The sequence below is a fragment of the Cnephaeus nilssonii genome, assembly GCF_951640355.1.
Source record: "Cnephaeus nilssonii genome assembly, chromosome: 10".
NCBI classification, from domain to species: Eukaryota; Metazoa; Chordata; class Mammalia; order Chiroptera; family Vespertilionidae; genus Cnephaeus; species Cnephaeus nilssonii.
Window position 1 is genome coordinate 3,476,418 of NC_137081.1, and position 284,263 is coordinate 3,760,680.

The following is a 284,263-nucleotide window of genomic DNA, read 5'->3' on the forward strand; positions in this document are numbered from 1 at the left end:
CTTCCTCTCCGAAATCAATAAAAATATATATATATATATATTTAAAAAGCTATATATACTTCCTTTTACAACCTAGAATCAAAAGTCATGTAGCATCCCTTCGGCTCCCTTGTATTTGTTAGAATCAAGTCACCAAGTCCCGCCCATATTCAAGGGAAGGCATTAGCCTCCACTCCTTCATGGGAGGAGTGGTAACAGCTGGGTGGACAGATCTTGGAGCCGCCAGAGCCACGGATTAGCTGGAGGCCCTGTCTGTCCTTGGCTTTCCTGGTCTGTAAGCAATGAGAGGAACCTAGCGCCCAGGGTTTTGTGAAGATGAAAGCCGAAAAAGAAACCAGAGCCTGGCACTCCGTATGTCTTGCTGAGACCACCCTCCTGCCTTCTGCAGACCTGGATGGGTACCTGCTGGTGTCCTCGATGACGGGCGTTCCAAGCAGATGCCGTCCGGAGGGACTGCCACCTCCCCGAACTCCATGGGTGGCATTTGACAAACCGCAGTGCCTGTGGCCTGCTGCCGGTGGGGACGGAGCTGCTATATATGGTCTGATCCTTGGTTCAGCTCATTTTAGTGACAGTTTCCAGATATAGGTCAGTCCCTTCAAACCTGGCCCCGTTTATGGCACCTCGTTTCATTACAGGACAAAGTAGCCAGAGCCACGAGTGACGATTGCTGAGCCCACGTGGCGTTTAACACCTGAGTCAAGTAATCCTCAACGCACCCGCTGAGTCAGTTCGGACAGGCACCCTCCCTCCTGGGGATGAGGAAACCGGGACCTGGGTCGGGCGGCTTGTTCTGAATTCCACAAAAGAGGTGATGATACTATTCATCTCTCCTCGAATAGTCTATCTCTGTTCTGGCATGTTGAATCATACAAAAGGAATAACAAAAAAATAAAGGTAGTTCGATAACGTATAGGAATCGGAACAAGTTTAATTAAAAATAAGTCAAATAACAATTTGGTTCGTCTGCAGGAAGTGGCAAACGGGAGGACATCGATTTCAGTGACGTAACTTGAATTCAATATTTCAGCACACCGGTTTTCAAAAGGCGGGGAGGGTGGCTGGGCGGGAAGAGACGGCCGAAGACCGAAGACCGTGTATGCATAGATGCATAACCCCCGGACCCAGACCACGGGGTGGGGGTAAGGCCTGGGGCGGGGGACTGGCTAGAAGGGGTCAATGGGTGGGGGAGGGAAGGGGAAGAGGACATAGGTAATACTTGCAACAATAAGGATTTAATAAATAATTAAATAATAGAAATAAATAAATTCTGCAAAGAGGCCAGAGGCCGCTGGAGTGAGGGCTCCGACTTGTGTAAGTAACCTGCACATCACTGCCCCGCCACGGACACACTAGTTCAGACACAAATGGGTATTTGAACTTTTCAACCATCTTTTATTTTCTGTAACAGCACTGGCCAGTGCGAGATGAAGTGGGTTAATCGATGTTAAAAACCTTACCCGTGAAAGCACACTTTGCCATCAATACTTTCCCCCCTTTCTTGGTTAAGTGAATTATTTTGTGATATTCTTGGGTATTCAAACGTTTTAATCTGGAAGAGGAGGAAGGAGGGGGAACACTCTGGGCAGGCATTGGCCCATGGCCTCTAGCTGCCAGCCCTCCCGCGCCCTCCCCGCGCCCCTGGTTCCACTAGAGTCAGTCCGCGCGTGAGAGGGGTACGAGGACCGCGCCTTTGGGGTGCGGGGTGGCGGGGGGGGGGGGGGGGGAGGGAACGGACGCCTCCCCGCTTCCTCTCCCATTCCAGTCGCATCTGGGCTCGCCCCGGGGTGCGGCGCTGCCCCTGGCGCTCGCCGGGGGGCGCTGTGCGGCCGGCGCCGGGAGGCCGGAGGTGAGCGGCCGGGAGGCGGCGGCTCGGGTCCCGCGGGCGCGCGGAGGGGCGAATCCGGCAGCGAGGTCGCCGCCCCCGCCCCTGGGCCGGCCCCGCCGGGAGGGAGTGGCCGAGCTCCCGCCGCAGCCCGCGCTCCGCGGCGCCCGCACTCCGCTCGCCGCCCAGCGCGCACCGCAGCCCCGGCACCGCGCGCGGACGGAGCCCGAGCGCGCAGGGGGCGCAGCTGCGGGACAGCGCCCGCCCGGCAGCCGCCCGGTGGCCCGCGTCCCGGCGCCGCGGAGAGAGGACGACGAGGAGGCGAGAGGCGCCCGGCGAGGTACGGAGAGCTCGCTCCCTCTCCCCGTCTCCCCTGCCCTTCCCGCCGGGTCCGCGCGGCCCTCGGGGGGCGGGGAAGCGTGCGCCCCGCGCCTTTGTGCCCGGGGTCCCCGCGGGGCGCGGGTCGGCGGGGTCTGCGGCGGGGCGAGGCGGCGCTGCGGCGAGACCCCGGCCCCGTGGAGGGCGCGCAGGGTGGGTGACCCCGCCGTGGCTTCGGGGTCTGGAGCGAGGCGCGGGGGCTCGGAAGCGAAGTTGCTCTCACTTCGCCCCGTTCCCCGCGTACCCGTGGGCGCAGGGACTCGGGTCTTCCTCGCGCTCCCCCGCACCCCGGCCCTCTCTCCGGCCCACGGCTGCTCCCTGGCCCCCCGGTTCCAAGAAGGGACGCGGGCGGCCTCCTCCGGGCAGGAAGGCGGAGGGAGAACAATGGGGAGGGAGCGGGGTTCAGGTGCGGCGCGCCCGGCGGCGGGGCCGGGGCCGCGGGCTGCGCGCGGCAGCTGCGCTCGCTCCTTTGTTCGGCCGGCGCGGGGCTGCCCCGGCGCCGCTTCCTGCCCGGGACGGGCTGGGCTCCCGGGTCCCGGGAGGGCTGGGCGGGGGCGGGGCCGGGATGGAAACCAGATTGGGAGCGGGCGTCCCGGAGGGCGCTGGGCCGGGAGCGGCCGGGGAGGGGGTGACGCGGGTCCGGGATGGAGAGTTAATCACAAACACACCGCCCGCCGCCCGCGGGCCCGGCGGCTGCCGGAGCGCGTTTGCAATGCTTTGTTCGGGCTGCGGGGGAGCGCTCGTGGCTGCAACAAGTTGTGAGCCTCCCCGAGTTCTCGGCGCTCCCCAAGGTTCGCTTCCTGAGAGCAGATCTTGCTCGTCGCAGGGGAAGACCACCCTTTTGGGTTCTGTTTGGTTGGTTTTCCCCTACGAATCAGGGCGTCTGTGTGCCTGTGCGGGCCTGGGTATCTGTGCGCGCAGCTCGTGGATCCTGGCCGAACGGGGAGGAGGCTCACTTTATAGAACCCATTCGGACAGAAAACATTTTGTAATCGTGCAACATAACCATTCCCCAGGAATGTTTGGGGGGGGGGCGGGAAACCACCAGAAAATGAGCCATTGCTAAAGAAACGAATCGGATGATGTAAGGCTGCATTGAAAAGCCCTTTTCCCGTCTTTCCCAGAGGACACACCACACACCCCGGTGCCTGGGTTTTGAGAGAGGAGCCAGGCTCTGCGCCCCCCCCCCCCCCCCCATGGCCGGGCTTCTGCCGCAGAGAAAGGGACCGCTTCCCCTTTGGGTGGACGGGGGTTTTCTGAGGGGGAGGGAGGAGTCAATGCGACCTGTTGGGCATTTGGTAAGGGACTCTTTCCTGGATGGGAACCAGGAAACCCGGGAGGATTGGCTGACCCGGGCGGGAGCTGTGTGTGTTGTGTGTGTGTGTGGGGGAGCTGTGTGTGTGTGTGTGTGTGGGGGGGGAGCTGTGTGTGTGTGTGTGGGGGGTGTTGGATGATGAGAGTGTGTGAATGGGGTACTCCCAGCAGCACTGTTGGGGAGGAGGCGGGCATTCCCAGGCATTCATGGTTGGTGCCTGTGGGACAGGGAGGGAAGGGTCCCAAAGCGGGACTGACGTGAGAGTGACGGGGGATGAGTGAGGAGACAGTTCTGGCCGCCGGCTGCGGGCAGGCCTGGGAAGCGGCCCAGAGCTACCTCCTTGACAAGCCCGGGGCCCCCCTGGAAACGCCCCGTGGGCCATTCATCTCAGGGCGACCGCGATCGGAAGCCTCGTAAGCTTGGAAGCAAACGAGAAGCTTACTTCAGGGAAACACGGGTTCCTGGCCCGAGCAGTGGTAATGGAAGGAGCTGCGAAGCCGCGGCCGAGGGCTGTCTGTTCCTGTCTTTCTCGCGGGGGGACGTGGTCGGATTGTCAGGAGGCGAAGCCGCAGACGTGTCCTCAGGAGCCACGGCGCGGTGACGTGGCAGCGGGACGCTGTCCAGCAGGCAGGCTGGCAACACGCGGCGCCCGGGCGGGGACCGAGGGAGGCTCCTGGTGACTGTTCCCTTGCCATTGGGATTTTTCGTTCACGTGGTGAATTGTGTGAAATGGAGCATCATTCCATTCCTCCCAAGTGCTCCCTGGCACACACATGGACACAATGCAAAGCATGAGACCGGGACTGTTCCTGGAGGCGCGGCTGGGGGATCCTCTTAAACGGTCGGTCTCTGGCGGGGCCGGCGTGGCTCCGTGGTTGAGCATCCACCTCTGAACCAGGAGGTCACAGTTCGATTCCCGGTCAGGGCACATGCCTGGGTTGTGGGCTCGATCCCCAGTGTGGGGCGTGCAGGAGGCAGCCGATCCATGATTCTCATCATGGATGTTTCCATCTCTTTCTCCCTCTCCCTTCCTCTCTGAAATCAAGAAAAATATATTTAAATGGCTGGTCTCTGGCCACAGGTGTCTGATGGATGCCCCCGTGTAGGCCGCACCCTCATCACGGGATGGGACAAATCGTGGAATCGTCGCGTGTCCAGCCAGGCGTTAAAGAGGACACTCCCTGGTGCGACCCTGTTATGCAGAGCAACTTGGAGCTCCTGACGTCCCCGGGGAAGGGGACGGAGTGGGGGTGGGGTGGTGCTGCTGTAAGAAGGGATCCTCAGATGATCGGACCCGGGTGCTCGGCATTAGTCCTCCTTGTGGGTGAGAGTCTCCTCTCTCCCTCTTCCCTCCTGCTTTCAGTCGCTGGGCACGTGGACGTGAATGAAATGGCCGACAAGAGCTGTTGCTCCCGGTCAGGAAGGGGTCACGTACAGAGGGTGTTTCAGGCACTCCCCGTGAACCCTCGCCGCTCGCTAGGGGGAAGCCGAGGACGCAGGTCAGGAACTGCCCCTTACACCCTAATGTGTAGGTGGTAAGTGGTGGAGGGGAGATTTGAATTCTCTTCTCTGATTCCAAGGTCCTTTCTCTCTTTTTTAAAAAATATGTTTTTACGGACTTCAGAGAGGGCGAGAGAGAGAGAGAAACATCAATGATGAGAGTGAATCATTGATCGGCTGCCTCCTGCTCGCCCCCTGCTGGGGATGCAGCCTGCAGCCAGGGCATGTGCCCTGACGGGGAATTGAGCCGTGACCTCCTGGTTCATGGGTGAACGCTCAACCACTGAGCCACACTGGCCGGGCCCTTTCTCTTTTAAGTACACACGGTAGGGTATGATATCTTTTAATAATGGGAATAGCAGCCATTTGATTAGCAGCCCCCTTGCGGGTTGTGAATCCCATTCACATATATTGCCATAATCGATTCTTCCAAAACCACCGTGAGCTGGTCGGAAGGCCAGACCGATGATGGCCTCACAACTCTCCAGACTGTATCGCTAACAGGCTTTGTGCTGGGTGCTGGCCCGCGTGAATACGCTTTATGTGAATGAAGCTTTATGTTTAAAAAGTTAGGCGTGCCAACATTTAAGTTCGTTTTTGGAAGCATTTAAAAGTGGCGGGATGGAGCCGGCCTTCTAGAGGATTCCAGCGTTTTATGCTTGTTGGCCTGCGCTTAGCCTTCTCCTCTCACAGCCTGGACCAGCGCTGCGCGTAGCTTCTTCCCTGAGACCGACGGCCTGTGTCCCCTTTAGAAGCGGGAGGAGGCGGGGAGGAATGTGATTATACAGAGGAAATGGGCCATCAGAATTGGAAACATACGCAGCCGCAGCCGTAGATTTTTCCCAGCACATGCTTTGTGTCCTGGCCGTGGCCTTGCACAGAAGACATTCTTTCTCCGGGAAGTGTCAAGGGTCTTTCTTTAGAATATCCTCTGAGATCATCGGCTTTCTGAGCCTCGTGGGAACACGCATTCCGCAGAATTTCCGTGTTCGTCTTTTCCCCACAGGGGAAGCGAGTGAGCGGAGGCATCAACCTGGAAAGGGAATGGAGGTGGTAGCCGTCCTTTCTTTTTTGTTTTTGTTTTAAAAAAATATGTATTTTTATTGATTTCAGAGAGGCAGGGAGAGGGAGAGGGAGGGAGAAACATCAATGATGAGAGAGAATCATTGACTGGCTCCACCACGCCCCCTACTGGCTATTGAGCCCACAACCTGGGTATGTGCCCTGACCGGGAATCGAACTGTGACCTCGGGTTCATAGGTCGACGCTCAACCACGGAGCCACGGCAGCCGGGCTGTCCGTCCTTGAGTGGAATGGAGGGTGATGCCGGACGAAGATACCTGACATTGACCCAAGAGTGGCCATCAAGTGCGGGGCGGAATGGCTTACAGCCCGAGCATCACCCCTTGTGTGTGGATTTCCCAGGATGCTGCTGGGCAACGGGAAAAGTCGATACCGGCTTTTTGTTTCCAAGCTAAGACTCTGAAGACTGGAAGGCCCACCTTCACTTGTTTAGTTGTTTCAGGCCAGGACCCCGTTTGGGGTCTTCAAGGATGCGGGGTAGGGCGGTCACTGGGTCTCCTCAGACCAGGAAAGTCCCCTCCACGGGATATGGAGAGGGAGGGGATGCGGACACCAGGCCTGAGTTCTTACAGGGAGCACCTTCCAACCTCCCAGCGGCGACGGAGGAAGATGCTCACGAGCATCCCACGCTCGGAGCCTCTCTTAGGTTTCTTGTCAGTGGTCAGTACCTTCTCCGTCAATTCCCGTTTCATTAAGCACACCACGCTGCATTAAAAAGCAACGAAGAATCCCAGCCAGCGTGGCTCAGTGGTCGAGCGTCGACCTAGGAACCAGGAGGTAAGGTTTCATTTCCCAGTTCAGGGCACATGCCCTGGTTGCGGGCTCGATCCCTGGCGAGGGGCTTGCAGGAGGCAGCCGATCAAGGATTCTTTCTCATCGTTGATGTTTCTCTCTCTCCCTCTCCCTTCCTCTCTGAAGTCAATTAAAAAAAAAAAAAAAAAGCAGTGAAGGAAAGCTTCCTCAGAGGATGGAGCAGGCCAGATCGGTGTGCCCGGGGAGTAGATGGCGGTGAAGTGCAGAGAACAGCCGTGGCCGCTGTGGTGACCCAGGCCACGCCAGCACAGGCTGGCTGCCGGGACACAGGCTGAACACCCACGGGAGCAGGAGGGGGGAGGAAGCCGGACACAATGCCCACTCCGTCCTCGTCCTCCTTCCATTTCCCCGCCTCCAGGGCGTGCCAGGGCCCGGTCTCTGCTGCTGCCTCCCGCGGAAGGATGGCTGCTTGGGGTCTCAGGGAGATCCGCCTGGTGCGGGCGCTGCCCCCGGAGGGTGGCGGGTCCGGGTGCGGGCCGTGGGGTGTATGAGGCGCCCTTCCGTGGGGGAAGGTGTTGGCTAGCGTGGTGGGCCCCGGCGGGTGGCAGGTCCCTGGGGTCCTCCTGCTGCTTCTCTCCACCCCTACCCCCCCCCCCCCCCCCCATCCTCAGCCTGTGCTCAGCACGGCGCTCCGTCAGCCCACGGAGGCTGTTCCTAGGCTTCAGGCCCATGGGCATGTGGGCAAGAAATGCCAGGTCTCCAGAGGACGAGTCGCTCATCTTGTGTAGGAGTCTGCGCTCCTGCGATGGGATGTGGGGCGGCAGGCCTCCTCCTGGTACTCTCCGTGCGCAGCTCTGCCCCTTTATTCACTGTCCTTCCGCGGAGATGTCTGCGATCAGGGGATGGGGAAACCTGCCTTGGCTGGTAGAGGTCGCGGGGGGTAAAGGTCGAGCCCAAGACCGTCTTTCCAGAACAGCACATGGCCTCCTGGGGTGGTGCTCTGTGAGGCTTCGGGCCACTTTTTAAAAAATACATATATTTTATTGATTTTTTACAGAGAGGAAGGGAGAGGGAGAGAGTTAGAAACATTGATGAGAGACAAACATCGATCAGCTGCCTCCTGCACACCCCCCACTGGGGATGTGCCCGCAACCAAGGTACATGCCCTTGACCGGAATCGAACCCGGGACCCTTCAGTCCGCAGGCCGACATTCTATCCACTGAGCCAAACCGGTTAGGGCCGTGGTCGGTAAATGGCTCTTTGGCCCCTTGAGCGTGGCTCTTCCACAAAACACCACGGACTGGGCGAGTCTATTTTGAAGAAGTGGCATTAGAAGAAGTTTAAGTTTAAAAAATTTGGCTCTCAAAAGAAATTTCAATTGTTGTGCTGATGACTAATGAGTTTGCCGACCACTGAGTCAGGGCTTTGGGCCACTTTTAAGGAGTTAGTTTTAAGGAGTCGAGAGCTCACCCTGTCTCCCTCCCGCCTGGCTGGCTTCGTGTCACCCAGCGCGGGGCCTGTGGCTGCCAGTGGCTAGAGCAGAGCTGGGAGAGATGATTGATCCGATCGATGATAGGAAGCTTCCGAGTTTCTCCTTCTTTGGGTCCTGTGCTTGCCTCCCCTCCCCCATCCTGCATCACGCCCCTCCCCCAAATGAGGGAGAGTGGGCGAGAGCAGAGCCAGCCCTGCCTGGGTCTTCCGGACTCCCTCTCCTGGGTGCATCTTTCTCTTCCGATGGGGGTTCTCGGGTTGTCTGATCTGGTCCCCCCCCAGCGGGCACTCAGGGCCTGATGTCTGCGGGTGACTGGGCGGAGAGGCACTGCAGGGTGGGGCTGACGGAAGGCGATTTTGTGCGAGGAGAGGAGAGGGAAGGTGATTTTGTGCGAGGAGAGGAGAGGGAAGGCGATTTTGTGCAAGGAGAGGGGCGTTGGGATGGACTTCCACTCTATCAGGAGCGGAGTTAGAGGGTGAGGTCTAGAGAGAAGTGAAAACATCATCATTCTCTGATCAGACAAGAATCCTGAGCTTTAAAAGTGCCCGGCGCCGGGCTCCGGGGCCGCGGGGCGAGGCCAGCGAGAGGAGGCCCGGTCCCCGCCTCCCCAGGGCTTTCCAGCCGCCCCGCGTGGGCTCCAGATGCTTTGAAATGGCACTCATTCCGCTGCGTTAACGTGAACATTCAAAACGGTGCATTCCAGGTTCTTAAACGGCATTAAAAACACACACAAGAATTCCGTCTCCTTAAGGAGATTTTGGAGAACGGCGTCGGAAGGACAGCGGAGCCGATGTTGGGGATGGGCCTGTTGTGGTGCGTGCACGTCTTATGCCTGCTCATTTCCACCGGCTTCCTGAGCGCGATTTTCCGCACACTCCGTCCAGAAAGAAACCTCTAGAAAAGCCGCCCGGGTAACATTCCTGCTGGCCTGCTTCCCTTTTTGTGCTCGCCTTCCCCTCCCCCCTCAGCGCCGCTTCCTTTTAAATCACCGACTCTGAGGCCTGGAGCCCCACTGCCGTCTTCAGGTCGCAGCGACGCTGGCTCCTCGAGGGTCATTTCCCCATCGACCAGCTGCCTCCTGCACACCCCCCACTGGGGATGTGCCTGCAACCAAGGTACATGCCCTTGACCGGAATTGAACCTGGGACCCTTGAGTGCGCAGGCCGACGCTCTATCCACTGAGCCAAACCGGTCAGGGCTGCTTCTTATTTTTAATTGTAAAAATAAATGTAACTTTTCGCCCTCAAAAATCTAAATTAAATTGCCTCTTATTTAGCCGCACCTAGAATCAACGAAAGAAAAAACAAATTAACTCCCTAACTCACTCACCGAACTCTGGGGGCCTGTGACTTCCTAAAAGCACCAGGAATCTTGGAGGACTGGGGGGCTGGAAGATGGAGAGAGTGCTGAAGTTCAAGTTTTCCTCGTTCCCTGTTTTCCTTAGGGTTACCTGTGTCGGTACCATTTTGTAAGGTGTCAGAATTTTAAACTTTCCCAAACTGGAAGAACAGAATTCTGGAAAATTACCAAAGTATGTTTTCACAAAGAAAACTTTGCCAAGTGTGACACATTTCCTCAAAGTCCCATTGGTTTCAGTTACTTTTTTTAAAGTTCAGTGAATTTTCCAGCTTTCCTTTTACGCCTTGGGGCCGCCTGGCAGGAGCTCCTGAGCAATCTGCAGACGGCTGCTTTTTGTCTTGAGCTTGGAAGTGCCCACATGAGGCCAAGCTGTGAAGCAAGATAGGCTGGTGCTAGTGCCGGGTCCTGGGCCGCCTCTTCTCCTTCTCCTCCTCCTCCTCCCCCTCCTCCCCCTCCTCCCCCCCCCCCCCTCCTCCTCCTCCTCCTCCTCCTCCTCCTCTTCCTCCTTTTTCTTTTTCTTCTTCTTTTAATATATTTCTTTATTGATTTCAGAGAGGAAGGGAGAGGGAGAGAGAGAGAGAGAGATAGAACCATCAATGATGAGAGAGAATAATTGATCGGCTGCCTCCTGCACACCCCCCACCGGGAATCGAGCCCACAACCCAGGCATGTGCCCTTGGCCGGAATCGAACCTGGGACCTTTCAGTCCGCAGGCTGACGCTCTATCCACTGAGCCAAACCGGCTAGGGCCTGGGCCTCTTCTTGATAGCTCTGGGGCACGTTGACACCAGCGGCTGCTTGTCTGAGAGATTTTAGGAACGTCTGAAGCCTGAGCCAGGACAGGCCATTCCTGTGGAACAGTGCTGCAGACAGCTTGGGTGGGGCTGCAAGTGGGATGGGGCGGGGTCTCGGGGAATCACCAGAGCAGAGCAAACAGCGTGAGCCAGGCTGATGGAAACGCAGAGATGGAGGGTCTGCATATCTGATGTTGCTGCTTGTCAGGTTTCATCACGGAGCCACGTGGGTGCAGGCACCAGAGCTCGTGTGCCGTTTGTGGTGTTGCCTGTTTCATCGCACATTCGCCAAAATGTGGCGGAGGAGAAATTGGTGGGGTTTGGCTGAGGCATCCCAAGGCTAGGGCGTGAGTGTTGAAGAAAGAATGGTAACATTGTCAGCCCAATCTGAATACTCGCCGTTTATGGCCAATTAAAAAAAAACAAAAAGGTATAGGTAGCCCAGCCATTGTGGCTCAGTGGTAGAGCATTGACCTATGAACCAGGAGGTCAGGGCACATGCCTGGGTTGCAGACTCGATCCCAGTAGGGGGCGTGCAGGAGGCAGCCGATCAATGATTCTCGCTCATCATTGATGTTTCTGTCTCTCTCTCCCTCTCCCTTCCTCTCTGAAATCAATAAAAACATTAAAACAAACAGAAAGGTAGAGGTGACATGTTAAAGGAACGCACCATTCTACATCCTACAGAGGGGACCTGGAGACCACCTCGTGCACTCTAGGATGGCCTGGCTCAGTGGTCGGCAAACTGCGGCTCGTGAGCCACATGCGGCTCTTTGGCCCCTTGAGTGTGGCTCTTCCACAAAATACCACATCCTGGGCAAGTCTATTTTGAAGAAGTGGCGTTAGAAGAAGTTTAAGTTTAAAAAATTTGGCTCTCAAAAGAAATTTCAATCGTTGTCCTGTTGATATTTGGCTCTGTGGTCTAATGAGTTTGCCGACCACTGGCCTGGCTGAGGACTGCTCTCCTCCCTGGAGGAGGAAACTCCCCTCCTTCCCGGGGTGTCGGCGGGCGGGCCTGCCGTGCATCTGATAGGGCGGCCACTCACCTTCCGGGACCCGCTCCCAGCTCTGCCCTGGCGTTCTCGGCAGCGGCGTGTGTGGGGTGACCCCTCCTGCCCGGGACAGTTAACGCGGCGAGGAGGGGGGCCCGGCTCCAGCGTCGTGCGGCCGTTTGTGTCCAGTGGGGTTCTGGAAAGACACGCTCCGTTTTTAGGACCTCATGCTGAGGGCCACACATGTGATGGGATTTCGGGGGAAACTGTTTTATGGGAGCCTGCACTGGGTGTTGTAACAGGTGGGTCACGGAGGTAGCACGGCAGTTGCAGGGAATTCTATAGTAAATACCCCATTTATCTTAAAACCAGCCAATTAGGAACGTTCGCCCAGGAGTCCCAGAACTCTCGCTTGGATATTTTGTCCTTAGAGAGTCATTTTAAGAACATTACACAAAGCTTGGAGCAGGGAGCTAAAAAAACACCACACCACTTGAGCCGACTATTCTAAAATATCAACTGTGGTCATTTCTAAATATTCCTTCCCCAGCTTTTCATGTGTATGTTTTAACGTGATTGTAACCGTAGATAGAGTGTGTACTTTTCTATATTGCTTCGGAGTTTTGAAATGCGTTTTATAGTTGTACTAGAGGCCTGGTGCATGAAATTTGTGCACGGGGTTGGGGGGGGGGGTCCCTCAGCCCGGCCTGCACCCTCTCCAATCTGGGACCCCTTGGGGGATGTCCTTCTGCTGGTTTAGGGACTGCTGGCTCCTAACCGCTTACCTGCCTGCCTGCCTGATCACCCCTAACTGCTCTCCCCTGCTGGCCTGATCACCCCTAACCGCCTCTGCCTCAGCCCCTGCCACTGTGGCTTGGTCCGGAAGGATGTCTGGTCTAATTAGCATATTACCCTTTAATTAGTATAGATGTCATTCCGGTGAGTGCCATCACGTCCTCACCTTGGGCATTTGCGTTACTCCTGCCCCCGCACTGCAGTGTCTCACACGGCGATGGACGTTTCTGTGCAGACAGCCTCTCCGCGGGGTGGGTGATTCCTGACAGTCCATACTGAGAACAAGGGGACTGTGCCAGAGATGGTTGTGAACGTTTTGTGTCCCCCCTTGGACCAGGAGATGGATCTCTGGCTGAATCGGGGGGTCAGGGAAAGTCGGAGACTGCGTGCGGTGCCTCCCGCGTTTCTGGCCCATGCGATGCCGGGGATGGGTGGCGCAGTCCGCCTGGAGGGGCAGGTTCCCTTGGGGATGTGCGTCTCCAGGCAGTGGGTGAGGCTCAGCAGGGCCTGCAGCTGAGGGACAGCCAGGGCTGAGGCCCCGACGAGGGCATCTCCAGCATGGGGTGTGGCCACGCTGCTGTGGCGGCCGCTGTCAGAGAGCCGCTGTCAAAGCCTCGCTGTGGGGGAGGCAGCGGGGGGCTGGTGGCAGGGGTGGGAGAAGGGGCGTTCGTCTGCCGGGGCCTAAACTACAGCAGTTCTCTCCTCACGGCTCCGGAGGCTGAAGTCCAGGATCCGGGCCCCGCAGGTTTGTTTTCTCCTGAGGCCTCTTCCTGGGTTGCAGGCCGCCTTGCTGCGTCCTCAGATGGTCCTATCGGATGAGGGTCCATCCTAACGGCCTCATTTTAACTTAATCGCCTCTTTTTTAGAAATATTTTTATTGATTTCAGAGAGGAAGGGAGAGGGAGAGAGGGAGAGAAACATCAATGATGAGAATCATTGATTAGCTGCCTCCTGCTCGCCCCCTACTGGGGATCAAGCCCACAACCCAGGCATGTGCCCTTGGCCAGAATCGAATCTGGGACCCTTCAGTCCGCAGGCCGACGCTCTATCCACTGAGCCACACCAGCTAGGGCTTAATCGCCTCTTCAATGGGCCCATCTCCAAATACAGTCATATTCTGAGGTCCTGGGGACTAGGGTTTCAACGTACAAATTTTGGGGGGACACAGAGAATTTGGGGGGACACAATTCAGCCCCTACGAGATGGATGCTAAGCCCACTGCCCAACCTGCCTCTCCCCCTGCCCGGGGCTCCCTCGCCCTCCACACCGCTGACTGTCTGCTCCGCCTGCTCCAACTGGTCACACTCCTGTCCGGGCCTTGGTGGCCTGTGCTCTTCCTGTCCCCCCCTCACCTCCTGCTTCCTTGGCGGCCGCTTCCTTGGCGTCGTGGGCTCTCTCTTCTTCCTGGGATGAATCACATCCTCTTCAACTCCTTCTCAACTCCGTCTCCTGTCCCCAAGCATCCGTTCTCTTAGGCATAACACCTGGGCGAGGTGAACTCTGTAGGGAACGTTATTGGGTGATAAGACTAAGCCATTTTGTAGCCCTGTCCTCACGGTTAAAAAAAAAATAGTGGGAACAATGATTTAGGCCCGTGATCTGCAAACTGCAGCTCGAGAGCCACATGCGGCTCTTTGGCCCCTTGAGTGTGGCTCTTGCACAAAACACCACGGCCTGGGCGAGTCTATTTTGAAGAAGTGGCGTTAGAAGAAGTTTAAGTTTAAAAAATTCGGCTCTCAAAAGGAATTTCAATCGTTGTGCTGTTGATATTTGGCTCTGTTGGCTAATGAGTTTGCCGACCACTGGTTTAGGCCAAGGTTCAGTACAGTTTATAGTTGAGTTTACCTCATTTCACCAAGTAATGTTTTTCTCTCAAGAGTTTGGGTTTGGGTTTTTTTTTTTTCTTCCCAAGGGCAAACCTTGGTTGGAGTAAGTCTGGGTGAGTAGCTGTCCCAGGAGGGTCTGGGGACGGAATTGCTTTATGGGGGAGGTGTTATGCCTTTGTGCTGCAGACATTTTTGTCGTCTGTTTTTTGATTAAAGCTGCGTAGAGGTGAAGGCTATCGTCTTTGAAGCTGCGTGTTGGTGTTGGTGTTGGTGTTGGTGAAGGGGTCCGGGTGACTTGTGAGTGTATGTTATTTAAACCGTGGTTGGATGTTTTGGGGTCTCTGGTGTGTATGTGTTACGTGGTGTTTCTGTCAATAGTTGAAGTGCATCAGAATGACTTCTACCTAAGATGTTATGTTTTTATTGAAGATGCTGACTGTCTGATTTCTAAACGTATACAAATGATGGATAGTCACTATTTGGCCTCCTAAAATAGAAGTGCCAGACTTTGCTGGGCAACCTTGAGAGGAACGTTTATGTCTGTCGACAGTTTTTAAGTGTGTCATTTTGAAGTATGAAACTCAAATTTAGTTTTTAATGGTAGCGTGTATGTTTATTCTTTCTATCTTTGAGAGGCAGGTTATTGGAATGACATGTGACCTTGTACTCTTGACTCTGTCTGGTTGTGAGTCTGAAGGGTTATTTTTGTGCTTTTTAACATGACTGGAGCACTTTCGACTGCACATTTGGGACAGAGTCAATATGGTTTTGAAAACCACCCAGGTTCTTAGCCGGGCGACAGGTTAGCGCCGTTCCCGCTCTCAGCGTCTAGGTCTGCCGGCTTCCTTGGCATTCTTTCCCGAGTCCCATTTGTCAGCCGGTGCCCATCACATGCTCGGTGCCCATCACACACTCCGTGCCCATCACACGCTCCCTGCCCATCACACGCTCGGTGCCCATCACACACTCCGTGCCCATCACACGCTCCCTGCCCATCACACGCTCGGTGCCCATCACACACTCTGCCCATCACACGCTCGGTGCCCATCACACACTCGGTGCCCATCACACGCTCGGTGCCCGGTGAGCACTGCCCGGCGGCTCCCGAGGCAGGGTTCCCAGCCGTGGAGACCAATGCTCATCCAGACTCACGGTGGTGATTCCAAACCTGTACAGAGAAGAAGGGAGAGGGAAAGAGAGTTAGAAACATCAATGAGAGAGAAACATCGATCAGCTGCCTCCTGCACACCCCCTACTGGGACTGTGCCCGCAACCAAGGTACATGCCCTTGACTGGAATCGAACCTGGGACCCTTCAGTCCGCAGACCGACGCTCTATCCACTGAGCCAAACCGGTTAGGGCTCGTCATCATCTTTTCTGCTTCACCACATTCTGCCCATCCTCAGAACGTCAAGGACAAGTTCCACCCGTTTGGCCACCCTGGTCGGACCCTCCTGTGTCATGGTAACAGTCCCCCCTCTAACCGTGAGCATTGGTCTCCATCCCTCTGTTGGAGGCGGACATCTGCCCCCTGTGAGCGTTGGTTTCAGTGGTTAGATTGCTCTTAGGTCGATTCTCCCCCGGGGCAGGTGGCTGGTGCCCGGGAGGCCGTGGATCCGTCTGACTCCTCTTCTGGGCCCGTACATTCCGGGCTCTCGGGTCCGAGCAGGAGGCTGTGAGCAGAGAGCGTGCCCCGTGGTTAGTCACACAGGACAGCCCTGGGTGGAGGCGGGGCCATCCTCCTGGCCACAGGACAGTGACCCACTTTCCCTTCTTATCTGTGTGCAAAATATTTGTTGTACTTGGTGTGTCCTCCCTGTCACAACGAATGTTTGTCTCTGCCTTTCATATGAGCCGGGCGCTAATGTGCTGGTTCAGTCAGCGGGGAAGCACAATGGAGAAGAAACGCTGGTAAGCAGTTTTAATTTCTGGACGAGGGGCCTTACAATTATGTCATTAAAAAAAAAATCTCTGTAGTTTCTATATATCCCTCTCTATCTGCCTACCTACCTGTGGAGAGACATGATTAAAGGTGGATTGTCAGTTTTAAGTTTTGATGCCTTTTAATTTGATGATTCAGAGTGTAATAAAGGGGTATGTTGAATACCTTTTTGGTTTTGATAAACTACTTCTAGAAGGAGATGAACTTTCCTTAGTCAGGCATGACAGTGTAGTTCATATTGAATATGTCATTGCTCACCAAACTTTCCTGGGAAAAGCTGTTGTGTGGTTCTATGTATAATCAAACTGATTATCTTTAAAATTCATTTTTGTAAAGCTTTACAGGTTGTATATTATATTCAAGGGAGAAAATGTGCATATGTGTGTGGGAGGGAGCATTTGTATGTACCCTTATAATAAGTGTATGAAATATTGCTGTATCCTGTAGAACTTTTGGAAATTAGCAGAACTGTTATTCAAATACTTTAGAATGTATGTAGAGACGTGTGAGAGATGTATGATAGTGCATTGGATTCCAAATTCAGCAATGCTCCCAACATCAGAGAAACTGGAAAACAGTTGACCCGGAAAATACTTTCAAAATGTAATATGGTTATTGGTTTTAATCCGCTTAGGTGAAATAGCCCACTGCATTTAAGCTATTTTCTTTTAAAATTCTTTGAGAATGACAAGGCAGTTTTGCCTTCTCCGTTTACATGGTCAGTGTCTATTTTGGCCCATCTTAGCTGTTTTTGTGTGATCATTTCTCAACCAGTAAACATTCAGGAAACCCTGTAAACACCTCTCCCTGGTTACGTGGTGCCGTGGCCTTAGCCCGGTGGGTAACTGCTTGAATTTTTATGACTCGGAAGAGCTGTTTCTGAAGACGCACTGTTGAGTGATGCCTGTTCTTCTCTTCTTGTACGGCGCAGGGTTCTTCATTTGTACCTTCAGATCCCTTGTGCTTTCGTGACTGGATGCATCAATTAAAATTCAGCTGCCACTTGCAGCTGACACGTGGCGGTAAAGTCACACGTGCCTCCGTGCCTTTGCATGACCACACTGTGCGTTTCTTTCTGTGCTATGTATGGCTAGGCCCTTAATACTTGACAATGTTTTCACCTCTGAGTAAATGTCATTGAGAGAGATACCTGTGGGCTCGCATTTTTGGGTTTGAAGCGTTTTGATAACCAGACCCAGGATGTAGGAGCCCCGTCTGTCCAGAGGCGAGCCTTTTTCTTTTGATGGTTGCCTCAGTAATGATGCACACCGGGACAGGATCTTAGGAGAGGATGTATTCGGCCTCTCTGGGGAAACCGAGGCTCAGAGTCGGCCATGTGCCCGGGGTCCCAGGTGAGCCGGCCGCAGAGCTGGGCCTGCAGCGTGGACCTCCGGGCCTTGTTCTGGAGCCGCGATGGGTGGCTCTGGCCCCGTGGTCTGCTTCCTGAGCCCAGACAGCAAGAGGGCGTTGAATTCAGCACCTGCCCCTCCATTGTCACTCAAAGGAGCCGGAATGGTTCCTCTTCTGAGAGAAGCTGGTTCTGCTGTGGTGTGAGCATCTTAGTTCAGTCGGTGGTCTTCAGAAACCAATCTAGAGGGACCCCCAAGCTCACGGGTACGAGCAGCCCTGTGTGCGTGGCTGCCAGGTGCCAGTCACCGTGGCTTTCCTTCTAAGGGCATCGGGGCGTGGTCGGATGGTCTGATCCAGGGTGAGGCCGCGGTGTGGCAGGGGAGGGGGCAGGAGCCAGGGGGACGCGGTGTGGACACCAGCACGCGGTCGGGCCCCTCGGATCCCAAGCCAGTCCACTTGCCAGGAAGTTGGTTTCCCCTGGCCCCGGCCTCGGGTTCATGATCACGGGTCGCGTTTGACGTCTGCGCGCTGCCCGGGACCAGGCAGAGCCGGAGGGTCCCCCGGCGACGTGGGGGCAGTTCTGCCTGCATCTGGGGGTGCCAGGGCCCTGGGTTTGCCAACCCAAACGCGTTCGGCGTGGTGGGACGTGAAACTCTGCCGGGAGGAGCAGCGTGAGGAGTCCGCGGTCACACTTGCGCGTCCCGGGGCCGGTGACCGGGTCTGTTCCGGCTGGAACCGTGGTTTGTGGAGCGGGGCCCCTGTCCCCGGAGCTCACGGGCCGTCTCAGACATGAGCTCACTGACTAGCATCACTGTGAGCAGAGAGCGTGACCGGGGGCCCCCAAAGCCAGGCCTGCTCGGGTTCTGGTCGCTGAGGGTGCCAAGCTGGTGTGTGTGTGTGGGGGGGGGTGGGGTGGGGGGAGAAGGGCTGGGGGCTTTCCCACCAGGTCTCGGGTGGGCAGTAGTTGTGCGGTGACTGCAGTGTCCTGGGGCACTGCCCGCGGAGGGGATGCTGCTGGCTCACCTCCTCACCTGCTGCGCCCCGGGAATGCCTGCTGCCACTGAGGCCGCTCTCCAGGTTGGTCGCCTGGACGCCCCAGCCGGGAGGGAGGCAGCACGGCCGTCGGGGAGCCCTTCAGCATCGGGCGCGGAGGTGGCATCGATCGGCCCGGGAGCCCGCACCCAGAGGCCCTCTGAGGCAGGGGCCGCGCAGGGACCCTCACGGCGGGGTGGGTGTGCCGTCGCGATTGGAGAGCAGAACCTCGTGGGTCTGAGTCTGGGTCTGATCGGAGCCTTGGTGCCCGCCCGGGGCGGGTCCGAGGGGATGAATTCTCGGGGAAACTTGCTACCGCACGTCGGCAGGGAGTTCCCTTTCCCAGCGCAGAGCGGCAGCTTCTCTCTGAGAAACCGGGGTACCGTGAAGAGGTGGGCGACGCGGGGGGTTCGGTGGGAGGGTGCGCGTAAGGGAATCGGTGTGCAAACCACAGCCAGCCCCGACGGGCAGCGTCCTCCCTGCCCGGCTCTTTCAGAAGCCAGCTGTGCGGGAGAGCCATGATTGTGCAGCCGTCCCCAGCATCGATCTCCCCAACCTCCCATCTTCCCAGCGTGACGCTCTGTGCCCATCAACAACCCCCCGTTCCCCCTCCTCCAGGCCCTGGAGCCTCCCCGTTCCGCCCTCTGCCTGATGAGTTGGGTCACGCTAGCCCCTCTCGGGAGGGGTTGTACGGGATTTGCCCTCTCGGGACTGGCTTCTTTCAGTTGGCACGTTATCCTCAAGTTTCACCCATGTGGTGGCATGTGTCAGAATGCCCGTCCCTTTAAGGCTGACTGCCGTCCCGTGGTGTGTGTTCGGCCCGTTTTGTTCCTCCATCGGTGGATTCGTCAGCGGCTGCGCCTTTGGGCTGCGGTTTCTGCCGCTGTGGATAGAGTGTGCAGGTGTCCGTCTGAATCACGGCTCTCAGACCCTAGCGTGGAACTGCTGGGTCACAGGCAAGTCTTTATTTCTCTCTTTTTCCCCTCCGGGGTCTGCTAAGGCCTGTGAGGATTGTCTAAAGACCCTGGAGAGTTCTGGAAGGATTCGGAGCAGGGCGTACCCAGCCTGACTGTGATTTAGAAAAGGCCCCGTGGTTTAGAAAGGGCCGAGGGGTTCGTGGACCCGGGAAGGAGGCTGGGGTGGCCGGACGGGTGGCCGGAGGGCAGAGAGCCGCCCCGGAGGCTCCGGCTTCCCGGGGGGAGGGGAAGGCTGGGTAGGGCAGGCACATCGGGGCATGGAGCGGGAGTGACGAAGGTGACAGAATCAGTGGGAAAGGTGGCTACGGGGGAAGGAGGTCGGAGATAGGGAAAGGCCCAGGATGAGGACCTGGGTTCGTTTGACTTGGAGTTTGGGGGGAGTGAGAGGGTTATTTTTGTTGGTTTTGTGTTTTGGTATGGATGGTAGACGAAGTGTTCAGATGTTAGGCACAGCCTGGTGGGCCGGCTGTTGATAAAATGGTTGCTAATTTGGGGGCGGGGGTGAAGAATACAGGGGCAGGTTGGGATGTTGGGATGTTGTTGGTGTGGCGCCACAGTTTCACCGCTTCTGTGGATCTATCGTACATTCCTACCCCGAGGCAGAAATGGGCACATCAAAATCCTAACACCAGAAATGATGGCCGACTCACTGGTTAATCAAAATCAGGTTCCATGAGGATTCTAATGAGTGCAAAGGATTTTTAAGACTAAAGCAGTGGTCGGCAAACTCATTAGTCAACAGAGCCAAATATCAACGGGACAACGATTGACATGTCTTTGGAGAGCCACATTTTTTAAACTTAAACTTCTTCTAACGCCACTTCTTCAAAATAGACTCGCCCAGGCCGTGGTATTTTGTGGAAGAGCCACACTCAAGGGGCCAAAGAGCCGCATGTGGCTCGCGAGCCGCAGTTTGCCGACCACGGGACTAAAGCGTGAGTGTGTGTTGAGTTTGGCTTATATTCTTTTTTTGCTCGGCATGGATTTTTTTCATCATTAGAAAAATCACTTGAAATTTCCAAACTTGCTTCTTTTGTTGACTGTCTCACTGGACTGGGAGCTGCGGGGGGTTGGCACGGACCGGGGAAGTACCCCGATTACTCCTGTCCTGTCCCCCAGCACTTAACACAGTCCCAGAGAGCAACAGGACTCACTGTTCACGGTGGGTGAGCCGAATTGAATGGACGTTTCATCCCACTGCTCTCCAAGGTGAGGTTTGTGCTGCTGTCAAGGAGCTCGGAAGGAAATTCCAGTTTTTCTCAGCCACTTAGCTCATGACGTCGGGTGCTGACTCGCATCCTACAGACCCGGCCCCTGTTCGCCTTTGTTTTCCCAGCAGGATTTGCTAAGGTTTATTTTTTTGTCCATGAAATCTTGCCACATGGGCCTTGTTTTCTTCCTCAAATGTGTTTCTCATGTTATTCTTAAAAGCATTAGTGATCTCATCCTTGGGAGCCAAATAGCTCGGTTCCGTTTCCTGCCCTTTGTGGATAGTGTCATGTGCTCCGAGGAGCGGATCAAAGGAGCTGCACGCTGCGGGACCATTTGGCTCTGCTCGGCCTGACCCGCCCGGCCCGGGGGGCAGCTGGGAGGATGTGCACGATCGGAGGATGCACTCGTCTGTCGGAAATCTGCATGCTTGTCCCCTTTGTGCTTCTCTGAATGCCTACCCTGTGCAAGAGGTTGGGCACCTCACCTTTGGGGAAATGAAGATGAAGAAGGTGCTACTCACCACCCCGGAGGTTAATGAGTGGAAATGGAGTCGGGGTTGGGTTGTATGCGGAGAGGACTCCCGGAGGTCAGTCTCTGATGTCTAGTGCCAGTGGCCTTACCTGGACGGGTAAATGGCCTCATTCGCAGTTCCCAAAGCAGCCGTACCTGCTGTCAGTAAGTTGTGGCTCGTAGGGCTTTGCTTTCAAAGTTCCTTCAAGTTTAAAATCATGTTCATGACTTAATACTGATCCTTGTCATTGCAACCTCAGGTCTGGTGTGTGAATGTTCTTTCCAATTCTACAGTAAAACTGTTTCAACTTAAAAATACACATTTGTTGCCCTAACTCGTTTGGCTCAGTGGATGGAGCGTCGGTCTGCAGATTGAAGGGTCCCAGGTTCGATTCTGGTCAAGGGCATGTACCTTGGTTGCGGGCACATCCCCAGGAGGGGGTGTGCAGGAGGCAGCTGATCGATGTTTCTCTCTCATCGATGTCTGACTCTCTATCCCTCTCTCTTCCTCTCTGTAAAAAATCAATAAAATATATTTAAAAAGAATACACATTTGTTTTGTTCCTGAAAGCTTTGAATGACCAGATGCTATATTTCAGCTTAGCCTGAATGATTCATTTGGAATAGCTTTTTCAGTGTTGCTGTTTTAAAAAATATATATATTTTTATTGGTTTCAGAGAGGAAGGGAGAGGGAGAGAGAGAAACATTGATCAGCTGCCTCCTGCACACCCCCTACTGGGGATCTAGCCCGAAACCCGGGCATGTGCCCTGACCAGAAATTAAACCATGACCTCCTGGTTCATAGGTCAGCGCTCAACCACTGAGTCACCGCGGCCTTGAGTTTTGATAGCAAATAGTAGAATGACCTTGCACTTCACATGGATGTGCGTCTCATTTGTCATCTCTTGTGTGGGACTGTTGGGTTGGGACATGCTGGTCTTGACATTCCTGAGCACGGATGACTTTAGCATGGTAGGTGACTTGTGGTTTAAGGTTGGTGACGGGGGTGAACCATGTATATGTAAATGTTAGCCCACAGATGGCCGTGTTAAGGTGGTACGTGATGTTTATGCTGCATTCTTCTGGATTTTGAGGAATTTTGGAAATGATGCTTTCAGTTCTTTAATGGTATCTTTACACCATTGTGACCAGACACGGCTGGAGCTAGTAGTCAGTCCATTTGGGGGAAGCCGGGCGGCACCTGGGCACGGTTTCTCAGCATCCTCCGTCACCGTCACCGGGAGGGGGCGGGCGGGCCACTGTCCCTCCGCCCGGATGCCGAAAGGACAAACACAGCACACAAAACGGGGCTTGACTGACTCCGTGGGCGCCCACGCCACCTTTTCGGTGGGTTTACGGTTTTGAATTTGGGTTTGCGGCAGGCGTGTTTTCGGAGTTTCCCCTTTTACCAGTTGCCTGTGACCCAGCCTTGGTGTTGCCCTCCTCCCACTTTGGGATTACAAAGCTGGGGGAGAAGGGTAGCAATTAGAACCCTTTCAAACGTGCAGGAGACATTTCAAAAGACGGGGGTGGGGGTGGGTGGGGGGGCAGGTGTAACGACGGAGGAAGGTTGGCTGCGGGATGACTGTTACCTGCGGGGAACTTGTCTTCCCCTTCAGTGAATAGACTGTCTGTACAGGGCCCGCCCGGGGCATCGAGTCCCCGCAGCCTGTGCTTCAGGTAAATTGCTGGTTAGCGGTGCTTATTTTGAAACCCATCTCAGGTTGACATCCCCCCCTAATCCCTAAGCCTTCTTCTCTCACCCGCCAGAGTATACGGAATGAATCGCGCTAGAGTGCTTTTGGCATTCCATGAGTCTGAGGACTTGAGATTTGATTTAAATGTTAATTCATTGCGACAAAGGTTGGCCGCTCACGTTCCCACTCCTGGGCACGTCTTTCCAGGGCCTTGGCCTGGGCCCAGCTCTCTCCGCGGCTGCCCTGCGTCTCCGGAGAGCGGCCAGGCCCCCACCCCCCGCCCCCGCCCCGCGTCTTTGTCTTAAACTCGAGTCTGGCCTCGTTCAGAGTGCAGGAACCATTCTTAATGCTGCTCCTGTGGGGTGTCAGCGATACCTGGGGCTGTTTATTCCAGGTGTATTGACGGGGAAACTAAAAAAACCCACACACCCATGATAACCAAAGAGTTAACTCTAGTTTTCTTCTTTCGAATGTTACAGACTTCCTCACGGGCTTCCTTCTGGTTATGGGACGGCCTCCGTTGCTTCTGGGTCTCCCTCCTTTCGGCTTTTCGGGGCGCACTTAAACACGTTTCAGTAGGATCAGGAATAAAATAGGTGCTGTGGCTTCCTATACAGCACAGGTGATTAATAATAACTTACAGAGTTCCCCGCCTTTCCCAGCCCGCCTCGCCCGCCTCAATGTGGGTTCCGCTGCCTCTCGGACCTGCTGGATGTCCCAGACTAGACCAGGGGGGCGTTGATTTAAATGGCTAAGGTTGAAGGAAGTGGACCAGCCTTTGTAAGGTCGGATCTGCCTGGGCGACTCCCTAATGGGAGAATGAAATGTACTTCCTCCTCCGAATCGGGCACATGAACATGCATGGGCGTTCGATGCACGCTCCTCTTACTTTGCTGCGTTAGTTGTGTGTCTGTTGGAATGAGAAGTAGGAGGATCGGGGCCATTCGTGGCAGGTAGTGGGGCACAGGCACCCTCAGGTTTGCAAGCGGGTGGCGTGCTCTCCTTTAGAAGTCAGCGTTGGTGCCTCCGTGCAGGGCGGTCAGTGGCGGTTGAGGTCTGTCGCGCTCTCAGGGACTGTGGCAATGTTTCTGAATTTCTCTGAGCCTCCTCATCGTAAAGTGAGGGCCGTGATAACAAGACCTCTCTCAGAGTCAGTGGGGTAATGGAGTTAATGCATGCCTGTACAGCGCTTCGCACACTATCTGATTCGGGACAGGTACTCCGTAAATGTCAGCTTCGTTTCTCAAGCCTTGTTTCCTGGGAAAAGGCGTTCTGGACGTCGCCATGGAATCCTGGGGGGTGTCACCTCCCTGGGGGGTGTCACCTTGGGGGAGGCAGGTGCACGTAGGCTTAAGCCTGACGTTGATGTGCATGCGTTGGTGGAGAGGGATGGCTTGGGTCCTTTGGCTAGAGGTTTGCAGCTTCTGATTGGGGCGCAGGGGTGGTCTCAAGAAGAAGGCGGAGACCGCGGCTTCGTGGTGCCCCTTTCTGACGATGGGCCTTGCCCGGGACCGTGGCCTGGGAGGGAGGGAGGGCGGCTCCTGGGTGGCAGCAGGTTGGCACGTGGGGCTCCAGGGGTGTGACGGGGACGGTGGAGAGGTTGCTGGGAGGGAGGTCCTGACGGTGGTGAGACAGGGTGGGCCGTTGGGCGCTGCCCGCCCTCCCCCTCTCCACGGTGCTCAGCACACGTCGGAGAGGAGGCCTCTCGTTCACGCTGACCCTGTTCTCGCCTCCCTGCAGCTGGGGACCATGGCCAAGATGGAGGTGAAGACGTCCCTGCTGGACAACATGATTGGCGTTGGCGACATGGTGCTCTTAGATCCTCTCACGGAGGAGACCTTCATCCACAACCTCAAGAAGCGCTTCGACCACAACGAGATCTACGTGAGTCGGCACGCGAGGCCCCGGGTGGGGTCAGGCCTGGCATTCTGTGGCCGAGAGCTGGCTCCTCTTCCTCAAATGCTTCTCTCTCTTTTCCCCCTTTTTTCTGTTTATCAGAGTCCAGAGGTATTTCCTTTACCCTCAGCCAGCGTTCTGTGTTTGCTCGTTGGGCACACAAGGAGCACTGATTAGAGCCCTGTGATCTGTGTACACGGGTGGGTGCAGGGTGCCGACGGGGTGCAGGCGTTGTGCTAGGTGTTGGGGGCACCAACAGCCAGCGGAGAAGACTTAATTCCTGCCTCTGAGGAGCAGGGCCGCAGGAGGAGTTTGGAAGTCCAGGCATCGTCTTGGATGCCTTTGTACGATTCACAGTCTCACCTTTGAGAAGCTGCTCGTTAGAATGCAGGGAGTGGACTGTTGAAAACGATAGGAATCTTGTGGCCCGGCTGGTGTGGCTCCGTGGTTGATCATCGACCTATGAACGGTTCGATTCCTGGTCAGGGCGCAGGCTGCCCGGGTTTCGGGCTCCGTCTCCGGGGGGGGGGGGGGGGGGGGGAGGGAGGGGGGCAGCAGGAGGCAGCGGATCGTTGTTTTCTGTCGTCAATGTTTCTATCGCCCTCTCCCTCTCTCTCTCTCTCTCAAAATCAATTAAAAAAATATTTTTAAAGGATATGAATGGTCTTGACATTTGTAGTTAGTAGAGGCAGAAGCAACTGACCAGATAAAAATACGTGTTTGGTCCTTAGAGGTTTGGGAATAGTCTTGTCCTGCTCTCCAGAATTATAGTGTTCATAGACAAAAATGGAAGCATCTAAATATATACACGGGTAGGAGAAATTTCATGTTGTAGAAATTCTTTATAAAGGACTTCACAAGATTACTAACTATCCAGTTCCTTAAATATATTTAAAACATGAGTGAGAAAGACACGGACGTGCAGTTTTCCAGGAGTGGGTGGAAGGCAGGGACATTTGCATCCGTTCAGGTGGAGGTGCAGGGTCCGAGAAACCGAGGAGGGGGCGTGGCTCCCGGTCCCCGGATGAGGGGGAAGCAGGCGGGTCGGATGGGGGTGTGTAGCTTCTGAGTTCTTCCCCTTTTCACGGTGTGCCTGTGTCCGAGAGGAATGGGATTGTTGGGACATGCGGCATGTGTTTCTGTTCTTGTGGGAACAGACAGGAGGAGGGAATCTAAGTAAATGCAAGGAGAGCGAGGTCACAACGGGTCCCCGTAGGGTCGGTTATGACCTGTGTGGAGCGGGTACACTTTTAACAATGACACACGCAACCCCCCGTGATTGCCTGTCGCCCCGAGCTTGGCTTTCCGGCCAGCGCGTCCTGTTCCGAGGGCACCGTTGGATCGTGTCCGAATGCAATGGTAGCCGCCCTCTGGGGACTGAGCTCTTTGTCGTCGGGGGTTTATGCGGTTGGGGCGGGGCGGGGCGGGGGACAGCAACCGGAGCTGTGTGGGGACTGCGTTGGGGCATTGAGGTGGTCAGCGGGCCGCACCCCGCTCAGAGCCGCTCCGTAAAGGGCGGCTTCCAATGGGAGAGGCCTGGAACCCCGCCGCCCCCCCCCCCCCCCCCAGGGGAAGGGGCTTTGTGTGGTTTGGCAGGGAGGCCGTGTCACCTTCCCCCGAGGCATAGCAGTTCGGGTGGGAAACCTGGAGGCACGGCAGCTCTCATTGAAAGAGTGGTCAGATAGCACACCGCAGGCCGCTGAGGCCTCGTCCGAGATGGAGATAGCCGGCCTCAATGCGGCCTAACCACGGGGCCTCAATGCGGCCTAACCACGGGCCGATCACGGGGCCGATCGCTTTCCTTTTGGCCCTCCGCAGCCCCCCCCCCCCCCCCCCCCCCCGGGCACTTCCAGACGAACTGAAAATAGGGTGGAGGGCAGAACATTGCCTGCATTCAGGGACCTGACTTGTGTGCCCACGAACAATGAGGCAGTCCCGTTCTCACAGAATGCCCAGTGTTCACCGGAGTCCTGAGCCGACGCAATGTCTGGGGTCGGCCCCACGTAATTTTATTTTCTAACCGTGTTAGGGATGCCCTTTCTGGGGTGAAACAAAAGCAGAAGATTGCCTCCTGCTTTCAGATGCTCATTTCAGCTAATCTTCCCACCATACCTCAGGGCCGTCACTTCCTTGAGATGTAACCGTACCGCCATCCTGTTGGAGGGTGGGCATTCTCTGTTTTATTTAAGCCCCAAATTGTTTCCGGTTACAGAGTCAGGTCCGTCGTATGATCCTGCTTTTTGTTATTGGGCGGGGGGTGGGGGGGCGGTTTATGGACGTGTGCACGTGTTTGTGTATTTGTGTGCATATGCTAACTTTGGGTACCAGAGTGGGATGGGATGGGGTGGGATGGAGTGGGATGGGATGTGGGGACAGGGAAAGGTTTCTCTCTTAGACTTCTGTGTTCTAGGGCTTGTGAAGTCACGCATGTGTTGTCTTTGTGAATAAAAAAGAGTCCGCAGTAGATTTGATGACACCACATCCCCCCCCCGCAGCCTCACGGGCCACGCAGAGCAGCCTGGGAAGCCTGTCTCCGGCTCTCACGCCGACACTGCGTCTGCTCCGCTCGCGGTCTCGGCCGGCTGTACCCCTGCTCAGCGGCTGCTCCGCTCGCGGTCTCGGCCGGCTGTACCCCTGCTCAGCGGCTGCCAGAGGCCCGTTGGCATGACCTGCAGCCGTTCACTGTCTGATGCTTCACTTTTATTTTTTTAATCTCTTCTGCAGTCTCATGTTTTATTCTGTAGAAATGGCCGCACGCACGGCACAGTCGTGGCTTCAGAGCTGCGGTGGAGGGGCCCCGTGAGCAGAGGGCCCTGGGCCCAGACGGCTCACCCACTGAGCCACACTGGCTGGGCTGGTTTGCTTCCTGTCTGAGTTGTCAGGTCGGGGATCATCCGGGTAAAGAAGCCTGAGTGCGTCTGAAATGTTAGGATCGGACGTTAACTGTCGTTGTCAGAGGACCGCTTTGAAAACCCAGTAAAAATGACCTTAATTTGTAGGAGTTGGTGGTGCGTTAGGGTCCCCATGAAGTTGGCCTCGCACGCAGGTGGTTCGGTGAGAGATGCTCAGGTGCGTGCTCCGCGAATGCTCATTCTTCGTGTGCGGAGGCGGCCTCACGCACTCGTTTAAAAAGCCTCGAGTTGGTCCAGGCAGAGTCTCTGCGTGGCCTTCGCAGGGAGAATCTTCGAGGGACGTTGGCCGGGGGGAACCTGCAGGTCAGAACCCTTTGCTTCCGTTCCTCCCGCTGGGCAGCGGGACCGGCAGCGGCCACCTGCAGCCAGAGGCCTCGTGGGAGATGCTGGCTGGGACATCCCGGCCGGCTGCGTTCTGCCCCCTCTCCGTCCTGTGTCACGTGTTCTCCTCCTTCCCCCTCCCCACCCGCCGGATGGGAGGGTGGCCGGGTTTCCGAGCACTGCCATGGAGGTGGCCCAGCCAGATGCGGTGCCATTTTTAGGGGCGCCGGCCAGGGCTGTGGTTGGGCTCAGGAACTGCAAGGCTGCAGTTGGGGCAGGAATGAGCCCACGGCCAGTTCGCAAAGAGAGCCGGGGCGTCTGTTCTCTGACGGAGAGGTGTTTTCGGTGCTGACAACTAGCTGTCCTTTGTCTTCCATCTGAATGGCCTGGTTTGGGGACCATCCAGATGTAAGCGGTCTGAATTAGTCCGATTTTAGGGTCTTAAACTGATGGGAGGTGTAAGAGGACCTCTTTGGACGTCTGGTAAAGATGGTCTTAGTTTTCAGGAGTATTAGACGTAGGGTCCCCATAAGGAGGGGATTAGATGTTTTCATGAAATATACTTAAATATATATATTTTTAAAATATATTTTATTGATTTTTTTACAGAGGAAGGGAGAGGGATAGAGAGTTAGAAACATCGATGAGAGAGAAACATCGATCAGCTGCCTCTTGCACACCCCCTACTGGGGATGTGCCCGCAACCAAGGTACATGCCCTTGACCGGAATCGAACCCGGGACCTTTGAGTCCGCAGGCCGACGCTCTATCCACTGAGCCAAACCGGTTTCGGCTATACTTAAATATTAAGTGCAATGTATTTGGTTTAGAATACTGCAAAGGAAATGGAAATAATACTAGTTAACACCTACATATTCATCCGAGGTTCCTACAACACCTTTTATACATAAACATGGACGTTCCCACCTGTGGGTAGAACATACGTCCCTGGGCGTTGGTATAGATGCCGGATCAGTTTCCTCGCTGCGTGATGAATTGCCCCAGGCGTACATACAGCTGACAGTAACATGCATTCGTCACCTCGCGGTCCCTGGGGGTCGGGGGTGGGGCACGACTTAGCTGGCCCCCTGCTGGGGTGGCCTAGGCTGTGGTCCAGGCGTCCAGCTGGACGGGTCTCGGGGAGACTGGGCCCTTCCCCGGGCTCACGGCGGCTGGCAGGGACCTGGAGCCCCCTCCCCGGCAGCGGCTGGAATACACACACCCACGCTAGTGCTGGTCCTGCTACCCGGACGGTCTCCTTATTATTATTTTTTTTAATTTCTTTAAAAAGTGTAGTTTTTTTAAAAAAATTACAAAAGTAACAAATGCTTTTGGAAAGAAAATTCAGATTAATACAGGCATACGTAACATAAACGTGATTTTCTTACCTCGATACCCCAGTCCCATTTCTAGAAGCGAGAGTAGTTTAATAGAGGGTAATCCTCCAGATTATGTAGGTTTGATTAAAAATTAAGCTTTCAGCCCGGCCGGCGTGGCTCAGTGGTTGAGGGTTGACCTGTGACCCAGGAGGTCACAGTTGGATTCCCGGTCGGGGCACATGCCCGGGTTTTGAGCTCGATCCCCAGTGTGGGGCGTGCAGGAGGCAGCTGATCAGTGATTCTCTCTCATCATTGATGTTTCTCTCTCCCTCTCCCTTCCTCTCTGAAATCAATAAAAATGTTTAAAAAGTTAAACTTTCAAATTAAAACTTTTTGGGTGTGGAGCTGGAAGTAGGGGGAGGTTCCCCCTTATCTGGGTGGATGGGCCTGTACCCCAGAGCCCAGAGCCCAGATCCAGCCACCTCCCACCCACCTGGACCAAGTGTGGGGGGCGAAAGGGGGGGCCCTGACCCCATGCAAGGAAAGGCCTAGACTCGACGGTGCACGCGTCTGCTGGGCTCATGGGAAAGTAGAGCATTGAGGAAGCACGGAGAACACGTGTGTGTGTGTGTGTGTGTGTGTGTGTGTGTGTATGTGTGTGTGCAGGAGTGTACCCTCGGTGTTGGGTGGAGACGGATTAGCAGGCCAGAGAGAGAAAGCTGCTGGCAGACGGCGCGTCACGAGGCTGCGGAGACGTTGTGTGTGATTTCTAGCGCGGCCTCTCGGACGGTTTACGCTGCTTTCAGGACAGTCGTTCGGCGATCCCTGCCGGTTTCAGCGCCGCCACCTCTCGTGGCTGAAAACCCTTCCTCTCAGAACGTGCAACACGGACACGTGCTGGTCTGCTGCTCACCCAGCGCAGAGGTGTCTTACCCTGCAGGCACAGGACGGCACCCGGAATAGTCATCTAATACTTACACTCTATTATTTTTTTAAAAACATATTTTATTGATTTTTTACAAAGAGGAAGGGAGAGGGATAGAGAGATAGAAACATCGATGAGAGAGAAACATTGATCAGCTGCCTCCTGCACACTCCCTACTGGGGATGTGCCCGCAACCAAGGTACATGCCCTTGACCGGAATCGAACCTGGGACCCTTGAGTCCGCAGGCCGACGCTGTATCCACTGAGCCACACCGGCCAGGGCTAATACTTACACTCTATTAACTTAAGTGTTCCGGCGGGAGCCGTACGGAAGGCAGACCTGGCTTCGGTCTACAGCAGGGTTTGTCTTTGGGGGCGGCGTGGCGGGTGCTAAGGAGCGAAGGCCAGGCCTGGCTCTGCCGCGGGCCCCCTGAGGCCGGGAGAGCTGCCTTCACGCCTCGGAGACTGTTGTTACTGATGAAATGACGCAACAGCCACCGCCATCCAGGCCTCGTGGGCACAGTGCTGTGCTAAGCACTTTACATGTGTCAGTTCATTCCGTTTTCACTAGAGTCCCATGTGCCGTAGGTTTTTAAATTACCTTCCTTTTACGGCGAGGAAACAGGCTCAGAAAGGCCAAGGAGCTGGTCCGAGGTCACACAGCAAGTAGGTGGTGGAGCTGGAATTCACACCCAGGGAGTCTGGCCCCAGCGTTCATGCTCTTCATAGTCCTGCTGGCTTTATGTGGTTGCTATGACAGCAAATGAAGGATACTACCAATATGAAAGCATTCTTTTTTTTTTTAAATATATTTTATTGATTTTTTTACAGAGAGGAAGAGAGAGGGATAGAGAGTCAGAAACATCGATGAGAGAGAAACATCAATCAGCTGCCTCCTGCACACCCCCCACTGGGGATGTGCCCGCAACCAAGGTACATGCCCTTGACCGGAATCGAACCTGGGACCCTTGAGTCCGCAGGCCGACGCTCTATCCACTGAGCCAAACTGGTTTTCGGCCTTTTTTTTTTTTTTAATATGCTTTTATTGATTTAGAGATAGAGAGAGGAAGGGAGAGAGAAAAAGAGAGAGAGACAGACAGACATCGATGTGAGAGAGAACCGTCGATTGGTTGCCTCCTGCAAGCATCCCGACCCAGAATCGAACCCGAAATCTGGGTATGTGCCCTGACCAGGAATCTTCAGTGCATGGGACAACACTCGACCCCCTGAGCCACACCGGCCAGGATCATAGGAGGCATTCGGAGTCTGCAAAGTGCTGTTCACAATAATGGGGTTGTTACTGAAGAATGTGGGGGTTGGGAATGGGGCGGTCCCAGCCCCAGACGGAAGACTGAAAAGGTCTTCGGTGCCCCTGTCCCGTGTCCAGTTGGCATTCGGCAGCGCAGTAACAGGAGCCTGGTGACACGGGCAGGTGCCTTCAGTCCCCAGGTCCCGCGCTCACTCGCAGCAGCAACGCCCGCAGGATGAGGCTCCCTCCCCTCTGGAAGGCGGGGGGAGGGGTCAGGAGGTGGTTTTTCATCCTGTTCTCCGGACGGACGGACGGACGGACGGACGGATGGACGGAGGTAGCTGAGAGCGGAGGTGGCTGAGAGCAGTGTGTGGTTCTTTATGAATGAGGTGGCGGGGGGGCAGGTCAGCACGGGATGTGTGGCCAGTTTTGCCGTCTTTTCCTCACCTGCAGCTGTTTCTGCGGTTACCTCTGCAGGGCGGGTCAAGGTGGGGTGATCCTACTTCCTAAAGGCGGGCTCTTTGTTCCTCACACTGTTTTGGAGGGTGCAGGGTGTTTGGAGGGGTGGAGGGTGTCTGGAGGGTGGAGGGTGGGGTGCTGTGTGGCATGCTGGGAAAGGCGTGGCCTTTGGCAGGTGGACCTGAGGTTCAGTCTTGGCCTCTCAGCCACGGGGACCCCTGGAAACAACCGAGGGTCCGTTGTTTCATCCATCAGGTAGGGGTCGTGATGCTTAGCAGCTTAGCCTGGGGCTTGGCACCTAGTAGGGCGAAGCACGTGGTAGGTCCAAAACTTGGAAACTCAGAATGATGTCTCTTCCAGGTTCAGACACTGAGGTTTCTGGTAACTAGAATCTCCCTCCCCTTCCCCGACTCTCTCCCTCCTTTCGCGTTCCCCTGCCCCTGCCTTCTTTGGGGTTCACTGTCCAGGTCTCATTTCTGCTGCGTTACCGCCTTCCGGGAGCCACACCATATTACTTCCAAGGCGTCTGGCCAGCAGCACACGGTCACACAGCCCCTCTGTGCCTTAGCTAAGAGAGTTTTCGTGGGTCCGGAGAAGGGCGCACGCTGTCTCCTTACAGAGCCGGTCTCAGAGAAGATAGGGTGGCGTCGTGTTGTCCTGCTCTGAAACGAAGGCTGCAGGCTATATTTTTAGCTGGTATTTCAGCGTGGCACGGAGCTCATATATAGCTCTTTAATTCATGGTCTGCAGTGCCCGCAGCCAGGGACAAAGGGTATAACATGCCTCGGACTGGACCGACGGCTTGTGGCCTCCTTGGCAGCCGCGGTTGCGTGACCTGCCCAGGTGTGGCTCCTGACCTGCGGCCAGTGATGTGTGCTCAGCAGAGACTTAAGGAACCAATGCAAACACCCAGGGCTGATTCTGTCCTGACTGAGAACCCAGAAATACCGCAGGGGAAGGAGAGCGGTGGAGCGGTGCGGGAGCCGTGACTGCAGAGGCCACGCCGGCCCACGTGCAGCAGAGACGGGGCTCCGGTGTGGGGAGACCAGTGAGGAGCAGGAAGAGAGAGGACCGGTGAGGAGCAGGAGTGAGAGGACCGGTGAGGAGCAGCAAGAGAGGACCGGTGAGGAGCAGGAGAGAGAGGACCGATGAGGAGCAGGAGTGAGAGGACCGGTGAGGAGCAGGAGAGAGAGGACCGGTGAGGAGCCGGAGAGAGAGGACCGGTGAGGAGCAGGAAGAGAGAGGACCGGTGAGGAGCAGGAGAGAGAGGACCGGTGAGGAGCAGGAGAGAGAGGACCGGTGAGGAGCAGGAAGAGAGAGGACCGGTAAGGAGCAGGAGTGAGAGGATTGGTGAGGAGCAGGAGAGAGAGGACCGGTGAGGAGCAGGAGAGAGAGGACCGGTGAGGATCAGGCCCCGGGAGCAGAGCTGCGAGCGGGGAGGAACATGTTGCCGGGGTTCTTGTCCCAGCCTTACAAAGGGTTCAGCATTCTGGAGAAAGGGGCTGCGTGTAGATGATTAAAGGGTCCGGAGACAAAAGATAGTTTTGCAAGGCATTGGGGGTCAGAGGATCTTCAGCTAAAGGAACTGAAGACTCCTTCCTTGTCTAAGGACCTCGTGGTATTTATTTAACACAATTTGTCCCAAGGCAAGGTGGAGACATACACTTCAAAGGGTACAGAAGCATTGTCAGTTTGGGGAATAGCCTACAGCTGTGCAGGTGTTTGGCCAACAGGAGGCATTAACATGCCCTGAGCTGTCTGGCAGCAGACAATCCTATTCAGGTTTGGGGGAAGTGCCTTAGCCGTTTCCAACAGGCAAACTACACATGTGGTTCACCTTGTTGAGCCGCCCAAGCTTCACCAACCTTTTGGCGGAACTCATGTAATTATTACATGCTGGAGTTGGTTCCCGGCACACGTGATGCTGGACCTCGAGGGACGCCTTCCCCCGCTGGCGCTGCCGTGGTCCACGCGCTGCCTGGTCCCCAGGATGAGGGTCTGGTAGCTCCGTGGCCGGTGGCTGGGGTTCCTGGGTGGGTTCATGGTGACAGAGAAATGGTCAGTGTTGGGTGTGACCCGTGACATCTCCGTGCTGAGCAGCGAAGGAGCCTGACGCAGTCACGCTTCCCTTTTCAGTGTCCGGTCGGCGGTGCTGCCCCAGCCACCGAGTGGGAGGCCTCGGGCAGGTTTCAAAACTCCCTAATGCCTCCGTGTTCTTGTCTGTAGAGATGGGCTATAGTGTGTGTGTGTGTGTGTGTGTGTGTGTGTGTGTGTGTGTGTTTTACATGGGTACCACAGACATGCTCCTGTTGTGTGTATGTGTATGTGGACGTGTGTGTTGCATTTGTACCACAGACATGCTCATGGTGTGTGTGTGTGTGTGTGTGTGTGTGTGTGTGTGTGTGTTTTACATGGGTACCACAGACATGCTCCTGTTGTGTGTATGTGTATGTGGACGTGTGTGTTGCATTTGTACCACAGACATGCTCCTGGTGTGTGTGTGTGTGTGTGTGTGTGTGTGTGTGTGTGTGTGTTGCACGGGCACCACAGACATGCTCCTGGTGTGTGTGTGTGTGTGTGTGTGTGTGTGTGTGTGTGTGTGGCCTGGGCACCACAGGGCTGTCTTAGGCGGGAGGTGTGAGATGCACTCACTGACTGGCGTTGCTTTAGACACAGGCCCAGAGAGGCGTCCCGTTGGTTGTTGACATCACATGGGAGATTGACACGTAGCAGTTTTCACGATTTGGTCTGCCTCTAAAAGACCAGCCAAAGCGTTTGGTTGGCCACACTGTGTCTTTAAGATCCAGTGAGGGCTTAAGTCCTCTTTGGGGAAATTTCACCGACGCCTGATGGAGAACGCTGCGGCACATACCGTCTTGGTGCCGTGGGATCGAGCTCCCAGGACCGGAAACTCGGGGACAGGTGGTGCCGCCTCCCGCAGGTCACGTCTGAAGGCCCCACCCGCCCGGCTGGTGCAGTCATCTCAGTGCCTGAGCGAGCGGGGGCCGACACGGAGCCGGACGGGCTCGGGGCCTGCATGCGGCCTGGCAAACTCAGATCCTACCGCGACCACCGGGAGGGTCTGAAATGAAACATTCCAAACTCAGAGCAGCTCATGGTGGGCCGTCCGTCCTCGGGCGGAATCTTTCCCTAACAAGGCCCGTCTTTCCCTAACGCAGCCTGTGTTTGCATAGGGTAACACACCTTTGCAGTAACAGTTTCCCTTTGCGGGACCAGCCAACCAGCCGCCGAGCCCACCCCTCTCCGTGCGGCTGTTCTGTGAGCCGTGCCTGTCCGCTGTCCTCACCACCCGTGTGTGTAAAAGAAGCGTGTGCTGTCACTCCACTTTTCACCCAACCCCAAAGCCCGCCCCCCTCCACTTCGCTCTCTTCCTTCTCCCCAACCCATCACCAGGGCCTTCATGTGGCCGGTGGTGATGCTGAGCTGAGCGGTTGGCTCTTACTCTAACAGCTCCTCATTTTTATACTTTTAGAATTATTTTGATCACATCTTACTCCTTTTCTCTCTCTGCTTCGCTTTCTCTTTCCCTCTGTCTCTTTTCTCTCTGCCCTTACTGGCCATTGCTTCGTCCCTTACGGTGGGAGTTCTTAACCTGGTATGTCAGCCGTATGCAGACTTGTATATGGTATTGTCTGTGGGTCTTTCCTGGAGGGAAGGGTCATAGCTTTCATTGCAAAGGGAGGGCAACTGCACAAAAGGCTAAGGAGTGCACTGCAGCAGTATTTCCTAAACTGTGAGTGTCAGCCGTGAGTGGGTGATGGAAGCCATTTCGTAGGTTAGGGACCAGCAGCTGAGACATTTTTTATATGAATAGAACGGGACAAAGACTCTCAGGGCATCGCATGTGGTAAGGGTACTTAGGGTTTTGTGAAATTTCAATCTCATACGTATGTATGTGCATGTAAATATATACTCAGGGACCAGCAGCTGAGAAATTTTTTATATGAATAGAACGGGACAAAGACTCTCAGGGCATCGCATGTGGTAAGGGTACTTAGGGTTTTGTGAAATTTCAATCTCATACGTATGTATGTGCATGTAAATATATACTCAGGGACCAGCAGCTGAGAAATTTTTTATATGAATAGAACGGGACAAAGACTCTCAGGGCATCGCATGTGGTAAGGGTACTTAGGGTTTTGTGACATTTTAATCTCATACGTATGTATGTGCATGTACATATATACTCAAGTACATATCGTTGGTCCTGATGAAAGTCTTACTATAACGAGTCAGAGCCAGGCATGTAAATCACAGCCACAGGACGGCCCCAGTTTGCAGAGGCCGCCGTGTCCCCGTAGGGGGTGACATCCCGGGATACGGACAGGGGAGAGAGGCTGGAAGAGGGGCCAGGAGGGACATGGCCTGAGGGAGAGCCTGGCCCCCGGAGTCCTGGAGGGCCGGCCGCAAGGTGCGGTTTCAGCTCTGCTTTCACGGCGTTATCTGGGGAGACGTCAGAAGATGCCCCTGCCTGGCTCCTCCCCGGCTCTTTGAAATGGGATCTCCGAGGGTGGGGCTGTGGCAGAGCTTTCTCGTGGGATGAAATCCATGGTCTGTGGGCTGCGCATCTCCGGCCTTTCTTCCGATTCCGAACGTCTGGGCGGGGAGGTGGCGGGCTGGGCGCGCCCCGGGGAGACGGGTTTGCCCTGTAACCACCGGAGGAATGTCCACTCGAGCGCTGTTTGCTTATCCACAGGCATCTGTCCTGGAATGCGGGCGATAGCTCAAGTATGAAGACAGGGTTGTTTTGACTTAGGAATGTTTGTACATTCTTGTTTCAGTGTTTGCCCTCGAGAAGTAGACGATAAACTTGCTAATTGAATGTGCCCTTGGTAGAGAGGTAGAGCCTTCCCCTCCTCCTCCCTTTCTCTCTTGTGCCCTCGTCTTCCCTCGCCCTTCCCTTCCCTTTTCCCTCCGTAGTGTCACATGGCGGTGGGAGTGGAGCGAGCTTTCCTCTGTCACGGGGCTGTGCAGATGCTTGAGGACTTGGGGTGCTGATCCTGAGGGGGTGGGATCAGGAGGTGCTGAGCTAGGGAGTGGCGGGATGGTCTGGAGGTTGGTTACAGGTTGGGTAGGAGTAAATAAGTACACTGATTGAGCAAATACGTACGTATGTTCACATATACACACATCCATCCATCCATCATCCATCCATCCATCCATCCATCATCCATCTATCCATCCATGCTATCCATCACCCGTCCATCATCTGTCCATCCATCACCCGTCCATCACCCGTCCATCCATCATCCATCCATCCATCATCCATCCATCCATCCATCCATCCATCCATCCATCATCCATCTATCCATCCATCCATCCATCCATCATCCATCCATCACCCATCCATCCATCCATCCATCCATCCATCCATCATCCATCTATATATCCACCCATCTTCCATCCATCCATCACCCATCCATCCATCCATCCATCCATCTATCCATCCATCATCTGACATCCATCCATCCATCCATCTATCACCCATCCATCCATCATCTGTCCTCCATCCATCCATCATCCATCCATCCATCCATCCATCCATCCATCCATCCGTCTATCCATCCATCATCTGACCTCCATCCATCCATCTATCACCCATCCATCCATCATCTGTCCCATCCATCATCCATCCATCCATCCATCCATCCATCCATCCCTTGAGGGTAATGAGAGCCAGACCAGACTTGTGCCTGTTGGGGAAGGTGTAAAGAACCTATTGGTTAGTGGTTTTGGCCATTATGGGGAGGGTCCTGGGGTCCTTTTTTGGTGTGAACAGCCGAATAGAAGAACATCTTCTGGATTCTAGCAGGAGCTTCTCTGAGTCCTTTGGGACCTAGGGCCCAGGTTCAGGGGTGAGCACAGCCGCAGGGGTGGCCTGGTCTGTGGCTCGCTTGGGACTGGCGTCACCCGAGCTCTGGAAAGCGTTGGTGGGAGCTGTAGGACACACCAGCCTCTTCCTTCCGGTGGAACAGGCGAGTGGAACTCAGGGGCAAGCGGAGGGCTGTTGTTGCTGCTCCTTTTGTGAAGGTGGACGGTACTGTCCCTCCTCCTCCCCCAGCCCGTTCAGAATAAAGCACACGTGATGACTCGCCCTTCTGTGCACATGCTCGCCTTGAAGCTCCGAGTCCGATCTCTGACTTGTAGTGCCGGTGGCTACTGGATGAGTCAGTTTACCATACTTTTGAGACATGACAGAATAAAAAATACCAACTTGAAGTAACATACAAGTGGCTTAAGAAAATCGAGGGTATCGTTTGTAAGTCTAAGTGCGAATTGATGTAGAAATGAGCTGCCAGTCCCTATTGTTTCGATCCCCGACAGGAGGTCTCACCTGGTCCTGCAGTTCTTACCTGGCTACATCAGAATGGAACTGTGGGCGTCACCGGCCAGGAGGCCAGGCAGCTGCGGCCAGGCGGCCTTTCCGGTCCTAGAGAGAGGAGGGTCCTAGAGAGAGGAGGGCTGGGACTAGGCACACTCCGGTTCTCTTCCTGGCAGAAATGTGGGCACACTTACCTCTTTGGCTGAAGCCCAGAGGACCCTCAAGGAAGAAACCCACCACAGCAAGGGCAGGTGTCGGAGCGAGGACACGCCTCCTGGGGGTTCAGGATCAGAGGGCACGCCTCCTGGGGGTTCAGGATCAGAGGACACACCTCCTGGGGGTTCAGGATTAGGGGACACTCCTCCTGGGGTTCAGGATCAGAGGACACTCCTCCTGGGGTTCAGGATCAGAGGACACCTCCTGGGGGTTCAGGATCAGAGGACACGCCTCCTGGGGGTTCAGGATCAGAGGACACGCCTCCTGGGGGTTCAGGATCAGAGGACACTCCTCCTGGGGTTCAGGATCAGAGGACACCTCCTGGGGGTTCAGGATCAGAGGACACGCCTCCTGGGGGTTCAGGATCAGAGGACACGCCTCCTGGGGGTTCAGGATCAGAGGGCACGCCTCCTGGGGGTTCAGGGTCAGAGGGCACGCCTCCTGGGGGTTCAGGATCAGAGGACACGCCTCCTGGGGGTTCAGGGTCAGAGGACACGCCTCCTGGGGGTTCAGGATCAGAGGGCACGCCTCCTGGGGGTTCAGGATCAGAGGACACCTCTGAAACAGTGGCATGTGGGGATGCCCAGCTCCCACTGTTTGCGTATTCCGATTGAGAACGTTTGTGTGGCCTGGGCCCTTTCCCGACCTGCTGAGCTGTGCTGGTGTATCAGTGACTGTTGCCGTGTGACAAACCACCCTCCAAAAATGAATGGCTTAAAACTGCGGTCGGCAAACTGCAGCTTGCGAGCCACATGCGGCTCTTTGGCCCCTTGAGTGTGGCTCTTCCACAAAATACCACAGCCTGGGCGAGTCTGTTTTGAAGAAGTGGCGTTAGAAGAAGTTTCAGTTTAAAAAATGTGGCTCTCGAAATGTCAATCGTTGTGCTGTTGATATTTGGCTCTGTTGACTAATGAGTTTGCCGACCACTGGCTTAAAACAACAACCATTTATTTGCGCCCAATTCTTTGGGATAGCAACTGAGGCTGAGGTCAGCCGGGTGTGTCTTCTGCTGGTCTCAGCTGGGACCACGCCTGAGGCTGCAGGCCTCTGCCTGGGGCCTGGGCGGGGGTGGGAAGGGGGATTTAGGACGGCCTGGGCCTCCTGTGTCTGAGGGCAGTCAGGCTGTGCAGTCCAGGGCACCCCGGCTTTCGACAGGACATAGCCCACAGGTTCACACAAGCTCATTCCCATCATGGCTCCCAGCTGCGGCCATAAGATCGGAGAACATCCTGCTGCACAAACACGTTTCAAGCCTCTGCTTGCAGACCAGTGCGGGGGGACGGGGGAGGAAGGAACCTGCTGCCTCTGAAGGGAAGGGTGCAGTCCTGTCCCCGGGGCCGTGCACGCCGGGTGGAAGGTCTGTCCGGCGTCTGCAAACACTTTCCCAGCAGGACCCAGCCCCGAGGCGAGAGCATGTCGCTAAGGCTTTGTTCGGTGGCCGCATCAGGGCCGGGCACCGAGTCCGTGTGCGCGGTGCTGTCTCCGCAGCGGAATGAATGACTGCAGGGACGCCGTGGTCTGCGCCGTCTGTTCTGTGGGTGGTGAAGGCGCCCGGTGCGAGCCGGTCACCCGGTGAACAAATATTTACGGGGCCTCAGGAGTGGTCCGCCTTCCTAGGTGACAGGGAAGTGGAAGTCCCGGGTAGGACGGCGGAGCGCACACCGGGCCGGGTGGCCTTGGGCGCGGGGCTGAGCGGCGGTTGTCCCCGCAGGAGTGCGAGGGAGGCAGGTTCTGACCTTCTGACCGGGAGTCAGCCAGGCTGACGTTTGGTGCCCAGGGGCAATCTCAAACTGTTTGTTCTGCTCACAACAAACATTGATGTTGATTCCTGGATTCAAGAACCTACCTGAAAAGGTAAATTCGTGTCCTTTTTCTACTAAGGGAGGCTGATCTTTCAATCAGCAGATATTAAAGGAATAGCTGACCGTTGTGTTTTCATGTTACCCGTGTCACTAAGGGCAGTGAATCAGTTAGAAGCTGCTCAGTCAGTTACTCAGTTTCTAGCATCTCCCATCGGCTCGCCCAGGTCGGTTGGAGAGTGCAGAAACCGTCTTGAAAAAGTCTTGTCTAATAGAATAAGTTAGGAGAGTTGGAGTCTTTTTTTTTTTTTTTTTGAGTCATTTCAGGCCAGATTGATTGGGTCCCAGTGATAGAATGCCAGGAATTAATGTGAAACATTGCCTTGGAACTGGGAGGTTTTTGTTTGTTTGTTTGTTTTTCCACAGCAGCAGTCTCGTCTATTCTTTTTTTTTTTTATTATTAATATATTTTTATTGATTTCAGAGAGGAAGGAAGAGGTGGGGAGAGAGAAACATCCCTGATGAGAGAGGATCATGGATCGGCTGTCTCCTGCATGCCCCACACTGGGGATCAAGCCCACAACCCGGGCCTGTGCCCTGACCGGGAATCCAACTGTGACCTCCTGGTTCCTAGGCCGACGCTCCACCCCTGAGCCACGCCGGCCGGGCTGAATTTAAATTGGACATTAGATGTGCTGTCCTTCGGAAAGTACCTTCTGGGGTTGCAGCACGTTAGAGGTCAGATAAAACTGGTTGCTGCCCGAGGGGTAACTGTGCCGAGCCCGTTGTAGAGACGGACAGGCCTGGGTGAGGGCCGTGCCAGGCCCGGCCCCGTGGGTAGGAATGGCTGCGGTGGGCGGGGGAGGCCTGCTTCCTGAAGACGGACACCCGAGGCCAGAGAGGAGGGCGGGAGACACCGGTTCTCACTGGAATCGGGGAATGCACAGGCCCTGCCCGCACTTCACAGTGGTCGGTGACTTAATTTTTGGCCAGGGCTCCGGAGGGCTCTGAGCCAGGATCCTGAATTAATCGAGAGGTTTTGAAAAGTATTTTCCATGTATAAATCCACGCTTTCCATGGATCAGCAAAAAGAATACCTATGATTGACTCTCTGTCTTCAGAAATGGAACGTTTCCTTGAAAAATAGAAAATGAATGGCCAAGTGAACTAGCGTGGTTTTTTTTAAAAGGATAAAACGTCAGAGGTTAAAATACATGCTATGTACATACTAACGGGTGTGTGTCCTCCTCCTGACACAGACATACATCGGGAGTGTGGTCATCTCCGTGAACCCGTACCGGTCGCTGCCCATCTACTCGCCGGAGAAAGTGGAAGATTACAGGAACAGGAACTTCTACGAGCTGAGCCCTCACATGTGAGTATGGCGTTCGCGCGTGGCTTTCCTTTTGCTCCGAGGATGGTAGCTGACAGATGTGTCCAGCTGTTCCCTCCACGTCCCGGGAAAATGCTTTCGTCTTTTTTTTTTTTTTTTTAATTGGATGGAGGAATGCAGAAGTGCATTGTCATGCCTCATTTTAAATTTAAAGAGGCAGAGTACTTCCTTTGGCGCCAGGCTCTGCGAGTTCTGGAATGTTTGGGTTCCGTATGTAAAATATCTTTCTGTTAACAGTTCTGTGTGAGTAGCAGCTGCTGCTGATTATTTTTTTGCAAATAAGACAGGAATGTGCATGGTTTGTGATTACGAAGCGCCCAGGCGGCGTCTCCTACTCTCGGATGAAGGAGCCCAGGATTGGGGGGGGTGATGGTGCCCTGAGCAGAAGGCCTGCAGTTTATCCTCTTCACGGACACCGCTCACGAGACACGGGTGCATTAGGCCCGCGCGTTCCCCGCCCCTGAACTTGGCCACTTGTTTGACTTTCTCTTTTGAAGGTCACTTGTTAGTGCAAATAATTCCTGCAAATAATATCGCACAGTTGTTACATAGGGCCAAGGCGGAGGAACCCCGAACTGCAAAGTGAAAAGACCTTCAGAGGTTTGGTTGTGTCTTAGCACAAAATAACTTTCTCTGTCTGATCGAAGGTGGGCCCTATTCATCTTGCTAGAAAAGAAAACCTAATAATGAGGGAACACATAAACCTCTGTCCAGGTGCTGATGTAGTTTCTCCGCACGGGAACGCCAGCGTTAAATAATCCATGAAGATGGTTGTTAAAGCCCAACCACCCTGTTTTCTACCCGTCACGCGGGTTCTGCTTGTTCAGTTCACTCCCAGAAGTAGGCTTTGCTAGTGATGGTCGTTCGTTCTGCTTTAACAAAAACAAAAATCGGAAGTTTGTTTTATCAAGTCACCCCTGTGGTTGAGCCCCTGCAGTGGAACCCTTTATTCGACGCCTGCATGTTCATTTTAAGTTCTAGGCCTCGACATTTCTCAAAGTCAGAAGTGTGGATCAGCCGTGTCAGAATCCCCAGGAGCTGATGAAAAACCCAGCTTCCTCGGCCTTCCCGCTACCAAGCCAGGAATCTAGGTTTTTCACACGCCTTCCCGGAGATTCTTGTGTGCACACACCTGTGAGAACATGTCCCAGATGGATACTGACACATGGTTTCCCTTCCTTGGCTGCGTGCTCCGTATGCTGACCTTTTACAGTAACAGTGATGGTGGCTTGTACTGACTGAGAAAGTCCTATGTCAGGTACGGCACTGGGTGTCATAGCTCACGTCATTCTCGAAATAACCCCGTGGGGTAGGTATTACAGCAAATTGGGAAATGGTCCCGGGAAGACAAGCGACTTATCCGGAGCCACACAGCTCGTGGGTGGCGAGCTGGGGTGTGAACAGGGTCACCTGCCGTGCCTCTCGGTTGGGAGCGGGTCCCCCCGTTTTCATGGCCGGGCCTCTTGCCATGCACTTCCCTCCCACTGCCTCGGGTTGCCATGTTCCTGCGCCCCGGCCTCCAAGGGTAACCTTAGCTGTGCCTCAGTTTTTATTTGCACTGCTGTTTTATTTGCAGCTTAAATCCCCACTTGGGGGTGTTTAGATAGACAGTCGATGTCTCTTCTAGAACATGGAAGTGCATGCCCTGAATATCCATTTTTATCCCCTTCCCTGGACGGTCCCTCTCAGAGGCTGCAGGGCCCACCCCTCGCCCCAAGGGAAACACCCCACCAGCAGTATGACAAGCTCTCAGTGTTCCGGATAAAGACGGAGCTTCACTGTGGCCCGTGAAACACTGCAGGGCACGGGGGTACTTTTACCTGATGGGTCTGAATTTGCCAAGCTCACGTCCCAGCCGCCCCCCGCCACGGCCCTTGGTCCTTTCGGCCCCCGCCACACTCCTGTCACACCTTCCCTGCTGTTCTGTGCCTGCTGCCTGGAATGCCTTCGCCCTCCCTTCTCCTCCAGGCAACTCAGGTATTCCCCCTTCAGACCTCAGATCGCATCAGACCTCCTCAGGGAAGAACTGTCCCTCACCCTGTCCCTGCCAAGGTCATATCCAAGGTCACATCTGTTGCTCTCGTTACAATTAAAATTTAACATTTCTTCCCTTTTTTTTGAAAGTCCTTTTTTTTCCCCTTTTAAATACGCTTTGATTTCAGAGAGAGGAAGGGAGAGGGAGAGAGAGATAGAAACATCAGTGATGAGAGAGAATCATTGATCGGCTGCCTCCTGCACCCCCCCTCTGGGAATCAAGCCCGCAAACCTGGGCACGTGCTCGACCAGGAATCGAACCGTGACCTCCTGGTTCATAGGTCGACGCTCAGGCACTGAGCCACACCACTCAGGCATAATTTAACATTTCTTCATGGGATTATTTGATTGCCGTCAGCTTCACCTGCCATGCCAGCATAATAGTCTTAGCATCTGGAAATCAGTGAGGGTTCCAAATATATTGACCAGGACTTGGGTTGAGTCCCAGCTTTTCCATTTACAAGCTCTGTAATCTTGAGCAAATCACGTGGAACAAACTCCCAACTCAGAAATTAAGTAATTTGCTCTGTTCAATGGGAAAGTAATGATTACCTCGTAGGGTTTGTGTGAGGGAGAAACATCTAATAGATATTTACCCGCGAGGACTACCTGGTGTCGTTGGGTGGCACGCCCAGGGAAACGAGGGCCCCGCGGGGTGGCCTGACGGACGCGGTTGGCCTTTCTAACTGGAATGAGCGTCTGTCCAGTGTGCTTTTTAAATTCTTTGCACATAAGAAACTCTTTTGGCCTAACCAGTTTGGCTCAGTGGATAGAGCGTCAGCCTGTGTACTGAAGGGTCCCAGGTTCGATTCCGGTCAAGGGCATGTACCTTAGTTGCGGGCACATCCCCAGTAGGAGGTGTGCAGGAGGCAGCTGATCGATGTTTCTAACTTTCTATCCCTCTCCCTTCCTCTCTGTAAAAAAATCAATAAAATATATATATTTTTAAAAAGAAACTCTTTTATATATCTCAGGAGGACTTAATACATTTCAGACAACTCAGAAACTGCATCCACGAAGAACCGTCTCTGGGAGAGGATGATAGGCGGGAGACGAGGGAAATGATGGCACACGTAACCTTCCTCGGCTCCGTGAGGGTAACATGACAAACACTTGGGGTGTTTTCGTTACTAACGCACTGGCCTCTGGCTGGGGGGCTGCCTTTGGACCCGGCAGCACCAGGTGCAGTTTGTCACCGCAGACGGGTCTTCCTGCAGTCACATCATGCGGCTTCCCTCCCCAGGATCCGTCCTGGGCTCCCTCGGACTATCTGAGTGAGCTCCAGGTTGCTGGGCCTCGTGTCCCGGCCTCCACAGTCCCCCTCGGCTCTCCTCTCCACCCCAAACACCACCCGCTCCTTCACGGCGCCTCCCATGTCTCCCCACCTGGCCCACCGCCTGCCCATCTCCACCGTTAACGGCCTGCCAGCCTCCGGAGCCTGTCTCCAAGGCTACATCTGCCCTCGCCCAACCCACACGCGCCTTTTCCTGCCTCTGAGTGATCAGAGCCGCTCACGTGATCGTACCCACCACCTTTCTCACTGTGCGGTCGGTCCGTGGGGTCCAGTGTCATCTCATTCGTGAGGAGGAAGCTTCTGTAGATCAGAGACTTGATCCTGTGCGTCTCCGTGGCTCTCGGTTCCTTTATGAGCTCCGTCACTACAGAACAAAAGGCGTGTTAACGAGTTTCCCATTACGTATGACTGGTATCACCTTTGACAAGTCGATGGAATCAAACTACTCTGGTAGGTTATTTGCCGAGTTTATTCAAAACTTAGTGCAGTATGAGGAGAATTCTTTCTCATCTATTATCATAAAAGCGTAATATGCTAATTAGACCGGTGTCCTTCTGGACGACCTTCTGGATGAAGCTGGTAGCCAGAGGGAAGCCTGGGTCCCAGGTGCCAGTGCCAGCAGCCAGGGGAAGGAAGGCCTACTCTTGCATGAATTTTGTGCACCGGGCCTCTAGCTTTTATAATAAAGTGAGCTAAAATGTTATGTTACGGCGCTCTTTCACACTGAGCGTTCAGGTTCAATGTATTTATTCATGATGTAGAGCACGTACCGTCTGATTATGCGAAGCGTCTGGTTGGGGGGATCTCGCCACTGGAAAGAAGAGGGGTGGCCTGGTCCCGGGCCAGGAGAGGGCGCGGGTGTGTCCTGGCATCAGGCTGGATGCCGCGGCATCGCAAGCACAACTGGAAGCCGGCGGTCTCCATTTTAGAAAACGGAACACCCTGCAACGGATTGTAAGAAATGAGAAAAATGGCTTCAGGCTTTGAAAAAGCTCTGGCCGCTCTTTCCTGAAAGGGAAAGCCATTAACGGGAGGCTTTGGACAGCGCCCACGTCGGTTGTCCAGACATCAGCGCTCTGTCTCCAGGGAGCCTCTGCCCCTGATTTTGTGCCAACGTGATTTTGCAGGCCCACACGCTGCTGGCCACGGGACGATGTTGCTAGAGGGCTTGTGCGCTTGAGACCTTGTTAGTCCCGATCTCATTTCACTCCGTAAAGGAAGACCAGAGCGATCTCACAGAGAAGGAATAGTAGCTACATCTCAGAATGCACGGGGGCCGTGGGTGGGTGTGGGAGCTGAGGCTAAGGGTCCATGGTTGGCCCTTTTGTGTTATGAGAATTTTCCCTACAGCAGAGTTCACGTTCGGTGAATAAAATTTTATTTACTTTGAGAACTGTTGTAACAGCTAGGTCCTGAATCCTCAGGGGTTGCTTGTATAGCTGGGTATGAAAGCGCTTTCTCAAGGAGTGAGGGGGGAGGAGGAGGGTGAGTTCCGTATGCAGGCTTCCGTAGGCTGGGTTCCCGGTGAGAAACGTTCTGGGCCTCCTATACACTCGCTGTTAAAAAGCCCCATGCACTGCATTTACTGCCTTGGACACTCAAGCTGTTACTCTCAGTCTCTTGCTTTATTGGGGCTCTTTCCGGCAGTTTCTTTCAGAAAATACACTCGTGGCAGGAAGAGATCTCAGTCTATGCTCCTTCAGGTTACGAACCTTGGAGAATGAACGTCCGAAGTTGGGTCTGTGCCACCACGATGTTTTTACTGTGAGTGTCATCGTGGCATCAGCATACATTTATCAACGGCACGTGGCTCATGTGCCTGGGACGTCTCCTCGCCCTCAGTTCGGAAAGCAAGCACGCGTCCCTGTCCGCACGCGTGGTTATTTCAGGGGGACACCATCTTAAAGGGGAGCGCTTGATTCTCGGTAAAGAGTTTGCTTCCTGCCAGAAACGTGACAGGTCTTTGGCAAGCTCTGAGCAGTTCTGCAACAGCCGTCTGGAAGGGATCCATCTCGCCCAGAGCAGTGGCACGGGGGCCTCCGCCCCGGAGGAATTGGTCTGTTTTTTCATTGCTGACCAAGGGACCTGCCCTTGGAACCACACAGAAGCCCTGGTCAGAGGGCGCATTCAGGGTGGAGAGAGAGAGAGAGAGAGAGAGATTTGTAATTCCATCTGTGTATGTATTCATTGGTTGCTTCTTGTATGTGTCCTTCCCCGAGATCGAACCTGCAGCCTTGGTGTATTGGGACATTCACCTCTAGAGCATGTCCTTGGGTGTCTGTCCAAGCAGCATCTTGAACTTTAGCATGCTTCAAGCCAGGCTTCTTTTAAAACATATATATATACACACACACATAGGTACATACACTGAGTGGCCAGATTATGATGATCTCTGAATGCATAATAATCTGGCCACTCAGTGTGTGTGTGTGTGTGTGTGTGTGTGTGTGTGTGTGTGTTAGAGGCCCAGTGCATGAATTCGTGCATGGGTGGGGCCCGGTCAGCCTGGCCAGGGTCCCCCCCCCGGTCCTGGGCTGACTCGCTCTCCCACTTCAGTGAGGAACACCTGAACGGTCAGATTCCACCTCCTACGTCACAGCCCCTCCAGTCACACACCACCCCCTCAGGCTCCCTTCCTCTCCTTCGTACCTTTGTTCCTGAATCATCACCTGGCGTTTTACTGCATGTCCACTTGTTGTGTCCGCACTCTGTCTCCTGGACCAGTGTCCCCTCCATGAGAGCAGGGCTGTGTTCGCCTCACACGCCCATGGATCCACAGCCGTTAGGACAGGGCCTCACTCCTAACAGCCACTCCGCAGGTGTTCGTTGCGTGAGTGAATGAAATGAGCTCGGGGGCCTACTATTAGCCAGAAACTGTGTGTCGAAGATACACAGGGTCTTTGTCTTCAGGAACCATTAGGCCAGTTGGGAGGAGAGGGGAGTGGCTGCATAAACAGGTCATTTAAATATAATAGCATAGCCGGGCCGGTGTGGCTCAGTGGTTGAGCATTGACCTATGAACCAGGAGGTCACCTGTTCGATTCTCAGTCAGGGCACATGCCCGGGTTTCGGGCTCCATCCCCAGTAGGGGGTGTGCAGAGGGCAGCTGATTTGTGATTCTCTCTCATCATTGATGTTTCTATCTCTCTCACCCTCTCTCTGAAATCAATTTTAAAAATTTTAAAAATAGCATCTTTGCAGTGACAGGAAATAAGGTGAAGGAAGCACAGAACTTTGGTGGGCTCGGGGATTCTAAAAGTGCCCCCTGGGTGGAGCTGTGAAGGAGGAATCCTATAAACAGGTGGTCTCTGTCGTGTAGTAACTAGCTCTGGATAGAAGACCGTGGGCCAGGGCTTTAGGAAGGGGAAAAGGCGTTTGAAGGAGATGGAGAACTTTGTACTTAAAATCATAAGCTTATATGTCTGGGAAAATGGCTCATCTTGCATCTTCAGTCCCCAGCTGGGAAACGTTTTCCGATTTGTTAAATATGCCTACATGTGTAGGTGTATCAATGTGATGTGTGAAGGAGGGAGTGGTGAGTGACTGAATGTTGAAATGACTTACAATGGTAAACCTCCAGTTGCTATTGGCGATGAATCATGTTCCTCAGGCGGAGGAACGTTCGATCCACAATAGACTGATTTTCTGCAGAGGATGCTCCTTCTTTTGGATCTGAAGCCCCGTCCTTGGGATGTGAGTGCTCAATGTCTAGATGCACGGGTGGTCAGCTTGTGTGGGATACCTTGTCACGTCCTGCGTGATTCAGGGTTCCTGTTCAGGTCCGGTTTCTGGAGAAGGCCACAATCAAAATGAAGAGAAGCTAGAAAAGAATCAATTTGGGTAAATGGGGGGCCAGGCAGGAGCCCACCTCTAGTGGGAGGACTACTCACTGCTCTGGCCTTTGCCATCCCTTTTATTGGGGTTCTGAGATACACCCATATCCTTTAGGCAGGAAATTACAACAAAAGACAATCAGCAAAAATTTACATATGATTAACAGGTGAGAGTTTCTTTAACTACCAATGTCTCAACTAAACAATGAGTGACTAGCTCTGACCATTCAGAGGGATTAAGGTTGACCAAAGCATTCCGGATTCCCTTTTCATATTTAAGTTCCAATGTCTCAATGTTCGGTTTCCGGCATCTCCCCCCAATTCCTTCCTTAAAAAATCATACATTTGAAGACCAGAAATAAACATATAAGAACAAAATATGTTTGAGTCCCAATTTCAATGTCCAAAAGTTTTGAGTCCAAAGTTTCAATGTTCAAAAGTTCCTCAAGTATACATGTCAGCAATGATTTCTGGATGGTGGACAAATGGTGGCGATGCAGGTCCGACCTCTGGTTTGGTCCTGGGCAACCTGCAACGATGCACATCTGCTGACTGCTAGCATGGCAAGGCGTCGTCAGCGTCCTCCATCTCAGGACTATTTCTCCTCTTGTCTTCATGGCTGGATCATTCCTGTTAATTCCTCTCTATTACAGGAATCCACATGGTCTTGGAGTTGTTTTCTGAAAATATACAAACATATTCTCGACCAAAAGTTAATAAAGGAATCTTTTCTATAAATTTTTCTTGGGATCCTTATTATTTTTTGCCCAAACAATTTTCCTTTTGCTTATTTTGACACCATGTATGTTTTTCATGGGTGTCCTGCTGTATGAAAATTAATTTTCAAAGTAAAATTTTTCAAGATGTAATTTACTTACAGGATATTTTTTCTTAATGGTATTTTTCCAAGCTTGAATCTAAAAATAATATCCTCTATTGCGTTAGGAGTATCCTAAACATTATATAGATAGGTTAGCCCCGTGGTCGGCAAACCGCGGCTCGCGAGCCACATGCGGCTCTTTGGCCCCTTGAGTTTTTAGCAAAGGCCAGCTTAGGAGGACCCTAATTAAGTTAATAACAATGTACCTATCTATATAGTTTAAGTTTAAAAAATTTGGCTCTCAAAAGAAATTTCAGTCGTTGTCCTGTTGATATTTGGCTCTGTTGACTAATGAGTTGGCCGACCACTGGGTTAGCCTAATTTCACAAAGATTTAGCAATAGACAGATAGTTAGAATATACGCGTATATTTTATACCAATCTTTTTTCTTCATTTCACCTCGAAAGCAAAACATTAGAAAGCACCTGGATGGAGGGAAGATTTGGCTGGTTTGCACCAAAGACCTGTAACTTAAAATACATATATACTATATATTATTGATTTCAGAGAGGGAGAGAGAGAAACATAAATGATGAGAGAGAATCATTGATCGGCTACTTCCTATTTGCCCCCTACTGGGGACCGAGCCTGCAACCTGGGCATGTGCCCTGATCAGAAATTGAACCATGACCTCCTGGTTCATAGGTTGACGCTCAACCACTGAGCCACGCAGGCCAGGCCAGAGACTTCATCTCTGGGGACAGATGCAGGCATACTTTCTTAGGTTGCCTACTGAAGACCTTAAATGGCCACCAGACGGGTCCATTTCCGCTTGTAGCTTCTATATTTTCACGAGGAGGGCTTGTAAGGTCTCTTGGATCTTTAGGAATTGCTAGTTTTTAAGCATTGCTTTGATTGCTTTCAAATGACATGTTCTGGCACTCAGATCCCTCCCACGCCACCCTACGGTGTTGCTGCTGCCTCTGTCTATAGTTATAACGGCCTTGGTCATTATTGATAGCAGAGGCTTATACGTAATGTGCTCCTGTGAATAGCATTATGGATAAAAACAAGGACATTTACAATGGCAGAAATCTACCTGAGGCCAGAGAAATGTAGTCAAGAAGAGTGTGACCGCCGTGTGAAGACATAAGTTATAAGTTGAACACCGGTAGCTGTTCCAGCTCACAGGCAGTGGGGTGGTGAGTCAGGGCTGTCTGCTTACTCGTTACCTGGGCCGTGGGTGGCAGGAAGGAGGGAGGTGGAACTGTGCACGGGTGTCCGCGGGCATTGTTCCTGAAACGAATAGAAAGGGTGTACAATGCTTTGAACACGTACTTTGTTTTCATAATGCAACATACTGTTCATTATCACAGTACCACGCATGCCTGTGTTGGTGAGGGCCATATTTTATCTTGCAGGCTTAGATAAAGAAGCATAAATGAGGCTCAGAACTTGAAAATCTCTGTCTTGTTTTCATATTTAGGGACTTCACCTTTTCTTGGCTGTTTGCATATATCTGGCATTGAACTTGGATAGAACTTAGGCAATGAAAGTCAGTCCTAAGAGAAAATGTTGGCTGTGAAAATGAAGAGGGTGAGCTTGAAAAAATGTGTAGCTGGTGATCAGTGAGCTGTGAGCTGTGCTTCTCTGGCTCATTCCACTGCCTCTCTCATTTCCCTTTTCTGGGCACCCGGGCCTCGTATTCTGTTATACTCACTCCATTCTTCTCCGCATATTTAAATCCTGCTTGTCTTTCTAGATGCATCCGGGATACATCTGTATCCAAACCTTTCCGAAAGGCCACTTGGTGCCCGAGCATACGTTTTCCGTAGCATACATTATGTCACAATTATATATACACTGAGTGGCCAGATTATGATGATCTCTGAACGCATAATAATCTGGCCACTCAGTGTATATCCTATATAATAAAAGGCTAATATGCAAATTGTCCCCTCGACCAGGAGTACAACCAGCAGGCAGGCCAGCCAATCACCCATGTCCCCTCCCCCTGGCCAGGCTGGCTGGACCCCACCCATGCACGAATTCATGCACCGGGTCTCTAATATATATATATATATATATATATATATATATATATATATATATATATACCGTGTGTGTGTGTGTGTGTGTGTGTGTGTGTGTGTGTGTACACACTGAGTGGCCAGATTATTATGCGTTCAGAGATCATAATAATCTGGCCACTCAGTGTATATGTTAAGTATACAGAATATTAAAAAATATATATATATATATATATATATATATATATATATATATATATATATTGATTTCAGAGAGGAAGGGAGAAGGAGAGGTAGAAACATAATGAGAGAGAATCATTGATTGGCTGCCTCTTGCACGCCCCCTACTGGAAATCGAGCCTGCAACCCGGGCATGTGCCCTGACTGGGAATCAACTGGTAAGCTCCTGGCTCATAGGTCAATGCTTAAACTCTGAGCCACGCCAGCCGGGCTGTATGGCACTTTATTGTGTACAGCCTTGTACATTTTATTGTTTCCTGTTTACGTATTGGACTTCTACAAGAGCAAGCATCTTTTGAGCAGGACTGTGCAATACTTATTTTGTTGCCTCCACATCGGAGGTATTGAAATCCATCTAGTACGTTTGCTCACCTATAGTTACATTCAAGCAATATCATCCCTATGTATTGTGTACATTATAAAACATACCCAAGAATGAGAACGTTAAAAAGTGATAAAGACATAACCAGAAGTTCTAGTATTTATATGCGTCCTCCCGTGGCTCCTCCTGGCCACGCCCGGGGATGCCCGCACCTGCCTCCCGAGTCCTAGCGTTGGAACATGCCAGGGACCCGAGAAGTACTCGGCCTTCAGGTTTCTGTGCTGGTTGCTAACAGTTTCCCACCTGTTGTAAATGGAACTCAAGGTTAGAGTCTAAGTATGCCCGAGATCTAGTGAGGGAGGAGTGTAAGGGCTGTGTTAGTCACAATGAGGTGGGTGATGCTTGGGCAGGAAGCCTTCCCACCCATCCCAAGGTAAGACACAGAGAAGGCTTGTTTCTCGCTGCTTGCACAGCCCGAGGGAGTCAGGTCAGATGGCTCTACTCCAATTTGTGACTCACATCCAAGCTGCCTACGAACTTGTAGTTGTAACGACTGGAACACCAGGGGTGGCAGGTGGAGAGAGAGCAAGGTCAGTCCTTATTCGTTGGCCAGGGTGCGGTCACATGGGTCCACCCTAACCTAACTGCAAAGGACGCTGGGAAATTCTTCCTTCCCATGGGCCCAGGGAGGGGGAAATGGAAGGGGATTTAGCTCGTTTGCTGCATGGCGCCCTAGTTATTTCCTTTACGAGGATCATTTGTTCATTTCAATTGGGGTTCCTAACGGTTTGACAGTTTAACTCATGGGTTAAAGCAAGCTTCTGCCTGAATGTAAACACGAGTTCAGGAGTTTAATTTAGAAAGAAAATAGGTCCCCTTAAAGTTCTCCCCAAATATGTCTTTTTCTTGTAATGACTGTAATCACGGTGCCTGTCCACATTTCCATGTTCATCTCCGTGGAACGCATCTTAAACTGCAGGAGAAAAGCCGTGTGTTCATTTTCCATGCTTCTGTTGTTACTCCTTTTCGTTCACGCTGCTGTTTGGTACAGAGACTAGTGACTGATTGGTTTCTTATGAAAAAAGGCTTTTCGAAGTGTTTTATTGCTGTTGTTTACAGAAATAGTTAACGTGAATTTTTGAAGATGTGTCTCATGCTTCGATAGTTTATGGCAATAGCTGTGCCTTTGGTCCAATTCCCATGTTATTTGTTTTTTTTTGGAACCAGTCTATTTATTGAGTTTTAGAAAATTAGATGCTGATCTCATCTATATTAATTCACATAGTCATCTATTGGGAATTACAGTAAACTGGTTCCAACCAGCTTTGAAACTTAAGTCAGTGCAATGTTAATTTGTTGGATTCGACTCTTCCCAGGTGGGTGGTGAATAAATAATAAAAATCAGTTTCCCCGACACTGGGGCCTTTAAGTTGTGGTTAAGGACAACTTTAAGTTCTTTTTCCAAATATGGATGTAGTTAAAGATGGAAGTAGTTAAATATGTAGTAGTTAAAGATGGAAGCTGGTAGATTTCTGTCCCTCTACCTACCCATCTATCATGTCTCTGCTCCTCTCCCCCTGAAAGCCAAACCAAAACCAAGAAGAGCTGTACAGGTCTGCCTGGATTTAAGTCACGCCAGTCGCCTTCTCTAGTCTCTGGTAGCTTATCAATGAGTGAGGAAGATGGCTAGGAGCTAATTATTACATCTCCTCATTGACAGTGGGCTGGAGGCAGGCCACTGCTGTGCAGCCAGCATTCTCCAACGAATGGCTCTTGGAGAGTCGGAGCCAAGCGGGAGTTCATACCAGGATGTCCTCTATGGCAGTGGTCGGCAAACCGCGGCTCGCGAGCCACATGTGGCTCTTTGGCCCCTTGAGTGAGGCTCTTCCACAAAATGCCACGGCCTGGGCGAGTCTATGTTGAAGAAGTGGTGTTAGAAGAAGTTTAAGTTTAAAAAGTTTGGCTCTCAAAAGAAATGTCAATCGTTGTACTGTTGATATTTGGCTCTGTTGGCTCATGAGTTTGCCGACCACTGCTCTATGGTTATGGGACTGGGAGTGTTCATTCCCTTGTGGGTGGGACAGCAGCGACGGCCCGGATCGCACGTAAGACCGGAGCACTTGAGTTGCCCAAGGGAAGCCCCGTTTCCTTACCAGCGAGGTTCCGGAGAGATTCCTCTCGCGGGACGTGGGGCGTGACGGATGTCATCTTGAGCAACACTTCCCCAAATCTCCCTGCAGGAAATAGAGCAGTACCTCGGGGCAGCTGCTGCCTATGCCGCTTCACTGAGTGGGGGCAGACACAGCACCAAAGTACCGCCTAGGAAAAGCAAGTCTAAGAGACGAGTAAGTCAGCCTGGGCTGCTCAGTAGAACCACCACAGATTTAAAAAAAAAAAAATGTTTTCATTGATTTTTAGAGAGAGGGATAGAGAGAGAGGAAGGTCGATGAGAGAGAAGAACATCATCCATCGCCCCCTATTGGGGACCGAGCCTGCAACCTGGGCATGGACCCTGACCAGGAATCGAACCGTTGACCTCTTGGTTCCTGGGTTGGCACTCAACCACTGAGCCACACCGGCTGGGCAGACCCACCGCAGAATTTGATCATAATCTGTAGAGTGTGGAGAGGGGAGGACGAGGCATCAACTCCCCGGGTGACTCGAATGTGCGTCCGAGGCTGAGAACCAGGGGCACATGGGCCTAACTTACGGGGTTTGATTTGACTCAGGAGCACGAGGGGCCGCAGGTCGCACGGTGTCCTTGGGGCGCTGCTCTGCGACCTTTTGTATGTACCTTTACTGTCGGTGTCCTCACAGCTGGGCTCTGAGTTCAAGGCCACCTGCAGACCATGGGAGGCTGTGTTCTCCGGAGAGAGCACGGCGGACACACACTCCGCTGTCAATAAAAGACGGGGCGTTACTGAAACCCGCTGAGTACTGGGCCGGGCTGCCGTCCTTTTATGAAAACGGAGGAAGCAAACCACGACTGGCTTCCACAGACGGCTCCCTCCAGCCGGAGGGGGTGTGGGCCGGACGGCAGAACACAGAGAAGGCTCCAGGCTGGAACCAGTTTGTGACGGTGACGAGGCGGCGGTGGAGAGCGTAGGGATGACCCCAGTCTTGGGGCTTGGGGACGTTCTTGCAGAAATGGGTATTTTCTCCATCAGTCGGTATTTAAAGTACACATGTTTGCAGAGAGCAGTCGTGTGTGTGTGTGTGTGTGTGTGTGTGTGTGTGTGTGCTTTTTTAAAACCTTAGGCGATACGTTTAGGAGCCGTAGGATATTTTGAGGAATTGGGATTCCACGTTTGAATGATTGTTTCAGCAAATTGCAGAGAAGTGTTCCTCCCGGCCGTGTTCACAGTGCTGAAGCCAGCGGGGGAGTGTGGCCTGTTCCCAGCGTCTGTGCCTTTCCTTCTGCCGCCAAGCCTGCCGTCGCCTGTGGAGTGCTCCGTCGGGGACCACGGGCCTCATACTCTGCCCCGCGCTGACCGGATTCAGGGGGCCCGGATTCAGGGGGCCGGGAGACACGCGGGAGGGGAGCAGGTCGCTGCCGCAATCCTTCCGCAGCCTCCCAACCAGCCGCAGGGACAGCGATGTCACGCGGAGTCGCTGACGGGGATCGGTTCCTTCCTCGGACAGAAGCCCGAGGCCCACCGCCTGTGGCGGTGCTGTCCGTGGGGCGGAGATCGGCTCTGACGAACGTCAGTTCTGGAACCAGTGGCGCTGCGCCTTCTTCCAGGGCGGGGTCTCCCGTGGGAGGGCCGGAGGGCCGGTGACGGGGACTCCCAGGAGGCGAGGGAGTGGGCGAGCCCCGGACTGCAGGGTGTGGGGAGCAGAGGCAGCCTCGTTCTCAGCGGGCACGGCCGCTGGCAAGGGCCGCTGTGACTGACTTCTCAGGCGGGAGCTGCCAGGTCCTCGAGGGGCCCTCGTGCGGGGGTGACCGCGTGCCGACGGCCTTTCTAACGCCGGGGACAGTGGGACGGGGGACTGGGCAGCGAGGGAGAAAGCCAGGGGAGGTGGAGAGCCCCCGGGAGGGCATGGCTGGTCTGTGGCCTGTCACACACGCTTTAGGGGTTGCATTCCGTGGCCTGTCACACACGCTGTAGGGGTTGCACTCCGTGGCCTGTCACACACGGCTGTAGGGGTTACATTCTGTGGTCTGTCACACACGCTTTAGGGGTTGCATTCCGTGGCCTGTCACACACAGCTGTAGGGGTTACATTCCGTGGCCTGTCACACACAGCTGTAGGGGTTACATTCCGTGGCCTGTCGCACACGGCTGTAGGGGTTGCACTCTGTGGCCTGTCACACACAGCTGTAGGGGTTGCATTCCGTGGCCTGTCACACAGCTGTAGGGGTTGCATTCCGTGGCCTGTCACACAGCTGTAGGGGTTGCATTCCGTGGTCTGTCACACACGGCTGTAGGGGTTGCATTCCGTGGCCTGTCACACAGCTGTAGGGGTTGCATTCCGTGGCCTGTCACACACAGCTGTAGGGGTTGCATTCTGTGGCCTGTCACACACAGCTGTAGGGGTTGCACTCCGTGGCCTGTCACACACAGCTGTAGGGGTTGCATTCCGTGGTCTGTCACACACGGCTGTAGGGGTTGCATTCCGTGGCCTGTCACACACAGCTATAGGGGTTGCATTCCGTGGCCTGTCACACACAGCTATAGGGGTTGCATTCCGTGGCCTGTCACACACAGCTGTAGGGGTTGCATTCCGTGGCCTGTCACACACAGCTGTAGGGGTTGCATTCCGTGGCCTGTCATACACAGCTGTAGGGGTTGCATTCCGTGGCCTGTCACACACAGCTATAGGGGTTGCATTCCGTGGTCTGTCACACAGCTTTAGGGGTTGCATTCTGTGTGCGTAGCTGGCCTGATTTGACCTCTCTGTGTAATCAGAAACCAGTTTGGATTTACATGAAGGAAGTTGTTAAGTTCAAGATTTTTTTGAAGATAGAAGCTGTCTTGAGCTGATATTCTGTAAAAGAGCCGGCACTTGGCTCTCCAGGGCCCAGTCTGTGCATGCAGAGAGCCTGGGGGGTGTCCCTCCCCCCCAGGTCTCCTGGCCTGCCTGCCCCTCCGGGAGGGTGGGTGCTGGCTTCCAGAACTTTCTTCTCAGCGTCTTGAAGTTTGGTCCTTACGGATCCCGGCTGTCAGATGATGTTCCCTCCACAGGCACGTGGTGGGTGGCACATGCCGGCTGCCTGCCTGCTGATCAGAACGTTCCTCTCAAACATGTATGCGCTCTGTGTATGTGACGTTTCAACACGGCCCGTTTGCCAGCATGGACATGGCTTAGAACCCTTGGAGGCAGATGTTAGTGCCCCGTGTTCGGGCCCCTCTGGACCCGTGCTTTCTGTGGGGGACAGTCTGAGCCGTTTCCACCCCTTTGTTAGTGCCGGGCGCTCTCTGTGCCCACATTCAGTCTTGCTGTCTGTCCCCCATCCCCCCCCCCCACCCCCCGCCTGGGGTCCGGTCCGGGCAGTTCCTGGCGGATCCGTGGAGCCGGGCAGCTCGTGCGGAGGGAGTGACTGTCTGCATTGCAGGAGGAGCGTCCAGGGCCGCCAGCCTGTGGCCCGGGCGGCGGGTATTTTGGGTTTACCCGGGCTTATGTGGGCACTTTGAAGCCATTTTTAAAGGCAGACATTTTCGCATTTAAAAAAAGAACACATAAAAATAGTCACCAGATCCTGTGCAGACAGACCTGCTGGCATCCTGAGCTTCCGTGTCTTCTTGTGGGAGCCCCTTCCCTGGGGTGGGGATCGGGGCTGGGGTCCGGGAGGGAGGGGGAGGGAGAACCTTCTGGAAGGCGTGCAGATGAGGGGCGGCCATCCTTTTCGGACCCCCCTGGGGGCTCTCCGGGAGGGCTGTCCGTCACCCGAGCCTGCTCGTGCTCTCAGGGGGCTTCGATGAAGGTCTGATGTGTGACTCTCTGGTCTCCTCCTCTCGGTCACAGAGTTTCTTTGTAAAATTAAGACGTTTGTTTTCTGTTTGGGAACCCAGAGGCAAGGTTTCTGCATGTTGTCTGTGTCCTGAATTTGCAAACTTTGTTTGAATAGGTACTTCTTAAGCCCTGGTGTGTGGTGGGGGGCGGGGAGGGGGCTCTGGGCCACATGGGATCAAGTCCTTCAGGCCCAGGCTGCCCAGGAAACCCTCAGGCCAGCCTCTGGCGCTCCCTGGCGCCCACGCCAGGGCAGGCCGTGGCCTTACAGTCCGCCACTCCGAGAACCAGGGTTTTGGAAAGCAGGGATGATGCAAACTCGCTTTGAGTTTTTTCAGATATGGGGGAAAACTTTATTCCAGGAACACACCGCTGCTGTAGAGCCTAAGACCATCGGAAAACACAGATATTTACATTACGATTCATAGCAGTAGCAAAATTACAGTTATGAAGTAGCAACGAAAATAATTTTATGGTTGGGGGTCACCACAACATGAGGAACTGTATTAAAGGGTCGCGGCATTAGAAAGGTTGAGAACCACTGCTCTAGACTGACATAAAAACTGACTATGAAATTAATTGAAATGGCTGGACTGTCCTCCAGAATAAGCAGTTGTGGTGGGAATTTTTTATTTTATTTTTTTATTGTTCAAAGTATTACAAATAGTAGTACCTATGTTTCCTCCCTCCCGCCCCCCAATTGACCTTCCCCCAGCCTCCCCCTCCCCCCCGCACATGCCCTCACCCCCCTCCCAGTGTCTTGCGTCCATTGGTTATGCTTATGTGCGTGCATACAAGTCCTTCGGTTGATCTATTACTACCACCCCCCAGCCTTCCCCAGCCTTCCCGCTGCCGTTTGACAGTCTGTTCGATGCTTCTCTGCCTCCGTATCTATTTTTGTTCCTCAGTTAATAATGTGCTTTATTATCCATAAATGAGTGAGATCGTGTGGTATTTTTCTTTCACTGTCTGGCTTAGCATAACGAGAGGGACTTTGTTTTTTATTGTATTGACTTTGAGCAGAAAGGGTTAACCTGTGGACTGGAACTCTGTGGGCTTGTTTCTGAGTCGGCAATGAGAGATGATTGTTGGTGTTTCTTTTGTGAACAGAAACTAAAAATACTTTCCGGCCTCCTGGAATTTGAATTAAGAGCCTGATTGTCTCTGTCCTTTCCCCCAGATCAGGTGTGTTTGTTCCGTTCTGGACGGGGAAGTAACCGCATTTCCTCCGGCCCTGGGTCCTCCGGCCGCTGCCTGGCGGGCCTCGGTTCAGGGCTGCCGCTCTCCGGGACGGGCCTCTCGTGGGAGAAGCCACGCGTTCCTTTCCTGGGTGTCCTGGGGGTGCTGGTGGGGTCCCTGCCTCCTCTCACTCCCTCACTGGGGGCTTCGGGATCTTTCTTTTAGATTTTAGGCTTCTAGAGGGGAGATTGTCTTGCTCCTCATCCTCAGAACCCGGGGTGAGGACACGCCTCGGACTCCGGGGTGCCCGCCGGTGGCTCTCCGCCTCCACGCGCTGCTCCGTTTTCACGCGGAGGAGAGTGATTCACGGAAGCGGAACCATCCAGCCTCCACGCAGGTGTGAGGTCGGACCTGGAGAGCTCCACTGAGTGGGATCGCCTGCTGGCGTTGGCCTGCACGCCAGGCCCCGCGGCCCCGCAGGAGGCTGCCCCGAGGCTCCCCCTGCGGCTCTGCGCTCAGGGCACCGATGTGCTCAGGGCACCGATGTGCTCAGGGCACCGATGTGCTCAGGGCACCGATGCGCTCAGGGCACCGATGCGCTCAGGGCACCGATGCCGGAGGAAGTCTCAGCCCCCCAGGCAGTGCCCTGGGTTCCAGAGGCGGCTCCGGCCTGGGAGGCAGATGTTTCCTCCTCACGTCCTGTCCTCCCTGGCGCAGCGCAGCCGCGCGAAGCCCCTTATCTGCTTCCGAAGGCCTGTCTCCCCACCTGGCTTTGCAGCCGCCTTTGAAGGGAGGCCCCTGGGCCGGCCCGGCTGCCTATCACCCTCAGGTGCCTCTCAGCCCGCAGGCCCTGGGCGGGGCCGAGGGAGGAACTCCTTTAGGCTTTCGATAAGGACCAGGCCCCCGGGGTTGGGAGGATTTGGGAATTTGGGGGTTGGGAGGGTTTGGGAATTTGGGGGTTTGGGTGTGCTCCAAAGCTGCTTCCTTACAAAAGGGCTCCAAATAAAATTTCTAAAACCTTGGAAGAAGACTACCTCACCTCTTCAGAGCTCCTCGCTGTTTGTGTGGATCCTCATCCACAGCCAGCACGTGGCGTTGTGGAATGAAGAGCTGTGTGTGTCAGTGCCGATGCCGTAAATAAAAGACGTTCTTGGCTGGTTACACAGGATTTCTGTTGTCCCTCAAAACAGTGTAACACCGAGAGCCGTTTTACAGGAAACATCCAGAGGTGGGGTTTTGTCCTCTTAGTGGTTATATGCGACTGTCAAGATAAAAAAAATACCTTTGAGTCACGTAATAAGAGACCTGGTATACCCTGAGGTTGGTCCAGTCAGTCTATGACATTTCACAGAAATACGGCGGAGTCTGTTTTTAGCAAACCAATCTTAAGTTTAAACTTGTGTGTCTTTTTGTCCTGTACTATTTTAACACCTGACTTTTGAGCTTTATTTGATGTTTTTCTATTATCACTTCAAAACAGATGCCACCGTAAAATGATTAGTCTCAGATGAGATTATTTCTGTTTTACAGGCAATAGAGACAAACGTTTTCAATGATGTAGCCAAAAGAAATCGGTGTAGCTGCGCAGGCTTAGGATAAAAGAATGCATATGAACTTAGGAAATTTGGTGTTGATAAAATATTCCCAGAAGAACGGGTGTCGATCATTGGAAAGATACTTAAGCCTCACCTGCACCTGCTATACGCTGTGCCATGACGTGGCCGAGCGAGCGTCCTTCTTATGCTGAGGTGGCCACTGGGGACGTTAGATGCATAAAGAGAAAAGCACAATGCGTGTTTTTTTGACCCATTGTTTCCGCCTGGTATATCTTTTTCCGTCTTATTTCCTTTCAGCCTGTTCATGTCTTCATATTTTTAAGAGTGACTCCTGCAGGCAGCATTTAATTGGGGTTCACTTTTGTGTCCACTCTGACATTCTCTGCCCTGTAATTGGGGTATTTTGTCCATCAACATTTAATGTAATTATCGATGTGGTTGCATTTAGGTCCACCATTTAATAATTTATTTTCTGTTTGTCTCCTCTGTGTCTGTTCCTCTTTTTCCGGCCTTCTTTTGAATTATTTGATTTATTTTATTTTATTTTTTTAGAATTATACAATCGTTTAGTATGCACAATATAGAAACCTTGCTGTTTTGGTCTGTTTACCACCTCTCTTGCCCCAATTCTGTTCTTTATGTTTGTCTTCGTATTCTTTCCTTTTTGCTTCATAGTGCACATTTTGACCTTTGCAATTCATTTTGACGAGAGACCCACTCCTGTTTTTTATCTCCCCTTGTTCCAAGGCTTGGGTTGTTAGGAATGCTTATAATGTTGTGGCCCTGAGGCGATAACTCTATGGTTGTAAAGATATTAATTTACCATGTTTGTATTGGCATAGGACATGAATGCAATAAACCTTCCCAGGATAAAAAGTTACAGTTATCTGTAATAAATAACTATAACGACTTTATTTTATTTTATTTTTTTTGAAGTTTTCCTTTAAGATGTGATAGGGTGAAGGAATGTTTGGTGGGAGGCGTAACGCTAACTTATCAAGGTGGTATTTTTCAAGTGGGTGAACGTGTTCTGCCTTATGAATATGAGACAACGATAAAGAAAGAGATAGCTACAGTAATATTTTACAAGGAGGGTCAGCATCTGCTTTTCCTGAAAAACAGACAAGAAAGCAGGCAAACAAAACCCCTCAAGGTTACACCATTTTTCTCCTTTTCCTTCTCTTCCATGTCCTTCTTATGGACTACACCAGCCTTCGATCGGGTTCGACAGGAAGTTAGAAATCGGTGGAACACTTGGATGGTTAGGGAGTTTTAAAAAACACACACACCACTTTTTTTGTTTTGTTCCTTAGTTTTGGGAACACCCGGTTTTAGGGCTGCCCCAGGGCTGGGAAGGAAAGACGGAGTTGAGATTTGTAGGTGTCAGTTGTGGGTGAGAGTTTTGAGGCTGCGCTCTCTTAAGAGGGTTAAATTCCAAAGCAGAACTCCGCTGACGGGATGCGAGAGGGGTGCTCTAGGGTTCAAGACGGAGGGAAAGGGGACACGCTACCATGTTGAGAGCCTTCGAAGAAAAAGACCTGAAATAAAAAGCTACAGGCGGTTACCTAAGTCCCGGAGAGGTGCCCGGGACACGTGTTCTGTCCACCTCTGGCTGACCAGCCACACGCCCTCGGGATGGGGGCCTGCAGCAAGTGCTTTCGCATGCAGCTGTCGCGGGGGGTTGGGGGGGCAGAGACTGGGCAGCCGGGCGGGCTCGGGGGCACGGGAGCTGTACCTTGTTGGCTTTGCCGTCAGTGAAATGAACTTAGAAAGGACATGGCCGGGCGCGGGGCGCGGGGTCTGGGAAGAGCCGTCCTGCCGTTGCCTGAGGACCAGGAAGGCAGAGCCACCGGGAGATGGACATCCCGGACAGGACCAGAGGGGGGAGGGGCATGAGCAGCAGTGGATGGTTTGGAACATGCCACCCCACTCCATCCTGACAGCAGGCACAGAGGAGCCCACACCAACTGCTCCGGCCTCAGAGCGACAGGTCGCTGTGGGCGGCGACCGAGGGTTGGGGACCTGTGGCGCCCGGTGAGCCGCCCAGAGCTGATCTGGAAGGAGCCACGTCCAAGGTCGGCCTGCCTGCCTCTATGCTTAGCGCGCAGCGAGGGACAGAAGACGCGGGGACCCACGCGTGCCCCTTACGGGACCGTCACCGTGTGATGATCAACCACTCGTCTGTGTGTGGCAGATAACAATGCTGATGTGTTCGCAGAATAATGGGAAGCAGATGGGTCGCAACTGTTTTGAAGTAAGAAGTCTCTGAAGTTTATTTCGGCTCCTTAATTACAGGGCAGCTGGGAGGCGGGCGTGTGGGTTCAGTGTGTGGTTACGTGTTGGCATGGTGCTGGGCCGTGCCCATGCTGCCAGAGGGGAGGAACAGGATGGGGTCGGGCCTTTGTCTGCAGGGCCCACCTTGAGCCTGCCTGCTTCCCTCCCTCCCTCCCTCCCTCCCTCCTTCCTTCCTACCTTTTTTTCTTTCTTTTTGTTTGTTTGTTAATCCTCACCCAAGGTTATTTTTCCATTGGCTTTTAGAGCGAGTGGAAGGGAAGGAGAGACCGAGAGAAACATCGATGTGAGAGAGACACATCCATCGATTGCCTCCTACACGCACCCCGACCAGGGCCGGGGGACCTGCGACCGGGTTTGTGCCCTTGACCGGAATCGAACCCGGGACCCTTCAGTCCGCGGGTCAGCAATCTACCCACTGAGCCAAACCGGCCAGGGCCCTTTGGACATTTCTTTAAGCAGAGACGTCGAGGCCAGTGTTCGCACGGAACGGGTAGGGTGACCTCGAGGGTGTGCCCGCGGCCAGCCCCATTTTCCCACTGCTGGTGCTGTAATTTGGTGAGATTTCCCGGCATTCTGAAATCTGGGCTCTCTGGAGTTCTGAAGAAGAGCAATCCCTTTGAGCCTTTCTGTTAGATTCTAACATGCTCTCCGCTGGATGAATTGTGCCCCGTTTGGGGGACAACAGTGAAGTATTTCTGTCTGTGACAGGCAAGGAAAAGTAGGTGCTCAAGTTGGGTGTTTTGACTTCAAGTCAACCCATGGCAGGGTCCTGGTGATCTTCTGAAGCCGTGTGTGTGTGTGTGTGTGTGTGTGTGTGTGTGTGTGTGTGTGCATGTGTGCACGCATACACAGTCATATGTGGTTATTCCTTGGGGATCTAGTGATAGTCTCGGGAGCATGGGAAAGGCCCGGATTAACCAGCCCATGCGGAGGTGGGCGAGTGCGTGGCTGGGGAGTTCACTGGCATCGCCCCGTGCGGTCTGCCCTCCTGGCCGAGCGCCCATCGAGACATGGTCCGAGGGGGAAGGAGTGGCGGGAGGGGCTCATCGGACAGCGGGCGGGGCTTCGTCCCTGTTTACCGCTCCTGGGGGGGGCTCACGCCACACCCCGCAGGGGCTGGCAGCACGTGGAGGGAGCCCACGCGTTCGTTCGTTCGTGGCTTGGTCCTGGCGACGCCTCACGCCTCCAGCTCCGGGTGAAAGGGGCCTGTGGCCCTGGGAAGCGTGCACTGCGGGCGGGATCCGAGGGGCGCGTACCTGATCACCGCACGGAAGGACTGCGGACAGGTCTTCGGGGCTGTGCCCCTTACAGCACGACCACTGCATCACCGCCGCTCGCGGGCGTGGTCTGTTCCCCCCTCGCACAGGATCAGCCCAGGTTCAGCCGGATGACTGCCTGCAGGGGTGCCGGGCGCAGGCCGTGGTAGATACCGTGTCATGGGACTTGGGGGGCCGCCCGGCGGGGAGAATGGGTATCTCGGGTTGCCGCTCGGCCTCGGTCGAGCCATTTTCCCTAAGGAGGCGAACACGGCCTCCCGGGCTGTTGGAGGACGAAATCTGCCCCGGCACCTTGGCGGTGCCCAGGAAGTGTGGGTGTCAGCGGCTCCATCACCCGCGTTTGGAGAAAGCCCAGGCCTGGACGGCAAGGCCACGTGGTCCTGTCCCGACCGTACACCCTCCCTGTGTCCGCCTTCCCCTGCCTCCACGTGGCCCGGCGCCGTCCGCCTGCCGAGGGGCCGCCCGGGCCGAGGGCAGGGCCAGTGCTGGGGCCGCCGGTCCCACGCAGCGGGCCTCACGCTCGGCCCCGGTTTCGTCATCTGGAATGGGGTCAGTAACCGTTTACTCACCGTGGTTTTGCTGTGATTTTAAACGATTCCACGGGGAGGGCGTGGGGGCGAGCTGGCTCCCGGTCACTGATGCTGTTTGAGCTCTGCCGTTCGGTCTGGTGGCCATGCCCCTGCCTGCCTGCCTGCTCACTGCCTGGGGTGGCCTATCACCCCAGGCTTCTCTTTCCTTCTGCCCCTTTATCTCTGCACTCCCTGTCCCTGACTGGGGCCCTTTTCAGGCCTTTCTCCACTAGTTGCCTTCTAGCAACTTCCAGCTGCTGGGACTCCACCTTTGTTTTCCCCTGAAAGCCTTTGTCTTGCTAATGATCCCTTAGGCCTGGCTCCCAGGGGTCCCATTGGTTCTGCAGTGTTTCCCACGTACTCCTCATCATTGGGCTTACCTTGCTGGTGCCTTGTCTGTCTGCCTCCCCTTTTCCCGAGAACTCCGGAAGAAGGGCCAAGCCTTCATTCTCTTCTTGTTCCCAGCACTTCCTGACCCAGGCAGACTCGGGCCGACTCGCTGATGAGTTAGGTGCACGCATTTTCCCTAACTAAGTGCATGTGGTCAGCATGCCGTTCTGTTAAGCGGGAGGGAGCAGGGCGTCCTGTTGGTGAATTCTGAGGAGGGGTGTCCACCCGAGGCCTTGGCCGTCCTCGGGGCTGGAATTGAATGAGACCCGGGCAGAGCCGTAGCCCGCGCGCCTGGGGGACGTACAGCTCCCGTCACTGGTGAAGGCATAGGCCCGGGTGTAGCTTAGTGGTGGTGATGTCAGCTATTGGGCATTTGCGGCCATTTTTCTCATGTTTGAACACATTTTTGTCATTGTTATTTTGAAACTCCAGTCCGGTTGTGGACGTGCGATGTGACATTTCCCTCCTGGGTCCTCTGAGTCGCCCAGATGCTAATAAGCGGAGCCATACACAGAGCATGTGCGTTGCACACAGCATAGTGTGAGAGACGAGACATCAGTGCCAGCTTGGCTCACGGAGGATGCGTGGGGAAAGGTGGCATGGCCCGCAGAGTGGGTGTTACGTATTAACTTTCAGAATCGGCAGGAAACGGAGTGGGATGTCTCATCGTTCTGTCTGAAGCACATCAACGGGCCTTGAAGGGGCTGTGGTTACATGTGATGACCACATGGCAGTGAGCTGCACCCTAAGGTTACATGTGGCTACATGTGATGACGCATGACAGTAAGCTGCACCCTAAGGTTACATGTGGCTACATGTGATGACCACATGACAGTGAGCTGCATCCTAAGGTTACATGTGGCTACATGTGATGACCACGTGACAGTGAGCTGCATCCTAAGGTTACATGTGGCTACATGTGATGACGCATGACAGTAAGCTGCACCCTAAGGTTACATGTGGCTACATGTGATGACCACATGACAGTGAGCTGCATCCTAAGGTTACATGTGGCTACATGTGATGACCATGTGACAGTGAGCTGCATCCTAAGGTTACATGTGGTTACATGGGATGACCACGTGACAGTGAGCTGCGCCCTAAGGCTACATGTGATTACATGTGATGACCACGTGACAGTGAGCTGCGCCCTAAGGTTACATGTGGTTACATGGATGACCATGTGACAGTGAGCTGCGCCCTAAGGTTACATGTGGTTACATGGATGACCACGTGACAGTGAGCTGCGCCCTAAGGTTACATGTGGTTACATGGATGACCACGTGACAGTGAGCTGCGCCCTAAGGTTACATGTGGCTACATGGAATGACCATGTGACAGTGAGCTGCGCCCTAAGGTTACATGTGGTTACATGGGATGACCACGTGACAGTGAGCTGCGCCCTAAGGTTACATGTGGTTACATGGATGACCACGTGACAGTGAGCTGCGCCCTAAGGTTACATGTGGTTACATGGATGACCATGTGACAGTGAGCTGCACCCTAAGGTTACATGTGGTTACATGGGATGACCACGTGACAGTGAGCTGCGCCCTAAGGTTACATGTGGTTACATGGATGACCACGTGACAGTGAGCTGCGCCCTAAGGTTACATGTGGTTACATGGGATGACCACGTGACAGTGAGCTGCGCCCTAAGGTTACATGTGGCTACATGGGATGACCATGTGACAGTGAGCTGCACGCTAAGGTTACATACATGTGGCTACATGGGATGACCATGTGACAGTGAGCTGACCCTAGGCCTTGTTTCCATCGCCCGCAGCTTTGCCCTGTCCGACGAAGCCTACCGGTCCCTGCGAGACCAAGACAAGGACCAGTGCATCCTCATCACCGGGGAGAGCGGAGCCGGGAAGACAGGTAAGACCACCGGTCAGCCTCCCTCTCCACGCGATGGCCAGTGCCGCGGGGAGCACGCCGCTCGCTGGGCCGCGCGGCGCCTTTGCCACGGGCTCCGGGGCTCCGGGCTGCCTGCCTCAGGGAGGCCGGGTCCTCGGGCTCCAGAGGCCGCAGCCTCCGCTCCTCTCTGCGGAACGGCGAGGGGAGGCCGGGAAAGGCCGCCTCTTCCCCGAAGCCCACAGAACTGAGAGTCTTGCCTGTAGAGTTAGGTGGGCTGCCTGTATTTCCAGTGCGAGGACAAAGGTTAGGTGCAGAATGTTGCGGAACCAGGTAGGAACCTCTCTATGTGTTCTGGAGGGATTAGCTTTTCCCGTGTGCTTGTACTGGAAGCAGTGTGTGTGATGGATGGCCTGGAGCGGGAGGTGGGTGTCCCCGGGCCCGGCCACCTGGAGAGGGTGGGGAGAGCTGCCCGGGAGCGCACCCTGCAGGCCCCCCTGCCGCTGTCGGGTCTCCTCCGCGGAGCCGAGGGCCCAGGAAGGAGGAGGCGGGTGGGGAGGGAGATGGCGGCGGCATGTCCGTGTCATCTTTCACACGCTCTCTCTTAAAATGACAGTCGCAGACACGGTGCGTTAGTTTCAGGTGTGCATCCAGTGATCCTACCTGTGTGAACCTCACGATGTGGTCACCTGGGCATGTCGTCGCCGCGGTCACCGCGCAGAGCTGTGCTATTGCTGACGGCGCCCCAGTGCGGGATCGCGCATCCCTGAGGCTTATTTACAGCGTGCGCCTGTGTTATAGCCGAGACGGGCCGTTGGTCAACCAGCAGTGGTTTGCCAGAGTGGGATTTAAGTGTTTCCACTTTCTTGGCTGTTTCGTTGTCAGATTAATAACCTTGATTTCCACCTGCCTGGCGTGGCTCAGTGGTTGAGTGCCATCCTGTGAATCGGGAGGGTCAGGGCCCATGCCCGGGTTGCAGACTCCATCCCCAGTAGGAGGCAGCCTACCAACGGTTCTCTCTCATCATTGATGTTTCTCTCTCTCTCCCTCTCCCTTCCTCAGTGAAATCAATCCTATATAATAAATGGCTAATATGCAAATTGTCCCCTCAACTGGGAGTTCAAACGGGAGTTCGACCAGGGGGTGGCGCCTGCCTGTCAACCTCCCGCGGCCCCTCCCCCTGGATGGCCCTGCCCGGCCCTATTGGCCCCAATCAGGGTGGGCCGGCCAGACCCCACCCATGCACAAATTCGTGCACCGGGCCTCTAGTAAAAACATATTTAAAAATAATAATGCAAGAATGAACGGTTGCACCTCCTCACAAGTGTGCACCCACTTTTGCCCGCCCTGTGCTTTCTGCGGGTCTGGTTGTACCCATTTGTTCCTAAGTGAGTCATCCGGTGTGGGCTGTGGCCGCTGGTTTTGATGCATTTTGGCAGTCCCCCATCTCGGGAACATATGCGCCAAGAAGACAGCGTGGCCACTAGTTGGCCACGTCGGCGACCTCCTCCTTCTGGGAGGGTCGAACCGGCGCTTCCTCGTGGAGGGAGGGCCCGTCTCCCGTTGGCTCCGGATCTGCCTTTTGGAAAAACGGGGAGGGGGTTGCTGGGCCCGCTTCAGAGGGTTGGCATTCCTTCTTTTCTTTTCTGTTCCTCTTTGGTTTTGTTAATCCTCACTGGAGGGTATTTTTTCCATTGGTTTTAGAGAGAGGCAGGGGAGAGGGGAGAGAGAGAAACACTGATGTGGGAGAGCCCACATCATATCTTAGCGGCGAGATTCCCAACTGGGGTGGGCAACCTGCACCCGGGGTACGTGCCCTTGACCGGAATCGAACCCCCGGCCCTTGGGTTCGTGGGCCGACATTGATTGAGGGCCCGTATGTGCTAGGCGCTTTGCCTATCAGTCCTCTTTTCAAGAAGCGGCGTTACTAACACTTCAGTCACCGTGTGGTAGCAGGGGCTTATTTTGTGAGAAGTGTTCGCTTCCCTGGGTCGTGACCCCCCCGGGGTAGCTGATGCCGTCATTGGTCTTCACTGCTGCAGACGCTCTTCCCTGCAGGGTGTGTCCTGTGACGCACGGGGAGACGTGTGAGCGCGTGGGGTTCTGGGCCTGTTTATTTCAGCATTGCTGTGCTAAATAAAACATTCCTTATGGCCCGGCCGGCGTGGCTCAGTGGTCGAGCATTGACCTATGAACCAGGAGGTCGCGGTTCGATTCCCGGTCAGGACACAGGCCCGGGTGGCGGGCTCGATCCCCAGCGTGGGGCGTGCAGGAGGCGGCCGGTCCATGGTTCTCTCTCCTCACTGATGCTCCTATGATGGTGCCCACGTAGCTCTCGGCAGTGAGCTCCCAGTTTTCCGTGGTGGATGCAAAGCGCTTGTCGAAAAGGACTCAAGCACTGATGGGGCGGGGAGGCGGGACCTGCGGGAGCCATCCCCACGCGGTCCCGAGGACATCCGAGGGAATCTGGGCCTGGGAAGACGGTCCCGACGCAGGAAGACACACACATGATGCGGTTTCTAACTTCACAGTTGCTTCCGTTTCCACGCACTCCCAGCCTCCGGCTTACAGAGCTAGGGAGCCGCCGGCCTCGCTCACGAAGGCCTTTAGTCCTGAACCCCAGCGACCTGCCTGCGCCCCCTCTGCCGCGGCTCTGCCTGTCGCTGAGCGATGTCACCGGCTCACGGTGGCCGCAGCACACGCGTGTTCGGGCGGCGCATCTCTGCGGGAGAGCTGAGCGGGCGCAGGCCAGGGCACACTGGCCAGGCCACGCCTGTGGAGCTGTTGCTCAGTGAAAACCTCGCCACTTGCGACCGCCTTGGAGTAGAGGCTGCGCTTCCCGTGGCGAGACCCGTGCTGTCACCGCGAACGGACCAGCGGGCACTGCCTGTGGGCGGGTCGCTGTGGGGGCGCCGCTGGGTCCCGCTGCCGTGGGGAGACCTCGGACTGCCGAGGGCGTCCTTCCAAGCTGCAGAGTCCGGTCTCGTTGCACACAAACAGGCCTCGTCGACTCAGCAATCTCATTCTTTTTTTTTTTTTTTTTAATCTTTATTGTTGAAAGTATTACAGATGCCCCCCTTTTCCCCCATTGACCCCTTCTAGCCTGCCCCCGTCCGCCGCCCCAGGCCTTCACCACCGTATTATTTGCATACAAGGTCTTTGGTTGATCCTTTTCCCCCCTCCCCCCCCTTCCCCCCCTCTCCCCTCCCCCCCTTCTCCCCTCCCCCCCCCCCCCCTCAGCCTTCCCTCTGAGATTCCTCGGTCTGTTCCATGCTTCCATGTCTCTGGATCCACTCCACTCAGCCGTTCATTTTGTTCATTAGATTCCACATACGAGTGAGATCATGTGCTACTTGTCTCTCTGACTCAGCAGCCTCATTCTTCAGGAAACTGGGCCACCGGACCTGGGCAAGCTGGGTCCCTAGAAAACTTTGGGCATCTTAACCGAGGAGGTAGAGAGGGATACAAGTAGATAAATGTGTCAGGATGTGCGTGTGTGGAGATGAGTGGTTCTCTCTGTACGCTCTCCGACCTATAGCATGTAAGTCTTAGATGATCTGTGTGTGACCTGTATGTCCCACGGATCTCTGAGTGCATACACGGACAGCTGTTAACTCCTGGGTAAATGTATGAGCCGCGCTGTGAAGAGAACTCAGCAGAGGCCTTGCTGACGTTCACGTCGCTTGTTCTTCGTTCTTTTTGGACTTCGTGATCGAGCGCCTGTGGAGCTGCTTCGTGAGCGTGCACAGGTTTTGATATCTTGGCGGCGAGATTCCCATTCTTTTGTCCTCGTGGTGCAAATGACTTTCATCGAAATACTCCTATTCCATTTCTTACTCACCCCTTGCTATTTCATAGGGATTTCTTTCATAAAAATGTTACACAATTATATGATTATGTAACCCTATATAATAAAAGCCTAACATGCAGATCACCAGACGGCGGAACGACCAGTCGCTATGACGTGCACTGACCACCAGGGGGGCAGATGCTCAATGCAGGAGCTGCCCCCAGCCCGCAGGCCCCAGGCTGGCCAAAGCAGGTGCCAGCAGAGCCACCGCCCCCCCACCCCCCGATCGCCCCGCCAGTTGCCCACAGATTGGCCCTGATCACCGGCCAGGCCTAGGGACCCTACCCGTGCACGAATTTCATGCACCAGGCCTCTAGTAATTACATAATAACATGTATTATTCACAGCCTAGTACGAGGTACCAGAGAATTCAGAGTTAAATTAGTTATAATTCCTGCCTTATCAGGAATTTAAAATCCCCAGAACCATAAACCACCGCTATCACCCCTTTCCACTCCTTGTAGAAATGAGTTCTGATCCACATATTCTGCTCTAGTGGCATTTCTTACAGGGCAGTTGTCTATTAGTGCCGTTTATTCGGTTAAACATAGAGATTCGTTTTCCAGGTAGAAGAGTTTTGACTTCAGACACTTCATCTTTTGTCTGTCTGGTTGTTGATGAATTTTAGGATTCGAGTTACATTCAAACATAAATGTACATACGTGAAGTAACTATCCGTTAGAGAAACGACGGACTAAGAACTGATTCTGAGCAATACTGTTGCATCTAGCCACCCCCCCACCCCCCTTGATTTTCACATTCCAGCCCTCGTGCCTGATTTCATAACTGGACGTTTGTACTTCTTAACCCCCTTCCCCTTCTGCCAATTTTAAATGCCAGCGTTTTTATGTCTAAAATGGCAGTGCTTTTCCGATTTCTGAGTACACGTGAAGAGGACCTTTTAGTCTCAGATGGAACCGTTTCATACCCTGGCAGTGCACATGAAGGACATTGTCATTGAGAAGGTGACGGCTGGATTAATGCATTCACGACGTATCCCTTTGGAAAATGCATGTAATTTAATGCTGAGATTGCCAGGGTCCTCTCTACTTGGTCCCTATAATTGTCAACATAACTCAAAGCCTAGACTTGGAAATATGGAGGATGATAATTACTGATTCTCCTCGGAAATAGAGTATTTTTTATTCATAGATAGTATTACATAAAGTTTTGATTTGGAAAAATGCCTAAACCTTTAAATAAAAGTTCAAATTTACTTGAACTTTAGTGGAGGAGAACTAACTAAAAGGAGATAAAGGAGAAAGCTTGGTGAGGTCATTTTTATTCCCCGTGTTCACATGATGCAACATCGGGATGCAATATTCTCAACCATGCTGGGTCTTGCCGCTTATCTTTCCTGGCTTACCTCTCCAAAGAAATTAATATCTCATGAACTACTTAAGGTAGAGACCCAATGTTGTGTCGGGAAAACAATTATGAGTTGTCTCCTTTAGACAATGAGTCTTTGTTTGGGAGAAAAGGACTCTTAATCCTGGCTTCCAAAAATAAATTATTAAAATGAGCCCAGTATAGAATTCCTGAAAGTAGTTAAGAATATGAACACAGAAATTTTATAAAGAACTTAGAATAAGTATCCTTGAACTATATTTAAAAATTATATCTGAATTACTTAAATGATTTTACTTTATTTTTAACCTTTTGCACTCGGATGTCGAGTGTGACTCGACACGTTTAGCATTAGAATAAAGGAATCGAGAGAAAAAACAAGCGAGTGCAAAGGGTTAATAGGCTTTTATTTATTTTACAGAGAGAGGAAGGGAGAGGGGGAGAGAGAGAAAAAAAAAGAGAGAGAGAGAAATATGGGTGTGAGAGAGAAATACTGATTGGTTGCCTTCTGTACGCATCCTGGCCGGGGATTGAACCTGCAACCTGGATGTGTGCCCTGACCTGACTGGGAACCGGACCAGCGACCTTACGGTGCGTGGGACAACATTTAGCCAATGGGGCCACGCTGGCCAGGGCTTAAATGATTTTAAAGTTAGTAAACGTGATTCGTAATTCCAATATAAGTTAACCCACCTTTATATTCCAGTAGATATTGTGGCCTTGTATTTATGTACAATTTAACAGCCAGATGATATAAGTCAAATTCAAATCCTAACGATCTGTTCCTGATGCCTTTTTTTTTTTTTTTGTTAATCAGAAGTGATCCTAAGAGAACTGTTTCCATTTTATTTTGGCCATTAAAAGGTCTCTGAGATGCCAAATTAATTTTAGAAGCCACCAGAGTTGATTCCCTTCCCCCGCCCCCACACACAGCATTTTTTCCCTGGAATCCATCCTGGACCAGAAAAGGGTTGCCAGAGAACTCAGTGGTCACGTACCTGAAGTGTGAGCTTGGGGCTATAGTGAGCTCTGTTAACCCTGAAATGAACTAACAGCCTGACCTGGGCTTTTAATACAGTTTGTTAATTTATCTAAAAGAAAACACCTTTTCATTGAAAGTGTGTGTGTGTGTGTGTGTATGTGTTTGCCACTTTTTGGGACAGTTGTTTTGCCTATAAAGGCTTTCAGTCTTCTAATAGTAAATGGATAGAAAGATAGGCAGAATTTTCAGGTCAAGAAAGGAGAGTATACATATGTGAATATGTAGGTGGGAATGGGGGGCAAAAAATGCTGCTGAGAACGCAGAGGAAGAAAGTCTGGGGGTTGCTTCAGAGGCCACGCTGCAGAGTTGGGATGTGAGGGCGATTCAGGGGAGTGGGAGGCCAGATATCACAGGGCGTGAGGAATTGGCTGGGAGGGCAGCCTCGCCTGAACTTGAAAGCTAAAAAGCCTAGAAAGAAAATTCCTCAAGTAACCAGAAGAAGAGTTCCAGCTTGGATTGGTGGATAGAGGGACATGTGGCACCAAGAAGACAAAAAATATAACAGATAATAGAGCCTTGGCCAGGGGGCTCCATTGATGGGCGCACCATCCCATACGCCAAAAGGTGGCAGGTGTGATTCCTGGTCAGGGCACACACCTATGTTGGGGGTTCTATCCCTGGGGGGCGCTTACAGGGGCAACCGACAGGTGTTTCTTTCTCATATCAGTGTTTCTCTCTCACTGAAATAATAAAGACATATCCTCATATGAGGATTAAATAAAATGTAGTAGGATATAAACTCTTTGTCCATAACTGAGGTCAGGTCGGCCTGAACTGGGCAACAGCAGTAGTAGGTACACTTGACCAGCTTTTAGGGGAGCCCTGAGGACAGTGGGAAGTGTCACCCAGGCCCTTTACACATTGGGGGGGGGGCGGGTGTTGAGGGGGTGTTAAGGGACAACACCCTTTGGAGGAAGGGCATTGCAAAGGTGACAAGGCAGACGTTTCTCGAGTACCGTCCTTAAAGGGAGACAGCAGAAACCAGCCGTCACAGACCACCCCAGAAGCTGTGTGGACCCACTGCAGTAGACAGAAAGCAAACGCAGGAACACCTACCTCCAGCCATTGCCAAAGCGCCCGGCCTCCCCCCGCCCCCACAGCCCTCAGGCTCCGAGAGGCGGTTTGCTCCCCTGCACCACACCTGCCAGCCCCCCGGACGGAGTCACCGAGGCCTTGGGAATTTCAGGGACCTGCACGCATCCTGGGTGCTCCTTGGTTCCTGTTAGTGACTTCGGGTTCGCTCAGAGGCCCAAAGCAGCCGTTTTCAACCGGTGTGCCGCCAAGAATTGTCACAACAGGCGACACCGACTATTCAGTGAGGGGCACTGACCGCTTGTCGCTTAGACGGTCAGATAAAAAAAATGACAACAGCCAACACAGCCATAGCCGCCCGGTGGGAATGCCCCGTCTTGAACCATAAATGTACAGGCCATACCCCAGAGCTACATCTCGTTGGTCACGTTGCATGAGAAGGCTGCGTCTGATGGGTTAAATCTGGGCACCAGAAATCCTTCTATTCCAGAATTGGAAAGTGAGGTTGCATCTGACTGGTTAATTCTGGGTACCAGAAATTCTTAAATCAGGTATAGGCACCTGATTTTTTTAAAAAGTCACTTTGGAGCAAAACGGGTGGGTAATTACTATTCTTTATTTTTTTGTAAATCAATCCAAATTATACCTGTTTTTTAACATATTTGTTGGTGTGCCGCGGAACTTTAGTCATTAGCTGGCGTGTGCCAGGAGATGAGAAAGGCTGGAAATCGCTGCCCGAACGCCAGTGTGCGGGCAGCGTGCCCCAGCGGCACCCAGTTCATTTCTTCTCGGCGGCAGCGGGACGCGGGCTGCGAGCCCCCGCAGGTCCCCGCAGGGTTCAGATTGGCCCCCTCGTCCTCAGAGGCAGCGGTGCCAACCCTCCCGGGAAGGCGCTCCCGCTCTGGGACCGCCCGAGCAGAGCCTGGAGAGAGAGCCAACTTGGGGGGTTGGTTTCCTTGCCTGACGGCCAGCTTGGCAGAGGCTTCCTCCCGCCGGCACCCCGCCGCGGGGCGGTTCCCAGAGCCTGGTGACGGAGCATGAGCACGGCAGCTCAGCCAGAAGCACATTCCAGACAGCTCGGCCTGGGAAAGGCACACACTAGGTCCTTTCCCAGAGTTCCGCAGTGCGCGCGGCCCTCCAGGCAGCCCTGTGCAGAGAGGAACCCTGTTTCGCTCCGTCTGACTCACTGTGCACACCCCACACCCCCGTGCATGGACGTCAGACCTCCTTTTCCCTGAATACTATGGACATTTCTTGGAACTCAGTATTAACGGGGTCAGGTTCACCCTAGCCGGTTGGACTCAGTGGTTAGAGCGTCGGCCTGTGGGCCCAAGGGTTGAGGGATCAATTTCTGATCAAGGGCTCAGACCTTGATTGGAGACTCCATCCCTGGCCCTGGTTGTCTCTCTCACACCAATGTTTCTCTCTGCCCCTCCTCCCGCCCTTCCAGTCTCTCTAAGCATCTTGGGGAGAATATCCTCGGGGGAGGACTGACAAAAAGGATCTCTAGGAGGCAGGTGGAGAGGGGACGTGGGCTGATAGGCTTGGGAGGACGAAACCACCAGAAGCAAGTCGTGTCCACCTTTGGGCCAAGAGTCCTTGGAATGCGTCAGGCCTGCTCTTTCTTCACCAGCTCACCTCCGGAGCTCCGAGTGAGCTGTGTACACAGCAGCCCGGGAGGGCTGTTTCCTGTCACCAAACCCTTAGATCAGCTGCTCACTGTTTGTTTGTTTGTTTTTAAATATATTTTATTGATTTTTTTTTTTTACCGAGAGGAAGGGAGAAGGATAGAGAGTTAGAAACATCGATGAGAGAGAAACATCGATCAGCTGCCTCCTGCACACCCCCTACTGGGGATGTGCCCACAACCAAGGTACATGCCCTTGACCAGAATCGAACCTGGGACCCTTGAGTCTGCAGGCCGACGCTCTATCCACTGAGCCACACCGGTCAGGGCTGCTCAGTGTTTTAATTGAGTTGAAGAGGAATCAATTTAGTCTAATGGTGAGCAAACCCGTTTGGTTTAGAACAGTCCTTTAAACATTTTTAAATATATTTGGTAAGGATACCCAGGTTACCAAGTTATGTTGGGCTTGAATCCACGTGTATGATAGAGTCATTTTACGTGAGCGGCCGCCTTAAGGAGACAGTCCCCCTGGGGTGTTGCGGGCGATGTCCCTCAGCGGATTGGTTAGCGGCCCAGGGGTACCGTAAGCACAGTTCCCGTTACAGCTCATTCAGGGCGTGTTGTTGAAGAGGAAGGACAGATAGTGTAAAAGTTTTCCAAGGCGTTACGTACTCCCAGGTGGAGGAGGCATTTGAAACGCTGTTGGTGGGTGTTGTCTTCCCAATTCCTTCCTCTAAATTTCTCCTTTTTAAATCTCAGCTTCATGTGCTAACCTGGCTTCCTCTCACCCACAGAGGCCAGCAAGCTGGTCATGTCCTACGTGGCGGCTGTGTGCGGGAAAGGGGCGGAAGTCAACCAAGTCAAGGAGCAGCTTTTACAGTCCAACCCGGTCCTGGAAGGTAGGCCTCCCTGTGGACGCGGGGTCGGTGTGCGTGGACCGGGGTCCGGTTTCCGGGGCACGCAGAGCCCTGGGGGCTGCAACCGCCCGATTAGAGTCCCTGCTCTAGGGCAGTGTCTGGCTCAGCCCTTTGTGCCAAGCCGTAGACGGTCGAGATTTAACGTGTTTAACGCAGGGCTGCTTTGGGGTTGGCGGGGGCTGGGGGGGGGGGGTACCCCCTGTGTAGTAACCCCTACCTACATTGTCAGGCCTCACCCTCTTCTTCCACTTCATCACCAGGAGATGCCATGCATCCTTATCCCCCAGATGTTGGGATAAGTCACCAAAATACTCTGACTTGGTGGGAAGCAGAGACTGAAACATGTATTCTATTGTTATTGGTCGTTCTTTCCCCTTAGTCACTTAGCACCTAGAGAAGCTGTCACAGAAAGTGCCGTGTCTTCCTCTTATTCCCGTGTGGGACTTGGGTAGTCCCTGCCTTTTGCCTTTACGTCCGGGGGCTGCCCGTGTGGTTGCGTGTCTGCACGTTTCTTCTGAGAATGCCGCGATCTCGGGGCAGCTCCGTGGCCGCCGCAGTCGGCCTCTGTGGTTGGAATCCGGCCCTCGAGCCGATGGCGATGGAGGCGAGGCCCCGGGCAGGAAAGGGGAGGGAGGCCTCGGTGGGCACGCGCTCCCTCGGATGGGAACGCTGCACTTCCCAGCGGCTGCTCCTGGACGTGGACATCCAGAACAACGCTCTCGGAGAAACAATGCTCCAGAGGAATGTGTCTCCAGTGTCTGAGGGGAGCCCTTGTCTTCGCGTCCGTGGCCCACGGTCAAAGACGCCCCTGTTCAGAGCTGTGCTCAGCAATGTGCCACTCGGACTTGTTTGATGAAAAGAGGGCTTATGGCCTGCAAATGCCGCCCTGAATAAAGTTTTTTTGAGGCAGTTCCTTCACTCGCCCTTGACCTTCAAGCCACAACACACTGCCCTTTATGCATCGGCATCTGGAGCTGGACTTCGGGGCCATGCAAGTTGGTTCACTTGGCGCCTCGACGTGGTCACACCCACCAGGAAGGCCTGGCCCGTGGAAACCCCAGACTGTGTCCTGGTCCTCCCGGTCCCTGGGCCGCACTCACCGTTCTCGAGGTTGCGCTGATGGCCGTCCAGCCTTTCGGCGGCGGGGCGGACGTGGGAGGGAAGTGCGGACCTCGGCCAGCGCCCTTCCTGGAGTGTTCCCTGTGTCAGGTTTCCTCGCTCAGTGTAGCGCCTCCATCTGCTTTGTGTTAAAGAGAGAACGCGGTGTCGGGGACCTGACACCCCACTCCCACCCCAAGCGGTGTCTCTGCCCTGAGAACTGCCCTGTCGACTTCGTGAACTTTGTCTTAACTGAGGAGGACTCACCTTTTTTTAAAATATATATATATTTTATTGATTTTTTACAGAGAGGAAGGGAGAGGGAGAGTTAGAAACATTGATGAGAGAGAAACATCCATCAGCTGCCTCCTGCACACCCCCCATTGGGAATGTGCCCGCAACCAAGGTACGTGCCCTTGACCGGAATCGAACCCGGGACCCTTCAGTCCGCAGGCTGACGCTCTATCCACTGAGCCAAACCGGTTTCGGCGAGGACTCACCTTTTTTAAAAAAAATCAGAAACATTTAAAAAGCCAGCGAATGTGCCCTGACCGGTGTGGCTGAGTGGATAGAGCATCGGCCTGTGGACTGAAGGATCCCGGGTTCGATTCCGGTCAAGGGCACATGCCTGGGTTGCGGACTCAGTCCCTGTAAGGGGCGTGCAGGAGGCTGCCGATGAGTGATTCTCTCTCACCATTGATATTTCTCTCTCTCTCCCTCTCCCTTCCTCTCTGAAATCAATAAAAATGTATTTTAAACAATAAAAATAAAAAGCCAGCTAATGTGAAATACATCAAGTTTGGCTGCTGAATATCCAAAGTGAACTTCAACTTGAACGCACACTTCCTTGCCTGGTCCCGCGGTTGCTTTCAACACTCAGACCAGCTTTACGCCCCGAGTTACCGTGCGAGCTCTCTCTGCTCTAGTCATCTTCTCTCCGTTGGGTTGAATGAGTTGATGGAAGCTTCCAGAGATGTGATGCTGGTCTCTCCGTCTGAACTTTCATTTCTGCTCACACATCATCGTGTCTCAGTCTTGCCAGTGCCGTGTGGCCCACGGATCCCAGTTAACAGCCGAGGGACCGGCCGAAACGCAGAATGTCGTGCCCTGATCCGCTGGACCCAAGCCTGCGCCTTCGCTAGATCCCCAGGCCCTGGGTGTGCACAGTAGAGTGTGAGGCGCACGGCGGGGCTTCCAGACGCTGGGACAGGGGTCCTGTCTGCTTACACGGCATATTTACTCAGTCTCCACTGCCTTGTGCACAGCTGGTGAAGCAGTCCTTTGACCCTACGACACTGTGAGCCGCCTGCGCTCAACGGAACACTGTGTGCCGGGGAGGCATCAACCTGTGGTTCTTAGGTGCCCTCATTTCAAAGGGGGCCCGTGGGGAAACTCGGCTCCGAAGCAGTGGAGATTGGAACCCACTTGGATTTTGAATCTTGGGCCAGTTTGGCTTTCTTTATATATATATATATATATATATATATATATATATATATATACACACACACACACACACACACACACACACACACACACATACATACATACATACTAGAGGCCCGGCGCACGGATTCATGCACTGGTGGGGTCCCTCGTCCTGGCCTGCAGAGATCGGGCTGAAACGGGCTCTCCGATATCCCCCAAGGGGTCCTGGATTGCAAGAGGGCACCGGCCAGACTGAAGGACCCCATTGGTGCACGCCTGGGGCCAGGAAGGGACCGCAGGAGGCAGCCAGTCAATGATTCATCTCACCCAATCCCCATCGGCCGGACCCCAGCAGCAAGCTAACCTACCAGTCGGAGCGTCTGAGCCCCCTGGTGGTCAGTGCGCGTCGTAGTGACTGGTCGAACAGTCAGACACTTCGCATATTAGGCTTTTATTATATAGGCTATATTATTGATTTGGAGAGGAAGAGAGAGGGAGGGAGAGAGAAACATCAACGATGAGAGAGAAGCATGGATCGGCTGCTTCCCACATGCCCCCATACTGGGGATCAAGCCCACAATCCGGGCATGCGACCTGACTGGAAATCGAACCATGACCTCTTGGTTCATAGGTCGACGCTCAACCCCTGAGCTACGCCAGCCGGGCTTGGCTTTCTTTATATTCTAGAAAGTTTCACTTAGGTCTGAGGGACATGTTTAGCCTGTTGGCAAGGATGTTAGTTTTCGAATCTCTTCGTCTTTCCGTTATAAATAGCTTGACTCCAAACTAATTAAACAATTTAAAGCTTCTCGGGGCCTTGTTTGACCTGGAGACCTCAGCAAGTTCCACAGCACTTCTGGCAATCGCAAGTAGTAGTTATCACGGAATGACCTTATTCGCCGAGGATAATGGTGAAGGGCTCAGAAGCCGAGCCTGCTAGCCACTCCATTCCCTGCTGTCAGCAGTTAAGAGATCCTGAGTCAAACGAGATTGAGTTACAGTAATAACTGGGGGGAAATTCCATGAATCATAGGAATGACGCTCTTTTTCTATGAACTTTTAAGACACGGGAGCTTTAGTAGACTTCTGTTAAGTGTGCTTCTGTGGAAATTTTCGACATTTGTATGTTCTCGGATTTATAAATTGCAAGTATGATCGCTGCTTTATCTTTCTGCGTGAAATGGCTTCCTGTCCATTTAACCATGCATCAATCCCTTTCTTCCTAGCTTTTGGAAATGCCAAGACCGTCAGGAATGACAACTCCTCTCGATTTGTAAGTATTTGTAAAGCACAAGTGTTAACACTAATATTTAGCTCGTGCATGTGTAAACAGCCAGGAGATGTTGAATATTTCTTAATAAGCACATTTGAAAAATAAGAACACCATTGCTATTGAAACCCGGAGAGTTTTATCCGGACTGTTCTTTGCTTTCTGGAATTTCCCTTTTTTCATTCTTGGAGTGACAAGCTATTTTTTTTTCATGTTTTCTCATCACTTACCCTAAGATTCCATGAGCAATTTAAATGAGGCTATTTAGAATAACTCTTCACTTGTGTAAATTTTGGTATTTGGAAGTCATAATTAAGAATCAGAAATTAAGAGTTTGTATGCTGCACCGGTTTTGTCCTTTATACAGTGATACCAGGACGGAAGGAGGTGTATTCTAAAGCTCAAGAGAGATACAGTCACTAGGACTGGCAGCTAATGGGGGCGGGGAGAGAGGGCTGAACAATAAAAGCTGAAGCTAATTGTTGCTTGGCATGGGGCTGAGTTGGAAAATGCTGATTCCACTGAGAGAACTTTCCAGCTTCGTCTCCCCTCATCTCTGCATGACTGCACATCTGCCCACAGGACTCTCCAGCCAAGCCCCACCCCGCCCCGCCCCGCCCCGGGTCTTTCCCGGGACACAGACCCTGCCTGGAGGCAGCAGGGGGAGCATGCTGAGTGTGAGGCCAGCATTTTGAAATCGGTTCCTTCTTTTTATTTATTCACTGATTGATTTTAGAGAGGGAGAGGGAGAGAGAAGCATCGACTGGCTGTCCCACTTACGTATGCATTCATTGGTTGATTCTGGTATGTGCCCTGACTAGACACGAGCCCAAAACCTTGGTGTCTTGGGACGATGCTCTAACCAACGGAGTTAACCCTGTCAGGGCTTGAAATCGGTTCCTTTTTTCTAGAGTTTAACGAGTTTTATATTAAAAGATCATTGATTTCATAAGCTCTCTTCTCATACACGACTTGGATTTGATTCTGATCTTTGATGCCTCTTTGCCGCAGACCCTGCCTGCCCTTCCGTCAGCTCCTTTGGCGTCCCCCCTTGGGGTTCCCAGTGCTCCGGGCGAGAGCGTGGCCTCCGAGGAGATGGTTGATGGCTTGGGAAGCGGAAGGTTCCGGCTGCAAGGCTCTGCCTTTTCCCCGTTGGACTAGCCCTGCCCGCCCTGCTGTGGGAGCACGGCTAATCTCATTACATAAATAGAACGAGCAGCCACGGAGCGTGGGCAGAGAGAAGTCATTCCAAGAGATCAAGCTGCTTTGTGGAGGTTTTGTGTTTTGCTTTTTGCAAATGACACAGGCTTCACAAAAAACATTTGCAAATATACTTAGTCCGTAGACCTTAAACATCGAGAACACCACGTTGCTCAGGGTCTTGACTACTTTGTGACATTTGAGCGCTACTGAGAGGCTTTGGCTTAAGTAAATTCAGAGAAATCCTAATGTAACAGAGGTGGTAGGATAGGAAATTAATACTGGATTATAGGCTAAATCATTTCATGCCCAGCTTTTAGTCATTTCTCTACTGTGTGCAAAGCAACCATAGATAGCCGTGTTTATGACTCATGGAAATTGCATTTCCTTTGACCGTGTGTGTGACAGGTTAACCCAGAAAGAACTTCTCTCTTTTTTTAATCCTCACCCGAGGATATTTTTCCATTGATCTTTAGAGAGACTGGAAAGGGGGCTCGGGGGATAGGAACACCGATGTGAGAGAGAGACATGGACTGGTTGCCTCCTCCTGAGCCCTACTGGGACTGGGGATCGAACCTGCGACTGAGGCCCGTGCCCTTGACCAGGAATTGAACCCGCTACCCTTCAGTCCATGGCCAACACTCTAACCACTGAGCAAACCAGCCAGGGCTAGCATGACCTTCTCGATCTCTTCACGGAGATACTTGGTCGACCCTGTGGTGGTCTCTTAGGCATGCTCACTGCAGCTATACACTTCAGACCAGTGTTCCCACGGAGGGACCGCATTCCTGGGCTTTGACTCCTTGTCCCTCCTCTCTGACCTTGTACATCCACCCAGGACCTGTCATGGCGACCCGCTGGCTCGCTCTCTGCTCTGTTTACTCTCCCCTTTTGCTGCGACTCCTGCTTAAAGCCATCCACCCAGTCTCTCCCCGATTACTGCCACCTCCTATCAGACACCCGGCCTGGTTTTCTTCTAGTCCATTGCACACTGGCCAGAGTGGTCTTGTCAGGAGGCACGTGTGGCTGTGGCACCCTTGTTTGGGAACCTTTATGACCCGGCTGGGCTGGCAGGCGCACACCTCAATGTCATGGTGGGCTCCTGCGTCCCGCCCCATCCTCTAGGCCAGTGGTCGGCAAACTCTAATATTAGTCCACAGAGCCAAATATCAACAGGACAACGATTGACATTTCTTTTGAGAGCCACATTTTTTAAACTTAAACTTCTTCTAACGCCACTTCTTCAAAATAGACTTGCCCAGGCCGTGGTATTTTGTGGAAGAGCCACACTCAAGGGGCCAAAGAGCCGCATGTGGCTCGCGAGCCGCAGTTTGCCGACCACGGCTCTAGGAGGCCAGCTCTGACGCCTGCTCCTTCCCGCTCCCCCTCGTTGCCTGCCTGGCCTCTGCCGCTGAGGGCAGACTCCCTGCTTCCCCGCGGTCCCTTTTCTCCGTGCAGAGGACTGGGACCCACGGTAGGAGGCACCCCATGCACAGTACAGTCCTGTGTCTCTCTCCAGCCCCCGAGGCCGAGAGTGTCTGAGGGCAGGAGCTGGGCCTTGGTTTCCCTGCTGACTACTTTCATAGACCTTTATAGGCCTTTACTTGGTGACTACTCAGTGAGGGCTTTGTGTTTTTTTTTAAATATATTTTTTATTGATTTCAGAGAGGAAGGGAGAGGGAGAGATAGACACATCCCTGATGAGAGAGATCATTGATCGGCTGCCTCCAGCACGCTCCCTGCTGAGGATTGAGCCTGCAACCTGGGACCTTTCGGTCCACAGGCTGATGCTCTGTCCACTGAGCCAAACCGGCTAGGGCTGTGAAGGCTTTAAAAGGACAGAAGACCCAGGATGACGGGAAGGAGAAGGCACGAGAGCGTGTGCGAGCTAAGAGAGCCACCCATGGCACTGTGGACGGGGTGCCGTGCGATCCTGTGCCCTCTCCCTCCCCATGATTCCGCAAATAGAAAGGAGCGTCAGTCATTCTTTGGGAGAGTGGTTTACCCACCGTCTCTCTGGCTCTTACGAAGGTAGGACACGGAGAAGCAAAACCAAAGCCTCCTTCTTGGACCAACACGCCCTGTTCCGAACAAAAAGCAGCTGTCGGGCCATTCTCTCCTACTGGTTGCTCTTTCACCAGGCCATTACAGAGCAGTTCTGGGAAAAGGACCGTGTGAAAGGCCACGTGTGCTTCCCGTGTTTAACACGCCGTCTGAAAGTATGCCACGGACCTGGTCATCTGTGGCTGTGTCATCTAGATCAAAGCCCGGGAGAGGAATGCTGAGCGGTCTTTGACTCTGAGCCGGTCACCCACAGGGTCCTGTATTTGATTTGAGTGGATATAGAAACAATACTTTCAGTGTTCCCCCGGGCCCAGTGTGTGTGGAGTTCCGAGCCATGGCTTACGCATATTTTGCCTATAAAAATGAACTGATTTATCTTCCCCACGAATGCATATGCAAGGAATACATATTTTCCGCAGTTTTATTGTTGAGTGGAAGACATACCCCCTTCAGAATTTGAAACGTCTCTGAAATGGGAATTTTACACGATGGCCGAGATGATCTGTTCTTGGATCAGCAATGGGATATGCTAGTTTGGAGCGAATGGGGTACTTAATGTGAATTATTCCCGGAGGCCTATTGTTGTGCGTCATGGTTACATAAACGGTGTCTTTCTTAATTACATTTAACAAATGTATAAAGGGCTTACGCTGCTGCTGTTCTCTAAGAGGGTACACTGACTATTGTGAGGGGATCTTGAAACTCACCTAGTCTTTCTTTGGCAGGGCAAATACATGGATATTGAATTCGACTTTAAAGGCGATCCCCTGGGAGGAGTGATTAGTAACTGTGAGTATTTTATTTGAATTCCTTTAAAGAAGTTTAGAGTAGTAAAACATGTGTTTAAAATGGAATATTGTCGATACTTGGGTCTTTAAGAGATGGGTATAAGACTACGTCTTCGTATACTGCTTAGACTTTTAACCTATAGGTTTCAGGTTGTCGTCTATAATTTCTAAGTCTTTTTTAAAGGTGCCTTAATCTTTACCTTTGAAAAAACTTTTTAGGAATCTGCTAAAGAAATAGGTATTAATACAACTGAATTTTATTGCTATAGGCCCTAAGCCAATCCAGTAATAAAGAAGATTCTCCAACGGTTATTCTATTTAACAAACCCAGCCCTACGCTAGGCTAGAGGAATGCCACTAGGTAGTTAGTGTTTGTTGTTTTTTTAAAAAATATATTTTATTGATTTTTGCAGAGAGGAAGGGAGAGGGATAGAGAGTTAGAACCATCGATGAGAGAGAAACATTGATCAGCTGCCTCCTGCACTCCTCCTACTGGGGATGTGCCTGCAACCAAGGTACATGCCCCTGACTGGAATCGAACCTGGGACCCTTCAGTCCGAAGACCGGCCCTCTATCCACTGAGCCAAACCGGTTAGGGTGGTAGTTAGTGTTTTAGTAACCTGGGCAAACTATACAGCTGATTTAAAAACATTAAATCACTGTTCAGAGAGCAACCTTGTAAGGCTGGGGTTTTCTCATCTTTGAATCAATGGGATTAAATTGAATAATTTCCACCATTTTATAGTTTCTAAGTAGTTAACTTTCCATTTATTTTATTTTTTAAGCTCCGTTTTTATTGAGTTCAGAGAGGAAGGGAGAGGGAGATAGATACATCGGTGATGAGAGAGAATCATTGATCGGCTGCCTCTTGCACGCCCCACACTGGGGATTGAGCCCACAACCCAGGCATGTGCCCTGACCAGAAATCGAACTGTGACCTCCTGGTTCATAGGTCGATGCTCAACCACTGAGCCACGCTGGCCGGGCTAATTTTCCGTTTTAGTTTGCCTGACTACACAAGGTATGTGCCATGCATTGAGATTATCCCTATTTGCCGAAACGCATAGTTATTAGAGACTATTCTCAGCAGTAAGTGTTCGTATGAAATTGGTTAGGTTACATGGTTTTATGTGTCCAACAGGGAAGGAACAGCACTTATGCTGACTACGTACGGTGCCCACATCAAATGGCTGTGGGCCTGCCCTCACGGGGCCTGGCAGCCGCTGAGAGCTGCACAGGAAAAAGCAGGCCCAGTTCTAAGATCCCCATTTAAAGGCACAGTTCGTTTTTATCCTGAAATATACTCATAAGTCTTCAGCATTTACTTTGTACAACACGACTTCACTCTAGTTACCAGTTTAATAATGCACGGTTTTTTTAAAATGAAGATACGCTTGCTGTATTCATTTTGGAACTTACACCGATGTGTTCTGATTCTGAAATGATTGATGCAATATTCCTTTTGAGGGCGCTGGGAAAATATGTAAGGATTACTTTCTTACAAGGATTAGACAGTAACATGGGTCTTGCGTTTTGAAGGGTAAGCTCCACACAGACATGCCCGCCCGCCCTCTGGTTGTTCGGTATCCATGGAGAATAAACACGAAACCCTCCATTCTTTTCCCGTTAGGATTACTGTATCCTCGCGAATGGGTTTCATCTGGTGTTGGTTACTGTTTGTTCCCACAAGGAAGTTGCATTGAAGTTTGCGGTGGTGGGAACACCCTGGTGTTTTGGAGGATCCTTTGCTTGGGAGAGGGAAGGGGTACATTAGTGGTGAGAGCAGGAGACTTCGCTCTGCGTAGACGGGCTGACTCAGGGGGGTCACGGGGCGCTGCGGCCTCGGGGACGGGGTGAAGCGCTGGGCAGACCCCTCTTGTTCTCTCCAAACCACCCAAAGCCAGCCTCCCGTAACCTCGGAAAGAAGACAAGACCGGCCAGGTGGTAGGAAGCCTATTGCGCCTCCTTGTCCGGCCGCCGCCGCGGGAGAGCCGGTTGGCGGCTGTGACCGTGACCCCGGGAAGGACACAGGGCGCGGGGCCGGCTGCGGGCCCAGCACGTAGAAAAGAAAGCCCGTCGCGGGCTCTTCCCGGAGGAGGCGGGCGGTGCCGCGGTCTCACCCGCAGCCGAGGACATCACGGAGGGTATGTCCCGAGGAGACGGTGTAAAACATGGACAGCGGCAACATCTGCGTCATTGGAGGAGATACAATAGGGGAGCACGTCCGGGTGTTTGGTTGATGTGAGATATTTTTTTAAAAAAATGCTTTTATTGGTTTCAGAGAGGAAGAGAGAGAGAGAGAGAGAGAGAGAGAGAGAGAGAGAGAGAGAGAGAAGCCTCAGTGAGGAGAGAGCATCACAGACCGGCTGCCTCCTGTGAAGCACACATGCCACGTGTTCCTGGGGTTTGCATCCTTTTCCCTGGAAAGTTATAAAGAGCAGCCTAGCCGAAACCAGTTTGGCTCAGTGGATAGAGCGTCGGCCTGCGGACTCTAGGGTCCCAGGTTCGATTCTGGTCAAGGGCATGTACCTTGGTTGCAGGCACATCCCCAGTGGTGGTGGTGGTGGGGGGGGGGGGTTGTGCAGGAGGCAGCTGATCGATGTTTCTCTCTCATCCATGTTTCTGACTCTCTATCCCTCTCTCTTCCTCTCTGTGAAAAATCAATAAAATATATTTAAAAATAAATAAATAAATAAATAAAAAATAAAATAAAGAGCAGCCTAAGCAGAAAGCCTTCGCCCCCAAGCTTCGAAGTCTGGCTCCCTGGCTCGGTAACCCTGGCACGTGGGCCCGCTTTTCTCACCTGTGAAGTCGGGATAAAAACGCCGGCTGCGGGCGGCCCTGGGGAGTGAGATAACGAGAAGCACCTGCTGGAGGGAGGGCAGGGCGCGGCCCCTGCCCCGGCCCCGGCCCCTGCCCCGGCGTCTGCTTCCTCCTTGAATGTGATCGCAATCGCCGACCCAGACGGGCACGGGCCAGCGTTCCTTTCCGCACGCTGCCCACGGGAACGCTCCTCTCTAACCGGGCGGCCGTCGGCTGGAGCGGGAAGCCGTGGCCATGACTGCGCGCCATCGTCCGCGAGCAGCCGGCCGCGGTGCGCCGTGTGGCCTGTCCCCGGCGTGGGAGGTGCTGGTGTCCTGAGGAAGGACCGCGGCTGGCTTGGCAGGGGGTTGGATGCGTGGCGCCAGGCCTTTATCTGTCCTTAGCGTTAAGGTGTCACTGTCGGGTGGGCTCATGCGTGGGGGGCTTGGCAGGGTCCTTCCCACCAGGGGGGAGGCCTGGGGTGGGCTGTGACGGGGAAGAACACCTGCCCACTGCCTCCCCCCACCCCGGGCTCGTGCTCTCTCTCAGGGCCTGGCCTCCCTCCGTGGGAAGAGCTGCTGCTGTGGGTGTGGGTGGCGGGGGTGAGGTGAGCAGGGGGCCCTGTGCGCCAAGAGGAGGAGGGCTGCATGTTTGTAGTCAGTGCCCACTCATGCCCAGACGGCGCCCGGCACACGGGGTGGGCAGTGAGTGCGCGGGCTGATGACTGAAGGAGTTTGCGCGTGAATGGGGTTTATTTTGTTTTTATTTTTTTAAATATATTTTTTCTTTATTTCCGAGAGGAAGGGAGAGGGAGAGAGAGAGAAACATCAATGATGAGAGAATCATGGATCAGCTGCCTCCTGCACGCCCCCTACTGGGGATCGAGCCTGCAACCCAGGCATGTGCCCTGGACCGGAATCGAACCTGGGTCCCTTCAGTCTGCAGGCCGACGCTCTATCCACTGAGCCACACCGGCTAGGCCTGTAGCGTTTATTTATGTATTTTGTAATGTAACCGAGTTACTTTCTTCCAGGCTTGAGGAATTTCTGTAAGGATTAGCTTCTCCACGAAGAGCCTGCCCGTGCGCTGTGGGTTCTTCCGTCTAGAACGCTGCTGGTGCTCTTAGCCATGGGGTGAATGAGACCAGCTGCCTGTCAGCCTCCCCCCGAGTCTGTCTTCCGTTCTGCATCTCAGCATTGGCCTGCTAGTTGATTGAAATAGCCAGTCCCTAGAGGTGATGGGTGCTGCGTAGACTTCCTCGACGAAATCTTGTCTCCCTGGCGCCTTCCATTGGTTTTCTTCTTTCGGCTCCGTAGGAAGCCTGCGTTGGGGGAGGCCTTGGCCGCCATCCAGGCCGAAGGACCGGGGATGAGCGTTTAAAAGCGCCGCAGCGTCCTGGTGCTCGTAGTTCTGTGTTTATGTGCTTTTGTTCTCTGCTCCTCGGCCCACTGTTCGGTTTCCTTGAAACCCATGGCCTCCTCTGACAGTGACCTCACGTGTTTGACCCCCTGGGGCTTGGCATGCCGCACGTGCGCACCGAACGTGACCTGGCAGGTGCTGGTGTGGATCCCACGACGCCCACTCGGGAGCTCAGTGCCGTTTCCGGAGAAAGGGACACGGCCTCTCCCTAGGCATTTTTGGATGATGTTTAATTTTATTAGAAACCCAGTGTGCTTGTTCTCTAAACTTAGTCCTCGAGAATGGGATCGCTAATTTGGAATTTTATAACTAAATTTGGCCTTGGCCAGAGAATTCCCCCACCTTCTCTTTCCTTTCCTTCCTTTCCCTTCCTTTTCCTCCCTCCCTCCTTCCCTTCCTTCCTTTCCTTCCTCTCCCTCCCTCCCTCCCTCCCTCCCTCCCTCCCTCTCTGTCTCCCTCCTTGGAGAAAGTTTGAAAACTTTCAAATTTACGGGATGAAAATTACCTGGAATCATGAAAGCATGCTGTCACACACACCAGGTGGCACTGAGTGAGACCCACCCTTATTCTCTAAGGCAGTGATGGGCAACCTTTTGAGCTTGGTGTGTCAAACTTCGCCAAAAACTGAGCAGAACTCGGGTCGTGTGTCACTTTGAGGAAAAAACTAACTCCAAGACTCTAGTCGCAAATGTTTCATCCTCAGGAGCAGCAAATGTTTCATCCTCGGCATGCGGCTGCGTGGCATCAGAAATGGCTACGCGTGTCAGTGCTGACACGCGTGTCCTAGGTTCGCCATCACTGCTCTAAGGTGTCACTATCAAGGACGTCGCTCACTCCTCCCTGTGGCGGGCCAGGGGGTGGGCGTGTGGCTGCGCTGCGGGCCTGCCCCTGGGTCGGGTGGCCTGACTTCCAGTCGCACGTCCTCTCTCGGCCGTCAGTTTCCATCTGTTAAGTAGTTCCTCCTAAAAGGGTGGAGGACTCCATGAGAAAAGTCTACAAAGCACAGTCAGATCTCAGGCACTTTCAATGATTTATTATCGTAATTGCTTCGTGGGTGGGTAAAGCGGCACTTCGTGGCCTGGTTTGACGTGTAAGGCTCCGTGTGGAAGAAGCGGATGTCACGCCACGTGAAGAGGCTGTTAGTGTCAAGCGTGTTGTCTTTAGTCCGGTGGTCGCGTGTGCTGTGGAACTCGCTGTGCGTGTGGCTGTTGTCGGAGGGACGCTGTGCGTTTCACTGGTGGCTCCCTGGAACTGGAGCTGAGCATGTGCCTTCTGGTATTTTTTATTAATCCGAAATGGGAGAAGACGGGGAAAGGGGAGGGAGAACCATGGTGGGTGCAGGAGCCGAGCTAACCCTGCCCTGGGGTCTGGTCCTTCTTCCCCGCAGACCTTCTGGAGAAGTCGCGCGTGGTCAAGCAGCCGCGGGGCGAGAGGAACTTCCACGTCTTCTACCAGCTGCTCTCCGGCGCCTCCGAGGAGCTCCTGGGTGAGTCCCTGCTCCCCGCGAAGTCTTGGGGCTCAGCGTGCCAGGGTATGGATGGTGCTCTCATCCCTGAGCCCCGGGCAGGCCACGTCACAGCGTTTTCCAGAGCATTCTTTTCATTTCTTTCTTCTTAAATTATTTCCTAAATTCACCTTAAATAACATCTTTGTTGTTGAAAGCATTACAGATGTCCTATTGTTCCCCATTGACCTCCCCCAGGCCGGCCCGCCCCACACCAGGCCCTCACCACCCTCTTGTCTGTGTCCACGGGTGATGCCTAGACTCATACAAGTTCTTTGGTTGATCTCTTCCCTCCCACCTCCCTCCCCCGCCTTCCCCCTGAGGTTTGACAGACTCTCAGACCAGGGCATTCTTTTAAAAAGTGTCTCACATGCTTTCCCCTCCTTCTCACACGCTTTCCGTGACCCTGGTTGAAGAACACGGTGTGTTTGCTTTGCTTACACGCCAGCGTTGGTGTGACAAATGTCCCTGTGCTTCACCGGTCTCAGAGGGCTTCCTAAGAGAGCTACGCGTTGGGGGAGGGGCTGATGATAGCGTAAAACAGTGAGACGGAATAATACCTTTACTCCACGTGGGGGGAGGGAACGAGCAGGGAGCAGTAGCTGCATACCTGATGGAAACATGGTTCCGTGAAGACTGAGAAATAGTGGGAAGGCATTTGCAACTAGAGCTGAAAACCTCACCCCTGGATATTGGAGAGAATGCGTTAAGTGCATCAGTGCAGCACCCAAGCGCAATAGCCAAGCGACGAAAAGTTCTGCACAAATGGTTGAGGCCCAAGGAGCTTTGGCGAGTCGGTGCCATGGGGGGAGATTCACCCTCACGAATGGTCGGCAAAGGACGTGAAAATGGCTCTGGAGTGTCCACTGCATGAGGGGGTGGGTACTAGGAAGCAGGGAGCCGGCAGAGGTGTCGGGCTCTGGTCTGCTCAGAGCTTGTGGGTGTCACCTCAGAGGGAGGACTTCTTCCTGGGGGACCCCAAACAAGCCATGAAGTGGTCAGCCTCCCACCCAGCACACCACTTTTTGGAACATACCCCAATGAAGTATTTCAAAAGCACCCCCAACACACGGGGTAGGGGGACCCTTATCCCTGCCCTCTATTGAGTATGCCCTGGTGCGGGAATGGCTAGGCAGATACCCTGTTAACATGAAATAGTCCACTGCAGACATTTTATATGATAAACCTATGGGAGGGGCCTGACCTGTTAAGAATAAATGTGAGGAAACGAGGAACAACACCGAGAAAGGTGATTTCAGAAAACTGCTGTTCCTGGTATCTGGGCACCAGTTTTCCTGTGAAAGATGGTTCGAGCTGTTGAGGTGGCTGATCGATTTGTGTGTGTGATTCAACAGAGAAACTTAAACTCGAGCGGGATTTCAGCCGATACAACTACTTGAGTCTGGACTCCGCCAAAGTTAACGGAGTGGACGATGCGGCCAATTTCAGAACCGTGAGGGTAAGGCTACCCTTTTATTACTCTTTAAAGCGGGCAGCGCTTTACCGCTGTGGGAATTGGTAACAATTTGTGTCACTCGTGCTCCGTAAAGGCTCAGAATTCTACAAGCACCGGTTGTATTCGTATTGGCTGTGATCGCTTCACTAGCCCGGAAGTCGAGCAAGGTGAAGGCCATGCCTTATGGAGCCAACGATTTTCCTGTTCATCAGCAGGAGCCTCTGATTATATGAGTTTGGGGTTTGACTCTTTTGAGGTTGTACTGAAATTCTGACTGTTTTCGTAACCAAAGGCCTGTAGTGCATTTTCAGGTGTGAAAGCTTAACATGTTCTAGGACCGTAGGAAGCCAAAACTATTTTTGAGACTGAAAGCTGTGTTTTTAAACAGTTTCTGAGAAATTGTGACGAAACCAGGAATATTCGCCTTTAGAAAAAGTCTTTTCATTTATAGCCTGTTCTATGTTCCCGTGGCACTTTGACAATCACTGCTCTGGGGACGTGCCGTGGTAACTGATATTTACTTCCACCTGAGACGGTTGGTGGGGGGGGGTGGGGGGCGGATCCTGGAGGAAACTGGATTGTCACCAGCTCATCTCTGAGGGTGAGTGGGACGACTTGGGGTTCTCTCCCTGCTCTCTCTACCACTGCGTATGTTTGAAATGCTGGGTTGCCTCGGCATAACCAGACAAGCTGGGCTCTTCTCGAAAAGAACGCGTGTCTCCGCGTGCGTCCTTGTTAAAGCTGTGGACGTCGTCGAAGGCGAGGCCTCCGGAGTCCTGGACACAGTTGTGAGACGTGGGTTCTAGACCAGCTCTCCAGGGACTCTGCCTGGCAAATCGTTGGCACTCAGTGCAAATTTATGACTGAACGGATGTGCCTTGTTACCCACAGTGCCTTGGGTCGGTTTGCAAACTTCATCTTTGCAAACCACAGTTTTTCTCATGTGTGAAGTGAACGAGGAGGACTTTTTGTAGGGGTTATGAGAGGTTTTCTTTCCAGCAGTAGAGTTCCAGTATAGAAGATGGATGTGTACACACACACACAGAAACGGTGGGGGGGGGGGGGGGAACCAAGGCTCAGCTCCCAGCCTCCTCTGTCTTCCTGTTTACCTCCCCCTGCCCCCCCCACCTTTGTCACAGCCCCCGAGGTGCCCTGGGGGCTCCCGGAGCCTCAGCTTGAACCCTTGCACAAGAGAAAGCCCCACGTGGGTGCTGTATCCAGTTTGTTAACCAGCTTCCGTTTGGGGAAGTTTATTCCGGGACACTTTGTCTTATTGGTTGTTGTTGTTGTTACTTCAGAAACAAATGTGTTATGTGATTCATTTAAAAAAAAGAAAAAAAAGAACTACAGAAAGAACACGGGTGTTTGTCCCCCAGAATGCCATGCAGATCGTGGGCTTCATGGACCACGAGGCCGAGGCCGTCCTGGAGGTGGTGGCCGCGGTGCTGAAACTGGGGAACATCGAGTTCAAGCCCGAGTCGCGAGTGAACGGCTTAGACGAAAGCAAAATCAAGGATAAGAACGGTAAGTCTGGGCGGAACCCGCTTCGTCCGGCCGATGCGTTCTGAATGCCTGCCCACCGTGTTTGATCCGGGGAGGAAGCCTTGCTTCCGATCGGTTCGGAAACAGCTTTGTAGTGAAGCTGCCAGAAGCATGCTCACGGCTGCGTTTGGGGTGTCTGGTGCGGAGTGGGGTGCCTGTGCTGCAGAGGGACTCCTGAGCCGGAGCGTGGCTCTGGGAGCACGCCCCGTCACCACCCTTCCTCCCCGACAGAGCTGAAGGAGATCTGCGAGCTGACGGGCATCGACCAGGCCGTCCTGGAGCGCGCCTTCAGCTTCCGCACGGTGGAGGCCAAGCAGGAGAAGGTGTCCACCACGCTGAACGTGGCGCAGGTGGGTGCGCGGCGCCCCGGCGGGGGTGACTCGGGGTGGTCGATAGTTTCACATCAGGGGAGGCTTGCATTTTATCATCAGATTATTGGTTACCACTCACGTACCAGTTCTTAGTGGCTTGGCTGGCCACCCAGAGTGTAATGGAAACTGGCTCTGAGAAGGAATTTGGAATAAAAGGGCCGTAGATATGTATTTTTAAATCTTATTTTCTGGAAGGTAAGTGTTGTGGTAGTCGGGGGTATGCTGAGTTTTTCTTTTTCTTTCTTCTAGGCGTATTATGCCCGGGACGCTCTGGCTAAAAACCTCTACAGCAGGTTGTTCTCATGGCTGGTGAATCGAATCAATGAAAGCATCAAGGTACTGAACCTCTGAGCCAAGTAGATCCGTTGTGGTAAATGGTATTCGGAGTATAAACTTTATGTGAAAAGATACCTTAACTTTATAATCAAATTATTGGTTACCATGTACCGGGATTGTTCCTTGAGAAGGATTTCCCTCGTGTGGGGTTGAAATCTCTTAGGGGTTCTGTTTTGCTTTGCCACGTCGTGAGCAATCTCTCTAGTGAGTAACTGTCTTTGCAGACTCACTCTCCTTATCCTGGCCCCTCTGCTGACTAGTTGGACACCCTGCCTGAAAGGTCACATGACCCCTCTCATTACTACCGTTCTTCCATCAAATGAGGGGATTGGCCTGGGCGACTTTGAAAGACCCTGCCTGTTGTGAGACTTAGCAATCCTTTTTCATAATTAAGCATCACTACTGCCTTCCTTAAATGTCATCTGCTATTCAAATTTCTGAAAGATTCCATGCCAACATCTTATCTCAGACATTTAAAAAACAACACTAAGTCACAGTTATGCTGGTTACAAGACATAGTTGACTTGTAATCTACCTAATAAAAGAGTAACCTGCTAATTGGCCGTACCTTTGAGATGCCCACCGGCCAATCAGGAGTGAGTATGCAAATCAACCCCAAAAGGTGGCGGGTTAATTTGCATATGCAGGTGCCGAGTGGCGGGGGCGCGGGGCGGGATGCTTGCGTCATCGCCATGGCGACGACACAGGTGTTCCACACCACCTCTGCCACTCTGGGCCTCTGGGCAGTGTAGGAAGGCAGAAAGGCGGCTCCGGGCCAGAGCAAAGGCGGTGCGGCAGCCAGGGGAAGGAAGGCCCATTGCACGAATGAAGGGGCTCGGTCCTCGAAGCCCAGGCTGCTTCGCGCCCTGCGGCCCCACCCACTGGTCTTTCCGGAAGGTCGTTCTGCCGTCTGGTCTAATTAGCATGTTAGCTCTTTGCTAACTTTGCTTTTAGTGTCATTTTCATGCCTAAATTAACCCACCACTTTGAAACTTTTGAAGGCACAGACCAAAGTGAGGAAGAAGGTCATGGGCGTTTTGGACATCTACGGCTTTGAAATTTTTGAGGTACGCTTTTTTTCTATTTTTTTGTATTATCTTTGTTAATTTCGAACAGTTGGAAATTAACTCTTCCATAGACAACGTTTATATAATTAGTGTAACTGAATCAACAGATGACCTCTGTGCAGGTATAACAGAATGTGTGTGTGCTTGGACGTGTTTTGAGTGCGAAGAGTGGCATTTTGGAGACCCTGCTGTGTGTAACAGAGCTTCCTGCGTTAGCACCTGACTTTTGAAATGGCAAGTGCAGAATTCTTAGCGGGAAATTCCTGACAAGGTGTGTGGACGTTATGCCTGAGGGCGCTCACTTATTTGTAAGTCGTTTGGAAAGTGAGGCAGTCTGGTGCCGTGAAAAGGTCAGGAAGGGACGGCTGAGTGCGGGCCGTGCCCAGCAGCGCCGGTCACTTCGTCCCTGTGGGACCCACCCGGGGGGGCTGGGTTAGAGGGTTAGTGGGTCTCACCGGCTGTGATCTGACAGGACGAATTCTGCCTCAGGGTTGAAATAATTTCTGCTGAAGTTTGTAATGAATTTTTAAAAATATATTTTTTATTGATTTCAGACAGGAAGGGAGAGGGAGAGAGAGAGAGAAGCATCAGTGATGAGAGAGAATCATTGATTGGCTGCCTCCTGCACGTCCCCCACTGGGGATCAAGCCCACAAACTGGGCATGTGCCCTTGACTGGAATCGAACCCGGGACCCTTGAGTCCACAGGCCGAAGCTCTATCCATTGAACCAAGCTGGCTAGGGCTATAATGAATTTTAAAAAAGACTCCATGCTTACTACAAATTAAATATATACATATATTTACAAATTATATACTACATTAGAATTTCCTGTGTACCCCCTTGTTCACTCTGACTTTGAGAAGGTATGGTAGGGCTTTTTGAAAACCTGTTCTCACTTTTAGGAGTGGTATTTTAGATTGGCCTCGGAAAATATCAAGTAGATCGGTTTCTCCTTTTGGTGTTCTGCCCCACAAGTAGTGATTTGTGAGTTCCTTTAAATGACCAGGCCCTGCCCAGGATGACCCCCCCAAAGATTTCACCTGTTCCAAACTACCTGTTCACAGTCACAGAAAAGCCATCAAACCATTCCCTGCAGCCAACCAGGCCTTTCTAGCAAATGCCTGTCACGGCACATGCATGTTTGTGGCGGTGCGTTCTCCCCATTTGACAGCTCGCGGTAAATAACGCCTGAGGGCTGACTGCATCCAAGCACTGTGGGGCCTGCTCCGTATATTAGCTGATGTAGCTTTCACAGCAGAAGTGGCTGCTATTGTTATTCCCATTTTACAGATGAGGAAGTGAGGCTCTGAAGGTCAAGTAGCTCCCCCAAGGTTATATGGCTACCAAGGGGTGGACTCAGGACCTAAACCCCAGGCCTCTCAATAAAATAATCAGAGGTCTCCTATAGATCCCTCCCTTTCCTCCCCAAAGTCACAGGCTCCTCAATATCTGGCAATAAGTGTGGGGGAACCCCAAGGTTGTGCTAAGTCTCTGGCTGCCCCTGATTCTGGGCCACTGTCATCTCTCCAAGCCCCTGGCCAGCAGGGGGGCGCCTTCCCAAGTATGTCTGTGTGTTGGGGCGGAGGGGGGCACACTGGGGCTATGCATGGCTGCCCCCCTCGAGCTGCCTCCAGGTCACTGCCCTTCAGACCAGTGCCTGCCCCTTAGCAGACTCTGCCAGAGAGCACGCTGGGCCCTTGGTAAGAGAGAAGAAGGTGCTGTAGCTGGTGTGGCTCAGTGGATAGAGCATCGTCCTGCGGACTGAAGGGTCCCGGGGTCAATTCCGGCGGAGGGCACATGCCTGGGTTGCGGGCTCCATCCCTAGTGTGGGGTGTGCAGGAGGCAGCCAATCAATGAATCTCTCTCATCATTGATGTTTCTGTCTCTCTCTCCCTCTCCCTTCCTCTCTGAGATCAATAAAAATATATTACTAAAAAGAGAGAGACAGAGAAGAACGTGAGGCCTGTGAGTTTGCAGAATTACCTGAATACCCTGAGAAATCGCTGTGCTGGAATTCATCTCTTTCTAGAAAGACCTCAGGTTATGTCACCAAGCAGGCAGCGTGTCGAGTCCTTCTCTGCGGTTGGCCGGAAGGGACGTCTCACCCGGCACACGGCTGTCGGAATTGAGAGGGTTTCCTGGTCGACTGGGAACGGAGAGGCAAGAGCTGTACTCAGTGATGTTTCCAAAGTCCAAGAAACGGACTTTACCTTGGTTTTCATTTTGCCCAAAATACGAAGGACCCGATGTATGGATCCTGAAGCCAGTGGGCAGGTGCTTGATGTCGTATCACAGGACAGGGTTCTTTCATGGGATCACGGGATGGACGTTGGCGTGGCTCCCTCGTTAAGGTGGCCTATGTTCTAAGGGGCTGTGGGAAGCAGACCTCACAGCACTCAGGACTGAGTTCTAGCACACGAGCAATGCCGACCCTGGGGGCGTGAGGGGTCACTTCTCCAGTCCTTATTCAGAGCCCAGTGGAGCCAGATTCCAGGGGGCAGGGAGCTCGCCGCTGGGCCCTGCTGGTGAGGGTCTGCTGCCGGCTGAGGACACAGCCCGTCTGGTAGGAGAGTCTGTCCAGGAAGCAGATTCTTCTTTTTTTTTTAATCCTCACCTGAGGATATGCCTTGTTTGTTTTTATTGATTTTAGAGAGGAAGGAAGACACACACACACACACACACACAGAGAGACATGGACGTGAAAGAGAAGCGTCAGTTGGTTGCCTCCTGTACCTGCCCCGACCGGGGACCGAACCCACAACCCTTTGGTGTAAGGAACAATGGTACAGCCCGCTGAGCCCCCGGCCAGGGCTGGAGCCCTTTTTCAGAGTGTGTGTGCTGCAGACCTATCCGAACAGAACGCGGATGTTCCGGGCGGAAGCATCCTGTAACCTGGCCCTGAGTGGAATGCCTGTCAGTGATCCAGGAATGTTCTTCCCTATGGCTCACTCCGTGTCTCTCCGAGCCCATCTCCCTGAACACAGTCCCATCAGCCTTTCTCCCCGCGCTGGGACCCTGTGTGTGGACGCGCGTTGATGGGAGTGCCTGCGCCTGTCTCTGAATGGCCTTCCTGTCTTTAGCGGGGTGCCCCGGTCCGGTAGCTCAGACCTAGCTGCGTGCTGGGATCCTTGGGGAGCTTCTGGAAATTGAGGTGTCCGGGCTGCACCCCGACCAGTTGATCAGAATCTACAACGCCCAGGCGATCCTGGGGTGCAGAGCAGGGCCAGCTGCCCGGAAACAGGACTCTCCCGCGTGAACTGTGAATTCCTGGCGTGCGTGCTGGTCTTCGGTGCGGCCTCTGCACCAAGTTCCCGTGGAAAACACCCAGCCGCTCTGACAGTTCACCTGACCGCACCCTCCTCTGCGGATAGACCATATTCCTCAGGGAAAACGGCACAGTTCTGCTCTTTCTAAACAGGAACGTCAGTCCAGGCCAAAGCCAGCCAACCGGTCACATGTCTGCAGCAAGTCTCATTGTGGGCAGAAAGTCATTGGAGCTAATGTTCCTCCTCCGGGCAGCCCGGGATTGGATTCCCCCAGTTCTCCCAGAGAAGTGACATCTAGTCTTCATGATAACTCACTGTGCTCTCCGTTTGCCCGTCTAAATCTTCTCAGAGCGATCCTCCAAACATCTTGGTTTTAACAACTTCCTTATTTTATAAATAGATTTAGTTTGGGGAATTCAGAATAAAGATTTGGTTGGGCACTTCTCCGTGCCCTTTGGTACGGAATTAGCACGTCTTTCCCCTTCTAATATATACATATCCCTCCGCCCCCCTCCGCCGACCTGGGTTCTCTGAAAAACGGGAAGCTGTGAAGGTCAGAGGCCCGGGGGGTCGAGCGCCTGGGAGCCAGGTCCCGGGGCCGTGGCGTGGCGCCAGGGCTGTGGCTTCGGGAGGAGCGTGCAGAACACGTCAGCGGTGAACTTGAGTGTCCGTGACGCTGTCTGCGTGCGTGGAAATAACCTGAGTTCAGAGAGAAGCCGCCTCCGTCCCGTGAGCACCGCCTGCAGGAGGGAGGGTCTGTTAGGACAGCCTGGGCCTTGCTGTGCACAGTGGACGGTAAGGCCCCGAAGTTTCTGTTCCGAGTCCTCCCTTGTGACCCCCCTGACCGTTCCCACGGACACGGCTTCAGCCAAGCCGGCGGAAGCCTGGCGTGCGCTCGGTCCTTCTCTGAACAGGAGCTGGAGCTGATGCACGGAAGCACGGGGTGCTACCCGCGGGCTGGTGGCCACGTTCCCGGGCCGCGGGGACCTGCCATCAGCCTGGGAAGCGGATTAGTGGAGCGCCGATGCCGGGGCATCGGGCGAAGTGAATTAAAACTCTCAGAGGAGCCCTGGCCGGTGTGGCTCAGTGGACAGAGCGTCGGCCTGCGGACTGAGGGTCCCAGGTTCAATTCTGGTCAGGGGCATGTACCTTGGTTGCGGGCACATCCCCAGTAGGGAGTGTGCAGGAGGCAGCTGATCGATGTTTCGCTCTCATCGATGTTTCTAACTCTCTGTCCCTCTCCCTTCCTCTCTGTAAAAAATCAATAAAATGTATTTTTTTAAAAAACAACTCGCAGAGGAGGAAAGCCAGCTATCCATCCCGGGAGAACATAAGCCCGGTTTTGTGAAGGACGAAGGTTATAATCCAACCGCTCCAATTCTCCACAGCTCAGTCTGGATGTCCTTAGAACTGAAAGCATGGCCTTTGACCGGTGGGGAATATTTAGAGCATCTCTCTCAAATCATAAATGCCATCCCTTGGGAGAATGAAATTAAACTCAGAGCAACGCTGACCATCTAAAGTGACTCCGCTTTTCCCTAAGCACTTGTCTGGTAGGCCTTAGAACGGACAGGGAGTTTCAAGGGGAAGTTCATGAGCTGGCCGTGTCCTGGAGCCCAGAGGAGGTCGTGGGGGCTGCACACGCCTGTTTTCACTCAGGGGAGCGAGCTTCCTGCCGAGGGGGGCTGGTCCTTTTGAGTCCGGCATTCCTTTTCCTTCTCTCTCCTCGGAACACCGTCTAACAGTTGGGGGACCGTCGGCATAGCCTGGTCAGCTCGTCTCGTGATTCTAGGATTTCTTTGCTGAACTGTTGTAAAAAGAAAAGGGATTCTAGTTACGGGCAACATCTTCTGCTCCAGTTTTCATCATGGCTCTTGTCTCACATTTTAAAGCAAAGCCCATCTTAAAATATTGAAGAAGAGCACGATACCGCTGTGTTTTGTTCTGTGCTTTTTCCTTCATCCTCACCGAGGATGTTTATTGATTTAAAAAAAATTATTTTTCTTTTTGAGAGAGAACGAGAGAAACATGGGTTGCCTCCTGTACATGCCCTGAGCCGGGATCGAACCCACAACCTTGTGGTGTACGGGACGGTGCTACAGCCAGCTAAGCCACCCGGCCCAGGCTATGAAACTGTTTTTCCTGGAATTTACCACCTGTGAGTATGTACCTGGAAGAACAATGTTATCCTGTAGTTAAAGGGAAGTTTTCTACAACTTTAGCCAGTCGTTTAATTTTGTAAATGTCTAAAAAGAACACTGTTTATTGTTAAACGTTTTTCTCTTACGTTGAGGATTTTCTTTTTTTAATTTACTTTTTATAAAAAGCAGCTCTTGATTTAGGGCCTATTGCTTGACATTGCGATTTACAAAAATGGGTTAAGCACGTTACATTTTTTCAGAGGAACATTATTGTCACTGGGACTGCCCCCAGGCTTTCCACCAAGTCCTTCTGCTGGGGCCAACCGCACATTTTACAGCCGGAATACAGCCCAATTCCTCCAAAACAGCGCTGTTGAGCTCGGAGTCCTATCGCTTCATAGAAACGTGTTGATGTATAGGTTACACGAGAGACTTGGTTGTCTGTGAGATGTAGAACCCCCGCCCCACTTGGTACAGCCCCCAGTGGCTCTGACAGGAGAGCTGAGCGGTAAGAAGTGCCAGTTAAACGCGTCACGAAAAGGGCTTGTGCTGGAGTCAGTCTTGGTCTTTGGGCTCGAATTGCCCTCCTCTTTCCCACACATAATCTTCACCTGCGAGAGCCTCCCAGGCCCCGTCTAAGGACAAGTGATGGAGCTGTCGCCTCCACTGCACGTCTCCCTTTCAGTGTTTGCTGTTTGTAAAGGGTGCAGGATGGGAACACCTGCCCTAAAGAGTCTAGGAGAACGTCAGCCTACTCTGTGACTGCGAAAACTACGGGAACTGGCACACACACTGAGCAGCCAGATGATGAGGATCTCAGAACGCATAATAATCTGGCCATCAGTGTGTGTGTGTATGTGTGTTTGTGTGTGTGTGTATATATATATATATATATATATATATATATTAGAGGCCCGGTGCATGAATTCCTGCATGGGTGGAGTCTGGCCAGCCTGGCCAGGGGGAGGGGACGTGGGCGGTTGGCCTTATTGCCTGGTGGTCAAACTCCTGGTGAAGGGGACAATTTGCATATTAGCCTTTTATTATATAGGGTATACACTGAGTGGCCAGATTATTATGCATTCAGAGATCATAATAATCTGGCCACTCAGTGTATATGTACGTGTGTGTGTATATATATATATGTACATGTATGCATTTTAGAGAGAGAGGAAAGGAGAGGGGGAGAGATAGAAATATCAGTGATGAGAGAGAATCATCCATTGGCTGCCTCCTGCACGCCCCACACTGGGGATGGAGCCTGCAACCCGGGCCTGTGCCCTGACTGGGAACTGAACCATGACCTCCTGGTTCCTAGGTCGACGCTCAAACACTGAGCCACACCAGCCGGGCCAGGCCAGTGTTTTTGATCCATCTTTAAAAATCATCCCTAGAGGAGCAACGTTTATAGCGGGCACGTGTGAGGATGACCATGGTGAAGAACTCGGCTGAGAGCCTGATGTTCTGTCTGCACGGTGGGGTGGACTCACACTCTAGAAGCCTTAAGAGAAGCCCTTTTAGTAGGCGATACATCTGTACGGAGCCCTCCCGCAGCCCACACGGGGTGAGCTCCCTGTGAACGGGTGGAGCCTGAGACCTGGCTGTGGAGCAGACCACGCGCGCGCGTGCGCACGCGTGTGTGTGTGTGTGTGTGTGTGTGTGTGTGTGTGTGTGTGTATGTGTGAGTGTGTGTGTGTATTAGTGTGAGGGGAGTTGGTTCTGAGCTTCATTCAAGGCGATTGTCTAATGGAAAATTCTGGATGGAGTTGTTCGAAGGTATTCCCAACAGTTTCAGTTTTGTAGTAATCACAGTAATAATGGGGATAAATGTGGGTTGGACAGGGGAGAAAAATTCCATGCGCGGAGCACGGGTAGGAAGCGAGAGGCGGTGAGTCATGCGTGGGCTCGCGCGCCGGCCACTTCCTCCTTTGGGGACTGACTCATGCGGCTGACACGTGGGACAGGTGCCCACCGGCTCTGGATTGCTGGCCACCCTCACGGTTCCTTAAAAACCCCAAATGCCTCCAAATACCAGGTTGCTTGGGGCCGCCCTATCCGTGTGAGGTCCCGAGACCCAGCGAGGCTGTCTGCAGGGGAACGGGGCATGTGCACCGCCTGTGCGGACGAAGAACGCGTTAGACCTGTGCGGGGTTCAGCCCTGAGCTGCCCACGCTGCGCCTTCATTTCCTGCGGATTACAGATCTTCGCAAGTTATTTTTAAGGGTTTCTGAAGCCCCATTTCCCCCCGAATCTGGACAGTGTCCACAACTTACGCTCAGACCACAGGATCCAGGGCCCCTTCCTGAGCAGCATGACCGCCGGCGGCCCGTGGCCTGTTCTGGGCGCCGTGAGCTGTGCGTGCCGCAGGCGCGCAGACACTGCGTGGGAAGGAGCTAGCTGGGCTCTGCCCTGGTGGCTGTGCTGCTGTTTTTGGTTTTGCTCTTTCAGCAGCAGGAGAGGTCAGAGAGCCAAGCTTTTGTTCAGCGTCTCCAGAACACTCTTGTGTCACCTTGCTTGTGCTTGGCGGGGAGACACCGGCTATAGCACAGGGGTGGGTGGCACAGGGGTGGGTCCCACAGAGGAGGGTGGCACGGGGTAGGGGGGGTCGCAGTGCTGGGGGAGGGGAGGACCTGGATCTTGCTGAACTCCTCACCTTTTGGTGACCTGCAGCTGCCTGCCCCTGACTCCGGGTGGATGCCATACACGTGCTATTTTTCCTGGTAATTCAGAATTAGAGGCTTTAGACACCGCAGCCTTAGGATTGCAAGCAAGTCACGGGGCGTGTCACTACGTCAGTCACACCCTTTTCGCCCCGAAGAGGTCTCGCCTCGCAGAACCACTGCTCAGACACACGTGTAGGTCCCGGTCCCGACTCGTGCATCGTTAGGACACGTGTCTGGATCTAACGTGTTACGCCATCAGGAATAGCACCTGGACGGTCAGCCTGCCATCCACACCGCCGAGTAACTGTCCCTGAGTGTTTCCTTCTAGGCGTTGGTTGCACACTAAGCGCTGACTCACGTGTGTATCTGTCCCTTCACACCAGGATGCAGTGAGTATCCCGTGTGCCGTGGGGCCTGTGCATGCCCGGCGGACGCGCTTTCCCGGCCGTGAGCGCGGCAGCGAGGCCGTCGGCAGCCGTGTGGGCCGGACAGAGTCCACGCAGGGCGCATAGAGACCGAGGGGAGTCGGTGTGGCTCTGCGCGCTGTGCTGTGGCCGTGATGCTGTGCTCTGGGCCCTCATCCGTGTGTGTGTGTGTGTGTGTGTGTGTGTGTGTGTCCCGTAGCCTGTCCTTGGGGTGTCCGTCAGGCTGTGCGTGGCCACGTTCTGGGTCTGAACACACTGCGCCCTCCCCCCCCTCCTCCTCAGCACCTGCCATGGGGAGATTTAGCATAAAAAACACAGCCCCATGGGCACAGCCTTACCCAGTTACTAGGGAGGATGTATCCCATGAATGTTTTCTAAAAAAATAAAAACAAACATAAAGACCTGCTCATATAAACCGTTAAAATACTGATTTTATATCTTAAGGTTTTCATTTGTGCTAGTAGCATTCTATAAGGACCTATTTTACCAAACTAAGAAAATCAGACTTTCTCATATATGTAATGTCCTTACACTGATTATAACAGCAATAATAATAATAGTAATAATAACACATCTCTACCCGATTGGCTGCAGCTTCTAATCTAAGTGGTTAACCTCTGAGGACTGGAGCACCTGGTTTTAAATCTTTATGCGAAGATGGGGACTGGGGACTGCCTTTGTGTCTAAGACTCTGTTTGTTGAAAGTATTGATCTTTATAAACTTCAGGATTTAAAAAAAACCCTTTGCCCTCCTACAAAGGCGTGTCTGTGGTTCCCTGTCTTTGGACACGTAAGAATTGGAGGCAAAGAAATGTGGACTTGGAGAAGTCTGGAGCCAGCTTGCTCCCTGCAGGCTCAAGATCAACCATCCCACATAGGAAAAAAAAAAAAAAAAAAACCCTTTATCCTTGACTACATTTAACATGAAAGGATCAGCCGTGACCATGTACATGTGTCATCTGTGGTTTCGAGTCCAAAGTCCCTCTGATTAGCTGGCTTGTCCCTGTGGTGAGCCGTCCTCCGCCGACTTCCAGGGAAATGTGGCCAGCTGCCTGCGCTTTGCATGTGTCCTTTCAATACTTACGTCCCAGGTGGGGCCACAGTTGAGTTGGAAAGATCAGGTTTCAAAGCACTCTATGACTTCTTCGCTTTTATTGTTTAAGGGGAGATTCGAAGGCCGGAAGTGCCATGGATCCACAGGGAGGGGCGATCAGTTCCGTGGCGTGCAGACCCTCTCAGCTCACTCATTATCCTGGGCCTGGCCCCCCAGGGGGAGAAGAGTCGGGCCGATCCTGGTGGGGTCCCACCATCCTTTGCTCCCAATGCCACCGTCTCTCTCTCTCTCTGCAAAGAGGAGGGATAGTTGAACCTCACTAGTTTTATTACCAGAACTACCTCTTCCTGGACCACGTGGTTCCGTGAAGGGTGTCCATTCAACAGACCAGCATTTGTGCCTCCAGGATATACCTCCCAGTGGATTGATTGCTCAGAGACGGTTTAGGCGTGGATCACCCACCCGGTTTCACAGGAGATAGCTCTACTAGGAAGGAGAAAGTGCTGAGAGTCATAAGAGTAGTAGCTCTGTGAACCTGCTGTGGAGAGATTGTTTCTAAGTAGGAGATGGTTTTGACGTGCTGATTCCCGTGAGTCGTATTTCTGTAGGCATGCCGTTCACTCATTGGCTCATCAGATGCATATGGAGTCCATTCATTGGCTCATCAGGTGCATATGGAGTCCATTCATTGGCTCATCAAATGCATATGGAGTCCATTCATTGGCTCATCAGATGCATATGGAGTCCATTCATTGGCTCATCAAATGCATATGGAGTCCATTCATTGGCTCATCAGATGCATATGGAGTCCATTCATTGGCTCATCAGATGCATATGGAGTCCATTCATTGGCTCATCAGATGCATATGGAGTCCATTCATTGGCTCATCAGATGCATATGGAGTCCATTCATTGGCTCATCAGACGCATATGGAGTCCATTCATTGGCTCATCAGGTGCATATGGAGTCCATTCATTGGCTCATCAGACGCATATGGAGTCCATTCATTGGCTCATCAGGTGCATACGGAGTCCATTCATTGGCTCATCAGATGCATATGGAGTCCATTCATTGGCTCATCAGGTGCATATGGAGTCCATTCATTGGCTCATCAAATGCATATGGAGTCCATTCATTGGCTCATCAGGTGCATACGGAGTCCATTCATTGGCTCATCAGATGCATATGGAGTCCATTCATTGGCTCATCAAATGCATATGGAGTCCATTCATTGGCTCATCAGGTGCATACGGAGTCCATTCATTGGCTCATCAGATGCATATGGAGTCCATTCATTGGCTCATCAGGTGCATATGGAGTACTTATTAGGTGCGACTTGGAGGTGCTGGGCCTACATTGTGAACAGGAGACATATAGTTAGAAGTGTACCCTCTCGTGAGACAGATGAACAAGAAACTGATCAGTACATATGCACACACATCTATACACACAGGGAGACCTTCTTGAGCTCCAGAGTTACACCTGAGAGTGGAAGGTTGAAAACTTGGGTGACAGATGATAGAGCTGTGTTTTTTCCTTCTGAATCTTCAGGGGGAAATGTGTTTGTTTATATTCTTTACCGTGTGTGGGGTGCTCCTTTGTCAGCTGAAAATCTCCATCCTTCACATACTGCCCAGCTATGTGTCCTCCATTCATCCGCTTGCCCCACGCACGTTTCTTGCGTGCCTCGGTGTGTGAGCCTCCGTCCCGGGGGCTGTGTGCTGGGCCCCAGGTCCCTTTGAGGCCGTGTGTGACGCTGCTCGCGGAGTGAGAGGTTAGAGGTCACGGTTGTGGGAGAGCTGATGGCATGGCTCATTGTTTCCCATACAGGACAACAGCTTTGAGCAGTTCATCATCAATTACTGCAATGAGAAGCTGCAGCAGATCTTCATCGAGCTCACGCTGAAAGAAGAGCAGGAGGAGTACATACGCGAGGTAACGTTGACATGCCGTTTTTAAATGTCCCCTGTTCAGCGGGATACAGATTCTGGATTCAGAAGGCTGTACAGCCATGACCCTACAATCAGCGTCCCCTAAGTGCAGCTACCTGCCGTCTTTTGAACATTTGTTTTGTATGACATCTGGGCCCACTGGGATTTTTTTTTTTTCCTGCTGCTGTGCTGCTGGTGTGTGGCAAAATGTGTGACACACAGCAGGTGCTCGATAAATACCAGCTTAGCGACTCCCGTCTCCCAGGGTTTTACTGCAGTGATGGGAGATGATACTGTGTTCAGGGAAGTCTGAGGTGAAGGGACATCCATACAAGGGCGTGCTGCACAGCCCGCCAAAAGGAAACAACCATCGAGACACACGGTGGCAGGAGCGAATCTCACACTAGGCTAAGTGCGAGAAGCCAGGCCGAGGCTGCCGATTGTACGATTCTGTTTGTATGTTGTTCTAGAAAAGGTGAAGCTACAGAGGCCAAGTGATAAGACAGGCCAGTGGCAGCCAGGGGCAGGGGGCAGGAGAGAGTGGGACTGCAGAGGGGGGAGCGCGAGGGGCCTTGGCTGGCTGTGTGGTACTTGGACGACGCTATGCATTTGCCAAAACTTAGAGAACCGTCTGTGGAAAAACTCCGTATTGTCGTTCCATCTTGGAAAACATTGGTTTTCTGAAAATGTATAATGAAAACAGGTCACATTTGTTGAGTGCTTGCTATAATGCCAGCTATTGTACCAGTGCTATGGAGACGGTCTCACTTAATGACATCCTATATAATAAGAGGGGAATATGCTAATTATCCATTACGCCGTGAGGCGTAATGACCCACTGCCTAACGACCGACTGGATCACGGACCTGCAGCAGGGTGGGGCAGCGAACTACAAGCAGGTGGCCGAGAGCTACAGGAGGGGGCAGGGCAGCAAGCTTTGAAGTGTGCGGGGGGGGGGGGGGCGGGCGGAGAGCTACGGGAGGGGCAGGGCAGCAAGCAGAGGGCAGAGAGCTACAGGAGGGTGGCAGCGACCTGCTGGGGCACGGATTCGTGCACAGGGCTGCTAGTTTAAAAATGAGAAGGAATGTTTACAAAGTACTTTTATCCTTAATGGTAAAGCACATACTTGGTTTTTACCCTTTTATTTTTAAAAGTCAATCTTTAAGTATAAAGTTACTTATTTCAAAAAATGAAAGGGAATGATTTTATTGTATTTTTATTTCCTTTTCATTTATTTGCCTTAATATTATAGTACTATTGTAGTACAAGGGTAATGATAGAGTAGGTATTCCTCATTTTTATAGTGTCATTTGAAGTCATTAAGGACGCGGAATTATCTCTTTTTAAATTTTTATTTCTCAGTATAGACTTTTCTAATGTGACTTTTATCCCCATTGACTTAGTAAAATAACCCATTTCCTTGAAAGCCAAGTCATAAATATTTTCCTTTTAGCATGATCCTGATGCTTTAGAAACTCTTGTACTGGTCTGACACATTTTGCTAACATAAACATCCTAGAAGCCAGATTAATCCGCTTCCTGTCTTTTCATCGTAAAGAGAATGTGAGCGCTTTGATCTGCAGCTTTAAACAGTTTGTATGGATTGCCGAGGACACTTCTGAGCGTGGGTAGGAAGCTGCCCCGCTTGCTGGGTGAATCCATTCTTTCCCTTTAGAAGAAAAATAACTGTTTACACGGATGGGCAGGATGTAAGCAAACACAGACAATTCCATGCGGCCTCAGATCGGCCTCTGTCGGGGCCTGGGGATCGGCTCTTGTGTCTCTCCTGAGGTTGAAGATATTTTCTCTTTGCACCAAACTGTCTTCACACGTGAAGTAAATAGTTCACTGCCGTCCAACGTGGGATTCACTGAAATTAATGTTCCCCAGGGGTTACAAATTAAGAATAGAAAAATCGAGGCCTTAGATTCTTGGGATCAAGTGCTGGCTTCTTTCCGTATAAACACTGTAAACATACACAGAGCAATGTTGATCCAAGGGCCCGTGGAGTCCGTGTTTGGTCGAGGGCCAGGGGGAGGCATGCGAAAGGGCCGCGATGGAGAGCGGGACGGGCGGGCGTCTCAGAGCAGGTCCAGGCGTTCGTTTCGATGAGGATGTCAGGGTGGGCCGCGGCTGAGGCAGCGTGGGGCCTGGGAGATGGCGTGGGCAGCTCTGATGTTACAGGGAACAAGGAGACAGGAAGTGAGGGACAGGCGGCTGGGCAGGGGCGATTCCCTGGCGGGTGGTGCTGCAGCGTCGTGACGTGGCGTTTGATTCCCCGGTTTGTTTTCCAGGACATAGAATGGACTCACATCGACTACTTCAACAACGCCATCATCTGCGACCTGATAGAAAACGTGAGTGTGCACAGTGTTCTCCATCTCCAGGTGACACAATTAATTCCCTTCTTGCGAGCGGTCTGACTGCCGTCAGTGCTAAGCTGGAGCCTTTCCGTTCTTGGAGCGCTTTTCTCAGGGAACTGCGGAGTCCGGAGGCTCTGCCCCAGCCCTCGGGGGTCGCACGTGGTTCTTGAACGATGGCCTGGACCACGGGAGATTGTGATGCTCAGCCCGATTCCCTGGGCCCCTCGGAGACCAGCCCTCCCCGGTGCTGGAGCGCAGGCCCGGCTCCTGGGGGTGCGGACCCCGGGCGGAGGAGGCTCGGAGCAGCCGTGCAGGTTTTTGCCGAAGCAAAATAGCCATTTCATTTCTAAAGCTCCAGCGACGCCTTCACCTGCGGTTCGGTGGTTCTTATCACAAAGATCATTTCCATGGGGCCCGGGAGACAAGGGAGCCCTTGTGCGCTGCTGCTGGGGATGTAAATTGGTGCCGCTGCCATGGAAAACATTGCGGGGCTTCCCCGGAAAATTAAAAATAGAGCAACCATAGGATCCAGCAGCTCCACTTCGGGGTTTGCAGCCAGAGGAAGTGGAGCTGGGATCTCGGAGAGAGGTCTGTCCTCCCATGTTCGTTGCAGCATGAGCTACCGTAGCCAAGAGCTGGGAGTAACCTAAGTCTTTCTCTGTGGATGAGTGGTTAAAGGAGGTGTGATGGGAATAAATGTACGAGTATTGTTCAGCCAGGACCAAGCAGGAAGTCCTGCCACTTACAACAACCGGGATAGACCTTGAGGACATGGTGCTCTGTGAGAGAAGCCAGACCAGGACAGATGCTATAGGATCGCACTAATATCTGGAATCTAAAACAAGCCACACTCAGAGAAACAGGGTGCCGTGGTGGTTGCCAGGATCTGGGGGGAGGAAATGGGAGTTATAAGAGGATTTAGGCTCTGTGGAGGCAAAGTACAGCGTGTGGACTGGAGCTAACAATACTGCATTATGTACTTGGAAGTTGCTAAGAGAGTAGGTCTTACGTGTTCTCACCACACAAGGAAATGGTGATTGTTTTGGTGATAGCGACGTTAGCCAACAGCTGTGGCTGTATTGGTGATCCTTCTGCAGTGTATGTGTATCAAATCAACAAGCTGTCCACCTTAAACCTGACGTTATATATGTCAGTGACATCTGAAGAAAGCTGGAAAATGTATTTATTAAAGTTTTTTAAAAAGTGTGGTATGTGAAGATAAAGGGACAACCTTAGGAGCTGAGTTGAGGGCCCCGGGAGTGGTTCAGGTGTAAGCCCCGCCTTGGTTCGGAGCATGTGCGGGGGGGAGATTGCGCGTGTGGCTTCACAGGTGGCCACGGCCGTGGGATTTCTCAGGTGACACAAATATGTGTATGTATATGGGGAAAGGCTTGGAGTGTGAGAAATTACTGGATACTTTTTAGTAAGCTTTCCGAATCTAAGATTTTTGTTTTCACATCATGTTATAAACTAGAGGGCCAGTGCACGAAATTCGTGCACTCGGTGGGGGGTGTCCCTCAGCCCGGCCTGTGCCCTCTCGCAGTCCTGGATCCCGCGGGGAGTGGGCCTAAGCCATCAGTTGGACATCCTTAGAGCTTCTGCGTTGGTGGGAGAGGCTCCGGCCACTGCCGCTGCACTCGCCAGCCATGAGCCCGGCTTCTGGCTGAGCGGTGCTCCCCCTGGGGGAACACACTGACCACCAGGGGGCAGCTCCTGCATTGAGCGTCTGCCCCCTAGTGGTCAGTGCACATCATAGCGACCAGTCATTCGGTCGATTTGCATATTAGCCTTTTATTATATAGGTTGAGTTGGTTGCAGGAACATGGATTTGTTCGTGAAAACCTGGAAACTCTTGTTTTATGCTTAGGATGACGAACCATCCTGGCCTTGATAGCAAAGTAATTAGAAACAGTCGTGACCTTTATCGTCCTGCAGCCTTCATGTCAGTCGTAGGCGAGAGCCGTGCTCCAGGAATGTGGTTACAGGTGCTCCGTGTCAAGCCTGTCCCTTCCTAGTCACCGCTCACAGTCCTTTTAGAAAGCATGTAATTAGCCCGTATTTTTTCTCTCTCAGTCATTCCTGAGAGACGTATTTTTGATGAAACCAAACATTAAAAACAGTATTCTAGCCCTAACCAGTTTGACTCAGTGGATAGAGCATTGGCTTGTGGACTGAAGGCTTCTGGGTTCGATTCCGGTCAAGGGCATGTACCTTGGTTGCGGGCTCGATCCCCAGTAGGGGACGTGCAGGAGGCATCTGATCAATGTTTCTCTCTCATCGATGTTTCTAACTCTCTGTCTCTCTCCCTTCCTCTCTGTAAAAACCAATCTCTCTATATAAAAGCCTAAGCGATCGTTTGACCATTCAACCGGTAGCTATGACACGCACTGACCACCAGGGGGAAGACGCTCAATGCCCAGGCATGGAAACATGGAATAGACTGACGAATCTCAGAGGGAAGCGGGGAGGGGACAGGGCGGGAAGAGATTAACCAAAGATCTTATATGCATACTAGAGGCCTGGTGCATAGATTTGTGCACCAGTGGGGTACCTCGGCCTGGCCTGCGGGGATCGGGCCGAATCCGTGCACTGGGCCTCCGACATTCCCCAAGGGGTCCCGGATTGCGAGAAGGCGCAGGCCAGGCTGAGGGACCCCACCGGTGCACAGATTTGTAAAATATATTTAAAAACACCAACAAAACAAAACAAAAAACCCCAATATTCTAAAGCATCACTAGTTTTCAATTAAAAAGTGAACTTTGTTTGGAAACCTCTGAACGGTGTTGGAATGTGAACGCCGATATTCTTAAGCAATTCAAAACACTAGTCTGACATGTGGAAAATCAGTTTTGGGGGAAAAAAGTTTTTCCCCATAAATTTTGTGACCGAGGTAATTTTCTGCGTGGAGTTTAACTTTCGGAAGTCATGACTAACATGCTTCCCTTCATAAACATAGCATTGCACTTAATTATTTCTCTTTAAAAAGGAAAAACAACAGTGGTAATATGCTAAATTTAACTAGATTTTCTCAGCCGAAATTCCCCTTGTGTGTGTGATGGAAGAGACTGGATTAGAGTTCACGTGGGAGCCCGGGTCCTTAAAGGAAGCGTTTCCTTCCAGAACCACCTAACAATGAAGCTCCCTCGGGGGCTGGCCCACACACTCGTTCCTGCGAGCCCTCACGTCCCGGGGTTTGGTGTGAATGAATCCATGCGGGGCCGAGGATGTTATGGCCCTGTGAGTTCCCCCGGGGACTTCCCTGTTGGAAGGGGCGGGGTCGAAGGTCAGTGGGGCAGATCGTCCTCGCGGAGTGGACGCATAGGGGCCCCAGAGGCGGTCGGAGGGGCAGAGCAGAAGGTGCCGGTCTCTGGCCCAGCTTCGTGGGCTCCCTGCTCGTGGGATGAGTATGGTCACAGGGTCTGGTGCCCAACCCATGCTCCCTCGTGTTTGACGTCCATGTAGAAGTTGTACACAGAGCTGAATTTCACGCTCAGCAGACATCCTTCCAGCACAGCTCGATGGCTTTGATCGTCCAAAGCAGCGCCCGGGGTCGCTTTTTTAGTTCATTTCCCCAGAAAGTGAACGTGGTTTTGAACACACGGGCCGTTGGGAAACATCCGACGCCGGTTTCCTCCTCGAGCTCGGACCCGATCGCAGCCCAGACCGGGCGCTGTGGTCTGTGACCACGTGTTGTAGAGGCGGTTGTCTGTCACTGGAGTTTCTGACGTTGGTGTTAGTTTTGGGGTCTGAGATCTCACTGGCCTGTTCCTAACCGTGTGAATTCCAGCTCTCAGCCAGCTGCGGGGCACGGTGACGCCGCAGCCTGTTCTGGGGGGGAGCACGGGCGGGGGACGGGCACAGTGTGTGCCCCCCACACACACACCCCCGGACACTGTGGGCGCACAGGCCTCTGTGGCTGCTCCTTGTCAGCTTCCTGCTGCTCCTGTGCGTGAGCGGGTCCTGGGCTCGGTGACTGCGCTGGCTCCTCGGGGCGGATGCCGACGGCGCGGTGAGGAGGGAAGGAACCCCCCTCTCTCTCCCTCCCAGAACACCAACGGGATCCTGGCCATGCTGGACGAGGAGTGCCTGCGGCCCGGCACCGTCACCGACGACACCTTCCTGGAGAAGCTGAACCAGGTGTGCGCCACCCACCAGCACTTCGAGAGCCGGATGAGCAGGTGCTCGCGCTTCCTCAACGACACCTCCCTGCCGCACAGCTGCTTTCGCATCCAGCACTACGCCGGCAAGGTAGGGGAGGGGGGCGGGCAAGGTGGGGGGAGGGGGGGCGGGCAAGGTGGGGGGGAGAGGGGGTGGGCAAGGTGGAGGAGGGGGCCGGCAAGGTGGGGGGGAGGTGGGCGGGCAAGGTGGGGGGGAGGGGGGCGGGCAAGGTGGGGGGGGAGAGGGGGTGGGCAAGGTGGAGGAGGGGGCCGGCAAGGTGGGGGGGAGGGGGTGGGCAAGGTGGGGGAGAGGGGGGTGGGCAAGGTGGGGGGGAGGGGGTGGGCAAGGTGGGGGGGAGGGGGGTGGGCAAGGTAGGGGGGAGGGGGGCGGGCAAGGTGGGGGGGGAGAGGGGGTGGGCAAGGTCGGGGGGAGGTGGGCGGGCAAGGTAGGGGAGGGAGGGGGGCCGGCAAGGGAGGGGGGTGGGGGGGGTGGCAAGGTAGGGGGCGGGGTAAGGTGGGGGCCAGCAAGATTGGGGGACAGGGTGAGGTGGGGGCGGGCGGGCAGCAGGGTAAGGTGGGCACCGGCAGGGTAGGGGGCCCTGGAGACCAGGCCTCAGAGCTGGCATGGCCCACCGCCAGCTCGTGAGGATCAGCTGAGCGGCCGGCGGGTAGGACCACGGGAAGGGGGTCAGTGAGGGTGTGCTAACTGTGTGGGGTCGGTGGATCCCAGGCGAATCAGGGTGCACTGCATCGGTCATACGGTGTCTGAGCACCGTGCTGTGCACCTGAAACTCACAGAGGCCGAAGGCCAGCTGCAGTGGCACAGTGAGAAAGTAAACAGCAGGGTCAGGAAGTGCTCCGTGGAATCTGGACCATGTCGAGCAAAGTCTCACTAATGCTCCGGCCGCAAGGAAAGCCGGTGAACTTCATGAAAGAGTTCGAATGTGTTTTAGAAAATGGTTTTATTATTTTTAAGCTCTGAGCTGTCCTATAAAAAAAGATCTATCAACACAAATAAAGGGGATTTGACAGTAAAAATTGAAGTAATAAGGTTTTAAAAGCACAAACCACTTAGGAAAAAATATTCTTAGGTTAGAAATGACATGGGAAAATATCTACTTTAAAAAAAACACCACTTATTCATTTGCTTAATATTCGGGAGAATTAATTTTTATGTTATATATATGTTAAAAACAGTTTTAATAATAGATTAATTTTTTATACTCCTAAAAGAATATTGAATGCAGTTAATACTTCTTTTGTTATAAATAAGGCTGCAAACTCCAAAGGGGAAAAAATTCTTAATTATGTATTCATTATGTAAAAATGAAGTATATAGTCTCTGACCTACCTTTAATTTTAAAATGTTGAAACTTGTACTTTATTTTCTTCGTTAGCCTATGTTATTAAAAGATACTTTTCTGGTCAATGTTGCTGCTGGCTTGGGATGTCGATGAAAATTTAGTCTTACGTCTACTTTATTTCCTCCTGTGCACTTTTTTATTTTTTAAATATATTTTTATTGATTTCAGAGAGGAAGGGAGAGGGAGGGAGAGATAGAAGCATCAATGATGAGAGAGAATCATGGATCGGCTGCCTCCTGCCCGCCCCACACTGGGGATCGAACCGTGACCTCCTGGTTCGTAAGTCAACACTCAACCACTGAGCCATGCTGGCTGGGCCTTCCCGTCTGCTTTTAAACAGACTAGAATTGGCACATGGGAACTAAAATGAAAGTAAAACCTCAAAAATGTGCTCCAACACCAAAAAAAAAAGAGAAATTCCTTTGAAAATGCTAAGCCTAACATTTTTGGAATTTATTCTTGCAGATCCTGAATGCTCATAGAATTTATTTAAAACTCTTCCATGATTTAGACAGTTGGCATTTAAACTTGGACGCTCATTTGGCATCGGAGGGCGACTCACGTGCTGGGGACCCGATGGGAAAGAGGACACGGGGATAGAGCTGGTCCGGGAACGTGTCGCCAGTGGCTTGACTTCCTGGCGTGCGAGTGTCCGTGGCTGAGTCTCGTGTCGCTCACAGGTGCTGTACCAGGTGGAAGGGTTTGTCGACAAAAACAACGACCTCCTCTACCGAGACCTGTCCCAGGCCATGTGGAGGGCCGGCCACGCCCTCATCCAGTCCCTGTTCCCCGAGGGGAACCCCACCAAGATCAACCTGAAGCGGCCCCCGACAGCCGGCTCGCAGTTCAAGGCGTCCGTGGCCACGCTGATGAAGAACCTGCAGACCAAGAACCCCAACTACATTCGGTACTTCCGGCCCCCACCTTCCTGAGGGCTCGGGGGGGAGGCCTCTCCGGGGGGAGTCCTGTCCTGTTGGCTCAGCCTCAGGAAGCCCACGCAGAGGGTGACGAAAGCACGCGCAGATCAGATGGCACCGTGTCGCAGGCTTGCTTAAAAAATGCCCCAGTGCCCCCTCCGCCCCCCAGAAGGGGACTGAAAACAGAGGGGGAAGGTGGCACAGACATTTAATGAAATTGGGTTGTTGGCACCGGGGGGGGGGGGTCTCAACTTTCTGTATTTTTTAGTAAGTTACTTAAAGATAATGAATAAGGTATGTTCTTAGTTTTAAGAAGATAAGCAATAGGCAGATTTTTGGTAAGGGTCCTGCATAAACGGTTGGATCATTCTGGGTTTGTTTTATGCTAACTCGGCGCGTTGGGGCGAGGGGGGCCTCAGTGCAGCCCCTCTTCCGTGAGGCTGGGCCGGGAAGAACCAAGAAGCCTCTGGCTCTCTCCCTGCGTCTGGGGGAGCTTAGCCCTCAGGTTCGGGGGAGACGGCGCGGAGCGGAGTCGCTCCTGGTGCATCTGGGGAGCGAGACGCTAGGAGGTGTGGGTTAGGGCGGGTTCCATCCACACACGCACACCCACGCGCCTTCTTTAGTCTGAAAACTCGGTTACTGGGAGACGGTGAGGAACGCTTTTGTGTTTGGCTTGTTTACCTAACGTTACCTTAGCAACATAGAAGCAGGCAAAATCCCCTGTTTGATTGCAGTCGGGGTAGAACATGTTAATTAGGTAACAGTCCTGGTTTCATAAGGAGATAACCAGGAACCTTATGACCAGTTTCTTTTCTGATTTTTTTTTTTAAATGCGTAGGTGTCATTTTTTGGTGCCCTATTAAATAAAAAGGAAGGAAGTTCAAGGGCATAGAGACACCGTGTTGCTTCTTTTAAGTATGTTTTTATTGATATTTAGAGAGAGAGGAAGGGAGAGGGATAGAGAGATAGGAACCTTGATCGGCTGCCTACTGCACACCCCCTACTGGGGCTCGGGCCCCCAACCCCGGCATGTTCGCTGACCGGGAATCGAACCTGTGACCTCTGGGTTCAGGGGTCGGTGCTCAACCACTGAGCCACACCGGCGGGGCATGGCACCGTGTTTTTAATCCTTTCATTGAGATAAATGCATAATGAAATATGGCCAAGCACATGAGTGCTCATTGTACAGCTTGTTGAAGTTTCACATATGTGTACACCCGTGTAACCGATTGAGACCAAGATACACAGCATTCCCATTATCCAGAAGGTCCCTGGCCCGTCCCTGTCCCCCCGTCTCCCCTCCCCGAGGAGGCAGCAGGACTGATTTCTAACCAGAAGCTCTCTGCGCGTCACAAGGGGGTCATGAAATGTGTCGTCTGTGTCAGACTTCTTTCACTCGGCGAAAGGGCAGGGGGAGTCATCAGGTTATTGTGGGGGAGGGGGAGAGAGACACATCCGTGATGGGAGAGGATCACTGATCGGCTGCCTCCTGCACGCCCCCTCCTGGGGATCGAGCCTGCGACCCGGCCATGTGCCCTGACTGGGAATCGAACCCGGGACCCTTCAGTCCGTAGGCCGACACTCTATCCACTGAGCCAAACCAGCCGGGGCAGGATTTGTTTTTTTATGGCGGTGCAGGCAGTGTCTTAAGTTTTAGGCTTTTGGAAAGTGATCTGAAATAATTTCAAAAGGAATGGCTGGGTTTCCCAGGAGTAGTGAGTCCTCATCTCTTACCTTGGGAAACCCAGACAGCTGCTATCCCCGGAGACAGAGTGTAACGCCCTGGTTTCCTTTCAGGTGCATCAAGCCCAATGACAAGAAAGCCGCTCACATCTTCAGCGAGGCCCTGGTGTGCCACCAGATCCGGTACCTGGGCCTCCTGGAGAACGTGCGCGTGCGCAGGGCCGGCTACGCCTTCCGGCAGGCCTACGAGCCGTGCCTGGAGCGGTACAAGATGCTGTGCACGCAGACGTGGCCTCGCTGGAGAGGGCCGGCAAGGTGAGCGCTCGTTGGCCGTGCTAGTCATGAAGTCCTAAAGCACACGGCTCACCCGTGTTGTTCACATGCTCCTAGGCAGAACCAGTGTATGAAACATGGGCTGGAATCTCTGCTTCGTACCCTCTTCCATCCGGATCGTTCTGTGCTAACCCTTAATTCATTGTAGAAGTCTCAGTTTTGTTTTTGTTTTTTTAAAAAATATTTTATTGATATTTTTACAGAGGAAGGGAGAGGGAGAGAGAGTTAGAAACATCGATGAGAGAGAAATACCGATCAGCTGCCTCCTGCACACCCCCTACTGGGGATGTGCCCGCAACTAAGGTCCATGCCCTTGACCGGAATCGAACCTGGGACCCTTCAGTCCGCAGGCTGACGCTCTATCCGCTGAGCCAAACCGGTCAGGGCAGAAGTCTCCGTTTTCTTTAAGGTCCAAACAGGGCTTAAACAAACCCACACCGGCAACTTGCCTGTCCTGTGTCAGTCAGGAGGGGTTCATAGTTGATTGGTGCCTTTGTGTGGAGTCGTGGAGGGTACAGTTGGACAGGCATGTTGGATCACTGCTCTCAGCCTGCCCCCCAGAGCGGGGATTAACCCCAGAGAGTCCGGGGGTGGGAGTGAGGGTCCCACTTTTTACCCGGGTCTGCACCCCTTGGGAGCAGCTAGAGTCCAACGTGTCAGTGTCTTTGCTGGCAGAGCTAGAGGGGAGGCTATGGGAGGCGGGGCCATGCTCGGAGGCATATACACAATAAAATACATGTACGCCTCCCCGGCCCTGATGGCACTTGCCCATCCGGTCTCGGGCGGAGCCTGGGCCACGGCACGCTGCTCCCTGGGGCAGCCCCCGGCGCTCTCCATGTGCAGGGAGAACTGCTATGCCGGGGGGTGGGGGGGCGGGGGTCGCTGCCAGAGCGAAGTCAGGCCTTGCCTGTTAGCGACCCTCCTGCTTTTACCAGTCATTGAAAGTCACCCCTTTTCTTTTGTTGTTTTTAACACATTTTTATTGATTTCAGAGAGGAAGGGAGAGGGAGAGAGAGAGAGAAACATCAATGATGAGAGAATCATGGATTGGCTGCCTCCTGCACGCCCCCTACTGGGGATCGAGCCCACAACCCTAGCATGTGCCCTGACCGGGAATCGAACCGTGACCTCCTGGTTCATAGGTCGATGCTCAACCACGGAGCCACGCCAGGTGGGCTGCCCTTTTCTGCGGGCGGCGGAAACTCCCGACCGCTCCGGGAAGCCGGCGGGCCTGTTCGGCGGCCTCGGCAGGGCGTGGGGGTTGTCCTTGGGGGCTGCCTTTTCGCTGTGCCCGTGTCACCGGTGCATTTCCCCGGGCCTGGCCTCCCACGGGAGCCCCGGCAGCATTAGACACTCCCCCGTATTCCGGGGAGAAGCTCCAGACGCGGGGTGTGGTCTCCGATGTATAACGGGACACCCACGTAACGCGGGTCCTGGTGCCGGTTCAGTTCTCGGGCCTGACCTCCGGGTTCATGGTCAGTGTGCACCATGACACCCAGGCCAGGGTCTGACCCTGCCTGCTGCTCGGCCCGCAGGGGGTGGGGTGTTCGGTTGTAAAGACTGAGGTTGAAGCCAGGGCCCAGGACTGAGAGGTCAGCCACGCCCGGGCCTCGCTCCCGCCCTGGAGGCCCACGTCCATGCTCCCCATCGTCCGGCACTGAGCACTCTCTCGGGCTCTGTCCACACCCTGGTGGGCAGAAGCAATGTTTAAAATGTTTTTGAGAATCAGCGGAGTGAGTTAACAATAGGTCCGAGTCCCTCCCACACCCTCCTGGCCCGGGGGGTCCATCGCTGTGGGTATATTTGATACAAGTGTTGCTTCTGCGAATGAAATCAAGACCTGGGCCATCGTGCCACCTTTTCTTAGAATAGGCAGTTCTGACCCCAAATTTGCTCCTTTGGCATCTCCTGGGCTTGGTTTAATTTGTGGAGTTCCGTCTTGGTTCTTCGATAGAAGGATACTCCCTGAAAGAGCGATTGTGCTGCCTGGGAATGGAACTACAGTTTGGTGCCGCGGGGAACCTGATACCGTGATTCCAGCTCCGATAGGCTGTTTCTGTAACTCGGAACACTCACTGTTCTCGTTGTTTCTAGGGCTGGTGTGGAGGTGCTGTTTCGTGAATTGGAGATTCCTGTGGAAGAGTATTCCTTCGGTCGATCCAAGATATTCATCCGGAACCCGAGGACGGTATGCCGTTGGAACCTTTCCACTCTGAACGCACGTCGTCACCACGTGGACAGCTCCTCAGAGTCTGTTCCACTTGGGGACGTGACCCCGATGCTGCCGAGAACGCCCCGTTCTCGTTTTATCTCGAATGCCCCAGAGGAGGGGCAAGTGAGGGGTCATGGCAGAGCACGTGTGTTTCTTATGAGACGTCCACGTCTTTGATCGGATAGGCCAGGCGTCCTCAAACTACGGCCCGCGGGCCACATGCGGGTGTTTTTGCCATTTTGTTTTTTTGCTTCAAAATAAGATATGTGCAGTGTGCATAGGAATTTGTTCATAGTTTTTTTTTTAAACTATAGTCCAGCCCTCCAACGGTCTGAGGGACAGTGAACTGGCCCCCTGTTTAAAAAGTTTGAGGACCCCTGGGATATGCTGTCCAAGAGAGAAATCATAAAGAACCTGTTCAGGCAACAACAACACCTCGCTATTTCGTAGGAATCAGAGATAAGCTCAGTCTGCGTTTGTAATATCTGCATTATTTAACAATTTAAGGAAAGGCAGCCCTATTATTTAGAAGTACATGAAGACACTCAACATTTTTTTTAAGTTAAAAAGAGACACTTAAAATTCTACCTGATAAGACTCTAAGGGAGCCTTTACGAATGAATAGACAGACGAAGTGCAGTCCGTGTAAAGGTGATTGGCGATTTGGGAATCTGGAGAATGTGGAAAGGGCTGCGGCTGTTTCAGGGGAACGCGGCCAGCTCCTCCCTTTGGCGGATAAACGCGCCCTCCTGGGTGGTGCGCAGGCACACCTGAGCCGCGCTCCGCCCTCTGATGCCTCGCAAGTGCCGCGTCTCCGGAATCCCAATGGCCGGTGCTGCGTGAATTCGTCAAAGTCGTTTCCCGTGGGCTGTGGCCGTGGTGTCTGTCATGTAGACCGTTACTCCTGTCTTCTCAGCGCGGTGGCCTCCACCATCGTGCCCTCTGACCTCCCGAGAACATCTGTCCGGGGCCAGGAGAGGTGCTGGGTTTGTGACGGGCCCACCTCTCGCTTCCTCGCAGCTGTTCAAGCTGGAGGACCTGCGGAAGCAGCGGCTGGAGGACCTGGCCACGCTCATCCAGAAGATCTACCGCGGGTGGAAGCGCCGCACGCACTTCCTGCTGATGCGCCGGAGCCAGATCGTGGTCGCCGCCTGGTTCCGGAGATACGCCGTGAGTCCCGCACGCAGCTGCCGCGACGCTCGCTGCCGAGTGTCCCTCACGCTCTCTGTGCATGCCCTTCCCCGTGCCCGACGCTCCCAGCGAGCCCGTGAAACGCATGCCCCTGTGGTCCCGTTAGATTCATTTTTTAATTTTTTTAAATCCTCACCCCAGGATATCTTCCATGGATTTTCAGGGAGAGTGGAAGAGAGAGGGAAAGACACAGAGAAACATCCATGTGAGAGAAACACACTGATGGGTTGCCTCCTGCACGAGCCCCAACCAGGGCCCGGGCCGGGGAGGAGCCTGCAACCCAGGTACATGCCCTTGACTGGAATCCAACCCGGGACCCTTCAGTCAGCAGCCTGATGCTCTAACCACTGAGCAACACCGGCTAGGGCTCTGGTTCCTTTGTAAAGACGAGAAAACGAAGGCATGAACCATTAGGGAGCTTGCCCACAGTCACCCCGCTGCTGAGTGGCTGCGATGGGATTGGAATGCAGGACGTCTTCAGTCAGAGCTCAAGTTCCACGTGTCACAGCGCCTCCCACTGGGGTAGATAGGGTGGGGCGTCTCCCTCTTAACGTGGTCATGGACCGAAGGAGACTATGTCCTTTAACCCCTGGATGGTGGTAGAGTCAGCTTTTTCAAAACCGTTGGTTCCTCTTCGTTTATTGTAGCGGCGCTGACAATGGCTTTAATTCCAGAAAGCTGAGGCCACGTTTTCGTAGAGTTTGGGGTTTGGCTAAAGGGTTGGCCTTCTTTAGTTCTCAGACCCTTGGCCCTTTCTGCTGGTGGGGGGTCTCGCGTGGCTGCTGCGGGGAGCTCCTTGCCTGGGAAGTGCAGCACGGCGAGGGGTACGGGTCGCGGTTTGGGGTTGTCGCGTGTTTCGGTTTCTTTACATGTTGGTTTCCGGGAGGAACATGGGTGACCAGGAGGCAGTGGCACCAAGTGAGCAACACGCTCTTTCCCCGTGGTAATCCGAATAAGTAATACAATAAACGATAACACGGGAAGGCGCCGTTCCGCGTGCTCATGGCCGAGCACCTGCTTCCGCCCGCCCCTGGGTGTGCTGACGCCTCCCCTTCCTCCCACAGCAACAGAAGCGGTACCAGCAGACAAAGCGCTCGGCTCTGGTGATCCAGTCGTACATCCGGGGCTGGAAGGTGAGTGACAGGAATGCGCCTTATTCTTTACGTGGGGCCCTCGGGTCCCTGCAGGGGGTCGCTCCTGCCTGCTGCCTGCGCCCTGCACAGCCAGGCGGGAGGATCGACACCGGCCAGCGGGGGCCCTGGTGGCCGCGTCGGCGCCGCTTCCTCCTCCCTGGCTTTCTCTTCCAGAGCTTTGTTCTCGGAGCAGGAAGTCCTCGAGCTAATTCCGTGCGTGACCTCGGCATCCTCTCGCCCTGCTGGTGGGGGAGGCGGTGTGTAGTCCAGGCTGCCCCAGGGGGTCCGCACCTGTGCACCCCCTAGACCTCGCTCTGCCGGCCGCCTCTGACTTCCTGGCCGTCATCTTTCCGCTGCCCTGTAACGCACGCATGGTCAGGAGGTCCTGAGCTCGGGCCGTTCTGGTGGGGAGAGTGGGGTAACAGTGGGTCATTGGTCTGGAGGTCAGCTAACTCCGGCCCACGGGCCACAGGCCACGGGTAGCCTAACGTTTGTTATCGCACAGCCGGGAAGCGAAGGAAAGTTTTGATATTTTTAAAGCATTGTTAAAAGACAAAGAAGACAGTTTCATGTAAAAAATGATAAGAAATGCAAATTTCCTATAATTAAGGCAGATGTGAACTACAGAGTTCGTGCACATAAAGCTTCGTGCTGTCAACCACGCCCACTCCATCTGCCTCCTGTCTGCGGCTGCCTTCGTGCTGCAGCGGGGCACTGATGAGTGGTCATGTGACCTGCAAAGCCCAACATTCTTGCCAGTGGGCCTGCTGCCGAAAGCGTTGCTGACCCCGCTCTGGGTCAGAGGTACTCAGCCCTGTGCTGACCCTGTCCTGTCGGAGGTTGTGTGGATTGGGCTGAAACCGGAGCCGCTACTTCAAGTTGTCCTCATGCCTGGAACCCCTTCAGAGCAGAGGCCTGGACGCATATGAGCATAACCAACGGACACACACAACACGCGGGGAGGCGAGGAGAGGTCATTGGGGAAAAGGGGGACAGATGTAATACTTCCTTTTTTAAAATATATCTTTATTGATTTCAGAGAGGAAGGGAGAGGGGAGAGAGAGAGAGATAGAAACACCAATGACGAGAGCGAATCATAGATAGGCTGCCTCCTGAGCGCCCCACACTAGGGATCAAGCCTGCATCCCAGCCATGTGCCCTTGACCGGAATCGAACCTGGAACCCTCCAGTCCGGAGGCCGACTCTATCCGCTGAGCCAAACTGGCTAGGGCTATAATACTTTCAACAATAAGGAATTTTCAAATAAAGAAATGGGTCCCTGGGCCAGGCGTCTAGTGGCCGGTTGACCTTTGTCTGGGCCCACGAACAGCCTCAGGGCCGTAGTCCTCCCTCAGCAAATGCCAGAGACCAAATCCAAGCATGTAGCCTAAGTGCAGCCGCCGCCTGCAGATGGGTCTTTGGCCTCATTGCTGAGTCCTGGGTGGGGTCTCCCATCCAGCGATGTGAGGGGCAGGACGCTGAGCCCACCTCCAGCCAGGCCTTCTGCTTCCACAAGATCAGTTTCCAGCAACTGCTGGAGAGAAGCGTTTTTGGACATGAGAATTTCATATTAGCAAATCTTTAAACATTGCTTGAATTAAAACTATAGCTGCAGTTATATCCTCTGACGACGACAATACGGAAAGCGATGGAATGGATTTGGGTGGATTATTGGAGATCCTGCAGCCTCATTGTGAGGCCTGCTCCTTCTATCTGCTGTGCGCCAGCTTGTCTTGCTGTGGCCAGGTTTTCCCTGTCCCCCACGCCGTGGGAGGCTGCTGTCCCAGGCTCAGTGGGCGCTACACTGTCGGGCTGGATGTGTTTTCACTTACGACTTCTTATCATCCGTTTTGGGCTAATTAGCAACGTTCCCTTTTATTTATATACTAGTAGCCCTGTGCACGAATCCGTGTGCCAGTAGCTCTCTGTAGGGCCTGGCCTACAGAGGGGTGGAACACTTGCCTCATCACCGCAGCAATGAAGCAAGCATTCCGCCAGGCCGCTCATGCTGCACACTCTCAGCAGCCGCCCCCCCGGGACTGGGGAACTCTGGCAGGGCTGAGAGGATTGGGCGCCGCCATCTTTGTGATGGAGTAATGGTTAATTTGCATATTGCCTTCTTATTAGATAGGACTAGAGGCCTGGTGCATGACATTCATGCACTGGGCGGGGGGCAGTCCCTCAGCCTGGCCTGCACCCTCTTGCAGTCCGGGACCCCCGAGGGGTCCTTAGCGCTGCCGCGGAGGCAGGAGAAGTTCCCACCACCGCAGCTGTGCTCGCCATCTGTGAGCCCAGCTTCTGGCTGAGCGGCGCTCCCCCGTGGGAGCACACTGACCACCAGGGGGCAGCTCCTGCATTGAGCGTCTGCCCCCTGGTGGTCAGTGTGCATCATAGTGACTGGTCGTTCCACTGTTTGGTCGATTTGCATATTAGCCTTTTATTAGATAGGATGTTTATTAAATATCTAAAAAAAGCGTAATATGCAAATTCACCATCACTCCAAGACACAAGATGGCTGCCCCCATGTGGACACAAGATGGTCGCCACAAGATGGCCAGCAGGGGAGGGCAGTGTGGGCAGCTAGGGGTGACCAGGCCAGCAGAGGAGGGCAGCTGGGGGGGGGCAGGCCTGCAGTGGAGGGCAGTTAGGGGGGGCCAGGCCTGCAGTGGAGCGCAGTTGGGGGAGACCAGGCCTGCAGGGGAGGGCAGTTGGTGGGGGGTACCAGGCCTGCAGGTGAGGACAGTTGGGCGGGGGGACCCAGGCTGCAGGGGAGGGCAGCTGGGGGGGGACCAGACCTGCAGGGGAAGGCAGTTGGGGGCTCCAGGCCTACAGGGGAGGGCAGTTAGGGATGACCAGACCTGCAGGGGAAAGCAGTTGGGGGGGGTCCAGGCCTGCAGGGGAGGGCAGTTAGGGGCAATCGATCCGGCCGGGGAGCAGTTAGGCATCGATCAGGCTGGCAGGGGAGTGGTTAGGGAGTGATCAGGCTGGCAGGCAGAAGCGGTTAGGGGCAATCAGGAAGGCAGGCAGGCAAGCAGTTGGGAGCCAGAAGTCCTGGATTGTGAGAGGGATCCCAGATTGGAGAGGGTGCAGTCTGGGCTGAGGGACAACCCCCCCCCCCCCGCCCCGTGCACGAATTTCATGCACCAGGCCTCTAGTACATATATATTTATACTACGTATATAGAGATAGATATACATATTAGTGATTTCAGACAGGAAGGGAGAGGGAGAGAGAGAGAAGCATCAACGATGAGAATCATGGATTGGCTGCCTCCTGCACACCCTCTACTGGGGATCAAACCCACAACCCGAGTGCGTGCCCTGACTGGGAATTGAACCGTGACCTCTTGGTTCACAGGTCGACGCCTACCACTGAGCCATACCGCCAGGTGCCCTCTCCTTTTCTCTGAGCTGCTGGTCCTTCATGTGAGGAGGGGATCACGGCGGTCTCCGGGTTTCTCCGGTCACCGTGGCTTCCGTTTTTGGCTAACTTGGTGTTCTTCCGGCCGATTCTACCCCTTAGGCCCGGAAGATCCTGCGGGAGCTGAAGCACCAGAAGCGCTGTGAGGAGGCCGCCACCACCATCGCGGCGTACTGGCACGGGACGCAGGTGGGCCGGACCGCCCGCCGCGGCGGGGCTCGGGGGTGCAGAGCGAGGGGCCCTCTCCTGGGGCAGGACCGTCCCGGCTGAGCTCCTGAGCACGCACTGCCTCTGCGCTCTCTGACGCTCGCTCGGTGCGGGGGGTGGCACGCGCTCGTGTTGACGGTGTGGCGGTGACCGGTGTCTGCCTGCCTGCCTTCTCCGTGGGACACCCGCAGTCACCTCTCCCGCCTCACGCTCTCTGTCACTCCTTCTCACACGCTTGCAGGCGCGGAGGGAGCTGAGCCGGCTGAAGGCGGAGGCTAGGAATAAGCACGCTATTGCCGTGATCTGGGCTTTCTGGCTCGGGTCTAAGGTACTGATGCGCATCTCGTCCCCCGTCCTGGGGTGGGCCGTCGTCAGCCCGTGGTGCTCGCATGTCAGGATGAATGACTGCAGGTAGCAGGGCGCACGCGTGCACGTCCCCACGGCTGGCGTGAACGGGCCTGGAGCCGTGGGTGGCATCGGTGCCGGGGCAGCTGCCGCATGCATAGATAGGCAAACCAGACTGTGCTTACTAACGAGGGGCTAGGGTAGTTGCTGTTTCATTAAAACTCTCCAGTAGCTTGCATGTTTAGTCTTTCCGTTTCCCCCCTTCCCCCTGCCCTGCCATGTACCGGCCGCTCTCTGGAGGTATCCCACGGGGAGTGGGGAGGGAGGGGCATGTGGAGAATGTTCGGATTTGGGCCTCCGTGGAGTGCTGCTACCACGTGTGGACGGCAGAAACCCCCTTAACGCATGCTTTAGAGCGTATTAATCCGTGAGGGAGGCGATGTTTCGGGCGCACTGGCAGCCATTGATTACCCTAAGCCAGATACTCTGTGTGCAAAGAATGGCCTTCTGTGATTTCATGGGAAGCCACGTCCACACAAAGCCAGCTGGGATGGCCACGGGAGAATCCCAGGAATTTCCGCATCAGCTGTTTGTTTTCCCAAACAAAGGCCCCTGGAGGCCCTCGCTGATCCCAGGCAGCGTCCTGGGCGCTGTGAACATTTCACGCGCCCCAAGGGGCCGGGGCTGTAGAGTATTTGTTACTCGGGGAATTAGAGGTCGCCCCTGCTAAAAATGGGGGCCACGTAGCCGCACAGCCCTGGGTGTGTAAGTCACCTTCTCAGCGTTCCAAGCCCCTCTCGGGAGAAAAGCGAGAAGAGGGGACACTTGCCCGCAGAACGGTCTTACTTGGCCACAACCTCACCAAAGTTGTTCATGTGTGTTTCCTCTTGGTGGAGAACACACTAGTCCCTTTATCTTTTTAAAAATATATATTTTCATGGATTTCAGAGAGGAAGGGAGAGGGAGAGAGAGAGAGAAGCATCAGTGAGGAGAGAGAATCATCGATCGGCTGCCTCCTGCGCACCCCCCTGCTGGGGACCGAGCCTGCCACCTGGGCATGTGCCCTTGACTGGAATCGAACCCGGGACCCTTCAGTCCGCAGGCCGATGCTCAACCACTGAGCCACACCAGCTGGGGCCAGACTGGTCCCTTTAGCAAACGGGGACAGAGTCCTAGCAGAGGCAGTGGGACGCGGAGACCGTGAGCGCGTGTCCCGGTCTGCCCCACGATGCAGCGTGAAGCCAGGGCCTGGGTATTCCTGCCCTTTGACGTCACGTGCCTCCGATGAGCGTTCCCCTAAGATTGCTTTTTAAACCTACACATTGTTTCACTTTTTATCTCCGTACATTTCCCCGTTTGGGGCCTTTTGCTAAGGTTACGTTTTGATAACACGCTACTTCCCGTTTTCTAACTGGGAAGGATTTTGAGCTTTGTGTTTTTGTGTTGAACGTGGGGGAGAAACAACCTTTATTCCTTCCGTTTCCAATGGTTGCCTTTTTACACATCCGAACGCGTGACCGTGGGGCTCCCCCTCAGCCCCTGGGCTGGCAGCAAAGGCAGGTCTCCCGGAGTTCTGTGCGGAGGGAGGGAGAACGGGGGAAGGCCAAGGATGGAAGTTAGGGGTGGAGGCGTGCTCCCCGGGCCACGCAGGCTGCCGCCCCCGGACCGTCTCCACACCAGCCTGACGCCGAGCCTGTGGGTGGGCCTGGCTGCAGGGCCCTCGCCCCCCGGACCCCATGCTCCTGGCGGCCTCTGTGGTGGGTGTCTGCTCCTGGTCGCGCGCTGTCTGCATCGGGCTGTCTCTCTCATTTTCCGTCTAAAACGTTCCAGGCTCGGAGGGAGCTGAAGCGCTTGAAGGAGGAGGCTAGGCGCAAGCATGCGGTCGCTGTCATTTGGGCTTACTGGCTTGGACTGAAGGTACTCCCTCCCCCTCCTCTGTCCGGGGCGGGCTCGGGGCCTCGCACTCACTAACCCGAGAAACGGCGGCGGGTGCGGGTGCGCTTGCTCACGGGTCTGCGCCGCCTCCGACGGGCCATCTTGCCTAACGGTGTTTCCTTTGAAAACAACGCTGTACACTAATGTTCTCTCATCTTGTTGTGATATATGTTTTTATTTCTTTTTATTATTGTTTTTAATCCTCACCCAAGGGTATTTTTTCCATTGATTGCTAGAGAGAGTGGAAGGGAGGAGGAGGAGGAGAGAGAGAAAGAGAGACACATCGATGGGTTGCCTCTCGCACGTGCTCCGACCGGGGCTGGGGACTCTGCAACCGAGGTACATGCCCTTGACTGGGAATCGGATCCACGATCCTTTGGTCCAGTGGCCGATGCTCCCACCACGGAGCCAAACCAGCTGGGGCCGTGGTGTGTTTCTTTAAGTACGAGGTTTAAAGTAATGCCAGTGCAGCATACTTTATTTAAGACTCTTTGTTAGGAAGTTCTGTTTTTACGTCATCTTTAGGAGGATGACGTGGTTTTTCAATTCGTGAGACAGAATCTCAGCAGCTGAGCTCGGAGCTGGCCCAGGTCTGCAGTGCCCGCCCAGCCGGGGTGGTAGCGGTGCGGGGGGGAGATCGGGCTCTGATGCCCTTCCCCCACCTCCCCTGCTCTGATGGCTGCTGGGCGGAGCCTTCTCGAAGTGACCGGCAGTCTAGTTGCTCAGCATCGGAACCAGAGGATTCTGCTTACGGGTACAGATTTTGACAAATAAGAGGACTTGACACGCCAGTGAGGCTTCTAATGTGTTTCCAAGCGGTGCTTCCTACTTTAGGTGAGGATGCACGCAGGCAAATGAGGCTCTGAGCTCCGGAAAACCTTGAGAAACCTTTAGGCATTATAAGGGTTTTGTCTTTCTTTTTTTTCTTTTTTAAGCCTCACCTGAGGATATGTTTATTGATTTCAGAGAGAGAGGAAGAGGGAGGAGAGAGAAACCTCGGTTGCCTCCCATACGCGCCCCAGTCAGGGATCAAACCCACAACCTAGGTGTGTGCCCTGACTGGGAATCGAACCCGCAACCTCTCCTGGTGTACCGGATGCCGCTCCAGCCCACCCAGCCACCTGGTCAGGACGGGCTTTTGTCTAACATTCAGCAGCTCATCCCCAATGGGAGCCATCCAGATGTCTTTTGGGGACAATTCGGTCCCTTTTGACACTATTCCTCTTCGTTATTTTTACTTGACTATTATAACAGTTCATCTTTTTCTAAATACTTGAGAATGATCCAGAAACCATTGGCCTTGACTTTGAATAGCATTAGCAGCATCCATAACCTCTGCTTTGAACAATCTGCACTTCCCCTGCAGGTTTTAGCACATAAACTTCTAGTAAACTCACCTTCTTGATTGATTACATTGGATATTTATCAAGGAATTTTTAAAGTAATGAAGGAACTTTAAATATGAATTTAAGATGTTCTATTTTAAGAAATCTGAACCAGGTCTATAGCTACTTTCTAAAAAAAAATCAAACGAAGGGTTTCATTTCCAATTTTACTCACCTGTTCCAGTTTGCATCCTAATCTAATGACCATAAGGAATGGAGCAAACACCACCAGGCAGGATTTTTACCTCCGTGATGATTGCTACCAGCACGCCATGTTTCTCTTCCGTTTTCTGGGTTTAACTAACTGGGTATGATTTCAGAAATACTTCCACGTTAGGCGCGTGTGCTCGCAGCCTAGAAACCGGATTCAGAGTGTGGGTGAACGCTGTTTTAGCTGAAGGTACCTGGGCTGGACGTAACCATCCCTCCCCCACCCTCCCACCCCCCATTTTCATCAAAACAGAAGTATTTATTGTTACCCTTATTAGAAGGTTAAGTTTCTCTGAAGTCCACGAGTGTAGTAATTTTACACATTTTACTGTAAAGAAGGACGTTGGTAACAGCAGTAGTTTTGCCCTGTAGATGACGTGATTCGAGTGGAACTGATGACAAAGGTCAGCGGGCCCTGGAGGACCCCGTGACCCCATGAAGGGAACCGATTCTGTGTGTGGTCTGTGGTCACCAGGCTTCCTCTGTGCGTAGCTGTTACTTCGGGGGAAGGGCCTGACCCGTGAGTCTCAGGAAGCCCGTTACAGTAGCTCAGCTACACGGATGATCAGTAGAGTCGGGCTTATATTTCCAAGGATGTGTGTCCCGAAACCTCACTTTAACCTGAAAGTCCCTGCATTCCTACACTGTTATAATTCCGGGAGTCATTTTTCTTGTCCTTGTCCCTTGTAAGTTTGAGATTTGAAATGGTTACGAATCTAGCAACTCCACGGCCGAAAGAGAAATGGGCATCAGTCACGTAGGCGATGACTAGAAGGACGACTGCCTACGTGGTGTGTGGGAGGGTGTGTACCCCTCAGTGCGGTGCAGGCGTGGAGAGGGGGCCTGGCCCTCCCATCCCCACAGGGACCAGGCTGGCCACCGGGGCGAGAGACGGAGCAGGGGGAGGTGGGGTGGCCCGTGGGGCCTCCTGCAGCTTGGAGCGTGCGATTCTCTTCTGAGGGCAGCGAGCGGAGGGCAGCGAGCGCTACTCGGGGCGACCCCATCCTCGTCATGTGGGGATGGGCCCGCTGTTGCTGGACCTGAGGACATTGGTAAGAGGAACTTGCCCTCTGAGCTCCTGTGGAAAGTTCTTAATTTAAAGACGCATGTAAAACATTTTTCTACAAACTGAATTTGGTGAGCAGGTCGCTCATTCCTGGTGGAGAAATACTTTAAGCGTGCAGTTAAACCCAGAAAACTAGAAACGAAAGAAAAAGGTACATATAGTGCCTGAATTATTCAAGTTGGCTAATATCTTGCTAAATTCTAACTCTCCCATTTATAGCTAAAGGATAATAAATAGCTTATTTTCCCCTCCATTTCAAAATTTAACTGTATTGTTCATGCATTCAGCCAACACCTGGCGCGGGTGTCTTGTTAGACATTAGCCTACAACGTAAATACAGCAGGAGGGCAGGGAGAGAAGAGGGCTGTAATGTGACGTCCTCAGCGCAGCGGCAGTACCCGCAGGAAGATGGGTGGGGGTGGGGATGAGGGAAAATCAATGCAGTGAAATGGAAGACAGGGCTAGTTCAGATCTAATTCCGTTCTTATTTGTTGTACCATCCATTTCCAGCTCCGTACGCATGGCTTTTGGAAATGGCAGTGTAGTTCTTCAGGCCTTCTTTCCCCTTTTAAGAGCAATTTGAAATGAAAATCGCCTTGTGTCCTCTCTTCCTGAAGCGTGCTTTGGTCTGGGATGCGTTTGCCGCTACAAAAGGGCCTGTAAAATGTTTCTCATCGAATCGTCAGGTTTCTGAACAATTAGTTAAAAGGGTTTAAAATACCGAAACGCCAGCATTGCCACGGGCATGTCTGCATTCCGCTTCCTCTGACCTAACGCTGGGCTCGGGGTGCGCCCTGTCCCCTCCATCCAGAGGCACCTGCTCGCGTGGAGTAGACGCGCAGCCTCCGTGGCGGCCGGGCCCCGCTGACCCCCATCTGCTTCCCCCCGCAGGTGCGCCGGGAGTACAGGAAGTTCTTCAGAGCCAACGCGGGGAAGAAAATCTACGAGTTCACCATTCAGAGGATTGTAAGTCTGCGTTCTGCCTGGGGCTCCTGGGCGTCCGGGGGCCGCGCGCTAACAGCACCGGCTGTCACCGGCGCCTCCCGGGCCGCGCTCCGTCCTCGCGGTCCCACGGCGCGGTGGCCTCCCCCCTCCGCTCGCGCCCAGCAGCATCGTCTCGGGAGAGCTGTCCGCGGCCCACGTGTAGTTAATAGGATGTCATTGTTTAGATAAAATGTTCTTATTTGACGGGGAGGGCACACTTTGGGGGAACACGAGCTCGGGAAAGTCAGGTGTCTTAGTGCAGGCTGCTCTGACCACAGCCCGCAGGCCGGGCGGCTGGAAGGATCAGCACCTGCTGCTCGCAGACCTGGAGGCGGGCACCGAGGGCGGGCGGGCACTGAGGGCTTCCGAGGGCAGGCTGTGGGCTGTGGCGATGGCAGCGGGGAGGAGAGGGAAGCCGCTCCCTCCCGTCTCTTCTGATCAGGGCGCCAGGCCCATCACGGGAGCTCTAGCCTCGTGGCCTGCGGCCTCTAACCCTCATTACCTCCAGAGGCCCCGTCTCCTGGTGCCTTCCTGTGGGGAGTAGGGTTTCAACACGGGAGTTTGGGGGATACTAAGGTCTTGCCCTACTGGACTGCCCTGAGCTGCCTCAGGCCAGGCTGGCCAGCGAGCAGCGGGGAGCGGGGTGCAGGGGAGAGGGCTCTGGCAGGGCCCAGCCGACCAGATGGGCCTGGAGTCCCTGTGCCGGCGGAGGTGAGCGCAGCGAGCAGGGCGGGCTCCGGGCCGCGGGCCCTGCCTCTCACAGGGGAGCGATGTGAGCGAGCGCCTCACTCCAGGGCCTCGGTTCGTTCTCGGGGGATCACGGCGCCGAGCTCGTGAGCGCTGGAGGGCTAACTCGGGGTGATGGCCTGACGCCCTCGGCGCCGGCCCCGCTGGAGGACCGGCGGGCGGTGCTGTCCACGGGACTGGAAGGTGCAGGTGGCTTATGTCTGCGGTGCCATGGCAGCCGCCAGCCGCGTGGCCACACGGGGCTCTGGAGCCCTCGACGTGCCACCTGTGGCTGAGGAGCTGGCTCATTTACTTCGCTTTGTTTTCATTAAAATTTACGTAGAGCTAGCCGCGTGATAGCACAGCGCTCGGGTGTTAGCTGGGGTCAGCATCACTGTTCCTATTGGGACGAGAGTCCGTGTTCTTTCGTCTTCGCCGGTGCGGGGAGCTCAGGTCCCCGCGGCCCGCACGGGGATGGAGTCGAGACGTCACGTTCCCGAGGTTCCGGGCCTGACACTTACTTGCCCGGTCCCGGCAGAGGCTGCTCCATTCGATCCGATTTGTGAAAAACAAGGACTTTCCTGGTATTTCGCTCATCTGGCATTTCCTGTCCAACCCAATGCAGATGCAAAAGTACTTCCTGGACATGAAAAGCACGATGCCCTCCTTGTCTCCCGTCGACAAGAACTGGCCGCCCCGGCCTTACCTGTTCTTGGATTCCGCTCACAAGGAGCTGAAGAGGATTTTCCACTTGTGGAGGGTAAAAAGCACCTTCTTTTCTGGAGACTTCTTCCCGCATGTCCTGTGTGTCTGAGAAGTGAATGTTTGCACCTCTGCCTCTAGCCGGAGGGAGCTGTTGGAGGATGGGGGTGGGCGGGGGGGGGGGGAGTGTTTTATTTTTGTGCCGGGGACCGGGCGTGGCTCCCGTGGGAAGTCCGGGAACAGCAGCTGTGCCCGAGGGTCTCCTCTTGTCCAGGGAAGGGGTGTGCGTGGCTGTTCGCCTTTCCCGTTCAGATTCCACTTGCCTTAAAGCGGTTCAGGTTTTTGTGGTTTTCACCCTCTCTGAAGGAATGATACTGGAGGAGAAAGGAGTAATAACCTGCGAACATCTCCGCACGATGCGGGTGAATCCTGTCAGCTCCGAGTTTACATGGTGGTTTTCCTACCGCGGGTCTCTAGGAGGGGGCGGCCTCGGGACTGGGGGGCAGGGACCGCCGTCGCAGGGAGCAGACGGTGAGAGGCGAGGCCGGCCCGCGGGACTCTCCTGTGTGCGGAGGGAGTGTCCCCAGCCGGCACTGTGAGCGGAAACCGACAGGGAAGGCCGCACTGAGGCTTTTCAATGCAGAGTTCATTCACGTTTATTCTCGCCGTATTAACTGGACTTCCTGCAGGTGAGGATGAGGGATGACCTGCTTGTACAGGGATGTCTTACTTCTCTTCTCTTCCGGTCCCGCAGTGTAAGAAGTACAGGGACCAGTTCACAGACCAGCAGAAGCTTATCTATGAGGAGAAGCTGGAGGCCAGCGAGCTCTTCAAGGACAAGAAGGCGCTGTACCCCTCGAGGTAGGGGCTGTGCGTCACTCACAGCAGTCAGCATTCCACAGACTTCTCAGCTGTTTGCAGGCCTTTGCTAGTACAGATTTCGGTGCTACATGGGAGGGGGTTTTTAAATATATATTTTACTGATTTTTTACAGAGAGGAAAGGAGAGGGATAGAGAGTTAGAAACATCGATGAGAGAGAAACATCGATCAGCTGCCTCCTGCACACCCCCCGACTGGGGATGTGCCCGCAACCAAGGTACATGCCCTTGACCGGAATCGAACCTGGGACCCTTCAGTCCGCAGGCCGACGCTCTGTCCACTGAGCCAAACCGGTTAGGGCATGAGAGCTTTTTTAATTTTATGCATTATTTTACGAGCAGCGGGGTACAAATAACAAACACTTGGGAGCAATGGCTGTTTCTTGCCTTTATTCCATTGGCATTACCTCGAACACTTCACTAAACCAGTGGTCGGCAAACTCATCAGTCCACAGAGCCAAATATCAACAGCACAACGATTGAAATTTCTTTTGAGAGCCAAATTTTTTAAACTTAAACTTCTTCTAACGCCACTTCTTCAAAATAGACTCGCCCAGGCCAGCCCAGGCCGTGGTATTTTGTGTAAGAGCCACACTCAAGGGGCCAAAGAGCTGCATGTGGCTCGCGAGCCGCGGTTTGCCGACCACTGCATTAAACAATTAGAAGTCACATCCGGCTGCCGTGGCTCGGTGGTTAGCGTCAGCCTATGAACCTGAGGTCATGGTGTGACTCCAGGTCGGGGCACATGCCCTAGTTGCGTGCTCGGTCCCCAATGGGGGGCGTGCAGGAGGCAGCCCATCCATGTTTCTCTCCTCCCTTCCTCTCTGAAATTAATAAAAACATTGGAAAAATAATAATAATTAGAAGCCACTTTTTAAAATAAAAATTGTAGAGGCTACTAAGGTAAGTTTGCATTGTAAGTTCCTGTTACGCTTCTGTAGTTTTCAGAGTCTAGCCCAATGTCTGTTGGACATTTACCGTCGTCACCGTTCCCGAGTTCCTACTTTAATTAACGAGCTGGGTCAGAATTCGTGTTTAAGAGCCATGAAAAGAGCGAGCCAGCATACACTTTCTGAGCGCTGCTCGGCCGCTAGCCTGTGGGGGCCCCCGGGCTGCTGACCCCACGGGCACGGCTTCCGAGGCCCGTGCAGCGAGTTCAGTTCCTTCGTTGTGGGCACCAACTTCCCAATAAAGGAAGGCGTACCCATGGCAGGCTCGTCAGAAATTCCTACGTCCCCCCGAGTTCACCATTTCCCCAAGAATTCCCACCTCCTTTTCATCTGGCATTTATGAAAAAAATGGATTGGACAGTTTCAAGCCAAATGTGTAACATCTTTTAGTTTCCCCCGAAGAATGGCCTAGAAATTTAAGTGCATTATATGCTAAATGCACTCACATGTACCACATATGGTACATCTGTGTTCTCTGTGTCTCCACGCACGTTTGAAAGCGCTTCCTTTCAGGGGATTAAAAGACCAGAAGTCGCCAGACTCACTTGGTTTCAATGTTTGAAGGGACACAGCTTCCTTGGGGAGCCGGTCTGGCGGCTCGGGGTGGTAGGTACTCTTCTAAGTCAAACAGGGTGACTCGATCCCCAGGCGGCCGGGCGGCCTGCTGTACGCAGCGTATGCAGGCGGGAGCATCGTGTCTCTGCTTTCTCCAGCAGCTCGTTTTATGTAGCTTCTCCTTTATATTTTTAACATGCAGAGTAGCCTTCTTAATTAACATTCCCTGTGGATGACTCTTAGCTGGAGGGGGAAAAATGCATTCTTGAAGAAACCAGTTCAAAGGCTCTTAGCACTTTTTATTATTAAAAGCACATTTGAATGTGAACAACAAAAATGTTAACAACGTTAAGACAAATTTGGGGGGGGGCGGGGTATCACCCACGGCAGTCGGGGTGGGATGATTGGCCCTCCCCCCGCTGTGAAGGACAGCCCATGGCTGTCGGCCTCTTCCATCCGGGTGTCCCCTCCCTCGCCTCCACTGTGTGAAGCTCACTCGGCCCACGGGTGTCGGCCTTGTCCGTCCTGGGAGCTGTGAAACTGACCACCGACACAGATTTTTCTTCCCCATCCTCCACCCACAGCACAAGCCTTTACAGTGGTATTTGCAAATTGCCAGAACTTTCCAGCTCAGAATGAAGCTGTAGGGTTTTGTTGGTGTGCTTGTGCGTCTTTGAAGAAGCTGCCCTGAGCGTGTCCCCCAGCAGGTCTCGAGGGAAATGGTGTCTTAGCGTGTGTGCACGATCACGCCTCTGTGGGAAGCACTCTGTTTGAAAGAAAATTGCTCCGGTTCTGAATGTTACGTGGCCACTTCTGTCCATTTAGGGGCACCTCTTAGGAGGAGAGGCCTGATTTTTCTTTCATGTGGTGCCTCTTGGAGCCAGAATTTCCTGATAATATCACCTGCTCTATAGTTGTCTTCTAAGACCTATTGCTCTGGCCCTATTCTCCACCGAAGGTTACTGATTTTCTTACTCTGCAAGAAAATGGGTTTTTTCGCCCTAACCGGTTTGGCTCAGTGGATAGAGCGTCGGTCTTCGGACTCAAGGGTCCCAGGTTCGATTCCGGTCAAGGGCATGTACCTTGGTTGCTGGCACATCCCCAGTGGGGGGTGTGCAGGAGGCAGCTGATCGATGTTTCTCTCTCATCGATGTTTCTAGCTCTCTATCCCTCTCCCTTCCTCTCTGTAAAAAAATCAATAAAATACATTTTTTTTAAAAAAGAAAAGAAAATGGGCTTTTTCCTTGGATCAGGTGATGGTGACGTTTGTGCTCTGTGTTCCGTTGCTGTGTGTTGTTTAAAGGGATTAATAACCCTTTGTGGGCGGCTGTTACCTTGATAGTCACAGATCAGAGGAACTGCCTTCCCTTCAGGTAAGGCCCTGCACTTGGGTCCTGGGTCATTCATGTGAGTGATTTTCACCTCGATTGTTCCATGCGATAAGATTTTATCAAAGTCCTGCCTACCAAATGCCAGGATCACATCAAAAATATATTTGAGCTCTGCTGGTGTTGCTCAGTGGTTGGGCATTGATCCATGAACCAAGAGGTCACTGGTTGATTCCTGGTCCGGGTATATGCTCAGGTTGTGGGCTCGATCTCCAGTGGGGGGCGTGCAATGATGTTTTTCTCTCATCGATGTTTCTATCTCTTTCTTTCCCTTCTTCTCTCTCTAAAAAAAAAAGTCAGTAAAAACATTTAAATATATACACTGAATGGCCAGATTATTATGATCTCTGAACACATAATAATCTGGCCACTCAGTATATATATGTATCTTAGAGTATATATATGTATATATATATATATATATATATATGTTAGAGACCCGGTGCATGAATTTGTGCATGGGTGGGGTCCGGCCTGCCTGCTGGTCGAACTCCTGGTCGAGGGGACAATTTGCATATTAGCCTTTTATTATATAGGATATACACAGAGTGGCCAGATTATTATGTGTTCAGAGATCATAATGATCTGGCCACTCAGTGTATACGTGTGTGTGTGTGTGTGTGTGTGTGTGTGTGTGTGTGTGTGTGTATTTGAAATCGGTTTAAGGCTCTATTTCCAGTTTACATTAGTATTGAGGACAGATGCAAACACAACGTATAAAACAAGTTTACTTTCTATGGAGCCGTCAGACCCTCTTAGGAGTCAGCTGCCTGTTGTCTTGTCCAGCAGTACTTCCACCTGACCCCGTGTCTGATGGGAGGGGTTTGTTTTTTTCTTTCTCTTTAGTGTTGGCCAGCCATTCCAAGGGGCTTACCTGGAAATCAACAAGAACCCCAAGTATAAGAAGCTCAAAGATGCCATTGACGAAAAGATCATCATTGCGGAGGTCGTCAACAAAATCAACCGTGCGAACGGGAAGGTAAACGCTCCCCCTGCGGGCTGTGGGCCGCGTCTGCCGGCCGGGATGGCCTCTGTCCTCGTCCGAATGCTAAAATTTTCGCTTCACTTTCCCAGCCGAGTGGCTGTGCGGGGCGTTGTCTCCCCCTGCCTTCCAGGTTCGGAGGCATTTGTACCTGTGGATGGAATGTCTTGAATTAAAATGTCTTGCCTGTGCTTCATGTGTTCTCGGTTCGCATAGGCGTGCCTGCCGAGGGGTATTGGGTGAAACATGCATTTCTGCAAATAACGAACGCTTTACTCTCACGGCCGTCGGGGGCATTTTCCATCTCCGGTTTTGCATCCTGCTTTGTTTTATTTCCTCCAGAGCACCTCCCGGATTTTCCTCTTAACAAACAACAACCTCCTCCTTGCCGATCAGAAGTCCGGCCAGATCAAGTCGGAGGTGCCCCTGGTGGACGTGACCAAAGTGTCCATGAGCTCGCAGAACGACGGCTTCTTCGCCATCCACCTCAAGGAGGTAAGGAGCCCGCCGCTGCCGGTGTGACCGGAAGGGTTCGGCCGCGGTCCGCTCTCTCGCCGTCGGGTTAACGTGCCCGGAACCTGAATGCCCCTGTTGCTCGAAGACCCCATGCTCTTCTTACTGACGGGGAAGTTTTGGCTGCATTCCCTCCTGGGGAGAATCTCAGGCTCGGAGTTTCAGGAACTGAATGAGCTGAATCGCTTAGCGACGTGCTGGCTGGAGCCACCGTCTGACCGAGTGGCTTTGGTCTGCGGCCGCTGCGCGGGGCATTGTTTTGAGAATGAACGGGTGGGACTGGGAAGAGGCTTCAAACGCTGCGCCCTCCTGTGGTTTCATCCACATGCCGACTTAGTAAACGTCTTGTTCATCTTCATTCTCGGGGCTTTGAAGTAAGAATGTGACTACGGTCACCTGCCTGAGAATTTGGACCTGGGAATATTCTATGTTCTGAGCTCTTAGCTGAACCAGGACCGTCCTGACTTGAACCCCTGGCCTCGGCCTCACTGACTTTGCCATGACCTTGGCCAGCCCTTTAGCGTCCCGTGCCCCCCTCATTCTTCCCCTCTTTACAACGGGAGGACAGCGGCACCTATTTCGTAGTGTTGTTCTAGGATTAAATGGAAAGTGCTTCCCCTAGGGCAGTGATGGCGAACCTCTGACACGCGTGTCAGTGCCATTTCTGATGACAAGCGGCCGCTGAGGCGGCCGCATGCCGAGGATGAAACATTTATGTTATTTAAACTATAAATATCGCGAAATAATGTTTTTTCCTCAAAGGGACACACTACCCGAGTTATGCTCAGTTTTTTGGCGAAGTTTGAAATACCAAGCTCAAAAGGTTGCCCATCACTACCCTAGGGCTTGCCCCCCAGGAAACAGTCACCAAATACACAGGCAGCCGACAGGCCTCACGTTCAGCGACACGCGTCTCGCTCACAGTGGCCTCGCCAGCGGAGTCTGACCTTGAGACAATCCCGTAGCCTCGTTCGGCCCGTTCCCTCAGCTGTGACTCTCAGCCTGGCGGCAGCAGGATCAGCCCGAGATGATCCGAGCCCCGGCCGCCCGTGAAGGCGGCGCTGCTGCCCAGGCCACAGCCCCGTTCAGCCAGGTCAGGGCTTGGGGGGGGGGGGCGCCAGCACCCCGTGTTTCAGACGCCCTCCAGGTGGGTCCCTCATGCAGCGAGCAGAGCCACGCCCGGGGATGTCTGTTGGGATTGTCATTGCTCTGACTTCTTTAAGCGAATCACCGGGGAGGGTTTAGGCAGCGCTTTGAGAGCGAGTGCCAGGTGAGGTCAGTGTTCGACCGGGAGCCGCCGCGGGTCCGTGCCCGGGCCTGCCGGGGGGCCAGCGGGTCTGCTTCCAGCCAGCTCCCGGGGGCCCTGAGGGCGCCTCCGCCCGTGGGACAGCTTTGGGGAGCACGGGGTAGGTCACCCCGCGGACGTGCTCGGAGCGGCGTGGGAGACGTACTGCTTCTGTCGCTCGTTTATTCGGGAGGATGCGCCCGAGCCGACGCTTAGAGAGACCGTGTGCTCGCTCAGCGGCCTGCGCGCTCCTGCCTCCTGCGCTGCCCTGCTCACCGTCCGGCCCCCTCTGTCCTCGCAGGGCTCCGAGGCGGCCAGCAAAGGGGACTTCCTCTTCAGCAGCGACCACCTGATCGAGATGGCCACCAAGCTGTACCGGACGACTCTCAGCCAGACCCGGCAGAAGCTGAACATCGAGATTTCCGATGAGTACGTGCATGCCTTCCCTGCACACCCCCGCGTGCTCCGGCTGCCTGGTTTTGGGGACGCGACCTGAGCTCACTCGTTTATGCAGCCCCCACTATAGAGTGCCCAGTGTGTGTCTGTCGTTGGTTCCAGATGACGGGTGGGCAGGGGGCGACCAGGCGCCTGCCTTCCTGCACCTGACATCCTGGCGGGAGAGGAAAACGTGCACCAATAGAATAACTTGGTGACGTGACGTTGGTTAGAGGGGAGCAGGCAAAGGGTCGGAGGGTGCTGGCTGTGGAGGTCAGGAAGGTCTCGCTTTAGTGGCACTTGTGTTGAGGCTGGAATCCAGGGGGCGAGCCAGGCAGCCGTCCGGGGAGCTGCCTCCAGGGGCGGCAGCAGGTGCCAAGGCCCTGAGACGGGGCGGACTCGGGGACAGAGTGAGATGAGAGAGGCAGGCCCGGCCCTGTGGAACTCGGGAGCTGAGGGGAGGAGCTGAGATTTCACGGAGGAGGATGGAAGCCACTGCAGGTCTGGAGTGAGGGGGGCGCGTGATCCGATTTGTTGGTTTCCAAGCTCGCTTTGCCTGTGGTGTGGAGAGTGACTGTAGGGAGACGAGAGTGGAGGCAGAGGAACGAGCTGGGAGCTCCTCTGAGCTGTCCTCGCTGAGGATGATGGGTGAGGAGGGTGTGGCTTAGGCTAGGGTGTGAGTGGGGGCTGTGAGCAATAGGTTTTGAGGGTAGTTTGAAGGGAAACGAGGCCTTATTAACAGATTGGGAGTTAGGTTTTGAACCCGAATGGTGATAACCATTCACTGCAGTAGAGGACACTGAGGAAAGAGGGGTTTGGGGGGGCCGGGGTGTGCCGTTTGGGTGTGCTGTATTTGAGATGCCTTTAGTTTCACGTGTTGATAACTAGTATTATAGAGTGAGCATTCCGTGTGGACGGGTGTAGTAGTGTTAAAACTGCCTGCACTTGAAATTTGCATTTTTCCTTGACATTAGGGCCCTAATTATAGAGACATTTTTTGCATGCAGGTTGGAGCACTCCCCCCCCAATTATTAAGTCTATCAATATGAGATCATTTGAATGAATTTGAGCCACCGTGTTGTTTGATACTTAATTTTTTTCAGTAGATTGCTTACTATTTGCTTATGTACTTTCTTCGCATTTATCATAATCATTTGCATAACCAGATTGTTCAGGAAATGATTTTATTTTCTAGTTAGGATTTTGCCAGCCTGTTCTGTTTCAGCTCTTTCTAAAAGTCTTTCTATAGGAAATTCACACCCATTCCTACCCCTGTGTAAGTCAGACATGGCCTCCTGGGTGTGTTAGCACTTACAGACCCTTATTCAGTATCTGTTCTCATTCTGCACCAAGAATGGTGCTTGGATCGGGTGGGAGATGGGCCGCTGTTTGTACTCTGCATTGGAAATGGCAGAGTGGACTAAAGGACGCTCTCGTTATCGAGTCCTTTCTCACACACTACTAGGAAAAAAGGTAACGGCTAGTTGGGTTCCAGTTCATCACAGCTTTAACCTGACGGCACCTGTTAGAGCAGCGGGCGCCAGCCTTTCGGACCTCACGGACCACCAGTGGTCTGCGGACCCCGGCTGGCGGCCGCTGTGTTGGAGCTCGAAGCTCCCTTCCATTGACATTTGTGACTGGGGCTGCTGGGCTCCGGGTGGGGGGACCGCTCCGCCCGCTGTCGGCGGGTCTGTGTCCCCGTGCGGAGCCCCTCGGGCGGGGGTGGAGAGCCCTGTGGTGGGCCGGCTGCATGGACCGGCTGGAGTCACAGCGGGCTTTACACCCCACAGCCGGGCCACACCGATTCCCTATTTTGAAACACATCCTTAGGCCAGAAAGAACAGCTAGCAGAGTGCGGGGGTGCGGCAAAGGCCGTGCAGGCAAATTGTGAGCAACCACAGTTTAGAAGCCCTGGTCTCTGGGCCTCCACTCCCTCTCTTTTCCTGAAATCCGTTACTTCATGTCTCAATTCGTTGGTAACTGAGTAGGGAACCCCCCTCCCCACCCCCAGTTTATATTTTTTGCAGCGCAGAAATGGAGAGGCGTGGAAAGTAGCCCATCGGTCTTTCCGTTCGAGACCTGGGAACGGTGTTCTTGACGCTGCTCCCCCTGGAGCCGTGGTCGGCAAACTGCGGCTCGCGAGCCACATGCGGCTCTTTGGCCCCTTGAGTGTGGCTCTTCCACAAAATACCACGGCCTGGGCGAGTCTATTTTGAAGAAGTGGCGTTAGAAGAAGTTTAAGTTTAAAAAATTTGGCTCTCAAAAGAAATGTCAATTGTTGTCCTGTTGACATTTGGCTCTGTTGACTAATGAGTTTGCCGACCACTGCCCTGGAGGGATGCGCTCAGGGCTGAGCCGGAGCTACAGCAGCGTGTGCCGCCTGCTGATGGGACCGTGTACACAGTGCTGATAGGACCCATGTACACAGTGCTGATAGGACCCATATGGGACCCATGTACACGGTGCTGACGGGAGGGGGGAGCTTGTCCAGATCAGGGGCCGTTGGGAAGCTGGAGCCAGGGGATCCCGGTGTTCCGTGTGAACGCTCACCTGCCTTGTCCTCCCCCAGGTTCCTGGTGCAGTTCCGACAGGACAAGGTGTGCGTGAAGTTCGTCCAGGGCAGCCAGAAAAACGGGAGCGTGCCCACGTGCAAGCGGAAAAACAACCGGCTCCTGGAAGTGGCGGTTCCTTAGCGGGCGCCCCCACCCCCCATCCCCATCCCCTCTGCTCGCACGGACTCGTTTCTTGTAATAGTGCAATTTGGTTTGGTTTGGTTTGGTTTGGTTTGGTTTGGTTTGGTTCGGGCTCATCGTATGTTTGGGAATTGTCCAAGGCCGATGCCCTTAGAGCCCCTTGGCGAAATAAAAACACTCGACTAATCGCTTTTTATTATGGGAATCGTTTTAACCCTGAGGGCGCACCTCCTGTGCGCGACCCCGGGACAGGACTGCAGCGGCCACCGTGTCCACGCCGTGTCCTCTGTTCAGCCACCGTGTTAGATCTGTGCACCCTAAGTCAGCGTAGTACTCATACATCACTAATGCATCTAAGACAGGAGGCGGTCTTCAGGACGGCTCGCTCACTCATCGGCTATTTATTGAACGCCTCCTCAGCGAGACTCTGTGCTCGATGGTATGGAGCGTCAGTGGGGATTTTTGTTGGTTTGCTTTTAAGGCCGTGGCATCCCGGCTGGTCGGTGCTGGCTTTGCCCGGGGCTGGGGGGGTTTGTGGAGACCAGAGCAGTCCCTGTGGCTGATGGGCAGCGTGATGCAGATCCCTGGTGTGGTTTTGACACTACGTCCTTCGAGAAGGGCTGGTCCTAGGGAGGAGAAATGTGCAGCTGGGTAACAGGCCTGCGCGTGCGAAAAGAGAAAACGGACGTTTGAACAGGGCTCCTCACTTGTTTCGACCTCTTGTCATTGCCTAGGAGACAGAGTCGTTCTTACTTTAGGACAAAAACGACCGAAGCTGCTCAGTAAGGCTCTATTTCCCGTTCCTGGTAGACGGCATGTCTGATCCTACAGAGGCAGGGTGTTGTTCCACACGAATCTGAGCAAGTCCTTTCTACAGCTGACAGAGAGGAGGGCCGGGGGCCTTTCAGATGGCGGCAACCGTTCTGTATGATGTGCAATAAGCATCCACGATCTTGGGGTTGTTTTTTTTTGGAAAGTTTTATTTATAAAGTACATTTTGTATGAGAGAGGTGATTGGTACAGGGGGCATATTTTAATCAAGGATCAAAACTGTGTTCACGTGCAGGACTTTTTTTTTTTCCTTTTTTCAAATTTACACTAAGGACTCATTTTGGAAGCTGCCTTTCAAACGTTGGAACCAAATTGTTTCTTATTTGGAGGATAATGTATATGCGATGGTCTGTTAAGTAATAAAACTGTTCTAATCGGTGCCATTTCCTGGGTCGCAGCTGTATTTTTGTATTCCGAGCTGTTTCCTCCGGCGTGTGTCAATGCCGTGTCGCACAGAAAGGCTTTGCCACCCAGACATTCTGTGTTCTCTGTGTCACTGAACTCCACTTGTCTTAGAAACCAGAAACGTCCATTGAAAGTGTTTTCTGGGGGTTGGTTTTGTGTGTGTTTTTTTCCTTTTTTGTGCCTAAAACTATTGCTCCTTACGACGTTCCCAGAGGCCTCTGTGTGTGTTGGTGCCGACACAGGAAGCCAGTACTTCCCTCGGCCTTCTCCAGCGTCTACCCAGAGTGCTAGGTTGATGGTTCCTCAAACAGGTGAGTAGAAATTTGGAGCCCGGAGGTGTTTTTATTTTATTTCATAATTTTACTGAATGGATTGGGGTGACATTGGTTAATCAAGTTATACAGGGTTCCGTGCACAATTCTATGGTACATCCGCTGTACACTGTGCTGTGTGTTCAACGCCCAAAGGCAAGTCTCCTCCCATCACCATTTATCCCCCCTTCACCCTCCGCCCCTTCCCTGTGGTCATCACCACACTGCTGTCTGCGTCTAGGAGGTTTGTTGTTGTTGTTTTTGCTTAATTTCTTCACCTTCTTCACCCAGCCCTCCAACCCCCTCCCCTCTGACAGCTGTCAGTCTGTCTCTCTGAGTCTGTTTCCATTTTGTGCATTAGATTCCACATTTTTAAATATATATATTTTTTAAAAAATATTTAATACATCACGCTGACCAGGTAGCTCACTTGGTTAGAGCATCATCTGGAAAACCAAGGTTGTGGGGTGGATCCCCTGTCAGGGCACAGACAGGAACCAACCAGTGAATGCAGACATAAGCGGAACGACACATGGATGTTTCTCTCTCTTCCCCTTCCTCTGTCTCTAAAACCAATAAAGAAAAAGAAACCAGTCTTCCAAGAAAATGTATCTCATGCATTCCCATTGTTCAAAATGCCAGGAAGTCCAAGAAGAGAGACCGTACACGCTCCATCTCGCCCGTTCCGCTTCCTCCCAGAAGTCACATGGTGTTTCGTTGCCTTTGCGTTGCTGTGTGCGTGTTTATCTGGGGAGATGGAAACGCAGCTTCCTGGCTTCCTTCTCTTCAGTAGACAAAGCGGGTGTGTTGCAGGCGTTGCTCTGCCTTCCTCACTCTCCGTTCTGTTGACAGTGGCACGGTCTCCTGTCGTCGGATGCGCTGCCGTGTCGTTAGCCAGGCCCCTGCCGTCCTCACCGGGCTGTGTGCTGATGGACGTCTAAGTCCTGGAGGGGGGGGAGCCCTATCCACGGGCCTCCCTGTTACATGTCCCCGGCACGTTATTTGCGGATCGTGCGTTCCGCTGATTCGCAGCAATGACAGTTAGAGTGACATGTTTTTCAGAGTTTATTTCCTATGAGAAACCATTTAATCTCAAACTTTGTGGTAAGTATTCTGCTCGGATTTAAAAATAACCTCTACAAAGTGGTTTTAAATGGGACTCTTTGGGCATATACAGCCTGGTACGTCACTGCAGTATTCAGTGGTTTCTGATCGTGAAGTTCATCCTGGGTGGGTTGTGACGAGCCTTGGTGGGAAAGGTTTCCTGAGCTTTAGCGAGAGAGCTTAAGCTTTCTTATGGACCAGGGTGAGGCCCGCCTCCTCGAGTCCCCTAAACAAGGCAGCGGGGGGAGAGCACCCCCAGTGCCGCCGAGGGAGCGTTCCTGGGGCCTCGGATGTCTGTGAGGTGCCCCCTCTCCATTCCGGAGGGAGCAAGCCAGCCATGAAGGGACAGGTGGCTGCTGAGAGCCGTCAGAGGTCTTCAGCGCGGAAGTGGAAGGTGAACCCTGGTTCAGTCCCCAGGTGAGAGGTGACGGCCCTCCAGAGGGACGGGGTCTTTGCTCTGTGGGAAGCCCTTCGCTTCACCGTTGGGGAAAGCAGGGCTCCGTCGACCTCGCTGGACAGGAGGAGGGAGCCGCACACTCCAGGGGTCCCCGAAATAGCAGCGTTTCCCCAAATGTCGCCAAGGCCACCTAGGTCACCGCCCGAAAGAAAACTCAATTGTCGCAAACACAACAACAAACCACGCCGACCCGGGGGCCTGCTCCTTCCCACGGAGTCGGCTTCTCCGCAGGGAGGTTGCAAATGGGCCCTTACAGCGGGTGCCCGGGACAGGCACGATCCTGCCCGCGAACCAAACCGCCAGCAAAGGTGGGGGGGGCGGCGGCTCTGATACACAGCGCTCGGCCCCCGGGTCTCCCCGGGGCGGTTCCCGTGCGCACCCACGCGGCCACCTCGCCCCCCCCCCCAGCTCCCGGGGCACCGGCTGCACCTGCCCGTGCTCCCGCCCCCACTGCCTGCCGAGCGGCCACGCATCCACGGGGCATGGCCCTGCTAGGGCGGGTGCGCACGGTACTCCTCAGCCCTGAGCTTCTGTCGCCGGCCTGCGAGGAGGGTTATATTGGTGGCGCCTCAGCGTCCTGGCCGCACAGATGAGGCTGGTGCGCAGCCCCCGGAGGAGCTTGTTGGGCTGGGCCTCCAGGCTCCTGTGAGAGCACTCACCGTCAGTGATGCCAAACCCGGGCGGGGCTGCCACGGCTGCAGTGTGGCTGGCGCAGGCGGGCTTGACTTTGACTTCCGTCCACCTCCAGGCAGGAAAGGGCCTGGACGTGCCCTCCAGGAGCCGGGTCTCAGGCTTGCCTCGCACAGCCTCGGGGCAGTAAGTCGGACGCGGTGTTCAGATGGAAGACCTTCAGCTCGAGGTCGAAGACCGTGGCTGACCCCCCAAGTCGCGGGGTGTGTCTGTAACGGCACCGCACCAGGGCCCAGAGTGCTGAGCGTCGGGCTCAGTCCTCCACGTTGAGGATGTGGCTAACGTCTAGGAGGATAAGTGGCTTTTTATCACGCCATTTGAAGACTCAGTGAGAACGCCTACGTTCATGTAATTGAGTACAATTATGATCACGAGAGCGGGGTTTAAAATTCCTTTAGGCTCAGTATAATGGACAACCGTGTTTTGGCTTTTTATCTGCTCTTTTCCATGTAGAGGTGAGGCACCGGGTTCTAAGATGCTCCAGCAACCAGCGCGCCTAAACGGTGGCGTTGGAGGGAAGGACTGGTGAATTCCTTGGTGTGCCCATTGAGGTCTCCCAGGCGGCGTGGTGGTCAGCGCCTGTCTGTAAGCTGGGCGTGGGGTTTCCCTGCTCTGCGGTTCTCGGGGTCACTCCTGGTTCTCAGGGTCACTCCTGGGTCTCAGGGTCACTCTGTAGAAGACGGATCTTCCTGTGGGAAAAACAGCGGGGAGATTTCCTGTTAGTAGTTGGTGTCCCCCCTGAGGGTCGGCTCTGTGGACCTCATGGCAGCAGGTCCCTCGTGGGCTCCTTCATCCCCGCGTGCGGTTGGCTCCGCGCCGGCCGGCGTGGCTCCGCTGGCACCTTCCCCGGCCTCTCCGGCTCCCCTTCCGGTGGCTGCTCCGGTGGCTGCTCCGTGGCAGTTGTTTGGAGTTGGTTTCCTCCAGGTCTTGGAACTGCTGGCCTCGCTCTCTGCGTTGGAGGGCGTTTCAGAGTCTGGAGTTAATCACCGCGCAGCGCCAGCCACCGCCCGCCCCTCCTCCTCCTCCTCCTCCTCCTCGTTAGCTGCTTCTGCTGCTGGCAGGGAGACCACACCCGCTCAGTGCCTTCAAGTCGGCATAATCTAACTTTGAAACCAAGGAAAAGGGTCTCGGAACTTAATTCCCTGTTTACCCGAAGGCCTGGCGGCGCTGAGAGGAAGACGCACAGCCACCCGCCGCCTTACCATCGTGCTCGTCTTGAATGGTTTTGCTCCGGTTTTGAGATAATGGACCGAGAACATCGTATAGTTTTGGGTGTGCAATATAATGACTTGACGTATGTGTGTGTTATAAACATGATAGCCAGAATGAGTAGTCAAGAGCCATCACACCACATAATTACAATTTCCTCTTGTGATGAGAACGTTAAAGATTGCTCTCTTAGATCACTTCACTTATTTTATACCTGCCCCCTGACTTTCCTTTTTTCTTTTCATTTTTCTATTCTTTCTCCCATCTTTCTATCCTTCCTTTCTCTCACCAATTAATGGATCTGGCACCTCCTTTAAAAAATGTTTTCAACTTTGTTTATATTGTTGATACTATTACAGATGTCCCCATCCCCCCAGCCCACCTCCACCCAGCCCCGCCCCCCTCCCTCTGGCCATCACCACACCGCTGTCTGTCTGTGGGTGATGTGTGTGTGTGCTTCGGCTAATCCTTCACCTTCTTCCATCCAGTCCCCTAACCCCTCCCTCTGACAGCTGTCAGTCTGTTTTATGTGTCCCTGCCTCCGTTTCTATTTCGTTCATCTGTTTATTTGGTTCATTAGATTACACGTTTTTAATGATATACACATCAGAAATGTACCTATCGAAGGATTTTTACAAAGTGAACACACCTGTGCAACTCGCACCCAAAACAAGATACACCCCAAAGATAGCTCCCAGAAATCCCTTCTCCATCCCAGTCATAATCCCCACACAAGTAACTTTTCTAGTACCATATATTAATTTTGCTCCCTACTTATTATAGATATAATAATAATAAAAGAGTAATATGCTAATTATACCAGATGTCCTTCCGGACGACCTTCCAGACGAAGCCGGGGCTGCGAGGGAAGCCTGGGTCCCGGGTGCCAGAGGGAAGCCGGTGCGGGCAGCCGGGGGAATCGGGCCTCTAGTGTAGTGTGTGTATATATATATATATATATATAAAATAGAATCATAAAGTATACACTCTTCTTGGCCTTCCTCATCCAACATTACACTGTGAAAGTCATCCCCTTTGTTGCAGGGGACTAGAGTCTATCCCAGGGGTCCTCAAACTTTTTAAACAGGGGGCCAATTCACTGTCCCTCAGACCGCTGGAGGGCCGGACTATAGTTTAAAAAAAAACTAGGAACAAATTCCTATGCACACTGCACATATCTTATTTTGAAGTAAAAAAACAAAACGGCAAAAACGCCCGCATGTGGCCCGCGGGCCGCAGTTTGAGGACGCCTGGTCTGTCTGTAATAATCCCCGTGGGCGGCTACAATCTTGTAATCACTGCCCTGTTGCTCGGGCGCCTCTGCAGATGCTGCTGCGCACGTTCCCGCGTCTCCTGGTGACCACACACCTGCTGCCTCTGTACCTGGGAGTGGACTGCTGGGCCCTAGAGGGGCAGGGGGTCCGCTTTAGTCGAGTCTCTCAGTCCGACTTCCGAGGCCGCGAGTCTGACACGCTGGGGGGCCCGGGGGCCCCGCGTCCTGGCCCCACCTGGGCCGGTCAGCCTGTCACGGTTTGGTCCTTTGGGTGGACTGGACTTTAATTGCTGCTCCCGATGGCGGGGGAGCTGGGTCGCCTTTCCAGCTCTGGCCGCTGGCGTATCGCGTGTGAAGGTCCCGTTCAAGTACTTCACCGTTTTCATGTTTCAGTTGGAGTCGTGGCTCTCTTTATTTTTTCACTTGAAGTTCTACTTCGGGGACGAGGCCTTCCTCGGAGGTGCGTGGCCTGTGTCCTCCCCCGGCCTCTGGCGCCTTTTCCTCTCTCCCCGGGTCTCGGTGCACAGGTGGTCCATGTTTGTGTAGCCCCGTTTGCCAGCTCTGTCCTACGGTTAGTACTTGGTGTTTCCTGTTTCAGAAATGTTTGTTTACTCGAGGTCAAGAAGATCATCTGCCTGTGGTTTCTTTTAGAAGCTTTATATTTAGCTCTCCAGTCTCCTGGGGTTGATTTGGGGGAGCGGGCGTTGTGTAAAGCTGGGAGTCAAAACAAGTTTTTTCCCTAAGTGGACATCGGGGGACCCGCACCTTCTGCTGAGAAGACCATCCCTGCCCCGCGGCACTGGGCCTGCGCTCACTTCTGTTCCTTGTCTGTCTGTGTGCTGACACACTGTGTTGAGTATTAGGGCTTCGTAACACGTTAGCGCTCCTGCGCTAGGAGGAGGAGGATTAAGACGAAGAAATACACATCGCGGGTGTTTGGGGTAACAATAGCTCATCAGAGTTCTAAATCTACGAACAAAATCAGCCCCTTTTTCAGCCGCAGGGATTTGGGCTCGAATTCTAGTGGGATCATAAGGGCGGGTGGGGGGAGTATTAAATGTTGCCTTGAAATAAATTAACTTCTAATTTGATGTGCCCTTTTGTACTGTTATAGATGTTTGTACTATATAAAAGGGTTTTGCAAGTTGATTGCTCCGTGGTGTCTATATTGCTAGTTATCCGCATGTGACGTCATCCCTAGAGTTGTCATAAAATGACGTCCGGTATCAGTGCCTGCCGATGGTTTGCTTTTAGGGGAGGCCGTTTCCCTCTCGGACTCCGTGTCTGGAGGGGAGAGGCCCGATGGCGTTCCCAGTTCTCTCACAGTTTCCTTACTGTCTCAGCTGCAGGTCGTGGGCGATGATCATAGCTTATCGTGGAGGCCAGACGGTGCTGGAAGTGGAGTCTGTGTCTTTGTTTGGTGTCTCTAGTCCCACGCTTTCTTCTCCACGAAATGGATCTGTAATCGCTCCCAAGTCATCGCCGATCCACTCTGTGTGCAGTCCTGAGCGAGTGAAATTCAGGACTGCCTTTTCTACAGTGGTCACTGCCAACTCCGTTCTCCTGCAGTTGACATTGCATTTGAGAGGAACAGTCCCATCAGGCATTGCATAGCCTGGTGGCAGTTACACTGAAGGCACACACAGTTCTTCTTCATGAGGAGAGCAAATTGTAGGCAAAGGAGAATGTACTTAACATTCATTTCACATGCAACAATAATAATTTCCTGGGAAGATACACGTGTCTGTAAGTCAGATAGGAAATAAGTTAGTGTCGGTCTGAGCTCATACACAGAGGGAGAGGGTTGTTGAGTCATTGCAAAGCAGAAAATGCACATTTTCCTCCATTGAGGAACCTGAAAGTAGTCCTTCAGGTCCATATTCACCTTCTTTGTTTCAGTAACAATGTCTCTGGTGATACTGCCTTTCTATTGTTTCTTAAATCCTAACTTCTAAAAGGGATAGTGTCATATTTAAGCAAAGTAATCAAGATTCCTTCTGATAGCCCCTAAAAGTGACCTGAAGAATGAATTTGCTAAAGTTTGTAAACAGTTTTTTTTTTTGTTTGTTTGTTTTAATTGATTTCAGAGAGGAAGGGAGAGGGGGAGAGAGAAACATCCATGATGAGAGAGAATCATTGATCAGCTGCCTTCTGCACGCCCCCTACTGGGGATCGAGCCCACAACCTGGGCATGTGCCCTTGACCGTATTCAAACCCGGGACCCTTCAGTCTGCAGGCCAACGCTCTATCCACTGAGCCACACCGGCCAGGGCTGTTAACAGGTTTTAAAGTAGAAGCTCAGAGAAGGCGGGACTGTCCGTTAGGCAGGGACTCAGCCCTGTTATATTCACGTGAAACCACCTGATGCTTTCCGACGGGGGGCAATCCGTCAGTTCGACCCAGGCGACCGACCCAGCATTTGGGGGATCAAGTTCGAAAAGGGTTTTGCACGTGCACTGCCGCCAGACATGCCATTTCCCCGGGGGGGGAGAGCACCCCAAGCGGAGCGTCACTCGTAGAACCTGCGTGGCTGCACAGCGACGGAGAGGACGGTGCTCGTGGGTGTCCTGGTGTTGGTTTTCGTTGGAAAACCCTCTGGCTGTAACGGGGCCGGGTTCTGTGCCTGGGCATCGTGCCCAGACTCGGCACAGACGATGGCAGCGGTCGGGGGATGGATGGCACCGTCGGCTCCCCGTCTCTGACCGGGCGGAGGCCGTTTCCTCCCAGCCGCCTGCGCTGCCTGCCCGGCTGGACCTGGACCTGGACCTGAACCTGAACCTGATCAGTAGATGCATCTGGTCACGCTGAGTGACAAGCGCTTGGAGACTGTGGCTGAGAATTATCCAAGGGCAAGGAAGCCCACCCCCCGATTTGTTCTTCCTGCTAGAATCCCCCCAAACCCAGCCCCTCTCCCCCAGATGGGATGCCATGGGTGGTGTCTGGAACTGCCTAAACCAGCGGTCGGCAAACTCATTAGTCAGCAGAGCCAAATACCAACAGGACAACCATTGACATTCCTTTGGAGAGCCAAATTTTTTAAACTTAAACTTCTTCTAACGCCACTTCTTCAAAACAGACTCGCCCAGGCCGTGGTGTTTTGTGGAAGAGCCACACGCAAGGGGCCAAAGAGCCGCACGTGGCTCGCGAGCCGCAGTTTGCCGACCCCGGGCCTAAACCTTACCGGACACACAGCCTGTCTGGAAGCATTCCTTTCACACGTGTGGTTTGACACGTACAGGAACAGGCCCCATTCGCGTCCCTGCCTAAAGCTGCCCTTTCGGGGGGGGCACCCGGGCTAATTGGGGCACTCAGTGCCCGTCCGCTCTGCCCGTCCTCACCACTCAGAAGCCGTCGGTAGTCACGTGGTTGCCACTCGCCCTCACACAGACCCACCTTGGACCCTTCGTCTCGGCGGCCACCACTTCGGGGTTTCACTCTGTTTGCCACTGAGGCAGGGTGCCTTCTGGGAACGCGAGCTGCTTTATGTTGAGGGAGGAGACCGTTTGCCATCGAGTCCTCCTGGGAGGGGATCGAGGCACAAGCTTTCAATGGCTGTGTCTCCACTGGCGTTTCCCCTGCGGCTGGTACAGTGCCTCCAGACCAGACCCGGTCCCCGTGGGCAGTCCGGCTCTTAGGCTTCCGTTGGCAAACCTTGCCCTGGCTGTATCCCTAGACAGAAATGCCACGCGCACACTGCCGTCCCAGCGACGGGACCGGAGACTCCGCGAAGGTTGCCGTCGGGGTTCAGAAGGGGATGCTGAGGGTGGAGAGTGCGTGGAGAAAGGCGCTTGCTGCTCCTGCCTGGGAAGGAGGGGACTTTCCCTGGACCTGATGGGATCTCAAGAATACCACCGAGGCAGGGTGAAGGGGTTGTACCTGTTTGGGTGGCTCCCTACGTTTTGTAGGATGAACACCCCTTGTTCGTCGTTTTGTGAACAACGGCACCACCGTGGTCATGCTTCTAGCATCTTTCGATCGAGCAAACGCATCGTTTTATAAGGGCGTGCCTTAAGCACGTTGGCGTTAGCCACAGCCCGCCTCAACACAAATGTGAAATGGAATGATACGTGTTTGTAGTCGTTAGTACCGTCAGCGAGGCTTGGTGCATGTGGACGCGTGGGCCTTTTGCAGAAACGCCAGCGTCTGGGAATTGTCCTCCTGTCTCCCGATCTCGCACTTTATAGATAAGGAAAGTCGGGGCTCAGGCTCAGGGATTGGCCCGGGGTTTTACGGTCTGTGGCAGACCTGGAATGCCATCTGGTTTTGCCACTCCCTTAGGGAGATTAGGAAAAAATGTCCAAACGCATGAATGTCCACTTATGAGTTCACAGTGGTGGGTGTTCATGGAAGATGCCACAATACAAACAATGTGATCATTTTGATTAAAACTGGCAGTGCCCGGCCCAGAGTAACTGTTCAATAAAAAGAGCGGAGAGAAGCGCGACTTCTTTCCCACAGTTAACCCTCTTCTCCTCTGCGCAGTCCCGGGCCCTTAATCCCGTAATCGTGGAGCGTTCGTTGTCCTCGTTCACTCAAGTTCAACAATTGAATGTTCAGGCCTGCTTTTCCCAACTTTCTTTATTTACACTCATTCCGTGCGCGCTCTGTCCCTCTCCCCACCACCCCTGGCTTTGGATAACAGCTTCACGGGGCTCCCCAGGCCTGTGACCCCCACACACACACACCCGGCAGAGGACGGACACAGGTGGACGGCTCTCACTTGCCAGGCGGGTGTTTCAGAAAGAAACCTTCTTATGGCCCCACGGGAAGTAACGTCCATATGAACACTTCCGTTCCCCCCGGTCTGCGTCCTCGCTTTCTGGTATTACAGGAGCTGGCTCTAAGCTCATGGAGCCGGTATAGAGCCCCAATCCAAATTGTATCTTTAATGCCATTAGCATGAGCCATCCTGCCGCACGAACACGCTTCGGGACAAGTTTGCGCCCGTGTCCGTGAACGTGTTCCGTGAGTCCCGCTGGGCTCGCTTTCTGTGGAGAAGAGCTTCGTGTCGGTGGAGCCGGCGGGATTCCGAGGCTGCTGTCCTGGATCCGGCCTCCTGCAGGCCAGCCGGGGCTTCTGACCCCCCACCCCGCCAGGGAAGCGGAGAGAACCTACCTCAGCACCTGAACAAATGCAGGCACCTAGGCCTTTACCTCCTGGGGAGTGGTGGTGTTAGGGTTATCTGAGAGTGACCGTGTGCATTTAAGTCTGTATGAGGCTATAGGCATTTCAGTTTGTTTTTTTTAAAGAACAATTGTGGTCCTAGCCAGTTTGGCTCAGTGGATAGAGCATCGGCCTGCGGACTGAAGGGTCCCAGGTTCGATTCCAGGTCAGGGCACATGCCTGGGTTGTGGGCTCGATCCCCAGTCGGGGGCGTGCAGGAGGCAACCCATCAGTGATTCTCATCATTGATGTGTCTTATCTCTCTCCCTCTCTCTCCCTCTCTGATCAATACAAATATATATTTTTTAAAACTTCAGCTGTAACTTCACCTTGTTCTCTTCGGAGGCAGGTCCCGCCCCGGCTGCCTGCGTCAGGGTGACCAGCAGCTTGGAACCAGCCTCTGAGCCACACGCCGTGCTCTTCCAGGCGACGGGCTCAGTTCGCTTCGGGGCCCTGCATGCTGCAGCCGCTCCAGTGAGCGACGAGCCGGGACACAGACACGCTCTTGGAAAGGCAGTTTAGAGTGAGACAGTGAGAAACAACGTTTACAAAAACGCTGCGCCTTTCAGAACACGCCACAGGCAGGCATGTCTGTTATCCCCCCAGGGATAGAGTGTTGTCACGGGGCACATGATTTTTAAAAAAGAAGTAAGTGCGGCTTCCTCGGTTGCCTCCCTCTTGTTCTCAATCCTCTGATGAAATACTTCCGTTCAGAAGAACATTAGGATGATGTGATCAGATCTGCTTTCTGCAAACAAGACTGGCCACAGCGACGGAAGTATTTTCCCAGCCACTGGACTGGGGCAGGGGGGTGGGGGGGTGGACTGGTCTCAACATCGGGAGCCTGTCCTCGGCACTCGGGGTGGATGGCAGCGAGCAGAGCGGGCCAGGCTGCCGGCAGGCAGGCCGCGGCTGGGCTCCGGATGGTCTGGAACCCACCCTGCCCTGGCCCCGAAGGAGAAGCACTCGCATTCGCAGAGCTGAGCGACGCTCCATTTAAGAGGTGTAGGAAGTAGCGCACTACTGTTCCCTAAGTCCGGGCTCGGATGCTAGAGAAGCAAACTCCATAGACGCGGCTCCTGTTTCTGACACTCAGCGGGAGGGCCCCATTTGCACTGACATTGGGGAGTGGGGGCTTCGGCGTAGCAGCGCTGCTCCCAAGATCCCCATGCCCTCGGGGCTGACAGACGGACACGTAAAGCGATCAGATGCACGCTGTTACTTGAGACCGTATGATTCCGTCTCTTGTGACTACATTGTTTTTCCAAAATAAAAGGCATCCAGAGCCTCAGCTCTGGAGATGGCGTGTGCGTGTGTGTGTGTGTGTGTGTGCATATGTGCATGGATGTACACACGTGCGTGTGCACATGGGTACACACAAAAAGAAGGGAAGAAAGCCTCCCATGAGATTGCTGCCTTGCACTTGAACCTCGTCTTGCAAACAGGCCGGCCTCATCTGTGTTGCATCTAATCAGGAAGGACGGGAGATATTTCGGTAGCTGTTTTGCAACACGATGCTCTGTCTTCCTGCCTCCCTGAGAAACACCATGTCCTAACCCCCAAAGATCATAGCACTCGGGTCAAAAATGTTAAAAAGCCAGCGGACAAAGTAGAATTCCACGCTGCCGGCTTGGACCGGGTCCACCATCTTCCACCTCGTCCCTCGGGGTCGCTGTTCCCTCCCTCCCAGCTGTTGGGAACATGCGCTTCCTTCCGTGCCCGAGGGAGCGGGGCCCTGCGGTCCGCAGGGTGCACTGGGAGCTGGCCTGAGTCTAGGCCCTTCTGACGGATGGGCTGATGGGAGGAGGGTGAGAGGCGGGGGGACGGAAGGCGACACCATGGCGACGGGCTGGCCGAGCTGTCTGAACACAGCTGTAAGGCATAGCCACCAGGGCGGAGCCGGAGGGTGTGGGCCTAGTGGTTAGAGCATCGGGCTGTGGACGGAGGGGCAGCAGTTTCGAGTCCCCGTCGAGGACACACACCGTGGATGCAGGCTCGACCCGCTGCCCTGGTCGGGGCATGTGCAGGAGGCAACCAATCCATGTGTCTCTCTCACGTCGGTGTTTCTCTCTCTCCCCCTCCTCCCTCCCTCTAGAAATCAAAGGAAAAATCATCCTTGGGGTTCGGGCTGGTGATGATGATGGGAGGAGACACGGCTGAGGGGTAGCGGCGGTCGAGCTGGGTGCCTCGCCGGCCTCCTCAATTAGGAAAGACGTCCTCGTACGTCCTTACATTTCTCCTCCCCATCAGCCTTCCAGAACTCGGTTATAAAGATGATTTCACTGAACAGAAGTTATTTGTCTAAATCACAAAATTAACTTTTCAGAAAGACTCGCCGTGGGAACGTCCCAAGAGTGGCCACATCCTGTGTGTTTGAATGAACTTGCTTTGTGCCTTCCCCGCCCCGCCAGGCCACTCCCTGACCCACTCCAGGGGCCTGTGTGCCCGAGAGCAGCCGTCTCCCCACTCTCCCTCCTCCTCCCACCCCACGGGGCGGGGGTGGGGGGCGGGGGGGTGCACGATGGTGGTCAGCACCTCATCTCCGTCTCTCCCTCCTCAGCCCTGCTCACTGCGTCTCCACAACGTTTATTCTCTGCTGCTTGCACACACTCATCATCGCCTTCCTCCTCACCCCTGGGCCCCCCCTGTTTTCTCAGGAGAATCCTATTCTTCATCGTTACGGCGGTTTTTTGAGTCAGAAATGCGTGCTAATCACGGCAAAGGAACGCGTTCCTTTCGAGCACCGAGCTGACGTTAACCGCTTACCGCTCTCATCATGAGACTGGCGAGTTTTTCTTGTCCCTGCGTGAGAGGAACTCCAGGAAGGTGGGGACTTTGGTTTTTTCACGTTTCTTTTTTTCTTTATTCCCAGCTTCAGGCAGGGCAGGCACAGGCAGACACTGCCTAAGTATTTGTCGAACGATCGAGTGAATGAGTGGAATGTTTCCTGAGCACCTCCTGTATGTCAGGCACTGTTGTAGGTGCTGTAATAGAATGACATGCTGCTGGAGCTCACATTCCCCTTGATAAATGCACCAACGTATTCCCATTTAAATACAGTAGAAGCAATTGAAAATAGACATCAGAAAAACACAATATACTCTAGATGAAAAAATCCTAGAAAACAAATAAGATTCTGTCTCCTAGTGTTTTCCTAATTAACACATCTCCTTAAATGCCAGTTTTCAAGTGGAAATGTTTTTTACTTTACCTTGTTATTTTTCGCTCTTCGTGATTAACGTTCTACAGAATTACTGTTAACTATGTGTCGTCGCCAACCTGAGGTGTTTCAGCCACGGTGTAACATGAAGAGGCTTTGGATATGTTCAGAGGAACCCAGCTCTTTCAGCACAATTTTTGTGGGGAAAGTCTTCAGTCTGATCCTCTCGCCATACAAACTGCCTGGAGCGAGAGGGGGTTTCAGCACGGGCAAAGCGCGGGGAGATGCTGAAAGAGGCATTGCAGGGTGTTAGCGTCCTGGCTTCTTAAACATACAGGTGACAGTATTTTATCTACTCGTTGCCCTACAACCTCATTCTTAAGAGGAGGAACTTGGTCATGGCCTGCCCTGTGGGGTCAGTGCTGGCGTGGCTCAGTAGTGGAGTATCGACCTATGAACCAGGAGGTCACGGTTCAATTCCCGGTCAGGGCACATGCCCCAGTTGTGGGCGCGATCTCCAAGAGGGGGTGTGCAGGAGGCAGTCAATCAACAATTCTCTCTCATCGTTGATGTTTCTCTCTGTCTCTCTCTCCCTCTCCCTCCCTCTCTGAAATCGATAAAAATCAAATTAAAAGGCATATTGTGAGAACTTCCAATGAAAATACTATATTGATTCTGCAGATTTTTTCTATATTTTCCTGAATTATTGCTTCCCTTTCATTTATTCATTCATCCATCAAATACAGAGAAGAATATTACAAAGACTATACTATATAATAAAGAGGTAATATGCAAATTGACCATCAATCCAACACACAAGATGGCCACCCCCATGTGGACACAAGATGGCCGCCACAAGATGGCTAGCAGGGAGGGCAGTTGGGGGGGACCAGGACTTCAGGGAGGGCAGTTAGGGGCAACCAGGCCGGCAGGGGAGGGAAGTTAGGGGCAATCGGGATGGCAGGGGAGCAGTTAGGCATCAATCAGGCTGGCAGGGGAGCGGTTAGGGGGCAATCAGGCTGGCAGGCAGAGGCGGTTAGGGGCGATCAGGCAGGCAGGCAGAGGTGGGTAGGAGTGATTAGGCAGGCAGGCAGGCAGGCAAGCGGTTAGGAGCCAGCGGTCTCGGATTGTGAGAGGGGTGTCCGACTGCCACTTTAGGCCCACAGGGATCGGGCCTAAAACCGGCAGTCAGACATCCCCTGAGGGGTCCCAGATTGGAAAGGGTGCAGGCCGGGCTGAGGGACATCACCCCTCCTGTGCATGAATTTCGTGCACCGGGCCTCTAGTGTACAACATAAAAAGTGTAAGACTCCTCATAAAAATCTGTAAATGAAAGTTGTGCTCAGTATATACATATGCTACATACGATGCTGTCGTTGCAGTTAACACTGAATTTAAAAGTTATGGCAGCACTGAGTTTACATTGAGCCTAAAGCAAGTTGAAACTTTCCCTGTCTTCTCTATCATTTATTCCCTATGAGTGTGGCCACAGCAACAGGAATTTACTATTTAAGGTGATTAAGGCATAGTGTGTATTTATTCCAACGTTTGATCTTGTGGAAACTTTTTGGTTCACATCCCTCTGCTTGAATATTTGCAGATACTTTGATAATGACCCTCTTAACAATGAAATCTGTCTCCTGCTGATGCAAGTGCTTTCCTACGAGCCTTGTTATCATTGCTGAGAACACGTGTGTATTTTCTCGTGAGCATCATGGTGTGGTGAGAGCTGTGGTGCGAATGCCGACTGAATCTGGGTGAGTGACCGTGTCCAACAAGTGTGTCCTGACAAATACACGCTGTTCTGAAGACCCTGCCGCTTACCTGAACTAGAATCTTCTAAATGCGCTCGTCATTGAAAGATCAACTGGCATGGAGACTGTCATCGGAAAACGTAATTGAGGGGTAGCTTTGCTTGGATTTCTTCTCTTTCGGAAAGACCTTACCATGGGGCTTATTTTGATAGGTGACAACATCGGTGGGTTTTCAGTGCCGAGTTGCTGACTTTTCTGAAAGACTGCCAGGGGAGGGGAGACGTCTGGGTTCCCTGGACCTAATTCTCCGTCCCTCCACATCCGCCTCTTTGGGCGTCTTCCATCGCTTTAGGGCCTTTGACTGAACAAGCACGTTTTCTTTCCTCCTTTTCCCAGTTGTGAGCTGCTCCTTCCTTACGTGGAGGGGTAGTCAGTACCGCAGGCCCCCGCCTCATAGAACTTGCACCTCCTGCTTGAAGCCTTCGGCTCAGGGCAGGGCTATGGTCGCTCGGTTAGGGGGTGCTGGCTGAATGTTTTCTAGACCAAAGCTTTCCTCTCCATTAGGGGAAACGCACCCTGAACCACTGCCGTGGTGTCGCTGGGACGCAGCCCGTGCCTCTCTCAGGAAGGCTGCAGGCTTAGCGAGGGACCTGCAAGCCCTGGGCTCACTGGGCGCAGAGCTGGCCCCGGGGCCATGGTTTCAGCCTCTCCGTCCCCGGGTGGGAAGTGGGACTCACTGGGCACAGGGCTGGCCCCGGGGCCATGGTTTCAGCCTCTCCGTCCCCGGGTGGGAAGTGGGGCTCACTGGGCACAGGGCTGGCCCCGGGGCCATGGTTTCAGCCTCTCTGTCCCCGGGTGGGAAGTGGGGCTCACAGGGCGCAGGGCTGGCCCCGGGGCCATGGTTTCGGCCTCTCTGTCCCCGGGTGGGAAGTGGGGCTCACAGGGTGCAGGGCTGGCCCGGGGCCATGGTTTCAGCCTCTCCGTCCCCGGGTGGGAAGTGGGGCTCACTGGGCACAGGGCTGGCCCCGGGGCCATGGTTTCGGCCTCTCCGTCCCCGGGGTGGGAAGTGGGACTCACCGGGCACAGGGCTGGCCCCGGGGCCATGGTTTCAGCCTCTCCGTCCCCGGGGTGGGAAGTGGGACAAAGGCTTTCGGAGGCTGAAGTATCGAGTCCGACGGACGCGCCCGATGTGGCCGGGGCGGGAGCAGGCCAGATGTCCCAGCTTTCATGTGCAGAAGTGTTTGTGGTTGGTTCTGTTTGAAATTGATTGTTGGTACTCTCGGGGGACAGCCTGTGACAAATAGTATAATAAAACGTTAAAAATAGCATATTTATTCCTCGGAAAATCTGAGTTCCCACAATGCAGTGAGCTGGGAAAATTGCTAAACTTTCTGGACACAAAGTGCTGATTCTCTGTTCTTACAACCCTCGCATTGCACAGAGGATTTTTCATTATAATTTCCTTTTTTTTTTTTTTTCTGAATTCTGAGCACTTCTCCAGCTAGCCCTTTTAAAAATATATATAAAGCAAATATGTCAACTTGTATTTTTGGATAAAATTTTAAAATCCAAGTGAAATGTGCATGCAGTATTGATCAAACAGTTACAAAAACGGCAGTGAATTCCTCAGAAAATTCTCTCTATGTGTATTCCAGCCCTGCCCAGTGGAAATATGATGTAAGCCACAAATGCATTTCACTAAGTAAGTTTAAATTTTTCTGACGGCCACATTAAAAAAGTAAAAATAATCAAGTGAAATTAATTTTAATACTATCTATATATATATAAAAGCCTAATATGCAAATTGTCCCCTTGGGAGTTCAACCGGGAGACCGGGAGTTCAATTGCTGGCCATGACCTGTGCTGACCACCAGGGGGTGGTGCGGAATGAAGGAAGGCCCCGGCCAGCAGCTGGCAGCTGGGAAAGGGAGGCCCTGACCAGCAGCCGGAAGGCCCCGATCGGCCCTGATCGCTGGCCAGGCCTAGGGACCCTACCTGTGCACAAATTTCATGCGCCGGGCCTCTAGTATTTATATATTTTATTTTACCCCATGCATTTAAAATCTAATCATTTCAACATGAAATCAATATAAAACATTAATGAGATATTCTATAATTTTTCTTTAGTTAAAGGTTCAAAATGCCATGTGTATTTCATACTCACAACACACCTCAATTCAAACTACTCATTTCAAATGCTCAGGTGCCACTCATATAACTAATGGCTACCATGTTAGACATCACAGACCTATACCATAACAACCATTTGAAAAAATAAAGTATGTAGATCTCTATCAGTGTTTCCTAGGGCCTTTGATATACAAGGGAACGGCATGACTTTCTGAGTTACAGAGCTTGGATAAGAATGTGGGAGATGAAGAATAAGTCGGTAGAGCAAGGAAACACCTTGTGTGGTTGTTATTGAGGTCAACGAGGGTCAAAAATGTTTGGGGTCTCTAAGTTCATAGATTTCAAGTAGTGCTGTGTATCAGGAATGCTTTTGGCTGCAAATAACACAGACCTGAATGATAGTGACTGTGGTGGCTAATTTTATGAGGCAACTTGGCTAGGCCGCGGTACCTGTATCTGCTCCAATATTGTTCTGCATGTTGCTGTGAGGGAGGTGTTGGATGAGATTAACGATTACATTGGTCATGTAAACCAATTCCTGAAACTAACTAACTCCGCCCCCCCCCCCCCCCGCCGCATCTCCCTGTCCCTGTCCCTGTCCCTGTCCCTGTCCCTGTCCCTGTCCCTCTCCCTCTCCCTCTCCCTCTCCCATGCTTGGCAGAGCACCTGGTGCACAGTGAGCCCCCCATGCATCTTTCCTCTGTGTGTTATGTGACATCACACACCTCTCGTCCTTGCACCTGCGCTGTAGCGCCTCCCTTCTCTTAGAACGACCCTCTCTCCCGCGCTCACTGCACCTGCTGGAGTGTGGGTGCCTCCCCTGCCCAGCCTCCCATGTCAGGCCACCTCAGAGCATGCTTCCTCGTGTGCACACCTCACCACCTGGCTCCTGGCCCCCTTTTTAAAAAATTGACTCTCATCCCCATCACCTACTGAATAAGGTCCAAACCCCAGACAGCTCTAGAATGCCCACAGGAGAGAGACGTGGGCACAGCAGTCTGAGGGAGGTGACTGGGAAACTGTCTCATTTTTCAATTTAGATGGCATTTTATACATAATAAAGTGTTGTTGTTTTTTAAAGCCAACTTCAAGGAGCTCTCAGTAACCATATCTGGGACAATTTGAGCAACAAAATAAATAAAATTAGACTACACGAGTCCAGGCTGATATAAATAAATAATTAAATGAAAACATAAATGGAGAGAAAGGAAACTCTTGCTGAAAGTAGAAGGGGTCAGTAATAAATGTAGAGGCAGCGCAGAAGCAAACAGAACGGCAGAAATTGCTTCAGACGAAAGGCATCCTGGGTACCAAGCGTTAGAGTGCTTTCATGCATTTGATCTGTGTTGGTCTGTATTGGTGTTCTGTTGCATGATGAAATTTAAAAGGAGATGAAGAAAAAGAAAGGAGACGAAACAACCAAATGATGGAGGGGATTTTCCCACCACCGTGAGTTTGGGAAGGCGACGCCCCGCGAAGGTCATGGCTTACTGGACATAGAAAACCCATGTGCAGGGGACTTTGGGTTAAGTTTCCTCCAATTTAGTGCAGCCCTGAGTGAGCAGTAGATTTATTTTTAAAAAATAAGTAAACCAAACAGTGATAAGCTTTGTCCTCGCTGCCCCTGAGTGGTGAGAAATAGAGCCGTGTGTTTTCTCTGGCCTCGTATGACCTCACACAGCTCTGTAACTTTTCAGGACGATACATGTCTGCGGATCAGCCAGGCATGACGAGACAAAGGACTCGGGAGTGTGTGTTCCTGCTCCTAATTGAGATTACCTGGCGGGGGGGGGGGGGGGGGACATTTAAACGTGGGTGCTTGCACTGCGGTCACACAGAGACAGGGCATTGTACTGGAGATACTCGATAAGTGCTTGTTTTCGAAATTTCAAGCGAACAAATTAGAAGAACTCACTAAACTGCACCGTGAGTATGCCGTTAGCTACGTCAGGCTGTGGCCTGGGTAGCGCAGGGGGTCTGCGTTAGGGCTGTTCCAGAATCCAGTCTTTTATGTGAAGGCCTAACTTTTAAGGGCGGGATTTCCTCCCGTTTCTGCCTGCTTCTGACCCCTGGCCCGTGCTTTGGACATTTTTTTCAAAACATTGTGTAGAAGGATGTATTATCTGTTGGAGTTTTCAGCTGCCACACGTTCCTCCATCCTCCCTGGGACCGGGGCCGGCCCTCCGAGCTTGCCTGGAGGGTACCAGTGGCCTCTGAGGGGCCTCCTGCTCCAACTCTCACACCTCCCGGCTGTTCTCTACCCAACAGACCAAAGCTTCTTTCTAAATATGTGAGTCGTGCTTTTCAGTTTTCTGGTCAGAATCCTCTATTTCTCGTGTCATTAATAGGAAAAGCCGAATTCTTTACAGCGGCCTCCCAGCCCTGCACCCTCGGGCCCCCTCGCTACCTTAGAACTGTATCCCGGTCCCGCTGCAGGCACGCTGCCCTCCTTGCTGCGCTGACAGACAGGGGATACGCTGCTGTGTCACGCACGGCCTTGGTCCTGGCTAGTCCCCCACCTGGAGGGCTCTTCCTGCAGACATCCACCTTGTGCGCCCCAGCTCATGTCAGGTCTGGCTCAGATGCCACCTGCTCCGTGAGGCCTTCGCTGACCGTTCCCTGTAAATGCACCCTCCCCTCTTCTTCTCTCCTTGTCACCTCCGCCAGCCTTCCTTGACTCCTTTTTCTGCTCTAGTTTTCTTCATCTAAAAGAGTATTATTTTAGCCCTAACCGGTTTGGCTCAGTGGATAGAGTGTCGGCCTGCAGACTCAAGGGTCCCGGGTTCGATTCCGGTCAAGGGCATATACCTTGGTTGCGGGCACATCCCCAGTAGGGGGTGTGCAGGAGGCAGTTGATTGATGTTTCTCTCTCATCAATGTTTCTAACTCTCTCTCCCTCTCCCTTCCTCTCTGTAAAAAATCAATAAAATATATTTTAAAAAATAAAATAGTATTATTTTACCATTTCATGTATTGTCTACTTCCACTCCATCAAGGCAAGAGTGTCTGTCCCTTTGTTCTTTGCTGTTTCTCCAATGCCAGACAGTGCCTGGCAGTGAGGAGATGTCCATTAACATTTGTTCAAAAAGAAAAGATTGGATATTCAAATCAGCCCTCTTTGCCAGGCACGTCTATGGGTGGAGACAAACTCAGTGATGGAGTGTGACTTTTCCTACGAGGGATCAGGCTGCACCATGGGTCTACTAAACTCTTACTCCAAGGAAAACCTTTTTCTTCTGTCCCAGATCTAGAGGACAGCAATACTAAGCTTCCTTCTACCCGAAGGCCTACCCAATTCTAACTGTCGATGGTAGTTTAAACATGGTACAATGCAGAGCTCAGAGGCTTTGGTGTTGAACAAAGAGCCCTCTGAACTTGATCGGCTAGATGGCCCTGGGCTACTTAACATGTCTGAATCTCAGTGTCTTCATTGGGAGACAAGGATCAAGACCACTCTCCAGGTTTCTTAGTTAATATTACATAAAGCTGGAGCAACAGAAAAATTTCAGTAAAGAATCCACTAAGAGCCCGGCCAGCGTGGCTCAGTGGTTGAACCCGGAGGTCGTGGTTTGATTCCCGGTCAGGGCACATGCCCAGGTTGTGGGCTTGACCCCCAGTGTGGGGCCTGCAGGAGGCGGCCGATCCATGATTCCCTCTCATCATTGTTTCTATCTCTCCTCCCTTCCTCTCTGAAATCAATAAAAATATATATATTTTTAAAAGCATCAAACAAGATGGACGTTTGTTGATCTCTCATGTCTGCGTCTGGAGGTTGGTCCGGGTGGGCCTGGCCCTCCGTGTCCTGAGGGACCCGGCTCTTTTCCTCTGGGGCTCTGTCCACAGCAGCCTTCGTTACCAAGTTCGCCTGAAGTTCTAAGATGGTAGCTTCTGCTATGGCGCTGACGGAGGCGAGGGTGGGGCTGCCGACAAATGAACTCATCTCTGTCATTGCTTCGCTTGTTGAGAATCACTTAGTAGGGGATGAGTGGGACTGATGATGGAAGGGATTTGGCAAGGAAGTCAAAATTCTTATTCCCTTCAGTAACTCCCGCTATAAACTGAGGCCTGGTTGCCTAGCAACTCAAACCCATCCAGGACAAGCTCTACCAATACTTCCCCTAGGACTTGCCACTAAAAGAAGCAGAGCTAGCCGAGACCGGTGTGGCTCAGTGGATAGAGCGTCGGCCTGCGGACTGAAGGGTCCCAGGTTCGATTCCGGTCAGGGGCACGTACCTTGGTTGCGGGCACATCCCCAGTACGGGGTGTGCAGGAGGCGGCTGATCGATGTTTCTCTCTCATCGATGTTTCTATCTCTCTATCTCTCTCCCTTCCTCTCTGTAGGAAATCAATAAAAAATATATATTTAAAAAAAATAAAAAAAGAAGCAGAGCTAATGATGACAAGTCAGGAAGGGGGTCTACGGAGTTATAAATTGTACATAAGTGAACAAGCCACCACGCGGCCCTCCAGGTGCTGGGAGCCCGAGGCAGGGGGCAGAGGGGACAGGATGGCGAGGAGGGGGTGGTCAGCCGGCGGCCCGCCCTCCAGACACGGTCGCTTTCCTGTGCCCCCACCGAGCCCTGCCTTTGCGCCCCCCTTTCTCCTCCACTGCCTTCTGCATTGCACCTCTGGTCCCCAGGCTTCCCTTTAAAATTCGTCTTTGCTGCCTTTGTCAGGAGCGTCGCCATGCCTCCTTGTGTATGTGTCTAATGCAGGTTCCCAAATGGGGGCAGGTTTGTCCCCTGGGGACATTTGACAACATTTGGAGGTGTGTTTGGTTGTGACAGCGGGCAGGGGCGTGGGGAGCCACTGGCATCTGCTGGGCAGAGCCAGAGAGGCCCCAAACATCCTCCAGGGTGTGGCCAGCCCTCCTGGGAGGGTTACCTGGCCCCCGATGTCAGCTGTGCCAAAGTCGAGAAACTCCGGTCGAATGCATATATTCTCAACAAAGACGGTGCATTAAATATTGCGTTGACTCAATCTTCTTAGTTCCTTCGTAGTTACTTTCCTGGGGAGGGAAGTGGAAATTAAAAGCAATGTCTTAAACCAGGGGTCGGCAAACTCATTAGTCAACAGAGCCAAATATCAACAGGACAACGATTGAAATTTCTTTTGAGAGCCAAATTTTTTAAACTTAAACTATATAGGTAGGTACATTGTTATTAACTTAATTAGGGTACTCCTAAGCTGGCCTTTGCTAAAAACTCAACGGGCCAAAGAGCCGCATGTGGCTCGCGAGCCGCAGTTTGCCGACCACTGTCTTAAACGGCCTCTGTGGATGAAAATGGGGTTCTATGGAAAGAACAGGGTGATGTGACTATGAATTCCTAACCGGGCAGCTCGTGGTGAGTAGTTATGTCCCAGGCCTACAACTTCTTTACTAAAAGGCTTATCTTTGCCTTAAGCAAGGCCAGGCCAGTGTGTCTGTGCGTCTAGGTGAGCACCTTTGAAATGCCCCTTGCAGACCCCCCAAGAGAGCACCTAATCCTAACTATCTAATCTCCTACCTCCATGAAATCTTCCTTACGTTCCCTCCTTATTTTCAAATGCATAAAAGAAGCTGCAGCTCAGCCGGTGCGGCTCAGTGGTTGAGCATTGACCTATGAACCAGGAGGTCACGGTTTGATTCCCAGTCAGGGCACATGCCCGGGTTGTGGGCTCGATCCCCAGTGTGAGGCCTGCAGGAGGCAGCCAATCAATGATTCTCTCTCATCATTGATGGTTCTCTCTCTCCCTCTCCCTTCCTCTCTGAAATCAATAAAAATATATATATTTTTTAAAAAGAATATATAAAATGTGGCAAACTCTCAGGTTGATCTCTACTTTAAGGCTGTTTGGTGTCCCCAGGCTCTTCCCCCCTGTGCTGGGAACAGTCCCGAGTGGCGGTAACCCAAGGACAGGAGGCTCCTGGGACGTCAGGGGCGGGTCCCACAGCAGTGGCTGGCCTTGAAGAAATGAGGAGTCAAACTTCTTTTAAAATCAGAAAGTGCTCTTGCAACTCTGAGGACAGAGTTTGGGGCTTTGTTGGTCAGAGTCATTAAGCGAAGGTCGCCCCAGGAATGCGGCCTCCCCCATGCGCGCAGCTGCAGTGACTCTGGGAAGAAAGACGCCCCACTTCCTGTGGCTGTGGGTCGCCCCGTCGGGACTTCCTGTCACAGGCTGTGAGGGCTCCGACCGTCCCCCTCACCCCCAGGGTTTCCTCCTACCAGTTTCCATCGTCTTTAAACAAAAGAATCAGGGGAGGGTCAGCTCATTGAAATGGATGCCAAGAAGAGGTTTTACAGCAGAACCGTGTTCAAAGGGAATTCACGTGTCTCAGGACGTTTTTCTATTAAGCAGTTTTCATTACAGCTTCACAAATAAAATGAGGCCGGAAGAGGAAAGAGAGAATGGGGTTTATGAAGCCAAAATAAAAGTTTTATTGGATTCAATTTCAAAAATAGAGTCCCTGGGTTCAGCTCTTCTTATGGCAGTCAAGGGCAAAACCATTTAGTATATATTTCTTTTTTTTTTTTTTTTTTTCAGAGAGGTGGAGGGAGAGAGAGATAGAAACATCAATGATGAGAGAGAATCATTGATCGGCTGCCTCCTGCATGCCCCATACTGGGGCTCGAGCCCGAAACCCCGGGCATGTGCCCTGACCGGGAATTGAACTGTGACCTCCTGGTTCATAGGTCAATGCTCAACCACTGAGCCACGCCGGCTGGGCCATTTAGTCTTATGTGCATGCAATATGTTCATTTTAAAACCGGGTCCTGTGCTCCACCAGAGGAAATTACTTTGGCATCGTGAAAGTGTTCGCTTTGCAGAGTCCTTTGAGAAGAATTTAATTGCGTTTTATGATACTTTATGTTTTTAATTTTATTTAATAGCACGTAGAACATGCATTGCCTTTGTTAGACAAACGAGTGATCTCAGGACCTGGAATGCTAATTCCACAAGCCAAATGCAGGGGCATAAATAAAGTGCACATGCAAACGTGCAGGCCTAGCCTTTCTCCCTTCCAGGGGAAGTTCGAGAGAAATGGCAAGTTTCACATTAACCCCACGGATTATGAGAGGTGTTCTGGCCCAGAGCTCAATGCTGGTGGTAATAACGCCTTCAGCTTGAGTGATTTCACCAGTTTTCAAATGCTTTCTTACACATATTATCTCCCTTGATTTTCTCAGCAATCCACCAGGTAGGCCTGGCAAACATTCCCGAGAGCCATGGTCGGCAAACTGCAGCTCGCGAGCCACATGCGGCTCTTTGGCCCCTTGAGTGTGGCTCTTCCACAAAATACCACGGCCTGGGCGAGTCTATTTTGAAGAAGTGGCGTTAGAAGAAGTTTAAGTTTAAAAAATGTGGCTCTCAAAAGACATTTCAATCGTTGTCCTGTTGATGTTTGGCTCTGTTGACTAATGAGTTTGCCGACCAATGGTCTAGAGGCTATGGATCTCACCCTCACTTCCGGCGGGAAGGCGGGGACTTACCTAAAACCGCTCATTTCCGACTCTGGCTTGGTAGGGGGCGTAGCTTTCCAGGCTCCACTAGCGCCTAATTTCCCCAAAGCGCCTCTTCCAGGAGGCAGACTCCAAAGCGCCCCCAGGTGGTCAAGTCACAGGAAGCCTCTGCTTCTAGGGGGCAGGTCAGGGGCGAAGAGTGGATTTCCCCCTACCTGCTCCTCCCCCCCAACCCCCCTCCACCCCCCACCCCCGAGCACGCAGTCATGCTGACAGCCTACGCCTGCCTGGGCTTCTCCCCCGTCCTGCCAGGGCAGGTGCCAGAGTTCTTGGACACTGAGCTTCCCTGACCCTGGGAAGAGGAGGTAGGGGAGAGCTGGGGACAATGTTTGGTTGTCCAGACATGTGGCTACTGTGATGTCCAAAAGCCTTGATGGAGTGAGTTATCCATCCGCGTCTCCCAGTCCTTTCCTTCCGTTCTCCCCTGAGCCCTCTGCCATCCAGCGCCTGCACATACCACTCCAACAATCATTAACTGTCTGTCCCCATCACGTTTGATTTACCAGCAGAATTTAACAAAGCTGACTATTCTCTTCCCCTTGAAACACATTCTTTGTTTCTAGAACAATCTTCAGTTTTACTCCTACATCACAAACTGCTCTTTCTGAGGCTCCTTCGCCAGTTGCTCCTCACTTAACCCTTCAATGTGGGAGTACCTCAGTCTGAGTCTCTTTTCTATCTATACTCAATCCCTGGATGACCTCGTGGATTTAAATGCAGGTATACACCGATGGCTCTTTGATTTACATCTTCATCGTTGATGTCTTCCTTGCATTCTAGATAAATGCCTATGCAATATCTCCGCTTGCCTGACAGTAGGCATCTCAACACAGTCCGTTCTGCCCTTACACGTATTTTGAAATTGTGAATTTGTCCCAACAGGATGGATCCATCAGGGAGTAATCTGAGCCTGACACTAATTTTGCCTTTGCTTGTGTGCAATGCAGAAAACTGCACCCAGCTGAGTTGTGTAAGAATATACATCCCTGGGGTGGGCAGGAGGCAGCCGTTTAATGGTTCTCTCTCATCATTGATGTTTCTATCTCCCCCTCTCCCTTCCTCTCTGAAATCACTAGAGATACATTTTTTAAAAAGAGAATACACAAAGTGCACACACACCCCCACCACCCACCGCACTTCACATCGCGTCACCCTGCAAGGCTGTGTTTGGCTGGTCTTCCACCTTTGTGACCTTTCCTCCGTTAGAAAACACTCCTTCAATGTTCTGAATGCGCCCTGGCTCACAAACACCAAGCAACACGCAAAAGGAGTATCTGAGTATGGAGAAGCTTGGAATAAAAATAATGTATTTTTTTAAATGAAAGCATGCAGGCAGTCTTTGCTTCACACAGCACCAAAGTCAACTAAAATGCATGCAAATAGGAAGAAACCGCTTCTTTTGTCTGGTTCGGTGGTAACGGACATACCTTAGCAAGCACCCAGTCCTGATATGCATGAATTCTATGCGTATAACACAGTGTCATGTAATGCCGGTGGTCTTGATCCGGCATCTAGAAGGGTTCAGCAATCTGGAGAAGGGGCTGTGTGTAAATTAAATAAAAGTCCAAAGACGAAACATAATTTTGAAAGGCATATTTGGGAGAGTCAGAGAAGACTTAGCTAAAGGAACTAAGTTCTTCCTTGTCTCAGGACCCCTTGCCTTTTATTAACACAATTTGTCCTAAGACGAGGTGGAGATACACACATCAAAGGGTAGGGTTAGGTACAGAATCCATTGTCAGATTGGAGAATTACCTCCGGCTATTCAGGTGTTTGGCCAACAGGAGGCATTAACATGTAGACTGAGATGCCCTGAACTGTCTGGCAGCAAGCACTCATCTTTTTCAGGTTTGGGGAAATGTCTTTAGCCATTCCCAACAGGTGATAACATATGTGACTCAGCCCTTGTTGAGTCCCCAATTTCCATCAACCTTTCGATGAAACTCTTGCAATTATGACATGCTGGAACTGGCTTCTGGCAGTCATGCAAAGCAAGGATTTCCTGCATGTGACCTCTTGAGCAAGGAATCCACAGAGCAGACCATGGCAGACAGTGCCACTAAAATAACGTTTTAGGAAGTCCGAGGTTGGAACAACCTTGAGTGCTATGAAGTCAAGGCCTAAACACACAGAAGAGATGGAAAGACAGTCCGAGATGTGGATTAAAGAGCAAAGTGTGAAAACACCAAGAACATGCTTCTTCATAATCAAAGAGACAGCACAACCTTATCTCTACAAGAAAGACCTCAAATGGAAATCTCCGATCCCCAAGTCCTGCAGAGGTGACTTCTTTTCATGCTATTAATGCGTGGGTTAGTGATTCCAGTTTTCAATCAAATCCTTCAGCTGTTGGGCATATGAAGAAGGTGCAGAAGAATGTCCAGCAAGGCAGAGCTGACGAAAATGGCTATCCATTGGATCAAATTGGCAATTTTGAAGAAATGGGCATCTATACTAATAAACAGGTAATATGCTAATTAGACCGGACATCCTTCCAGACGACCTTCTGGACGAAGCCGGGGCTGGAGGGAAGCCCAGGTTCCAGGTGCCAGAGGGAAGCTGGTGCCGGCAGCCGGGGGAAGGAAGGCCTACTCTTGCTTGTGCGTCGGGCCTCTAGTCTATTATAAATGCATACCTTGAAAGACGAATATCTCAAAAGAAGAAAAACCTGCCCCAGGATGCAAGACTGAGAAAGTCTTGCCAGTGAGAATGGAGGACTCTGAGGCCACAGTCCAAAGGCCTGAGAAGCAGGGGATCCGAGGGGGTGACCCCCAGTCTGAGGCTGAGGCCTGGAAAGGGGGCGGGGGGGGGGTGGTGGTGGTGGCTGCCCATGTAAGTCCCGCAGTCCAGAGGCGGGACCAGGACTCCTTGGTAGGAGAACACGGAAGACCAAACTCAAGAAGGGAGAGCAAGGATGTGCTCAGGGCGCTCACTAACCATGTGAAACCGGTCCCCCAGGTGTGGATTTCAACATTACAGGTCACAGCAAGGTCTTTTCACTGGGGGGTTCACGTGGGAGTCCTTCATGGAGGAGGTGTCAGTTCTGAGCGCCTGCCAGTCGCTCTCGGGCCACGCACTGGCTGTCTCTAAGGGCAGGACCGGACCTGAAATTCCAGGTCAGCCCGTGTTCCGGAAGGGAAGTGGGAGCGGTTCTGGGTCAGGAGCTCCTGTGCGCTCCCAGGCAGAGCCCTGGCTGCAGCAGCGGCAGAGGACAGGAGCCTGCAGCTTTCCATGTTCCTAATGGTCCCTTTCACCCCGAAGCCCCGCCCACCTCCAAGGTCAATCCCCGGAGCCTTCCCTTCCCCCCGCAGATGGAGGGCAGGAGAGAGACAAAGGACCCCCATGACTGCATTTCCCGGCGATTTTCCCTTCTAATTCCGAGCTTTGCAGGAAGCGCGGGGTGGCTGCCTGAACAGACCTCTGCTTACCGCTGCTGTCTTTTCGGCTCTAATCCTGGGAAAAGGGCGCCAGGCCCCCAGGCGAGGGCCCACCCTAACACAGGACACCCCCCTGCACCGCAGGGCAGGCGCCTCCCAGGCAGCCTCCGGGGGTGAGGGCTCCGAAATGTTCTTTTCCTGGGAAGCGGCGTGGGGAGCTGGTGCTCGTGCCGATCTCTGCCTTTCCTCTCTCCTCCCGGAAGGAAGCCATTCAGGCGACAGCGGCTCTTCTCCAGCTTCTTATCCTTAACCAGCGGCCTCGCTGGACAGAGCCGCAGAGCAGGGCCCAGAGAGGCGGTTCCTTCCCGGAGCGCCCCCTGTGCAGTCCCCCTCCCTGTGCAGTCCCCCTCCCTGTGCAGTCCCCCTCCCTGGGGAGTCCCCCTCCCCGTGCAGTCCCCCTCCCTGGGGAGTCCCCCTCCCTGGGGAGCCCCCCTCCCTATGCAGCCCCCCTCCCTGTGCAGTCCCCCTCCCTGTGCAGCCCCCCTCCCTGTGCAGTCCCCCTCCCTGTGCAGTCCCCCTCCCTATGCAGCCCCCCTCCCTGTGCAGTCCCCCCCCTATGCAGCCCCCCTCCCTGGGGAGTCCCCCTCCCCGTGCAGTCCCCCTCCCTGGGGAGTCCCCCTCCCTGTGCACTCCCCCTCCTTGTGCACTCCCCCTCCCTGTGGAGCCCCCCTCCCTATGGAGTCCCCCTCCCCGTGCAGCCCCCCTCCCTGTGCAGTCCCCCCCCCTGTGCAGCCCCCCTCCCTGGGGAGTCCCCCTCCCCGTGCAGTCCCCCTCCCTGGGGAGTCCCCCTCCCTGTGCACTCCCCCTCCCTGTGCAGTCCCCCTCCCTGGGGAGTCCCCCTCCCTGTGCAGTCCCCCTCCCTGGGGAGTCCCCCTCCCTGTGCAGTCCCCCTCCCTGGGGAGTCCCCCTCCCTGTGCAGTCCCCCTCCCTATGCAGTCCCCCTCCCTGTGCAGTCCCCCTCCCTGTGGAGCCCCCCTCCCTGGCGGACCTGGAGCTGGCTGGTCCCCTGCCCAGACACTGAGGTGCGTCTCTCGCAACCACGGACCTCCACGCCTGGAGCCTCCAGGGGCCTTAGTGAGGGTCTCAGTCCCTGTCTCAGGTGGAGGGAGGATCGGTTGTCAGAAAAGCCTCGATCAGTGGGTTTGAGAGCCAGGGTTTGGGGCTTTCCTGGCTCACACGCCTCAGCGAGAGCCTGCAGGTCTGGGGGCTCCCAGCACCCTGAGGGCGCCCCCCCCACCCCACCCCCGCTTCCCTCCCTGCCCTGGGGCACAGGGCCACCCTCTGATCCACCGTTCAGGGCAATGGAGTTCCGTTCTTGGAGCTTCCTGTCTGCGTCCAGTTCACCACCCCCTTGCCGCCTCTGGGGCAGGGCCCTCAGCTCTCTTGTCCACGTGACAGCGACGATGCTGCTGGGCATCCGCTGCCCGATGCCACGGCTCTGTGCGCGGCAGGCGCTGGCCCGAGGCTTCCGGGCGGCACCGCCGTCTAGTTGCTCTCACCACTGAGGCGCCCCGGGGAGCAGGCTCTGGGCCTCATTCGGGGAGCTGCCTGGCACCCGCGCACTCAGCGAGGACTGTGGCTGAGCGGCCTTGGCAGAGGAGGGAGCTGAGGCACAGCGGGCTCACCGGCACCCAGTGGGCGTGGGGCCCGCCGGAGCCCTGCCATCCAGCTTCCTAGTCTGTGGTGTCGCCAACGCGCTCCCTCCGGCGTCAGACCAGCACAGAGCCCCCTCCCCTGGGAAGCTGGATGGAGAGGGCTCTTCTGGGAGCCCCCCCCCCGCCCCCCGTCCCCTGGGGGCTCAGGAGGAGCAGTGCCTGCAGGCTCCCAGCAGCCCACACCGAGGCAGCCTCTCCTCCATCCCCAGTCCCTGCTTCTCAGCCCTCCTCACCCCCCTGACCTCCTCCCTCCTCCGCGGAGCCTCTGTCCCCCCAGGCTGTGGTCGGGGTTCCCAGGACCACACTCCCCTCGGCCTGGCCTCTGTCTCCTGGGCCCACGCTGGTGGAGACACTGCCCGGGCCCTCCCGCCCACTGGCTGCCTCCGCAGCAGGAACCACTGGGGGTCCCTGTCATCCAACCTCTGACCTCCCCAAAGCCCCTTAGAGCCCAGAGCTGCGCTGCCTGTCTCCTCGCCAACTCGGAGCCCGCGGTGCAGGCTGGCCTGGGCGCTCTAAAGGCAGGGCTGCCCGCCCCTCCTCACCCACACAGGAGCAGGGGGGAGGAGGCCGGTGCAGGTGGGGAGGAGGAGGGACCATAGTATTTCCTGGCCACCGGTGGGCGCCACGCCAAGGCGCAGGGCGCACCCCCCCGGGAGCATGGCCTTCGGGCACTGCTGTGGCCTCCTTGCCTTGAACCCGGGCCCTGAGGCTTGCGAAGGGGCGACACTGAAGGCAGCGGCCCCAGGAGCCCAGGAGCAGGTGCCTCTGTCCCGCCAGCACGGCGCTGGCTTGGACCCTGCGGCCATCGAGGGGCGGTGGGTCCGACCACGGACCCCGGGTCCCTGGTGCTGCGTCTAGGCCTGGCCGGTGGGAGGACCAGACTTCACTTCGGGGCCACGCGTTCAGGAAGCACCACTGCTCCGTGTGCCGGCATCCACGGAAGAATGTTCTCGTTGGGGAAGAAATGGATCTTGGGAAGCCGGTTAGGGAAGGCACGTGGCCTTCGAGGTCTCGTTTCCGTTCCTGGTGGACGAGTTGGTGACTCGTGGCCACAGCCTCAGCCTCAGCCCTCCGCCCGGAGCCCACCGCCCGGAGCCCACCGCCTGGTGCCCACCGCCCGGAGCCCACTGCTCGGAGCCCACCGCCCAGAGCCCACCGCCCAGAGCCCACCGCCCGGTGCCCACCGCCCGGAGCCCACCGCCCAGAGCCCACCGCCCAGAGCCCACCGCCTGGTGCCCACCGCCCGGAGCCCACTGCCCGGTGCCCACTGCCCGGAGCCCACCGCCCAGAGCCCACTGCCCGGTGCCCACTGCCCAGAGCCCACTGCCCGGAGCCCACTGCCCGATGCCCACCGCCCGGAGCCCACCGCCCGGAGCCCACTGCCCGGTGCCCACTGCCCGGAGCCCACCGCCCGGAGCCCACCGCCCAGAGCCCACTGCCCGGAGCCCACCGCCCAGAGCCCACTGCCCGGTGCCCACTGCCCAGAGCCCACTGCCCGGTGCCCACTGCCCGATGCCCACCGCCCGGAGCCCACTGCCCGGAGCCCACTGCCCGGAGCCCACTGCCCGATGCCCACTGCCCGGAGCCCACTGCCCGATGCCCACTGCCCGATGCCCACTGCCCGGTGCCCACCGCCCGGTGCCCACTGCCCAGAGCCCACCTCCCGGAGCCCACCGCCCAGAGCCCACTGCCCGGAGCCCACTGCCCGGAGCCCACTGCCCGGTGCCCACTGCCCGGAGCCCACTGCCCGGAGCCCACTGCCCGGTGCCCACTGCCCGGACCCACTGCCCGGAGCCCACTGCCCGGAGCCCACTGCCCGGAGCCCACTGCCCGATGCCCACCGCCCGGAGCCCACCGCCCGGAGCCCACTGCCCGGTGCCCACTGCCCGGAGCCCACCGCCCGGAGCCCACCGCCCGGAGCCCACTGCCCGGAGCCCACTGCCCGGAGCCCACCGCCCGGAGCCCACTGCCCGGTGCCCACTGCCCGGAGCCCACTGCCCGGAGCCCACCGCCCGGAGCCCACTGCCCGGTGCCCACCGCACGGAGCCCACCGCCTGGTGCCCACTGCCCGGTGCCAGGCTGCAGACCCCGGGGGCGCGGGGGCGAGAGCTTCCTGTGGGCCCGGTACAGCCACTCCCAGGCCCCTGCACCCTGTCCCTGAGCTGGTGACTCCTCACTCCTCATCCTCCAGCTCCCCTTTCACACCTAACTTCCCCTCTGCCCACCGGGGGAGGCCTCATTCCTGTACCAGGCGGGGCCCGCGGGCCGTATGAGGCCGGAGAAATCGTTCGGTCTGGCCCTGCCGAGGCGTTAGGGGCGAGTTAATGAAATGTTAGAGCAAACAGAGCAGGCGCGTTCCTAAGCGGACAATGTTGTCTGGCCTGAGAATGATGTTATAAAGATCCGGGTGGGGAAGAGAAAGGTCCCCCCTCTCCCCGCCCCTGCAAGAGGCCCGTTACCCCACAGCCCTGAGAGAAACTCCGTGGCTGAACCTCAGGGACTCGCACTGGAACGCCAGGAAAAAGGAGCCGGGGTGCCCCGGGCTGGCCGCTCCCTGCACGTGGAAATCCACCGGAAACCCATGTGGCGAGGGAGGAACCCGAGGTGCCGTTGTCAGCACCTCCCTGTGAGACGCCGGTGAAGGAAGAAAGTCCCCATCCGTCCGCAAGGCCTGTGGAGGGGGTGGTGGGAGCCGAGAGCCATGCCTCCTAGTGGGCCCTCCCAAGGGGACAGGGCTTCTGTCACTCAAAAGCCCCCTCTAGCCTCTGCAACCCCCACATCCCTCCCCTCTCACTTCCCCCCAAGAACTCAGTGCTCCCACAAGACTTCTCGTGTGCTTGTTGGCTGATGGATCTACGGAGCTGAAGCCTGGGTTCCTTAACCTATTTTGACGGTTCCTATTTCCAGACTCTTCTGGGGCCTAATCAGTTGTGAAAGTCCATCTTAAAAAGACGATGATTAACTGAGCTTTTCCGACCCCTCCACACGAATAATTTGTGGCTTCTCACCTGATAATTTTCACCCTGTCATTTGAAAAGATGAAATGTCAGTGGTAAGAAGTCTGAATATCACTTGAATGAACTTCCTGATGCCTAAGAAAAAAAGCCAGGAGTTGAACTCTGACACTCTGGTTCATGGGTAGATGCCACACTGCCAGGCAAGAAATGATTCCTGGTCAGGGCACATGCCCAGGTTGTGAGCTCAATCCCTAGTAGGGGGCATGCAGGAGGCTGCGGATCAATGATTCTCTCTCATCATTGATGCTTCTAATTCTCCCTCTTCCTCTCTGAAATCAATAAAAAATATATTTTAAAAAAAGATTTATTAGAGTAGCTGAGGATGACAATGAAATTTGGATATTACTCTCTTAAAATTCTTTTGCCAACTACACTAATAAAAGAGTAACATGCTAATTGACCATACCTTCACGACGCCTACCAGCCAATCAGGAGTGAGTATGCAAATTAACCCAACAAAGATGGTGGGTTAATTTTCATATGCAGGTGTCGAGCGGCCAGGGCGGGACACTTACATCATCACCATGGAGACAACACAGGCATTCCGAACCAGCCCAGCCACTCCAGGCCTCTGGGCAGCATGGGAAGGTGGAAAGGCGGCTCCGGCCCGGAGCGAAGGTGGTGCCGGCAGCCAGGAGAAGGAAGGCCTATTTTTGCACGAGTCTTCGGGCATCAGGCCTCTAGTTTCATCATAAGAATCCTTTAACTCCTTGGAGCCTGTATCCAGACAGAGCAAGCTGGGGAGCCATTGCAGGCTTTGGAGATGAGGAGGAAGCATGGGCTGAGTGAGAAGAGGGTCACCCTGCCGCTGGGTTGAGGAGAGAGTGTTGGGGGCAGAGGTCCCTACCGGGAGACAGAGGCGATGGGACAGGGCGCTAAGTGGAGGGCGGTAACCACTGTCCAGGTTGGCACGCATGGCTGGGGCAGAGCCAGCGAGGTTTGCCGAGGGGTGGGGTGTGAGATGGGAAAGAAGGGGCTCTGCTCCGTAAGGGTGACTCCCCCGCGGCTTGTGTTCCGCACAGCTGGCCAGGCGGGCTGTCCTCACCTGGGTGGGAAGGCGGTGGGCAGGTTGGCTGGGGCCGGGGGCAGGATGGGAAGTTGGATTTGGAGAAGCGAGTCTCAGATGCCTCTTGGACGTCAGAAAGGGCGATCTTGCAGGCGGCGGGGTGTGTGAGCCTATACTTGGGGTGCAGAGCACGAGCTCGGATACAGGTGGTCTCTAGGGAAAGCCGTGAGGCAACAGCCTTCGTCTTTAATAGGGGTCTTTCCCCTCCTGGTCCGAGGACTCCACAGTAATAACATCTTCTGACGCTTTCAAAAGCAAATGTACTTTCAGACATCAAAACACTTTTTTTTTTTCTTGAGAGATTTAATCAAGATGAAATAGCTCATTAAGACAAAGGATTGTTAACAGGATTAAGGCTCCTTAGTGCATTTGTTCATTGTTCTGTTCTTCCGAGGAGTGGTGAAGGGAGGTGGGATGCTGAAACATTCAGAGTGTGAGCTCTGGAATGAGACAGACCAGGGTTTGAATCTACTTTCCACCATAGACTAGCTGTGGAACTGGCAAGTTATTTAACCTCCATGAACCTCAAGGTCAGGAGTAATTATAGCACCAACTGTCATTGAAATTTTTGAAATAATACGTTTACTAGCATCTATCAGAGTGCCTGGCACTTCATTCATTCATTCACCCATTCATTCATTCATTCAGAAAAGAATTAAAACTACCTATTATGTGCTAGGTAATGAGTATACAACTATGAATAATACAGACTGTTCTTGCCTTGATGGAAATTTCAGTGTAAGAAGCAAGAGTTTATTAAAAAAGAAGAAGAATCTAGAATGTCCAGAAACTTGTGAAAGTATGCTCAGTCTCACTGATGGGGGAAATGGAAAATATACTCACAATGAGATATTGCTCCACACTCAGTAGATTGAAAGAGGACGGTAGTAGTACCCAAGTTTGGTGAGGCAATGCTGGAAATAGAGGCTTTTTTTTCAGTGAATGTGGAAATTCAAATTGTACAAACACGTTGGAGTTCCACCGGACAATCTCCAGGGAAGGGGAAATACCTCCTACACCCTGAAATCTCCACCCCGAGGACTGTGCACCAGAGAAGCTTACACATGCACTCAGAATGACACGCCCAGGATACTCCCAGCTGGTTTGGCTCAGTGGGTAGAGCATCAGCCCACAGACAGAAGGGTCCCGGGTTCGATTCCGGCCAAGGGCATGTACCTCGGTTGCAGGTTCCATCCTCAGCCCTAGTTGGTATGCGTGCAGGAAGCAGCCAATCAATGTGTCTCTCTCACATTGATGTTTCTCTCTGTGTGAGTCTCTCCCCCTCCCTTCCACTCTCTCTAAAAGTCAATGGAGAAATATCCTTGGGTAAGAGTTAACAAAAACAACAAACGAAGAGATTTGCTAAGTTGTTCTGTGATACTATTTTATTTCATAAAATAGAAAACGAATATTCTTTAAAAAATGACAAAACCTAAAATGTCTTGGAAATTTTAAGAAGTCCTTGAGCAGAATCTTTTATCGCTTTCCCTGAGGAAACTTAGTGTGAGCCTGTCTCCCCCTTGTGGATTTAATCATATCTCCTGGTTGTACAGTATGTAGTAAAATCAGAATAAATGTGGGCCTTGTTGCTCCAATGTCTTCCTTTGCACAAGAAAAAGAAGCGTTATTATAATTACTAAAGAAAAAGCATTAATTTTCTGAATTGAACAAATATTTTGAAAGAAACTTTTAATCTAACACTGTATAGTGTCAATATCCTGCCTGTAAAATCTAATGCTGAAAAATTTAGCATTAGTTTAAGATGACTTAATTCCTCCATAGTAGGCCGAGTTTCTTCCATTTTAGGAGGAAGCTAGGAAAAGAGGATTATGATCAAACTGAATGTAGCCTCCAGGGCCCAACTCCAGTGTTCTTAGCAGAATTGTCAGCAACAAAGATACAATCCGACAGGCCTTCCTATTGGGTGGTCATTTGCTGCATGCGAGTCCTTAGGCCAAGCACTTCAACCTAAATTATACCCCTTACTCTTGGCAATGAGACTACCAGTCTAACTTTGCTGGGGAACGGAGGCTTCATGACATTCAACACTGGCTTTGCATCTCACAACCAGCTGCCGAGGTTTAAATTCGGCTGAAATCAGCGGAGAGAGGGAACCTCCCTGGCCTGGCCTCTGGGAGACGAGCGGAAGGATGTGTAAATAACCCATATGTTTATTTTCTCCTTTTTCTGAATGATTTTGAAGGATAAGGAGCTTGTCAATAACGTGGATTGTTCCTATTCTTATTTGCAAGGTTGAAACTCGACAACGTGGGATGGTTATGATGAACAATAGGGCGACATCAGGCATGTCAATACGGGGAGCTGGGACCCAGCTGTCAGGAGGTGGAGATGGTTGCCTCCTGTCAGTATTGATCCATTAATGTTTCTCCCCCCTTCCCTCCCCGCAGTTGTTGGAGGCAGATATGACAACCCAGTAGGGACGTGACAGGACGGGACAAAGCCTCATTGCTGATCCCGAAACCCCTGGGGCTGGACAGCAAGGAAGGGTAGAGTAACAGAGACTCTTTTGAAGCAAGTCGGCTTTTAAATATTCCCTGCGGCGTCTTTGTCCATTTCTGTGGCATGTCCTGCTGCCTTGAACCTTATTGAGGGCTCCATCCAAGAGACCGAGTAAATAGATGCTCTTAGGGCCCTTCATCAAGTGACGGGACCTCGATTGCCCGGGTGACCCCTTTTCTCATGGCTTCGTCGGGGAGCCGAAAGGAGCCGTCCCTGAGACGTGACTAACCCGTTCCCTCCACAGCACCTCCTCCTTTCTGAGACCAGCTGGCGTCGGTAGGGAAAGCCAGGGTTCCAGGCATTGTTCTGAGCGCAGCAGCTGGTGGTAATCACCGGGAAGGCCAGGTGAACACAGAGCAGCCCTGGGTGGCTGGTGCCCGAGGCCAGGCCTCGTGAGCAGGAAGGAAGGACAGACTGCGGAGAGAGCAGCACATCCACGGAGCCGATACTGTGTTCACAGGACTTCGCTTTAGGCCATGTGCTTGCCCACGGCACTGGCCAGGATGCTTTCTGCACGAGAAGTCAAACGCCCCAGCCTCAGCGGCGAAATGAGGGAGCGGTTTCTTTTCTCTCAGAAAAGGTAAGCGCGGAGACAGCGCAGGCTGGTTAATGCAGAGGTGGCATGCCGCCCCCGTGGACCCAGGTCCTCCGTGTGTGTCTCCAGTCTGCCAGCTGGTCTTGTCAGACTCGTCCTCCAGCTTACTGTGCTCGTGGGCACAACGGGGCGGCTGCAGCGCCCGTCATTCCCTGCGGACATGAACATCCAGTAGGAGAAGAGATCCTCCCTCCCCTGTTTTTTAAGTGAAGGAAACACTTTTCACCATCCCCTAGTAATTATTTACTCATAGCTTACTGGCCGGAATAAGATCACAGGCCGCTGCTTCAAATAATCAAGGCAAGAGAAGTTGTTCCACCAGGATTGGTTTAGACCCGTGGTCGGCAAACTCATTAGTCAGCAGAGCCAAATATCAACAGCACAACGATTGACATTTCTTTCGAGAGCCACATTTTTTAAACTTAAACTTCTTCTAACGCCACTTCTTCAAAATAGACTCGTCCAGGCCGTGGTATTTTGTGGTAGAGCCACACTCAAGGGGCCAAAGAGCCGCATGTGGCTCGCGAGCCGCAGTTTGCCGACCACGGGTTTAGACCAACCAAGATTCATTACTGAGTCACATGGGAGAGGAGTAGGCAGTGGAGTTCAATAGGAGTCTGCCATGATTTAAAAGAAGGAGGAGGAGGCAGAGGAGGAGGAGGAGGAGGAGGAGGCAGAGGAGGAGGAGGAGGAGGAGAAAAAGAGGAAGAAGAAAAAGAAAGATGAGTGTTGTGTTAGCAACCAAAAGAGTCTGCTACATATGGTTTGAATATGTGAGTTGTGTACATATGGTTTCTTTTTGAAAACCATTTCTTTAAAGGAACCTATTTATAGTCCAGACCCCATCTCAACCATTTGGAATGCAGCTTGGCAGAAATAATCACACCCAACACCTATAGGAACTTTGAGTGAAACACCTCTAGTTAGACAAAACGAAAGGAAGGAAGGAAAGAGGAGAAAGAAAGAGGGAGAAATAGACAGTTAGAGTTCGTCTGTTAACATCGGGGAATTATAAAGAATAAACAATGCTTAGCATTATCGCTTCACATTTCAGTCTAGCAATGGGCATTCCCCAAGCAACTCTGCCAGCAGTTTCCAGATCAACGGAGAGAAAAAAGCCTATGAAGTCATTCTTTCAAAATATATGTTTCTATGTTTTAAATTGTGTTTTCTGACTGTAAAGTAATTTTAATAATAGAAGCATAATATGGTAATTAGACTGGACGTCCTTCTGGACGACCTTCCGGATGAAGCCGGGGCTGTGAGGAAAGCATGGGTCCCGGGTGCCAGAGGGAAGCCGGTGCTGGCAGCCGGGGGAAGGAAGGCCTACTCTTGCACTAATTTCGTGCATCAGGCCTCTAGTTTTATATAATAATGATCTTTAATATTTACCCCACTACCTTTGTGTGTGTGTGTGTGCGTGAGTGTGTGTGAGTGTGTGAGAGTGTGTGTGTGAGAGTGTGTGTGTGAGTGTGTGAGAGTGTGTGTGTGTGTGTGTGTGTGAGGGGAGGTGGTGGAATGAAGCTGTATGGTAGCTGTTAGGGAAAAGTGTGTAATAAGTCTCTCACATACAGAAAATGGGGCTCCAGAGCATGTTTAGAAGGAAGCAGCAAGAGACAGTGAAATTGCCCTGCGTGTGAGACGCACAGGCGTGTAGTGATGGGAAGAGAAGAGAGAGGGGGCAAGAGAGGAAATGAGAAGTGAGCAAGGCGGGAAGCTAAGCCTGAATTAAAATGAGAGATTCCCAAGGCAGGACCATCAAAGGACTTCTACAAACAAGGATGTCTAAGTTCATGTGAACATGTGTGTTGTATGAGCCTCTTTGGCCACCCCATATCTGTGCTGTCTGGCTGCACATCCGAATGCCATGTGCGTGTTGGGGAGAGAGATGCTGCTGAGCTCCACACCTGCATGTCGTGCAGGGTAGCAGAGACATGCCCAGTGTGTGTGAGTATGTGTGTGAGTGTGTGTGAATGTGTGTGTGAGTGTGTGTGTGTGTGAGTGTATATATGAGTGTGTGTGTGTGTGAGTGTATATGTGAGTGTGTGTGTGTGAGTGTGTGTGAATGTGAGTGTGTGTATGTGAGTGTGTGTGTGAATATGTGTGAGTGTGTGTGTGTGAGTGTGTGTGTGGCGCACGTGGGTGGGCGGGGACTTGACTCTGGGTTCCGTGGTGGGCCTCAGACTCTGACAAGAGGAAGATTTTCACATATATTTTACTAATTTTCTTTCATCTCTGACACTTCTATTATAGAGAAAGGGCAAATAGCAATATTAACCCTTTGCACTTGCTTGCTTTTTTCGATTCCTTTATTCTACTGCTAACCATGTCGAGTCACACTCGACATCCGAGTGCAAAGGGTTAAAATATTTTCTCTAATTAATCCCCTTTTAATGTGCACAAATTTCATGCACCGGGCCACTAGTAGTCAATAATATTATAGCTGTGTGGTGTTAGATGGTGCTAGATTGATCAGGATGATCACTCTGTAAGTTATAGAAATGCCTCATCATTGGGTTGTGCACTTGAAACTATACTGTCCCTCAACTCTAATTGAAAAATAAAAATGTTTTTAAATTAAAAAGATAAAAGACATGCTGAGGTTACAAAACAATCCTCTTTTACCTCTAAGCAAATATGTATGGGCGAATGGGTATGCCTATTTACACTAATAAAAGAGAAACATGCAAATTGACCATCACTCTGCCACGCCCACCAGCCAATCAGGAGGGAATATGCAAATTAGAAGGGCAAAGATGGCGGCCGCCCAGCCGCTCCAGGCTCGGAGTGGCTGGGCGGGGCAGGACACCTGCTATGAGAGGGAGGGCGGGGGGTGGGGGAGGCGAAGGGACCTACAGAAGTGGCACTCCGGCTGCAGTGGAAGATGAAGACAGCAGACTCTGGAGCTGCAGCCAAGACAAAGATGGAAGATGGCAGACTCCTGCCTGGGTCTGCAGTGAAGACAAAGGCAGCAGACTCTGGCCAGAGAGAAGGCATGGGTCCCGGGTGCTGGAGGAAAACCGGTGCTGGAAGCTAAGGGAAGGAAGGCCTATTGCACAAATCTCTTCGTGCAACGGGCCTCTAGTCTATATATATAAAAGCTTAAGCAACTGAATGATTGGTCAACCAATCTCTATGACATGCACTGATCACCAGGGGGCAGACGCTCAATGCAGGAGCTGCCCCCTGGTGGTCAGTGCGCTCCCACAGCCAACCTCCTGTGGTCCCTCCCCCTAGCCAGCCAGCCCTGATCGGGACTGGGTGAGAGGGCCCCAATCACCCTGATCACTGGCCAGGCTGAGGGACCCCACTCATTCGCGAATTCGTGCACCAGGTCTCTAGTATGTATATAGTGATTTTCTTTTAAAAAAAAATACTTTTATTGATTTCAGAGAGGAAGGGAGAGGGGGGGAGAGAGAGAGAAATATCAATGAAGAAAGAGAATCATTGATCGGTTGCCTCCTGCATGCCCCCTTCTGGGGATCGAGCCCACAACCCAGGCATGTGCCCTTGACCAGAATTAAACCTGGGACCCTTCAGTCCGCAGGCCAACGCTCTATCCACTGAGCCAAACCAGCCAGGGCTTTAGTGATTTTCAATAAGAATCAACTTGATTAAAAGCAAGTGCTGCTGGGGCTGTGGTGGCTCTTTAGGGGCCGTCTTGGCGGGGCTGCAGATGGACAGGCTTATATTGCCCTAATAGTGGGATCTCAGTGCCAGCTGTCACAGGCCAGGCAGCCTCCAGGGAACAAAGCCCTTGTCACAGGGTTTTCTGGGATAATTTGCCTTCTCCCCGACTTCCTGGTCACTGACAACGCCACCCTCCCCCGCCCCACCTCGGGGACACCCTGATCACTGGGAGAGGAACCCGGGCCTGGGTGATGGGATGGTAATTTTCTTTAATACTTCACGTCCTCATATTATTTTTATGCCCTGTTTTAAAAGTTTTGAAATGAGGTCGGGAGCTAACATTTCTGTGCTCTCATTCATTCCATGCCCAAATAATAATTGCTAATTTTCTTCCTCCGAGAACCAGAGCTTTATCAGGAATAGCATTATGCAAATGACTATGCAAATGTCAACCAGAGGAGTAGCTGGGAAGAAAAAAGGTTCAGCTAGAACCTTCAGAACACATCCAAAGTTTGCTGGGGGGAAAAAAAAAAAAAAAAGTAACTGAACATTTTAAGCGACAAGATCACCATGGTAGCAAAAGACATTTCTTGCTAATAAGCGTTTTGCTAGAAAGCTCTGCACTCAAAATAAAAGAGGTAGCGCACACACTGGTACTTTTTCCAGCTTAATTTATTTATGATAGTCCGGAGGTCCTTGTCAATTGTAGAGTCTCCTTGGAGGGGGTCTCCTTGTCCTTTGTATGATGCCTAACAGTCCAAAGCGCTTAATGTTCCCCCTCCTAGTTGCATTAAAAATTATTTTTTTATTTTCTCTACTATCAATATATTTTTATCATCATCGGTATTTGTATCTTTCTTTGTGTTGACTATTATTGGAAGACAGTGCATGGCAATATAGAGAAAAATGCTCAGTTCTTTCAAAAGATCACCTTTCCGGTGTTGGTAGGGAACGTGTGGCTTTAAGAATTCTACATTATCCCTCAGCATGCATCCTGGGGAGCACTGGGGGAAGAAGCCTGGTTAAAAGGAAGATAGTATTAAAAATAAAAAATAAATAAAAAGGAAATTTAAAAATAGATGTTTAAAAAAGGAAGGATGAACGCCAACACTGTTTACTTCACATAGGTGGAGTGTATATATATTTAAGGGTCAAACAGGTAATAAAGGTTTTATTTTTGTTCTTATTTTTATAGACCAATTCTTTGAATTTAATACAAGAGAAGAGTATTTGAAAGACCCTTGCTTTAAAATATACATAAAGCCCAGCTGGCATGGCTCAGTGGTTGAGCATTGACCTATGAACCAGGAGGTCAGGGTTCAATTTCCTGTCAGGGCACATGCTTGGGTTGCGGGCTCGATCCCCAGCGTGGGGTGTGCAGGAGGCAGCCGATCCATGATTCTCTCTCATCCTTGATGTTTCTATCCCTCTCTGCCTCTCCCTTGATCTCTGAAATCAATAAAAATATATTTAAAAAATAAAATATCTTATCTAATAAAAGAGTAATATACAGATTGATCATCACTGCAACACACAATATAGCTGCCCCATGTGGTCAAAGATCCTGCCCCCATGTGGACACAAGATGGCCACTACAAGATGGCCAGCAGGGGAGGGCAGTTGGGAGGCACCCGGCCTGCAAGGGAGGGCAGTTGAGAGGGACCAGGCTTGCAAGGGAGGGCAGTTGGAGGTGATCAACCCTGCAGGAGAGGGCAGTTAGGGGTGACCAGGCTGGCAGAGGAGGGAAGTTGGGGGCAAACAGGCTGGCAGGGGAGCAGTTAAGCATCAACCAGGCTGGCAGCGGAGTGGTTAGGGGGTGATCAGGCTGGCAGGCAGAAGCGGTTAGGGGCAATCAGGAAGGCAGGCAGGCAAGCAGTTGGGAGCCAGCAGTCCTGGATTGTGAGAGGGATGTCCGACTGCCCGTTTAGGCCCGATCCCACCAGGATCGGGCCTAAACGGGCAGTCGGACATCCCTCCAGGAGTCCCAGATTGGAGAGGGTACAGGCTGGGTTGAGGGACAACCCCCCCCCCCCTCCGTGCACGAATTTCGTGCACCGGGCTTCTAGTACATAAATAAAATCTATACCCAACACCGACCCACATGATAGCGGAAGAAAGAAACAAAGGCCTTTCTGCTCTAACACACCGGACCCACACCCACCCCCTCAAACACACCCCCAGGTCGGGAACTCCCACTGGGAAGTCCCTCCCTACATCCCTACTACTGACGGACGAAACCCTGTTGCCAGAACGCACTGCCGTGTTGGACTAGCGTGAAGGAAGCGGTGCCTGCTCTGAGTCACAGGTGTCTCCTGAGAATCCCTCCTTCCCCCCAGCCCTACCTCATCACCTCGCCCAGACACACCACGTGTGGGCCTGGGTTCGTGTTTTCAGCAGATGCAGCGCTCCAATGTCTAGGTAAAGAACTCTCACAGTACCTAGCATGAGCAGCTCAGTAACTATGGCCTCTCCTCATTACTTCACAGACAAGGCAGCTGGCCCTGGTGGGAATCATAAATGACTATTATGGGAGTAATAGCCACTCCTGGCTTCAAGGCAGGGTCTGTTGCCAAACCCCTTGTGCAATCCTGGCTGAGCCCCGGGCTGCTCCCCGGCGTCACAATGGTGCTATTGAGGTGGCAATCATCACACCTGGTTGGAGGGTGGTTGTGGCCAGAGCAGCACACACAGACCTGGCAGAGAGGGGTCTGAATGTTTTATGAGGGGGTGGGCGGGGCCGCTAGCCAGGGGGCGATCCGGGCCTTCTGCAGGGAGCACAGCAGCTGTGTCAACATCAGCTTGGCCAGAGCTGATCTCTTGGAAGGTAAAGGACACACTTCTACTTTTTAACTATATTTTATTGATTTCAGAGAGGAAGGGAGAGGGAGGGAGAGAGAGAAACATCAATGAGGAGAGAGAACCATGGATCGGCTGCCTCCTGCACACCCCACACTGGGGATCCAACCTGGAACCCGGGCCTGTGCCCTGGCCGGGAATTGAACCGTGACCTCCTGGTTCATAGGTCGGTGCTCAAACACTGAGCCTCGTCGGCTGGGCAGTAATGGACACACTTTTATTTTTTTAATATATTTTTATTGATTTTTTATAGAGAGGAAGACAGAGGGATAGAGAGTTAGAAACATCGATGAGAGAAACATCGATCAGCTGCCTCCTGCACACCCCCTACTGGGGATGTGCCCGCAACCAAGGTACATGCCCCTGACCGGAATCGAACCTGGGACCCTTGAGTCCGCAGGCCGACGCTCTATCCACTGAGCCAAACCAGTTTCGGCAATGGACACACTTTTAAACAAATATTTGAAAAGCCCCGAATTGTACTCGCTTGATGAGAAGCCTGCCACCCCCCTCAGGTTCTGCTGTTTGCCGGCTTGATTGGAGCTCCCAGCAAACCCTGCAGCCACGGCTACTTCTCGTTCACGGCTGCAAACAGTTGTGATCAGGGCGTCTCTGGTGAAAGTTGGTTTGTAATCTGTTATCGCAGCGTTGTCACGTTTGGAATTGCTGCCCGGTTCCTTATCCTTCGTCCGAGGGAAAATAAGGAACCGAGAGCGCCGCTGGCCCCGGGCTTGCTGCTGGGCGTGATGTAAGTGACAGTGAAGGACACGGACTTGGGGGTGGGCAAAGTGCTCCTCCATGAGGGGGCAGGGGAGGAGAGGAGAGAGGTAGGAGAGTGCAGATGGGGGGTGGGGTGGGGAGGAGAAGAGAGAGGGAGAGGTAGGAGAGTGCAGATGGGGGGCAGGGGGAGGAGAGAGGTAGGAGAGTGCAGATGGGGGCGAGGTGGGGGGAGAGGTAGGAGAGTGCAGAGTATTACAAGCATCTCGTGTGGTTTCCGTCGGGGCAAATGGAGAAACCTCTGGGGAAACCTTACCCTCGGGGCTGCCATGGTCCACGAGCTTGGCTTTGCAAAATGAAAATGACGGGATGCTAGTTAATTTGTGTCTGTTACGTGTAAGGCTTTCCGAAGATGTCCTGGGTAACATGACTGGCGAGAGGCTCTGAAGGAGACAGGTGAACTCCAATCACGGCTCACGCTAAGTCCTGCCTGGGTAGAAAGAGATGCCCATGGCCTGGAACTCGGGCCTCGGTGTTCCTAGTGCCCAGCCGGTGGCTTACTGGGAAGTGAGGTGGGGGTTGACCTAGAACGCCAGCGCCTCGCCCCGCCCCCCAAGCATGGCTCTCCTTTTATTAAACCAACAGCCTGCTGGTTCTCCTGGGGCCGTGGTCGGCAAACTGCGGCTCTCGAGCCACCTGCGGCTCTTTGGCCCCTTGAGTGTGGCTCTTCCACAAAATACCTCGGCCTGGGCGAGTCTATTTTGAAGAAGTGGCGTTAGAAGAAGTTTAAGTTTAAAAAATTGGGCTCTCAAAAGAAATGTCAATCGTTGTCCTGTTGATATTTGGCTCTGTGGACTAGTGAGTTTGCCGACCACGGTCCTGGAGCGTGGAAACAGCAAGCCGCTGTGAAGACGCACAGCCTGGCCACAGGCGTCCTTGAAGAAAGTGGTGAAAGAGGAAATAGGGACGGTCGTTCTTCCATGTCAGCCATCTGAACACGGTTACTTTTGGGATCCGGATAAAGTTAATGTCACTACTAACGTTTCAGGCGCTTTATAATGGTGAACAAATATGTATTGAGCGCCTACTGTATGATTGGGCAACAGAGTGATGAGCAAAGAGCGAGAGGGCTTCCCAGTCTAGTGGGAAAGATGAAAAACACACCCCAAACCTGTGCCCACACGAGTCGATGGTGCAGGGGCCATGGCACCGGTAGGTGTCGCTTTGTGGGCCATCAGCTGCCAGCTCCAGAGACCGGACGATGTTTTGAAGGAATCGGTGGTCAGGGCGATCATGCGAAGCTGCGTTTGAGGTGGACCTTACAGGAGGCTCATGGCTGACAGAGATGTGAGGGCCAGTCCTTCTAAACAGGCCCAGCGCCGGCAGTGGTTCGCTCAGCTGGACGCCGGGCTTGTGTGCGAGACGGGGCGTCCGCTGGTGTCACATCTCGCAGCCGGGACCCGTGGGGAAATGGTGAGCCATCAGCTGTGTGAGCAGGAGGTGATGGAACCCAAGCGGCGCTGAGGAAGGTGTGTGGGAGGCTGAGTGGAAAGTGATTCCGTCCAGGGCTAGGGTATAGTCCAAAGTCACAAAAAGAAAGAAATTCTAAGTCGTCAAACTTTATGGATTAGAAGCTAATCGGTCTGTAAGACGAGGGTTTGCGTGCCAGCGGGAGGCATCTAGGGGGCTGTGCTGGAGGCGGAGGAGACAAACTAGTTGCTTCATCAATGCAGTAGAGGAACGACATGCCCAAGACGTTTATTGTTCAACTAGTTCCTCTGTGACAGCGTGTAGGGACAGCGTCCACTAAAACTGAAGACTACCCGTGTTCCAGGTAGTCAGTGTGTATGTGTGTTCCAGGTAGTCAGTGTGTATGTGTGTTCCATGTAGTCAGTGTGTATGTGTGTTCCAGGTATTCCCCGGCCAGCGGGGTCTTCTAACGGGGGTACCGAGGCGGCGCACCTAAGAGAATGAGAGACAGACAAGGGACGCAAAGAATGGAGGCAAGACAAACGGGTTTCTGATCAAGTCTCGAAATTTTATTCTTACAGTGTTCCTTATATGTGGTTTCTAGAAGGGGAGATGCTGCGGGGGAGGGTGCTGAACGGGTCATGTGGACTTAGATAATCGGCTAAAGTCGTAAAGGGTGCTGACTATAGATAAAGGGTGTGGTGGTTGAAGGGCGGCTACAGAAGGAATGCTTTGTCCTCAGGCAAGAGGAAGTGGGCCTAGTTTCCGTGAGTTTCTGTTTCAGTAACTTACTGAAGTAAGGTCAGAGTTAATCCTTTGACCAACTCTTGGCTCCTGACACAGGTAGTCGGTGTGTATGTGTGTTCCATGTAGTCAGTGTGTATGTGTGTTCCATGTAGTAAGTGTGTATGTGTGTTCCAGGTAGTCAGTGTGTATGTGTGTTCCAGGTAGTCAGTGTGTATGTGTGTTCCATGTAGTCAGTGTGTATGTGTGTTCCAGGTAGTCAGTATGTATGTGTTCCATGTAGTCAGTGTGTATGTGTGTTCCATGTAATCGGTGTGTGTGCATGTTCCTGTAGTGTGTGTGTGCGTGTTCACATAGTGTGTGTGCATCCATTCACTTCTGGGTGGGAGAAGCTTTGATGGAGTGAGTTGGTTTGAACATGGCAGTTTCAGCCTTGAGTCTAAAGGGGAGTTAGGACCCATCATTTGGAATTTTCTCCTTCCCCGTCTCCCCCCCGCCCCCCACCCCGCCCCGAAGCACTTCTTCTTCGAGAGGAAGAAGGTAACAAGCTCCGATACTGACACAGAGTCCTGTTGCTTGTGACCCAGGGTGCCGTCGAGGGCAAGAGCTTTGCTTAAGTCTTTCCCCCAAAGAAGGAGGAATTGGAAAATGAGGGTGGGCATACTGGCTTTACTGTATAACAACGCGTTTTCAGAGTAGAAATGAAAACTCGGTTGGGGGGGGGGGGGGAGTTAAGCCCACGGTGGAGGCCACTTCAGCATGTCGCCTTCCCTTCTCGGACCTGCTCTCTCCCCTCTTCCTGCTACAAAGAGTCACACACAGAAGACACACGGGAACATGACGACAAGGGCTTCCTTCCCAAACCCTCGTGTGCGACCCTGGCCGAACCCCATCGGGGGAAGCATATGCTCCGGGAACATTTGTGAGGGCCGCTGTCTGAATCGGCAGGAAAGCGGCCTCGGGCGCGCTGTGGATTGAAGTGCGTGTGATTACGCGTCTATTTCCCTGAGCAGCTCTCACTGGGTCCGTGACGGGCCGCCAATAACAGTGGTCGGCAAACTGCGGCTCGCGAGCCACATGCGGCTCTTTGGCCCTTGAGTGTGGCTCTTCCACAAAATACCACGGCCTGGGCGAGTCTATTTTGAAGAAGTGGCGATAGAAGAAGTTTAAGTTTAAAAAATTTGGCTCTCAAAAGAAATTTCAATCGTTGTCCTGTTGGTATTTGGCTCTGTGGACTCGTGAGTTTGCTGACTCATTAACTAAGGTCCACCACCCTTTCCTGGGATGCTGGTGAAGCGTCACATGGTAGCCCGAGCTGGTGTGGCTCAGTGGATAGAGCGTCAGCCTGCAGACGGAAGGGTCCAGGGTTCGATTCCCAGTCAGGGCACACGCCCCAGGTTATGTCTCGATCCCCAGTAGGGGGTGTGCAGGGGGCAGCCGATCCATGATTCTCTCTCATCATTGATATTTCTATCTTTCTCTTCCTCTCTGAAATCAAGAAAAATATTTTTTAAAAAGTCATGTGTTTTTCACGGCCTTCAGCTCTCAGGGGCTATCTGGAGTCCCTCATGGAGATCGGGTCCTCCTGGTGCGCTGTGCTTTGTGGACGGCTTCTCTTTTTTTTTTGGAAAACAATATACTAATTTATTTCCAAGAAAACAACATGTAACAGCATCAAAAAGACAGATTCAGTAGTTTTGGGTCATCTCCATGGAAAGGAGAAAGCCACTAGTCCAACACCACACTCTTCCAAGATTGAAGTATTAAAGACACAGGAGAGGTGACTAGCAATGGACATGTAAACATCTACTCCAAAAGATTTCTCATTCTATATGAGAAGATCCAGTGTAAAACATTTCTTCTTCTGGGTGGTGTCATTTAAGTAAATTGAAAAATGACTTTGCCATTAGCTCTCGGTGTGTACCCTAACCCTCAGCCCTTTACCACCCAATGCACTTCCAACTTTTTAAGCAGCAGGAACAAAGAAGGCTTTATTTCAGTCATTCTCTTTAAATATGATTAACATTCAACAGGCACAATTACAGGAAAAAAAGAAAAATTGTGTTAAATGCATCATTGGTTGTAGTAACTGTTTTTCATGAGGATAAATAAATATTAAGGAACTCAATAGATTAGAGGAATACAAAAGTAGACTTCACACTTTTCTGAGGTGATAGGACATTTTCTCAATATTAACACTGAGATCATTCTTAAAACCTACCTTATCTGGTATACTAAATTTGGCTATATTTCATCTTCTTTAATATTCCACCCCAGGAAATGAACTAAGACCAGTAGGAGAATCCCAATTGTCAGACAGAGAGCTTGTTTCCTAATGCTTAGTAACAACCTCTCTAAGCCTCACTCACTTCATCTGCAAAACAGGGATAATGAGGACCTCACAAGAGTGCTGTGAGGTTTAAATGCAGTGAGCTAGCCGAATGTCTTGAACACATCGGCTTTTTTAGCTTCCTTCCCTTCTCTCTTTTGAGTGATCTCTGACTTAAACCTCAACTTGTAATTACTGAGATCCTTGGTCCGATATCACAATCTACAATCTACGTGTGAATGTATTAAAATACAACCATTATCTAAGGTTCTCTAGAGCAGTCTTTACAACCTTCACATTACCAAGATTTTTAGAGTGAAAAAGCTTGTGTCTTACGTTTCCCTCTTTGTCTCAGCATGTGTCTGGTGTATAGTAGATACTCAATAAATATTTACTGACTGCATGCTGAATGAACTGGATGAGGGAATGGACAAGGGATAAATGCAGGGATGCTCACCCACAATTGAAAGCTCTTAAAAATCTAGGCATTCTTATCAGCACCAGACGTCCTTAAGCCACTCAGAGAGCACTATGGCATTGTTAAAGCCTCAAGGATAGAATTTGGTCTCCATTTTGCAGTTAAGATAACTTTGGTGGGGGTGGAGGGTGGTGGCAGAAGAGGTATAAGAGACTTGAGACTAGATCTATGCAATACCACCTCTCTTCTAGGAGTTTCTTCATTCTGTGAGAACTTTTCAGCATTCTCAATGATGAAAGGGGGATCAGAGCACATTCTGATATAACCGAGAAGTGTTCTGCTTTCCCGGGGTCCTTTTACTGAAGCAGCAGGCAGTGACCGCTTAAAGCACATTCTGCCTCCTGTTAATGACTTTACAGTCTATACAGAACTTCAGCAAGAAACCTGAAAATGCTAGTGCTAAAACTCAGGAACAGGATTTAGTTCTTCAGTTCTAGTAGCTCAAGTTCTAAAGGAGATTGGTGAGTTACCCAGAAAACTGCTTGTACATCTATGTACAGTTGAGCGAGGAAGAATGGTGTTCATTAATATGTGGCTATAGGTCTGTTATAAAAGATGCCCTCTTCAAAGAAACCCAGTTCTTCTTTCCTAAATCATATTACCTGCACTTCTCCTTTTGATTAGAACATTTATATATGATGAATATCTGGTGCAAAGATGTGACAACAGTGAAAATGATCACTGATCAGAACAACAAGCTGGCACAGAGGTGAGCATCAGGAAACAGCCAGAGTGGACCAAGGGCCAGGCCCGCTCTGCACAGCCTCCTGTTATTGTCCAGTGGATATTTCCACATATAGTAGTGGAGCCAGATCCTGAGGTCATGACCTCAGTCCTGAAACTGTTGGCCAAGGTGAAGTCCTCTCTCAAAAGCTCTTCTTCCCAACAGCGACTTCCCTTCAATCACAAGTTGCAGGTGATCAAAAATACCAGCTGGGTTGTATTGCAGTTTCACTCTGATTTAAGGTTCTTTCTCGAAGTCTCAGTTCTAGGCATTCCACAGTCGGGGGGTATGTAGTAAGTTCAAACTTGTTAGCAAAAAGGCTCGGCGAATTAATCAACCACTTTAGGTCTCCATTTCCATAGATGCAGATGCCACGCACGTAGTGGCCGTGGCAGCCTCCGTGTCTGTCTTCCATGTCAATCCACTTCACGGCTCTGAGGTGACCGGTCCATGATGCATTTGGCATGGAGCCAGGGACACCTGGAATCCTATTAAGTGTCACCCAGAAATGTTCATCAGGACTATAGGTATCCTTGGACCAGTGTAGTAGATCAATGGCCCTTTTGTCATGGAAGATGAAGTTGACAAACTCTCTGGTAAGGGCCACATAAGCGGTGCCAAAGTAAATGGTCAGCTGATGTGGAGGTGAGGTTTTCAAAACATTAGTGTTCCTCACGAAAGAGCCATCTTTGCCTATGTGCTCTCGGTGGACGTATTTAGTCCGTCCAATGGCATGCGCCGGAGGCAGCACGCCCGGGGTAATGTTTTTCCCTTTGAATCCTTTCAGATGCTGAACTATTTCCTTGTTGGTTTTCAGGGGGAAATCTTGTCCACAGGTGTTGATGGCGTACTTCCAGGGGACCTCGGAGGCCACCAGGTCTCTCAGGCAGTTCAGGTCCGCCTGGAGCCTGGAGATCCCACCATAGACAACCGGCTCCCTCTTGGAAGACAGAAAGGCATTTGGGAAGCAGCTCAGTAGCTGCCACACAGATTTCTTAAACTCCGCCGCGGCCTTCTCGTCCACATGAACGCAGTAGACGTTCTGGGGCATGTAGATAGCCCTGAAGAGCCTTTCAAAGGTACCGAAGTCTTTGTGGATGACCATGACATAGGCCAAAGGGAACGCCACTTCTTCCGACAGGGGGCTTGTGATGTAGTGGCTCTGGGTCAGGTAGTCCTCGCAAGGGACACTTCCCAAAGGCGATGGCACCGTCTTCTCCCGGAGGACCGGGGGCTGATCTTCCAGGGCGGACTCACAGGCACTCACTACGGAGGACCTTTCGCTGGAACCGTTCAGCCTCCTTTGGGGCAGGCTTAACCGGCTGTTGTAGCGTATCACAAAAACAACCACACTGAGCACCGTGAGAGCAAAAAGGTAATACCTCCAAAAGTTCATTATTTCCCCTTCCTTGGAGCAGGAATCTCTCTCCAGGGACTGAGAAATGATCAGTCCCTGAAAACACAAGTGTGAAGGGGCGGAATGGCCTTCCTTTGCCAGTCTTGAACTTCGACAGCTTCTCAGACAGGCTTCCTTGACTCCTCATTGACTCTCGGCTTCCCGCCCTGGGCTCCGGGGCTCCGGTCCGGGGCGCTGGAAGCCGGCCGCTCGCTCCCAGGCAGAGTGGGCACCTGGCCGGGCAGCGGGAAGCCCTCCTCGTTTGCATACGAAACCCAAGTGGCGGCTCTAGGCAAATTAGGCCGTGGAAAGGAATGAGGAGTCCTTTTCTTTTCGCCGCCGGGGCTGGGCTTCTCTGGCTTCACCCCACCCCCTTTCCCTCCACTCCGTTCCCATCGCATCTCCCTTCTCTTCTCACACTTTCCCCTGGCGTTTCAGAGCAAGCGGTTCTCCTCTTTCCTGGACGGCTTCTTGTCCACACGATTGGCTGAGTGTCTTCCTCCTCCCACCAGTCCCTGGGTGTCATGGGGATCTACTGTCTCCTGTAGATCTAGCCATCCAGTCCTGCCTCTTCTGTGAGCTTCAGATTCCTGTGCGCCGTGGCCAACTCCATCTTTCTCCTTGGATATTTAATAATCAATCACCTCAAGTTTATTGTGGCCAAAGCACCCGCCCCCTCGGCAAACCCGCTTCTGCTCAGGCTCCTCGCCAGGTTCTCACTGAGGACCTAGGGGCCGTCCCACTCTCTTGCCCTCCCGTGCCAGGCCAGCCCCCCCAAGTCCTTCCCCTCAGATCCGCCCAGTCTGCCTGCTGCCTCATCCCACGGCCACAGCGCAGTCCCGCCGTGTCCCCTCCGCCGGGGATGGCGTGAGGCTTTAAGAGGGGAAACCAGCCCGGGTCCTCTCCCTGACCGCAGACCTCCGGCGGCTCCCGGGCAGGGAGAGTAGGTGCCACGCGCTCACCTGGCCGCCAACACCCGTGACTCCTGGCGGCCCTGGTCCTTCTTCTCCCACTGCAGTGGGTCCTCATCACAGGCTGCCTTCCCACTCCGAGCCACGCGGAGCCTCTGCCAGCCTCTGGGCCGCAGCAGCCTCTGCCTTTTCCCATCCCGCCCAGGACGCGTTACAGGTGCCGTCTGTTTGGATGCCCCAAATCTCCAGGACCAGGAGGGTGACGGAGCGTGGTGGGCACGCAGACCGCTTGTTGGCTGAAGGGATGAATACAGTTCTCATTACACGAGTCAAATATTGGAGGCAAGCCATCAAGCCAGGGCCAACCCAGACCACGTGGAAAACCCAGCGCGGGGGAGGGAGGACGTGCGGGAAACAAGGTCAGGGCTGTTCACCTAGAGCAGTGGTCGGCAAACTCGTTAGTCAACAGAGCCAAATGTCAACAGGACAACGATTGACATTTCTTTTGAGAGCCACATTTTTTAAACTTAAACTTCTTCTAACGCCACTTCTTCAAAATAGACTCACCCAGGCCGTGGTGTTTTGTGGAAGAACCACTCTCAAGGGGCCAAAGAGCCGCATGTGGCTCGCGAGCCGCAGTTTGCCGACCACGGGTCTAGAAGGAGGTTTTTACGCGGCAGAGATTTGCTCGGGTGATAGGAATGCATTCTGCCCCAGAGCTCAGCTCAGCGCTAAGAAACCAGGCATCAGCTTTCACAGCTCTCATGGCCGTGCTACATTGTCCCAGACAACAAGGCATCTTGTTTGAAAGTCCGTTCCACGTACGTTTGCACCTTGATTTTCGCATGGAGTGTTCACAACAGCACGTGTTTTGCGTGTGAGTTTGATGGAGAAGTCACACAGGCATCGTAGCTGCGAAGTGTAACGACCCGGCTGGTTTTTAACACACGCCATTGCCAATGGTGAGTGCCCACCGGGACACTTTTAAAATCAAGCCCCACGCCAAGTGCATCTTGGAATGAAATAACATATACAAAATATTAATTTCAATATTGGACAAAAAAATAATATAATTCATCCTCCGTCGCAGGCCATCTCTCATCAAAAGCACAATCCCCCTCCTCACAGAGGGCTGATAGTTTTTATCCGCGGACGAAAGCAAGTTGCCAGTCAGCAGGCCTGTTTATGACACCACTTAATGCCAGTTTCTCTCTTGCTCATTCGAAGACACATCTGAAGAACTCTCCTCAGGCAACCGCTCAGCCTTTCTCCCCTTGGGATTGCTATTAGCAAGTACACCAAGGCAAGGAGTGTTTGAGCTATTTTAAAATACGCAACCCATTGTAATGAAACAATTACCATATCACACTTACAGCTCTGATCATTGGTACACGAGAGCTTCCATGCCTAATGATTGCTTGTGAAATTAATCTTTCTAATTTCCGTTATGATTTGAATTCACTTGATTAGTTAGTCTCATGATTCACACGTCTGTCCACCTCTATGTTTAATTCCTAAAGCACGACATGACGTAAAACATCTTTGGGGGAAAGGGACCTCAAATTGCGATTTTACTTTGGTGTACTAAACAAGGGAATTAAATTAGGGGAGCGGCGATGGAACTTGGTTTTCGTTCACACACTGCCCTCTGGTGTTGAGATGTCTCCATTGCATGTTAACACGAAAACCAAAATCGAATGCAGTAGGTCCATCGCCTCTTGCACGTGGGAAGGTCTGTCTGTTCCAATAACTGTCTGCCTAATCGAGATCGGGGTAAATGGATGAAACATGCAAATGGCTATAAAACCGAGTGCTTTCTAAACGCATGATGGGAGGCAGGTCTGTGTTGAGAGGACACAGACTGTCCAAGAAGTGAAATCCCTGGGTACCGACTGGCTGGCTTCGTTCCCCTCGATTTCCCTCTTAGGACTCCAGTGCTTTTGCAGGAGTTTTGACAAAGGAGAAGCGAGCGGGGACCTGACGCGGCGTGAGGAGCGACGCGCCCTCAGCCAGGGCTGTGTGCCCCGGAGGAACCATGCATCTCCGCAGCCTTTTCCTTCCTCGCTCTTAGAGAAGATGGTTGGTGATGTGAACTCAAGTTTGTGGGGGATCGCTGTGGGTGTCCCGGGACGGCGTCTCCCTGGGCAGCTGTGGAACGTGTCTGCTGCTCTCTCACCAGGTTACACAGGTGCTGGGGTGTGTGTGTGGGGGGGCTCCCAGGGATGTGCTCAGCGGGCTGGCTGGCGGCTCCGGGCTCCCCACCCCCTGGGGGGAAGATGCGCTGGAGCTCCTGCTGATGGCTCCCCGGCCGCCCTGAGCCAGAAGCTGACAGCTCAGGGGGCACACTTCTCATTCGGCAGCACCGCCCCGGCCATTCGTCCTCAGAAGGTGGGAAAAGGACGTTTAAAAGGAGGTACACGCACAGCAGCGCAGGCACCGCGGTGTCTCCCAAGGTCTCCGATGCAGGGAGAAGAACATTTGGCTCCAACTGAGATTCAAAAAAGTTTCCTGAAAAGGCGGCAACCTTCCACCATTATTACCTCACGTTGCAGTATCCACATGTGTGTATTTTCATGAAAAAGTCACGTTGTCCTCTCTTATGAGTAGGTACTCAGAACAGGAGCGTGCGACCCGGTACATGGCTCAGAAACACCCGAAAACACCGTGTGAGTGGGTTGTCGCTCCATCCGGGATAGACAACCAGTTAATAATGAGCTGAGCTCGGGACCAAAGTGGGACCAGACCCAGGACACTCTGTCTTTCCTTCAACGAGTCCCTGATTTAAAAATGGCAGCTTGTGTGTGAATTTGCTATAAAACGAATGAAGCTCAGGTTTCAGTCTTCCGCTCGCCAGCGCCTGCCCTGGGCCCTGCACCAAACCTGCTTTGCCATTTTGTATTCTTTTCTTTAAAAAGAGTCCAAAAGGTTTAAGTTTCACAAAGCTGGATTCACTCTTGTCTGAGCTAGCAATGCCGCCTTGCTTTAGAAAGCCTTTTTTTTTCAATTGCAAGAACAAGCGGGCAAATGCATACGATTCCCAAAATGAATCGTTTCTTCACGTTCTATAAAGAGATGGCAAAAGGCGAAAACCCCGACCTCTTGTATCTTAAAAAAAAAAAATCTTTATCCACAGACGGTTACTCTCTGGCATCAAACCCACAGTCATCGTGGAGTAAGCGGCTGAGGCCATGTGTTCAGTGTGGGATGCTCTGTGAGGCACGGGACTTGGCCGACCCGAATGCCCTGTCACACCTGGGTGCTGGTTTCTATAGGCAACGTAGGTGTGAACGGCTTTCCTACCTCAGAGAATTCAGGTGAAATTCCATGGAACAGATTCTGTGAGGAACACAAGATGATTCTGTGTAAACTCTGTGAAGGTTGGAATCCTATATAATAAAGAGGTAACATGCAAATTGACCCTCATGCCCTCGCACAAGATGGCCACCCCCATGTGGTCAAAGATGGCCGCCACAAGATGGCTGGCAGGGGAGGGCAGTTGGGGGTGACTGGGCTGGCAGGAGAGGGCATTTAGGGGTGACTGGGTCTGCAGGGGAGGGCAGTTGGGGGCAACCAGACCGGCAGGGGAGGGCAGTTGCGGGTGACCAGGCTGGCAGGGGAAGGCAATTGGGGGCAATCAGGCAGGCAGGCAGAGGCAGTTAGGGGGGATCAGGCAGGCAGGAAGAGAGGTTAGGGCAATCAGGCAGGTAGGCAGGCAGGCGAGCAGTTGGGAGCCAGTAGTCCTGGATTGTGAGAGGGATGTCGGACTGCCCGTTTAGGCCCGAAACCAGCAGTTGGACATCCCCCGAGGGGTCCCAGATTAGAGAGGGTGCAGGCTGGGCTGAGGGACACCGCCTGCCCCCCCCCCCCGCCCCCCAATATCAGGGTTACATTGGAATTGGCCTTTAGCCTCCTCAAAGGAAGCAGCCGTCAGCGGCTTGTTCCAGGTTGGAGGCAACCTTGGTTTTCAGTCGGGCTCAGGCTGGGCCTCGCCAGGGGACGTGGCCCGGCCCCTTTCACCAGCCAGTCATTCAGGTGGGACTCAGTCCTCGGATGCCAGCAGCCATGGTCACCAGCGGGATTATCAGAGAGCGCAGCTGGCGACCACAAACGCTGTCATGGAGGAGGAGGAGCTGCTATGCGCCCTCATGTCTGTGATCCCCCCCGAGCCCTCGCATCCTCGACAACTCCCTCCGTCTCACAGATGCGTTGCATGGGTCTTAGTGCGACGGCGAAGGCCCAGGCCCAGGCGTGTGAGCAAGCTTTTCTGCGTCGAGCCTTGTGTCTCCCTCGTGAACGGCGTCTTATCGAGATGATGAAAAGCAATTTCCGTGGCACTTCCCCTAATTGGTTTGCGAGCAGACAAGGACCCCGGGCCCCACTGAGGGATCCCGGGCAGCACGCCTCGGTGATTCTAGAGCATCTTCTCTATTCAGTCGCCACCTCCTGTCACTCAGTACTTGTGAGCTGAAGGCGGGCGGGCTCTCTCGAGTTAAACGAGATTTGTGGAACTTCATCTTGCAAACAATGGAAAGAGACCATCAGAAAACCCGACGGTGGAGCTCTGTTCAAAAAGTGTGCCCCCCCCCCTGCCGAAACCGGTTTGGCTCAGTGGATAGAGCGTCAGCCTGCGGACTCAAAGGTCCCGGGTTCGATTCCGGCCAAGGGCATGTACCTTGGTTGCGGGCACATCCCCAGTAGGGAGTGTGCAAGAGGCAGCTTCATCGATGTTTCTAACTCTCTATCCCTCTCTCTTCCTCTCTGTAAAAAATCAATAAAATATATATATAAAAAAAAAAAAAATGTGCCCCCTTTCTCACCTGCCCGCCTGTCTCGGTCTCTTCATCTCCCCCAGTTACAGAGCTGCGTTTGTTTATAATGGTTAGAAATAAGGCGAGCCCCCAAGTCAGGGGTTCTGGTAGAACACAAAACATACTCGGGAGCCAGGCAGCAAGGCACACATCTTTTACTTCTACGTAGAAGGGTGCGCACACGTGGTCTGGAAGCACGCGCACACCAAGCAGGCGGGCTGCTGGGCGTTAGAATCCCTGACACACGTGACCTGTCCTTTGCTCTTGGTTGGAGCTCAGGTGCACAGTCTTTCGTGATTGGCTAATTCAAAGGGAGGGGTTGGCCTTTGCTGTTTCAAGATGGCGGCCCCCAGGGGAGCTGCAAGCCATGCGGCCAACATGGCAGCTGCCAAGTCATGCAGTCCAAAATGACGGCTGTCCAAACTGTTCTTTGACAGAAAAGATGACTTGTTTATTCTCACATGTTCACATGTGCACCTTATTTCCAAGCTTCCAATTGCATCATTTTCAAAATATGATTCTTTTTTTTTAAAAAAGTCATATTTACTGGATTGTCAATCTGGTTAGAGACCACATCCTTTCTCACTTTGTGAACCGCGTGGTGGTTAAAAGAGCCCCCCGCCCACACATCACATCAGCTTTGGCACCGACTCAGTGCCTCATCTTGGAAGTCTCAACCTCTCCTTTATCTCAGTTTCTTTAAAAAAAATATATTTTTATTGATTTCAGAGAGGAAGGGAGAGAAAAGAGAGATAGAAACATCCATGATGAGAGAGAATCATTGATTGGCTGCCTCCTGCACGCCCCACACTGGTGGTCAAGCCCACAATCCACTCGGCATGTGCCCTGACCGGGAATCGAACCGTGACCTCCTGGTTCATAGGTTGACGCTCAATCACCGAGTCACCCTGGCGGGCGTATCTCAGTGTCCTCACCTGTGACATGTGGAGCCGGAAGGCGCATCAGCCTCTGAGCGTCTGTCATTTCCGAGCCCAGGCCGCGTGCACCTCCTGCTCCCCGAGACCTTCCTCCTCCGCTGCCTGGGCGGCCCCTCCCCCACTGCTTCTCCATCAGGTCCTGGTCTCCACCCCAGCTCTGGGCTCAGGTAGATGCTGCTCTGGATGCTGTGAGGCCCCGTCGCCTTCTCCTGGAGGGGAAGGAACTTCTCATCTTCCCCAGGGAGGTGCCCGGATGAACGCCAGCAGCCCAGGCCTCTGCTCAGCTGGTACCCCAGCCCGCGTGTGCTGCTGACTGTAGCCAGCGATGCTCCTGCTGCCTGTGGGAAACATCGCTTTCTACCTGAGAGGATGGAGTGTGAATCACAGGCCTGGTTCACAGGAGCTCAGGGCCCAGAGAGCCGCCACTCAATAGGGAATACGGGCGGGGCTCAGGCCCTGCTGGGAGGAAACACCCGAATGGGAGGGCAGGAGGCCCACAGACACGTATGTGCTGCCTGTGACTTCCCGCGGGTCCCCGTCGGTCCCTGTAGGCCCAAGTCGAGGACCTTGCAGGCGGGACTATCTGGGGAAACCCTCCCTCAGAAGCCAGGGCCTTTGGGCTTCAGCAGTTCCATGCGTTCCTGCGGCCGCACCGCCCATGAGCTGTCAGGACCAGCGCGCACCCAAGGCCTGCGAGGCGGCGGACAGCTCTGCGTGCGAAGGCTCCCACGCAGGAAACACGCGCAGGCAGGTCTGCAAAGGCCTCTGTGGTGTGGGTTACACAGGGACGGGGATGGAGGCGCCACGGCAGTCCTCCCCACCGTTGCCTTCTCTCTCACTCCATCTCTTCGGGAATCATCTCTTTTCCTGCCCCACAGCTCCTGGCAATAGTCCACAAAGAGGCGTCCCTGTCACCCGGGTTCAAGAATGAAGAGCAGGGCCGGCATCACTCAGTGGTTGAACATCGACCTATGAACCAGGAGGTCATGGTTTGATTCCTGGTCAGGGCGCATGCTGGGGTTTCGAGCTCTATCCTCAGTAGGGAGTGTGCAGAAGGAGCTGATTCATGATTCTCTCTCATCGTTGATGTTTCTCTCTCTCTCTCTCCCTCTCCCTTCCTCTCTGAAATCAATAAAAATATATTTAAAAGGAAAAAAGAAAACCTAGGCCAGGCTGCTTCCCACACGAACACTCTCAGGTTACCACGTCCCCAGCGAGTGGAGGCCAGACCTCCCAGAGGAAGAGAGCAATGGCCTAAGACAGTGGTCGGCAAACTCATTAGTCAGCAGAGCCAAATATCAGCAGTACAACGATTGAAATTTCTTTTGAGAGCCAAATTTTTTAAACGTAAACTTCTTCTAACGCCACTTCTTCAAACTAGACTCGCCCAGGCCGTGGTGTTTTGTGGAAGAGCCACACTCAAGGGGCCAAAGAGCCGCATGTGGCTCGCGAGCCGCAGTTTGCCGACCACGGGCCTAAGAGGGGGTGGGAGGCGCAGGGGTTGGAGCTCACTGTCTCTGGCCACACGTGAGGCACCGCGAGCCCCATGTGCTCACACGGGAACATCCCAGAGGCGTTTCCTTACCGGTTGGAACAGCAAGAAACAAAGACCAAGGCACATGTAATATTTAACTCTGAATCTTTCGTCTCCCTCATTAGGCTGCCTCGCCCGCGGCCTCTCCTGTAAATTAAGCAGCTGAAGCTGGGGTGTTGCCAAGATGCACAGCAGAGCAATGTTAACCGCTCTCTCCTCCTTCGCACGCCCATCGAGTTTAAAACAAAAAGGAGTCTGCTCGTCACCCCGAGTGGTCACTGGGAAGGAGGGTTAAGCAACAGCCCGCTTACTTGGGGGGTTGGAAGGAGAAGGAGAAACGGGCTCTCTGGGACTGGGCTGGTCTCTGTGGAAAGCAGCTCATGGAGCTCAATGTGACACCTGCTGCTTGGGGTGGGGCCTCCTCACTGAAGAGTTTCAGGGCAGGTCCTCCATCACATCACCATGCCCAGAGGGATGGTCCTCCATCACATCACCATGCCCAGAGGGGCGGTCCTCCATCACATCACCATGCCCAGAGGGATGGTCCTCCATCACATCACCATGCCCAGAGGGATGGTCCTCCATCACATCACCATGCCCAGAGGGATGGTCCTCCATCACATCACCATGCCCAGAGGGGCGGTCCTCCATCACATCACCATGCCCAGAGGGATGGTCCTCCATCACATCACCATGCCCAGAGGGATGGTCCTCCATCACATCACCATGCCCAGAGGGATGGTCCTCCATCACATCACCATGCCCAGAGGGGCGGTCCTCCATCACATCACCATGCCCAGAAGGAGGAAGAAGGGGTGACCACGAGGCAGGAGACCTGTGTGGGGAGTGCCCAGGTGCCCCCCGAGGCTGGGTTTCTCTGCCAGGGAGTCACCGGGCCAGAGGGAACGCCCCTCAGGTGAGTCACCAGCGCCAAACTGGTTTCGGGTGGAAGGGCTTGCTTCTCCCTCCACCTGTAGCTGTTCCATAGATGGTGCTGATGGAGGAGGGACAGTTCGCCGTCCTGCTGTCCTCCTGCCACATGCGTGCAGGAACACGTATGCAGTAACACTACAAACTTCATAACCGAGGAGGACAGAGGACAGCACGCAGCCTTGCTCCTGCTGCCCCTGCCGGAGTGGCGGGCGGAGGCAAACGCCCTCACCTGTCGGCCCCGCTCGCCCCAACTCTGAATCATCTGCAAGCGCGTCCTGGGCCCGGTCTCCATGCCCGCGGCTGCAGCTGAAGTGCCAGGACCTGGAAAGGCACCCGTGCTCCGGTCACACCTGGCCCAGCTCCGCCTGGTCTCGGGGAGTGTTTCCCAATAATATATATATATTTAGAACGGGGGCGGGGGGAAAGGAGGGATGGGTACAGGGAGAGGGAGAGGGAGAGGGAGAGGGAGAGGGAGAGAGGGAGTGAGAGAGAGAGAGACGAGAGAAACAAATTGATCAGTTGCCTCCAGCATGTGCCCCGACCTGGGGCCGGGTATCTAACCTGCAACCCAGGTACGTGCCTTTGACTGGGAATTGAACCTGAGACCCTTTGGTGGTGGTGGTGGTGGGGGGGGGGGGGGGCTGACGCTCTAACCATTGAGAACACCAGCCACCTTCCCTTGGTGATTCACCCTAGAGTGAATGATTTCATCAGATTTTTTTTTCTGAACAGATTTTGATCAGAGGGAGAAGGAATAGGGCAGACAAGGGAAGCCAAGGACAGTTCAGGGAAGAGGAAGAGGGGAGAAGTTCAGATCCTTCGAGTCAACCTTTGCCAGCCTTACATCTTTGCCCAGTGTCACCTTGACCTTGATTTATACTCCAAAAGGTGGAGACAAGCCAGCACGCGTTCCCCTTTATAGACACTATTGTTCAGGAAACAGAGACTCCCTGCCTTCACCAAGCTCTCCCTCTAACTAGAAGGTGGGACACAAGCTTCTGTGAAATGCTTCCGCAATTTCCCCCTGCAGCCACCAGGGGGCAGCAGCAATCCAGTTTCTGGTCTGGCGGAGGCGATGCTGAGCTAGGGTGGCTCTGCTTTGTTGCATTAGTGTACTGGCCACAGAATTCTGCAGATTTAGACGGAAGGAGCATTCCTTTAAAAGTTCTACTGATGGCCACAGATGTTTAAATGGAGGAACAAGAAGAACACACATATTAAGAATATCTCCTATACAACACGCGTTCAGTCTATGAAGGGCAGGGGAATGGTGACATGTCCTGCCACCTACTATGTGTCAAGCCCTGAACTAAATGCCCTGCATGTTACTTCATGTGATCATCAATACAGACTTGTGGGGCGGACGCCATTGCCCCCATCTTACAGAGGGAAGCCGAGGGGTGATGGATTAAGTACCTTGCTTGAAGTTTCAGAGACGTGACAGAGGCAGGAGAGGAACCCACTGTGACCAGACGAATAGGAAAGAAGTTCAGATCCTTAGCGTCACCCTTTGCCAACCTCCATGATCTCTCCATCCCGTCAGGCCATCCCTGGCCATTGGGAGCGTCGGGCACTGGCCACATGGGTGAAGGGTGGTGTGGAGTTGGATCACAGTAGGTTTGGGGGGGAAGGGAGAGGGTTGAGAACCACCAGACAGACAGCAGGAGTGTGATGGCGAGGGAACACGATGGTTGTTCATGTACCTTCTGTCTTGTGTCCCAGTACTTGTCACAAGAAGAAAGGGATCCACAGTGCTTTCTACATGTGAGCTGTCTGGCTACACGCGAGACGCTTCTGGAGTCAGAGGAGCCTGGCTGGAGAGGCGTGTGTCCCGGAGAGGGACGGATGCTCTCCCCAGGGCAGTAGGAATCTGAGCAAACGTCAGGTGTTTTTTTCTATTAAACATTTTTATTGTTTTCAGAGAGGAAGGAAGAGGGAGCGAGAGATAGAAACATCCACAATGAGAGAGAATCATGGATTGGCCGCCTCCTGCAAGTCCCCCACTGGGGATCGAGCCCGCAACCCGGGCATGTGCCCTTGACCGGAATCGAACCTGGGACCCTTCAGTTCGCAGGCCGATGGTCCACCCACCGAGCCAAACCAGCCAGGGCGACGGGTGTTCTTTCCTGTCAGTGTCAGTGGGAATATCGACTCCTGGAAGGTTCTTCTACTCGTTGCCTTGTAACTAAACAACACATTGAAACCTCTACTTCTTATCGTCTCTTTTCTCTCATTAGGTGCGATAAAGACGTTATCTCCCCATGCTTCCCTTACCTCTCCTCCCCACAAGTTCCCCAACTCCAGCTGCTGATACCCTTATTTGTATGTTGTCGAGGTTATTCATTCATGTTCTGTTCTCCAGCGGCTAATGAGCGTGGTTGTGACAGAATTACACTGAGAGTATTCACTACAGAACAGGGGAAGACATGTCACGCTCTGTGACTAACCTCATGTCCTTGTGAGGGGAAGCGTCAAGGTCACGTGGCTCCTCTCCTCCAACAGGTTCAAAATCACACCATGTTTGCTTTATTTGCATCTGGACCACAATGTTCATATATAAATATATACACACATCCTATATAATAAAAGGCTAGTATGCAAATTGTCTCCTCCACCAGGAGTTCAACTGGGGGGTGGGGCCGACCAGCCAACTGCCTGTGGTCCCTCCCCCTGGCCAGCCTCGACCCTTATCGGCCCCTCCCACCCTGATCAGGGGTGGGACCGGCCAGCCAACCTCCATCGTCCCCTCCCCCTGGCCAGCCTGGCCCAATCAGCCCTGATCGGGGTGGGCTGGCTGGATCCCACCTGTGCACGAATTTGTGCACTGGGCCTCTAGTATATATATATATATACATAAGGTTCTATTTTCCTTTTCTGTTTCTGAATGCTAGAACAAAACATGCTGCATTTGCCACATCGGCGGGCAGGACCCCTGACCCACAGTGTCTGGGTGGCGTGGGGTGGCCCCATGGGTTTGCTCTGCATCTGTCGCCGGGCTTTCTTTGTGCTGTTCAGCTCTGCTGGCTCCCCGTTCCTTAGCTCTCCGGTTTCCTCTTCAATTGGATTTGCTTTTGTTTGTTGTTGAAATACCTTCTGAGCAATCGTTTTAGACCCTGTGCCCGGGGAGTGCATCTTCCGGGCTTTGCATCGCTGGGGTGTCTTCTCGTCATCTCCCTTGACTGAAATTTCATGAGAAAAATGTCCCCGAACATCCCTCTCCACAGTCTCTGTTGCTTCCTTATTTTCATCCAGTGCTAAGTCACAGGCGTTTGTGTTAGTTGCATCTTATGTAATTTCTGCTGGAATTATTGCAGTATTATCTTAAAGTACTTTTAACAAGAGAGATTATATGAGTAGATTATGGTCTTAAGTGAGTCTTTTTTGGCTGCTTCCAGTAAAAGTGAATCTTCTCCCATTTCCTTTACGTGTTTGTAACACCTGTTAGGCACTGCCCCGCCCCCACCCTGGCTCCCCTCTACACACACATCCCGTGTTGTTAGCATGAGGTTTTCAGGCGGGGTTTTAAAAGCTGTACTTCTGTCATGTTGTGAGTCCCGTGTTCACAGATCACTTAGAAGCAAAGCAGTGGATGAGAAACTGTGCGGGGCCCAGAATGAATGAGCCACTGGCCGTGGGGCCAGATTGAGGACATGAAGGCTTCCAGCCGCTCAGCTGGAGAGTGCATCTGCGTAAAGAAGGAGCCCGTAGCCACCCGAGACAATGCCCGAGACAATGCCCGCGGCTTCAGAAAACTCCCTTTCCCTTCGACAAGAGAGGGAAATGCTTCACGTGTTTTATTTATGTCCCCACCCGTTGCTGCCAATAGCATAAACCGCTGTAAGCCTCCTGCAACAGAGCAAAGGCTGCTGTTCAATGAAATGGTTACAGAAGAAGTGCGCAGACCCAAACATTTGCTGCGTTTTCCTGTCTGCGCGGCCACAGAGTGGTTCCTCGGCCTCTGCTGCGCCATTCAGAGGCGGAGAGGCCCTGCGCATGCTGGTTAGGACGCGGCTCCGAGGGCCTGGCTGCCTGTGTTCAAATCCTGCCCCAGCGCCTCCCTAACTGAGCAACACTGGGCCTGTTGCTTAAACTTCCTGCACCTCCTCTGCCCCTGCCCCGGGCCCCCAGGAAATGAGGGCGGCAGGGCACTGAGGCTGGGGTCATGGCAGGGGGGCAGCGAGTGGCCTCTGAGAGCGGCTGCGGGGCCCTGGCCAGCCCCCCTGAGTGCCCGCAGCAGCAGCAGCAAGTGGCTCTGGGTTAGGTGGGGCCGGAGCCCAGGGCAGCCCTGAGGCCATTAGTGTCCAGAGAGAGTGATGAGGTCCCTTCGGGGTGGTGGAGGGGAGCCCGAGGTGAGTCCCTTTTCAGAGCTTGGAGGGGGGTGTCCGGGGGTGGTGGTGGAGAGAATGGCTCTGAAGTGGAAGCAGATGCGTTGACCTGGGACCTGGTCTGGGAGATGCGCGTCACACCTAGTGGTTCCTTGGAGAAAAGCGTTGCGCACTCCTGCTCACCCGCCACTAGCCGACCAGGACGCTGGGAGAGCCCCTTCTCCCCGTCTCTACCTTCAAGAGAGGGAGCTAGCGACAGGAGTGTAGGAATGGAGACCCCTCAAAACCCAGTAGGGTCCCCTGGCTTAAGCCCGTCCTTAAGACGATGCCCATTGTGTGACCTGCTGGCGCTGCCCCCGAAGCTCTGCAGACCTGGGCCTTGGCCCCCGGCCTGGATGCTCACAGTGAGTCTCCCAGGTGCACTGCGCTCTCCTGACTCTGCCGCCCTCACCGTCCTGGTAACTAAGCCCAGGCTGACCGGGCGAGCCAAGCCCCAGGTGTTCCCAGTGATCTTCAAGCCCGGCCGGCGTGCTCAGGGGTTGAGCGCCGACCTATGAACCAGGAGGTCACAATTCGATTCCGGGTCAGGGCCCACGCCCAGGTTGCGGGCTCGATCCCCAATGGGGGGCGTGCAGGAGGCAGCCGGTCCATGATTCTCTCTCATCATTGATGTTTCTCTCCCTCTCCCTTCCCCTCTGAAATCAAACAAAAAAAAAAAAAAGAAAAGAAAAGAAAAGACGCCCCCAGGCCCGGGGTGAGCGGCAAAGCCAGCTGTGAGGAGGTGAGCATGAAAACAACTTTTGTTTCTGGTCCTGGCAGATCCCAGGCTTCCCACCCTCAGGGTCCATTTCTAGCCAGGACTGTAGATCCAGCTTCTCCCAGCTCCCAGGTCCAACCCCAGAACCGAATCCCCCTTCATTCCCTCTTCCTGGGCTACTGACACCCACGTCAATAGTAGAAGTCTAAATTTTAAGGTGATTAAAACAAAAAATCGTGTGTGTGTGTGTGTGTGTGTGTGTGTGTGTGTGTGTGAGAGAGAGAGAGAGAGAGAGAGAGAGGGAGAGCCATTGATTGCTTGCTCCCAAGCGCGTGGTGGGTGTCAATGGCTGACCGTGTTCCTAAATAATGAAGATGCTCCCCTGTAGAAATGGCACCGTCACGCACCCAGATGGGCCACGACGTTTTAGTGGGTCCCCAGGTGTGTGATGAGCCACATCACTGTGCCGAGGGGTTCGTGCTGGTTAAAGGCACGTGGGCGATTCCTCCCCGACCTATTGTCTGTGTCCATGGGTTATGCTTATATGCACACAATGGCACCTCATCTCTGGGGCCAACAGGAATGCTAATTTTCCCACCAACATTGTTTTGTGCCACATTCTGACCTTTCGGAACAGGCCCCACAGCTATGGCCAGGGGGGCCTTCCTTGCTGCTTGTTTATAGTAATGCCTCTTTTTTAAAAAGTATATTTTTTTTATTGATTTCAGAGAGGGGGAGAGAGGGAGAGAGAAGTAGAGACAGCAATGATGAGAGATAATCATCGATCGGTTGCCTCCTGCACGCCCCACACTGGGGATCAAGCCCACAACCCGGGCCTGTGCCCTTGACCGGAATGGTACCCAGGACCCTTCAGTCCGCAGGCCGACGACGCTCTGCCCACTGAGCCACACCAGCCAGGGCTAGTAACGCCTCTTGAGTTCATTTGTGAAAAGATTCCCCACAGTCTTCCTTCTGTCTTCTAAAGTGTTTATTCCTAGAAGGTTTGACTTTCCGATTTATCCGAAGAATTTTTTTCCTAGGAAAGGTAAGAGGTTGAAGGAGAAGTAGCTAAAATTAGGTTCTTTTTCGGCTCTCCGACAGGGATTGCAGCCATGGCGATCGTCGGAAGCAATAACTTAACAAATGGCTTCAGAAATGAGCTCTTCGCTGGGATTTGAAAGAGCTCTTCATGAATCCTATTTTATAATCATGGCCTGATTCTCCTGGGCGATTTAAAGCCTGAGCGAGCGAATGCCTCCCCGTTTCATTCCTCAGGCAAGCCTTCTGGTTAACTGTGTCCGATCTGCTGCACTGAACTGAACTCTGACCCGATAGTTTATTTGCCAATGACTAATGACACCCTCGAGCTTTCGGAAAGCTCAGTGGTGAGGAATTAGAATGCTTTGTTTTATGAATGTGCCTGGGCTCCTGAAGAGGAATCTTTCTTCCCCGAGGAAATCAACGCGTTTCCTGTTAATTTTCATCACACCTAGAGGAATGGGTAGTGAGTGCTGGGAGAAAATGGAGTCACAATGACGGTAATTGACTTCCCAGGGCTGATCTCAGCCAGCAAATGGAATAGGAATTTGGAGATTTGGGTGGCCTGATTTGCTTAGTTAAGATGAACTTCACTGGCTGGCGTGGCTCAGGGGTTGAGCGTCGACCTATGAACCAGGAGGTCACTGGTTCCATTCCCGATCAGGGCACATGCCCAGGTTACAGGCTCCATCCCTGAGGGGGAGGAGGGGGGGTGAGGGAGGGAGCAGGAGGGGAGTGTAGGAGGCAGACAATTAATGATTCTCTCTCATCATTGATGTTTCTATCCCTCTCCTTTCACCTCTGAAATCAATAAAATATATATATATATATATATATATATATATATATATATATATATACATACATACACACACACACACACACACACACACACACACATATATTAAAAAGATGAACTTTGACCATGACATCTAAACCATGTTTATCATCATATTGGCTCAACTGGCCCTTGCCCCTGTAAGGGTGAAGCACTTTGTCTGTGTGTGCGGTGTGTGTGTGTCTGTCTGTACAGGAAACACCGTCCCCCACAGTTAGCCCTTCTCATCTCTGAGATGCAGAGAGCTCAGGAAAGCGGGGCCAGAGGTTGGTCCAGAAACTTCCACCTGCTCTTGGAGAGTCTCGTGCTCTTGACCAAACCACAGGACCCTCCGAACTGTAAGAGCAATCTTGGCTAATGTTGAGAATGATTATTTTCTTTCTTTCTTTCTTTTTTTTAAATCTTTATTGTTGAAAGTATTACAGATGTCCCCCTTTTCCCCATTGACCCCCTCCATTCTGCACCCACCCCCACCCCAGGCCCTCACCACCCCATTGTCTGTGTCCATGGGTGATGCATAGATGCACACAGGTTCATTGGTTGGCCTCTTCCCACCCCCCTCCCACCTCCGCCTTCCCTCTGAGATTGGACAGTCTGTTCCATGCGTCTGTGTCTCTGGATCTATTTTGCTTGTCCGTCTATTTTGTTCATTAGATGCCACATGTGAGTGAGATCATGGGGTACTTGTCTTTCTCTCATTGGCTTATTTCGCTCTGCATAATGCTCTCCAGGCCCCTCCAGGCTGTCTCACAGGGGAAGGGATCCTTCTTTGTCACAGCCGCAGAGTATTCCATGGTGCACATACATGTACCACGTGGGCCGTTTCTGGGGTTGGGAAATGGGGCCTTCCTCCCTTCTCCGTGGACGGAGGGGCAGCGGGCAGGAACAGGACGCGGGGCTCCGTGGGGAGAGCCAGGTTCACCCGCTGACGATGGGAGGGAGGCGACAGAGGAGCTGCGGCCAGGACAGCAGGGGCCCCCGTCATGCCGACACACAGCTGCTGGCGCTGCAGGCTGCTCTGTGCATCCCGAGCTTGAACCCGCAAGGAAGGGCCATCTGTCCGCCACGGCGGCCCCATGGGCAGGGGCTTTGCAACTGGGCCCTCTGCACCCCAGTGGCCCGGGCTGGTCAGGTCAGTGTCTCCCGGGACCCCGCCTCAGGCTCCGACCGGCTCCCCCCTCGTAGCTGGAGCAGAGTGAGTGCTGCGGGGTTCTCCCCGGCTGCACGTCCCGCACAGCCTCCCGGCTGAGGCATGGGCGGCTGCATGTCCCGCACAGCCTCCCCAGCTGCAGGCATGGGCGGCTGCATGTCCCGCACAGCCTCCCGGCTGAGGCATGAGCGGCTGCATGTCCCACACAGCCTCCCGGCTGAGGCATGGGCGGCTGCATGTCCCACACAGCCTCCCCGGCTGCAGGCATGAGCGGCTGCATGTCCCGCACAGCCTCCCGGGCTGAGGCATGGGCGGCTGCATGTCCCGCACAGCCTCCCCAGCTGCAGGCATGGGCGGCTGCATGTCCCGCACAGCCTCCCGGGCTGAGGCATGAGCGGCTGCATGTCCCGCACAGCCTCCCCGGCTGCAGGCATGAGCGGCTGCATGTCCCGCACAGCCTCCCGGGCTGAGGCATGAGCGGCTGCATGTCCCGCAGCCTCCCGGGCTGAGGCATGAGCGGCTGCATGTCCCGCACAGCCTCCCCGGCTGCAGGCATGAGCGGCTGCATGTCCCGCACAGCCTCCCGGGCTGAGGCATGAGCGGCTGCATGTCCCACACAGCCTCCCGGGCTGAGGCATGAGCGGCTGCATGTCCCGCACAGCCTCCCGGGCTGAGGCATGGGCGGCTGCATGTCCCGCACAGCCTCCCGGGCTGAGGCATGAGCGGCTGCATGTCCCGCACAGCCTCCCCAGCTGCAGGCATGGGCGGCTGCATGTCCCGCACAGCCTCCCGGGCTGAGGCATGAGCGGCTGCATGTCCCGCACAGCCTCCCGGGCTGAGGCATGGGCGGCTGCATGTCCCACACAGCCTCCCGGGCTGAGGCATGAGCAGGCCGGTGCAGGGCTCCTGCCAGCGAGGCTCCCGTTAGACCAGCCCTTCGGTCTCCGCGTCGCCCCGGGCACGGCCAGGTCAGACCAGGAACATCACGGCCCCTGGACGGAGGGAGGCGGCGAGAAAGCCAGGGGACGTCCCCTCGGGGGCCCCTCTGTTCACGGCTCGGCTCGCTGGGAGAAGCTCACCCCCATTTCTCCGCCGCCCATTCAATAAGGAGGACGATGTGCTCCCCACCGCCTGGCACGGCCACCCCGTGAGCGCCGCGGTCCCGCACACGCAGGCGGTAGCCGCTGGGCCCGGGGGTCCGTGCGGGCTGAGTCAGGGACGGGCGTCAGGGAGGACCAACAGAAAATAGGATTGGTCTCCCTCTCCCTTCCTCTCTGAAATCAATAAAAATATTTTATAAGAAATAAAATAAAAGTAGAGTAAGGGTGAAATTCCCAGAAATGCATTTGACCGCCCAGGATCAATCTGGGCGGCTGTCCGCAGCGTCCTCCCAAGGTTATAGGTCACAGAGTTTGGGAAGCACAAAGTCACTCCGGCTGATCCACAGGGAGAAAAAAAATAAAGGCAACGGGATATTATAATTTTTATTAATAAACATTATTAAACTCAGACGGTTTCTGAATTTTGGAGGAAAAAAGTAGAATTAATCTACGGAAAGAAGGGCAAACCAGGAAAGATTAAAAACTATAATTAAAGAACGGGGATGACATTGGTGTCAGAGGCATCGCTGCAGCCATCTGAGCGGTGCGCTAAACAAAGCGATGATTTCTCCCGTAATCATGGTATTGGGTGTAACACAATGGCAGGCTGGAAAGCTAATTGCAACCTGCCGAGGATTTTAAAACGCCACAGTGGTGATGTAAAAATACAGGAAGGAGAGATATGATCTGTATTCTTAAAAAGAACGTGGTAATGCGACTATATGGTTCAGTTTCCAGATATCAGGATTTAATATAATAAGAAAAGACAGAGAAAATGAAAATTGGGGAGCCATTTGAATAGGCGCTTTAAGGAGATTTGCAGTCGAGCAGAAGCAGGCTGATTTTGATTATACTTTCATATGAGATAAAGGCGAAGTAAATCCGAAGTCACACATAATTATAAGTTTCTACATAATCCCTGGCAAAAACATTCAAGATTAGATCCCAGAATTGTGTCAGTGGCTTCATACTTTTGCCATTCACAGTTACCCACTGTCTGCTAAGCATGGTCAGAAAATAGGTAAAAATAGATTCAGGCCTGGGGATAATTATAAAGGTATTTAATAGGTATCCGGATTTTGAAGTTTTGCCTTCTCCTTTCCGAAGTAGAAAAACATCATACATACAGCTTATAATAGAAAATAATCCACGGACACACCAGCGTGGGAGTGAGCGAGAACGCCAGGAATTCATTTTTAAGGAGAAAAGAATGAAGTGCGAAGGACAGTCTCTGTGAAGAAGGCACCAGCACCCGGCTTTGCACTCCCCCGGTTTCTTCCACAGGCTCTTGTGTCCGCGTTGCCAGGTCCCCTTGGGAGCACCTTGGGAAGGGAAGGCAGATAATTAGTCATGCATGTTAATTGACCGCAGATTTAGACAAGCCATCCTCGCTCCACAACGGCCGGGGAAGAGAAGCATGATCCATTCCGACAGAAAAATAACCCTGCAGTGTGAGCAGAGACACCAGCCCCTTCACTCACACACCGACAAGCCACGGACCTGAAGCACTGCACGCAGGCCCGCCTCTCTTTATTGCACTTCGCTCTGTTGTGCTTCGCAGGTATTGCCTTTATTTATTTATTTTTTTTGGTACAAGTTGAAGGTAAGATTCTCCACCAGCAACAAGATGAGTGGCTAACGGCTCAGATGAGGGTCACCATGATTTGAGCAATGAAATATTTTAAAATGTAGCTGTGCACCTGGCTTTGGAGACATCGTGTTATTGCACAATGAACAGACCACTCTGCCATGTGAAGGTATCTTTTATACTCTAAAAAACCCAAAAACGGTGTGACCCGCTGCATCGTGTCCGTTGCTTTATTGTGGTGGTCAGGAACGGAACCCACAAGGTCTCCGAGGTATGTCCGTATCAGGGAGAATAATAGGCACATTTCAGGCGAGTGGCCAAGAGCTGGGAATATCTGATGAGGAAGAGTCTGAAACTGGCCAGGCAAGTGCTGACAGAAACTGTGGATGAAATGTGGCCAACATCCATTTTGTGCTCCAAGAAACCAGCGAGGGGGCAATAGCCGGTGGGTTGGGTGTCTTTATTTGTCAGCCTCCCTCCGAAGCAGGAGCAGGTGGCCGCACACAGAGTGAGCGTCTGCTGGAGACCCGAGCAGCGGTGAGCACCATCTGGCCATGCCAAGTCCCAGGTACCTCTATGGTTTGCACATTGCAGGAGTGAGGGGTGGGGCGGAAGGAGGGAAGGGAGGACGGGTGGAGAGAGAGAGAAAGCAGCCCCATGCACTAGAGAATAACTCTCTTTAGAGAGGGATGCACACATTTTTGCAAATAAGATTTTAAAAACAAAACCAGAAAGCATTATATAAACACTAGTAGCCCATTTGCAGGAAGAATCCTGCAAGCGGCCGCTGCGGCCGCGTGCGCTGCCACTGCTGCCGCTGTTGAGGCCGCCGTGCCTGCATCCGTGCGCCGCTGCCGCCCGCCCCGCCCCGCTCCGGCTTTCCCTCTAGCAGCCACCTTGCTTCCTGCTTTTCCTCCCTCTTCCTTCTAAGTTGTCTTCAGTCTTCACTCCGCCCTCCATCAGCGTATGCAAATTAACCGCCATCTTTGTTGGGCAATTTGCATACTCACCCTTATTGGCTTGTGGGCGTGGCTTGGGTGTAGCGAAGGTGCAGTCAATTTGCATAGTACTATTTTATTAGGTAGAATACGTAAAAACTGCGTTCCTACAGGAGAGTCATCTCTGGAGAAACGGTGTTACCTTTATCCATTTCAAAGTATCTTCCTGGACTATATAATTAAACTAGAGGCCTGGTGCATGAAATTTGTGCATGGGGTGGGGGAGAGTGTGTCCCTCAGCCCAGCCTGTACCCTCTCCAATCTGGGACTCCTCGAGGAATGTCCAACTGCCTGTTTAGGCCCCATCCCAGTGGGATCGAGCCTAAACAGACAGTCAGACATGCCTCGCATAATCCAGGACTGCTGGCTCCCAACCGCTCACCTGCCTGCTTGCTTGATTTCCCCTAACCGCTTCTGCCTGCCAGCCTGATCACCCCCTAACCACTCCCCTGCCAGCCTGATCGATGCCTAACTGCTCCCCTGCCAGCCTGATTGGCCCTAACTGCCCTCCCCTGCTGTCCCGGTCACCCCTAACTGCCCTCCCTTGCAGGCCTGGTCCCTCCAACTGCCCTCCCCTGCTGGCCATCTTGTGGTGGCCATCTTTGACCACATGGGGGCAGCCATCTTGTGTGTTGGAGTGATGGTCAATTTGCATATTACCTCTTTATTATATAGGATAATAATGTTTCTAAAAGGATAAAGATATGTGACTTTATTATGTTACTTTCCTGAATTCATTATGAAAGACATTGGCATTTGCGGTGGTTAGAGTACTAGAACACCTAGATGCGGCCATGAGTTTATGATGTTTTAGGAGAATGTGGATTTTATTCCTGATTATGACGGTACTGCATTTTGGGCAATTTGGACAAGAATCATAAATAGAAGAAGCTGACAAACCCATCCTTTCACACGGTGGCAGGTATTGTCATATTGGCACATTTCCTTTCCGTCACGTTGATTGCTCTTTTAAAATATGCATATTATACCTGTTATGTGTACAAATGTGTGTCCTATACTTTCTTACTATTACATCAGGAACACTTTCCTGTGGCGTTAGAAGTTTTAATAAAAATCATTTTTAACTGCTGTGCAATATTTCATTGCATAAGTGGGCTCCACACGAACATTCTGCTTATTTATATATTTATTTTTGTGTATGGATTTTTCAGTGGCCTCAGAATAAACACCTTTACACTTCAGCATATTTTCCTCGCCAAGACCCTCTGGACGGGAATTACGGAGCCCGAGGCTGCATGCGGCGTGCAATGCTGTGGCCGACACTGGCTGGCGATGCACCAGACTTGTCTGATTTTTCCTTCTGGGCACAGAAATAGCGGGCGTTTCTCAGCCTCCCTTGCGGCCAGGTGTGCACCCGAGAAGGACTTCTTCCCAAGGGACTGCGGGCAGAGGTGGTAAGCGATGAGCTCGTACTCGCCTCTCCACCCTGCTCAGCCTCTCTCCCGTGGGTTGGGGTGCGGGCTGGGTGCCTGTGCAGGTGAGCTGGGGCAGGTTTTGTTGGGACCGCAGGGCACCTGCCGGGCTGTTTCTGAAGGAGGCTGGAAAAGGAGTCCCTAATCTCCATGGCCTAACTCAGTGGTCAGCAAACCGCAGCTCACAAGCCACACGCGGCTCTTTGGCCCCTTGAGTGTGGCTCTTCCACAAAATACCACGGCCTGGGCGAGTCTATTTTGAAGAAGTGGCGTTAGAAAGAGTTTAAGTTTAAAAAATTTGGTTCTCAAAAGAAATTTCAATCATTGTACTGTTGATATTTGGCTCTGTTGACTAATGAGTTTGCCAACCACTGGCCTAACCGGTCCTATGTAAGTGAGAAATAAAACTGCATTAGGTTAAGCTGCTGAGATTTGGGGGTTCATTCATTTTAGTGGCAGCACAATCCTAACTAATAGGAATAGTGGCATTGGGCGTAAGGTACAATCTGTATACTAGTATATAAAAGCCTACGTGACCCTTATGACCAGCCGACCGGCCGGAAGCTATGACATGCACTTGCCACCAGGAGGCAGACGCTTAACGCCAGAGCTGCCCCCTGGTGGTCAGTGCACTCCCCCAGCCAACCTTCCAGGGCCAGCCAACCTCCCACGGTTCCTCCCCCGGCCGGCACCAATCAGCCCCGACCGGGACTGGGCGAGACAGCCCCAATCGTGCGTGAATTTGTGCGCCAGGCCTCTAGTTCTCTGATAAAAGTCTAAAAGGTGTGACCTTGGCACTGGGTGGCAAGGACAGGAACATGGAGGCCCATGTAGCTCAGAGGTGAGCCGTGTGTGGGAACCTCCCTGGAGATGCTCAGAATAGTGGGATGCATGCTACCTGGTTATTTCTTGCCAAGGTGTTCACAATATTGGATTGTCTTAAATGTTTATCAATAGGGGATGAGGTAAACACATTAGGATATATTCACATACTGTAGCAGCCCACAAGGGTGGTTTCACCATGGAAATCTTCATATATTTATGTAGAAAACGATCCAGCAACGACAAGAGTGCAATTATAGTGTTTATGGTATGGACCTACTGACACTTACAAACAGGTGGGGGTGTCGGGGTGGAGGACACCAACTTTTCCTTGTCAGCCCCCGGGTTATCAGAAAAATAATACACAGACACTGGAAATAGGCTTATGTTACAGTAAAACAGAAGTCGGACTCACATGTCACACCTTCGTTTGGTAAGTTTGTATGTGCACATTAGTGGGACTAAATTCAGGGATTCCCTCTCCCAGTCTGAAAGTAGTTATTTATGTGCACGTGTGTGACTCGTTTGATGTTAAATAACCCAGTTGACATACATTTTCATATTTTAGTTTCTTTGACATTGATGAAGTAAGTCACATAATTTACCTTCATTTAGCTTTTCCTGCGGGTTGGTTTTTTTACTAAATAGTTCCACAGATAAAACCAGGCCTGTGTGCGGTGGGAGACCCCACCCTGTGATACAGCACATGAGGTCACAGGATCTTCCAGCAAAATGAGCTAAAGAGAGATGTGATCCGGAGGGTCAGTCTCCAGCTCCCGTCCTCCACCATCACCCGGAGAACACGGAAAAGAGGATGGCGAGAAGCGAGATTCCCACCAGGAAGTAGAGGCAGAAAGAATGTATAAGTTTCCTTTATATAGGAGAGTACATATTTAAGAAACGTTTACAGCAAATAGCCCGGGAGAAATACATGGGGCTTTAATAGCTCTTTCTTACCGTACGTTATAAACACATTTGCTTAAGGGATTTGTAATATTTACTGATGGGTGCTCGAATCCAAAGTAAAGTATCTTTCTGTACAGATGTCAATCAAATCTAGGGTGGGAATCAGTAAATAGACCAGATCGCGGACGGGAGTGTTCTGAGCAGGTGAGAGCTCTCCTGGGGCAGACAACGGGAAAGAAATCACCCCTAATTGGCTCAGTGGATAGAGCATGGGCCTGCGGATTGAAGGGTTCCTGGTTCGATTCTGGTCAAGGGCATGTACCTTGGTTGCAGGCTTGATCCCTGGCCCTGGTTGGGGCGTGTGCGGGAGGCAACCAATCAATGTGTGTCTCTCACTTCAATGTTTCTCTCATTTTCTCTCTGTCTCTCCCCCTCCCTTCCACTCTCTAAAAAAGAAAGAAAGAAAAGAAAATATTGGAGCTATTTAAGAAATAAAGCACTGAGATTTTATTTTATTTTATATAAGAAACGACCACTCCTTTGAGTCTTTTTGTAAAAAAAAAAAAAGATTAAAGGCTTGTCCTGCACTTTAACATGAAACTATCATACAATTTTAAACAGACAGGCATTATTTAGAATTGTATTGTCGTTTTCAACAGGTTACTGTTTCTCCCTAGCTTCGAGATGCAATGGAAATGTCATCGTATTGACTGGGCAGTGGGCTGTGGCATTGTATTCTCATTCCTTTGGATCCGAGGCAGGAGGAACATTTGCTTGAGAGAGGGTTTTAGGGCCCAGGAGCAGCCAGAGGTTGGGCCACTGCCCCTGGTCCCTGACCTTTACTGGGTCCATTCTCCACGGCTATTATTTGGTTTCTAGCAGCTGTTTGCAGCTTTGGCTGCACATTGGAACCACCTGGGGAGTCTGACTTCCAGGAAATCAGATTTAATCTGCCTGGGCTGTGGCTCGGGAGCTAGGACTTGAACAAGCTCCGCGATGCTGGCGTGCAGGCCTTGTGAGAGCCGCTGCTCTCATCGCCACGTTCAGAGTCAGACAGCTGAGCAGCGCCCGGAGCCCACAAGGAATGCAATTCCTCGGCCCACCCCGACCTCCTGGGGCAGAAACCTGGGAGTGGGGTCCAGCCATCTGTGCTTCACCAGCCTTCCCGGGGAGGTGGTGCTCGCTCGAGTTGGGGAACCACAGCTTAAAGAAGCCCACCCCCTCCCCACCCCGTGAGCACGGAGCCAGCAAAGCGTGAGTGAGAGAAAGTGTTAGCTGTTCACCTTTTTATCTTTAAAAGTCGCTGATAATGTAAGAGGGTTTTGATGGCTTTCCCAGGGTGTGTTTCTTCCCAGGTTTTACGTGCAGCTGATGACATCACAGGAAGAAGGTCCGCTATGAATGCTTTTCCGGATTTCTCTCTCTGAACTGAGTCTTTGCAGGCGTGTCCGCTCTCTGGGAGTAGACGGAGTGAAGGGGGTGCTGTGAGCTGTACCCAGTAGATGGCCTTCCACTTCTTCTGATGACAATGCTGTGGAAACTGAACCTGTAAAGGGAATCTTACTACTGCCGAGCAACTGAGAGTTGTTTTTCTTTTAAAATAAAGTTTTATTGACTTCAGAGAGGAAGAGAGAGAGAGATAGAAAAATCCATGATTAGAGAGAATCATTGACCGGCTGCCTCCTCCATGCCCCACACTAGGGGTCAAGCCCACAACCTGACTGGGAATTAAACCATGACCTCCTAGTTCATAGGTCGACACTCAACCACTGAGCCATGCCAGCCGGGCTGTTGTTTTTCTTTTAAGGTTCTGGAATTGCTCACTATGATCACTCCACTACAGGTTTAATTAAGACCTCCAGTCAGAGAAATTGTTTAATATATATAAATCCCAAGGGGACCCTAAATATGGCATCTCCTGTGTGGGAGAATCTCCAAACGAGGTAGGCTGCTTCAGAAATAGCACTGTTGGTCCCTAAATTATTTTCCTTTCTGCATCGTTTACATTTTGCACTTGTTTCCTTTGCTGGGTAACTCATGGCCCCTCATTTGGGTCAGAGCTTGGATGGGCGAGGGCAGGGCTGACCCAGGCGAGGGCAGGGCTCATTCCTGCAGGAGGCCCTGGAGGAAATCTGTGCTCTGGCCTTCCTCAGCTCCTGGAGGCCACGTTGCTTGGCTTGTGGCCCCCTCCTCCATCTTCAAAGCCAGCAGCGTGGCACCCCTAACGCTCTCTAACGCTGGTCCTCTCCTTGATGTCACATCTTCCCTCTTCTGACCCCAGAGCCTCCCTGCAAGGATGTGGTTACACTGAGCCCATCCCGATAGTCCCGGAGGACACCCTCCCCCCCAACCCCCCATCTCAAGGCGCGTCACTTAGTCACACCTGTAAAGGCGTTTTGTCAGGGCAGAGTCACGGATTCTGAGGACCAGGATGTGGCCATCCTTGGGGCGCTGTGACCCGGGACAAAAGAAGGAGGGAGCATTGCCTGTCGAGAGCCCCTGGGCCTGGACTGTAGTGCAGCACTGAGAAGTGGCTCCTTGGGGAGCCCACAGACAGTGTGCTGCAAACTGCGTGCGCGTCACCATGACCGGGCGATTTGTAAAGACGTGTATTCCTGAGCCCTGTCCCCAAAGGTTCTCCTTCCGTGGCCTGTGGCCCCTGGGCTCTGCCTCGGTGCAGGTAAGCCACAGATCCCCCTGGAGAAGCCGATGGGAGGGAGGTGGTGAGAAGCTCAGCAGCGGAGCCAACGCCATAGTGGACCGTTACTCCCGCCGGGGGAGCGTCAGGGTGACTGGAGAACATTTTAAAATAGAGTCTGGAGCCCTTTGCCAGGAGAGTGTGACTCCAGAGGTCCGGGGCGGGCCCAGGGCGGTGGTTGTGAAAGATCCTTGCAGGTGACCCTGAATGAGCACCATTGCCTCAATCTCCCAGCATTCCCCTGTGCTTGGAAGTCCCACCTGCTCCAGCGGCGGCCAGGGGGTCTCCTATTTTCCTGTCTTCCAAGAGCCTGTCTTCCTTTTCCTGGTGGCTGATTAACTGTGGGTCCTGTGGATTATTTTGGTGTCCCCGATGCCGTCCCCAGAGCCTGGCACACAGCAGGGACCCACTGAATGCTTTTGAAATAAACCCGTGGTCCTCTGAGTTTTCCTGTGTCAGCATCACGTGGAGGGCTTTTTAAATCACAGAGAGCCGGGCCCAGCCCCAGAGTTCCCAACTCAGTCCGTGGCTCCTGGGTGGGGCCCAGGGATGTGCATTTTAACCAGTTCCCGGGGGAAACTGGTGCTGCTGGTTGGGAGACCACACTTTGCAGTCACTGGAATAAATAGTTTGAATTGTTAAAGCTCCAATTCTTTTATTACAAAATGAAAATTTTTATATGCGGTTGAGGAGTTTAGAACTGTACCCAGCTTTTGAATTGTATGCTTTTCATCATTTCTATTTTTTCCCTTTAAAAGTTTAAGCTTCAGCCTGGCCGGCATGTTTCAGTGGTTGTGCGCCGACCTATGAGCCAGGAGGTCACGGTTTGATTCCTGGTTGGGGCACATGCCCGGGTTGCAGGTTCGATCCCCAGTAGAGGGCCTGCAGGAGGCAGCCGATCAATGATTCTCTCTCATCATTGATGTCTCTCTCTCTCTCTCCCTCTCTTCCCTCCTCTCTCTGAAATCAATAAAAATTTATTTTAAAAAATAATTTTTTAAAAAGTTTAAACTTCAGAAACTGAAAAAGAAAAAATCATATTTCTCCAGTAATAGCCATCCCGTAATGTTTCTTTGTTTATTTCTTCTCTGTGTGTGAATTCTCTAGACCAAACAATTGGAAATACCTGGGGAGTTTCTGTTGATAAAGAATGCTTTCAAACTTGTGTCTTTCGCATTGTGGGTACCCAATCTAATGGTCAATTACCTTTTAACCCGAAGCCTTCGTTTGATCTGCATATGTGCTTGGTTAGTTGATTTACTACGGGTCGGAGTCCTCAGTGGGTGAGGATGTAGAAGAAAACAGTCAATGCACATCTGAGGCCGCCCGCCAGCGGAAACGGCACAGGGAAGAAGGTAACGGTGCTGAGAGACTTGTCCCGTTCGCCGGAGGCACGGCAGGGTTATACTTTTCATGACAAAAACAGGAATTATCCAGTATTTATTTTCAGAAATTTTATTTCTTTGGAAGAATAGTTGACTCCCCCATCCCCCTCTAGTATTTATTTGGCTAGAGGTCGTACATAGGGAATTAATAGCCCTTGTAGGTACTTTTTCAACCTAAGCAATTCTTCGGAGGATTTAGGGATCACTTTCCTCATAAAGTATGCCCTGAAGGTTGGGCCAGCCTTTCGGACAGCCTTCTGTCCTTACATTTCCGTGCGGTAACAGTTTCTGGTGGGAACGTAATCGTAGGGATTGGTTTTATTTCTTGTTCTCCCATGAACAGGCTGTAGAGCTGGATTGATGGGATGGAGGGTTACTACAGGTTTTCACAGGGTTGGGAAGTTTTAACCTTTTTTTAAAAAAATTTCTTTATTGATTAAGGTATCACAGGGAAGTTTTAATCTTGTGTCCAGTGCTGAGAGACAAGGGGTGGGGGAGGTGACCGTGCCAGGCAGAGAGAGACTAAGAGACGCATCAACCTCAACATCAGCAGCACCAAGGTCTCCCTGGAGGCTGCCTCTAGACCCCGAATGTGCGTGTCTGTTTATAGCAACGGACTGAGGCTGGTTGCTGACAGATACAGAGCTTCCACTGACTTCCTGAGAAGGAGGGAGCTGGCCTGGTGATGCCGGCACCCCGCCCCCAATTCCCGGCCCTCCCCTCCACACCTTCGTCCAAGTCCAGAGAGACAAGTTTACAAACGAAGAGCAAGTAGAGGGACAGAAACAGACAGAACTCGTTCTTAGGCCAAAGGCAGCGTCTCAGAGGCAGTCCTGGCCCCGGGGGCTGTGGGATGAGGCTTCAGAGTCAATGCGGCAATAAGACTCGGTCATTGTGTGACCACTGATAGCAGCTCTCCTTCCATTTGCTGAGGGGAAAGTGACCAAAGCCCGGGCTCAGTGGCGGAGAGCATGCGGCACGTACAGGACCGGCTGTGGGCCCTAAGAGGCAGTTCCCGGCTATGAATATTCATACTTCATTAGCGCGCTCTATCAAATATAGGTAGCTCTACCGGGAATAGAAACCCAATTTTATCAGGCCCCTCTGTTTAAAATTCAGAACACATTTATGTACACGCATGTGTGTGTGTGTGTGTGTGTGTGTGTGTGTGTATCTATCCAGCTTCATTTAACTTACACGTTCACTGTAAGAATTATTGGCTTCTTTTGAAGTCTTTTAATTGGATGCATTTCTGAGTGAATCACGGCCAGATGCTGAACAATTCCAAGTTAGCAGCAGAGTCGAAATCTTCTTAACCTATCTAGAGGGATCGTAGTTTCTGGTTTTTGGGGGAGAGGGTTCACAGATCCCTTTGAGACTCCTCTGAATATTCAGGATTCTCTTCAGAGAAAGATGTAAACGTGTGAGAAGTTGGTCCATAGTCTCAGAGAGGCTGCCGCCGGCTGCGCTGTCTCCAATCATGGAGAACTTGGAAAAAAAGCTCGCCTGTACTGCTGACAGCTGTATCACACTGAAGAGGCATTTCTGGTTCTATCTAGATGGCCAGCAGTATATGTACGGAAACTTTGGGTCTGGAACTATGCATTACTAAAAAGGAATATCTTATACCTTCTCTTTCAGATAACAACACCTCCCCTGCCCCCCCACACCCCCCCGAAAATCACTAAAATAAATTAGAAGAAAATTCCCCATGGAAGTAAGAATTACAATTCTTATTATTAACAATAATAGTTCATAGTTATGACAACTAGTATTTTTGAGTATGTATCAGTAATTTTACATATCATCCCTGTTTTACACATGAACTACGTTCAGAAAAGTGGACTAACTTGTCCAAGGTCACAGAGCTAGGAAATAGGACACAGGGCCAGGCAAGATCGGCTAGGTTACGTTCAGTAACAAACATCCCCCAGATCTCAGCAGCTTATAACTGCAAAGTGGTGGCTCATGCCACCCTGCACCGTGGGCTGGCTGTGGTCTACTTAGTTTCTCTTCATTTAAAAAAATATATATTAATTGATTTCAGAGAGGAAGGGAGAGGGAGAGAGATAGAAACATCAATGATGAGGAGAATCATGGATCGGCTGCCTCCTGCATGCCCCACACTGGGGATCGAGCCCACAACCCGGGCATGTGCCCTGACCAGGCATCCAACTGTGACCTCTTGGTTCATAGGTTGATGTTCAATCACTGAGCCATGCTGGCCCGGCTCTTCATTCTTGAACCTGGGGTGACAGGGAAGCCTCCTTTTGGAATATTGCCAGGAGCTGTGGGGCAGGAAAAGAGAACACGGTGAACCACACACTGTCTCTAAGAGAAGAAACAACATGAATTCAGTGCAGCCCATGTAGTGTTGAACAGCTATGCCACTTTGGGGAGTGGAACGTTGGTATTTTATATGTCAACTAGAGGCCCGGTGCAGGAAATTTATGCAAGAGTAGGCCTTCCTTCCCCCGGCTGCCGGCGCCAGCTTCCCTCCGGTGCCTGGGGCCCTGGCTTTTCTTGCAGCCCCAGCTTTGTCCGGAAGGTCATCTGGAAGGACGTCCAGTCTAACGATCATATTATGCTTTTATTACATAGGATAGCCAGAACACGTTATGGCCAAGCCCGATGTCAGCCGGCCGGGCTGCCCACTTTCTGAGGGAGCCATTGCCCCCCTCATGTAGTCTTTAGGTCTCAAGCCCATTGCTTGTCCAACAGTATTCTGAGCGACAAGGGCAGCCCTTGAGAATCATGGAGAATAACCTGGTACACGGAGAAAAGCAGGCAGATTGCATAGCAATTACTCAGCAGTGTCTGAGGTCTTCAATCTTATTCTGAATGAAATGTACTTTAAGGTAGAAAGATACTTGGCATCTTTACTTTGACCAGTTCCTGGTACATGGGCATACTTGCATTCACTTATGCCACACAGATGTTAGAAGAATCCATGGCCCAGCCTGTGTGGCTCAGTGGTTGAGCGTCGGCCTATCAACCAGAATGTCATCCCCAGTAGGGGGCGTGCAGGAGGCAGCCAATCAATGATTTTCTCTCATTATTGATCTCTCCCCCTCTCTCTCTTTCTCTCTCTCTCGCTCTCTGAAATCAATATATATATACATATACATACATACATATATATATATACATATATATATATGTATATATATATATATTTCATGAATGTTTTTAAAGTGTGGATTTAAAATCAACATTATTTCAACTTGAACCTTATGAAAGGCTTGTAAAATAACAGACACTTACACCTGTATCTGTTAAACACTAAGAAATGTCCATTTTTCCCCCCTACTACTTCCACCCTACTCCGTAGCTCTAGTCGCTGATCGATGAGACAACGCTCAGACACATGCGGTAAGATTGGTGGCTCCTTGCGGAACCGGAGTCATGGGGGAAGGGTGTACTTGGCCTATCTGGGGCGCCCAGGTGCCTGCTGGCGGAGTCTGCTGTCCTGGCAACGGGGTTCCCAGGGCAAAGCAGGGAAGGGTCAGTGAGAAGCGCTTTCTGCCCCTCGCGTTTGGAAATCTTTCCTTGCTCCGAGAACAAGGTTTCATGACTCAGACCCTCATCCTGGAAATGTCCACTGAATGAATGGAAGTCGGTGGCAGTGTTTAAATGTCTGAAGTGCCAGACTTAATGGCTTTTCAAATACGATGGTTTAACACCTCGGGTCGGGAACGCTTGCCAAAATGCCAGAAAAGCATGTGGCAGATGAACGGGAAAACGAACCCAGGCGTTTGTGTGAGTATACCCGGAAAATTCAGATAGGAGAATCTCAGGTCAGCCAGGAATTTAAGGCTCATCTGGATCTCCATAATTTATTTTAATTCTTCTTTTTTTTAAAAAACAAAACAAAACTTTTATTGTTGAGAGTATTACAGATGCCCCCCGCCCCTCCCGCCCCCGCCCCCCCCCCCCCCCCCCCGCCGGTTCCCGTCCCACCCCAGGCCTTCACACCCTATTGTCTGCGTCTATAGGTAATACACATAGGCATATAAATTCTTTGGTTAATCTCTTCCCCGCCCTCTCCCTCAAATTCATCAGTCTGGATCGCCTTAATTGTAACCACATTATGGGTAATCACCTGGCATGGGATTATAAACTGCCTCCCATAATCCAAGAAAGTTAACCAACCAACCAACCAATGGCCTCATAAAGCAGTCTCCCACATAGACTCTGTCTAGGGACAGTGGGGGTGGAAACATTTTAGTGACTCACAGTCAATGAACAATGAAACAATGGCCACGTGTGTGTGTGGGGGGGGGGGGGGCGGGGGGGCAGTGGGTAATGACTCCTGTACAAGAATAACGTTTTAAAAAGGGCTCCGCTCTCACACCTGAATTTTCTAAAGTAAAAAGGTGTTGGTATAATCAAAGCATTAGACTCGGGAAAGCACTTAACACTCTCTTTAAAGAAAGGTTGGGGTGGATACAAGAAGGAAGGTATGCGTATGAAATCACTTCTCTGAAACCCTTGGGGTCCAGAGGTGCTTTGTAATTGAGGACTTTTTGGATCTTGGATAGACAATAAGGGAAATATACCATCTCTACATAAAACCCTGGGCGAGGGCGGGCACCACCCTGTGATAAAGCAAATGGACATTTCCGCAGTGAAATGTGTGAGCAGTCAGCCCCCGGCACACCTTGTCGCCCGGTGAGCTCAGGTCTGGTCAGGCTTTGATGCCAAATGAGTGATGAAAAGTCTTTCATTTATTAAACCTCTCTGGACTTCAAAATTGGTGGATAAGGGATTGTGAACCTGTACTGCTTCACGCAGCGACTCCCACGCCTCTCTCCCTCCCCGCTGAGTCAGGCTGCAGGTATGCACCGAGCAAGGACACGGCGCCTCTTCCTGGGAGCCCTCCAGGCCTTTCCCTCCTCCCTCCTTCCCCCGGCGCTTTCTCTCTGCCCTTCTCCTCCCAAGGTCCAAGGGCTTCTACTACCGCTACTACTTTCTGAATAAACTTTCTCTTACAATTTGAAAAAAAAAAAGAAAAAATAGGTGGATTAAGGCGTTGTGAGGCCACAGGACAAGAGTGAGAGCTGGGACCATCTGCCTGCCAACAGAATATTCCTTCTGTTTCTAACGAACACAGGAAGCTGAGTGGATGGAGGAGCTGACCCGAGGGTGTGATGGGGATTCTTGGTGACGCCAGCCCAGATGCGGCAGTTGGGGGTCTACCTTCACACAAGAGTGGGGTGGGAAAGCGAAATAGGAATAACGGGGTGTCTAGCAATAATAGGTATGGTTCTGTAACAGACGCTTTTGTGCAGAGGCAAGAAGTCAAGGATTTGGCATCAATGAACCGAGTTCCTGAGTTCAAATCCTGACTCCGTTCCTTGCTTAATTTATCTAAGCGTCAGTTTCCCCACCTGTGAAATGGGGAGAGTAATGTCACAGGGTTGTTAGGAGGCACTGATAAAACAACACAGAAGGCCTTTGGCATGATGCCTGGTGCATGGTCAGCAGTTAAAAATAAATAAAACAGTTAACAGTTGCAACGAATGGTAAAGATACAGATAGCCCACGCGTCCCGCGTGCTTAGCTAGCGTGGCGGTGCCACAGGCTACAATAGACACGGACAGCCTTCTCGCCCTGCCGTGCCTCGGGTGGGCCGCTCCTCCGAGGTACACACCTTGGAGAGGTGCCTCTTGAGCAGGAGTTCGCTTCAGTTACACCTTCAGACACGCGAGAGGCTTTCGTTTTGTTGTTGTTGTTAAAATAGCTTTCTTCGCCTCTCTGGCCAGCGGCCTGGACTTCCCACTTGGTTTTGTGTGCGAGTGGCTTGTAAATCATCCAGTTTACAAGGCCCCAGCATTCTGTTCCCTCTGGGTTCAGGGAGCTATTTATTCTTCTGTTGTTTTCTGAATTAATCTTACCTCTTGGTTGTCTTAACGCACAACCTTCTCTGTATTGGCTTAAGGGCTTTCTCTTTCCCCTTCACCATAAAGCGACGCCCAGCCAGCCCTCGCCTTCCCGCCCCTTAATTTTTATGGCAACACGAATTCCCATTCTTTGTTGGTATCTGTAAGTCCAAAGCCAAATAACACTGTGTGTGTGTGTGTGTGTGTGTGTGTGTGTGTGTGTGTGAAACAACTAAAAAGGGAAGAATCTATTGTGAACTTCCATAATTTCATCCCCTCAACCCCACTCTCCAGAGGTGCCTGATATTCACCGTTAGGCCTGTGCCCGCCTACCAGCGTCCATGTCCCATAAGGCAGGGAGGAATTCGTTGTTGATTTAGCAAAAGGAAACCCATCCCATACACAGTGCTCTGTGGCTGGCTTCCCCCTGTCTAACGGCACTATGGGCATCTCATACAGTTATTGTTCCTGCCCTTCTGTATTCAGTTATATTCTTTAGGCATAATTGTGTACAGCTGTGGACTTATTTCTTCTTTCCCTGAAGTAATATTTATGGATCATCAAATGGAGAAAAATATGTACTCGTTGCTATGGAAAAGGCAAGGTAGTAAGAGGCATAGTTTTCCCTCTGGATTCTCATAATCTGGAAAGAGAAATAAGACAGGGACTCACATCACTCCAACATCAAGTAGTTATTTATAGAATCTATAAACTTAGATGTTAGTGCCACTGTGGGTCAGAAGAAAGTAAAATAGCTTTTAGAAGGGCTGATGAGAAAGGTGTGTGTGTTTTTTTTAAAGGAGATTTTAGGTTTAAATTGGGTCTGGATAGATGAGTTGGCTTTCCACTGATCTAAAAAAGAAAGAAAAAATACTTTTAGCCAAATCTCTGACAGAGGAAAAGGTAGGGAGTGTTTAAAGGAGGGTCGGACTCCAAATGCATTGATTGCCAAACCCTTCTTGATTTCAGATATTAAAAAGTGGGAGAAATGTACCAATTAAATGAATAAAATAAAGGATTGGGTCAATGTGACTGGAATGGCAGGTTTCCAGAAGATAGAACCGATAGAAAAGTCTAGAAAAGGAAGTAGAAGCCAAGCTGGTTGGAACTGTCTGATGGCCATCGGGGTGCGGAGCTGGGGCCTGAGGGCTGGGCGTGGTCTGGGCCTGTGTCCTCCAGGGCTCCGGAGGAAATGAATCAGGAGCCGAATGCCCAGCCTCACTCCCTAGCTGCCTGTTCTGTTCTCACACTCAGATCTCAAGCCATAGCATCTGAGCTGAAACGTTTTCTGAATCAAAACCTGGGCTTGATTCCCAGGCAAATCCATGCATGTACCCAGAGACCTGTCAGGGATGGCCCAGGGACCCCCCCCCCCCCCCAGCTTGCACCCCACCCTGCACCTCACCCCACTTCCACTGGTCAGGGGGGGCTGGAGGAGAGGAGGCGGGGCCTCAGTGTGTGTCTGCCATCCCGGCTGCACCCCATCAGCAGCGCACATCGCAATAATTGCCCCCCTCTTGAATGCACAACAGAAGCAGAACCCTCAGACTCAGTTCCGCTCTGAGTCATCGCTGTAAGGTAGGGCGAGTACTAACGACAACAGAACACCCGCGGCTGGGGCCCAGCGCTCTGCATTCCGGAGTCCTGTTCTGGGCGGATCACAAGGCTCTCAGCAAACTTCAATTAGAGCTCAGAGGGAGGGGAGGTAGGTGGCTTAGTTTCCTGCCATTCCGGCCAGCAGAGATGCAGAATCAGGTGGTGAAGTGGTTAAGTGGGCCATTTATGGACACCCGGCCCTATTCATCAGCAATGGCTCTTCCAGTCTGTCGGGTTTCTTGGAATTTGACCTTTGGCTGCCCTGCCAGGCCCGGCTTCCGCTGCTTGCAGGTGCTGCGCTGAGGTGGTAGATGTCAGCGCACTGCCCAGGGCTCAGCCAGGCCCGGCCCGGACCTGTCTCTTTGTGGGGGGTTATCTCTGAGCCCAGGGATAACTGTCCTGCACCGAAGAGATTCTATCTGAGCACCTGCCGGGCCCGACGTGCAAACATGCCCGGTGCTTTTCAATGAGACAGTTGACTGCATATGGTTGGTTTAAGGTGTTTCTACTTTAGCCCGCCGGCGTGGCTCAGTGGTTGAGTGTCAACCGAGGAACCAGGAAGTCAGGGTTCGATTCCCGATCAGGGCACAGGCCCGGGTTGCAGGTTTGATCCCCGGTGTGGGGCGTGCAGGAGGCAGGGGATCAATGATTTTCTCTCATCACTGATGTTTCTCTCTCTCTCTCCCTCTCCCTTCCTCTCTGAAATCAATAAAAATACATTTTAAAAAAGATGTTTCTACTTTAATATCCAGAAACGTATTTTTAAAAACACACGGTTGCTATTCATTTATTCTGAGAGACTGCCGCCGCTTCTGAGAAGATAGGGAAGTGTCTGCGAGGCTAAGGAGATGGAAGGCAAAGTCCCGCCGACACGGGAGGACCTGGCTCCTCACGCGCTGTCCGCGCCCCGCCGGGACCTTGGGTGTCGTCGTCTTGTGCCTGTGAGTCCAGGAGGTCCAGCCTCAGACGCGGCTCTTTCGGGGGGCGGGAGGAAGCAGTGGGGGGGGGGGGTTGGTCACCCAGGACTCGGTCAGGGCTGATTAGGAATTTCCCGAGTTTCCACAGTGTCCACTAATATTACCCAGCTGCCCGTCTGTTGCTGCAAACCTGCTTCAAATCTATGTACTATTTTTGTACCAACAACTGGGAGAAGTGAGACTATTGTCTTATATTTATTGGGCAGAGAATGATTGCCTCTGATTTATCCTAAAACCGAGGTTGGCAAACTGCGGCTCTCGAGCCACATGAGGCTCTTTGGCCCCTTGAGTGTGGCTCTTCCACAAAATACCACGGCCTGGGCGAGTCTATTTTGAAGAAGTGGCGTTAGAAGAAGTTTAAGTTTAAAAAATGTGGCTCTCCAAAGAAATGTCAATCGTTGTCCTGTTGATGTTTGGCTCTGTTGACTAATGAGTTTGCCGACCACTGGCCTAAAACAACTTTTTCCCACGTAGATGGCTCTCAGCAGGCCTGACCCGGGGTTCTGGGGAACCAAGCCTGTCCGCCCACATCGTTTCTACACCGTGATCCTATTCCTCCTCACCCCTTTTTCCTGGTTCTGTCTGCCCACATTTAAGTCCCTTCTTCCTCTTTGAATTTTTATTACCTTTTCCCGGGCCTTTTCTTTTTCTTCGATGTCTTTCTTAACTATTGAAATCAGAATTTCACACGCGCGCCCATCTTTCACTGTGGTTTTGGTCTGAGGATCCCCTAGGGATTTACTTCTAGGCTTTAAAAAATACGTTGTGTTAGACATTCCCTCCTGCTGACTTGCTTGGTCTCAGCGGCTCCCCGGGCTGTGCACGTTGTCAGGAGAGAGTCGGCGAGGGCTCCCGGGCTCTCTTCTCACAGCGTGGCCGACAGCTCACGTGCCCCGACGTGGCGTGTTGTTCTTGCAGACCTGGAAGTTCGTTTCGGTTCCTGCTCGCAGGGTCCGGCCATCGCTGTCTCTCTCCTGCGGGACGTGGCGCCACGCCACCCGGGAACTCGCAGGGTAGCCGCGACGTCACAGCAGCCGCAGCCGGAGGCGGAGCAGAGCCTGTAGGATGTGCTCCTCGGCTCTGTCCCGATGTGACGTCAGGACACGACGCCCCGGGGACCACAGCCGCCGGGCCAGTGTCTTCCTTTACCAAGGCTGCCCTACCCCTGCCACCAACACGGAGGCTTAAACAACAGGCATTTATTGTCTAACGATTCTGGAAGCCAGAACTGCAAGATCAAGGTGTCATCAGGGGGTGTCTTTAAAAAAAATTATATATTTTATTGATTTCAGAGAGGAAGGGAGAGGGAGAGAGAGAGAAACATCAATGATGAGAGAGAATCATGGATCGGCTGCCTCCTGCACACACCCCCACTGGAGATGGAGCCTGCAACCTGGGCATGTGCCCTTGACCGGAATTGAACCCTGACCTCCGGTTCCTAGGTCAGCACTCAACCACCGGGCCACGCCCACAGGCGGTGCTCTTTGAGACCTCTTTCCTTCGCCTGCGATGGCCCTCCTCTCCCTGTGTCTGCACGGGTCTCCCCTCTGTGTGTCTCTGTGTCCCGGTCTCTTTTTATAAAGACACCAATCGTATTGGAGCAGGGCCGTTCCAATGACTCATTTTAGTTCAATTGTTTCTTTAAAGAGCCCTTCTCCGCAGACAATCAGAATCTGAGGTCCTGGGGTTAGGATTTCAACATGTAAACTTGCGTGAGGCGGAATCACAATTGGGCCCACAGCAGTATATTAATTAGCAGCTCCTCACACTGGAGCTCGACATGCAGCAACACTGGGCGGCAGCCCGGCCGCGTGGCTCAGGGGTTGAGTGTCGACCTATGAACCAGGAGGTCAGGGTTCAATTCCCGGTCAAGGCGTGTGCCCGGGGTTGTGGGCTCGATCCCCAGTGTGGGGCGTGCAGGAGGCAGCCGATCCATGGTTCTCTCTCATCACTGATGTTTCTATCTCCCTCTCCCTCTCCCTCTCCCTTCCTCTCTGAAATCAATAAAAATATATTTTTAAAATCCCACAAAAAACAGCGAACAATTAGCTCTCAAACAGAGCCCAGACCCTCCGAGTCGGTGCAGAAGTCGGATTGTGGAGCCCCTCTCTCACTCACAGACTCTTCACAACAAATGGAAACAAGCCGCTGGTCTGACTCCCCCGCCTGCGGTGGAACAGGGGTGCAGTCACCGCCGATCAGAAGGGAGCCGCCCTGCCAGGGGCTCCGAAGACGGCTCCACACAGAGGCAGCAGCGAGCCTCAAAGCACAGCACTGTGCGGGCAGCTGCGCGTGGGATGAGCAGACCCTGCCAGCCTCCCGAGTTGCCAAGAGTAGGTGCTGCTGCTTTCAAAAACCCACGGTAGGGAGCTGGGGGAAATGCCCCTTCACTAGAGAGGAAAACGGGCACTTGAAGGAGAGGAACTTTAGTTAATCGGTAATTCACCTGGGCGAAATTCACCGTCTTAAACTGGGTGAATGGTATGGTATGCAAATGATGCCCCAGTAGAGCTTTGGAAGAAGAACACAGCATATAAAGGACTTGGGCAATTCTATCTCGCGGTTGGTTTTCCTTGTCTGGTTACCAAATCCCAACGAGGCTCTGAGTCACCCAGCGCGTCTTCTCTTTTTGTTGGTGGGTGAGGAGACAGGCGATCCGTGTCGTGGAGGAGGCAGGGGCCCAGGACGCCTGCGTGGACAGACTCCTGCAGCAGCAGCTGTCCTGGAGGAGGGGTGTCCCTGCGGCAGCCTGCACCTGTGCCGCTGCATCCGGGGCCCCGGGCGGGACGGAGGGTATCGCGCCCTTTGATCCCAGGAGACAAAGACACCCCTGTGTGTACGAGGGAGCGGGCCCGGCCTTCAAGGGTGAGGTCATTTCTCTAAGCACCCACCTCTTCCTTACCAATGCCCTGTCTCCGGGCCACAGCGGGCAAGAGGCAGCCCACAGGGAGCCCCCTGGTTTTACCTTGGGCTTTTACTGCTGCCTTTGCAGAATACCCGGGAGCGTGGCCCCGAGCAGCCAAATGTCAGACGGCAGGTCCCCAAAAGGGACCAGCCAGGAGCTGGAGAGCAGGGACCTTGGCAAGGAGTCTGCGGTATTGTCTAGCCCCAGGAGAAGGCCAGTACACTCGATTGATTGATTGATTGATTGATTGGGCGAATCAAACTGGCAAATGAGAAAGTGCACGCTGTTCCAATTTAGAGTGCTTGGAAAATAAAGGGCCGGCCGGCGTGGCTCAGCGGTTGAGCATCAACCCGTGAACCAGGAGGTCATTGGTTCGATTCCCGGTCAGGGCACATGCCCAGGTTGTAGCTCGATCCCCAGTAGGGGGTGTGCAAGGAGGCAGCCGATCAATGGTTCTCTCTCATCATGGATGTTTCTTTGTTTTTTTAAAATATATTTTATTGATTTTTTACAGAGAGGAAGGGAGAGAGATAGAGACTTAGAAACATGGATGAGAGAGAAACATCGATCAGCTGCCTCCTGCACCACCCCCCCCCCCCGCTTGCGACTGGAGATGTGCCTGCAACCAAGGTACATGCCCTTGACCAGAATTGAACCTGGGGCCCTTTAGTCTGCAGGCTGACGCTCTATCCACTGAGCCAAACCAGTTAGGGCTCTCATCATGGATGTTTCTATCTTTCTCTCCCTCTCCCTTCCTCTCTCTGAAATTAAAAAAAAACCACCACAAACATATATGTATATTTAAATATATATATTTAAAAAATAAAAACAATGGGCCGGAGAGTCTAGTCTGGCGGCTTAATTTGCTTCCATCAATCCTCCAGGGAACGCATAGCCTCCTGGTCTAGTTCCTCCGCCCTTCGACCCCAGGTACCTTTGTGGTTTTGTGTTCTTTGAGTCTGTTGTGTGTACCTAATTTTTTAAAGGTGTATTTACCCACAGTTTTTTTAAACATTAATTATTTTAAGCATTAATTTTTTTTTATTATTATGGTAAGAACCCTTAACATAAGATCTACCCTCCTGACAAGGTTTTAAGTGCACAATATAGTACTGTTGACTAGCGGTATGTAACATCTCTAGAACTTTCTCACCTTGCATGACTGAAACTCTATACCCCTTGAAAAGCAACTCCCCATGTCCCCTCCCCCAACACTCTGGCCACCCCCGTTCTCTCCTTTGTTTCTGAGAGTTGACGATGTTGATGCCTCACATAAGTGGAGTCCTGCAGTGTTTGTCCGTCTGTGTCTATTAATTCCCTGAGCTTCACCTCCTCCACGTTCCCCCATGTACAGGGCCCCTTCCTCTGTTCAGGCTGAGTACGTTCCGTGGCGTGCGTATGCCACGTCTCCTTTGCCCACTCACCCGTGTGGGCATTGCGGTCGGTTCCGTATCTTGGCCAGTGTGACTAGTGCCGCAGTGAACGGGAGGGCGGACTTCTCCTAGCGACTCTGCTTTCAATGACTGGGGACCAATACCCAGACGTGGGGTTGCTGGGTCCCTGGGGCTTTAGCTTCCATGTCTGTGAGGAAGCTCCATCCTGCTTTCTGTAGCCACTGCACCCCTTGACCATTGCTGCCGGCACCGCGCAGGCCCCTTTTCTCTGCACCGCAGCGACAGCTGTTACCTCTGTCTTCTCGCTCAGCCATCCTAACAGGTGGGAGGTGGCCGCGCTGTGGTTTGGATTTGCATTTCCCAGCTGATTTGTGTGTACCCATCAATGACTAGTACCTGGCCATGCCTGAGAGAGCAGATGTTGTTCAGTAAATATTTGTTGAATGCGCGGGTTAAGTTCGAAGTAAGGCCGTTTTCCGTAAAGCACAGGTGAAGGTTTACTGTGAGCGATGGGGTGGGAGGAGGGGGGAGTCGTGTCTGGGGCACCGAAGGAAAGGGTCCCCGGGCTGGTGGACATCCCTCTGGGCTCGCATTGGAAGGCTGCCCACAATGGCCGGGACCCGGGTCACCACCCTGGAAAGCGATGTGTGGTTAGAAGGAGTGAAATGAAAATATTTTACACAATTAAAAAAAAAATCCCCATCTTAACTCTGCATGTCCTGGATGTTTGTGCCCCAGAGCCCAGCCCAGGAATGTGTCTTCCGGCTCTCCCGTCTTTCAAGGCTCACCGCAAGCATCTACCTCCACAGCGGCTTTTCCTAAATCTCTCGTGTATTCTACACGATTTTTCCCCACAAATATTTGTGTTCCCTCTTCCTTCGAGTCCCATAGCTCTCTGCACGCTTCTTGCCCACTCCACTCGCCTCCCATGGTGCTCCCTGCACTTGCCTGCCCTCCCCTCTCCCAGGCCGGCGCCCTGACGGTAGCACATTTTTGTGTCCCACACAGAAACCTACACCCAGGCCTAAATGCCGGGGTTCTTTTCCCAGCCTTACAAAGGGTTCAGCAATCTGGAGAAAGGGGCTGCGCTTAGATGATCAAAGAGGAGTCTGGAGACGAAAGATAATTTTGAAAGGCATTGGGGGTCAGAGGAGCCTCAGCTAAAGGGAGCTAAAGACTCTCCTCCCTCACTCAGGACCCTGCTTTTATTAACACGATTTATCCTAAGGCAAGGTGGAGATAATACACTTCAAAGGGTAGAATACAGAAGCATTATCAGTTTGGGGAATAGCCTACAGCTGTTCAGGTGTTTGGCCAACAGGAGGCAATAACATGCCCTGAGCTGTCTGGCAGCAAGCGATTATCCTATTCAGGTTTGGGGGAAGTGCCATTTAGCCGTTTCCAACAGGTAAATTACATATGTGGCTCACCCTTGTTGAGCCGCCCAAGCTTCACCAACCTTTTGGTAAAACTCTTGTAATTATTACATGCTGGAATTGGTTCCCGGCACCTAAATATTTGTTTAATTGCACTAAGTAGTCAAGTCATTCCATTAGTGTTAGATTATTTTATGAGGCAAGGGAGACAACTCTGAGGAAATAGCTTATCGACCCATGCACTGTTTTAAAATAACTCCTCTTCTAGCCCGGCCCACGTGGCTCAGTGGTTGAGTGTTGACCCATGAACCAGGAAGTCACGGTTTGATTCCAGTTGGGGCACATGCCTGGGTTGTAGCCTCAATCCCAAGTAGGGGGCATGCAGGAGGCAGCTGATCAATGATTCTCATCATTGATATTTCTATCTCTCTCTCCCTTCCTCTATCTGAAATCAATAAACACATATAAAAAATAACTCCTCTTCTAGAAACTGATATCTATATATAGGTGTTGTGATTCAATTTTAAAATAGAAAAACAAGCCCAGCTGGCATGGCTCAGTGGTTGAGCATCAACCCATGAACCAAGAGGTCACTGGTCAAGGGCACATGCCTGGGTTGTAGGGGGTGTGCAGGGGGCAGTCGATCAATGATTCTCTCTCATCATTGATGTTTCTCTCTCCCTCTCACTTCCTCTCTGAAATCAATAAAAAAAAATATTTAAAAAAAAGATAAAATAGAAAAACAATACTTTTCCTAAAAACCCTTTACCCAGTTGACAGCTGTAGAGAGAATATTTTCAGCTGACCAAGTTTATGAAAACAATGACTAACTTCAGGAAGGAAGGCTACACCAGTGGTGAAGTCCCACGTGTTTGACTATTGCTGAGGAAATATATGATCAATATTCACACCAGTGAATGATATTTATAAAATATTTTGCTCCATGTGGATATGTCCCTAATTAATGCTATTTTATACGGACAAGGCAAGCTTTTTAAAAAATGAATTTGGACCTGTCTTTGTTAGTTCCATAGTACCTATGAACAGTTCCAGTGCCAAGCTTTTCCGTTATTTCCCCAAACTCCTATCCGCACGGCCACTTCTGTGGAGATCAGGGTTCTCCCTCTGTGTGTGCGTGGTGCGAGGGCGCAGCCACTGTGGCCGGCTGGTGTCCGTGCGAGCCGAATCCCAGTCTTGGCTTTGACAATAAATAAATGAGTCATCGGAGCACGTCGAGTGGGACTTCCACTTCTTCACCTGACCTGGAGTCGGGAGGGAGTGGACTCCGGGATCTGCCATCGGCAGCTGCGGGTGTCCTGTCCCCTTCTCACTTGCCAAGGCCCGTGGCCGAGGCTCTGTTTCACTTCCTCTCCCTCCCCTCCCCCCACGCAGCTGCACCCAGCCCCTCTCATTCCAACCAGGACCGTGTCTGGAGGCTGATGGTGACCATCCAGAACAGGAAGGCTCTGCTGCCGTGCCCGGGTGGGCACGGGGGCAGGGCAAAGGCTGGAGAAGAAGGTGCCCGAGGAACGGACTTTGCACGCCGGGCATGCTGGGCAGAGGGCGAGGACCTGTGCTCAGGGGGGCTGGGCTCCAAGTCCTGGCCGTGTCACTAGGATGCTGGGTCCGTAGACAATCCCACTCCCCTCCCCACCCCATGAACCCCAGGATGGGCCCCTAGCAGCCTCCTCACACGGCAGGGGAGGCCGGGGCCAAGGAGGAGCCCATCTCTTGGGGTGGGAGGCCTGAGAGCGATGTAGCCCAAGCGGACTAACAGTCCCTGCTCTCTCTGCACTCTGCTCCCCACGGAAGGCCCTGGGAGAGAAGGAAGCCGTGGAATCTTCTTTCTCTTTCTCAGTTGGAGCTCCCGGGAGCCCCCTGTGCTCCGCTGGATGGGTTCGGCCCTCTGCAGGGGTTGCCTGTGCTCCGGGTTTCTCAGTGACCCCATTATCCCGCAGGATCGCATTCCAGGTCCTTCCCCCCTTTAGCGAGGCTGGAACGCGGGCCTGAAGGCGCCCACTCCTTTCTTTCCGCCCAGCTGCAACATTAAGTCGGGGGAGGAGAGAGTGGTCTCCATTTATGGGTACAGGGAGCCCCAAAGTTAGTCTTTCATGAAACATCTCTGGTTATCATTTGATTTGATTTTAATATAACACCTCATTTTTCTAAAAACGATTTGCTCCAGATCTGAACTAATTACAGACACAGTTCCAAATCTATAAAAATTGTTTAAAAAATCATAAGCAAACCAATGACTTCAGTTTCTTGCATAGACTGTTGGTTCCTTTCCCAGTGTCTCCTTTTTGCTGAGAAAATTCCAATTTGGTCTGGGATGGACGCTCAGTAGTCCAAGGCGACCATGAGAATTCCACCCCCTCCTCAGTTCAGGACCCCGTGGGGAAGCCAGCTGGGGAGCCTCTGGAAAAGGTTCTTAGTCCCCCCAAAACAGAGGCGGGTTCTTCCTACCGCCTGCGCTGGGAGCGCGGCCTGGACCCCGGCAGCTCTGTGGCCACCGGCCGGAGGGTGCAGCCGTGCCGGGGGAGGCAGAGCTGGTAGCTCTATCCAAGAGAGAAGCAGGGCCCGGAGGACGGCGCCTGAACCCTGGCCTCGTCAAGCTTCCGTGTTCGGTGAGACAATACAGTTCCTTGTTCGAGCCACGATGAGTCAGGATTTGCGATTATCTGGAGCCAAAGGCCTCTGAGGTTATAGTCCAGTTGCTCTGAAGTTGATGCTCTTCATTCACTTAGTTCTAGGAACAGGCCTATCTGACTCCCCGGTTCACGGAAGATTGGGAAGAGCCTGCTGGGGCGGAGAAGGGCCGTGAGAGACAGGCCGCTGGTCAGGGAAGGACCGACGTACAGAGAGAAGCAGGAGCTCAGGATGGAGCCGTGTGGGTTGTGTAAAGTCGGGGCAGACAAATCCTCCCCCCTCGATAGCCCGTGGGTGCAGGCCAGCCTCATGGGAGGGGTTTGTTTTCTGTTTGGTGTCTGTTTGTTTGGGAGGAGGCTAATTAACGTTTTAAAGTGTCTCTTTGTAAACAAGGAAAAGGGCCACCCATTAAGGGAACTCACTTATCTGAGAAGGCACAGAGAGCAAGCCCACCCCTCCCGGCGCTGGGCAAAGAGCGCAGAACAGACGCACACAGGAGGCTAGAAATTGGCTCCATCCCGAGGAGCGGGGGCAAGGAGGCAGCATTCTGATTTCTGCAGAGAGCGGCTCATTTCAGTGCTGGTCCCAGGACAGCCCCGGGAAGAGGAGCAAGGGGGGCGATGAGCACGCGGCGCTGCTCTGCAGTCACTGCGTTTGGTTCAGGGGCCCCGCCCGCCTGGCTGAGCGCTTGGCTCAGAAGCTGCTGACTGCCCTCCTGGTGGGAGCTGGGCCCTTATAGTGAACACGCACATAGTTCCCAGCCAACAGCTTATAGAAAAAATGACTGGAGAGACTGCAGACACTAAAACTGCCCCAGCCTGGCCGGCGTGGCTCAGCGATTGAGCATTGACCTATGAACCAGGAGGTCACGGTTGGATTCCCAGTCAGGGCACAGGCCCGGGTTGTGGGCTCCATCCCCAGTGGGGTGGGCTGGGGCGGGGTGGGGAGGGGAAGGGCTGCAGGAGGCAGCCGATCAATGATTCTCATCATTGATGTTTCTGTCTCTCTCCCTTCCTCTCTGAAATAAAAAAAAGTATATTAAAAAAATAGATAAATAAAGCCGCACCTCGCAAAGCAGGTTCTAAGTCCGTCCACACAAACGCTAAACCGCCAGTGGGTTAGTCACCTGAGTGAGGAGGGCACAGACCAAGCCAGCTGTAGCCACGTGCAGCAAACAGCTGTGGCTGAGCTCTGCCCACGCCAGGAACTCAAATCGAGGGCGGCGTGCTTACCAAGGTCTCAGGCATGGACAGCTCAGAACACAGTGCTAAGAGGAGCTTGGGGCTCTTGTGCAATCAACGGGTGAGTCTGTGGTCCCTCCCACCTCCCACCCTGCAGTGGGGAGCTGCCTCACGAGGTGGGGTACAGCTGCACAGCGGCAGGCCAGCAGGCCCACAGAGCCGCCCAGGCCCACAGAGCTGCCCAGGCCCACAGAGCCGCCCAGGCCCACAGAGCCGCCCAGGCCCACAGAGCCGTCCAGGCCCACAGAGCTGCCCAGGCCCACAGAGCCGCCCAGGCCCACAGAGCCGTCCAGGCCCACAGAGCCACCCAGGCCCACAGAGCCGTCAGGCCTGCCGGCTCAGAGGCGGAAGATGAGCTGTCTGTGCGGGTCCCCTCCCAGTGGGTACCTCTTTGGTTTTGAAATCACCCTTCACTGAGGAGTACTCTGAAACGGAAATGATATGTCATAGGAGCTAAGTAAGAGGGGAGGAAACCTATACCTTTTCTATCCAATTGCCATCAACTATGCATGTGCCTTACACATAGTAGGTACTCATAGTTTTAAAAAATGAATAGTAAATGATTTATTAACCTGAGTAAAGATGAGGACAATATAGAAGGAATTAAAGAGTTTTACTAAGAATGAAACAGACTTTTTAAAATCTTTATTGTTGAAATATTACAGATGTCTTCCTTTCCCCCCATTGACCCCCTCCAGCCTGCACCCCCTTCCCAGGCCTGCACCACCCTATTGGCTGTGTCCATGGGTGATGCAGAGACGCATACAAGTTCTTTGCTTAATCTCTTCCCACCCACCCACCCACCCACCCCTGCATTCCCTCTGAGATTCCACAGTCTGTTCCATCTTCTCTGTCTTTGGGTCTATTTTGTTCCTTAGATTCCACATGTGAGTGAGATCAGGTGATGCTGGTCTTTGACGGGCTCACTTTGTTTAGCACGGTGCTCTCCAGAAGAATGGAACAGACTCTTTAGATGAGTGGTTTTCAATGCCCGTTTCCCCCTTCACACCAGTGTACTGCCATACTGAGGTTGTAACGGGTAAGGTATTATGGTTATTGTTGTCATTGTCGTTAATAGCCAATGTTTTGGAACAGGGCTAAATGCTCTCCCTTCATGTTTCATTTATTATCACAACAGCATGTGCACAGTATTAAACCCATTTACGGATGGAGAAAGTGAGGCACAGAGAGGCCAAGCCATGTGCCCGGGGCCGCCCCCTGAGGAAAAGGTTGGGTCATCTCTCAAACACAGGCCCATTCCAAGGCCCAGCCTTAACCACTGCACAGGCATTGACAATAGTTGTGCTGAAGTTCTCCAAGGTTTTCTCTAGTTTTTTTTTTTTTTTTTTTTTTTTTTTTAATAAAGGGAACTTCAGACTCTCCCACTTGCACTCTAATAGGTTGTTTTAAGGGAGAGAGGAGGCTGGGCCATAGCTAATTGCGGAGAAGGGCGAGGAGTTGTGTATGCTCATGAAGTGTCTCCTCTGTTTGTCACAGCAGAGAAAAAGATTGAGTGACTTATCCAGGCGACTCTAATGATTGAAACCGAGTTCTAGCCAACACTTCCCAGGGCCCTGCAGTTCAAGGTTCTAGGGTTTTCATTTTCCTGAAATGCTTACTTGATTTTTAAGGTTCATTAGATAACTGATTTAAAGATATTTTTACATTCTACACTCATTCATATTTTAGATTCATTCATTCAGCTAGTTACCATGTATGACTTCAGTGTCCAAATGATACCAAGTCTGCAATGCAAGGTTATGGCACCTGTGGCTTTATTTATTTATTGCTAGAGGCCCAGTGCATGAAAATTCGTGCCAAGAGTAGGCCTTCCTTCCCCTGGCTGCCAGCAACGGCTTCCCTCCAGCACCCAGGACCCGGGCTGCTTCCCTCCAGCCCTGGCTTCGTCAGGAAGGATAGCCAGAAGGACATCCGGAAGACATCCGGTCTAATTAGCAATATTACCCTTTTATTATTATAGATTATTATTACTTTAAAAAATTATCTTTATTGTTGAAAGTATTACCCATGTTCCCCCTTTCCTCCTCGGCAGCTTGTTTTTTTTCAGTTTTTCTCGGAATGTCCCACTTTCCTTCTTGGTTACCTGGTTTAGGGTCACAAAATACCCCGGGTTTCACGTTGGCAATCTCCAAGCGGGCCCACCTGCTCTGCCTTTGGGATAAACAAGCTAGTTCAGATGCCCGGATTTCAGAGAACTACTTTGCAATATTAAATTAAATTGTTTATATGTATAATACATATAAACACACACACACACATACACACATATATGCCCTTTTAACACATATATGCTACAGAATACATACTCACTGTTCCAGCAATACATACTACATGCTCACTGGAAAAAAGAAATAAGTACGTGAAGCGAAAATTTTCAGAAATTTTCCTGCCAAAGATACCGTATTTTCCGGTGTATAAGATGACTGGGCGTATAAGACGACCCCCCAACTTTTTCAGTTAAAATATAGAGTTTGGGATATACTCGCCGTATAAGACTACCCCTCTTCCAACGCACACCAAATAAAAATGAAGGCATGTGCTGGGGGGAGGTCAAGGGGGAAAAAAAAGGAGACATATGTACTACTATTTGTAATACTTTAAACAATAAAAGAAAAAAAAAAGACATCCGGCGTACCCGGCGTATAAGATGACCCCCGACTTTTGAGAAGATTTTCCTGGGTTAAAAAGTCGTCTTATACGCTGGAAAATACAGTAGTTCGATTTTAAAGTTTCCTGTTTTCCTGTCCATACGTTGGAGTTGGCTATTTTGTGAAGTTCCTGACTCTCCCTCCCCACCCCACCCCCGCCCCCCCTTGGTGGGAAGGCCTCTTTCTTTCATTTTTATGGACTCTTCTCTCCATTGGATTCCACTCCCAGGAGCGTCTCCCCGGGGAGCAGCTGCTCTGAAGGGGGCGCTGCCGCAGATGCACTGTTTTGTGGGTGTCCTTGTCTCCCTTCCTTCAGACGCCCATTGCGCCTCTGCCCTCACCCACAAAACACTGCCTGTGGTTTGCCCTCCCCCGCGTTTCCGTCGGGGTTGGTGGGACCGCTTGTACCCAGTTTGGTTGCATATGTTGTTCGGGGGTTTTGGTTTTTCTCGTTAACTGTTGTCTGTTTTTAAGTAGAAATGCAGAAAAAAATCAAAAGCTACGTCCCTGTTACTTCCAGACCTCCTTCTACTCTCGGGCTTCCTGTTGTGAATGACAACTTAATGCAAAACAAGAGCATGCCACCCTTCCTCCGCCCGGGCTAAACAACAGCATGTGTGTCCGCCCTGGGCCCCGGCAGCCCCGTGGGAGCTGCAGCCGTACCCATCCCGGGCCCCATCCCAGCGGTGCTCCCAGCTGGTTCCAATGCAGACCCAAGGTTGGCAACTGGTAATAATAAGAAAAACATTTTAAAAGCTTTTCAAAGTCCTGGGAATCTACAGACATGAAACCCGTTACTCTCTGTTTCCTCAATCTGCATGCGAGTGCAGGCTCTTCCCCCTTTCTCCCCTGTGGTTCAGGGGAGGCTCACCCATGCCCCAGCAACTGGAGCAGTCAGGTCACCGAGGTGTGGCCAATCAGGGTGCTCCATTCTCGGTCCAGGGATGGGCATGGGACCCACACTGAACCAATGAAAAGTTTCCCCGTGATATTTGCTCGAGTTATGATGGAAGGGTTTCCCTCTTCACAGAAACTGTGTGAGCTGCAAGATCTATATACACTGAGTGGCCAGATTATTATGATCTCTGAACGCATAATAATCTGGCCACTCAGTGTGTGTGTGTGTGTGTGTGTGTGTGTGTGTGTGTGTGTGTGTGTATTAGTGGCCTTGTGCATGAATTCGTGCATGGGTGGGGTCCTGCCAGCCTGGCCAGGAGAAGGGGACATGGGTGGTTGGCCGGCCTGCCTGCTGGTCAAACTCCTGGTTGAGGCAACAATTTGCATATTAGCCTTTTATTCTATAGGATATACACTGAGTGGCCAGATGATTAAGCATTCAGAGATCATCATAATCTGGCCACTCAGTGTCTACGTGAGAAAAGTGAGCATTTCTGTGTCCTTCATGTGACCACAGTGCTTCATCTTTCCCTGTGTTGTCTCCTAATCTAGGAAGCAGAGAGGCCCTGCAGTAGCCACACGTGACTCTTTTTTAAATAAAAATATATTTTATTGATTTTTTACAGAGAGGAAGGGAGAGGGACCGAGAGCTAGAAACATTGATGAGAGAGAAACATTGATCAGCTGCCTCCTGCACATACTGGGGATGTGCCTGCAACCAGGGTACATGCCCTTGACTGGAATCGAATCTGGGACCCTTCAGTCCGTAGGCTGACGCTCTATCCACTGAGCCAAACCCGTTAGGGCCACATGTGACTCTTGAGCCTGACTCAGTTTACTTACCTTCTCCGTGCTTCAATGTCTCCATCTGTAAAGGCAGGGACAGTGCACACATCCAGGATTGCTGTGAGATTTATGTAAGTCACCCTGAGTCAGGTGCTGAGCACAGTGCCCGGCAGGCAGCAAGCCCTTCCTAGGAACTATTTTGGTCTGGTGGTGGTGACATGGGTGGGGACATGTGTAAAAATGCCTTGAGCTGTAGCCTTAAGATTTATTTCCTTTCCTGTATGGACATCACACCTAAAAAAACACACAACCTAATCTGAGTGAATAAGATGGGCAAAGGACTTACGATCACAAAAGAAGAAATCAAAGGACTTGGCTGTGATGAGCACAGATGCACACTCCATCTCAGCAGACAAAGGAAAAGCTATTTTTAAATAATACCTGTCGCTGAGCAAGAGGAGGGTGTTAGGAGGAAGATCTGGGCATGAAGCTTTGTGGGCAAATGACTGTGAAGGAAGTTCTTCAGTGTGAAACCAGGAAGGGGTGGGGGAAGCCTCGGGGAGGAAGAAGCCCTAGGTGTGCTTTCGGGTGAGGCCTCACCGCAGCCTCGTCCCGGGGAGGTCTGGAGAGTAGAGGACACTGAGTAGGTGACTCTGCCCCAGGCCAGTGACCTGGGCTCTCATACTCAGGAGGAGGCTCGCTGCTGCCCTGAGAACATGGTGTGAAAGCAATGGATGTGCGGTTTGACTCCTGGCCCTTTGCTCTCTGGTAGGAAGACAGATGAAAACAAGGGCCTAATTACTAAGTGAGGCGAGTGCTATAAAGAAACAAAGCATGTGTGAGTAAACTTTTAAAAAGCTTGACTTTAGCCCGGCCGGCGTGGCCCAGTGGCTGAGCGTCGACCCATGAACCAGGAGGTCACGGTTCGATTCCCGCTCAGGGCACATGCCCAGATTGTGGCTGGATCCCCAGTGTGGGGCGTGCAGGAGGCAGCTGATCTATGATTCTCTCTCATCATTGGTGTTTCTATCTCTTTCTCTCCCTTTCTCTCTCTGAGATCAATAAAAAAAAACCCAACATATTAAAAAGCTTGATTTTACCAGGGTTCCCTAAAGAAGTTAGAACTGAGACCTAAGGAATAAGTAGGTGATAGCTGTGCCCACATGAAGGGGGCAGGTAGGCTGTTGGGAGCAGTTGTGGGGAGGGAGCTGTTTTGCCTGAAGGGGCCGATTGCGAGGGGAGGGGGAACATCAGAATAAAAGAGGATCCGAAAGTTAGCCTGGCTGGGGACCGGACAGCAAGGGGAGGCGTATCAGCAGACAAGCCAGGGACAGGTCAGTCCCTGCAGGTCTTGTTAGGGACTGTGGTCCTTACCTTAGAGAGTGGGGACTCACTGAAGATTTTAAGGAGAAAGACTAGAACAAGATCTGACTTGCATTTTGCAAAGGCGTGACGGCAGCGTGGGAAAGGGCTGGAATGGCTGCGGGGAGGTCAGTTAGGAGACCGCTGTGTAAGTATAACTGAGGGTGGGCTGCAGGGGGTCGGTGGGGGAAAGAGGGACATATGTAATACTTTCAACAATAAAGATTTAAAAAAGAAGTATAATTGATATGTGTTTATGACTTAAATGGGGTCTTCGCAGTAGAGATGAAAAGAAATGGACTCAGAGGATAAATAGCTGTTGGCAGGATTTGGTGATGAGTAGATGTGGGGGCTGAGGAAAGAGCAAGTATGAGAATAACTCTTAGGTTTCTGACATGAGTAAATGCATGAATCAGGTGCCACTTCATAAGGTGGTAAACACGGTAAGAGAACCTGGTTTGGGTGTTAGGTTGTGAACTTTACCTCGGACATGTTGAGTTTCGTATAACTTGAAGATTTCTGGTGAGCATGTGACCAAAACAGGATAAGATGGAGAGTCCTGATGGACATTTCATCCAACCACGCTTACCACGTTTCTTTAGTGACTGTGTTTGTGCTTTCCAGGTTTCATGTCTGTCGTTCTAGAACAGTTAGAACAAACCTCGCAACATGTGTCTCTATAACACATTAATAACAGCTTAGGATCTGGGGTAGTCCAGTTCAAGATGTCAGATTGAACATAAGCGTTCAAACCCCTTCCCTCCTTCTCCCAGCTAGGAGAACAGTAAAGTGGTTTTAAACAAAACATAAATGCACGAGGACAAAGGGAACGGGAAGGAGATGGTAGAATTAACACTTTAGAAACTAGGACTCAGGTGGGCAGGTAGTAACTAAGCTGGGACACTCAAGAAAGTGAATCTTAAACTTGATGATAACCAACCCGACGTATAATTTAGATCCCTAAAAATGCTGAGCAACAGGTAGCTTAGGAAGTGGGAGTGAGCTACACCTATTACATTGCACTAGCTGTTCAATACTTTATTATAAAACTAGGGGCCCGGTGCATGAATTTGTGCACCTTGAAAGGAACTTGGGCGTTTCACAAGGGATTTGGTGAGGGAAAGTCTTTATAAGAAGCTGGTAAATCCTCAATTTCCCACCCCTGTTCCTTGCAAGTAGAAGGTGACCTCTCCCTCATTCAGCATGAAACTGAGGGCTTATTCCTATGGTAGGAACACACAGAGGGACTCTGGGAAAGGATGGAGCTGCAACAGTGAAGAATGAAGGTGAAGTGCAAGTTTATAAATTGCGTGTTGAAGCTTCCTCAATCTTTTTTCTCCACTTTGCTCCCAGAATCCTATCCGCCAGCTTCTGTTTTCTTGGCAGAAGGCGGGAAGAATCCTCTGGGTGATCCCATCAGCCGAAGAGGAAATGCACTGACATGGGCCCAGGTGTTGGCCTGCGTCACGTCATCCTGTAGCAAACCCAAAAGAGTCCCCTTATGCACACAGCGCCTCCTCTTCTCAATGTCCTGAATGTAACAAAACTAGACAGCCAGTGACCACCAAGTATTCGCGGAATGCCTACTAAAAAGACCAAAACAAACGGGAGAAAGCAACTTGAAGGAAACAAACGCTGCCAACGGAAACCATGGGGAACAAACTCTCCTGTCCTCAGAGATCAGAGAAGATAGGAGTACTCACTGGGTTATCTGTAAAAGGAATATTCAGCAAGCTCAAAGGAAACTTAGCTATTAAGAAGAGTAGCATTAGAAATGAGAAATTCAACGTAAGGGCGAGGCGATGACGTTAAGGCATCTCCCAGGAAGTAGAGGAGTATGGGACGGAGGTGTTAAGTAGAGAATGGAGGTGTTTTTAGGTACGCAAGGTCAGGACAAGGTTGCTGCCTTTACAGTCTTTCTCAGGAGGCTGTTGAGCTGTGTCCTTCACTAAAACAAAGAAACAAACCAAGAAGGAGGAAGACGTAGGAATCAGGAAAGAAGATACAGACTAAAGAGAGGTGCAGAGAACCCCCAGAATGAGGATGAAGGGGCCCCAACCTCTTAACTGGGGCTAATGCTAGAGAGCATCTGACCCCGAGGGGAGCAAGTCTGCTCTTTCCCAGATGATGAAATGGTTCGAGTCCCCCGTGCATTGGCCTGTACTCAAAGTACATTTACACAGCAGAGGGGAACATTTGAATGTGTAACGAGGACAAAGAAAACAAAGTCAACCACAGTCACATGATCATGACAGTAATTCCGGGGAAAATAGGAGGCTGGGTGGTAACGGAAGAGCAGTCACGACGGTCGATAGGTATTGGCGGTGAGTGGCCTCTGCCTGTGCGTGATAATGTGAACACTGACGATGAGATACGATGAAAAGCACAGATGACCCTCTTAGTCCGTGTGGGCTTTTATAACAAACTCCCTACACGGGGCGGCTGATGAACAGCAGAAATTTGCTTCTCGCAGTTCTGGAGGCTGGGAAGTCCAAGACGGAGGCATCAGCGGATTCCACGGCTGGTGAGAGCCGGTCTCCTGATTCTTAGATGGTGCCTTCTTATGTCGCCTCATCCGACAGAAAGGATGAGGGAACTCTCTGGGCCCCTTGATAAGGGCTCCATTTAGGAGGGCTCCACCCTCATGACCTAATCACCCCCAATATCCTCACCCTGGGGCATGAAGGCTCATTGTGGACATTGAGAATGAGGGAGACAGAGGGCTAAATCCTCATCTTCTAGAGCCGTGGTCAGCAAACTGCGGCTCGAGAGCCACATCCGGCTCTTTGGCCCCTTGAGTGTGGCTCTTCCACAAAATACCACGGCCTGGGCGAGTCTATTTTGAAGAAGTGGCATTAGAAGAAGTTTCAGTTTCAAAAATGTGGCTCTCAAAAGGAATTTCAATCGTTGTCCTGTTGATATTTGGCTCTGTTGACTAATGAGTTTGCCGACCACTGTCCTAGAGTGAGATGACACTAGAGACCGCCTGAAACGGAAACCCCACAAAGTAACAAGTCAAGCCCATTATTTACCAATATGGAGATCCACACCTTAAGAATTAGCTGTTGGACGGGCGGTAGAATAAAGGTAGTTGCCTCCAGGGACTACTGAGAAATGGGGTAGAGCTGTAGGGGCTAGGGACTGTAGTTTTCAGAACAAACCTTGAAGAGCTATTTGATTCTTTAAATTATTTGTGTGTGTAACTTCAGTAATAATAAAACATACGCTGAAAAAATCAGGCTCTGGAAGTGTACTGCTTGGGACAAATCCTATTCCTGACATTTACTAGTTGCATGATATTGAATAAATTAATTTCATTGAGCATCAGTTTCTTCACCTGAAAAATGGGACTAGAAATGGTACCTACTTTGTAGGGGAGTTTCGAGGAGTGAAGTTAGTAGAACCTGTGAAGTGCTAGCACAGTGCCTGGTCTGTGATCTCGGAGTTTGGGGCTTCCTTTTGCTTTGCTTCTTGTCTATCAGTCTTATTTTACTCACTCAGTCTTTTCCAGGATTTCAAATCACCATCACATTTCGGATCAGATCAGCTTCCCAGATAGTCTGCCCAATTCATGTTGCTTGGAATTCTGAGTGTTGTCAAATACATTGCAAGATTATACCAATAATATCTTGTTACGTGTCAAAAGTAGATGTAGCATGATCTCATCCGCATGTGTATGAGGAATTCTCCAAGAACATATCTGGAAGTAAAGATAGCTCCTGATTTATGATAGTTGGACTTATAACTTTTCGTCTTCACAATGGTGCAAAAGAGCTACACATACTACATTGCACTAGCTGTTCAATACTTTATTATAAAACTAGGGGCCCAGTGCATGAATTTGTGCACCTTGAAAAGAACTGTGGGCCGCGAGGCTACAGTAGGCACAAGGACAGGTCTCGGCCCATCCTCCGCGCCCCCGCCCGGCCCCTTCCATCATGGCCCCCAGTCCCCTGTCTGCTGGCAGCCCCACTCTGAGGGCGCCGGCCCCGCTTGCACCCGCTAATGGCACGGAGTGATTGGGGCCGGTGCCAGCAGCGGGTGAGAGTGAGGCCAACACCGTCAGCGGGTGCTAGTGGCGGCTGCTGCCCCGATTGCCCCTCAGGAGCAGGGGGAGGTGGAGAAGCCCTCAGGGGCAATCGACCAGCAGCTGCCGCTCGCACCCACTCATGGTGCCGAGTGATGGGGACTGGTGCCAGGCACTGGCAGTAGGTGCGAGCGGCGGCTCCAGTGCAGGCAGTGGGTGCGGGCGGGGTCAGTGCCGGCAGCAAGTGTGAGCGCCAGGCGGGACCGTGGCGCGCTGAAACAAAGAATTTTCAGTAACCACCAGAGGCTTGCCCCAATGACAGCGACTGGTGCCCCGCCTTGGTCTGGTGCCCCCACTAACCTTCTCCACCATCCCGCTGCAGCCAACCCCCACCATGTTCCGCACACATCCCCTGGTCAGCGCACATCATAGCGACCAGTTGTTCGGTTGTTCTGGTTGTTCCGCCGTTCGGTCTATTTGCATATTAGCCTTTTATTATATAGGGTGGACTTTGTGTTAGATGGTTTTTGCCAGCTGTGGGCTAAGGTAAGTGTTTTGAGCACGTTTAAGATAGGTGGAGCGAAGCTTGAGGTTTGGTAGGTTAGGTGTGTTAAATGTATTTTCAACTTACGAGATTTTCAGGTCACATTGGGTTTTTGAGAAGTAATCCCACTGTAAATGGAGGAGCAACTGTATGTTCATCCCGAATACTGAGTAATCCTCACTTTCTTCTTTATAGTCTGGTGTGTGTGTGTGTGTATGTGTGTGTGTGTGTTTTAATACAATAGACATGTAGTACTCTATTAAATCAGAAAAATAAACATGTAAAAAACTCTCCTGTCATACATTTCCAATTCCATGACTTTTTTTCTCTCATATATTATGTGTGAATTTGACTGGTTGGACTCTGTAGGAGCCACTGTATGTCCACATTCCTGTCGGCGCCGTACTGTTCGTACTCAGTAAAGTAACACTCACGGCCTGTTTGGGGCAGAAATCCCTCCAACCTGCCAATACAGAAACTGAGGCTCCCTGGCTTGTCTGAAAGCCACACCCAGAAAGGGGCTGGGTGAAGACTCAGCAAGTTCCAGGTGTTTTTTTGTTTGTTTCATTCTAAGCTTAGTGCTTTTTCTGCCATGTGAACTGAGTGCCCAGCAGCAAGTGGCATCTCTCTGGTCTCAAGTTGATGGTGAGTAGGTGTGGAGTAGAGGGTCTTTGAACTCCTAGCAGCCCTAACATTGCGTCAGTCACTGAGGGACATGACAAGAGTCCGCCGCCCGTGTCATTAACAGCATCGTTTCTTCCTCATAGAGACTGTTCATTCCACTGAGTCCCCATGGGTGCGTAGGAGGGTCCAGCCCAGGTCCCTGGCTCTCGAATTTCACTTCCTGTCTTATTCACAAACACTGAGGCACAAAAGAGCTTTGGCTTTTGTTTTCACTTTTGCAATCGCTTGGAAATCTTATCAAGGCTGAGCGAGAGGTTTGGAAACTCACCGTGCATTTCCCAAGAAGCTGCAAAGGTTGTGCAATTCCCGGGGCGCTGACCTTGTGACAGAACAGGAGCTGACTGGACAAGACGGCGTGTCTCCGGTCTGTTCTGGGAAATTCTCTGGAAGGAACGGCGAGGGCATGCTAATTGCAGCCTAGCTGTGTGCTTCCAGCTAGGGCTTCCATCCAGTGGGACACCCACGGGGTGTCCTCCTCCTCCTGCCCCGGACACGCACTGAGCCAGCGGCACTTGGCCAGCCAGGAGGGGCAGGAGGATCCGGCCCAGCCCTGGCCCCTGCCCCAGCTCAGAAGATACCAAAGCCATGTTGCTGCCAGCGACAGTTTCAAACAGACGCAGATCAAAGAGATAGAGTGAGGTTGCCTTTTTGCTTAATTCCTGGCTAAACAATGTGCAATGAACCGTGTGACCTACTTTTATAGGCATTCCACTCCACCTGCCCGCCCCTCACCGCCGTGAGAGGTCTTCAGAGTGAGCGGCTTTGGGCCTTGATAACTCATGCCTCTGGGAGCTAACCTTAGGGTGTGCTTAGAGACCCAGGATCAATTCTTGGAAAATAGTCACTATGAAACGGTTCTTTGAGCTGATTGCATTATTATTTTTTTTTTAAAGGCTTCATCCCAAACACCCTTCATAAATCCCATAAGCAACTTCTGGAGACGGTCTAATGCATTGCTTATACGTCTGATCCTGGAGCGTGCCACTACTTGATGAGCCAATAAATGAAGTTAATGATCTCACTGCAGAGTCAGACAATCTGCCGTGGCCTCTCTCTGGATTGATGTTTCTCTCTCTGTGTCTCTCCCCCTCCATTTTCCCACGCTTTCATAAGGGAGATTTAAAGTTGGGAGAGGAGCTCGGCCAGTGTGGCTCAGTGGTTGAGCGTCGACCTATGAACCAGGAGGTCAGGGTTCAATTCCGGTCAGGGCACATGCCCGGGTTGTGGGCTCAATCCCCAGTGGGGGGCGTGTGGGAGGTAGCCGATCAATGATTCTCTCATCATTGATGTTTCTATCTCTCTCTCCCTTTCCCTTCTTCTCTGAAATCAATAAAAATATATTTAAAAAAATAAAATAAAGTTGGGAGAGGAGCAATGGTGGTGGCTACATTCCAGGGACTACTCTGAGGCAAACTCAGCTTTTCACAGTGTGTCTGTCCTGCCTTGTGCCCTTCCCGGGGGCCTTCTGTCTCCCCCTCCCCCCCACAATGCATTTTCGGATTCATCACCTCCTCTCCCCGTGAAAATGCCATCCTTCTTTTATCACGTAAAGAATATGATAACATCAGTCAAAAGGGTGTGTAAATGGTTCCGTTTACACTGTCCCCTCCTGCAAGGATATTGTCACTTCAGTAGCTCTTAGGGCAAATGAGAGTCTAGGATGGGAGTTACTGGGGGGGAGGGGGGATGAAGGACCTAGAGGGCAGGCGTGAGCTGCCTGTGGACCCAGCTGACCTGAGCACTGGACTGAAACTACAGCAAGAATGCATGTGGCGAGGAGGAACCAAGATGGCGGCATAGTTAAACAACTAATCTGCTGCCTCACACAACAATTTCAAAAATACAACTAAAAGACAAAACTTCTACCACCCAGAACCACGGGAAAGCTGGCTGAGTGGTAGATTTACAACTAAGGAGAGAAAGGAGCACAAACGCTGAAAAGCTGAGGTACGGAGGCGCGCGAAGCGGGCTGGCGGCGGGCGACTGGGCGCGCGGCTTTTCTTCAACCCGCAGGGAGACAAGCTCCCGATCACTCTGGAACCCAGTTTCTGGGGACTCGCGGGGGACCCAGACACCTACGGGGAAAAGCTGGACTCTGGGCCATCAGGTCAGAAAGTGAGAGTGACTTTTTTGCAGAGGTGTACCCGGCAATCATGGTTTTACAGCGCTGGAGCGCAGGGCGCAGGGACTTGGAAACGTGGAAAGGCAGAGACGGCTGACTCCAGCCATCGCCGTTGGCCACGCCCCAGCCTAGTGACGCCCTGAGACCCCGCCCAGCCCTGAGACCCCGCCCCGCACATTCTACAAACCTGCCCAGGCTCCACACAGCGGCTTTTGCATATAAATGGCCTGTTCTGTGGCAGCTTAACCAAATAAACTGCAGCTCCAGTCAGACTGCGCCAAAACTGCCCAAGCAAAGGAGGAGAAAACTAGTTCTTGCTGTAGCTCCTGCTGGGGGACACACAGTACACAAGGGTACACCAAGAGTGTCCACCTCAAGTAACTGGGAGGCTGACCCATTGAACCAATAGGACATCTAGTACACAAAACTACCCTACCAATTCAGGGAAGCAGAGAAAATGAGGAGGCAAGGAAACAGATCACAAACCAAAGAAATGGAGGAAAACAAGCGACTGGACATAGAGTTCAAAACCACGGTTATAAGGTTTTTCAAGAATTTCATGGAAAAGGCCGATAAATTCAATGAGACCCTCGAGGATATGAAAAAGGACCAACTAGAAATTAAACATACACTGACTGAGATAAAAAAATATTATACAGAGACCCAACAGCAGACTAGAGGATCGCAAGAATCAACTCAAAGATTTGGAATACAAAGAGGCCAAGGACACTCCTCCAGAGAAGCATGAAGAGAAAAGAATTCAGAAAGTTGAAGATAGTGTAAGAAGCCTCTGGGACAACTTCAAGCGAACCAACATCAGAATTATGGGGGTACCAGAAGAAGAGAGAGAGCAAGATGCTGAAAACCTATTTGAAGAAATAATGAACGAAAACTTCCCCCACCTGATGAAAGAAATAGACTTACAAGTCCAGGAAGCGCACAGAACCCCAAACAAAAGGAATCCAAAGAGGACCACACCAAGACACATCATAATTAAAATGCCAAGGGCAAAAGACAAAGAGAGAATCTTACAAGCAGCAAGAGAAAAACAGTTAGTTACCTACAAGGGAGCTCCCATACGATTATCAGCTAATTTCTCAACAGAAACCATGCAGGCCAGACGGGAGTGGCAAGAAATATTCAAAGTGATGAATAGCAGGAACCTACAACCAAGACTACTCTACCCAGCAAAGCTATCATTCAGAATTGAAGGTCAGATAAAGAGCTTCACAGATAAGAAAAAGCTAAAGGAGTTCATCACCACCAAACCAGTATTATATGAAATGCTGAAAGGTATTCTTTAAAAAGAGGAAAAAGAAGAAGAAAGATAAAAATTATGAACAACAAATACATATCTATCAACAAGTGAATCTAAAAGTCAAGTGAATTAAAAATCTGAGGAACAGAATAAACTGGTGAACTTAATAGAATCAGAGGCATAGAATGGGAGTGGATTGATAATTCTGAGGGGGAAAGGGGTGTCTGTGTGGGGAGTATGGGAAGAGACTGGACAAAAATCATATACCTATGGATAAGGACAGCGGGGGGGGAGGTAAGGGCAGAGGGGGGGTGGGAACTGGGTGGTGGGGAGATATGGGGGGAAAAAGGAGAAACAATTGTAATCTGAACAATAAAGATTCATTAAAAAAAAAAAAAAAAAGAATGCATGTGGCGCTCATGCGTAATGGCCGGTAGTGAGTGCTCAGTAAAGGTTCGCTAGTGTTTTTATTACATCCTACCCCTCCTGAGGGCGGTGACTCAATGACAAGCCCAAGGGTGATTGATATACGCCACAGTCAATTCTCTGTTTGGAACTTGCTCAGGGGTATCTTGGCTTCTGCCCTGGACTGGTGACGAGAAAACGATGAATTTCGTTTCTCTGTCCCTTGCGAATGGGAGCCTGTGAAATAGCCTGGGGATCACAATTTTAAGAAGTCCGGCGGGTAATGTTTACAAAGTTTTGAACTTTATAAGCTTCCCCAGAAGGCCCACAAACCTAGAGACTGCTGCCCTAGCCAGTGTGGATCAGTGGCTAGAGCATCGGCCCTCCAACTGAAAGGTCCCGGGTTCGATTCAGGTCAAGGGCAGGTACCTCCGTTGCAGGCTCAATCCCTGGCCCTGGTCAGGGCGTGTGTGGGAGGCAACCAATCCATGTGTCTCTCTCACATCGATGTTTTTCTCTGTCTCTCCCTCTCCCTTCCACTCTCTCTAAAAATCAATGGGAACATATCCTTGGGTGAGGGTTAGCAAAAGGAAAACACGAAAACCAACCAACCAACCAACCAACCAACCAACCAACGCAGAGACTGTCAACTTGAAGTAAGAACGCTGAGGCAGTGAGCGGGTTGCTGAGCTATGAGAACACTGCCTGGCATTGCGCTCCCATTCCTGGTATTGTGCTTACATTTTCCGTAGGCGTTGATGGTGTTATTTGTGTGTGTGTCTCCCATTGTCAATCTGGCAATGCAAGCGAGGCACCAAGGAAGTGCTCATTCGTAGCCAGACAGCAGCGTTTGGTGTTAATTAGTGTGTGGAATAAATAATTGGGAGGTGGTTTCAGTCCATGACATGAGTGAGTCTTTTATATGAAACCAAAGGTTAAAGTGTTTTAGTGAATATTTCCGTCCAGTGCAAAAATTGTTAATCAACTGAAAATGAGATTCTGGTGAAAGATGAAAAGGCAGTAATTTATCCTGCAGATATCCTCCCATCTGTGTGAAATGACATGTATATCGCAGCATTGTTTATAATACCAAAAGACTGGAAATAACTCCAATGTCCATCAATAGGGGATTAATCAAATAAAATGCAGTATACCACTAGCGGTGTGGGTGTGGAGAAAAGGGAACCCTTGTGTACTGGTGGTGGGAATGCAGATTGGTACAGCCACCGTGGAAAAAACTGAAACGGAAACTGCCTATGATCCAGCAATTGCACTTCTGAGTATATATGTCAAGAAACCCAAAACACAACATTGAAAGAATATATGCAGCCCCATGTTTATTCTAGCATTCTTTACAATAGCTAAGATGCGGAAGCAACCCAAATGCCCACCAATAGGCCAGTGGATAAAAAAGTGGTGGTGCATATACACAATGGACTATTACCTGGCCATAAAAAAGAAGGAAATTTTACCAGTTGCAGCTGCATGATGGACTTAGAAGGTATTCTACTAAGTCAAATAAGTCAGTCAAAGACAAACACCATGTGAGTTCACTTATATGTGAAATCTAAAGAACAAAATAAGTGAGCCAACAAAACAGAAACAGACTCAGATACAGGAAACAGACTAATGGTTGCCAGAGGGGAGGGGAGTTGGGAGACTGGGTGAAAAAGGGGGAGGGATTAAGAAATACAAATTGGTAGTTACCAAATAGTCATGAGGATGTAAAATACAGGATAGGGAATCTAGTCTATAATATTGTAGTAACCATGTATGGTGCCAGGTGGGCACTGGAAATATTGGGGGGAACACTTTGTAAAGTATATGATTGTCTAACCACCATGCTGTCTACCTTAAACTAATACAAAATAAAACTGAATGTAAACTATAATTAAAAGATAAAAAATGAAAAAAGAAATAAAATCTCTCTTCAGTTTCTGGGAATCCATTGTGTTTAGTTCTTGCAACCTCTTGCGTGGTAACAACAGCATGTCATCCACGCATTTAACTGAAGGCCTGGATTCTAGCGACTCTCAGAGGAGCATAGGAAAGCTGTAAAATACACTACTGGGTGTTAAAGGGATTGTGACTTTCTACGTACATATTTCTGTATACTTTGATTTTTTAAAAAATATAGATTACTTTTTAAATCAGCAAAGGTCATAAAGATGGTATTATGGGCTAAACTGTGCGCAGTCTGAAACTGATAGGGTAAGGCCCTAGCCCCCGGTACCTCAGCATGTGACTGTTTTTGAAGATAGGGCCTCGAAAGATATGAAGTTAAAACGAAGTGATTAGAGTGGATCCTAACCCAATCCACTGATGTTCCTCTAAGAAGAGGAAATTTGGAGGCAGGAAGAGACACCAGGGGCCGGTGTGCACAGAGTTAAAACCGCGTGGGCGCAGAGTGAGAAAGTGGCCATGGCTAAGGAGAGAGGCCTCGGAAGAAACAGCTCTGCCAACACCTTGATCTTGATTTCTAGACTCTGTAACTGTGAGAAAGTAAATTTCTGTTGTTTAAGCTAGCCAGTCTATAGTATTTGTTGTGGCAGTCATAGTGAACTAATAACAGGTTTTTTATATTGAAAAAGAATGAGCACTTTCAATGAACACATGATTTTTTGTTTTTGTTGTTGTTAATCCTCATCCAAGGATATTTTTCCATTGACTTTTTAGAGAGAGTGCAAGGGAGGGGGAGAGACACAGAGAGAAACATTTATGTGAGAAAGACACACCCACTGGTTGCCTCCTGCACACGCCCCGACCAGGGCCAGGATGGAGCCTGCAACCAAGATATGTTCTCTTGACCAGGAATCGAACCCAGGGCCCTTCAGGCTGCAGGACGATGCTGTGTCCACTGAGCCAAGCTTGCTAGGCTGAGCACATGGTTCTTATGCTTGAGGTGCTCATAGTCAAGTAGCAGGAGAGAGACATCAACGTTTGATACAGTGCAATCCCATGGGAGGGAACTATGGGAGCCCGCGGACGAGGACCTCACTGGCTGTGGAAAGGGAGACAGAGGATGCTGGGTCCAGTGGGCAGAGTTTAGGAATCCTGTCCTGGGGGTGAGATGCCACCTTCCGTGTTGAAAGAGGAGTAGGACAATAAGTGTCCTCACTACTGGCCCCTCTGCTGACCCTCTGTGCCTGGTTGTCACATAGAGCATTGGTCCCAGGTAAGGATTTCAAGGATCTGTAAAATCTTAACAAATACACATGTATAAACTGGGGGATGGGTATGATGCCAACGTTCTATTTTACATTTTTTTACAAAGGACATTTAAAATGCTATCTACCATCGTTACTCTACATTAAAGATATTTTAACAAAAATATAATGAAGACATCCTATATAATAAAGAGGTAATATGCAAATTGACCCTCACACCCTCGCATCACAAGATGGCTGCCCCCAAGATGGCCGCCCACCACGTCATCACAAGATGGCTGCCCCTACGTTGTCACAAGATGGCCACCCCCACATTGTCACAAGGTGGCCGGCAGGGGAGGGCAATTAGGGGCAACCAGGCCTGTAGGGGAGGGCAGTTGGGGGCGATTGGGCCTGCAAGGGAGGGCAGTTGGGGGAGACCAGGCCTGCAGGGGAGGGCAGTTAGGGGTGATCAGGCAGGCAGGGGAGGGCAGTTGGGGGCGATCGGGCCGGCAGGAGAGCAGTTAGGTGTCAATCATGCTGGCAGGGTAGCGGTTAGGCGTCAATCAGGCCGGAAGGGGAGCAGTTAGGGGGTGATCAGTCTGGCAGGCAGAGTGGTTAGGAGCAATCAGGCAGGCAGGCAGGCAGGCAAGTGGTTAGGAGCCAGCAGTCCCGGGTTGTGAGAGGGATGTCTGACTGCCGGTTTAGGCCTGATCCCACATCAGGCCTAAACCAGAAGTCGGACATTCCCCAAGGGGTCCCAAACTAGAGAGGGTGCAGGCTGGGCTGAGAGATAACCCCCCTCCCCCCCAGTGTATGAATTTCATGCACCGGGACTCTAGTTATCTTATACTAAGGGACCACTGCTTACATTGAATACAGTTAGCTTTAATTCCTGCCTTGGTTTCTGTACTGCATATGGATTAGTAAGGAGTCTTAGACCAGCATTTGATGACCACCAGAGTTCCAGGTTAGGAGCGCCATATTGATTTCTTTACATTGCAAAACTAGTTTTTCACCAAAATCCGTATTTCCCTTCTCCTGTGGAAATAGAGATTACACTAGGTAATTATACACAGGGCTACTCAGCTAGAGACTAGATCTTCTTCCTCTTTTCACAACTAGAAACTATTATATGTAAATTGAAGTTATATGATGCAATTTCTGGGTCATCTCTCCCTTAAGAGATAAGCCATTGCCTTTGAGTTCCTCTGTTCTCCCTTAACCACTGGTTGGAATCCTGAATGTGCCCACAATCTAACTTTGACCAGGAGAACGAAGGTGCCACCTTGGGGAACAGTGAGGCAATAAATGGCTGGGATCTGAGTCCTCGGGTGGCATTCGGGGGGTGGGGGTGGGGTGGGGGGTGGGGAGAGACTCCCTGACAAGCTGGACCGCTCACCGTGGGCCTGGAACGTGAGAAGGAAATGAACTTGCATGTTATTTAGGCCTCTGCATGTAGATGTACATATACTTTTTGGTATTTATTTCTTGGGGATAGCTTAGTCTTTAACCTAATAAGCAAGTCCTGCTTTTGCAGTGATGAACTTACCCTTCAGAAGCTCCATGCTGCTCCTGTGTATCCCTCTCATGTAGGATATGTGACCTACTGGGTCATCAGAGAAACACATTTACATAATATTCTCCTGCCCAAGTGTGGAGTTCCCCATTGGGGAGGGCAAGCTACCTTCTTACTACCCTGGCATGGTTTCTCCCACAAGTCTCCGCCTCCTTTCCTTTGACCTACTTAGCTTGCAGTTAAGGGAACCATCCCCGTGTGGTTTGGCTGCTCAGCCAATGAACACAGCTCCCCGTCAGGACTTTCCACCCTGCCTATATCACTTCCCTTTCTGGCCTTCCGAACACTGCCTCTTCTCCTTTCCAGAGAACTAGGTAATACACCTTCTCCTTCAAACCACACGGACACTTCCAACGACTAGGTATTGTCCTGGTACTTGGTAAGGTAGCACATAAAATGACGAAGTAGGGGAAGCTCTTGACTTTTCATTCTATTTGGAAAAGTAGGCAAATAGGCAATTATAAATTAAAGTGAAAGGTTCTATAATTGGAACAAGTACAGTGTGTCATAGGAATACTTGGAAGAGGCACCTAAGGCAGGAGGGAGTGTGGTTAACAGCGTCAAGTGAAAGCAAGGCATGAGAAAAGGTGAAGCTGTATGAAATGATATACCCATTAATTAGTAATAAGGCATCATTTTAAAACTTCAAATAATTCAGAGTATATAAAATAAAAGTGAAAGTTCTTCCTCCCCCATACATGAATTATAATCTCTATAGTGATTGGTTCACCTTTGGTACATATTCTTCCAGACATAGAGATATAAAAATAGATATACCATAATATATCCATGTAGGGTTTTATTTTTCAAAATCTAATCACAGTACACATATTGTTATGCATTATCTTTTCCCCCACAGGGACTTGTTCTCTTATCAATGGATGTTTATCTCCCTCATTTAAAAAATGATTTATAGACTTCTTTACTAATTATACACTAACTTATTTAATAAATCTCTTCTTTTTTTGATACTCAGGTTGTTTTCTGTTTTTAAAAAAATCTTTATTGTTGAAAGTATTACAATTGTCCCTGTTTCCCCTCATTAACCCCTTCCAGCCCACACCTGCCCCAGACCTTCACCACCCTATTGCCTGTGTCCCTGGGTTATGCATATATGCATACAAGTTCTTTAGTTGATCTCTTCTCACTCCCCACTCACTCACCCACCCCTGCCTTCCCTCTGAGATTCAGTTGCATACGTCTATGTCTCTGGATCTATTTTGCTCATCAGTTTATGTTGTTCATTAGATTCCTCATGTGAGTGAGATCTTGTGATACTTGTCTTTCTCTGACTGACTTATTTCGATTAGCATGATACACTCCAGGTCCCTCCATGTTATCTCAAAGGGTCAGGAACATTCTATCCATTGGCCATAGCAATACATATTAAGAGAAAAAGATTACAATATAAAAATCCTATACCTGCCCAAACTATCATATATACACTGAGTGGCCAGATTATTCTGACCACCCCATCAGTACTTCGCTGGGCCACCTTTTGCCTTCAATACTGCGGCGATTCTTCTTGGCATTGACTCCATGAGATGTTGAAAGGTGATGCGAGGAATCTGACACCATGCCTGATGAATAGCACTGTCCAGTTCTGTGAGATTGGATGGTTGTGGAACCAGCTGCCTGATGGCTCTTTTAACTTTGTCCCACAAATGCTCAATTGGATTGAGATCTGGGGATTGTGGGGGCCACCTAAGCAAGGTAAAGTCTCCCTCATGTTCTTGAAACCACTCCTGCACAATACGAGCACCATGGCATGGCACATTGTCTTGTTGGAAGAAGCCATCTCCACTGGGATACACCATCAACATGATAGGATGAACTTAATCAGCAACGATACTTAGGTATGTTGTGCTATTCAGACGTTGTTCCACACGAATTAAAGGGCCCAAATCATGCCAGGAAAACATGCCCCAAACCATAACACTGCCCCCACCAGCTTGAAGGGTTGTATTCATGCATGTGGGGTGCATGCTTTCATGCTGTTTCCGTGAAATTCTCCCTCTGCCATCTGCACGATGGAACTGGGAACGTGATTCATCGGACCACATGACTTTTTTCCAATGCTCGACTGTCCCATCCTTGTGTTCCTGTGCGAACTGGAGACGTTTTATCTTGGTAACTGCAGACAGCAAAGGTGTTCGAACAGGCCTTCGGCTTCCATATCCCATACGATGCAGTGTACGGCTAATCTGCCTACAAACATCAGGTGGTCATAATAATCTGGCCACTCAGTGTGTGTGTATTGGAAAAATATCAGATATTTTTGGACATGTAAAGTATCAGAAAGTTACCTTCTGCTTTTCTTTCTGGAAATTTACTTGAGGAATCACTAACAAAATCAAAATAAAAGTGCAACTGTATCACAGGGGAATTTAAAGTGCATAAAAACATAAATGAGTAATCGATCCAGTAAGATTTAAAGAATAGAAAATCATAGTGAAACCAAAATGTGGGTGTTTGAGTCTGAGTTCATTGACTTGCGAAATCTAAGAATGAAGTCGCGGCCAAAACCGAAGTTTATGGGGAGAAGCCAGTCCCGGGGCAGGTGGGCTGGGGTTCCAGGAGCTTCCTTTCCATGTTACAGTCGGGAGTAGTTTAGTATCCAGGCAGGAAAGCAGTGGGAAAAAACCTAGGAAAGGATCACAGGGTTGACTATATAAATATATAAAGTTTCTGTAGTTAAAAAAATACAATTGGAAGGAAAAGGCACATTACAAACTGGGAAAGATTCGTACAACACACATGGCAACAAACAGGGTTCCTGTCACTTGCCGAGGCTCCCATACTGGCCAAGTCCAAGTCCCAGCCTCGTCTGTGTATAGATATTCACAGATGAACAGGTCTGAAGAAAAACACAAAACTGTGTGCGCTAACCTAACTTCCAATTTACTATGAATTGCCTTCAAGTGAGACTTTAGCCCTGCTCCGAAATGGAAATACATTTCCCTAGTCCACCCACTCTCCCACGTTCCCTGACAACCCCTTTCTCACACTTCAAACTTTCAGCTTCTCCTCTCCATGCTCCCTCTACACCGATGATCTTATTTCATTCAGAAAACAGTCGCAACCAGAAGAGACTTTTCACCCACTCACCCACCATATCATCCCATGCACTAGCATCTCCCCTTCGGTTACAGAACTTTCTATGCTCCCATCAACCCCTTCCCCAGGGTACTTGCTCTCACCCCTTCTCATCTATTCAAGGACAAGGATGTGTCTCCAGAAATCCCCATTCCTCTCTGTCCCTAACGAACCACTCACTTCAGCCTACAGCCAGGATCCTATTTTCTGCTTCTTACATAGATAATCCCTTTTGTCTCACTTTCCCCTCAAGTTACTGCCCCGTTCCTCTGCTCTCCTTTGCAGCAATCACCTTAAAAGGAGCCATCTATACTTGCTCTGACATTTTCAATTCCTCCACTTCCGTTCTTTCTTTAACTCAATCCCTTCAGGCTTTTACCTCGACCAATTCCATTACAATTGCTCTTGCTTGTCAAGGTCACCAATGACCTTCGTTTGTGCTAAACCCAATCATCAACCCTCAGTTTTATCTCACTTGGTCTGTCAGCAGCATATGACACAACAAACACCCCCTCTTCCAGGAACATTGGACTCAGCTGGCGCATCCAGCATCCCTTTCCTTACGGTGTTCTTCCTTTTTCATGCCTGAATGGCCCTCCTCAAATCCCCCCAAAATTGTCCCACTTCTAGTTTTCCCTGTTTCAGTGAATAACAACGCCATCGTCCAGTTACTCAGACCAACAATCTAGAAGTCCTATTGGACTCATCTCATTTTCTCATACTCCACTTCCAACCAGAGAGAGAACCTATTGGCTCTGTCTTCACCATCGATCCAGATGCTGGTCCCATCCAGCCACCGTCACTGCTGCCACCCTGGGGCAGGCCACCATACATCTCAAGGGAATCAATCAAAGAGCCACCTAACGCAGTGGTCGGCAAACTGCGGCTCTGTTGACTAATGGGTTTGCTGACCACTGACCTAGACTCTCGATTCCAATAATTACAGGCTGATGTTGTTCCTTGGGATTAAGCCCCTATCCCAGTGGTCGGCAAACTCATTAGTCAACAGAGGGGCTCGAGAGCCGCAGTTTGCCGACCACTGACCTAATGGATTGATTTTCCTGCCTCCACCCTTGATCCTTTATTCTCCACCCAGCAGTCAGAGGGAACCTGGTGAGTCAGATCAGCAACTCAGGTCTTTGCTGAAAACATTCCAACAGGTTCCTGTCTCAGCGTAGAAGCCAAAGTCCTCCTCTATGGAGCGGCCCCCTCTGGTGCTCCCCTCCTGCAGGCCTTGCTCATAGAGCCTTCCTACGCTTCCCAGGCAGAGCCAGGCGGCTTGGGCCTGTCAGTGGCTCCCTCCCTTCCTTTGTACCTGTCCTCACACATCACCTTCCGGGCCCCGCTCTGCAGCCATTCCTGATGAGTCCCTATCCCTTCCTTCCTTCCTTTCTCACCTTAGAACGCATCACCCTCTGCTACACCATATCGTCTTACTTATCTGTCTATTGTCTGTCTGCTCACGTTAGAATGGAAGCTCTGTGAAGGCAGGGATTTTTGTTTGTCTTCTTTTTACTGAGGCAGTCCCAGTGCTGGCACATAGTAGTTGCTCAATAAATTTTGGTTGAATAAATTAATTTAATAAATATACAAAGGACAAACGGAGTATAAAGCTCTTCAAAATTCCTGGAATGTAATTTTATAATACATATCAGAAGATTTAAGCACACACTCAGTAATGTCACTTCTAGAAATGTATCTCAATGAAGGATTTCCCAACTGAATATAAAGAAGATGCTATTCCAGTGTAGGCACAGGTACATGGAAAACAAGTAAACAGTATAAAAAAAATCTCTTCTAACCTAGACACTGGAGACCAGATAGTATTTATCATTATAGGGATGGTTTGTGTGGCTCTTGTTGCAAATATTACTAAATATTACTTATGAATCTTTTTTTCATTTTTTAATTAATGTGTTATATGTGTACATATCTTACCATTGTCCGCCCCCCACCCCACTCCCATATATACCCTCACCCCCCAGAGTTTTGTGTCCATTGGTTATGCTTATATGCATGTATACCAGTCCTTCGGTTGATCTCTTATCTCCTACTTATGAATCTTTTGGTTAAATATTTTTAAAGAATATGCCAAAAGACTTTTTTTTTTTACCTTGCCAGTTATGCTAAAAGTGGACTACATATCTCTATAATGTGAGAATATTGTAGTTCTTGTTAATTTTTTAATTCTTAGTTTCACCATACAAGATGTCTGGTATCCAGCAGTACTTGTTTTACTGATGTAATAGTTTTAAACTGGTGGATAGTGCAAAGAAAGTGAAAATGAGCTTTGTGATCCCAGAAGTCAGAACCTGGGAGTGAGCTTGGGGAGTGGGTGCTACGCAGGAAACACGTGCAGGCAAACCTTCGTCCGTGACAACTCAGATAACGGAACCTCGTGTGCCAGGAGCCCAACGGGTGCCCTCCTGCAGTGGAGTGGGCCTCACTCAGCATTCTGTTCTCCACGTGAAGCGGCGATGTTGCGATTCTGAGCATAAGCCTCTCCTCGTCCCAGAATAAGCTTCTGTTTGCACTGCGAACATGAGGAGGCCTGCAGAACGAGACGTAGAAGGAAGCAGACCGTCTTGTGAATGTAGTGAAGCATCGGCAATGTCATCATTCTGACCTCACCGGCTGAGACGAGGGATGGGTTTCTCGGCTTCGCTGAATGGTGAGATTAGGGAAGTTAATCTGGGTGACGAGTTGTTCTTCTGGGCACCCTGTTCTCTTTTCACCAGCCACACCCCTGAGGAGTGACTGGCCCGGCCGAGGAGCCCCTACCCTGCCTACACCGCCTGTTTCTCAAGGAGGCCTTTCGTTTTGGTAAATGAGAAAGCACTTGGTTTCCATTTCCTTTCTGAGAACTGCTAGTCAGGAGGGAAGGAAGTAGATATTTGGCCCAAGTTCTATCCTGTGGGGGAAGGGAGGGCTGGGATGCTCCTCCGAGCACCAGCTTCTGCTTTTATGGGGCTTGGTTTCTGATGTTTGTCTCTTCTTCATAAATATCAATCAAAGTGGTGCGAGCCACCCATCCAGTCCCCTTTCTGGGATCAAATGGCTGAGGGTGCAAGGACTTTCTTTGTCCAAACTTGGCCACAACTCTGCTCAACATTGTTTTTTTTTTTCTCATTTTTTGGGTATGTTTTTTATTGATTTCAGAGAGGAAGGGAGAGGGAGAGAGAGATAGAAACATCAACGATGAGAGAGAATCACTGTTTGGCTGCCTCCTGCACGCCCCACACTGGGGATCGAGCCTGCAACCCGGGCATGTGCTCTGACCGGGATTCGAACCATGACCTCCTGGTTTATAGGTAGATGCTCAAGCACTGAGCCATGCCGGCTGGGCCTGCTCAACATTCTTAATTGGTTCTCTGCCTACTGTTCATCTTTTAAAGATCTTGTCAAACCTTTCTTAAAAACAAACAAACAAACAAACAAAAAAGCTTTGCCAGTGATGAAGAATATAACTTCGAGGAAAACCCAACTACAGCATCAGGTGGTCATCGTAGAATTGGGGCTTCTGATTCAGATTGGGAGTCTGTGGGAACCCTGAGGTTGGATGTGGTTCATTAACGGACATGCTTCGTTATTTATTTGATGTTGAAACCACGCTTTTACTATTATTTCACACCACTTTCCAGCATTACAGCAAATTCCTGAGCTGACAGGTCACGGGAAGGCATGAAGGAAACGTAAATGCACATGACTATTACTAAGTGAAGGAAGTCTTTCTGAAAAAGTCAACACTATGAAGACAATAAAAAGATCAGCGGTTGCCAGGGTTCGGGGAGAGGAAGGGAGGACGAGGAGGCACACATTTTTAGGGCAGTGAGAGGACTCTGTATGCTGGATGTGTCATTCAATACACATTTGTGCCAACTCATGAGCTCTACAACACGAAGCGTGAACCCTAAGGTAAACTATGGACTTTGGGTGATAACAATGTGTTAATGTAGGCTCTCCCACTGGAACCCATGTACCAGTCTGGTGGGGCATGCTGGTAACGAGGGAGGCTATGTACGGGCGGGGGGGAGAGAGCAGGTAGGAAGTCTCTGTCCCTGACTCTGAATTTTGCTGTGACCCTAACATTGCTCTCCAAAATAGCCTATCTGAGAGAGAGAGAGAGAAAAAAAAGCATAGAGAAGAAAAGCGAATGGGTGTAATTAGAGAGGAAGGGCAATGGAAAAAGAAGTTTGCAAAGGAACTGAGCACCTTCTCTCTCCGCCTATTAGAGAGGGAAGTGCAGGAGCAGGCCAGGAGGCCTGGGGAGGTCCTGCTGGCGCACAAGCTGCTGGGGAGCCCACCCCGCCTTTGGGGGTCTCCATTTAAAGGCGGTTCGAATGAGAGGGTGCAAGGGCTCTCCAAGTTCCTTCTGGTCCTAAGATTCCAGACTGGTAGCTAAGGGCCCACCCCTTCCCCGTTTTCTCCTTCCACCCCGACCAGCCCTGCTGGCTAGAAGCTGCTCTTAGAGGACAGCGTGCTGCCTGGCGCCCCCACTGGGTCCCACACGCAGCACTCGCCCCCGCGACTGCGGGACGGAAGGCTGGAGTGCAGGACGGAGCTCAGCGGAGAAAAAGGCCAGAAGAGGCTGAAGCCTGATTGACAGGGAGGCAGGCCCTGAGGACTGATTGACGGGGAGGGAGGCCCTGAGGCCTGATTGACAGGGAGGAAGGCCTTGCAGACTGATTGACAGGGAGGAAGGCCTTGCAGACTGATTGACAGGGAGGAAGGCCTTGCAGACTGATTGACAGGGAGGAAGGCCCTGAGGCCTGATTGACAGGGAGGGAGGCCCTGAAGCCTGATTGACGGGGAGCGCTGGGCGGCGGCCGAAGGCAGACCACGCCTTGCAAGGCGGCCGCGGCGCCGGCGGCGGAAGCGGCGGAAGGCCGGGGATGCTGAGAGCCAATTGGCAGGCGGAGGGGGCGGGGCCCCCGTGCCGGGCGGGCGGGGCGCTGGGCGTGTCCTGCGCGTGACGTCACAAGGGGCGGGGCGCCCCGGGGTCCCTGGGCCGGCGCGCGGGCGCACTGGCAGTCGCTGTCGGGGACGCGGGGCAGCAGCAGCCGGCGTGCGCTCCCGGTTCGCGGTGACAGCCGGTCCTCTCCCGGCGCCCGGGACGCATCGGGCGCGCGCCCCCGTGTATGTGAGCGCGACTCCGGGCAGAGGCGCCCCTCGCTCTTTTTTCTGCCTTTTCTCCCGGAGCGGGCAGCGCGCACGCTGGCCTGCCTGTCGCCCCTCTGGGAGCGGGGTTGGTGTGCGGAGTGGTTCGTCTTTTTTCCTTTTAAATCCGTGAGCTTTTTTTTTTTTTTTTTTTGCGTGTTTTTTTTTTTTTTTTTTTTAGGGCTCGTTGCCCTCCGCCCGGTTTCCTCGGCCCCTGACTAGTCGCTTTCCGCCCCCCCTCGTGCCGCCCCCGCCCCAGGTCGCCCCGGGCCCTGCCCCTGCCCCGGGGTGGGAAGCTGGTCCCGCTCCCTCCCGCCCGCGCCTCCGCAGCCGCCCCGCACCTGCCTCAGTATGAACGGGGTCAGCGACCCCCCTCTTTTCATAAAAGACATTAAGCCCGGACTGAAAAACTTAAATGTCGTCTTTATTGTCCTGGAGATCGGTAAGTGAGGCCCGCGGCCCGCCCGCAGCCCGCCCGCAGCCCCGAGCGCGGCGGGGCCGGAGGGACGGCGCCGGGCTCCCCTCCCCCTCCCCCGCCCTCCCCTCCCCCACCCACGTGGTGCCGCCTCCCCCCCCCCCCCCCCCCCCCGGGCTTGGATCTGGTCCCCCCACCGTTCAGGTGCAGCCCGTCCCGGAGGCGGCGTCGGGAGCCCTTGGGGGTCCCCGTTCCCCAGTAACCCCCCTTTGGTGTGTGACCCCCAGGACGCGTGACCAAAACCAAAGACGGCCACGAGGTGCGGTCCTGCAAAGTGGCCGACAAGACGGGCAGCATCACCATCTCCGTGTGGGACGAGATCGGGGGGCTCATCCAGCCGGGGGACATCATCCGGTTGACCCGCGGGTAGGTGTGCGGGGCGGGGCGGGGCCTCCCGGGGTGCAGGCTGCGGGCCCCTCCGCCGGTCCGGGTGCGGGGGGCAGCGGGAGCGTGCAGCCGCCTGGCCCTGGGGCGCAGCCGGCTTCAGCCAGGAACCCAGGCTCCCCTGCCCCCCCCTGCCCTCTGACCTCAGGGCACAGGTTAGATGGACTTTTCAATCCTGCTCTGGGATCCCTGAGTCTCAAATAGATCGAGAAGGTTCCCATAGTCAATATTTCCTCTCTCCCATAAATTATTTAATATAGTTGTCAGGTCGTTTTTTTTTCTTTCTCCCGTTTTAATGACTTATGCCATCCTGCCAGCATTTTTGTGCCTGTTCTATTGAGAGAGGAAGCTGACAGTGTGTGGGAGGCACGTTCTTGGACGTGATGGCTGGTGGCCTGCACTGTAAGGTCAGTGTGGTGCACCACCCAGGACAAATATCTGATACCTTAATCAATAAAGGAATTAAAAAAAACACAATGTAGAATTTAAATTAAAAAATAAAAATAATAACTAAAAAACCCCCCAAAAAACCCTCCCAGAATGATACGCAGAGAACGTTCGGCCGAGAGACGTCTGGGTCTTCATCCAGAAAAGTCAGAAGATGGGCTTTTCAAAGTCCTTGAGCGCAATCTTTTCGTCTGTTTGTTTGATAGTTTATCTTTACAGGAAGATAAGAGGCCAGAAAAGGGTCTTTAAAAGAGATTTTGGATCCGGTCAATAGAGTTGTAATGCATTGGTCCTAACTGTAGGAAGAGTGGGTGGAAGTGGATGCCGGCCCGGTAAGGAGACCCTCAGGGAAGAGTTGGACACTGAAGGAGGGACCCTTTGGAGATACCTTACAGGCCTCCCAGCCTCAGGAAGGGAGGCAGAGTCCCATCGGGGAAGGAAGTGGGAGTCAGGATTTAGACTGGATTCTCACACACTGACTCACGGTGACACCGTCTGTTACACATCCACATCCTTCACCTACACAAGCGCGTTCCTGCCTGGGAGGGTGTGGCGAGGATTCCCATAATTAAAGCTGTTTTGGCTGCTAAAGCATCTTGTCTAGTGATTTACAGTATTATATACACTGTAAACAGCATCTCCTTCCGAGTATTTCATACTTTTGTAGTCAGAGGAAGTACATAGGTTTGTGCACCCAAAAAATGGGAAAAACCAAATTCAGGAGCTGTCTAGTACCTATAGGAATACGGTTACCAAGGAGTACAATTTAAAGAATTCAAAACTAAAGAAACTATTACTACTATTTCCTAACTTCAGTGTGACCTGGAAGTTATTATACGTCATCAGTGTGCTGTTCTATAAAATGGGGACCATTACACCTTACTTTCTAACATAATACAGCCATTGTGAGGCCCTTAAATTCCGGTTGGATCTAAGAAAAGTGGCTTTTGAAGAAAGGTATACATTTAAATGAAGGTAATTTGAATATTGATATGTTTATCAGAAAACCCTGCAAATGTCCATCTCATTCCTGAAACAGTGAAATGTTTCAATTGCAGTAACTTCAAATTTTTCTCAAAATATGCATTAATTTTTACTTAGTAAGGTGAAATAATACACTGTCTTCTGAGTCACCTCTTATCCAACCTAAGATGGGTGAATGGTATCTTTAATAAGTGACCCATTCCTATAAATTAAGATAAATATATAATGTGGAACTAGCAAATTTTTATTACCTGACTTAAAAGATGAACTATCACTATACGTAAACAATATTTAATTACAACTTATTCTAAGTCATGAAGTTACCAGAGTAGTTGTACAAAGAACCACTGGGAACCAGACCTTAGACTGGTTTTTATAATATTGATTAATTTACAGTTTTTTCCTAGATATATGTGTAAGGTTATTTTTATCTAATGATTTTGTCTGCATTCAAAATTGTTAAGAGTAAATAATAGTTCACTCAAGTTGGTGCTAAAAATTGCAAATTTGAGAAGGTAGATGTGTGAAAGATTTGTGATCTTAGTTTTTTTAGCCCTGGATTAAATTTTACCAACTTTTTAAAAAATATATTTTATTGATTTTTTACAGAGAGGAAGGGAGAGGGATAGAGAGTTAGAAACATTGATGAGAGAGAAACATCAATCAGCTGCCTCTTGCACACCCTCTACCGGGGATGTGCCCGCAACCAAGGTACATGCCCTTGACTGGAATCGAACCTGGGACCCTTCAGTCTGCAGGCCGACGCTCTATCCACTGAGCCAAACGGGTCAGGGCATAAATTTTACCAACTTGTTTTGTAGCTTGGGAACCCTATGTGTGTTGTGGAAGTAAAGGAAAAGCAATTATATCAATTTCTGAGGAGACCAAGTAAACGAGTATAAAAGAACACACGAGGGTGTTGATTTTATATTTATCCTGTGGTTAAAAACAATTTCTGCTTGAATCTCTGCAATTGTAAGTTCTGTTAACTGACCAAAGATGTGATCCTTGGGGTATAACAACAGTGCTTGCTTTGCAAAAAGACCTGCTTTCCAGAGTTAGTTAGAGTTTAGATGATGATGTGAGACTTTGGCAGTCGAATTTTCTTTGTGTCTTTCCTTAGTCAGTAACAAGTTCAAGTTAGGCTCATTAATTGCAGTTGATTTGCTCTGGTGGACATATCCACACCCAATACAAAGAATACGGTATAAAGACTTACCTGATGACATATTTCTCCGGCGCTGATGTTTCTTCTCTCTCCAGGTATGCTTCCATGTGGAAAGGGTGTCTGACGCTTTACACGGGAAGGGGCGGAGAGCTTCAGAAAATCGGAGAGTAAGTACGTTTTGTGTGATTGAAAAAAGTACGGATTTCTCCTAAAACGGCGGGTAGGTGTAAACGGCAAGCCCTTTCCTTGGCTCGTTTCTGACTGGCCCCCGCACGCCTTCGGCAGCCCGCCTGCGGGAACAGCTTCCCGGGGAGGGTCCGGGAACAGCGGTCCACGCGCGGGTTTGGGGAATGAGCTGCTCCAGTGTCATTAGCGCCCTGGGAAGTAGCTTCTGTCGTCTAGTGCCGTGGTCGGCAAACTGCGGCTCGCGAGCCACATGCGGCTCTTTGGCCCCTTGAGTGTGGCTCTCCCACAAAACACCACGGCCTGGGCGAGTCTATGTTGAAGAAGCGGCGTTAGAAGAAGTTTAAGTTTAAAAAATGTGGCTCTCCAAAGAAATTTCCATCGTTGTGCTGTTGATATTTGGCTCTGTTGGCTAATGAGTTTGCCGACCACTGGGCTAGTGAATTGCCAGATAAGACACGAGGGGTACGTTCTGGCCATGAGTTCGCATGCTCTTCCTCTCTGTTTACGGGTGAAGATGTCCTCATGGGACACGGACTGGTGGCAGCGCCCCCTGAGTGCTGTGTTTACCCGCAGGCGAGGTGCCGCACAGGCACGTGGCTGCCAGGCACTACTTGCTGCCTGGTAATCTCCACCCCGACCTGGAGGAGCCATCCTCTCTGGGGGTGTAAAGGTAATGCGGCCCCCATGCTCGCCTAGACATGTGGGAGGTACTCATAAACGTGGGTGTAGGCACTACATCCCATCATTGGTCCATTCTGCTAGGTCAGGGGTCGGCAAACTCATTAGTCAACAGAGCCAAATATCAACAGGACAACGATTGAAATGTCTTTGGAGAGCCAAATTTTTTAAACTTAAACTTCTTCTAACGCCACGTCTTCAAAATAGACTCGCCCAGGCCGTGGTATTTTGTGGAAGAGCCACACTCAAGGGGCCAAAGAGCCGCATGTGGCTCGCGAGCCGCAGTTTGCCGACCACGGTGCTAGGTTAATGCTTGGACATCTACTTCATGCCCACTAAATCAGAGGATATTTGGAGAGAAGCAACAGTGGCGGTACCCAACAAATAAATATATAAATAAATGAAAAATCTCTCCCTAACTGCAGGGTTAAGATGCTTTGTGTGGAAAAATAATCTTGTCAGCTTTTTCCTTTTTAATATATTTTTACTGATTCCAGAGACAAAGGGAGATGGGGAGAGAGATAGACACATCAAAGATGAGAGAGAAGCATTGCCTGGCTGCCTCCTGCACGCCGCGTATTGGGGATCGAGCCCCCAACCCAGGCCTGTGTCATGTCCGGGAATTGAACCGTGACCTCCTGGTTCAGGGGTCGACGCTCAACCACTGTGCCACACCAGCCAGGCTGTTGCCAGCTTTTACAGATCCGAAACTGGGAACACTCTTGGGAGGAAAATTAGGATCCGCGTATGGCTTATGTTTGCATTTAGAGTATTATTGGGGCAGTGGAAGGGTTTCACATCAACGTTACTGAGAGATGAGGCTCCTGTCCTGACCTTCCTGTGTAGAGAAGTGTCTGTCACGGAGGTCAGGTGAGTGAAGGACCACTGGAGGCCACTCAGTTCCTGGTGACTTAGCTTTGTTAGGGTCAGCCTAGCATTTACCAAAACTAGTTCTCATTCCTTATTTGTGGGGAGAGGGGCTTGTGTATAACGTTCATGTAGCCCACAGTCAGCTCACAGGAAGCCCTGGGCTGTACTGTCACTGTGGTGTCTGTACTGATGCCTCAGCATCCACTCCTAACCTTGAATGATTATCTTTGCAGGTTCCCAGCGCGTGGTCCACAGGGGACCGGATGAGAGAGTGTGGATGGGTCGGTGCTAACCCATCACCAGTGCTGGAGGACCCGCTCTGGAACCCCGGGTCACGTGGTTCCGTGGCCTCAGCCTGTGGGAGGACAGGACAGGACGGATGTGTTTCTGTGTCCTTGCTCTTTGCCATGATTGGTTTTTATGGCCCAGAAGAAGAACCAAAATGCAGAGTAGAATGTTCCACACATTGTAGGCAATCACATATTTGATGCTTTTATGGAACAGACGCATGGAGGACGTTTCTGTTAAGAGTTAGTTAGCAGGTTGCTTTTTAGTTAGTTTGTTTGATACCTAAATTCTTCCTTCCTGTCACTTACGCATGTTAGATAAAGAAAGGTTGATTATTTCAGAAGTCATTTAACTTTTGCTTTATTTTCTTTCAGGTTTTGTATGGTTTATTCAGAAGTGCCAAATTTCAGTGAACCCAATCCAGACTATCGAGGACAACCAAACAAAGGGGTAATTAAAGTCTGCTTTTATGACGAGGCTGATTTTGACCGTCTGCCATAATTCCATGGCGAGATTGCCAACCCTGTCATACCCAGAGTATAATGAAGACAGTCTAAAAAGTCATGAAAAGTCCTTTTTACAGTCCTTTTTTATTCTGTTGGCTTTGTGAGTCTGAATATGGTTCTGTAGTGTCATATATTTCAGCACTTTGGGGAGTGGGGAGTAATACCAGGAAGTACAATAAAATGAAAGGTTTGGGAAACATCAGTATTTTAACATTGAATGGACTTGGATAAATATATTAAAAATTTGTTTAGGAAAACCTGAGAAATTAAAAAAGGGAATGGATACAACATGTTATAACAATGTAAAAGTGTGTTTTTGACTTTTAGTCTTCATTTGGTTAAATTAAAATATTTTTTTTAGGCACATAGTGAACAGAAGAATAATTCCATGAATGGTAATATGGGTACAGGTACATTTGGATCAGTGGGTAAGATTTTTTTTTTTTTTTCATAATTGTAATCAGGTGTGAGAATTCTAGAATATATATTTTATGAAAGCTTTAGAGGAAAAATTTTGTCATTAGGCATAAATTAGTTCTAAAAGGGAACTACTGGTAACCAGGGAATTCCCAAATAGCTGATTTTCTAGAAAGCAGATAGCCTTTAAACTAATTGATTGAGCTCACTCTGTATTGAAACATTTGGGCCAGTTCCTGGGAATAGTGGTGAACGTTGGCTAATAATAGAGAAGTCCACGTTTCGGAGGTGTGTCATTTCTGTAGCCTAGTGACTGACAGGTGCAGAGCTACTGGTTATTTTTATGCACTGAAAGTCTTTTATCTTCAGACTAATAACTCACCTTCCTTTTTCACATGCCGATCGCTGCCCCTTTAAAAGATTAGCTTTTAACCTTCAAATACCCTTAAACGTCATGTTCGTGGTTTTTGCGACCAGGTGGAAGGTTTTTGGAAGTTTGGTCCTTAGGTAACTGAGGAGAAGTCTTTTGGGACCAGAGTTTATTTCGGGTGCCTGTTCCTCATTTGAGCTGGTAGCTGATCACCGCACTGTGGAAACTTCTTTAAAAAGTTAGAATTACGTTCTCGTGAGTCATTATTGGCCATATTTGAGCCCAGTGCCAGGACTCACATGCCACTTGCCCTTTCTCTGTCTTCCCTGGTGGTGTAGGCAGTGCGTTACCTATGCTCTTCCTACTCGACCCGTTTCTCATTCTGTTGCCCAAGTTGCTCTTTTTTCCTCTCCCTGTTAGTACAGCATCAAGTCAGTATATTTCCAGTAGTCACATCTATACTAATAAAAGGGTAACATGCTAATTAAACTGGATAGAGTGGACGTCTTCTGGACATCCTCCTGGATGTCCTTCTGGACAAAGCCAAGGTGGCGGGGCCGAGGCAGAGGCAGTTAGCAATCAGGCAGGCAGAGCAGTTAGGGGCGATCAGGCAGGCAGGCAGAGACGTTAGGGGCTATCAGGCCGGCAGGGGAGAGCGGTTAGGGGCGATCAGGCTGGCAGGGGAGAGCGGTTAGGGGCGATCAGACTAGCAGAAGGGTTAGGTGCAATCAGGCAGGCAGGCAGGCAGGTGAGCAGTTAGGAGCCAGCAGTCCCGAATTGCAAGAGGGATGTCTGGCAGTCAGACATCCCTCGAGGGGTCCCGGATTGGAGAGGGTGCAGGCTGGGCTGAGGGGACCCCCCCGCCCCATGCACAAATTTCGTGCACCGGGCCTCTCGTGTTTGAATAAACCTAGAACTTAATGGGATTTCCCCCCAAGAGTTTAAAGGCATTTGTTTTCCCCAGTATTACTTGTAAGCATTAATACCATGTGTGAAACGGCAAGTAGGTGCACCTCTGTAGATCAGTGTCTGAAAATGGTGATGCATTTTTATATTCTCTTTTAGGAAATGGGGTTCAGCCCAGCCCAGAACCGCGGGGATGCCAGTTTTCCTTTGCTGGTAGAAGCAATGGCCGGGGGCCTGGGAGCCCGCCGCCAGCTGGAGCAGCTGGTAATCAGACAGGCACGGCCACAATGAGTAATGGCAGGGACCCTCGCAGAGCCTTGAAAAGATGACCGATGCCAAACACCGCACGTGGTGTGTGAACCACGTGCCCTACTTGAACACGCACCGCACTTTTATTTATGGTTAACTGTGAAAACCGTTCTTGGTCGGTTTCCTTTTATGTTTCTGGTTTGTTAACAAGAGTTGTTTGCTTTTATAGCAAGACTGTTAAGCTGCTCGAGTCTCCTGTGGAAGAATGGGAACACGCTGAAAAGTAGGGGTGTTGATTTCTAGAGCCAAAATGTCTTTGGGTAGCCTCAACAGCCTGCCCCCCCCCCGTCCATGGGGGAGCTACTTAAGACATCATCAGCATTACAGCCTCTGTGAGTCTATCTTCTGCGGACAGTTTGTAATATTTAAAATAAGGCTTAGTGGGAGCTGTTCTCTGTCTTAAAGTCGGATATTGCCAACTAAAGTGGTAACCACACAAAAAAAAAAAAAAAAAAAAGGCCACCAAAAACTTAATCAATGCTAAGAGTGATTTGTGAGTGTTTGTGACTCCTGGAATGACTGGCTTCATCAATGAGTGGCTGCTATTAAGATTTTTCCAAGGACTGAATCATCCTCAACTCCTGTTTTATTACCAAAAAACAAACCCCACATTCTTTACCAGAATTCTAGGCCAGAATCCGATCTGTAGTCTAACCAGTGATTTTTAGGAGGAAGCTGCGTGCGCTTCATGTTAGAGCAGTCCCATCACTCTTCGCTATCATCCTGGTGCGTTACACTGAAGGAGAATTTTAAAACTGAGGCCTTGAATATTTTTTTGAAGCTATCACGTCCAATATTGAAAGTATAATTTGAAGGCGGTATAAGCCGAATAAGCATGGATCTGATTATTGTTAAAAATCAGGGGAAGTACACAGAGTGAAGGCAATTGGAGTTGAATCCATGGAGAAATCAGCCATCTCATTACAGGGCCCTAGGGACTTGCAGAAACTCGGCCAGCCTAGGTGCTTTCTTGGCGTGAAGGGTGTGTGTGCGTGCTGTGTGGTGTGCATTGTCAGCGTTCCTGAACACAAATGACCAAGCCTTATCAGCAAAAGCTAGGAAATGGCTCTCTCTCAGAAGCGAAGACAGCTTTATTCAGAAATGTACGAGTTTGCTCCTGTGTTGTAAATGCTCCCCAGGTCCACTGTCCACTGTGGGGTGGATAACTGGCCAAGTTTCCTTTGTTAGATTCTACCTTTATTATGTCTTGAATAAAAATGTGCATTCATGGTAACAGACCTCCTTCCTCTGCTCTTTCAGCGGCTTGCAGCGAGAGCCAGCGCGTGTGCCCGCCCTGGTCCTGGTGGCTCCACCCTGGGGACTGCCCGGCGCTGCTTGGCTGCTGTGTCTCTGTCCCCACTTCAAATCACAAAGAATTGAAGTCGACTTGGTTTTCTAAAAATTCCGTAGTGTTTGAATATAAAGTCTGCGCCAGATCACTTCCTGGCTCTAATTGAGTGTATGTAACAAGTATTTCAGAAATATTTCAGAAACGTTGACGCATGTATTAGGCAACTGTGAGGAGAGTTCGGGGTAGACGAACACCTGAACCATCTCGAGGCGTTTACCTGTATGGTGTGTAGCACTTGGGTAACTGGGGTTTACGTTTGTACAGGTGGGGCCAAAGCAGGGTCACAGTTGTGAGTAGGCAAAACAGTTGATTCTTGTGTTGTTATTGTGCTATTTCCCGTATGAGCAACTGTAACCCTACTTTTGCCCCACCCTGTACTATAGAAAAGTTTTTCCTGTATGTATGATGATTATAGTTCATTTGGCTTTATGACTAATATTTTCTTAAGATGTTCACAAAATTACAGAGTGTGTACAAATTAGTGCATCATTTTTTCTTTTAAATCAAGTAGTGGGAGGAGCAAGAACACTGTTGTTTGTGGGAGAATATTGTGTTAAAGGTGATTTATTTTTTTATTTTTTAAAAAAAATACATTTTATTGATTTTTTTACAGAGGAAGAGAGAGGCATAGAGAGTTAGAAACATCGATGAGAGAGAAACATCGATCAGCTGCCTCTTGCACACCCCCTACTGGGGATGTGCCCGCAACCAAGGTACATGCCCTTGACCGGAATCGAACCTGGGACCCTTGAGTCCGCAGGCCGACGCTCTATCCTCTGAGCCAAACGGGTTTCGGCTAAAGGTGATTTTTAAGAGGAAGAAAGACCTCAGCTGGTGCTGTTGTGATTGACACTTGTCGTAATGCTCTAACCTTGTCTGTGCTTTGTGTCATCTATTAACAAGTTTCTTTTTTCTCAAGGGAAGCCTCTCAAACGCAAATAGGGAGTGTCCGTCCGTCGCGAACGCTCGCTTGCCGTCTGCCTGGACGCACTCAGCACGAAGAGGAAGAAGGTTCCCCGCCTTCCCCTTCCTGGCGCTCGGCTTTCAGCTCCCTTTCAGACACGTTTAAACACCTCCCGAGCACAAACACCCCTCAGTACAGAAGCACACGCTCCGGGGGTGGCCCCATCTCATTCCCACAAAACCCACCTGAAGGGGCTGCGGTCGTGGCTGGCCGGCCTCGGGGGTTGCTGGGGCACAGGAGGAGGAAGGTGGACCCCAGGCCGGGGACGTGCCCGGGGGCCTGTGCATCTCCACAAGTGCCCCTCGAGGACCCGCTCAGCTCTGCCCCTGTAGCTTCAAGGAATCCCATTTTGCACGTGAGGACAGTTCAACTTGAGGGCACCCTGAATATTTGTAATATTTGTCGCTTGTATTTTTATCATGTAACATTTTTTAAAAATACATTTTTATTGACTTCAGAGAGGAAGGGAGAGGGGGAGAGAGAGAGAGAAACCTCAATGATGAGAGAGATTCAGTGATTGGCTGCCTCTACACATCCCCTACTGGGGATCGAGCCCAAAACCCAGGCCTGTGCACTTGGCTGGAATCGAACCTGGGACCCTTCAGTCTGCAGGCTGATGCTCTACCCACTGAGCCAAACCGGCCAGGGCTATCGTGTAACATTTTAAAAGAATGCTTAATTGGCGTGGTTGGGTAATGAAGCCAAGGGAATGATGGCTGGAAACAAGTAGATGTGAGGTTAGTATAAAAAAAAAGTTATAATTTTTGTTAGGAGAGCGTTTCAAGTGTAGGAAGGGGGTTAACTGGCCCTAGATCGTGTCCCTAGAAGGGAGAGTCTTACATCAATGGGAGACATGGGCGTTGATAGAGATCTGATGTCCCCATGACTGAAACGCCTGTTCTGGCCTCAGTAAGGAAATGACTGCTCCACGCAGTTAGGTGATTCCTTAGGTTCTTGAAAGTATTCGGAAAGGCTCCAGACACCCCAAACCTGAACGCCATGTGGAAACTGTCAACGTGGAACACGTTGCTTTTAATCTCTTCTCCCCTCTGGGCTCGCTCCTGGGATTACTTGCCCTATGGTGGACTTTATTTTTTAAACCTGTTTTTCCTGCTCTTTACCTTCTCCCCTATTGCAGTGGTCGGCAAACTCATTAGTCAGCAGAGCCAAATATCAACAGGACGACGATTGAAATTTCTTTTGAGAGCCACATTTTTTAAACTTAAACTTCTTCTAATGCCACTTCTTCAACATAGACTTGCCCAGGCCGTGGTATTTTGTGGAAGAGCCACACTCAAGGGTCCAAAGAGCTGCATGTGGCTCGTGAGCCGCAGTTTGCCAACCATGGTCCTATCGGATGAGGGTCTGCACATTTCTAGTAGAAAAGGGGTCACAGTTTCCCCTATGTGGGCCCTGTGGCGGGTAAAGGCAGAACTTGGCGGTGACACTTCTGTGCATTGTCCCCTACATGTTGGGGTGAACAGCCCCCCTTTCACACAGTCTATCATCATGTTAAGGTTTGCTTCTGAGAGAGTCTGACACAATAGCGCTATCACGTCAGGCCCTGAGGGGGAAGCTAGGAGAATAACTCCCCTCGAAGGCAGAGCCAGCTTTTCTCCAAACATTCCATCACGTTTGCTTTACTAGGGATGCACCAGAGTTTGTATTCAAATACTGGACCCAGATCATGTCAGGGTTCTGAGCTAAAGGCCTGACGATGGTTTTTCAGAGCCCAGATCACAGAGTAAGGGACAGAACAGAAAATGAGGCCACACCCCCTGCCAAGCCACTTACTCCACACGGTTTCTCACTAAGAACGGGCTGTGCGCACACGGGCGTAACCGGTGACGGGAAGGAAAGGCACATTTTACCAAGTCTGGCTAGCAGACGTTTCGTTTCCGTCTTGAGAGACGGGCCATTCCATTGTGGCTCCCCAGGTGGCAGCTGGTGGCAGCTGGTGGAGGACAGAGCCCAGGTGTGGGTAGGCCCCGCGGACACCACAGCCCTCACCGTCACGCTTGTCCAACACACCCTGCCGAAGGGCTGTTGACGTGTCTTTATTTTCTAAAATATATTTTTATTGATTTCAGAGAGGGAGGGAGAGAAACATCAATGAGGAGAGAATCATTGATCAGCTGCCTCCTGTACGCCCCCTACTGGGGACAGAGCCTGCAACACAGGCCTGTGCCCTGACTGGGAATCGAACCCAGGGCCCTGCAGTCCGCAGGCTGATGCTCTATCCACTGAGCCACACCAGCCAGGGCGTGTTGCCATGTCTTTAAAAACCAGTTCTTGACCCACTTCCCACCATACGTTCAAGTTGTTTTCTCCATCAAACTATGTTCCCGGACAGAGTCAGGCCAGTCACCTTGGCCCGTACGTTGACTGTTGAATGCAAAGAGCAGTTGCCACCTGCACGGGAGTCCCCGGGAGCTCCTTAGAGGTGTGGACTGTTCTCAGCTGTTCCGGAGAGCTCAGGGGGGGGTTGGGAGAGCGAGACTGGGAGCCTTGTCTCCTGCCCGGGCGCCTCCCTGAGCACTGGAATAGCCTTGCTTTGAGGCACACGTGGAGCTCCTCGGCTTCTACTGTTGGGGGGCTAGGACACCCCCGAGTTCTAGATGGTACAGGGTGAGACGCCGCCCACGGCAGAGCTGCGGGCAGCGAGGGGTCCAGCGGAGCAGGGAGCATGGCCCGGACGGGAGTGTGTGCGTGAATTGGGCTCAGCATGCTTTATGTGATGGCAGTTTAGAGATCAGATCCGAGTGGAGTCTCCCTGGCTTCATCTGGGCCTACACAGGTCAAAGGAAGAAGTTTCCCTGAGGGTTCCGTTAACTTTTTTTTTAAAATGGGTTTTCTTGTGGCTTATCCCGGCACATATGTTTGCAGCACTGCCTACCTTCACCAGCCCCCTCCCCCAGGCCCTAGGCCCCTGCTTCATTCCTGAGCTGCTGGCCAAGGGGAAGAGCAGGGGGCTGGCTCCTGGAGCTGTGTGTGCCTGTCTGTCCCCCCCTCCCCCCTCCAGGCGTGACACCTTTACCTCCCCTCCAAAGCTCCAAGGCCCTTTCTTTTGCCCCTGTAACTTGTTCATACAGCTCACTCCTGCTTCTATGGGGGGGTGGGGTAGGGGGGTAGTTGGGTTGGAGGTAAACATTCCTGAGAACCTGCCTCTTACGGACCCTGATCACGTTCTGCAGGAGGGGCAGCTGCAACAAGCCTCCCCCACACGTAGTACCCGCAGCCACGTGTGACTGCCAGTCGGGGCGACGTGGTTTCAGCATAACTGGGGGGGGGGGGGGGGGTCTGACTGCCAGTCGGGGCGAGGTGGTTTCAGCATCACTGATGGGGGGTCCGGGGACCTCTGGCCTCAGTCGCTGGCTGGTTCAGATGGAAACCATACACCTGGCAGCCAGCATAGCTAGTGCCTCCGGGCACGGCTATGCAGTTGGAGCCCTGGGCCTTCCCTGCCCTGCCCAGGAGCCTCGCATACAAGAGCAGTGGGGGTGGTGGGCGCAGCTCCCAGGCCGTGGGCGCCAATGGGCGCAGACACCTCCTCTTCCCCCCCTCTCCCGCAGGGCCAGTCAGTGCCTGCTTCCTCCCAGGGGCAGTGGGAAGAAGAGGCAGGTGCTGGCCATTTCTCATCAGAAGGCGATCCTAACGTTTGTAAGCCATTTATTGCAGCCAGGTGTGTGTGTTTGAAACAGCCAGCCTTTTAGTCTCTCCTGGGCCCAGGACGGTGCTGACGGTCCGCGGCGTGTAGGGGTGAGTCACGGCACATGTAGGGGTGAGTCACGGCACACCTGTTCCTTGTGCTCTGGCCCATCCCCCTTTGCCCGAGGGCGAGGGCACGGTGTGGAGCTGCCGAGGAAGAGGGAGGATGGGGCTGGTTTGGTGCCAGGAAAGAGGTCAGTGGCCACGAGGAAGGCACGGGATTCCCACGGCAGCCCCGGATCGCTGCGCACCCAGCGCGCAGTCACTGTGTGTTTCTGAGGAAGCACTAGGGGGGGGGGGGGGGGTGCTTTCCCAAGTTTCGTGAAAGCTTCCAGACATCAGCAATGTGCGTGAGTTTTAGTGCAAACTCCTGTGTGCTCACCACCTAGGTTTCCCCTTTCACATCTGACCATCTTGGTCTATTACATATCCATCTCCTTCGTGCGTTAATCCAGGTTTTTGGATTAGGTGATTTTTTTAAAATGGAGTTTATTGGGGCGACATTGGTTCATGAAATTATATAGGTGTACAATTCAGTACATCATGGGTCTATTACGTGCTTACCACCCCAAGTTGTCTCCTTCCATCACCGTTTATTCCCCCTTGACCCTCTCCCACCTCCTTCCGACCCCTCCACCTGGCGGTCACCACGCTGTTGTCTGTGTCCCTGAGTCTCTTCTGTGCTTCGTCCCTTCACCCTTCTCACCCAGCCCCCACGCCCTCCTCCCCGCTGGTAGCTGTCAGCCC

The 284,263-nt window shown here is 52.1% G+C and overlaps 3 protein-coding genes across 6 annotated transcripts; 2 read left to right on the plus strand and 1 right to left on the minus strand.

The window, feature by feature from the left end:
* The first annotated feature begins 1,949 nt into the window (after positions 1 to 1,949).
* On the plus strand, positions 1,950 to 144,182 carry MYO1B (myosin IB). Of its 3 annotated transcripts, XM_079782782.1 has the most exons (31): positions 1,950 to 2,165; positions 24,575 to 24,718; positions 41,532 to 41,647; positions 67,242 to 67,336; positions 77,005 to 77,109; positions 80,880 to 80,926; positions 84,913 to 84,976; positions 90,584 to 90,682; positions 92,056 to 92,159; positions 93,533 to 93,680; positions 93,930 to 94,048; positions 94,319 to 94,405; positions 95,407 to 95,472; positions 106,855 to 106,959; positions 109,250 to 109,312; positions 113,366 to 113,566; positions 115,520 to 115,746; positions 117,554 to 117,754; positions 119,867 to 119,960; positions 121,005 to 121,154; positions 122,240 to 122,308; positions 125,831 to 125,917; positions 126,177 to 126,263; positions 128,111 to 128,197; positions 131,768 to 131,842; positions 133,212 to 133,346; positions 134,043 to 134,149; positions 137,907 to 138,039; positions 138,385 to 138,537; positions 140,142 to 140,269; positions 142,845 to 144,182. In XM_079782782.1, the coding sequence occupies exons 2-31, from the start codon at positions 24,584 to 24,586 to the stop codon at positions 142,966 to 142,968; spliced, it is 3,411 nt and encodes a 1,136-aa protein (XP_079638908.1). In that variant the 5' UTR covers positions 1,950 to 2,165; positions 24,575 to 24,583; the 3' UTR covers positions 142,969 to 144,182. The 3 variants fall into 3 exon arrangements, with proteins under 3 accessions (XP_079638908.1, XP_079638909.1, XP_079638907.1); XM_079782783.1 differs by lacking the exon at positions 126,177 to 126,263 and having other exon boundaries at positions 1,951 to 2,165; XM_079782781.1 differs by lacking the exons at positions 126,177 to 126,263; positions 128,111 to 128,197 and having other exon boundaries at positions 2,021 to 2,165.
* Positions 144,183 to 192,420: 48,238 nt separating this feature from the next.
* On the minus strand, positions 192,421 to 195,606 carry LOC307106326 (N-acetyllactosaminide beta-1,6-N-acetylglucosaminyl-transferase-like). The gene has a single exon (XM_079782715.1). It carries the CDS (start codon positions 195,589 to 195,591, stop codon positions 194,392 to 194,394), a length of 1,200 nt encoding a protein of 399 aa, XP_079638841.1. The 5' UTR covers positions 195,592 to 195,606; the 3' UTR covers positions 192,421 to 194,391.
* A 72,517-nt stretch (positions 195,607 to 268,123) lies between these two features.
* Positions 268,124 to 278,067, plus strand: NABP1 (nucleic acid binding protein 1). Of its 2 annotated transcripts, none has more exons than XM_079782323.1 (6): positions 268,124 to 268,263; positions 270,208 to 270,346; positions 273,059 to 273,130; positions 275,360 to 275,435; positions 275,853 to 275,919; positions 277,344 to 278,067. In XM_079782323.1, exons 3-6 carry the CDS (start codon positions 273,069 to 273,071, stop codon positions 277,511 to 277,513), a joined length of 375 nt encoding a protein of 124 aa, XP_079638449.1. In that variant the 5' UTR covers positions 268,124 to 268,263; positions 270,208 to 270,346; positions 273,059 to 273,068; the 3' UTR covers positions 277,514 to 278,067. The 2 variants fall into 2 exon arrangements, with proteins under 2 accessions (XP_079638449.1, XP_079638448.1); XM_079782322.1 differs by lacking the exon at positions 268,124 to 268,263 and adding an exon at positions 269,389 to 269,947.
* Positions 278,068 to 284,263: the final 6,196 nt, after the last annotated feature.

What these genes read in the sequence shown, in the direction of transcription:
- MYO1B (XM_079782782.1), top strand. Translation starts at nt 24,584, where the DNA reads ATGGCCAAGATGGAGGTGAAGACGTCCCTGCTGGACAACATGATTGGC. An exon ending in TCGACCACAACGAGATCTAC is followed by an intron (nt 24,719 to 41,531) that starts GTGAGTCGGCAC and finishes CTCCTGACACAG; the next exon opens with ACATACATCGGGAGTGTGGT. An exon ending in CCACGCTGAACGTGGCGCAG is followed by an intron (nt 94,049 to 94,318) that starts GTGGGTGCGCGG and finishes TCTTTCTTCTAG; the next exon opens with GCGTATTATGCCCGGGACGC.
- LOC307106326 (XM_079782715.1), bottom strand. Translation starts at nt 195,591, where the DNA reads ATGAACTTTTGGAGGTATTACCTTTTTGCTCTCACGGTGCTCAGTGTG.
- NABP1 (XM_079782322.1), top strand. Translation starts at nt 269,857, where the DNA reads ATGAACGGGGTCAGCGACCCCCCTCTTTTCATAAAAGACATTAAGCCC. An exon ending in ATCATCCGGTTGACCCGCGG is followed by an intron (nt 270,347 to 273,058) that starts GTAGGTGTGCGG and finishes TTCTCTCTCCAG; the next exon opens with GTATGCTTCCATGTGGAAAG. An exon ending in GAGCTTCAGAAAATCGGAGA is followed by an intron (nt 273,131 to 275,359) that starts GTAAGTACGTTT and finishes ATTTTCTTTCAG; the next exon opens with GTTTTGTATGGTTTATTCAG.